This window comes from Scophthalmus maximus, chromosome 5, assembly GCF_022379125.1.
Source record: "Scophthalmus maximus strain ysfricsl-2021 chromosome 5, ASM2237912v1, whole genome shotgun sequence".
Lineage (NCBI taxonomy): Eukaryota > Metazoa > Chordata > Actinopteri > Pleuronectiformes > Scophthalmidae > Scophthalmus > Scophthalmus maximus.
Window position 1 is genome coordinate 3,975,604 of NC_061519.1, and position 247,064 is coordinate 4,222,667.

The 247,064-nt window shown below is 43.0% G+C and overlaps 6 protein-coding genes across 16 annotated transcripts; 2 read left to right on the forward strand and 4 right to left on the reverse strand.

Annotated features, from left to right (window-relative positions):
- Nucleotides 1-1,260: 1,260 nt before the first annotated feature.
- Nucleotides 1,261-39,936, reverse strand: kcnk9 (potassium channel, subfamily K, member 9). 3 transcript variants are annotated; one of them, XM_035635296.2, is made up of 7 exons: nucleotides 38,354-39,936; nucleotides 37,446-37,620; nucleotides 36,735-36,852; nucleotides 36,500-36,608; nucleotides 34,670-34,750; nucleotides 33,339-34,588; nucleotides 1,261-2,252 (listed from the first exon to the last, which is right to left on the reverse strand). In XM_035635296.2, the coding sequence occupies exons 6-7, from the start codon at nucleotides 33,949-33,951 to the stop codon at nucleotides 1,369-1,371; spliced, it is 1,497 nt and encodes a 498-aa protein (XP_035491189.1). In that variant the 5' UTR covers nucleotides 33,952-34,588; nucleotides 34,670-34,750; nucleotides 36,500-36,608; nucleotides 36,735-36,852; nucleotides 37,446-37,620; nucleotides 38,354-39,936; the 3' UTR covers nucleotides 1,261-1,368. The 3 variants fall into 3 exon arrangements, with proteins under 3 accessions (XP_035491189.1, XP_035491188.1, XP_047188192.1); XM_035635295.2 differs by lacking the exon at nucleotides 38,354-39,936 and having other exon boundaries at nucleotides 34,686-34,750; nucleotides 37,446-38,340; XM_047332236.1 differs by lacking the exon at nucleotides 38,354-39,936 and having other exon boundaries at nucleotides 37,446-38,340.
- A 3,173-nt stretch (nucleotides 39,937-43,109) lies between these two features.
- Nucleotides 43,110-208,950, reverse strand: trappc9 (trafficking protein particle complex subunit 9). 5 transcript variants are annotated; one of them, XM_035634488.2, is made up of 23 exons: nucleotides 208,808-208,950; nucleotides 207,307-207,902; nucleotides 204,838-204,983; nucleotides 204,061-204,186; nucleotides 203,106-203,132; nucleotides 201,461-201,582; nucleotides 199,501-199,626; nucleotides 198,445-198,661; nucleotides 192,990-193,133; nucleotides 185,285-185,411; nucleotides 184,415-184,560; nucleotides 176,771-176,856; nucleotides 172,722-172,848; nucleotides 172,442-172,574; nucleotides 169,772-169,935; nucleotides 160,698-160,850; nucleotides 150,792-150,910; nucleotides 132,518-132,660; nucleotides 123,295-123,405; nucleotides 107,526-107,679; nucleotides 102,181-102,271; nucleotides 45,362-45,585; nucleotides 43,110-44,370 (listed from the first exon to the last, which is right to left on the reverse strand). In XM_035634488.2, the coding sequence occupies exons 2-23, from the start codon at nucleotides 207,888-207,890 to the stop codon at nucleotides 44,191-44,193; spliced, it is 3,450 nt and encodes a 1,149-aa protein (XP_035490381.2). In that variant the 5' UTR covers nucleotides 207,891-207,902; nucleotides 208,808-208,950; the 3' UTR covers nucleotides 43,110-44,190. The 5 variants fall into 5 exon arrangements, with proteins under 5 accessions (XP_035490381.2, XP_047188007.1, XP_047188008.1 ...); XM_047332051.1 differs by lacking the exon at nucleotides 208,808-208,950 and adding an exon at nucleotides 208,666-208,794; XM_047332052.1 differs by lacking the exon at nucleotides 203,106-203,132.
- Nucleotides 208,951-209,860: 910 nt separating this feature from the next.
- sh3bgrl3 (SH3 domain binding glutamate-rich protein like 3) lies at nucleotides 209,861-216,399 on the reverse strand. The gene is made up of 3 exons (XM_035634576.2): nucleotides 216,239-216,399; nucleotides 213,334-213,501; nucleotides 209,861-212,029 (listed from the first exon to the last, which is right to left on the reverse strand). The coding sequence occupies exons 1-3, from the start codon at nucleotides 216,281-216,283 to the stop codon at nucleotides 211,964-211,966; spliced, it is 279 nt and encodes a 92-aa protein (XP_035490469.1). The 5' UTR covers nucleotides 216,284-216,399; the 3' UTR covers nucleotides 209,861-211,963.
- Nucleotides 216,400-219,589: 3,190 nt separating this feature from the next.
- paqr7a (progestin and adipoQ receptor family member VII, a) lies at nucleotides 219,590-230,792 on the reverse strand. 5 transcript variants are annotated; one of them, XM_035633386.2, is made up of 8 exons: nucleotides 230,653-230,792; nucleotides 228,812-228,970; nucleotides 225,754-225,794; nucleotides 225,002-225,191; nucleotides 224,223-224,385; nucleotides 223,981-224,023; nucleotides 223,009-223,144; nucleotides 219,590-222,221 (listed from the first exon to the last, which is right to left on the reverse strand). In XM_035633386.2, the coding sequence occupies exon 8, from the start codon at nucleotides 222,196-222,198 to the stop codon at nucleotides 221,134-221,136; it is 1,065 nt and encodes a 354-aa protein (XP_035489279.1). In that variant the 5' UTR covers nucleotides 222,199-222,221; nucleotides 223,009-223,144; nucleotides 223,981-224,023; nucleotides 224,223-224,385; nucleotides 225,002-225,191; nucleotides 225,754-225,794; nucleotides 228,812-228,970; nucleotides 230,653-230,792; the 3' UTR covers nucleotides 219,590-221,133. The 5 variants fall into 5 exon arrangements, with proteins under 5 accessions (XP_035489279.1, XP_035489283.1, XP_035489280.1 ...); XM_035633390.2 differs by having other exon boundaries at nucleotides 222,991-223,144; XM_035633387.2 differs by having other exon boundaries at nucleotides 228,764-228,970.
- tmem222b (transmembrane protein 222b) lies at nucleotides 230,739-238,826 on the forward strand. The gene is made up of 6 exons (XM_035633392.2): nucleotides 230,739-230,872; nucleotides 231,931-232,015; nucleotides 233,997-234,028; nucleotides 234,150-234,246; nucleotides 234,333-234,463; nucleotides 235,786-238,826. The coding sequence occupies exons 1-6, from the start codon at nucleotides 230,751-230,753 to the stop codon at nucleotides 235,871-235,873; spliced, it is 555 nt and encodes a 184-aa protein (XP_035489285.1). The 5' UTR covers nucleotides 230,739-230,750; the 3' UTR covers nucleotides 235,874-238,826.
- Nucleotides 238,827-239,558: 732 nt separating this feature from the next.
- tpbga (trophoblast glycoprotein a) lies at nucleotides 239,559-242,778 on the forward strand. The gene is made up of 2 exons (XM_035633385.2): nucleotides 239,559-240,142; nucleotides 240,446-242,778. The coding sequence occupies exons 1-2, from the start codon at nucleotides 239,835-239,837 to the stop codon at nucleotides 241,293-241,295; spliced, it is 1,158 nt and encodes a 385-aa protein (XP_035489278.2). The 5' UTR covers nucleotides 239,559-239,834; the 3' UTR covers nucleotides 241,296-242,778.
- Nucleotides 242,779-247,064: the final 4,286 nt, after the last annotated feature.

A 247,064-nucleotide genomic window follows, 5' to 3' on the forward strand; every position in this document is an offset into this window, starting at 1 on the left:
CAGTGTCACGTTATGACGTAAAGGTTTCACGAAATAACTTTTCACATCAATACGTGACGCGGATCCGTTTTCATTTTCCTGCCGTGGCAGCGATGTGCGTCCCTACTGGAAGGAGCTGTTCAAGGTATGAAAATATGACCCTGATGATGTCGTCATGACGTTACCAGGGTTGTGTCAGCTCGGACTTGAAGCCTCCCCTCCTAAAGGTTTACTGAGAGACGCCACAGAGTTGCATCACCGGAGGTGTGGGACCAAAGGCTTTGGAGCTCGAAACATTCTGGGCCACTAAAATCCACGATATCTAAGTATCTGCTGCATTCATTTAAAAATCTGTCTCTTTAAGGAGTATCAACTTGCTCAATTACCCCTGTGTTACTGTATATATATTGCCAGCAATGCATTCTGGTCCGTTAACGTCCCTGTAAATAAAGACACTGGTATCGCTGGCTATTTTACAATACAGTTATCCCCATGTGATTATTGAATACTGGCGAAAAATGGTCAATGTGAAGAGGAGCTGGTGGACGTTGATTTGAGTATTGAATGTCAATGGGGGGAAAATACATAAACAACCAATAATGTTGGGGAAATGGCAGCTTTTCCTTTAGAACTACTTAACTCTCGTTGTGAAAAAGGCAAGGGGTGACATTAAAGCTTTTGTGGCCAGATCAGATTCTGTATGAAGAGGAAGTATCAATAACAGCAGCATGATCCTTTGAATCCAAAACAAACAGACGCCCAACACACCATCTGCTCTGAACACAGACGAAAGAATGTCACAAAAACCATGGCACACTCACGTAAATGACATCTAATGCACATGCTAATATTGGCAACAGTATTTTGGCTTGATGTGTGGTGAAACCATTGAGATATATGATTGCTTATAGAAAACAATACCTGATGCTTTAACGTCATTTTTAAATTCTCTGTCTGCAGTGAGGCAATGGAGTCGCACGTAACGGCAAAAAGTCTCTTCAAGTTAAGGTGAAACAAGCATACTCCCTTTTGAAAAATAGCATTTTCCCAAGTGTGCATCGTTTGGTACGTAACCAAAGTTAATATATATCAATTTTGTACTGCAAATGTAATAAGGAAGGTCTGGTAGTTTGTGTCGTTCCAATGGAGCAATCTCCTGAAAAAATAGACATCCATGCGTTCATGCTTTGCGTCCCATTGGGTCCACGCTCGCTGTCCGGCGTAGTGTTCTTCATCTCTTCCTAAGAATACTTTTTATATTACATACAACCAAACGGGGGGGGGGGGGGGGGGGAGTGCTGAAATTAGATTTGGTAAGGAGCAGCATTGGAAATGTTTGACCTTGTGTAGAAAACATGGAAACTCATTAGTCCCGTGTGTGTCGGGGGCTTAGATAGATTTCCTTCTCCTCATGAGCTGGTGATTGTCCGAGAAGCTGTGGAGGCCCGGCGACACCGAGCTGATGGGCGAAGGGAAGAAGCTGTTTTTCAAGGTGCTGGGCGAGATCTCCTCGATCCGGTAGGAGACTGAGTGAAAGTACTGGTTGGGGTTCAGCTGCGAGCTGAATGAGTTCTGATGGGAGAAGGCACAGCCCAGACCTCCCATCCCTCCCCCAGAGCTGCCAAAGTCATGCGAGTGGTAGTGCATACAGGAGCAGACTGACTGCAAATCAGTCACCTCCGCCCGGTATGGCTTGCGCCGCTGCCGGCCTCGCGGCAGCGACTCATCCTGGATGTGGATGATCATGCTGTTCCGGTTGCCAGCCAGCGAGGCCCGCTCCTCCGCGTCCCGCCGCTCGTCCTCGCTGTTCATAGTCAGGAAGCGGAGCACCACCAGGTTGAGGAAGGCCCCGATGACTGTCAGGCCCACCAGGATGTACATGAAGCTAAAGGCCACATACAGGGGCTTCTTCTGGAGGGCCCGGTTCTTTTGGAGGGCCACAAAGTCCCCAAAGCCTATAGTTGTTAGTGTGATGAAGCAGTAATAGTAAGACTGGAAGAAGCTCCAGTCCTCGTAATGGGAGAAGGCGGCGGCCCCGATGCACAGCGTGCCGATGCAGGAGAAGAATCCCACGGTGACCATGTTCTCCATGGACACGTCGGTGATGCTCATGCCGCAGCACTTCTTGATGCGCTTCAGGAGGTACTTGACAAAGGTGTTCATCCTCTCGCCCAGACTCTGGAACATGACGAGAGTCAAAGGGATTCCCAGGACGGCGTAAAACATGCAAAAGGCCTTCCCCGCGTCGGTCCCCGGCGCCGCGTGGCCATAGCCTGAGGAGAGAGCAGACAGACAGCAGGAATTAGTCATGTGGAAGGTGTACTGAGTGCTTGTGAAGTTGCGGTGGCGTCACTGGTGCTACCTGTGACTCATTGAAAAAGAGAATGCAACAACAGCAACAAACAAACAAAAAATTCCCTAAGAGCCGCGAGCGCTGCCAAAAGGGGCACTGAGCAGGAGCGTGCACACAGAGATGTTTCATTAATCTTATTTGGGCTCAAAGATTGTGGCGGGAGGGGCGTCCAATTAGTCAGAAGTTTCCGGTGAGGTAGAAGAGTTCGGAGGAGGGAGTGAAAAAACGGGGCCATGAAGGAGCCAGTGAGGCTTTTATCTTAATTAAACTTTATCTTTAGACCACAAGCTGCTGACTCACACACACACACACACACACACGCACACACACACACACACACACACACACACACACACACACGCACACACACACACACACACACACACACACACGCACACGCACGCGCACGCACACACACACACACGCACACGCACGCGCACGCACACAGACTTTTGAAAATCAACCTGTGGGGCCAACAATCGGATTCATATGCGAGTTTTTAATTTTCAAATGTAGCATATATATATATATACGTATAAAGGTTTTTTTTATGTGCTGTGCGGGATGCAAATGAAGTGACTCCAGAGAATTTGCCAGTGAACGTAGTCCGGCGATGTTGCACACGAAGGAACGCTCACTGATTGTCTCCTCCACCGCAGCCCGTCACTGTGAGCATTAAACATGACAATCACGAGCCAGAAAAAAACACCCACCGTGTGCAACACTGCCTTCCGAATGGAGCCGAAATATTTCCGGCGCACGGTTGCAGCACTTTTCTTTTTTTACATCTCAATTTTTAGACAACGCGCTGAGCAAGTTTTGTTTTGTGCTCAAGAATATCGATTCCGTGTTTTTCCCGTGAGGCTTTCCACCCACGCGAGCATGTGTTTAGTTATGCACTTCAATAAAAAGAAGACAAAAGACCTGACTTGCACTAGCAAACAGAGTATTTGTATTTGCTCGTACAACGTGCGCTAACGGCCAGAGGATTCATCAGAGGGATCCAAACGGGAACATGCTGTAGGAGCACGACGACGAGCTTTACATCATCACGGTTTGAGAAGGAGGTTGAGATGTTTTTATTAACTTAAATCTCATTATTAGTTATTATGAATAGTGGCATTTGAATGGTCTTGCAGCACCCCGTGGTCTGTCTACATTACTCTGTGGCTCTGCAACACATCACACATCCTGCTGCTCCGATAGGTCGTGGGTCCGTCGGATTGCGTCCCCGAGGCATTTTGGCCCGTGACCACTGATGACGCTCCTCGGGTCCCGGACCTATTTGCAAATGCGAATTGGTCCCGCTAAGGTCGGTGGGTCCGTGGCAAAAATATACAAAAGGTCAGAGGGCAAATTCATACTGTGAAATGAGAGCGTGGGTCTGAGGCGTGGCTTCGCTTTCCTCATGTGACAGAGGCCTGTTTTAATGTGTGTTCACAATGAGTCTTAAAATAATTTGTACATTAGATCGTCAGACCTCTAAACGTCTGTGTTTGATCAAGTGTCCCGTCTAATGGGGATCTGTCCTTCATGTGCAAACAGTGCGACTCTTCGTGTGTTTTATCCTCAGTTATTTTGCCAATAAAAGACGCCTCTCCGCTCACTAATCGGCACGAACACGACCTCTCCGCTGAGCACACACTCGTTTGTACAGAGCATGTCGGGAATGGGACTGATACCGACAGGGGGGAACTCTGCCATTGCGCTTGCATTGATTTGAGGAGGCCAGTGATCGTAAATCGTAGGCCGACACTCAAAAATGAATCGCAACCGCGTCCCAACTTCAATGAGACGTTCTGGCCGGCGGCCGGCACTCGTGGAGAGCTTTGAGCCTGCAGCTGTTTGATAAAACCCCCTCTTGTACTCTACCTGTTCAGCCAGACAGACAACGTTACCAAACAGCTGGCAACGCGCTGGAGCGGCGAGCGGCTAAAGAGAGGAATGTTGCTCGCCGGAGCTCGAGGGGACAAAAAGCGGAGTGGAGAGAAGAGTGAACGTTGGATGTACATCCACAAGGTGCCCCCGAGAAACATGACTCCCATTGAATGCTAATGTGTGGTGTCTTTTCAGGTTGTCCTGGCGCCCTCGGCCTTTTTAGTTACTGCAAATAGATATAAACGTAGAGTGATGGAATGTTTTCTTCTGGTTTGATTAAAGTCACACTCGCAGTAGGTGCTATTGCATGCGTGCACTGTGGACTAGTGACAGATCCTGTATGATATAAAAAAATAAAAGCAATGGGAATCAACGGTGAGGGATTAGTTTCCCCCTTCATCTTTTTGTTGGTATCTGCCGTATTCCGAGCACGACATCAGCTGTATGGATCCGACTCCGGAGCTTCAGTGGTTCACTGCTGACGGAACAAATGAAAAGGAGAAGAACGTCCAACCCTTATCTCCATGGAGCCAACAGCTAACGGACGCCATGGCAACAGCCCATCTCCCGTTTTTTATCCCGCCAAGCCCCCAGGTTGTGAGAACCTCTACTGTAGGTTAAGTCCTTATTACTGCCACTACTGTATATAGTTTGCAATACTTTGCCTGCAAATTTTTTCACAAGTTGAAGTTCATTTCCAGAGCACTCGGGGGGGAATTTAACTTCACCTCAAAATGAGTCAGGGTGCGGACTGATTTGAAAAATGTCGAGTGGAATCCATGAGTACGACGGATCACTCTTCACCCTGTGGACAGAATCGTCTTAACGCGCAACCCGCGTACTGAAGAAAAATGTTTATTAAACAGCAACTGGGTTTTCTAACCTGCCTCCACTCATTCCCACATGACTGAGGTTCCGTGCTGTTGCAGCCCGAGCAAACCTTTCCATCGGGGAAAACCCTGCCAGGAGAATCCGATCTGACCGACATCTGAACCAAATCTAAAACCGCTACGGTGTTCTCTGGGAAAGTGTTTGGCATTAATGGGAAGTGTGCGGGTTCTCAAACGGCTGGTTGGCCCCCCGAAGGTGGAGCCCCGTGCAGGAAGCTGTCGGATCGGCTGCAGGACGGAACGCGTTGCTGGTGTGCGCCGACTGCCGATGAGCCGATGGCATTCTTTGAACGACGGTGCGCACACATCGTTTACGCACACGCCGTATCGGCGACGTGAATTACCTCGTCGCAAATATCTGAAGACACACAAATCTTCATCGCTCCCTCGCGGGAAAATCAATGTTAGCGTGCTTTATGGAAACAAGACAACCAGGCCAAATATGATGCAAACCTCCAACGGGTGGCTCCATCACGGCAGCAGATATGAGCAATTCATAGAAATTGCCTCTTCAGTGTCCCCAAAGAATTTATTCTCATTCATGCAGGGAGAAAAAAACATATTTCACAGACTTTGCATTCTGTTTATGAAGAATCAATTTGGGACAGGAACGCAGCAACATGCTCGCGGCATCGCAGACGTGTTAGTCAATTACAATTACCTCTCTGGACCCATTCGCATTCTCACCCGCCATCTGTCTTCTCCCCTCCTCGCTCAAATTAGCAAATTAATTGATATTGATCCTTATTGCTCAAATTTGTTTCTCGTGGAGTAATTAGGACGTAATGAATTACGGTGGGGGGATGCGGGGAAATTACAACCCCATTTGATTTGCGCTGCAACTTGATGGAGCTCCTCCACAGATCATCCGTCAACATTACGTTTTGCACTCAGAGACATTACGCCGACAAACAACTGTTTCTGTTTGGGGCGAATCATTTGGGCCAACTAAATCGGAGGTTACTGGGCATCGATTGGACAGTCGCCAAATGCAGGGTTATCACACTTGTATGTGTTTCCTGTTCGATTTTTCATCCTCTTTTTAAGCCTAAGACTGGACAGAATGAACGTGTGATCCGTGATAAACACCAAGGAAGTCATGACAGAAGTATATTAAAGATTTTTTCTTTCAAAGCAGCGATGAAATCCTACACCCTCAGCGACGTCATATCGGTTCGAGCTCTGGATGCTTCGGCTTGAGATCCAACATTCATTAGTGTCGTACACATTTCCGAGGCAATAAACGCGGGATGATTAACAGGGATTTTCCATGGGGCGCGGCGTGATGACCTGCACACCTACGGAGCGGATATTAACTCTCTAAATGTAATCATCTCTGTGACATTTTCATATCAAATAAGAGCTAATGTCCACCATGGATTGGTTCAAGACAATAAGATGATGAGTGCATACAGAGACGGCCCTCCCTTAAGGCAAACTATCGTGGCTGCTTCGGGTCACGCAGCCGCCAGGGGGCGGCCAAAGCCACATGTCGTTAGCTCAACTATAGGGTGGCTAATGTGATCTTGTTACTGATGGGGAATCGATATGATATAAGAAAATATTTGTTTTTTTAAGGAGGGACTTTTAAATCGTTGTTAACTCGTCTGGGTGCTCGTGGGTCAGGCCTCTTCACAGGGAAAATGTAACATTATCTACACTGAAAAAAAGAAAATGAAAAAATTGTAACTCAAATTAAAGTTTTCAGTTGTTTTGTTTTTAAGTTGGTGAACAATTTTCCTTTTTTTCAGTCTACATTGCATGCATTTGTTACAATAAATTACTCTTTTTAAAATTGTTTGAAACAAATTGACCTTATGTATGATCTAATTATTATGATCAAGACAATGCTTTAAGGTTTAACGTGACAGACTCCAAATGAATGGGGGTTTTACCTGTGTACAAGAGCCCCAAACTCACTCTGCTCAGGGCCCCCTGCCCCATGTACAGCGCCGGCCCTGTGTACTGATATTCTACTATATATACTATACATTTAAGCTCAGCAGACTTTTCAAGAAAAGTTTCACTGATTCGCAAGTTATGACGCATTTCATGAGTTTTGGTGAGTGTTATATTTCATAGCCCTGAATAAGTTAAAGGGGAAAAAATATATGAATTGAATACAATGGAGTATAGCTTAATCTTTGCCTTTAACTTTTTTCCAAACTGGTCTCTTGGAGTATTTCTCTGAACTCGTTGATGGGATGTGTGGCTTTCTGCAGCATCACTGCACTGTGTAACCTGTTTGTCCCCGTATAATGACTCTATTATCTGCTGTTGTCTTGGGAACAGACATATTTGCTGTGCCACACAGAGAGACCTGCCATGCACAGGTGCCTTTGTGCTCGTGTGTGCACAGGTGAACGTGCCTGTCCGTGTACGGCACGGTGTGCGGTGGAGTCGAAAGAGACCCGCGCTCTTTAATAAATGTTCGAAGCGCGAGAAAGGCCAAGTCGCTCAAATATTACATAACACGAGTCGTGCTGAAACTGGACGGTTGTTTCTCTGTGTCTCCATGCAGGCACCCAGAGGAGAGAGGAAGAAGACATGGGACATGGGATGGTTGCCTGCTTAAACTATAGTTTAAGCAGGCAACATCTGTTTGTCAAAAAACACTTTCATCAGCCAGAAGCACAACGTGTTTCTATAACAGAAGAGAATACGCCACAATTCACTGATAGATACGCTCTAAAAGTAATTTACAATACTCTATGGCATTACTTAATAAGCCTGGCACTGGAAAGGTGAAATGAAACTGAATCTTCCAGCCGTCTGCAAAACATTAAGCATAAAAGAACAGCATTTAAGTACAGCCGCTTCTCCCACAGAACATTTCCATTTGAACAAGTTTTCTGTACCACTGCACATCTGTCGAGTCACTCTTCAAATGTTGGAACAAACCCCGAGTGGGACGCAGAGGCGCCTCCTGAAAATAGTTCTAGTGTCATTTGGAGTAGGAAGAGCATTATCAGACAACGGATGATAATAGTTTTGAAGGTATTTGATCATAAAGCCTATGAGACTAACTGAAAGTGTGACCCAAAGTCAGCAGCAGGTGAAAAGTTGAGGAAATTCAGGAGTTGTAACAAACCCCCCCTGAGGGGAACATGAACACGTTTCCATATGTTATGACAATCCAACCGTCAACCACCTCGTGGCACTAAAAGAAAAGTCTGCGATCACAAAAGTCTTTAGGTCACTTGATCTGTGCACCACGAACATCTGTACAACATGTTTTAACAATCAATGCACAAGTTGTCGAGTTTGTTTTTTCTCTGGATAAGCTAAATTTTTACATGCTGGTGACACCAGTTAAAAAGACAGTGATTCAGTGGAATGACCAGGGTTCATCCTCTGAGCACCATGAATATCTGTAGGCCTACACCATCTACACCATCCATCCGAGAGTTGTCGAGTAGTTCCACTGATGACCCCGAATGTCGACCTTGTGGCGGCGCTACGAGAGAAGTCAAGCCACCAAACTGAATTTGGATTTACCCTCTGAGGAGCACGAATGTCTGTATGATATCATGGCACCCCATCAAACAGAGGCGGAGATTCTACGTCTGGGACAGAATGGTGCACCAAGATGATTGCTGAAAAAACGAAAGAGGACAATATTAGGCCGATACTACATCAAGAGGTATATCACCACATCAGAGATAAATATAATCCCCCAGAGGAAATGCAAATGTGTTTTCCAGCTATCGCAATTGAATAAATGTATCACACCTCCTGTGTCTCTCCGCATATGACATCCAAAGGGCCTCTAATGGTTTACACATTTATGAATACACCGAGACAGCGCTCATCATAAACTGCATGACTCAACCTTTGTTTGGCTTCAATCCACTTTACTATGATTTATTTTGAACGTCTGCTGACACCCACAGCGTGAGCCTCCTAGGTCCAGTGGGGGGGGGGGGGGTGACTCATCGTTGCTCAAACACCAAATCGGCACAGCTGGCAGCCTAAATTCAATTTTTGTATATTTGTATAATTTAAGCGCAAACATACTTATTTTTTCTTTCCTGTACCTGGAGAAAAGGGAACATTTCATTACCAGACGGTGGTTGGATGAATTAACTTAACAGCCTTAAATTAGAAGAAGTTGAGATGCTAAGATCCATCAGACTCTCGTCTGCTACTCAACATTGACAAGATTTATCAACACAGATCTATGCAGCATTTCTCCGTAACATTTAATATTCATGGCTAAATAATCCAAGTTGAAGTTTGGAGGGAAAGCCTTGGCTGTTATTTATAGAGTTTAATAAAGTTTAACACAAGCAAACAACCCCATTACTGATTCTAAATCTGATTGTGCCATCAGTATTGCTGAATCCTGATTGGTGCAAGGATATAAGTTACATGGAATTAAATCAAAATAAAAAGTTGAAATGTTCTAAAAAAGCTCAGTAAATCTATAGCTTATAATCATCTATCTCACATAATGTTAGCAAGTTAAATCTACGTTCTCTCTGTCTTTGTTCCTTCTTTCTCTCTCTCTCTCGTCTTGGCCGGTGTCACCACTTTTTCTCCACTTTCTCTGTCTTTTTAAATTAATAGCCTCTGTAGAGTTGAGCAATGGGAGCTTAATGAGGCCAATGCAAAATATATGTATTGAAAACACTGATCTATTCTTAGTGTAAAAAAAAAAAAGTGATCATTGAAGATTGTTTTTTTCCCCATATTATTTTCTATGTATTACCAAGAACGGGAAGAATAGACTTAAGTTTGAATTATGTGCTATTCATATTCAAGGGTGGACTGGGGCAAAATATGGCGGGTCTGGGTCTTAAATGACCTTTACTCCCGTATCTTCTTAAGAATTTTCAAGTACAGTACGTCACAAAATGAGCCATTAAAATATATTTCACCCAAAAAATAGTAAGCTATCATATTAATGTCTCATAACTGATACCTGTTACTTGCATTTGTGATTGTGACTGATATAGCTAGTAAGTCTAAGAGGCCTCCTCCTGTCAATCTCATGCTGACTCATATGCCTATTGCCATCATCCTTGCTTTCTGTCTCATCATCACCCACTCACCCATGTCACTGGGGCCGCCGGCATCCTCACTGTCATCCTCACTGAGACCTGCCTCGAGTGACTTCTCTTTCTTTTCTTTTACTTTATCCGAACCACCTTTGCGTTTCACTGCATGTTTTCTCTGATCAATGATTGTACGCCTCTCCTCAGTTTTCAAGTTCTAACGTGATGTGTCTGATTGCTTGACAACAGCCAAGGGTAGGCAAAGGCCCATGTGGGCCAAAAGGAACCGGCTACGAAGTAGGGATCTGAAAAACAATTTGGTACCATAGCCGATCATATTAAACCGGCCTGCCCCATCCCCTGTCTGGACCACCGATCACACAACACTATGGGCCTGTCGATCATGACTTTATCTTCATTAGATAACAGGAAATGCAACTTTCATTTGTCTGTACTATAACTACAATAAATGTTTCAATGAAACAGTAGCATTATATATATATTTTTTAATTGGATTGAGAGCATAAATTATTCATGTGGAACACAGTATATAATATCCTTTCCAAATAAACATAGTTAATATCTGCTTAACATTTGCTCCTCTTACCGCATCATTTTGTCAGAGAATAAGATAGATTTCCTGACAACCTCTGTTTGTTTTCCATTCATTTTTGACACACGGCTGGTTATGTAACATGTGTCATCCATTATTCATCACACCATCAAGGTAGGCCCTCATTAGCACACACACACCCGGCCCGGGTAGTTACTCTACGAGTGTCAAGCAGTTGCTTAAGCCAGCACCTTTTGCCTGCTTGATCTGCGGGTTAATCTGCCCCGTATTGCCCCAGGTGCCCCGGTGGCGTTAGTAGCTACAGGCCATGGCATTTTAATGAAGGTCAAGAAGAGCAGGGAGTGCAGAGGTGCGGACAACTTGTTCAGCTGTCTGCCTGAGTGGGAACACCATGGTTAACCTCCCCCAGACAGGGCACCTTTCCACACCGGTGCTTTCTGAAACACCAAGTCTCCCCACCATTCCACTTTGTTGTGGTGCCGCGATGGTTATGGTCTTTCAGCCGCTCGTTGCATCGGCTCTTATTGTTACAGGACGGAGAGAAAAAAGCCAAACATTAAATTCTGCTTCAACAAAGAGGCAATTCCTCAATTCCTCTTTTTTCCCAATGTTGTTATTCGAAGCACTTCAAATTAGTGCGGAATTCCACTGAGATCCTCCAGCTTATATAGGAGTAGAATAGTATATAACATATAATGACTCAAACTGCAGGTTATCCATTCATTTTGAGCAAGAAAATTTGAGCACAACTGCCAACTGCCAACTTTGTCCCCTTGTCTTAGTTTCTGGGAAGGTTCAGAAGTGTACAGTGGATCGGCCATGTGAAAACAGGCGGAGCTGGAAACAGGAGAGATGCAGTGAGTTGAACCAAACCATTTTTTTTTTAAGTCAGAGGCAAGAGACGGTGAGCTGAGGGATTGTAAAACAATCTGAGCGGAGCCGGCTGATAATCATCTGTAGGTTCGTCGAAGAACAATAAGTTCCATCCACAAATGTTGAGTGATTTACAGGAACTTGGCAAAAGAAAATGCAAAACGAATATGTACATCACCATCCACTTACATTAGTCAGATCAGGTCTAATAGGGATTCAGCATCGAGATCTATTGGTGGCCCTAATTCTGAAGTCAGGTGCCATAAATTATTGTGCAGTTACTGTGTAATTATTTATACATGCAATCATCACTCACCAAATCCATGTGAAAAATGTGTTTTATACATTAATTTGAGGACCAACTTTCCCACCTGAGAAATATTTTTTAAGAAATATTTTTGGCCGTAGTTTCTTTTTCTACATTTCTACTCAAAATGATTCATTCACGAACGCAGATAGATTGAAATGCACCCAATGCCATTTCATCACACTGTCAACATAAACGTATTGGTTTGCGCAGCTGTACGGTTTGGAAATTGCTAACATTATTTAAATAAGCCAATATTAGCTCTTGGTACCAGCCGGATGTGATCGGCCTTGACCCAGCCACCCAAGAGCTTCTGTGATTCTGCTCCTGTCATGTTGCCTCCACTGCTCTTCTACTTGTAGGAGACAGTGGTTAACATAGAAACATCTGTATTTACTGCAACTCGGCGCTCCGATTTCTTTCCTTTAATTATCTGGGCCCAGAAACAGCCCAACACGAGGTTCAAATCATAAGCCTGTAAGCGGCCTGACATACAGTACTTCATGTTTGCAAGTCAAACACCAGAAACACATTTCCTGTCAGAGAGACAAGTTCTCAAAGTCACTGCACGAGCAAGTGTGGGTCTGCCTGTAATTAGAAATGAATACTAAATAAATAAGAACTGATTCTGCATGTTTGTTTTGGTGTGCCAGGAAGAAAAAATGGGAGACCAGCAGGATTAAGAGATATGAGCGGACCCTTGCACCGTCAATTTACAAAAAGCACAGTGCTGCCAGGAATTTGAGGTCCCCTGGGTTGTCTGTTTGCTCTGGAGAGCTCAAGTTTCCTTGGTGACACGAGGTAGACAGAGCCCAAAAAAAAAAAAAAAAGGCCGAACAGCCTGAACTTAGAGGCTGGTAGTCCCCGATGGGGCCTGTGGATGCTTTGGTGTCGTAGCTCCTGCCGAGAATTTGAGATTCCTTAAATCCTGGGGTCGAGCCAGAGCTAGAAACGTAATCCATCTCATGTGTAAAACCTGCTATATGTCTATCCCCACTGTACTCCCCTCAATGACACTCGCTCCAGACGACGGAGATCCATCTATTCCTTGAACGGTTGTGCTCTTATTATGGGATACTCGCCCTCGCGAGTGTGCTCCCTGATGAATCCGAGCGGCAGAGCGGAATTCAGCGGGAGGCGCGACAAATGGCCCCCAAAGGGCAGAACGAACGGAATCCAACAGACTCACGTCACTGACATATGGGACACACACACACACACACACACACACACACACACACACCACATGCACAAGGCGAGAGAAGTCACTGCCAAGTATTGTAATGAGAAAGGGGAAAGGAAGAATGAGATGTGGTGGTAGAGTGAGAGAGTAGGTCAGCGCCGCCAGGATCAGTGGCGTCAAGAGCGGCAGTGACTAATAGACAGATGTAAAATAAAAATGTGAAAATTAGAAAAAACATGATTACCTCATGACTGAAAAGAAGAAAACATATGGAAACATACATTAAAATGCTGCCAAATTAATTGATGCAATGTCAAACACTAGACAGAGTACATCTATATATCTATATATATATATATATTCTGTTACTGAGGAATGCTCAGTAATGTTTGTGTGCTCGATATCTAGGCACTCCGTGACCTTTCCTACAACATGTACAGTACAAATCACCCTGTTACTCAATAGCACCCGGTGCAGGTCAGCCTCAAACGGTCCGACTGACCAAATCACACCACGACATCATAACCGGCTGCTCAGAGCAATTACCGGCAGAACAACAACCCACTGGATTTTCTATTGCGGTCCTGTTGGATGGATGTGCCCCCCACGGCCCCCCACCGGGGGGGACGTAATACAACAAACAAACACTCATTTCTTTTAGCTCAGTGCGCAATTCAGTTGCGGTGTGTAGTGCCGGCTGAATTATTCAATATTCTTTCCGTTAGGCCAAGCTGCAGCAGACGCCAACAATAAAGTACAGCTAATGCATGTATGTATGTGGCGCAATTTTAATCGTACTTCAAACATAGCCAACGGACCCACGATGCAGGATCAGGTGGGATTGCGTGCATGAGCTGCGATGTGGTCGGCGGCGGATTCGATGCAAAGCATCTGAGGCGAACGTTACAGACATTTCTCTGTATATCTTTTCAGACACGCCGTCTCGGACGCACTCAGTCACACACACACACACACACACACACACACACACACACACACACACACTTCCACAGGGGGGGCCCACCTATCGCCTGGAAACTACTAATCAGCCGTGAGTCACCCGACACCTTATCAGATAGTCATTCTAGCACTGCTCCTCAATCTTCAGTTTTTTCTTCTCACAGCAGCTCCCAGCGCAACGTTGTCGGGGAGCAATTTCAGTGATAAAAAACACAGTAGGGGAATATGAGCATTAACAAAGGTGACTCATGCCTCTGCAACCTTGGAGGGAAATCATCATTCCACATTTTCATTTCAAAAGGATGTTTCACTAATCCCCCCCCCCTTTTGAATGTGCGCCGCGAGCCGTCGTTTTGAAGTCTCGTCCCTCTGAAAACCAACTGTGTCTGTCCTCTGCCAATGATCTCACACTCAGACGGCGACAGACGTGACTGGACGAGTGAACTGCGCTGGGCTCGCCCGCCGGTACGCTGCAGCGACCGTGCGAGTTTGACTGCGGGCGACCGAACACAGGGATTCCACTCGGGAGATTGCTCAGGTCATCAACCTGCGGTTTATGTTGATGCCCGAATTAATGAGCGAAACCTGGATTTATCCTCAGGGATCTGGGCTGAAGGCACATGAGGCGCACAGCGTGAGCTCTCGTCAGATTGACATTTCAGTCGTGGCTCTTCTGTTACATTGGTCCTCATGATAATTAAAGCCGCACTAGGGGACAAAAAGCTGTGTTATCAGGCTCACTTCCTATAAAGCAATGAAGTCGTCGTAGTAGTAGTAGTGGTCGTCGTAAGGTTTATCGTAGTCGTAGTCGTACTAGTAGATGTAGTAGTAGTCGTATTCGTAGTCGTACTCATACTCGTAGTAGTAGTTGTAGTAGTAGTCGTAGTCGTAGTAGTAGTCGTAGTAGTAGTCGTATTCTTAGAAGTAGTCGTAGTAGTAGTCGTAGTCGTAGACGTCAGATTGACATTTCAGTCGTGGCTCTTCCGTTACATTGGTCCTCATGATAATTAAAGCCGCACTAGGGGACAAAAAGCTGTGTTATCAGGCTCACTTCCAATAAAGCAATGAAGTCGTCGTAGTAGTAGTAGTGGTCGTCGTAAGGTTTATCGTAGTCGTAGTCGTACTAGTAGATGTAGTAGTAGTCGTATTCGTAGTCGTACTCATACTCGTAGTAGTAGTTGTAGTAGTAGTCGTACTCATACTCGTAGTAGTAGTTGTAGTAGTAGTCGTAGTCGTAGTAGTAGTCGTATTCTTAGTAGTAGTCGTATTCTTAGTAGTAGTCGTAGTAGTAGTCGTAGTAGTAGTCGTAGTCGTAGTAGTAGTCGTATTCTTAGTAGTAGTCGTAGTAGTAGTTGTAGTAGTAGTCGTAGTCGTAGTAGTAGTCGTATTCTTAGAAGTAGTCGTAGTAGTAGTCGTAGTCGTAGTAGTAGTCGTATTCTTAGTAGTAGTCGTAGTAGTAGTTGTAGTAGTAGTCGTAGTCGTAGTAGTAGTCGTATTCTTAGAAGTAGTCGTAGTAGTAGTCGTAGTCGTAGACGTCAGATTGACATTTCAGTCGTGGCTCTTCCGTTACATTGGTCCTCATGATAATTAAAGCCGCACTAGGGGACAAAAAGCTGTGTTATCAGGCTCACTTCCAATAAAGCAATGAAGTCGTCGTAGTAGTAGTAGTGGTCGTCGTAAGGTTTATCGTAGTCGTAGTCGTACTAGTAGATGTAGTAGTAGTCGTATTCGTAGTCGTACTCATACTCGTAGTAGTAGTTGTAGTAGTAGTCGTACTCATACTCGTAGTAGTAGTTGTAGTAGTAGTCGTAGTCGTAGTAGTAGTCGTATTCTTAGTAGTAGTCGTATTCTTAGTAGTAGTCGTAGTAGTAGTCGTAGTAGTAGTCGTAGTCGTAGTAGTAGTCGTATTCTTAGTAGTAGTCGTAGTAGTAGTTGTAGTAGTAGTCGTAGTCGTAGTAGTAGTCGTATTCTTAGAAGTAGTCGTAGTAGTAGTCGTAGTCGTAGTAGTAGTCGTATTCTTAGTAGTAGTCGTAGTAGTAGTTGTAGTAGTAGTCGTAGTCGTAGTAGTAGTCGTATTCTTAGAAGTAGTCGTAGTAGTAGTCGTAGTCGTAGACGTCAGATTGACATTTCAGTCGTGGCTCTTCCGTTACATTGGTCCTCATGATAATTAAAGCCGCACTAGGGGACAAAAAGCTGTGTTATCAGGCTCACTTCCAATAAAGCAATGAAGTCGTCGTAGTAGTAGTAGTGGTCGTCGTAAGGTTTATCGTAGTCGTAGTCGTACTAGTAGATGTAGTAGTAGTCGTATTCGTAGTCGTACTCATACTCGTAGTAGTAGTTGTAGTAGTAGTCGTACTCATACTCGTAGTAGTAGTTGTAGTAGTAGTCGTAGTCGTAGTAGTAGTCGTATTCTTAGTAGTAGTCGTATTCTTAGTAGTAGTCGTAGTAGTAGTCGTAGTAGTAGTCGTAGTCGTAGTAGTAGTCGTATTCTTAGTAGTAGTCGTAGTAGTAGTTGTAGTAGTAGTCGTAGTCGTAGTAGTAGTCGTATTCTTAGAAGTAGTCGTAGTAGTAGTCGTAGTCGTAGTAGTAGTCGTATTCTTAGTAGTAGTCGTAGTAGTAGTTGTAGTAGTAGTCGTAGTCGTAGTAGTAGTCGTATTCTTAGAAGTAGTCGTAGTAGTAGTCGTAGTCGTAGACGTCAGATTGACATTTCAGTCGTGGCTCTTTCGTTACATTGGTCCTCATGATAATTAAAGCCGCACTAGGGGACAAAAAGCTGTGTTATCAGGCTCACTTCCTATAAAACAATGAAGCCGCTTGGTATTAAAAGGATCACAGACAGCCTGGTTGGTAAAAAAAAAAGCACAAATGACTTTGTAATGTGTCAACATCTGCTTACCGGATTAGCCTACCGAGCATTCAAATTACAATAAATTCAAAGTTACTTTTGGCTGCAATTTGTCAGGATCATTCCAGCCTACCGCAACTCGCGTAATAATAAAATGTTGGTCATCATTTGGTTTTTGCTCATTCTTCTTCGCTTCAACTGAAGTTTGCCTGCTAACCAGCTGTCTGGCCAGTTGGTCTCATCGTTTTCCGATTGTGGGTATAACTGTGACGTCTGAAGCGGTAGCGGCGCTCAGAGGGTGTATTACAACCGCTTGTCTTTTTAAGGCAATGAACATCACCATCACCTGCCCCTGGGAAGAAGTCATGTGCAGCGGCAGAGACAAACTTATATATATATATATATATATATATATATGTTTTTGTATATGTTAAGTTGCAAAAACAGCAGTTTGTTTTGGGGCTCTCCGTACTGTTTGACATGATGAGTTGTTTGGGTGGTGAAAGTTGGTATTAGTAGTAGTAATAGTAGTTGTAGTAGTCGTAGTAGTAGTTGTAGTCGTAGTAGTAGTAGTCGTAGTAGTCGTAGTTGTAGTCGTAGTCACAGTCATAGTAGTTCTGATTTAATTATGGTGATGGTTGGGCCTGTGACATAATTTAACGGTAACAGTACTATTTTCTGGTCCGTGTCAGTCTTTACATATCCCAGCTCTTCCATGCGACAGGTGCATTCCGTCTTTTAGGTACAGTAAGAGCGCTTTGTTTTGTTCGAGTCCTTCCCCCAAATTACCTTTTTACTCTTTGTCATTTTTTTACTTGCCTTTTTTTGTTGCCTTAATGTAAATTTCCTGCCTGCAACCCATGTCGTGTGGAGGAAAGGAAGGCACCAAACAAATTGTGAAATGTTTCATGTGTCATAATGAGTGACTTGCGGTACATCAAAATACACGATGGAGCGTCATATGAAGCAATAAAGGTTCATCACGTGACGTTTAGTGTCGTTTCGCACAGCCACAGTAACGAGCAGCGTCACTGCTGAGCATTAAATAAAGCCATGAACATATTAATTGGAACATCAATTCCAATGATAAATGTGTAATTGATGATATTTTCCAAGTAACTACGCCAAAATATAAAGTAGAAAGAAACCAGGCACCTTTCTCAAACTGCAGCAGTCAGACTATCAAAAAAACAACAACATCTTAGCTGGAGGAGAACATTACAACACAAATGGTGAAAATTTTACCCAAAAATACTAATTTCACACGTCGTGGAAAGGTTTACCGACATTTTCTTGCCCAACTGGAATTTGTTGCAGCCTTTTGTCATGTTTCCCTGATTTTATTGATCACCGGCCATGTTATCATAATGATAAAACTTATGAAGATGTTTAATGGACCAGAATTACCCTGCACAATAAGTCATTCAATCCATCAGGGCTGAGAACGTTCCTTTGGTCCACTCCCCCTCAGTCGGCTGTTCCTGATGGGTCTTTCTTAAATGACAATTAGCAGAGAGCGAGTTTTCCAGACTGCTTGGTCAGAGGCGGCCGAAAAGAGAAAAGCCCTTTCCAGAAATAGATACTCAAACTTTGAGCTTATTCCTCCAATAAACAGGTGAGGAAATGTCAATAGGCCGTCAATAATGTAAAGGACAGTAATTGGTGCCGTGCAGGGAGGCTTACTTGGTCTTAGCTGACAATTATGGGCGAGAGCTGTATGGATTTTTTGCCTCGCCGCTGGGGAGCGAGGGTCCACACGTGCCACCTGATTTTAGCTTGAGACTAAAACTTGTGGTCATGTATCCGTCACTGTAACTCTCCTCTTCATACTGTACTGTGCAACTGACCGAGCCGATGTAAACGGTGCATTTTATATCTGAGGTTTTGTCGAGAGTATCACGTTGACAGCAAAGAGTCAAATATGTTCAAGGCTCAGACTCATGTTTCCGCCGACCTGACCGAAGTCAAATATGAACACTTCGGCTGTGTTTTGAGTCCAAAGCCACTTCTGGGACACTTCTGGCTCTTTAGCTGCGGCTTCGGAAGAAAAAAAAAGAGGTTGGAAGCTGGGGGCCTGAAACCAACGATGCTGATGCTGATGCCCTCTGTAAAGGTGAGGGGGTCTAGGGTCAGGCGATCAATCTCTGTCCGTCATAAGGAAACAATCCATTTAACATACAAGTAGATAAGTCCTATGTTGAATGCTGACAGCTGCTTTAGAAATACAGTCAATTCCCACGTTCTTTTTCTTACTATCAAACAGATCTAGAGATGAAATATGTTCCATTCCCTTGTCTATTATCTGGTTATTACTTTCCGAGATCCTTAAACATCCTGCATTGTTATTATATTGTATCAGTGTCTGCATTCTTCTGTCTTTTTTTTATTTGCTTGGATTTATTGGTATTTCTTTTTGTCCTTTATATTGACTTCTATGCGGGAGGTCTTCTGTAATGATCTCTGTTTGTTTTGTTTTTTTAAATCTCTGGTGTCACATCTGTTTTACACCTAGTAAGTTTACTTTGGTTGTGTAATTGCACAAATTTATGAATGGTGTTTCTCCACCGCGGGTAGAGGCTCAGCTCTGCTGATAGAAAACAAAGCCCCTCCAAACTTGCTCCAGGAGAGTCGTCGTGTCATGTCCTATCAGCTGTACGAGGGGGATCAGCGGGGGAAACCTGCCGCACAATAACAACATCAGTTCTGCTCGGGGTTCATGACTGTCATCCGACATCGAGGCTTAATCTCCCCGCGCTTCCCATAAAATGTCAATTAAACCTCTGTGGAGAAAATGACAGTGAGCGCAGTCTGATCCCCACAGGCCTCCCGGTGGAGAATCAAAACATAATCTTCAGATATTTTTGGAAGACGCGTCGCATTCACGTCCTGCCGCCCGGTCCTGACAGGACTCTGGGGCCGTCCCAGGTGTCACTCCGTCTCCCCTGTTAGGCCGCAGCTAATGAAGCTCATTGCCCGGCATCGGGAGACACAGCCATTGAGTGCTGCTAAGCAACAGGCACTCGCAGTGTTCTCACTTAAAAAAAACCTCCCCAGATATGTTTTTTTATATATTTTTTTTGCGAGATGGAGGCAATGCCGATGTCGGTCCAAGTCGGTCTGCGTTCCTGTCGCACAACGGATGCCGGGGCCGGCCTTCACTAACGGTCAGCGGAGTCACCTCTCGGCTCCATTCTGCGGCTCAGTGCGTCACGTGGCCTCTCGAGGCTGAAGAAACAGCAGTGGCTGCAAACTCGCGTCCCTGTTTTCCACCTTTAGTTTTTAGTTGAGTATATATACTTCACATCCCCTTTTTGTGGCGATTCCTTCTGCAGCTGATTGGCCTTTCTGTCACTAGCCGATGCATCATAATCACACCTGCCTGCACACAGTTGGAGTAATCGCACAAAGAGCACGTGTCGCGTATCATGTCGCGCAATAAACAACTCTAGAGCGATATGGATTTTAACCAGCGAAACAATTCTGATACTGATATGTTTTCAATGTGTCAATGATTCCTAAGCTCTCGATATCAAACCCTGGTGACAAAGACATGCAATTGAAGCTTGATGTTGTGAAGTGAAATTAAAAGCGTTATTATAGGTAACTATCAATAAAAATAAGACAAATATGCATTTTTGGTTAGAATGTTAATGTATGTTTTTATCTGCATTGTTTATTCAGTGGAATAAAAGTTTTCATGTTGGCAAAACATAAACGCTGATGCTGATATGTCCGTGACGGGCACATATCGGCCAGACTGATAGATCAGTCGACATAATTCCATCATGATTCCTTCTATTTATCATGAATTGAACATCATACAATTGAGAACAGAATGTGTTTGCATGCAGGCTGCGTGTGATGCTGCGAGGACTGCAGCGCTCATCCCGCTGGTTTCTTTGTTTGCTTTTTTCCAACCTATGTAATTCTACTGTCGCCGTGGTATCGCGCTGTATTTGTCTCCCAGCCTTCCGGGGGGGGGGAACCGAATTTAGTATCAAGAGACACTACTCATGTATCCAAAAGCGCTGGCGGACCGCACACTGCGCACAAGCCGCCGACGCTGATTTCATGCTGCGGTTCTTCGGCAATAACTCGTACAGGGGACCACACACTCCCACTCCTTCCACAGATGGAACAAAGTGGTTGTGATAAGACCTCGTGGGTGTGCATTACGGCGCGGCGCTGGCGAGGGGAAGAGGCTTGTCAGGGTTGCAGCAGGAGAGAATTAGCAGCGGGCGTTCGGTGATGGAGAAGCAGTGGTCATTTTGCAGGCTTAACTCCACCTGCTGAAAAATTACATTAAATGGCCTGAGGATTGTTTTTGTTTTTGTTTTGCACCGGAGGTAATTTGGAGAGATCATGTGTCTGATAGGAAAGTGAGCAGCATTCTGTGTGATTCTGGGCAGCCAAAGTGTGTGAACACAACGATGAGCTCGGATGCAAATTCAACCCTGTGCCGGAGCTACGAGGAGGAACACCGGGCAGCTGGGCGGCCGGGCACCGTGGCACGCTGACTCACAGCCCCTGGGGCGGCCACGGTGGATCAAAATGCAACTCGCAAGCCCAAAAGAAAAAAAGGATTTGCGCTTCCCACTTGAGGCTGCTGAGAAATATCGGTTATTTTCAAGCGACGAATACTCATATAGGATCGTGTTGTTCTATATGTGTACACACACACAGTATACGTCAATATGTACTGTAATTATTGGGAACTATGTTTCCGCCGTGGATTAATAGACATCTGTTGCACTAGCGAGCATTTCTACAGTCACAGGACGGTACATGACTCACGCCACCCTGCACACCGATGCGGCGGAGGCAGGCCTTGAAGTTGGGACCAAGCAACAGGCTGAACTGAGATCCCAGACCACTCCACGAGGAACACTGGAAAGGGGACTCGTCCGAAATGTTGGTCACAATCCGTCCATTGTTTTCTCCTCCAAATGAATTTGGCTAACCCGTGGTCAGTGCTGACGTCTGACCATTCTGCTGCAGCTCAATTTTCTTGCCCTGTGGGACTTCTTCTCTGAGAGATCCCCGCACTTGGTTTTGTGAATAAAATTGTAACCGCACATGCGTACTGTATATAATATTAAGTCAGGCTTGTTATCTATGGTATATATTTTTGATTTATTAAAGGGATAGTTCAGTGATTTTGAAGTGGGGTTGTATGAGTCACTTATGCATAGTCAACATGTGACCTCATGGAGATGGTGGTCAGCGCTGGCATCTTACGGAGTTCGGAGGACTCCCCCTCTATCTTCTTCTCTCCTGCAACATGTTACCTCCATTTTCTTCCCTGTTTATCTCAGCTGCCTATGAAGGACAGCAGAGGGACATCTCCTCCCCCCAAAAATTAAAAATAATACTAGTAATACTTAGAGTCCCTAGGGTTCACCAAGCAACGCTCTCCACTCACGGCGGCCCGCTCGGGCCTGGATGAGCCCACTGTGCCCGTCGCTTGGCCGCTGGGCTTCGCCTGTGCTGGAGCGGAACAATCCAGTTGCCGCCGCGACTCCTCTGAGAAAAAAACTCTGCTGGTGAGAGGAAGCCTCCCGCCGGCCTGTGGGCTTTTATCTTCCCCCCCCCTCACACCGGCGAGGAGACGCAACACAATGCTGGCCACAAGCCATCAGCGTTGTTTTGATGAATGAGATCGGAGGCACGGAGCAGAGAAGTAGCACTGACAACAGCACGGTCCAGGAAGGGCAAATATGCTGCAAACAGAGTCCGCTCGGCCTCGGTCTGTTTCTTATTTTCTGAATCTTCTTCATCTCTCGCCGCGGCCTCGTCACTGCCTGTTTCCAGGTAGATACCCTTTGGAGATGACTGACAAGCGCTCGAGCCCGGGAATGAGATGGACGCGAGGAGAGGGGAGCGCGATGTACGAATGCACATCCTGCCCCCGGAGTTGAAGACGAGGACACCGTGGCTTCGAGGGCGCTCCGGCTCCGGGACTTCGGCTGAGACCTGAGGCTGTTCCCCGGCTGCTGCGGAGCAACGTCTCCACACGCCACTCAAACGTCCCCGGAGCGGGAGGAGAGGCGCAGGAATCTGTTTTTATAGTTTGAGCCTCGGTAGGAAGTTTCAAGGTTATTTTCTCCTTGGGCCTCATTTTGGCCTTCGCTCTCATCGTTTATCACATCAACAAAATGAAATCATGCCGTAAGCAATCGAACACGTGGGCCACATCATTCAGCACAGCTCACCTACTCCGCCTATCCAATGATACAAATCAATAAATATAGTGCTGTCTGATTATATAATCTAAAAATATCACCAGGGCTATTTGATAAACCTCCCCTGTAGAGCCCCAGATGTCATTATTAACGTGTTTCCACACTCCCTATGAGAAGTTTTAAAATGACGTGAGTGTCCCTTTAAAGGAAGGAGAGTTTAGACATACTAGACTCATTTGGACTAATAATATCTCATGTCATTTGTTGTTGTTGTTGTTTTTCTCCATGTCGAAAGCCACAGGCATACGCCGCGCCGCACCGAGGGGCCCCGTGTGCACCGTTTACCCTCTGAGCGGCGAGAAATAGAGCGGCCGCTCCCACCGAGAGCGCCGGGCGCCGCGGGAACACACTGCCATCGATCTGCGTGGAGACCTCCATCAGGCTCACAGCTGGGACACTCCGGCGAAGTGAAAATAATCTACTGCGTGCAGAGTCCAACGAGGGCGAACACCTCAAATCATTTTTCAATAAGCAGCAGTCACGCGGCATATTAACAACTCTCTCTCTCTTTTCTCTCCTTCTTTTTTTCACAAAGGAAGGTGAGACCACATTCATCAAGCGCTAGTCAGAATTACAGCAGGCTGCCAAACAGCAAGGTGGGTTTTTTTGTATATATTAGTGCCGGTTTCTCTCAGGCCTCCCCATAAATATACTCTGATAGATAAAACATTTACTATTTATTATTATTATTATTATTATTTTCCCCACGACTCTCCGAGTTTTGCCATTTCCGTGCTTTGAAAAAAAGATATCCATTATCGTATTTTTTTCTGCCGCTTCATGCGTGGTGCATTACAATGTGTGGTTGACGTCCGCATCGCCGGCTGCACATAGAGATGAAGAAGAAAAGGGTTCAGCCAATCAGACTGTTGCCGGACTGGACCTTAAATAGCCCCTTTTTCTAGTCTTAACAAACATTCGACCAATTCCAACATTAATAATAATAATAGTAATAAATGTTATTTGTAAAGCCCTTTTCGGTGTTAAAAGCTATCCCAAAGTGCAACAGAGTAAAACAAGATTAAAAACAGCAGCACAAAAAATACTTTTTTAAGAGAACACTTTTTTAAAAGAAAGTTTTTTTAGGCCCTCCTTGACGGAGTTAGTGGTTTGTGGAGCCCTCCAACTCCTACGCCAAACTATGTTGTACGTGTTGACAACGACCATATCGACCGTTTCCTAATGTAGCGCCTCTACAGGTGACAGGAGGTACAGTACGCCGCAAATACCTCAGCGCATCATGGGCCTTTATTTGCTCTACCAACGCATGGTTGATGAGCTTGTCAAAGTAAGAGTTGGAGTTGGGGTGACACTGCAGAGAAGCAGCATGACTACTTTGTGAGCAAATCCATTTAAATACACAAAAGTGAGGGACTTACCAGGTCCGCAGCTGACCGCGTACATGACGACCGCTAGAGCTCTGCGTCCTATAAAAGGACCATACTCTATATGCCATAATGCGCTGCTACAAAAAACGACTGGACGTTTTTCGGTGGAGGAAAGTCTAACGCGTTCACACAGCGCTGCTGTATGCAGCCTACATTCCATCACACGTCATTCACACACTGCTGGATACAGGAGACACCAGGGGGTTCGGTATATTAAGGACACTTGTATGCAGACCGGAGGTGCTGGGGATTGAGACGCCGACCTCCCGAAGAGTCGACGGCCGCACCACCGGAGCCACAGCTGCACAGCCATGCTGGCCGACATCATGCAGGGCCAGTGGGCAAATAGCAAGTTAGCAGAATGAATGACACAAAGAGGATGCTTAGTATTCAAACAGATCGATGGACTGGACCTCACTCGAGGGAGGGGTGTTCAGCGAAGGTCATTTTGGGATAAGAACATGGCTGAATATTGCACCATGCGTTGTTTCGTGATTCACAAAAGCCCAACCTGTCTGTTGCTCCTGACGAACTAGACACGCGCGTATGAGAAGCATTTTCCGAGCAACTGATCTCCAAGGGATCATATGGACATTCAATCTACATATGAACATCATTACATGGCGACACGATCGCCATGCCAACCTGACTGGCTCCCTCCATAATGTTTGCCGGAACAAAACACCCACTGGAGGTTCGGTTTCAAAAAACTGACGCAATTAAACCTCAAGTTAATTGATAAAATGCGCTTCATGTACATCCAGGTAATATGAAACCATAGGGAATAACAATATAAATAATCTGAATTTATTTATTTATTATTATCTTGATGTTGTAATCTCTGGTCTGTCATTGAAGAACTAAATCAAATGTATATCAAGGGCAAAATAACTAGCCTGTTCCAGCCACTTTCACTTTCTCCTACAAAGAACCAAGTGGAAAAAATGACTCCAGCTGACGGGATTGCTATCACTTTTACAGGTGTCGGGTCGTAAGCAAACATATAGGACAAATAAAAAACTGACCTCAATTCAATTCAACAGTCATCACATGTCTTTGGTACGACACCACAGATGTCGAAGTCCGGGATCACTAAAGTCAGAGGGGTTCGTCCTCCGGGGACCGTGTGTAGCTGTTGAGATATTTCTAAAAAAATCGTCTAAAAAATAATGCCCAGCGTGCATCGCCTTATGGACGGAACTCCCTGTGAAAACAGATGAGTCTGAAAACCTGGTGAAATGAAACTCGATTGCAACAACACGCGAAGTCTGATGTCCTACGGTGAGCTCAGAACGTGTTTTTGTGTCAAACCATCTCAATCGGTTGAAAACACCTCTTTTGCATTTACAAATATACCCAATCATTTTTATTGACTGCTGCCAAAGAAAAGATGTGTGGAAATCGCGAGTCCTAGGTGTATTGGAGATTTACATAATCCATCCTTAGTAATGGTAAACCCGGGGTAATACAGCCGACGTGTCGTGAGGGAAATTCAGATGAGCGGGCGGGTCTGTCGACCGCACCGGTGGTTGTGGTTTTTGACCTCCGAGTGAGAGCGTGGACAAAGGACAACCAACACAGCTGGAGAACCATCGATGGTCGGTCTTTTTGGGAATGACTGAAGTCTGCTGCCTGCCAGGAGAAGCAAAGGGCAAAACAGCCCCAGGCTACGGTGAAGGTTACATGCAGATCTCCAATCAGATTCCAAAGAAAAAGACCAATCTCTCTCTCTCTCTCTCTCTCTCTCTCTCTCTCACACACTCACACACTCACACACACACACACACACACACACACACACACACACACACACACACACACACACACCGACACACACACACACACACACCTAACCTTTAACCTTAAAACACCTTCAATAATTGACATTATGAGCAAGTCCCCATAATGTGGCCATGTTTTAGGTCACCACATCAGTAGTAATACCTGGACCACACAAACACAAACACAAACACACACACACACACACACACACACACACACACACACAAACCATTGTCCACATGCTCCACGAATCCTCCCCTGTTACGATCACAGTGTGTGTTTTCAACGAGCTGAGCGGAGGCAGAGTGCAGCTTTTAGCAGCCTTTGGCCCGTGTGGAGGATCAGACAAATCACAGGGGCGCAACGTGTTGTATGCAAATGGGCCCTTGAAGCCATTTCTAGACCCTGAACATTTTAGACACCGCACCGTGTCGTCGCTCGAGTCAAATGTGTTTCTTATGTTGCATCTAAATCACACACAAAAAGGTGATATGCTTTTAACTGGGCCGGAGGATTAAAACACAACTCAAAACCAGCTCTTTATATAGAGACGAGGTGTGGGGGACAGTTGCTGTCGTGGCGTGATGGAAACCGAGCCACAAAGGCGCCGCCGCATGCGACTTATCCGCACAAAGAGCTTTCTTTAAAATAAAAAGGACAACTGACGAATTGATCCGTGAGCGTGGAGCACGTGTGGACAGCGCTGATTCTTCGATCAAGCAAATGACAGGGCTTGATCTTCCAACCGGCGACATTCATTCAGCATTCATGTGGCGTTTTGTGACCTTTGTTCAGGTGGTAGTACGTTACATTAAAAGCTGCACTTATAAGTATTTCTTCAGTCAACAGCACCTGAGATGACTAAAAGGAGTTGCTCGTGGTGACAAAACCAACTCTGCAGGTTCGCCTCAGGTCTCCACAGCTTTATAAGCGTTTGACTGTCAGCACTTTCAGCTCTTAGTTTTTAGTTTTACAGAGCCACAATTTTTTTTTTCCGCACGGTGTCAACTCGCAATTATTTCACGTGTGAGAATCAAACTCAAGAAAACTCAAAAACGGAACTACAGGGGGAGTCAATATTGGACTCCAATGTGTCGCCTGACCAGAAAAAACAAACGGCAATGGTCCTTCATAAAATTATACTTGTTTTCGATGCTTACATTGATGTTTCTCATGCTCAATCCCATTCATTATGACCTCATCCAATATTAAAAAAATATATATATTCAATGCACAACATGGCAGCATTCAACACCAGTTGTTCTGTATGTCTGTAATAAGCTCTGACACCAGTGGCTCCTCCTCATGGAGTCAATGGTGGTGAAAGATGCTCTCCGTAGGTTTTCTAAGCACTGAAATAATTGTCCCCCATCCTGATGAAAACGCCTGCGGAGCATGTATAGGCACAAACATGTGCACCTGCATGAACACGCAGAGAACTTAAGGGTCCTGGTTCGGGGGTTGGAATATATGGTCAGGGTAAAGTTAATACTTCATAAATGCTGCATGTGTAAATAGCATGTTGTCTTGTCAGATGATTTGTTCTCAGCTTGTTCTACCGATGTGTCGTTCTTTAACTTAATTTCTGTAAACCTTAAAAATCAAAATGCAACATTTTTTCTTTTCTCTCACATTTTCCGATGACTGGTTTTATGATCATCATTTTGTTGAGTCAAATATAAAAAATAGTTTAAAGAAGGCTCATTGTGTTACTAGTGTATGTCACAGGTTGTGTTCAGTCGTCTGACTGTTCCGCTGCTCGTGCTGGTATGTTTCCTAGACTACATCATGCCGTTCTGCGTCTATTAGACACGACATTAGCCGGATATTCTTTGACTAAATGGGACATATTAGTCAGTTTGACATTCATGAACAAAGTTTAGGGAGTTCCACCTGCAAGAACAAACCTGGGGAGGGGAGGGGGGGAAAATCCCCAATTAATTTCAAGCCTCAACACATTTTTCATTTAATTATTGTTTGTAGTAAATATATTCTTCATTAAAAAGCAATTATGTTTTGTCTGCCATTCCACACGACCTTAAAGTCCTGCTCGGCCTGATTAAACTCCATTAGTCTGCAGTTCGGGAGGAGAGCTGCCGGTAGTTTAGGTACAGCACAACATTGCACAGTGCGTTTTTCGGAAAAATTATTTTCACATTCGTGAAAAAAAAAAAAAAAAAAAAATCAACACCACTGGTCTCAGATCCCCAAAAGGGCAATTCCAGTCAAATCTTTACGCTGCATAAGTACCGAATATACAAATGTTGATATTCCATGACCTTTTAACAGGGATGACTTTTAGCTTTTAAGATTGTCTTTAGTCTCCCGGCAACACGACACTGTGGGAAAGGTCCGGGTTATAAATGTATATATATATTAATAAATAAATGTATATATATATATATATTAATAAATAAATATATATATATATATATATATATATATATATATATATATTTATATACACATATATATATATAGCTGGGCTGCAGTTTTAGACCTCCCCCCTCGCATACTTTAAGTTATGGAGGTTATGAAGATAATGAGGATGAGCACCTGATCGTGGATTACAAGCAGAAGCCCCGTGCGAGCGACGATTTAACCCGTTATCAATAAAAGCACAGCCAGGTGAGGCCTCGGGCTTCGGATTATAAATGCTTCATTCCCCATGAATAAAGTGCAGAGCCTCAGTCGAAGGTGCCAGCCTGAGATTCTGCCTTTTTCCCACAGGACAGCTCCTACTGCTCATATTGCTGCTACTGCTCGGGCCCACTTTCATAATATGGCTCCTGTCTGCCACAGCAGCTGCCCGACCGCGGGCCAGAGACGACACTGTTGGTACAAATCTCTCATGACCGAACTACAGAGTCTCGTTCTGACCTCTCTAAGGCTGGAACTGTGTTGTTATACATACATAGATCTCGTTTATCTGTGAGTGAACGATCTGCACAGTTGGGTTGTAATTTGTTTGGCTGTTGAGACAGATTTAAAAGACGAAAGATCAGGAGGAGAGCAGTTAGGGGAGCTGTGAGACTTGAGAGAAGTAAGTTTCATTTTCCTCGTACACAAGAGTGAGTCTCGCCTTTTTTTCGTGAACTAGTTCAACAAAACCCTGAAGCACTCGCAAAGTGTCTGTTTACTCAGCTTAGGCAAAGACGTTTAAGTGCAGCATTCATTCGGATTTCTCCTGTACTGCAGGAGTTACACAGTACATGTTCGTGTCGTGGCGTTTCATCAGTGTCTACAAAATCTGTTGACTGTTTGAAAATGTATATTGTATTGTTTGTGTAAACGCAGAGTTCTGGATCTGCCAGTACTACTGTTACTACTGTCAGTACTGCTACTTCTATATGTCCACTACTACGTATACAATTACTGATATATTATTGTTACTAAAGCTACTGCCAGAACTCCTACTTTTACTATTTCCGCTGCTGCTACTACTGGTACCTGTAGCACTACCACTGAAAGTAATAATGCTACTGCCTAGACTGATACTTCTACTACTTCTACTACTACTCTTTCTGTCACCACTACTCCACCACCACCACTACTAGTATTGCTACGATTCCTCGCGCGACTGATGCTCTGACTGCATTTGCGGCCAACACGGCTGCTGCTACAGACATATAACTCTTCTATGCCCGCTGCACTTCTACTACTGTGTATCACTACTGCGGTTGCTTCAACATCAGTAACTCCCAAAGACACTCGGCCATCTGGTGACGACGCTGAGAGCGGCGTCACTCCACAAGCTCCCACGAGTGTTGAGCTGGGTTCAGATGAGCTGACGGCGAAGGGCCTCGGCCTGTGATTCGCAGTGTTTCCACCAGAAAAACCGTTCAGCGATGCTGGAGAACTTACCACGCATCCGTGGTAGTGTACGCACAGTACCGTACGCGAAGCCTGCTAACCCAAAGGGACGTCCAGTTGTAACGTTGGAGAATACTATAAAGATTATTGGTAAAAAACAGTATTGTGTAAAGTGCAGCTCTTCGTGATGAATGCTGGGGGAACGCCTTCGTGTTCACATGTGCTGTTTGCATTTCTCCCTTTTAAACTTTCCGGTGATTCACTCAGTTCACATCCGACAGCAAACACAAGCTTTGCGGCACCGCAGATCTGAAAACAAGATTTTTTTTCACGGTCGCACACGATGCCACTAGATTCCAGCTCATGTGCACTTGCCACGGTCCAAAGAGGGTTCTCCGATCTTCTCAGTTTTCCTTTCGCACGAGGCAAGTTTCTCTTCTCTCACTTTCGTCGCCAGAAGTACTGATTTGAGAAGAAAGTCTATATGGATGCGGCGCGGGGGGGGGACAAATGCAGTTTCTTTATTTCTAAAGAATCAACAGGTCAGAGCGTCAGGTGGTGGGTCTCGCACTGTGGCCTGAACGGTATGTTTGAGTTAACTCGGCGAGTCAAAGCTGCACTCCCCTAAAGACCCTGGCGGCTGCGTGGGTCAAACTCTCTGAGTTGTTCATGTCCGACTGATGAGGGGCTCGACCGTACGAAATCACACGGACAGAATGAATGATTTACATCAAACTGACCTCAAGGTGTTTTTTCCTGTGATTGTCTTCACTGCATGTGCTCAGGTAACAAGAGAGTTATATCTCTCCTGAGGCCAGTGTCAAAACACTGACAGTGCCTGCTATGGATTATATACACACACACACATATATATATATATATGTGTGTGTGTGTGTGTATAAGACACACTGCTTAACCACACAAGGCCTCACATGATATTGATAGGTGATATGATTTTAAAGGATAATGCTGCTGATGTTCTACACTTTCATTAGTGTCAACAACAAGAATCGAGTCACTCGTTCTTCCTGGAGATGTGAATCTTTGCCGACGGCTCCGTACGTTACATAGGAGCACGTGCAGTGCATTTGCTGGGGGGCCGTTATCTGCCGTGCGCTCTATTAGTGTGCGTCTGCGTACAGCCACAGAGTTGTGTACCAGGGATCGAATAAGCCACAGAAGGAACGCGTGGCTCGGTGCAACAGCGTGGCTCATTGATGTTCAATAGATTTTGGACTCGTTGGTAGGTTCAGGTCATTGTTGGTACTGTGCGTGTTCTTTTCCCGGGGTGTGTCGCCGATAAGAAACTAAGAAAAACAAAATCGAATTAGATTTTACTGATTGTGGAGGGAAAAGGTTGTTTTTTTTCCCCCCTCCCAAATTGACCCATGTGGCATAACGTCAAAATAACCAGATTGATGTTCAGTGAAGTGAACCGTTCTGTGCTGTTGCTTATTATACAAAACTTGTTTTTCCTTCATCACAATCTGCTCTGAACTTGTGATGTAGAACAGCAGGATTTAAGGCAACACTGTTCCCCATTTACACAAACTGTTACTTGACGACAACACTCAAGCCATTTGTTTCTCTGTGATGAGCTAAATATTGACCTGTACAGTTGATTAAATACAAGCATGCTAAATAAATGATAAATGTAGTTTTTTGTTTCTCGTTCTTGCTCAAGACACATGAGAAGTTCATCCCATTGCTTTGGTGATGAGATGGAACCTCTCTGTCCCCCTCCAGCTCTCAGCTCGCATCCATCCATCCATCCATCCATCCATCCATCCATCCATCCATCAATCCATCCGTCCGTCCATCCATCCATCCATCCATCCATCCATCCAGTAGTGTTCCACCGAGGAGTCAGAGCTGCCGGCTGCTGTGGTGAGGTGATGCCCCAGGGGCGACGCGGGGTCCTCGCAGTGCACGTGGCCACTTCAGGAGAACATGAATATCACAATGGGCTCTCGTCGCCGTAGCCTAGAAACAACGGCGGATCCGCCTTCGCAGCTCCAGCAGAGTCGTGCCTTTTTGAGTGTTGCCCGGCAAACTGGAGGACAGGCCTGGTGCATTAGACCCCCCCCCCCCCCCCCCACACACACACACACACTCCTCGGGAATAACAGTGACTTCCATAACGGAGGAGCTGTGACCTCTGTGGGAAGGAGGGTTCAAACTCTAACCCTAACTCTGATTGACATGTTCAATTCAAACTTGTTCTTGTTTTTTGTTTTTCTTATTATTACTCCCTCCTGCTAACTCTTTGGAATCAATCAAATCTAACTTCGTTCCGAGGGGTGGGATGATTAACATGCAGAGAGAGGGATGGTGGTTTGATTGTGGAGCGTCAACAAAGGGGGGGAACTCGGTCTACCCCCTCCTCGTCGTCACCGCTCGGAATAAATCTGTGCGTGACGCAAATGCATCATCGTCAAATGAGTTGAGCTTCTGTTTCCTTATAGGGTGAAAATCATAAAAAAAATATATAAAAAAAACAATCATAACAAATGCATGGAGGGAAAGTGTGTTGATTTATGCTCTGTAGTGGGTCTTATAGTTCATCCATAGTTTATAAATATATCTATATATATTTACATATTAACTTATTTATCATCACCAGTTGTAGACAACAAGTGTTGTAATACACAGCCCGACTGTGTGGTGTTCATCTGACCGGGGGAGTGAACACTGGGCAGCGAGCTGAGAGTGGAGCTGTCCCTTCAGCACCACCAGCGAGCTGCTCCCACCAACCCTCCCGTCCGAGGGGCCTCGCGCAGCCCGGTCTACAACCTTTAAATACAGTCTCCTGACCCGGGCCACGCCACGCCACGTCACTACAAAGGGGATATATACATATATATATATATATATACTTATATATATATGTATATATATATGTGTGTGTGTGTGTATATATATATATATATATATACGTATTTATAATGAATAGAAAGTATAAATCTTGATATTCTCTTCGTGCTTGCAGCGACGCGCACCACGCAGAGTGCTGCAACGTGTTGCTGAAAAACTTTCATCTCAAGACTTTGTGGCACAGTGGGAATGTTCCGCGGTCAGGCGACGTGGGCTCCGGCCGCCGACACACCGTGTGACCGCCGCGCAAATGTCACTGTCCCCATAATGAACCGTGTCCTGTTGCGCAACAGCGATAGGACCCCGAGGGGAGGGGGGGGGACACACACACACACACACACACACACACCTGTCGCGGCTGTGTGGACACGGGGGCTCGTTAATAGAGACGGGGACTTACCTATGGTGGTGATGACCGTGATGGCAAAGTAAAATGACCCTGCGAATTTCCACTGCACCCCGGCTCTGTGGGGCTCTGCCTCCATGATGATGGTCTCCAGTCTGCGGTAATCATCCTCGCTGATGTTATATTTCCCCTGGAGACGCTTCTCCTCGGCTTCCAGCTGCTCCTTCTCCCGCATCTCGAAGTCCGACTCCAGGGCGTCAAAGACGGCGGCCCCGACCAGCAGGTACGTGAACGTGCAAATGATCAGGGACAGGGTCCGCACGTTTTGCCGCTTCATGGCCACGAGGAACCGGCGACCGAGGGGTTCATGTCCCCTCGGGTTCCCTGGAAAGGCGCAGCGGGCGTGGGGGAAGCCGTGTGCACAGCGCCTGGAGGCGGCGGCGCAGAAAGGTGCGCTCCCGTGAGGGTGGCCGCGGCTGACGCCGGAGTCGGAGGAGCAATGGAAATCCCCCGCCTTTGGCTGATCCCGGCGACAGACCCCCAGACCCTGCTCCTGGTTCGCGGAGAGACACAAGAGACTGCTCGATCGCCTGGACCAGGAGCCCTGCAGCCGAGAGACCCTGCGCAAGACCTGCCCAAACCAAGTCCTCCCGGTGCGCAGTGCCATCAACAAGCTGCTTCCCAGATCGCCTGTTGGTCTCCGTCCACCCCGCGTGAACTACATCGGTGTGAATAAAACCCAAATAGATGAACGTCTCATGTCCTTGACGCTGCACTTGTTTTCAGTCTGTGCTGTGGATTAACATGTCCTGTAAGTGAGCATCGTTCCAAACGTCTCTCAAGTTTCAGCTGAACACCAACCTGTTCATTGTAGCCTCGTCAGCATTCGGGCTATTTTTAGCAACCATCCTCCACATAACGGGGAAGAGAAAGAGAAGGAAGAGAAAAAAAAAATCAGTTTACAGTCCGTGAAATCCATAAAGCTTCCCCGCGAACCATCCTCGTCAGAAATGTGCTGAGTCGTCGATCTGCCGGGGGGAGTCGCGGAAGAACGGAGGGCAGCGCCAAGTTGTCGAGCTGTTTCCCACACGATGCCGCAGAACATCACACCAACCCGGTTCCCAGACTCGTCCCCCTTTTCCAGCCGCTCTATTCTTGGATGAGCTCACTTATTGGAGTAAAAAAAAAATATATATATATATATTCCAAGCGCGCAACAAATCATCGTCGACAACAGGTTCCAAGGGTTTTTTTCCCCTCAAATGAAACCTTTTTTGGGGGAGGAAGAAGTGTGGAAGTTAGAGCTGGGGAGAAAAAAACAAAACGTATACTTTAGTATTCTCAAACCATCACGAGTGACTAGAAGGCTACAGCGCGCTCCGTACCTGCAGTGGCACTCACATGCTCCGTTGCGCACATCCAAGCGCACCCGCACGGCTCGTCAGCCGAGGCGTCTGCTGGTCAGTCTGAGCCGATGGGGACATAAAAAGGGGGCAAGAAAAAAAATAATAATAACACGACACGTGTTTCCCTTCTGAGTAAACCATGCGTGTCACGAGCTGCTCTTTTTCTGAAGGCTCCACATGTGATGTGCCCACACACTCCAGACTCGGATCGGTGGGCGTTGCTCCTTTCTGTTTTCTCTGTTTTTTTCCCCCCAAGTGTCACGATTCATCCGAGTTCTGGCCTGAGCTGCTCAGCACACTCTTGGAGGCTTTCTTGCTCTCCCGGGGGGGGGGCACAGCGGACCACACCCCCCTCCCCCCTCTCGCCACGCGACCCCTCCCACAGTGTGTCCACTCCTGCTGTTGTGACACGGATGCGGTCACATCATCAGCACCGGGGAATCTGCGCTCCGGTCGCTGTCCATGGTGCTGCGCGTCACCGAGGCCAAGTCACGGTCGTGGATGAAACACATCACATGTACAGTAACAGGTAGTGGGGAAGAAAAACTAATGAATTCATAGATAATTCAGCCGGATTTTTTTTTTTTTTTTACAGGATTACCATAGGTCAAAGGGGGGCAACCGCCCCACAAGGGGCCACCAAAGCCCCCCATTTGAAAATGAATAATCTTGTGGTAATTTGAACGACTAACATAACTTCCTATATACTGTATGCGGCACTTAAACAAAATATATCGCGAGGACCCCGGGATCACCCCTTCACTCTGACCTCACCCCAGCCCCCACGGGGGACCCTGAATTCAAATCTCATTCTGAGGCCCCTTTCAACTCCCACTGAAAAATGCATGGCGGCGCTCCTCTTCATTCAATATACATTCTGTGATTCCAGCAAGCCGACGATGATTTATTCCTCCTTGACGCGACAGAGTTTTGGATTTTTAGTTTTTTTTAATCTCAGCCTGGATTACATTAGAGAGGTGGAGGGAGGGGAAAAAGAATATGAAGCCGTAATCACTGATACTGGAGTCTAGACTCTCCCAGCATGCACCAGGGCAACAGACATTCCTTTGATTGTTGCTATTGTGTTTTTGCACTCTTTAATATCATTGGTTGTCAAATAAAATGAAATACAGTCAGAGCATTTGTAAGGATTTTGCTTTGCTCGAGTACAGTACGCACGCAGGTTCACATAAATTAGTTATTATTCCAAGACCTGGCGTTTAATCTGGCGTATTTTTGTGTATTTTACTCTTAAGCTCGACGTCACCGGGGCAACCTGGGTCTCGCGATTACCGTACGTCTCTGTCTTATTCTATTACAGTTTCCCTGGACTTGTTCTTAATTTGTTAATCTTCCTTAATAAAATGAGCTCAAATTTATCCAAGAGAGTCTGAGAAATGTCGGGGTGGCCAGAGGAACAGTGGGGGGTCTGCGGTTCATGTCTGCCCCGGGGCCCCCGAAGAAGTTCATCTAGCCCTGCAGAACGATGAAGAAGGGGGAAAAAAGACAACTCACTTCAGAGCTCAAAGTGCTCTTGAGCAAGGCAGTTAATCCCTCACAGCTGCAGGCCAGACATTGTTATGTAACCAACACATGATCCTGACAGCTGATGGCATCTAAAGGCACCAGCAGAGGACAAACATCACGATGAGAGTCTTTTCCGGTGAAGATTTGAAAGTATGCCCCCCCCCCCCCTGCCAAAACTAAAGATTTACATCAGACATGCAGTTCAAACCAACCATGATATTGCATCTAAATCTAATAATTTATGTTTAATTGATATAGAGTTTCCCCAGTGTTCTCACTCACCCTGGTGACGTCCGTGGCCAAAGCTGTGGGGCATGCTGATGAAGATCATAGGACACGACTGAAAGCTCCAGGGCTATTACACAGACCTTGAGGGGAGACAGTTTCCTCCCTTGGTTTTTGAATTCAGAGAAGACCCAGACAAGAGGAGAAGTTGGTACATTGTACACTGAGCCACAGTTAGGAATCGATATGTTTAATAATTAAAATTGTGAACGTTTGCACAACTCATACTCACAATATAACATTTCAAAGCAACTGGGAGTGAGACCAGACCCACCGACAGTATCAGAGTTCACTGTAAGTCTCATATGTTTTATTCCATTGGTTGGAACAGCAGCCGCTGGTCGTCCAGTCTGATATGAGGGGACATTTAGGGAAATGGGACAAAGGTGGTGACATGAGGAATTATTTGCTTTTTTCATTGTCACTTAACAAAAAAACCTAAAACCTAACTACTGCACTTATTCTATATTGAAAGTTCAGGGAAGAAAGCTTGAAGCCTGAACTGAAAAATAAAAGCAAATGTGGTAGCTTTTAACAACTTTTGAATCACTAATGTTGCTTCTCAATGCACTGATGTCATTTCCTCTGCCACAAAGGTCTTGAGGAGTTCGTTTTTTTCCTGTCCGACTAATTTTAGTTCTGAAATGAGACACTGAGAAGCTGCTCACCTTCTCCCCGAATACACGCTCACGTGCACAGACGTGTAAACACACACACACACACACACACACACACAACCACAGTGTTCAGTGACTGCAGGCGTGCAAGAGTCTAACCAGCTCCACTAATAAACAGTGTCTGGATCTGTAGCCTCTCTATATTTAGCTCCGCAGTTCTTACATCTCGAGTCGTCGCCCAGCCCACCCACAAAAGTTGAACTATAAAGTTTAATAATGGCAACCGCTAAAGATGGATCTCCATGGAGATGACGGCGTGTACTTACAGCATCCTCGCCGTGTTTCTCATGCAGGTCTGCACAGATTAGGAATCTGCTCTGGAGGTTGCACAACGGCACAGTTTCTCCCCACATGATGTTAACCGGCGTCAGGGAGAAGTTAGTCTCAGTGCGTCTCTGCGTGGATTCTAACGGCCCAAAAACTAGACACAGCCATCGCGGTCTACAAATGAACGATTGTCCCTCGGTACGGATTTGTACCGAGGGTCGTGAGCAAAAAGGCGTCATGCATCATCCACACATCGATAGGTTACATACGAAACATCGCCTCACAAGAAACAATATCAAAATCGACAAAAATCGTTTCCACTCCAGAGTTAAATCGTTAAAACAAATGTGACATTAACTCCTCGTGATCTCAAATGTGAATCTAGTGTTCTGACGCTTTCTTTATTGAACAATGATCAGTGTCTTCTGGGTACATTAATGATTATGACTGCGTGTCTTCATGTCATTTCTACCCTCTTGGTCTCTAGGTGCAACCGGTTGCCACTCAAAATTACAATAATGGTCTCTCTGCTCTGATAGATTACAAATTCAATGATTTATGTCTTTTTAAAAAAAAATGTATATTTCATTGTTAAACAGAAAATAAACCACCACAGGAGGTGTTGCCTCCTGCAGGGCAAGAAAACCAGAGGTCAAGGTCAAATCTGTCGGAGGACACAGGGCTCATGTGTCAGGATCATTTCGGGGAATCTGGTGAATACAGTGACTTGAGGAGGAGTTTACAGTAGATTCTACAAGTACAGTTCAAATTAATATTAATAAATAAATGTATCGTATCTTTTTCATCAACAGGGAGATGAAAATAAAACTGCACAATAACTATAAGTGATAACAGTTCAAAATACAATTAAATTAAACAGAAAACAAAAAACAAAAAATCTACTTACTTCACGTGTACTTGCTCTTTCTGAGGCCTCCTCCGAGGATGGAGTTTGCTCAGTCGTCATGGAAATGGGGCAGTTGTCATCACGTGACCCAAAGCATATGGCACATTGATCTGCATCTGGAAGCATCCGCTAGCCCCTGTGAGCACCTGTCGTCACGTCGCACACACGTAGGGTCACCTGGAGTAAACCCACCCGCAGACGAATACCATGTGAAAAAAACATTTTAATTTAAAATGAGCACAATGAAGTGATATTTTGACGAAATTGTGTTTGGAATAACAAAGGTTCTTTTATGAAAAGTTTTTAAATGAATCAATAAAAGCTGTGAGGCTGCAAACAACAATTATTTTCACGATAGCAATAAATCAAAGGTGACAGGTTTTTATTAGCTGATGTTTTAAAGTCAATGTTTTCTCATTGCAATTAACACTCGTTAATACATTTTCTACAAAAAAGTGGCTGGAAATTAGTTAGTATTAATAAGAATTATGACAATCAGTGAATGGTAGTAGCTCTTGTTATCACAGATCTCCTCTCCTGCTTTTATACAATGACAACTTGACTTTGTGTCAAGATCATCTTCTCAAAATGAAGTCCTGTTTTCTTTGAACAACAAAGACATGACTACAGCACATATTTAGGTTTTAGTTCAGTTGTTTTGGTCAAATTAGAAGTGAAAACCACATTTAGTCCACTGGCTGTAATGATGGTGCATATTCTGACATGAAAGGTCAGTGAACAAAGGTGAAGGTGATGCATTTTCATTTCACGGGGACTTTTAACTGAAACAAAGTTCTCCCTGCAGCTGCAGAAACGTGGGCGCGTTGCCGAGTTCAGGTTTGGGCTCATTTCATATTTCAAGCAGCTTGTGTGCCGCGGCAGATAGCCGACTAATTAAGTCAGGAAGTCGCAGTGGATCAGTAAACATCCAGGTTTCCTCTCTGCAGCGCTGCAGGCGGGAGAGTGAAGGAGTGGCGCAGGTGTCAAACCGCTCAGCATCTTAATCTCCCACCCGCCACATATGAAGGACAAAAAAATGATTTATGTACTATTAAATAAATGCAAAAATAAATAATTCAATAGGCCTACATAAATAATACTGTTTGCGATAAATTTTTTTACTTATTTCTACATTTATTCATTAATTTCCACATTTATGCTTGTATGTATTTATACTTCTTTTTTTTAACATTTATTTATTTCTGTATTTCTGTGTCCACATGTTAATTGGGTAGGCGGAGTTAACTTAGTCTAAAGCTGGATTGGTTACAGGGATCTGCCTCAGCGAAAGTAGTTGATACTCAGTTCTACTCAACCCGGTACCAGTTCACGTTATGGAAAGTGTTGTTGGAGATATTTGCGAAATGATTTAGGATCATTAGCGGACGATTTTGACAGAATGCAGAAAACACTTTCCATGACGTTAACCGTAGCGGGTCAAGTAGAACAGAGTATTGACTACTTTTGTTTAGCTGAACTGAACTAATACTGAGCTTAAGGCAGGTCCCCCGTCCCGGCGAAATTCAGACAGAGGTAGTCGATTCAACGATAACTCCGCCGTAATCAATCCGGCTTTCAGACTGAGCCCAGCTGCCCTACCTAATTAACATATGGACATGGATAATACAGAAATAAATTAATAAATAATGATGTTGAATAAAAAATTTAGATATACAAAAATGTAAATATAAATAAATGAATGAATGAATTAATTTGGAAATAAATAAATGCAGAAATACAGACATTGTCTTTTTCATCGCAAACTCTATTCATTTTTTAATTTATTAACGTATTTCATAATTTATTTCTCCATTCACTTATTTTATTTATACTTATGCCATCACTCCACTGTGAGATCTTGTGCACAGTTGCAGACTGACACACAGGAGCAGATGAGACTCAGTGCTGAGAGAGAGAGGGAGAGGGGAGATGAACTGAACTGAATTCATTTGCATGAGTGTTTTCCTGCAGAGTGACATGGGGTGGGTCGGGGTGGGAGGGGGATTATTTGCCACTGAATGAACGGCTCCTGTTTCACACACACACACACACACACACACACACACACACACACACACACACACACACACACACACACACACACACACACACACACACACACACACACACACACACACACACACACACACACACACACACACACACACACACACACACACACACACACACAGTTGTAACTAAGGAGGAGGGCGAGGGGGGAAGTGCATCAGCACAGATTGATGATGGACGATTGTTGGGCAGATATCACTCAGACGTACAGGTACAATGTGCTGCGAGCTGATGAGGGCCGGGAGCCAATAATGCGGCGACTGTGTTTGATAAGAAAGCTCATTTGAACTGTTCCGGATGTCCTCGGTCCCGCGGAGGTCAGCGTGCCGTCGCGACCGCTCCTGATGTCACGCTGTATTCCCAATGATGAACGACGCACACAGAGGCATTTGAGGTGGTTGCTGTCATCAGGATTATTACAAACTTCCCCGCAAGCCAAACCCACAGACATTACACTGGAATGATGTGACACAAAATGCTTTTCAGGCCTCTTTCGTTAAAAAAATGTTCAACGGTTAAAATGATCAAATTGTTCTTTCTTTTTTTGGGCCACAGAAGATTTTGTGTTCTACTGAGACAAACTGGCAACTAGTCTGACTCACTGTGCCACATTTAGCTCTATTATTAATACATCAAGGTCTAATGAAAGAGACACTATCCATTTGCATTATGGGAAATGGACTTTACCCGTACTAGGGAGTTCAGAATAAATACACAAAAAGTGGATGGTACTTGTTAATATTAAATTGTTTTTGTCCTGGTCAAGTGTTAACATACACTCTTGTATGTTTGTCGTTGAGTTAAGTTTGTAGGTTCTTCAGTCTTGCTGACCTCTTCCAGCGTCCCACACCCCATCCATCCTCCGTCACACAGATTCAGATTATCCAGTTGAGTGAAACTAAAGATTTCCAAAAATGGAAACACACAAAGTGCTAATTTGAACAGATAAAGTAACTGAGTAAAAAACACTATCTTTCTCCTTCAGCCAGTGTGTCGGTGGGAGGAAAGTGTTAACAGTGAATTGAAAGTTTGTTTTGTCTGTCCACAAGGTCAGTGTGTGATGCTCGAGACCAAATGAAATAATGAGAAGGGGGAAAAAAACCCATCTAATGCCGATGAACCCCGGGACAGAGTGCTTACTTCTTCTTCTTTGTTTTTTCAATTTTTGATTCTTTACTTCCTCTGCACCGAGGGGCGCTGATGCCAGACCAGAGAATTTAATTAGAGTGAATGTGGGGATGGGACGCTCTTAATTGCAGCCCCACTTTATGATTTAGGCAGATAAGATGGGAGATACTTTTTACTGAAGGGGGTCGCTGTTAGGGTGAGGGAACAATCTGCAGTCGACTGGATTTGCATTTGAGAAGTGAGGTGGTACAGACTGCACTGTACTAACACACTCTCACTTCACCACGGAAACTCTTCACACAAGCCCGTTTGTTGCATGCACTTGGGGTTGTTGTCAATTTTTGAAAGAACTGAACGGGCTTTCAAGCTTACGTACACGCACGCAAGCAGCTAATCAGCATGGAGGGCATGACTTTGGAATTGTTTGTGTTGAATAGGCGGAGAACTCCTTCTTTTCAGTGACGTATTATTCATAAATGTAAACTTCCATGTTTACTGGGCAGCGAAGTTAGCTCGGGACCCAATGCGACCTTCACGAGGAAACATCCCTAGATGAAAATCCCTACGCTTTCACTGGAATCAAAGATCCTTCGCATTTCAGAAATTGGGTTCTATCTACCACAAGCGGAGGTTTCTATGCCGTACTGCCTATGCTATCACATTACGTGGAGACTGGGCTGTTTTTTTGGCGAGCGGTTTCATGGTCAAGCAGAGTGAATAAGAAGCGATCGGCCTCTGATCCCGCCTTTATTACACACTCGAGCACTCATTTCACACAAAACCCCAGCGTAATGGAAGGTCAGGAGGAGGGACACGAGCTGCTCCCTTTTACACTGAAGAGCCCCATGGTGAGTGTGTTTTCGCTCGCTGATAATCACCCTTTTAAAAATCCACATGAACCGCCCCATCCCCTGAAAAAAAGTAAATAATTGTCATTCAACAGGGCTTCTCTTCCTTTAGCATCTCCTTGTTCTCCCACTTCACATTTGGTCCAGCAGTGAGGGGGCGGGGGGGGCCTGGAGTGAGGGTTTACACCACACATGCTGTAGTATGCTGAGGCCGGTGGGCGACCTAACAAGGCTGGAGAAGCCGGACTGTTACTGGAGGACGGCTGAGTCAGGTTCCCAGATGGACTCACAAAAATGAGTATTGCCTTCACGTACAGTGCATCAACAGTGCTGTGGGTGTACGGGTTCACTCCCAGCGCACACAAGATATGAACAATGCTGAGGACTGTAAAGATACAGACGATGATCCAGTTGTTGATATTTCCAGCTGGGACAATAAACTGCGAGGTACCAGTGGACAGCAGCATTTTGCTCAGTAACCTTTCCCTGTATAAATACAATAAGAATGGTTATTAGTCTGCAGCTTTTTTGCCCATCTGACCAATGTTTATGGATCTTGAAGCATTCGAAGGTCAGGCTTGAGGTTCCCAAAATGCTGGAGGGGATAAATGTCATATCAGTAGGCAGAAAATGAAGACAATCGCAGCGCTATTACGGCTTGAACGAAGACAAGGTGAACGCTGGAATAATGTCAAAATGAACAAGGCCGGTCTCCTTTTCATATTTATTTACAACAATTATATTGTCGCACACAATGATGTGGCTGGTCTGAGAGAGTCAAATTGAGAAATGTTCTAGTGTGGTGGCACAGAGGCAAAAGAAAAGGTCTTAAAAGCAGTACAAATAAATGAATTGATATGTGGAGTACACAAACCAGTTCTGGCTGATCACATTCCCAGTGTTCTTGGACGTCCTTGTGAAATATTTGCTGCTGGAAGCTCAGCGACGTAGTGGCTAGTTGTGTCTCTTTTTGAAAACGGGTAGTTTAGTTAGTTTGCTGGTGACAGGTCGCTGCTACAGGAGCCAAGCTAGCTTACTGGCTATAATTTTGCAAAGTACCTGTTAAAGGGGCAGTATGCAATTTTTGGAGAAAGCTTGGATCTCTCTTTGTTGTGATTTTACTGCTCAGTCCGGGACGCGACGCACTAACCGCTAGGTCAAAACCGCGGAGTTTCTACCTGCAAGCACGTCTGTTAAGGTGTCAAAGAGTGATGTTCACAAACTGCACTCGCATTGTGGTGTGGTGCGGTCCGCACCATTTTCTTGTTTTGCGATTTACAGAGCCATGGCTGAGTTGAAAAAAACCAAAAAGAATTAGACAGCGACTGCTAAACTGTTCATGTGGTTGGTCTTTATTCGCCCCCCACAGCCAACTACTAACAGCGCAGGCATTGTTACTTGAGCTTGAAACGCACAGAGCAGTGTTGTGTGGAAGTGTTTGTGTGAGCTCATGTTTAGCTCACCAGGAACTCCAGCTCTGTCCCTTTCCTTCAGTCTCTGGCCTCGTTTCTCTCGTCCCTGTACACTCATGCGGTAAAGTGGCGAAGCCGAGGAGCATTTGATCTAAGCTTCGCTTCAGGGTCTTTTCTGACCCACACCTGTGAGCTTTTTCGTGACCTGCAAACAAAGAATTCGAATCTTCCAAGGCAGAAGTCATGTTGATATGCTGTAACCTTCAACCAAAAGATATTTACAAGTGACTCAACTCATATGGATATTGTATTTACAGACATTAACAACAGAACCATCCCTCCTTCACCCAGGCCCACAATGCTGCAGTTCATGGGGACCCTAGGCCCCGGCTTGCAGCGGGATGTCCAGAGCTCTAATGTGGACACTGGGCAGAGTGAACCAGGCCAAGGGAAGCTCTCGTCCAGCACTGTCATCCTGGAACTTGATGTTTAGGTAGAAATCTCCGGTGTAGAGGAAGAGCAGGGCTCCCTCACAGACGGCGCTTTCTTTGGGTTTAACCTGGTGATGGAAAAGAGACACAGACAGACAAAAAAATTAGCAGCCACCATCCGATAGTTTCATGATATAGCTGGCACACGCAGCCAGAGTGAAGACAGCAGGAGAGCAGTTACAGACAAATGCAGTGTTTCCACCTTCACCGAAGAACAATTCCAATAATTATGCAGCTTTAACATTTAGAAAAATCCGGAATCCATTCATGCCGTCATCTGCATTTTACACTATCAGTTCTTTGTTCAGGCATCGTATATCTTTTTTTCAATTCCTTTCAGCTAGTACAAGAGAGTGATGCTTTATCTTATTGTATTTTTTACTTAAAAGGGTTCCTGTCATTAAACGATTTCTGCTTTGACCTTTAAAGGACCTACTGGTGTGTTTTTTTTGTGGGTTTAGCCTATTACGCTAAACCCACTCTGCTGTAGATTTTTCAAAATGTTTTTCTAGTTTGCCAGACAGCGGCTGGCTTCTCTTCATTTCAACTCAGTGAGTTGGATCATGTTTGAGTTATGTAATCCATCAAAGCAAAAGTCAAATCTGCCTGACTGTTCCCTAATGTATAGTATGTTAATGTGCATGTTATGGTGTGTGCCGCAATTCTACAAAAGGTTAACGTGTTTTTTAGTAAATTAAAACAAATAACATGAAGCAAATATTTGAATTGTTTTGCTTTTATGCAAAACATAATTTTTTATGCTTTTAGAAAATATAAACTTCGAAAAAAAGTACACGAAACACGATCAATAATATTGAATATACATATTTTGGTTAAACTGGTTAAACTACAACTTCTGTTATTATTAGTGCTGGTGGTAATGTTGAGGCAACACTATACTTTCACAAACAGAATATTAACATGTAATAAATGGTTAATTACACAATAGTGTGTAATTTTAGGACTAACTTAAATTTAATCCTACGACAATCTGAAGCATTCAGCAAAATGTGACATAACTGTGTGGAATTTCGTCACTATTCTCTAGCCCCTACTGACCGTGTCAATGCAGAAGGTGTTGGAGCCGATGAAGGTGACAGCGTCCTCCAGGTCGTAGTTTTGGACTCCATTTTGGAAGTCTTGATAGGGCACCACAGTCAGAGCCAGGGGTCCCACTGAGCTCTTGCTCATATTAGTCAGCTTTACTTCCAGGGTCACAGAGTCACCCACTTTACAGTCGGCAATGACATCGCAGTCACTCGGCTTCCCATTCACCAGCACATCTGGGGAAAAAGACAAGCAGGATTAGCAGAACTGTGGGCGGCGGCTCTTTTCTCTTATATTTTGTACAGAAATGGAACTGAGGGATCTGGCAGAGACGAGAATGAAGACCTTTCAAACCGACATTCAAATCTGGTGGACGGTCATTCACAGGATTCCCCTCCAATCTCCTCCTCATTTGTATTCATCAAAACCCGACCAGACCATTAACGGCCTATCAAACGGTTTCTGGTGGACGATCAATAGGCTTTGTTTGTCTTCAAATGCATTTCATTGACATCGGTGACGAGGACCGGAGCTGTGGGTATTAAACTGAATTTTCTCCTGTTAATCTCATGCATGACTTATTTCTGTCAAGACGGGACGAATGAGATTGTTAGAACAATCCCACTGTACCCTCGACACAGGCCACCCTGAAGTACACTTTACTCCCACCCCCACCCCTCCTGTCACGACCAACCAAGAAACACAGAGCGAGTGCAATTCAATTCTGCTAATGGGAGGCCAGTCACTCCTGACGTGCCACCTATTTGGCTAAGGTGCAGAGGGAGGCATGGTGATTTGCTTGGAACAACAGGCTCAGTGAACTGCGCTCCCGTACGCAGGCTGAGGCGAGGACGGACTCCAAACACGCGGGATCGAGGGGCCCTCGAAGAGATCACACAAATAATGACTCCTCAGAGAATAACAGTGGCACACGGACAGACACACACACACACACACACAGACCAGTTTGTCATGCACTTTCTAGTGTCACGCCTGCGGCTGTGATGAACACTGTGAATCACAGTGGCTGAGCGTGACAGCCTGATGGGGGGGGGGGGGGGGGGGGGGGGGGGGGGTCCTATGGTAGATGTGGGGAGGCTGGAGCAACAGAAGGGCGACATTCAGCTCCAAGTCTCTTTTTAAAGACTTAGAGAGATCTATTGGCAGAAATGGAATACAATATTCATCATTATGTCATATATTATTATGAGTCCGCCATGTTGCGTCACCATGGTTCATCAGTAGCCCAGAACTAACGAAGCAAGTACCGACTCCAGAAAGGAACTCTTGTGTTTTCACGTGAAGGCCAACGCAGTGTATAGTACAGTATCTCTATATGACACGTTGTAGTGCCTTAATACTTTGTAGTATCTGTGCCCATTACTACTTGCCGATTATTTGAGATTTTTCAGATCTTGCTGGATTATTCTTGATGCGCGTGGAATTTGATACACTGAAACCATCAGAAAAGAATGCTCAGAGACGGTTGCACTTGTATGAGGGGAGCAAGGAATTCCAAATGGAGAGGGACAAAATCGGTCAAAGACGAGACTGAATCTCAGTGGAAGTTTCAGCTTCCTTTGGACGAGTAAATTACGAGCAGATGTTTTGCAATTTAGCATATTAGCGGGCAGATTATTAGCACGGCTATTACTGCATTTACACCTGCCTTAAAATGCAATTACAATGTGAATCCAATTACCTCCAGATGTGCTCCGACTAATGTGCGAGCATTCTAATGCAATCTGCGGGAAATTAGGCCTCGCAACGACGTGCTTTCCCTTTTTTCAGAATAGACATCCAGATGAAGACTGCATGTCAATCCGAGGAGCACGAGAGGTCTCGCGTTGCTGTAAACCTGCTTTTAGCCACACACTTGAATAAACAACGTGTCTGGATAACACTGGTCTGATAGCCACTTTGCTTTACCCAGTACTTGAGATCACTTAACAGAAGCTTGAAAGGCATCGTTTTACTCGCAACTGTTTTTGTTTTTTTTACCGAATGCAGGAGGGTAAAGAAAGATGGGTTTGCCATGTGGCTACAGGAATAATCAGGGTTTTCCTAAACTGTAGGTGTTGTTATTGAAATCTAGTTGATATGTTGTCATTCAACTACCTCTTGCAGCTGTAAGAGACCTCTTTTGATGGTGTATTGTAGTCACTCGTGCACATTCACGCATATAACATCTCAAAGCCAGTAGCACTGAGCCTATAGTGAGTATAGTGGCACCTTGGTAAGTAGTTATATTTAGTTTGTTCAAAGTCTTGTTGCTAGGAGATGTGCAAATTATAGTTAGCCTACTTTGGCTCTAAAACTGTAAATAAATTATTTCACATTAAAGCGAACAAAAGAGGGATGGTAAGTCTGTACTCCCACACACGTGCAGCTCAGTCACACACACACACACAAACACACGCACACACACACACACACACACATGCACACACACACGCCCACAGCCTGAACACTTGCCACAGACTTTCTCTACTCTGCTTTTCCTGGATTGTGTTTCAGCACGGAGGCAATCAACTGATACAGATGACCAACAAGTGCAAAGAACGACAAGCTGTGGGAAGAGAAGGTGACCTGCTCCAATAAGTACAACTGCAACTGTGCTAAAAATGACTTGTTATTATAAAAAAAGGGATTTTGTCACAGTTGTGGAAAATTAGCACATGAAATGATGTAAGACTACTTATCCATTACTTTAAAACAAGCAACCTCGGACGCACTAACCAAGAATAGAGAGATAAAGGTTCCTGGCCGTGGTTCCCAAGGGGATCTCAGCAAACATCTGCATCTCCCCAGAGAAGACTTGAAAGGTCAAGACAAAACGCTGCTTTTCTAAAAGCATCTGCTGTTTGTTTGCTGTTGTGCAGAGCAGGGTGCTGCGGTGTCTTTACTTCACCGCCACGGCCTTCTGTTGAGTAGGTATGTCAAAGAATGCAGCTTCCGCAGAGGTTGGATATGCACAGGTCACATCTCCCGAGAGGTTGGAGGGGGGGCGGAACAAACTAAGCAAAATATCGAATTGAGATTTTTCTGATCACAATTGCTATTTAAACTGTGATTACTTTATGTGATTCCAACTGAATGTCTGTGGTACACAAAGCATTTGCAAGACACTTTGCTAACATAACCTGTTCCTGTATGAATGCAATGTCGATCTAAGAAAGAGCGAAATTTGACATTCCTCAGTGAAATTCAAATATAATTTCAACATTGAGAACCTTGGATTTATTGATTTGTGTATCTGGTGTTGTATTCTTAAAACTATGATTCCGTATGATATGTTTTAAAGTTTTACTTTGTTTCCAAGAACTGTGTTCACCTGTCTGCGATATATGCTTGACAATTGTCGGGCTACTCGTCAGCCTTCTGCTAACTTAAGGTGATGCGGTCACTCAGATTAATGCCCAGGCATTGCTTTTTAAATTTAAAAAATGAAATCCTAAAATAAATATAACTAGTGAATGACAGCTGGGTACATTTGCCGCTGACAGTTTTGTAATTGAAGCTGTTAAATGAGCTGTCACTTGTTACCTCGTAACGACACTTTTAATTATGCCACTCATGATCAAAACTGCAATTTGAAAATAGCAATTAAAAACAATCCTTTTTTTTCAGAACACAAGATACTAAGTCCTTGCTGCACATTTTTTTTGAAAGGAACACTGTTGTCAGAGGCTTTAGCAACGACATGAGAGCCAGGGGATTCTTCCCAGCCTGATGACGATATTAGCTGGAGGGATGAGGGACGAGGGAGAGGAGAGGAGACGAGAAAATGAAGAGGCAAGTGAGCTGTGGAGAAGCAGTTTGGACAACCAGAGGAATTGATGTAATAAAACTGGTCGCAAAACGTTGAAGGGAGGTAAATATCAGCAGGATGGAGGATGAGGATATGGAGGGAGAAGTATCACTGCAGCGAAACAAAAAACTGCTCCAACAAGTAGCAGCACGAGCAACAGGTACACCACACGATGTGTGTGTGTGTGTGTGTGTAAAGCAGTGTGTGGTACTCAGAAGTGACTTGGGAGTTTCAGTTCTATTGCACTGGTTTACTGTGACAGTTTCATTAATGAATTCAGAGAAATGAGAGGTATTAATCTGTTTGTCAATTTCCTGACCGTGGTAACGGGCATCTACATGACTGACAGCATGTTACATAACACGTGTGCTGGGCATTTATGTCAGGACACACACACACACACACACACACACACACACACACACACACACACACACACACACACACACACACACACACACACACACACACACACACACACACACACACACACACACACACACACACACACACACACACACACACACACACACACACACACACACACACAAAGCTCTGCAAAGATGCTCCTGCTGCTGCTGTTGAAGTCTGCAGAGGCAAAGCGCTGCAGCAGGCGTCGCCACAGCAACCAGGAGAGAGAGAGAGAGGGAGGGAGAGGGAAGAGAGATGACACCTCCCCCTGGATGAGTATGAAAGCCACAGATCAAACTACCACTCAGATTAAACAAGCCGCTCCGCCCCTCACCGCTCGGCTGTCACTCGTAAAGCGGGAGTGCAGGTGGAGATAAAGATGATGACCGACACTCGTAGATTTGCCAGTGCTTACAAGATTATGCCGCGTGTCAGCTCATTAAGGCTCACTCACAAATATTGTGCAATAAGAGGGGGAAGCGGACAAATCAGCCACAAACAAATATAGATGTCAAGTTCCGCTACACTGTATCTGACATGACACATTTTTGAAGTATGTAAAGTTAAAGCTCATCAAACGACGCCGGATGTTACTCTGCGGGAGAAACTGTTTACATCAGAATGTCACGCATGTTTGAGAAGTAAAGATTTTTGAAAAGGCACGTTGCTTTTATATGGTGTAACAGAAAATACTGTTGCATAACTTAATGGCACATCAGATGAATGATGTGGTAATTCTTCGTGACAGCTTTTACATAAAATTAAGAAATTTTAGGTCTGCTACTAAGTTCAAAACGAATTATGAAAAGACATCAGGTATTTATATCTCAGTACAATTCCTGAAAAAAGGGAAAAGGAAGCATGATTCTTTTGAGTATAGACAGAAGCATTGAATAAGGAAAAGAGCAAACAAGAAAAAGCCTCAAAGAAAAGGGGAAAAAAGCTTAATATTCAAACAGTGAATATCAAAAAGATAGAAATTCTGATGCGTCAAAAAGAAAAGAAAAAAATATGTCAACAGATTTACCTCATTAAAAAGTAAAACGACACATTGGAGTGCAAACCTCTGCCAAAGCCAAACAATCCAACACACTATAGTTTTGCTCTAACGATAGTAACATAAAAGGAAAAAGGAAACTATTTAGATTTGCGCCAAATTGTACAAACTAGCAACACCATAGATATGTCACATTATTACCTGAGAAACTGATGAAAAATGCCATCTCACTACAGAAAGAAATATAAAAATAAGATGAAAATTGCTGGAGATCGCCCAAGTCCCATTTTGCAATCCTGCTTATCATTATTATAAATTATAAACTGATATATTCACTGAAATCCGCTAAAAGTCGGCTAACAGCAGACAAAAGCAATTATCAGTTTCATCACTTTGAAATTCCTTTAGCAGTTCAGCAAAGAATATTTGAAGAGATACAAGTGTGAGGGGTAGTTTACCCAGATTGGCTTTATGAATGAAAATATAACAATGACTCAATCGGACAGAGATGGCCGGCTTACAAAGCACAGTGATGACGGAGCTGGTTTTAATTTGGTTACAAATATAAATGTATTTTCTGCATTTTACTGGTGAATCAAGAGCACATAAAAAATGATATTATAGAATGAAACATTTCCATTGAGAGGAGTTCACTGTACTTCACCGGCAGCCTCTTTTCCTCCAGGATGAACATTAACAAAGAGCTGTGCTCTGGCCCGGGTGAGCAGGTCATCAGGGCTTAACAGCTCATCCTGGCCAGCGGCCGCAAGCCAGGCAGGGCCATTGATGAATGCTCCGATGGAGCCAGAGAGATGTGCCTTAAAAGGTTGAGGTGTGCTGCAGTAATTCTAAAAATAACCTGCCAGCCTCCAATATCCCCCGAAGCCATCTGCCCCCTTTATAATTATCCCCATAACAACCACTCACTTGATATCTGTTGTCTTTCCCTTCGACCGATGTTTAAAGATTCCATCCGTTCTGACTAAAAAGAAGCCGGCAACACTTCTAGATGTTGTCGAACTCAACTGCAACATACGCAGTCGGATAGATAGTGAGGTACAATGTATAATAAATGAAAATATAATAAAAACAATTTAATTCAACCTTCCTTAAAAACTCCTCCCATTGATGGGGAATGTCCAGCCTCAGGCCTGTTTGGGGCCCACAAGACAATTCATAAACACAAAAAAAAAACATCCTCATGAAATGAATAAAAAAGTAATAAAATAAAACTTTACAACAATTATTTTTTTTGCACTAAAAGACAATAACATAAAATAGTAAACTAACATCCTTCAGGGTGAAAAAACATGCAAATTCAGCATTCAGTCAAGAAAAGAAGTAGATGCATAATGTGGAGCTTTAAAATATAAATGGAGAAACTCTTTGTTGATGTTAAGGAGAAACTAGTTTGAAAGGATGCGCTTGTTGTGATGAAAAGGGCCGATCTCAAGCATCATCACAGCTTAAAATACGGAACAGAATGAGTTATAAAGACAAAGGAGCTCGGATAAATCCACAGCTCTCCGGTGGAGTTTGTGTACCGGACAGGGAGCTTTCACAGGATCATACTCTGCCAGGGAGAAAATATTACAGTATGCGAGGAAGTTTTGCGGTGACCGAGCTAATAACTGAGAAGCTGAAACCACATTCGGGGGGGGGGGGGGGGGGGGTAGCGCGGTTGCAGCTCCAAGGTCCCAACCAGCCGTTCAGCTCTCTGCTTTCAAATGTGAGATCATTTGATGCAATATTTAAGCCGTGCCAAGTGTAAAGGGCCAGCACTTTGAATTTCACTTCTAAGGACAAAAGTCTCCTGTGACATCTGAATATGCAACGTTTGCAAAGCTCCGAACGTGAAGTGATGTTACGAATACTGTACTGGCCCCTGTTTGGTCAAAGGTTCCCCCCCACCCCAGTTCTACAGGTACTGAGTAATCGCTGTCCAGATCTGTGTCTCTCTTCTAAATCCAACAATGTGTGTAATTATTTCACTGTTAGGGGGGACGTATTTAAAAAAGGCTTCATCCCAAACAAACAGAATGGCTCGGCTGCTGTGATTTCAAACAGCAGTGTGCAGCAGCCTGTGGCTGGGGGGATAAGACTGATACCGGCTGGTCTCCACACAGGACACCTAACCGAGCCGATCTCAGCCTGTACGTACTCTCACCGCGTCTCCGTAAGCACCGAGGCCACCGGAGCAACAGCGGGACTCATCCAAAACATTCAACACCACTTCCATTCCCCACATGGTGACTTGTGTCGACTCAAAATAAAACAGTCCTCTCTCTCCTTCTTTCACCCTTCATCCGATCGGTCAATTTTCCTCCGTTTACTCGGCTGGCTCGACTGTTTGCGCGGCGGCGCCCAAGGTATCCCTTTCTTATCCTTCAATTCCAGCTGCACAAAAAACAGGTTTTTTTTTCTTTAAAACAGCGAGAGGATACAGAGGTTAAGATGCTTACACACACTTATTGAGACGTTTAACAATGCGACTTATTGTGACATGTCAGACTACGACGAGTGGGAATAGGAGTGCACTCTCGAGAATCACAATAGATCTGAAGAGCCTCTCGTACAAGTGAGATAGAAACATAATGAATGAATACAAATATAAGCTGACACAATGACCATATATATGGGGCGAGGGTTGGCTCTCCCCGTCGAAATTGCTCTCATTTCCAATCCTAAACTTAATTTTAATGATCACTGTAGAGGAGGCCAATAAACATTGCTCTCTGAGATGTGCTGCGAGCTGCCACCACCTGTGGGCTGTCACACGCTTTCAATAAACTGCCAATCTAACAAGCACACCAACTTTCAACTTCCCCCACGGCAGAAAACTTGCTGGTCCAATCACAACCGATTATCTGATAATGGGCGGGCTTTATACCACAACGCGGACGGAATTGACTTTTGACTTAAAGTAGCCGATATTTTCACATTTCTCCCACAACACCGGTTCACAAACATTGTGGAAACATCATCACAGACATGTCCTCTCTGCTCCAGTCTGTCAACGTTTTCGTGTCGCTCAACAGACGTCAAAATCGGAAATGAACGGAGACGTCCCAGACTAATATAAATTTGAGTATTTGTCTGGCCAGGGCAGGCCACCTTCACAATGTACACAAGGAGAAACAGTTTAGAATTGTGTAAAGTTGTCTGGGCGAGACACTAAATTGTAAACACAACATGATAAAAACTACTGAGTACTTTGCTTCAACCATACCTGAGGAGGTAAACGAAGGCCGAACCGGCCTTGACTGTTGACGCCCAGCAGGAGGCGTCCAAGGTTTGATGCCGTCAGAGTTAAATAAAATCACTACTTGTCACGACAGAAATAAAGTTTAGAGTTGTGGAGTGCTGTGTCCTTCTTTTGGGCAAAAAGCACTGTATTAATAAAATGTGATAAGAGCCAAACATCACATTGTATCTAATCTGTTTATGTTTACCTTTAATTAATTTTACAGCAAAGAGACATATGCATTTATATATCTCACACACATTCAGCGCCACCTTTTCCATCAAACATCATTAATACACTGTCGGCACAGCCGTCAGGGGCAATTTGGGGTCAAGTGTTTTGCCCAAGGGCATTTGTAGCGGAGGAGCCGGGGATCGAACCTTCTGGTTAACGGATGACCCTCTCTACCTCTTGACCTTCATAGAGTCTAACATTAAATAGCTTTTCAGAGTCCTCTGTTGAAGTGGGGAAGTTCCTGTGCGCTCAACATAAATCACAGTTTACCATGTGCACACTCCATACGAGCAGATATCGTGACATCACAAACACTTTGGAAGCCAATAACGGCTCATTGTGTTCTCACATTAGACACATTTGATGAAGTACATGACAGGGTCGACGTATGGTTGCTAAGCAGGGTGTCAGCAGCGAGTGCATACGACTACATTGAGTAGTTTGGTAGCATGGGGTGTCTGATATCGTTCACATTTCTGGACCAAATTTCATTTCAATCTTTCCAAAACTCTGACCTAAGTACGTTTCGAGTATATTACTATGACTTCTCTCACCAACAAAGTCTTTTCCTGTCCCTTGCTTCCAAGTCCACAGTCTGTAACCTCTGGCACCTGTAGTGCGGCTGGAGGCACCAACACTCACACCATGTCAGGCTACTTTTAAAGCATCCATCGCGCACATTCTAATGTTTATTCCAACACTGAGTGACCCATCTTAAACATGTCTACAAGATTCAAACATGCAATCACATAACCCAGAGTATCATGCTGTTCAATGAGCACTTGTGTGTAATAAAGTACCCAATTAGTCAATATTTCCTATTGCCTATCTGCCTCTGAACTGGAAGCATTTTAATGTCATGTGGTCAACATTTTATCCGCATTCAGGCAAACCTTTATATATTATCTGCCTCCATATAATAGTGAAGAAAGAAAGGAAATGTTTGCAGTAATGAAGAAAAAGATGCAATGCAGCATGTTACAGCCACATAGTTTATTCTTTGACAAACCTTGGATCCTGGACATCGCCTCAAGCATTTTGTGTAAGTGTGGCTGCTCAGAAAGAAATACCACCGTAGGTCTAGTATCTTGTATAGAACAACGTCTACTTAGCAAATTCCCACAATAGAAGAGATCAATACGTGTGGGGAGCACTGGTGTGTTGGATGGATGCCATTTCACTCTAATGGCCCCGTGCTGCGATAGCAGTCTCAGCCTGTGGCTTCATTAAGCCTCACTCTTCAATCTGACTATTTACGGAATTATATTTTAATCTGTGAATATTCTGTCTGAAACCGAGGAGAGACTTTTATATCCGTATTATAATCTCTGCAGTAAACGTGTCACTGGACTGGTGCAAAAAGCCATTTGTAGAAAATCAATCAGCGGATGGATTGTTGGATAATTCCCAGAGTCCAACTCAAACATTTACTAGAACTTCATTTGCATGAGCTGATGAGCTTGACTTGGACTCGATAGCTGCCGGAGCAGAAGAGATGATGGGGTTTGATCTCGAATGCAGAGTCCTGTACTGAACTTGTGTATTTGAACACAAGAACAGTATCTTTTCTCAGTATAACTCCATTCCTTCCCATTCACAAGGTGACCTCACATCCGTTCATAGACACTGCATCATCCTCTTGTCTACTTGCTAGTGGTCTCTCTTTCCCTTCTTTTTGTGAAACGCAAAGTCACAATGTTCTTGACCCGCTGCCAGATTTTAACTGTGGCCAAAGCAGAGTGTGGTGTGACCTGCGACTCTTGTGGCGTGACCTCTACGTCACATTCAAACACCGAGTGAAATCACGACCTAGACACGAGGAGATGCAGGAATCCGCCGACAGGACTCCGCAGCAGCATTGACGCAACCAAAGTGCGAACTGCAGTCAAAACTATTTTCTTTTTACTAAATGTGCAACAACTTAACTGTCAGTAACACCAAACAAATCCCAATCCAGACAACACATTACAAATACTGTCGAAGAGTTATGCCCGTGGACCAACACACATTCTTATCAACGTGCTGATAAACTAAAGCTTTACTCACGCATCCATTACAGGCAACAGGGGAACAGAGGTAATCTTATCGCATCGTGCTACAAGAGATGTGGTTGGATGTTAAGGAAACCAATACAGTCCACTGCAGGTTTAAATCGATGTCTGCTCCATCGTGAAAGAAATACATTTGATTGAAAACACAATACTCATTTAGGTAACATCACAGAAGAGTCAGGCTGCAAAATGATGTTGGGATTGTCACTATTTTAACTCAACAACATCAGTATCCATGGCGTTTATAGGAGCTTAAAGGTTCAATAGTATTGCTATGGACAGTACTTATGTACAGTACTTATGTGAGAACAGGGACAACTCCATTCAGCGCGAGAGCATCATATGTCATGGACTAAAAATAGCAATTTGTTCTGAAAGAAAAAAAAGGAAACTTTATAAACACAAAATACTGTGAACTTCATAAATACTTTTATAAACATTATAAAAAATACACATTATTTGTATCAATGCCTCTTTTCACCCTCGGTCTTAAACATTTGATAGAAAACAAAAATGGATTCAGAAATCAGGTAGGCACGAATTTACACAGCGGAGGATGAAGATGTCATTACTTTTGCAGATATTTGGTCATAAATTATTACAATTCAACCAGAAGGGAACAGCAATGTGATAATCCTGAAAAGTTAGGAATCAACAAGGTCATTATTTCATCATTTGGGGACTATGAATGGTCGTCCATCCAATAGTTATTAAGATATCTCAGCCTGGACCAAATGACTTACCAATGCTGGACTCTGAAATCTCATACAGCAGGAAGTGGAGGCCTTCCTCTCTGCAGGTACATACCTTGAAACTGCAGCGAAACTCCTGTGCTTTTTTTTCTTTACAGAAAAATACAGCCGTGAGGAGCTTTAATCCTGTGGATTTATTGTTTTGGGAGTGCTATTACATCAAGAATTCTTATTCCCTTCTCTGCATATCTTCTTAGTAAACATTACACATCAGCAGAATATGAGCGATGGCTTTTGGCATTCTTTCTCCTCTTGTTTCCCCTCCCACACATTCACCTGTAACCAAACAGCAATAAAACTGCAACGATACCATTCTTCTACTTTCAAAAATGTAATTGACCGCCTCAATTAAACAACAGCAAAATAAAACCCCTCTTCATTTGTGACCTCATGTCAAAAAATGAATGACTATTAAAGTACATAAAGCTCACGGATGCAAATGCCTGCTGGAGGGACAACAATCTCATTACTTTGAAGACAACATTGGCCAAATTTGTAGCTCTGTATTTATGTGATGAATGGCTACAATAGTGAGTCCAGACTTTTTGACATTCCCTACAATACACTCCCAAATTTTTCTGCTGAATGTGACAAAGCATATTGTAAAAAAATGGAACGCTGCAGAGGACCAGTAACGAGTAAAAGACTTCATTTCATGCACCCACGTTCTCACAGAGCTCAGCCGCGAGCTCGTGGAGCGAGTCTGGAGCTATCGGTCCGTGTCTGAGCTGCGCTGCACGAGAGAAACAGGCCCCATACTGAGCATTTAAAGGCAAATCTCTGCTAATCACATATGGATGGAAAATAATTAGGGCTATCTTCCCCCGGCAGACATCGATAGCTTGAGTGTTCAAGAAGGAAAAAAGAAAAGCGCTGCTGCAATAAATCTTATCAGATAATTCAGTACAATCTGAACACAACCAGAACAACTATTCTCACGGTCAGTGACCACGTAACAATGCAGACGATGTTATACCTGCTCTCTAATCACCTCATTTGACCCGTGTATAGTAGAAAAACAAACTCTAGCCAAGGTGATTTCCACAAAATAAGGGCACGTTATCTGTTTCAGAACTATTTACTCTCACAGCTTTGAAAGCAAGCAGATTGGGTGGAGGGCCACAAACAAAAATGTAATTACAAAGTTATACTTGTATTGACTCTGGCCACTGTCACAGTCCATCAAGTCAGTCATCCGTGTATTGTCAACAGAGCGACTCCAGAAAGTGTCGGCTGATAAAGCAATGACTTCGATAATTGATTTGAAGTCGGTGGAGAGTCGTGACTGTTCGCTCATAGACATGAAATAAAATCCCCACATTCTCATTCACGCACAGACGGCCTTTTACAAATATAGTTTGAAATGTTGGGACATAAGTCATTCGCTGTCACACTGACCCTGTCATCATATACGTGCATTAAGGGGGCAGTAATCGATGTTGGAGAAAGCTGGTTTCTCTCGTTGTTGTGATTTTACTGCTCTGTCCGGGACGCCTACCCGCGACCTCGGGCATGTGAAATCGACGTACGTACTGACCACTATGCCAAAACCGCGGCGTTGCAGCGCCACCCACTAGCACGTGTTGACGAGTGATGTTCACAGACTGCACGCACAGTGTTGTGTGGTGCTGTCCGCACCATTTTTTGTTTTTTTCGATTTACAGATCCAGGGGCTGAGCCGAATACCAGGATTTCTTTTCTGCACAGACACAAAAGCGACAGCTAATGGACGGGGAGGAAAAATACAATTAGCTAAACTACTTCATCAGGATTTTGTAGGAGTTGTTTGATCGACTGTGGTCTGGCAAAATGGGCAAACCGCACAGTGCTGTGGATTTCTGACAATTCAGTTGAAGAGTGATTTTTGGACTCGCCCACGACAATCAGCTAGCTGATGGTGACTTTTAATCATCAATTTTCACTTGACGTTTGCACAGATTGCCTGTGCACCGTCGACTCTGGTGGAGTGTCACCACACTTTGAAATGTCTAGTTCTCTCTGCCATTGTCACTGAGAGCAGGGTCTCTGTGCGAGTGTGCCATGATGCAGCACAATGTGAGAGACAGCTGCCGCCGCCCCATCGCACAGGCTCCGACAGCAAGAGAGAGAATGAGGGAGAGAGATCCTGAATTCATCTCAGAGAGATGCCTTAATCAGAAATGGAGTTGGGGGGATAAAGTGCGTGAGATAACTTTTATGTTGCAATAAGAAAAAGGACACCCATTTTCTAAATTTCTCCAGTACGTTGTGCAGAACTGATAACGCCCATTATCCCCCGGCCCGTTTAATACTGATTTCGCCAGCCATCCCTGATGTGACATCACCTTTTATTTCAAACCGAGCCCTGCACTCATCAAAGTGTGAAGAGCGTAGAAAGAGGAAAACCAACAGGAATTTCTCCAAAAAAAATGAGCAGAGAATGAGCAGTAACTTGGAATCTATTGGTCACAATAGAAGCTGTATGAAAAAAAGGGTTTTCAGGTTGTTTGAATTCAACAGAAATACATGAGGAAAAATGAATCATCTCGTTTTACTTTGGGAGTGCCTAAGACAATTTCCCCCAAAAAGTCTAACTTTTGCTTTAACATATACCCAGCGTATAAAAAGCTACACACCCAGAACAATCCTAAAGACACATGTAAGTGTATTAAAGCTACTGTATACATATTCGTGTCAGTGATATAAAGCTAATGATGGTCTACCCTGGGATAACCTTTCCTTCATTATGCTAATCTGGTATCTTTTCTAACTCTACTGGGAGCAACATCGCTCCAGTCGGCCTCGTGCACTTTGATTCCATTCCTTCATCCCATTTCGTAAAGCGCTTCTGAACATCAAACTCTTTGACGTACAGTATCGCAGTCCTGAGTCACTTGTGTGATTACAACTCTGCGAACATCACATCTGATTAAATATGAATGATTAAAAAAAAAAAAAAATTCCTGAATGGCAATTTCTGGAACATATCATCAGAATTAATTGGGTGCTAGTTTGCCCACTGGTGTAGGAGTTGACTGCAGATAGTTGTGGGGCCTCATTTGGTTTGATAAATAGAACAGCACTACAACTGGCCTGACAAGCAGTCCACAGGGAGGCTTACAACACATAACTGTCCTGACTCTAATTAAACGAGGGGAAAGTAGTTTTACAATATTCACGAGCCTAAACAATTATTTCATTGTGTGAAATCGTCGGGTAAACTGGTAAACTTAGAAACGCCAAACCAAACATACACGTTACACCTGGCATTAACACAACAATGGGCAGTTGAGTGTTTTGGCCATGTAAGAATAATATCTACAATGTGGTGCAGCCTGGAAACAAACAATGAGGAGCAGGGCAAACTAAAATTCTGCACACACCGAGGAGTGCGTCGCATGAGAGCGGTTAAAATGGAGCACGATGCCTCTATCGCCATCAAATATTTGCTCACAGGGATGGGATGGCCCTCGATGGTGTAAAGTATCTACCTCCACCTCCTCTGACATAATCTCCAAGAATGGAAAACCAAACAAGGCCGCCGTACAATAGCCTGCCCGTGTCGATTCCATGCCCGAAGCCGCAACAACAGCAACAAGCGGTGGAGACGCTATGGGCAGGGGGGTGGGGGGGGGTAGGACGCGGCGGTGACTGTTCTGACTCATCTCCAGAAAAAAAAATCAAAGTCATTAGTGAGCCTCCCCTGAGAGATTCGCTGTAGTGAGGTCTAAACATGGGTGTTGTCATATGCCACGCCGCACACTTACTCCCATTTTCCCGCCTCATTACTCTGCCTCCCTGCCTCTTCTTTTAATATGTTCCAGCTGGAATTATGCAAATGAATCCACTACCTTCGACGCTGAAATTCCAATATGTGTAGATAACTGCGGGCACGGTGGTGCTCTTCATGCCCCCACACTGAACTTAAAGCCCGCTGAAGACAAGTGAGAGGATACTGCTGCCGTTGTTCTGCTGACATCTGCATTGATCTTTGCTTAATGAGGCGGAACTTCCACTGACAGGATTCGTTTTCATCAGATTGAACTCTGAAAGGATCGGTTCATGGTTACTATGAGAGATTCTCGTTCCATATACTATATAGGCTGAAACAGGTTAAGAAAAAATAGGTTCTTCAATGACTATGCGTGTGAGGAGAAGTTTTACTTCACTGTATTAACATACTAAAAAAAAATGCCACACAAAATAATTAAAAATGTTATAGCTCAAAATGTTGAACAAATATCAAACTATGGCCAAGGAGATGTTTCTCTTTACGAGCTGTCTCAAACAAGGCAGGGGGAGCACCTCTGCTTCCCATTCCGCCTCCTCTCTGTGTTTCAAGCTTGCCATCATGTGGGAGGTTGAAAGGTGCATAAAAATTGCTCCTGATGACGCAGATGCAGCAGTGACTCGAAGAGGATTTCCCAGGCATGAACCAAAGGGATCCTTCTAAAGGGAATGTCGTTTTCTTATGTAAAAAAAAAACAGAAGAAAAAAAAAAGAAAGAGGAGCACAGCAACAAAGCCCTGCCTGTTCACCCACACACAATCTGCTGCTGCACGATGTTCCTGTTGCTGCTTTGAGTAGAGACTACGACACGCAGACACACTGTGGGCCACGGTACTTTTATGTGGCAATTATGTCCAAGACAGATTATCCCTGGGGTACTTGTGAAGTCTATAATCATCTATTTATACTTTACCAAACTGCCGAAAAAAGGACAAGAGATCCAAGACTAAAAGTTTATGCAACAAAGAAAGGAGAGTTGAAGAGGGATATGAAGACATGTACCTGCCACACGGTTCTTGAAAGTACCACACACATACTGTATCTTTTGGCAATTCTGGACTTCATTTTCTTAACTATTTGCAAATATAAGCCTATAATGGTATTATGTATCTACGATTTGCAAATTTTTCACCAGCATACTGTATCGGATTTGCCGATTTATTAGCAGTGCAGCCGACTGCAAGGAATGCTTCACTGCAAATATGTACAGCAATGAGACTCACCTAAGTAGTTTTTCTACCTAAACCTAAGGAATTTGTGATCACAACCTCAATTGTGTTGATTAATGTTACTGTGACAATGAGGGTCTGGTACAGCTGTTGCTTGTATGCTCCTGTGGGTTGTATCTGAGTTTTTTTTTTTTAACCGTGCACCTGGTATGGCAACCCCCTTTTCCAACATTAAAACAGGCTTAAAAATGGAACGACAGCTACGAATATAAAAAAGTCATGGCACTCAAGAGCCTCTATGTGTAAAATTAAAATGGGCATCATATTTAAGTAAAAAACTATCTGTCTCATTTAAACTTAGACAACTAAACAATAGCTGAAATCTTCTGAATCTTAAATGCTCAGTGAAATCCTCACTTCTTGATTTATTTTTTTTAAATTTTATTTTACAAATGGTTCTAATGAATAAATGGAATTTCTAACATTTGCAAAATAATATGCACACACATTGTGTTAGAGCTGAAGTTATATATGTGTTGGGAGCTAGGCTCCCAAAAGACCACCGATTGTTCTTAAACTATACTGTAAGCATTTTTCCTGTGAGCAAGCATTTCTTCATGATTTGTGGGACTTGGACTGGAACAAGGTTTTTGGCATTAATGATGTAGAACTAGTTTGAAAATACTTTTATGATGCTTTAACAAAAATTTACTTGAGTGTTCCCAGCCTTAATAATCCCGCAGTGCGTCTTCTTTGTTATTCAGTCTCATTCAAATTAACTTAAAGATCACATATTATACAAAAATCACTTTTTCAGTGTTTGTGCACATAAATGTGTGTATCTGTGGAGCCTGCCGGCCCACAAACTGTGAAAAAAGACCACCCTGCCTTTTTTTTGCAATCTTAGAATATCCACTTTTCTGGTGAAGGGGGCGTGACATTTCCTACACGTTTTGAAATCGGTTTACCAATCACAACAGACTGGGCCAGCTGACCAATCAGAGCAGACTGGGGTTTATCGGGAGGCGGGGCAAAATGAAATCCAGGTGTTTTAGACAGAGGGTGAGAAGAGGAAGTGCAGGAATGGATAGTATGAGACCACTGAAGCCTTTACTGAACATTAGAGTATGTAAACCTTTTCAAGTGGTAACCCACATTAAAAGTATGAACCTGAATATGAGCATAATATGCCACCTTTAAATTGGTTTTAAATGCAGACAAATCTATATTCATTAAATTTGAAATGACAAGAACAAGAGTTCTTGTAACCTTACCAAGATCTCAATGGTGAAGGGGTTCAAATGGAGTATATTTTTTTAATTGATCAGAACTATTTCAAATTTCCATTTCTACACTTTTATATACAGTCTATGACTGTAGAGCTGTGTGCACACATTTGCTCAACCCCTCCTTGATATGCTGTTGCTCTCTTTCACAAACTTTGGGTAATCAAAGTCAGTTTAAAAAAAAAAAACTCTTAGTCAATGTAACTCCTCTTAAAACTTCATGGAAATTGTTTTATAAACTATACTTATTTATGCATCACAACTGGATCTTTGTCATTGAACTTGTATGGCATATTAACTAGATATAGCTTCTACTCATTGGTAGTGTTTGACAGTTGAATTTGTCTGTACATATTGTTAGTGTTTACTGTCGTAACACTGTTCATGCTAAATACAGTTTCTAATTGCTTGTGTGACACAGCCCTTTTCTGTTTAGTGAAAATCAAGATAAGTCTCTTTCAGTATTATTCCAACATACATTCAAAAACTAAATTGGCTCATCGGGAAGAATAACATTCAACCGCATGAATGAAGCACAATTCTGAGGGGGGGAAACAAGAGCGGCATGACACGCGTGAATTATCAGTGTGAAGCAGGAATGAGGTAATGAGCTGTCAGTACTGCAGGGGCAAATCACTACTGACAGAAGAGATACCTGCAAGGTTATTATTTCCCCACCGAATTAATGCAAATCAATGTCTTGGGAAAGTTGCTTCAGTCACCTGCAGGGGTATCAAGGATCCAACTAGGATTGATGTAGCAAAAGCGCAGTCTTCTCATTAAAACCTGCTCTACCACCTCCCTCCCCTCACTCACATACACTCAGATCCGCCGAGATTCTTTATCTCGTTTCGTAAACAAAACGCTCATTACCATGAGAAACACTACTTAAGGGGTTAGTGTTTGTGTGTGTATGAATAAATAATGAACGTGAGTCGGTTTGACAAGGCTGGACTGCTACGATTTGTTTTTCTTTTTAAATGAGGCAATGAATCATTATTTGCACGTTTGTGTGCATGTCATCCTCTGAGGTAAGGTAAATCACAGCACCAGGTTTCAGCCCCAGCGCTCGTCTACATTGTAATCTTTCAGTAATGCGTCGCTGCAGCACTTGTAACGGCTGCACTGTTGCATTGACACACTCTAATTAGCGCCCCTCCTCACCACAGTGGAGATGAATGCACTTAATTTCAGATGTTAAGACTGCGAGCCGGCAAACAGACAATACAAGCCAGCGTCCTGGGTGACTACACATGAGGAGAATGTAGGTCCTACTGAAAAAACTGTGGGGATGACAACTTGATGAGTGGGATTCTTTTTCTTCTTCTCAACACTATCTTCAAATCATTGTCATCATACTGTATTTATCTATGAAGTATTCCACTGATTCCGTTGGTAGTAAAGAACGGACACGTTGGATTCTGTATATCACATTTGACAATGAGATTATCAAATATCCTCAAAACTCTTCTGCTGCTGAGCTAACCTGAGTTAAAGTTACTGTAACTAAGTTTCCCGCTTAGTTATTTTAGTAGTTAGCAAACGTTATAGCTAACTTTAAATGTTGTGATATCTTGATTAATGTGATAAGACTATTCATGTGACAACTCTCCGATTCTGACCTTCACTTTACTACCTAGTCCTTATTTCAGAGGGACAACGGGGAGGCTCCAGTGACAAGACATTCAATGTTTAAACAAGTTCTTTGTCTATTATGATTGTGAGACCTGGGTAAAACACAGAGTAGTCCATAGCGTCCAAATTAAACCACCACTGAACTGCATAACATCTCCATCAATCACCCAACTAAACATGTGTCCAAAAGCAGTCCCTCCATCGGTCTAGTCTGCATCTTCCCTTCCGCTCCTTCCTCCTCGTCTGCATCACTCAGTCAGCCTCCGTACCCGTCCACTGGCTGCACTCCCATTGTCACTTCTCAACTTCATCATCCCCACTCATTAAGCATTGTGAGACATGCTCGCCGCGTTTGTCTTCACAAGTATACGTCGATTCCTTCTTCCCACTCGTTCTCATTTATTTTTTTTATCTCCGACCCTGCAGGACCTTCTCCGTCATCCTCTATCTGAGCATTTCCAATCAGCGTTCCTTCATTAGCACTGTTGGCTCGATCACCAGAATCTTTCATTTTACTTTCCATTACTCACATATTCTCTAATAAGATCTATCCCAGGCCTTTCTACATTCGGTGATATTTCAACAAGCTGTTACCCAAGCTGCATTTCCTTATCTCAAAGGTAAGTGTTAAAAAACAACATCAACAAAAACAAAAAAGAGGCACGTGCAGAGTGTGTTTGTGCAGCACTTTCCTGAAATCATGCCGATTTCAAGATCCTATGGCATTTTACAATTCAACCATAAACTTTTTATGTAAGATAAAAGCATAAAGCACATGTTCTCAGCATTGTTTATCCTGTGAAATAAAATAAAATATGAAGTCGGCAAATGTAAATTCTGATACTGATGTCTGTGATAGGCTCATAATTCTATAGGCCAACTGATAAATCATTCTTGCTCTAGTTTTTAATTATTAAGAAAATTTAACAAAATTAAGCTAGGTTGCTCACATTAATTGGCTACTATTGTTTAAGAAGTTTGATTTTTAAAAAGGAAAAGAAAATATAATGGATGCTAGGGGCTGTCAATTATCTCTGTAGTAGATGAGTAGAGTAAAATCGCTCTCCAGGTCACCAAGCAGGTCATCAAGAGACAGCCAGGGGTGTAATCCATGTCTGTGGGTTAATAAGACTCTCAGACTGAATCACACAGCAGTGTTCAGCCTCAATGCTTTACAGGACACATCCAGATTTTTAAACAGATTTCTAGAACTTGTAAAAACGTTGTCTTCTTGATAAAATAAATTGGTCCTTCTCGAGAATGAGATTCACAGTCTGCATTTTACCACCAATATCCATCCCATGTATTTACATTCTGTAATCCAGTCTCCATATATTAGTTGTAAATGTTAATGGTGGAGTCGGCCATTCCTGTGCTGGATACCAGCTCAAGGTACCATACTGACGGTATTCATGGGAGGGTGGTATGTAATACCAGTTGTATCAGAGCTGTTTGCTTACTGATAACAAACAGCCAAAATTTAATTTTACTAAACAGCAGTTGCTGTTACCACCAGTTACCACCGATGTTGTCAAATCAACTGGGACTGAAATCTTAAAGGTTATAAAGTTAACTAACACAGATGTTACACACTATGTTAAATATGATATCAACCTTTTCCCCGTTTGCTTAGACCTAATATTTACTGTATAAATCGAGAGAGAATCAACAACATGAATGTAATTTTAATTCAAGTTCAATTTTCAACGTGAGGTTACACCGTTAATCGAATTGAAAAGCTGCCAAACTGGAAAGGAATCTGGTCAAAAATCCATGCGACGCCGCCGGCAGGGTGATGAAAGTGGGATGATGAATAAATAATTCTCAAGGTTAATCTTACCATTTATTATACAGTGCTGCAGCTGACCCTTGTGTCCTTGAGGTTAAAATTTATCAAAACTGTTCTCTGGATCATAGTCTCAATGATAAATGCAAAACAGTGCTGCCGCAACAGAAGAGGGATAAATCTTAATCTCTCAAGTACCACTTAACATCCGGCTATTTATTTCCCATCTGTGCGTGGACTTAAATGGTGTTACAGCAGATTGAAGTTTGTTATGGAAATGGCCGAACACCTGTAGAATGAAATGCAATCCAATCCAATAGCCTTGCAACAAAGGTGCTACTTGTAAAGTTCATTATGTTCAATGTTGACTGCCCTATGGTGGCTGGTTGCATTTTTCTGTACCATTCTAATGGCTTATTTGTTCCTCCATGTAAAAACATGCAGAGGGGAAATGTTAAGACAAAATCCCATGCCCTATATGTTCAATCAGGAGATATTTGTTAAAAAATATACTGTATAGCTTTATTGATAGAGCTGGTTGGTTGTCAGGCCAAACAAAAAAATGAAATGCGTTTCAGATTTGTGATAAATGGTTGTGGGGAAATTTAATTTAGTAGATTTTCCTGGGTTTGCAATCCCATCGTGTGATTTAAAGCTCCTGAAAAGCCACTAAATGGACCTTTGGTTCAGATTTTCAATCTCAGCATCTGTTTCCAAGGTCAAAAAAGGGACTTTGAACTTCAGGATGTGTTTTTTTCATTTCATTATTGACCAAACCAAATTCATTCAACCTCAACCAAACCACAGCCCTACGCCTAAGGCTTGTCTACACAGAAAGCGTTTCAACATTAAGCATTTTCATCAGAGCTTATGAAGACATGCTTTTCGTGTCTTACTATAGATAAACATTCTTTCAAAAGGTGTCTTTGTTACGCACTTGGTTTGGCTCTGACTATCTGTTCTTAAAAAACATTTAACTCTTCTTTTCTCATTCCTTATTCTATAGACATTACCACAATCTGTTTATCGAACAAATGTCGTAATTGTAGTCATCAAAGAACGGCTTTCCTCGTCGATTCGTGGCACTGATAACATGCGTGCTGAAGTGCAAAAGGTCCATTGGTACCGTTTTGAAAAACAGGACCACACTTGCTGCTGCTGGAGCTTGAGGAGGCTCTAACAGGCCGGCTGAGCTCTGCTGACCCCGTCCTTGGATCAGAGCTCTATTGTCTAAATGTCAATAGAAGGTTAGCAAGATCTGGTTAAGGAGTGAATACAGGGTGCACTTATAGGAGGCATGAGAGGAGATCTCTGTGCCTTCCGGCCAAGGTGTAATTACGCAGAGCAGGTTTGCAGCCTGCGTTTGACATAATTAAGAGGAAGATGAGAGGCTGCGTCACCGATGAGGATCGAGATCACAGCATCAGGCACCACCTGTTGATGAAGCACCCGTCGTCCAAAGCACTCCAGTGCTTTATTTTTGGCAATTTGATGCAGAGGATATTTTCTCGAAATATTGGCTCGTCTAATGAGGAGGCCTCAACCTTTTTTTTTTTTTTTTTTTTGAATCGGTGGCAGCATGAGCCTGATCCTGCCAGCCTGCTAGCCACCGACTGCTGCAGTCGGGGTGCAATCCATTTTCACTCATCCCTGATTCCCTTGAATTATTTAATCTTAATACAAGCTGTGTTAAGTGCAGTCTCCGAAATAGCTCTGCATTCTAAATACAGCCAAGGAGGGCACCAAGTTACCAAAACTCGCTGAATGATTTATGGATTTCTGTAATAATAAACTGAGGCTGATTTATTTTGAGGGTCAAGATGGGGAGACAGAAACACGGCTCTTAAAGTGGTCCAGACAGAGGATTTCCCGGAGACGGTCGGAACACAAAACATAACTTAACGGTCTGTGTAGCTCCAAACCACCTTAAAACTCTACTGGGACAACGACACGCTGCAAAATGTGAATATAGATATACAGACATCCTGAGATCACACACTGAACATTCTTAGCAACTGTTATTACTCTTCCAGTGCGTCTGACTATCACTGTATTTTTATGTTGCTTGAACCTTGAATACAGATAAAGAGAAAGTAGGCCTCGTTTCAGCTCTGGTATTGTGGCTTTAAAAGGCAAATACACAAAGCATCAAGAGCAAAGAAAGCCATAACTACTGAATAAGGAGACAAGAATCCAAACACTCCCATTGTGTTTTCCTCTTCTCTGGAAAATATACGGGAAATAAAACCTTTGTCTGGTGATGGACTGTCTCTGTGACTGAGTCAAAAGTCCAAGTGCAATTTGATGCCAGTTGAAAACAAGTTAAACCGTATTCTAATGCCAACTGAAAAGGAGTTTGGTCAGGAGTCAGGTTTTATGGGGCTTAGGAAAACATAAAAGTGTGGTCACCTCCACGACCGAGTAGGAGTATTGTGGGTTCAAGTGGGATTTCGGTTTTTCTAGATGAGGCAATGACAGTCTGTTTATATGTGGAAGCTGTGCCACTTTACTTACGCTAGTACAGTAGCATGGATCTAAGGGTAGGCATTGAATTTTGCACAGACATTCCATGGGCTCCATTGGATGAATCCTAACGAATTTAGGGATTTCCTCAACCTTTCATTCAGTGCCAGCAGCAGCTCAAAGATGTCTCGACAGTAAAATAGCTCGACAGCTATTGAATGGGCAGTCATAATATCTGCACAGAGTCCTAACAACTTTTCCGATCCAGACTTTTCCTCTTGCTCCACACTTTCGGTTATCACGGAAATTAAATTACACTTTACAATGTCCAGGATTATGATTGATGACCAAAAGAGCAGCTTCACACATCCTCACTTCTCCACTTGTAAAATTTTGACTGCACTAAGATGAAGACCATGGAAAACCTTTCACATACTGTACTAAAATATCACCAGGTTGGCACCGCCAGTGACTGTGCTGCCTTGAAGCATTAAGCTCTGAACACTGACGGAGATACTGATATGATTAATTCGGTTGACGTGAACTGGACTTAGATAATCAGAAGAACTTGAATTTATTCAAGAAAAACTATGAATTAAATCAAAACATACAGTATCTCTTGCATGATTGATCATGCAATCGACTGCTCTATCCTCAGTGAACGTGTGAGAGAAATCTGACTGGAAGGCCTGCACCGACGCTTCTGCCCATGCAGCATTACAACAGGGCATGCAGACATGCATGGAGGAGGAAGACACAATCCTCTCTGACAGCATGTCGGCCGAGTCCACTGGGGGCTGACAGCAGAGCCCACATCTCATTTGTCAACATGGCCTTAAGGATTTCTGAAGATGTTCTGTGTCTCTTTGTGCCCCTTGGCTCGGCAAATCACAGGAAGTTTGGGTTGTGTCAAAGGAGACGTGATGCCAGGACAGAAACAGCTATAGCCCTTCTATCGCTCGTAATAGCAGCACCTGTCATTAGCTCATCAGCACTGACAGTGTAAAAAACGCAGACAAACTGGATAGGCAGGTCTTCTTAAAAAACAACAGCTGTGAACTTTTAGTCCCGGAGACATCTTCGAGGAACTAAGTTTCCTTAAGACAATTTTGTTGCCTGTATTTCCGCCGCAGTGTAAAGACCAGGGGACATAAGGCAAGTACCCGAGCTGATGTATGAACAACCGTCAACTATAACAACCTGTTCCACTCCTGTCCACCAGGCGATGGAACTGCAGAAGACTGAACGGAGGTACGTCTGCGACCGAGAACATGGTACCAAGAACCAGTTAAGAATGAGCTGGTTCATAGGTCCCCTGCTTGCGCATGCGTGTTATCACGTCTCCTGGAATTCAAAAAATGGCGGGCGACGGCCTAAGGGTTCGTTGTCGTTGTATGCTACATTTAACATCAGACGGCAACTTCTTTAGAAACTATCAAAACGACAGCACTATGATAAAAAAGTCACTCCATCTACTGCTCTTCTTTTGCTTTTCTGCCACTGTCAAAAGAAAGGTTAACTCCGGAGCAGAGGGTGTTGATAATGCAATCTCTTAGCTGGTTGTGGCCCTAGAACATGGCTTAAACCATAGCTCACTGAACGATGACGCTATATAAATCGTGATGGAGGAAATTCAAATCATCCTGTTGTTGATGAGTGATCTACTGCTTTGCAATTGGGATTATTAAGTCAACACTCGCAATTAAGAAACGAGCACTAAAATTACTAAGTGAGGCCTCGACTTTGTAGCCTATGTCATAGGCTTTATTCTGCTTCTGATGCCAATATGTTGAAGGGCAATTTAAAAAAAACTGTTAAAACAAAAAAAGGGGCCTGAATTGAAACGCTGTATTACTCAAACAATCAGGCATCTTCAGCGTTGCAACCCTCACTCTTAAGGTTTTTGTGCTTTCATTAAGTGCTATCTCAAGAGCACAGACGTTTTGGGGTAAAACGATTTCCCGGGTCCCTCGGGTGGAGACGTATAGTTCCCTCAAAGGTTCCTAGTTCCTTGGGTGTAAACGCAGCTCAGGATGCTTTGTCTACCGAGAGTTTACTGTTTCTATGACTGTTTGACTGTATATGCTATTTGTTATTGGTCAATTCAAACACAATTTGGGATAAAAGTAATAGAATTTACCTTTCAGACCTTTGTCTGCCAGAATCAATGGTAAAATTAATGAATGAATAAATAAATTAGGTTGTTGGACTGCTCATATGCCTCCACCCCAAAACAAGAACAATGGGGGGGGGAAAAAAAAAACTACACCAGTACAACAATATTAGATTTGCGGTCACAGGAACAGTTGGCCCTGCAGTACATCCAAATATGACGAGTAAGCCTCTTCAAACAACTGCAGTTCAGAGTTGTGTGGATTAAGGATTTTCATCGGTTAAGGTGACCCTGCACACTGACGCTGCGCCGTGCCCACCTTAACAACAAGGATGAGCAGAGTGTCGTCTCTTCCTGTGCCCAGACCTCAACTTCAAAAACTTCATAAACTGTAACATCAGAGAATTCTCTACAGAATTCTTCCTTTTTTCAGGTGACCCTTTCCCCCCCTCAGCTACAACCCAAAGATAGAGATACACTTACTAACTTTTGAGAAGAAAATAATAGTCCACCCAAAGTTCTTTATATATCTTAAAGGGCCCATATTATGCCCCCTTTTACACAAGTTTGAGAAGGTGTGGTGGTTTTCAGGTGTGTGAACTACATGTCTTTGCCAGTCCATGTCAAAACACCTCAAGGATCAAGCCACACAGCACCCTCCTCTTTCTGTATAAACAGCCCTGTGAGACTATGGTCGATTCCAGGTTTTTCCTGCTCACTCCTCGCCCCCCTCCCTTCGTGTTCCACAAAGCTCCGCCTCGCTCCTCCTCGCCCCGCCCCAGGTCTGCTGCCATGACAACAGTCGCACGTAACAAGGCACAAACACGACGTAGAGACCCGGGAGGCCCAGCGAACACGTTCTCGCCGGCAGCCGCGACCTCCGCCGCAAGCCGGCAGCCGCGACCGACCGCCGGGAGCCGCGACCGACCGCCGGCAGCCGCGACTGACCGCCGGGAGCCGCGACCGACCGCCGGGAGCCGCGACCGACCGCCGGGAGCCGGGAGCCGCCGCAAGCCGGGAGCCGCGACCGACCGCCGGGAGCCGCGACCGACCGCCGGGAGGTGCTGCTCAAGTTGGGGGCGTAGTCGCCCCAGTAGCAGGAGTCAACTTACGTCACTTGACGCCCGGGCTGTGAATGGCTCGTTTACAGACCGTCTGCACGATCGACCCAAACCACGAATCAACGACTCATTGTTTTCTTTTCATTCTTCGTGGGCTGGCAGACACCCCAGATAACCAAATATACGTGGAGGCAGGCTGAAAAGGTGCCTGGAGCATAATATGACCCCTTTAATATTCTAAACATCACATCAGCATCGTGACAACGTAAAAAGGATATTTTTTATTTTGTGTGCAGCGGAGAGCATTGAACAATACTATTCTACTGGAGGAGAGTATTGAGTTAATTTAAAATTTGCAGTTAAGAGTTGCAGTAATGTCATATTAAAAATGGATGAAAGAATGTGTGACAAACTCACAGCTCGCCTCCGCAGCTCACTGTTTTGGTTTGACAGAGCATCGTTTCCAGATGCAGTACATTAGGCGGCCGTGTACAGTGACTAGAACTTGACTTTTAGAATAGACAAGGTAAAATCAACACTAATTATCATATAATAATGTTATCTGCTTAAAAATTCGAATTAAGTTTAGTAAATACTATGAGCAGATTAAGTATTAGTGTGTATAGTGTGTGTGTTGGTATTTCAACATGACTCACTCGCTATACAGTATATGGCAACGTTTTTTCTTTCGGATTCGTGGGGTCTGCAGAGATGCGAGATGAAAATCAAAGCCGTGGCAAAACTGGGCTGTAGATTTTCTGCTTCATATTGAAGCGTGTTGGTAAAATAAACAATCTCCCAGCATTTTTTCCAGAATTGGCACGTGAGTCATTTGGTAAAGAGACCGTTTGAGAGGAGACAAACAGACAGACTGATGGACCCAAATGCAATTGTGCGTTATCCTGTTTATCATTGGTGCAGACCAATATCGCTGTCCGATCACGGGGAGAGGGATTGAGACACGGGGAAGGGACGCACCCGCCATGACGAATGAGCGAGACGGGAATGAGATGAGGAGTAGTCCGCTGAATAAATTAACAGATTAATGAAGTGAGAAGGAAGAACAGACGGCTCGACGCTGCCAACGACGACACGTTCTTCTCCTTCTAAATAGAAAGTGCTGCTTCTAAGAATAGCCGCTCATGCCTCTGGTTACGGGCTGCGATCGCCATCATCATTAGCGCCCTTGTGGTGTGATTCTCGACATAGCACGAGGTACAGTGTGACGGCGGGAGACGGTGGCGTGTTGCTAACTTGTCCTGTTCACCGGATTCTGAGATCCCTGCGGTGGTATTTTAGTCCAGCGACTAGTGCTGCTTCATTCAGGAGCCTGAAACTTCCTGATACTTACATGTTCTCCCTTTGAACCTGTCATTCAGATACATCATCGTAGGTGTTAGGAGGAAGACAAAACCATGGCCAAGGGTAATTGTACCAAAAGTTTAGAGGAAGTCAGAATTGTAATATTTTTCCCCAGAATCACATTCAAGATTAAAATGAAATCCAGAGGTATTGTACCGGTGGTACACGTGGGTGATGATTAATCTGAGTTCGTCATTCACTGAGTGAAGAGTGTCTCTACACAACCCAGATATGGGGAAGCGTTGACGTTTCTCCTCCGGTGTCCTCATCAACAGAGAGGACGATGGAGATGCGGTGATTCATGACCATTGCTGGTTGTAACGCTAAGTAATTCGGAGTCAACGGCTGTATTTGTGATACTAGCGGTGATAATCCAGCTTCACTGAGCCTCTTAAATATCATGCACTTTATCACTGCAGTGGCTGGTGTCTTTAAGATGTCTTACAAGACTAAAATGTTTGCTGCTTAGCAATGTCCCTACAGGCACGACTGCTTATGTCAGAATGACACTTCCTTCAAACTGCAAACACTGTGCCAGTGACCAATTCCATTTCTCATCCTAAATACCCTCAGAGCACCTCCAGCTATTAGACTGATCCATATGCCATCTCCCCTGCCGCCCTACACAAAGTACTTCCACTGTATCCAGTATTTCGACTGTAAACAGGGGCTTCCTGCATACTGTACAGGATCGGAGGTCGGCTGTTTGTACAGAAACCACATTGGCAGTGACTATTTTTAAGACGGTCAAAGGCAAAACTGTCAATAACTGCAACAGCGGGAGAAATCCAGGGTGGCCCCGGGGTGAAAGGCAGCATGGCGTGATGATGCATGAGCTAATTAGTGCTGGCCATTAAATGCACTGTTCACGTCGCTAACAAGGTGTGGTGCATTTGTCACGCTGAGATCAAAAAGTGGCTGGCGGCATCCCACTACTGGCTCATTGGCATATGCTAATTCCTAGTGGCACGTCACGTCTACGTGACACTGTTGTAACCGTTTCACTAGCGTGCGGTATATTTAAATGGTAAATGGATTACATTTATGAAGAGATTTTCCCTTCTTAACCACTACAAGTCACATTCGCCATATTCCACACCATTTCTATATGCAGCGCTTTTCTATCACATCATTCGCTCTTGGACGGCAGTCAGGGGCAATTTAGGGTTGAGTGTCTCGCCCAAGGACATTTTGGGAAGCAGACTGGAGGACCCGCGGACCTTCTGGTAAGAGGACGACCTGTTCTACCTCCCGAGCCAACAAAAAACATATGAAATTAGAGTGGCAGCCCATACTTCCACCAAAGCTGAACAATCCTTCACGTTATTATCTACTTTTAAGAGTGGAAATACAGAAGAAATCTGCCCCTTGAATCTGTATCTGCACCAAATTTTAATCAGTATGTCCCCAAAAAATCGCGTCCATGTTTTTTTTTGTAAGAAAAACACAAGCAGGTGAAAATATAACCTCCATGGCAGAGGTAACAAAAAAGGCTCCTGTCCATTTTAACACCAAGATGCTTCTCAGTTTGAGGCTAGTGATAATACAGCTGGATCACTTCACCCATGCATCTGCAGCTTTTGGCTCTTTAGCACTTTTCAAATGGGTTTTCCGATAATATTCGTCCACAACGGCCAAGATGTAAAAACCCCCCCAAAAAAACATTTTAGTGTCATGAAGTCCAGTGCAACATCAGTGTGCAACACAGAATGATGGAAGCTGGTGACACACCACACACCTCTGTGACACATTATCAACAAGAACTGAACAAGCTGTAAAGGGTAAGATGTACTAAATGGCTAGGCCTTTATAAGTATGTGGTATATTTTTCCTACATAAGTATTATGTCAGTGTTCAACATCCGTATGAGGTCGTTGTGAAATGTCTTTGTACAATTTCTCACACCATTGCCTTGTAACTGGAGTCCCTTTAATGCTATATTCGAACACATTAATAGCTAATGACTGGAATTCTTTTCAATAACAGAGCTCCTGAATGTATCTAAACAGTAGCTGCCTCTTGCTTTATTCACAGTCAGCAGATACAGTAAGGCTCTGCACATTTTCTTATTAAAATAATGGATTAAGGTTGCGAGGATAACAGTTGAGGTGGCAACTTTGCTTTTTGAGGCAGGAAAAGTCCAGGTGTTAGTCAGTGCACACGCCTGGTCACAGGGATTCAGAGACATTCTACCTGGATAAAATGAATTCTGCCACCGTGTTCTCACTGCCGTCCGCCCGGCCTCCGTGCAGTCGCCCCGATTGCCCTCACAGCGCAACAGTGCTGGCTGGTGTTGCGCTACATCACTTTGCCCACTTATCCTCCAGCACGAGTGGGACTTGAAAACTGGCAAGCAAACACGTAAATATGCAGACATAGACTTAAATATTTAAAGTGACATCACTCTCGTGAAAAAACAACGAATCCTGGTGACAGTTTCTGGCTCATAAAAAGAAAAGAAATAGCATCAGGAAGGCAAAAGGAAGCATTTTGAGCCTGAAACATGGTCACTGATGTTGACTCTCTCCTATTAATTTCGGAATAAAAAAGTGCAAATGGTGATACACCGCTTCATACCATGGAATTTCGTGCAGGTGAAAAATCACATGAACCTGCAGGGTTCCAATGCTAATACACCACGGAATGTCTTTCCATCACTGTAGACGACACTGACTAATCAATAGAGGGCACAAATGTGGAAAACCTCACTAGACCACCCACTGGAGCCTTTACAGCAGCAAAGCTCATTATTTAAAACTTTCTGCTAAAGATTAAAAATGTATTTTTGTGAGTATGTTTGACAAGGATTAATGTTGATATAATCTATTTGTATCAACACGGAGCGATACCCAGGACATTTCCATTCAACATGTTGTGGCTTTAGACTGAGGAAGAAATGCAATGCTGAAAAAAAGCACACACTCAACATTTTCTGCAATGGCTGTAAAAAAAAAACCGAATGGATGAATAAAACAATAAATGGATGACGAGACATAAGCCTAAAGAGATCAAAGAGGCTTTGAGGAGAGAGCATCTGGGTAATATTTCTGTAATGAAGAAAGCAGTGCAGGCGGATTTTTGCTTCTTTTTTTTTTCCAAAGAGGCAAGTCAATGGAATCTGGAGCATTCACAGGATGCCACGCAAAATTTGTCCTTTGATGCTTGTGATGTCCCGCGATCCCAGTGCTATTACTAGAGAGTTATAGGTGAAACCTTTTTCTCTTTTTTAATTACATCAAAATTTAAAGGAAAGCATGTGCATCAATTGAAACAAAGTGAATTTTTGCACACAAATGACTGTAGACTGAATAAACATCATACAGTTTTATGAAATCTGAACTTTTTTTAAATTATCAGTGCAGAGTCTAGGAGAAAAATAGTTCAATCACTAAATCAAAAATATATAAATTGGTGGAAGTTTGCACATGCAGTGTTTCATTACTTTAAAAAACCATCCCATATTCACTGGCAAAAAAGGCTATAGCTAAATAGAGCTAGCAGATTTCTCATTCAAGGCAATATGGTAATTAATATACAATATATGGCCCTCAAGGTATATGCCAAATGATCACACAAAGTATTTTTAACAAGTTGGGACCCATGCCTCAACCAAGAGCTTTTTAAACCAGTGTAACTTGCCAACATTTAGCAGCCATGGGGGTAGAGCAGCCGCACCCACCCCTCGAGAGACCAGGCATAGAACATTGATGGAAAAACATAAATAGAAATAAATAGAAATTATATATTGATCCGATTAATGTAAAATGACTTAATTGCATTTTCCACTTCAATATTGAAGATTATTCTTCCAAGAAAGAACTGAAAAAAAGAAATTACCCCGGCTGGGACAAGCTTTTAGTGGAAGGAAACATGTCTGTAACTGGTGACAAATTAACAAAACATAAGGTGTCAAATGACCAATATTTTACACCTTTCGCCGCCTGCCAACTCTAAACAGAAGCACCACGTCATTGTGGAACAGGGCTATTTCTGCTGGAAGCATTCCAAATGAGTTTCACATATCTAGTAATAAAAAAACCAACCCATACAGTGTATTTCAATTATGGCAATAGTCCAAAGGTGTAGATTATTGTGTAATGCTTTAAAACATCTCCCTGCCCAACAGCTTGCATGTTCGAAGGCCTTCTCTTTCAAATTATTAACTTTCCCTGCAGCTGGCAGGTGCATGTTCCATCTGCAGTCTCTAATTGGAGGAACATTGTCAAAATGGGAACACACACTGTACACCACATGAATCAGGTTACTCTGATTAAATCATTCACAGGCAGAGCCGTTATTAAGCAGCCACACAAACCTGCAGCAACGACGGAGCGCACAACGTAAGGGGGAGCGGAATGATTACTAATGATTAATAAAAAGCTTCACATTCTGTACACTTCTATTTCTGATGACTACTCCCTTATTACACTTTTCATGGTTGTGTTAAGGCATTCACAGTGGATTGGTTAAGGTTAGAGAAATTAGGGATTGTGTTCTGGTTTAATTTAGAATTTATTTTTTTGTTTATTCACATTTACCCCAAAACCATGATCTTTCCCTAACTGTAGCCAACATGTGTGTGTCAGCTGAACCTGACCACAGACAGGACATTGGTCTCTGGTTTGACAGTTCACTTTGTACATCTGCCATCCTCATGGCAACAATACTGTCATCAATAAATGTACAGTAGGCATTCATTACCACATTAGTGGGAAAACAGTCTAGTTTTGTATGAACTATATGAGCTTCAAGCAGACGGGGTTGAGAGAGCACAAGAGGAGCAAATGTGTTTTGCTTAGATTGTCACCTTCCCCAAACACACTCCACTAATAATATATGATAATGCATTCCACCTAATTCCACCAATGTGAGCCCCAGGTGTGCTGTGAGCCTCCAGCCACAAGGAGAAGTGCAGCGCCTGCCTCTGCACACTGGGCACTTAACTGTACTTTGCATCCTCATCTTTTTTTTCTCTCACTCACATTTACCATCGAACAAAAAAACTAGTGACGGGGCACTGTGTGTGTGTGTGTGTGTGTGTGTGTGTGTGTGTGTGTGTGTGTGTGTGTGTGCGCGTGCGTGTGTGCGTGCGTGCGTGCGTGCATGCATGCGTGTGAACTGTAACTTTTGAGGATACACTTGAGCAGGAAAAAGTCGGTGTACATCACAAATCTCAAAAGACCCAAACAATCTAACATTGCGCTCAATTTAGAGAGGAACAGTAATAACCAGTGCCTCAAAGTAAAAACACAGGTAGACGTCATTAGTCAAAAACATACCTACATTTTGTCTTTGTAAGGTTTTTTTATTTCCTTAAAATAAATCATTACTGACATGTTAATGTGTGAGTCACATCTAACTGTTGTAGCTGGATCAGTTGGAGCCAATTTAAACTGCTTCATAAACTGTTAGGATAGTTTAACATGTAACAATATAATGTACAGTATAAGCTGATATTCATAAGCTGATATTAAGGAATGGCAGTAGAAGTGTAATGTAGGACAAAAATGAAATGCTCCAGTGAAGTTCAAGTTAAGTTCTTGCCTAATCGTACCTAGTTTCCTTTACTTTGGGTAAAATGACCAGCCGATATCTTGACCGATCACACGTATGCTGCTCCTCCGTTTCTGAATGTGAATCATTGAAACTGTAATCATTGTGTTAAAGCGCATGATTAGTTTGCTGTCCAAAAACAAATTGGAGGGGGAGAAATCTCCACAAAGATAATTACCAGAATAGATGTTCTCGCAGGCATTTGCATGAAAGTAATGGGCACGCTCTCAAACACAAATTTAGCACTTCTTCTCCGCAGCACCGTCGCAGTGTAGCAGAACATTGGCAAAACTAAACTTCGAGCCCTCCGTAATGATTTGCTTTGGAATAAAACTACTCCTTCCCCAGCTACAGCCAGTTTACCTACTTGATGGAGCTACTGCATAAATGTAACAGGGCTTAATGAGAAACAATACAAGCCTCCACCTAGTGTTGGCAAGGCTGCCTCTCCATGTGATGTGAAGAAAGAAAACTGAATTTTTTTGGCAGGCGGCCGTGAGTCACTTTGTCAGCGCTGAACATTCCTGCTGCACTCATTACTCCTTGATTACATCACCGCAGTGTCTGCGGGTGAAAAGGTCTTTTTCCCTTCATACCTGTGGAATAGCTAGAGGTTATAGGCTGACCGCATTCAACAGCCAGGCAGCAGGTTGTGTAGTGATCACAGTACGACAACATGAGTTTAGTCTCATGTTATTTTTTAATTACATTTTTTTCTTGTCTTCTCAGCCCTTTACGTATGTGTTGACATATAGCAGAGGGTATGTGGCTACTTTTTTAATAGATATCACATGGTTCTATGGGAAGACAGAGTTGCATAATTTATGTAAATATAACTTAATTTTTTGTTTCAAGAATGTTATGAATCTGGCCGTTTGAGGAGTCTGGCAGAAATCAGAAGATGATAAACTGTGTCAATAAATATTTGCGCTGCGAAATGTTCAATAACTTTGGCATTTTGCACCGGCGATTACACTCCAACAAAATTGTGCCCGACTTTACTGTTAACAAAATAATTTCAGCTCCAAGGTCCACAGACAAAATGGAATTGACATTGAATGAGGAAGATAGGTGTTCTCCTCTCTGAAAAATGAGCAAATATCCAAAACAGGCATCATTTGGATCAACTGATCACAAATTCTAAATCTTATTTGGCAAATTGGTTTACTTTCATCTTTCCTGCAGCAAAGGCAGCAAATAAACCCTTAAAAGTTAGGTCTCCCAACTTTTGTGGATGATTTACGAACCCTCTGACTACACAAAAGGTAGTGTTGGACTGAACTGTTACTTCACCCTCTGATGACTTGTTAGGAAAACTGTAGTGTGGGAAGTAGTGCTATATGTTGCAATCAGAATGGTTTGAAAAAGGAAAGTAATAAAGGAAGACAGACTGGCAGGTCTGTGATTTGCTCTGCAGCAAGATATTGACCCAAACCATAAGAAGAAAAGAATAAATGATGTCTTCACATGATAGAAGATTTGCTCAGACTCCAGACTTTAAAGGGGCAGTAATTGATTTTAAACCAATAATTGTAAAAAGCTCATATTTGGCGGAGAATTATCAGGTACTATAAGTGAAATGCTTGTTCATCAGCGGCAGCCTTGGTTGTTTACAAAAGTCGATTCCTCCCGCCCATTATCAAATAGTTGGTTGTGATTGGACCGGCTAGTTTTCTTCTGGAGGGGAAATCACTTCCCACTGGAGGGGATCCAGACCGTTTTCTGGCAGAGCAAATTTAAATGAGCTCCCAGAATTCGTCTGGGCCCCAGGCTAACTCAGAACCTCCTCAGATTGAGTACATAGCATGGAACTGGGCCACGGCTTTGTACTGTAAATTCTATGGCCATCGTGTTATGGTTAGCAGCTGTTAGGACAAAGTGTTTTTAACTCCCTGCTTCTTCCAAAGCAGCCGACATTTATGGACTCTGTAGGATTTCAGGATGCCAGAAACAAAGGTAGATGGCCTCTTGCTACAGGATCTGGTAAACCCGTGCGAAATTGTGTCGGGGAACAATCGGTACAACAATAATAGAAAACCGGAAAAAGGACAGACAATACAGTACTTCCGGAACCAGCAGCTCCTCCGAATGTGCATCACTATAGTTTTGCGTTTGTCACCCCTTACTGAGGGGAATGTCAGGGTGTGACAGCATGATAGTTTTAGGTACATCCCTACGGTAGCATAGGGCTCTTGTATAGGACAGTGGATAAGTGAGGATACCAGACAAGCCACGGTTCAGCCCGGGTTCCTGCTCCTGCGGCACCATGCACCATGATTACATTTAGCATCTGCCACAACTTGGATTAGAAGTAAGACCTAAAGCACATACCTGAGACCTTTCTCCATTGCTCACCTTCACGCTTTCTTCCCCCCTGCTCCTGCCCAGGACGACTCAGTGAGCACAATCTTCCCAAAAATCTCATTAGGGCCCAACACAGCCACTGAGCGCCGTTGCATTATTCATGTGTTTTTCCCAAGCACCCCCCAAAAAAAATGGGTGAATAAATCCATCTGATGTTTAAAATGCGCAGCATGAAAATCAGCTAGGTTACATGGAAGCATATGTTTATACTAACAATGCTGCAGCTGGGCTCCTGCGAACTCATGAAAACTCATCCATAAAAAGTGACCCAAAGTAAGTAGCATTAAAGCACATGGACATATAATTCATACAAATCATGTAATAAATAAATGCCTCCTTAATAAGCTGCATTAGACATATTGTGTTATATTTAAATCACTTAGAGACCATCAGTTTCATACCACACGAGTCATCACAGGGCTGAGATATTTCAGTTGGACTCATTAGCTTGTGAGCATTAGCATTTCATTTATGCATGGCATGCAAATTCACTGTATGCGTCCTTAACACTCCCGACTGAGCCTTTCACTGTATCCATCAGCGCAGATGATCTGCATAATTCTTCAACTTATGTTAGAGGACCTGTCAAACGTGAGAGTCATGGAGATCTCCTCTCTGAAAAATGAGCAAATATCCAAAACAGGCATCATTTGGATCAACTGATCACAAACCATCAGTTTCATACCACACGAGTCATCACAGGGCTGAGATATTTCAGTTGGACTCATTAGCTTGTGAGCATTAGCTCACAACTTATGTTAGAGGACCTGTCAAACGTGAGAGTCATGGAGATCTTGTCCTAATGTGCATGGCAAGGAAAGAGTTTTGGGGGATTTTAGTGTCTCCCTATTGTTTTCATCACAAATACAGGTGACTGAGTTGATAAAGCAATTATGTTTTTGCTTAAAAATATCAGTAATTGATTGAAGATCAAACAGCTCTAAAGTCATTGTTTGGGTTGCCAGCTGAGCCTGATGATTTTTGAAAACCTCTCGATATAAAACCAGGAGCAAAACTCTAAATTTGGACAGATAATCTGGCAGTACCCAGTGACGGTCATTAAAGGAGACCATATTCTGCTCATATTCAGGGCCATAAAAATAATTTGGGTTATTACTTGAAGAGGTTTACATGCTCTAATGTTCAGTAAATACATCAGTTTCCTGTCTCTTTAAGGCCCCACTCCCAATGAAGCCCAGTCTGCCCTCATTGGCCAGCTGGCCCACTCTCTGTTGTGATTGGTCAACCACTTCCAGCAAATGTAGGAATTTATCTCGCTAATGCTGTACCTGGCTTTGAAGGTAGAGCTTTTCTAGTCATAACGACCAGCCAAAGCGCTTTTTCTTAACAAGTCAGATTCACAAACACATCCTTACATCTTGTTTTGTGACGTTCTTTTCATCACACATCTTCAACACTTCCTACCGAACAGCCATCAGGCACAATTAAGGGTACAGCTGTCTTGCCCAAGGAGACTTCGGCATGCAGACTGGAGGAGCCGGGGAGCAACTGACCTCCTGGTAAGTGGAGGACCCGCTCGACCTCCTGAGCCCCTTAGCTTACAACAACCTCCGTGTGAACTGAAAATCATGCAGAGATACCGTTATGTCACTTGCTAGAAGCAAGCTGTACAGCTCCATCCTGCCAGTAGCTAGGGTGTTATGTGTAGAATTACATCCTACATTGATTCAGAGATTTAGTCCATACAGCAGCGGTAGTAACAGCACCTCTGGTACAACCACGTCTTCCTCGCTGGGGGCTGTTTTTATGACCCGAGTGCAGACAGTATGGGAAAATCGCAAACATCTTCCCTCTGCTCCATTTCTATGCAAGCCCGGGATTCGAGCATGAGGTTGCAGTATCATTTCATGACTCCATTTTCACCTTCACATGAGACATACGCTGCAGGCAAGCCCCGAGGAAGGCGGGAGATTCCACAGCTGTTGCTGCTAAAATATGCAAATTGGTAAAATATTGTTCCAACTAAATATAACCCGCCATTAAACTTTTAGTGATGCATTAAGCAGGAGTATAATGCTATAATGACCCCACTGAGTCACAACCTCAGGATGATTTAACAAACCAGTGTGTGTGATGGCTTAGGATGAAGGGAGAGCGAGAAATGTATGAATAAATATGCATGTACCAAGCGAACACTGGTGTTACAGCGGACTGTTGCATGGCTTTGTCTAAGTTTAATAGCTTTTGGAAGAGCTACGGCTTGTATTCATTCATCCAATATAAAGGATCACGCGTTGTAGGTTGATGTGAGCGTGCCACATCCGAGCGAGGACAGGTCCAGCTTGATTTTACCGTCAACGAACATACATGTGCGGCGTTGTGGCATGTTGCCACACGGCTCCTGTCTTCAAAGTGCCATAAGGACAAGTGACTCTCATCACCATGTGCAATCGGAGCATGAGGCTAACTCAAACTGGCAGATGGGTAGAGGGCATCCAGTAAACAGCCACACAGGTCAGGGTGACATCAATGTGTCTTTTATTGGCCGGTCGACAAAAGAGGGGAGGCCTCACGCAGGCACAGGCGGCGAGGCCACATTTACACTGCAGTACAGCACCTCCTGGCTTTAAAACACACCCTCACAAAGCTGAAAGAGTGGCTGAACTCTTTAGTGTTTTTGTTGTTACTTTTGACTTTTATTCTTTCAATACTTGTTTTCATTTTTACACATCACTTATGGTGGATGTGCAATACGAAAAAAAAGGACCAGTGAAACCCAGCAGATCAGGGCCTCCTGCAGTCTGAGCATGGATCAGCGAACTGGCCATGGCACCTTTATGCGATGGCCTTTATCGTTTGTCAGAGAGAGGGGCCCTCTCGGATTGCGGCGACCAAAATGCAAAGAATACACAGACCAGGAACTGGTCATATAGCTGATAATGATACTTAAAGATACCAGCCACTGCTGAGTGTCCATGAGGTTGGAGCCCCTGCTGGAGATCCAGAGTTGTTCTCCCCCTTCACTTATGACATTAGAAAAGTCTTATTGCATTGTGAGATCAGGAGAGTCCAAAATCCTGGATGTTATCGTAGCTTCTACACGCCATTTACTTTTATGAACCCCTTCTGTTAAAGTATTAACTGCTCAATAACACAGCAATGGTTTGCACACATTTATGAAACAGGATACAAATATGTCTTTTGACTTAAATGTGTGTTACCATTGGTAGCAACCATGTTAGTGTAATGTCTCAGCATGTTAGCTTTTTACTATTGACTGAATGTTATTGACTGAATTGATTAACAAGGGTTAAAAAAAGAAAGGAAAGCATACCATAGAGAAACTGTCTTGCCTAGTGTAGTCTAATTATTGATGCTTTTTAAATTACATTTAATGAGAATTTTTACTATATTTAATACAACTATGAGGAATAAAGAAATTATGGTAATATCCTGAACAGGCAGTAGTTTAAACACACATAATGTGTATATATATATTTGATTTTAAGAAAGAAAAACACTACATCAAGAAAGAGCCACTGATTCCTATATGGAGGATTCTGTTGGACTCAAGGGCTGTGTGTATGAGGGGTGCGTGCGTGCGTGCGTGTCTCCACCTGCTATGCGACTGTGTGTCCTGCTCACACCAGACTGTGAATCACGCTCGGGCAAGAAGGCAGAACTAAGGCCCGTCTGCTTTCATTTATAATTCAGCCCAGCGCCACATACCATTTGTCTCCAGCAGAATTACAATTTCATATCTCCTGTTTCTGGGGAATTGCTTTTTTACAAAAAGGGGGGGGGGGGGGCACACCTACTCAAGGTTTCAGGTGTTCTTTTATAAAAGCTCTTTAGGGAATGAAGGAGCATCATGTTAAGAAATTATCAGCAAAAAAAAAAAAAAAAGACACCATGAAAGACGTGAGCAATTTTAAAGGCTTCTAAAGGGTTGCATTTGTCCATCAACGAGGCAAATCAATAAATCTGCATTACCGGAATCTCACTTCTTTTTCTCTAATCAACTGTATCAAATCTCTTCATATACAAGTATTGTATATACTTAACTGACTGTACTACACAATCAATTTACTGGTAAAATACAGTAACAATATGAAGGTGTATCATTATGTGTATCATCTGGGTAACTTTTGTCAGATTTACCAATCACTACAAGTACAAACACTTACATTTATGGAAGACTGGTCAAGGGTCTGAAAACTAAAATAATGTCATTCTTGAGCATAAAAGCTCATTCTTTACCTGAATTCCTCTGCTCCACTGTTTTCCACTTAATTTGCAGGCCGTGTACTTGAGCGGTGCTGCATGCTCCCAGGGCTCCAAAGTCCCGTCCTCCCCAAATTAGAAAGAAGTTTCCCCAAGATCGAAAAACTAGACTTGGCAAATCCATAATTTGCGCTAAGGTCCAATAACAAAGCACTTGCACCGGCTCAGACAGAGGAGACATTTCCTCCTAATCAGTCCCTTTTCAAGTTTCTCCATTGTGACCAAGGAAGTCACGCCTGGGACTGCATCCGACTCAATTTCTGCAATTTCATATCAAATGTGGGACAGGAATATTTCCCCTACGTAACAGAGGCAAATCACTTCACTCCAGGGTGCTCTTGAAAATGAAATCAGAGTCAAAATAGGTTATTGAGGCATGCAAAGCAAGAAAACAAATATTAAAGTCCTGTATTTAGCAGTGCATACAGGCTTAAAGCCCCTCAAGTTAAATATTCATGTCAAAATAATCAATAATCAAGGATAAGGAAAAGCATCCTGAAGTTTAATTTATTAAGAGTTAAACACAGGGCAGTGTGGATCTGTGACAGCTCATCAGATATCGATTCAAATGATGGAAACTGTTCCAACAAAAGACCGACTGCTGTAGATGTGTGATACTGTAAATGCAAGGGCCAAACCACATACACAGACATCTGTCATGTGAAATTAACAAATCCTGTGGGTTCATTCAGTTTTATCACTAATATTAAGAAGTCAACTAAGGACATTTTGAAACTAAACATTGTCTTGGCTACTACCAAAAAAGTTTTGTTGTTTGCAATTAGAAATTCTACTGTATGATAAATGATGCAAATTCAGGTCTAATGCTGAGAGTGCACATGGAAAAGAGGTGCAGGTCTGCGTGCCTGCTCTCTCTATTTGATTATAAGGTACAGAAATAGAAAAACAGAGACATTTGGAACAAAACGAACTCTCTGCTCAGCAAAATAACAGGAGTTAATGAATCATTAATACCTCATGGTTAATGTCTTTATGTCAAAGAAGGAATACGGAGGATCGATTTATAGCTCAGAGATAAAGTGCACAAACATCCAGTGGTGTCCAGTGAGCAGTGAGAAAGACAGTGTGTGTGTGTGTGTGTGTGTGTGTGTGTGTGTGTGAGAGAGAGAGAGAGGCAGCCAAACGCTGACTCTTTGGTCAACTTGTCACCACTGGTTCTGACTCACCGCTTAACCTTTGTGAGCAGACGCCATTATTAAGTACAACAGTGGCCCCATTGGGAGAGAGAAATGGATAAATGGATGGGGCTGCAGCAGGCACACACCCTCACACACAGATTATGATCGAAGGAATATAGGGTTTATATGGCTATTACTACATGGCCAATGTTAGCATTAACAGCCGATTTACCAGTCTAGAAGAAACAATGCAAGTTCAGCATCAAGTGTCATTCCTCAACTCACCAAAAACTAACTTCAATCATGGAAGGCAACAAAGGTGACATATTATGGAAAAATCACCTTTTCAGGGTTTGTGCAATTAAATGTGTGTATCTGTGGAGCTTGCCGGACCACAAACTGTGAAAAAAGACCACCCTGTTGTATTTTTGTGAGCTGGCTTAACCCTACAGCCTGGCTCTGAACCACAGTTTCAGATTTCTCTCCCACCCTGATGTCACAGTTGGACTCTTTTGGGGTTAACCCCGCCTGCAATCTGAGAATCTCCACTTTTCTGGTGAAGGGGACGTGAAATTTCCTACACTTTTTATAATCGGTTGACCAATCACAACAGACTGGGCCAGCTGGCCAATCAGAGCAGACTGGGGTTTATCGGGAGGTGGGGCTAAAATAAATCCAGGCGTTTTAGACAGAGGGTGAAAAGAGGAGCTGGAGGAATGGGCAGTATGAGAACACTGATGCTTTTTCTGAACATTAGAGCATGTAAACTTTTTCAAGTGGTAACACAAATTAAAAGTATGAACCTGAATATCAGCATAAAATGTCACTCTCGTTTTGCATCAATTTCTATAATTTTTAATGGTTTCTACTGAACTTATTACTACAACTGAAATTTCTACCTAAACACGCTAACTAGCTACTGTAGCCCTGGCATGGCAGGCCTGTATGGTCACTTTCCAATAGTGAGTCAAAGTAGTGTCCAGTCTGCACTCAAGCATCCATCACCACCCACCACATGCTCCTGGCATGTTCAGAGGTCTACCATGGCTATATAGTATACGCTTAGTCTTAAGGTGACTAAGAAAATCTCAAATGGTAAAATAACATAAAACATGCATTGGATCGTTACTATTGACAACTGTAGTTTTGTCCCAAAGACAAACAATGCTTTGAATTTAAAACTCACTGTATGTAACTAGTGTATATCCGTCACAATGAATTCTAACACAATGAATTGTGCCATATTACCATTAAAAATTAAAAAAGGGACTATTTTTGTTACATGTAGTGGTCCCACACTGTAAAACAGTAGAGCGTATGATTTGGCTGTGATCAAATCAATTCTTTGACACAGTAAATCTCTCTTTCTATCATTGATGATGTCCCAAACAAACAACGTGTGCTCTAATTTGCTTTCTATTCAAATAATGGAGGAAGACATCAATGTGATTACCTTATGCAGTCGGATATGACAAATATAATTAATGTTGTAAAGTATGGAAACCAATTGGAGGGTGTTCGGAGTCATTGGTTACCCAAAAACTGTCCGTCATTCTCTTTTCATTGAGCTAGAGTCGGTAGCCGAGAAGACTCCAGTGTAGCTGATGTATGTATTACGGAACTCTTTGGGGTGCGAGTTAATGTCTTCGATTTTTTTTTTTTTTTAATTGGAAAAGCCGCCAAAAAGCCCCGGGGGGATTTAGCAGCGACGTTGGCAGTGACGCTGGATGACTCTGCCAAAATTCTAAAGCCGTGAAAATTATACTGTGTGATTCAGCAGAACAAACAGAGCCCCCCCCCCTCCCCCCCAACTATCTCATCTTCATAACATTAAAAGAGTTGTTGCTCCTACTTGTGATCGCTGCATCTGAGGAAGACTGCGGAATTATGTTTGCAGACGAAGCAATGGATTGAAAATAGACCAGCGAGTGGGAACCCATGAGCTAATTACTGGCTGTGCCATGATCGTCTTTAAACACCAGGTGGGCACAACAATGACGGGCCCAGACAACAGAGGAGAACAAAAGGCCAGACCTGTTTAATAAAAGGAGGACCAGAAGTGAATTCACCACTAAGAACATGTCCTGGATGTGTGCTTGTGTGGTCAGACTATCCTGAAAGGTCACCGACAGAGTAATGAAATTCGATATCGTGCTCAAACCTCAGTCTATTGCACCAGTCATCAATGTATCTGCTTGTGGAACGTTAGTTTTGCCAATGATCGATGCTCCACATTCACTGTTTAAACTAAACTCGTAATTATGCCATTTTGAGGTTCACATCCCAGTCCTGAGCATATTCCTGTATTTTCTATATTGACTAAACAATTGACTGATGATCAAGAAAACAACAGGTGATTAGTCAATAATGATCATAATCTTAAGTAACCAGTCCGGACCGGTCCAGTAAGGGGTTTGATTACTAAAACCATTTGTCGTTCACTCTCTATGTCTTCTTGAAAATAACAAAAGAACACTATGTTTGCAGCCACACGTCATCATCATTTTCCTCACTGCATATTTGTGACCCAGTACTGTGGTGGCACTGGAAGAAGAAAAAAAAATATCTGCAAATGGCTGTCAATATGCTGCGCCTTGCAGTTCAAATACAATATCCGTAATGAGGCGGAGAGAGGATAGATGCTCCCACGAGTGACTACAGCGAACCATAGATATGAGTCCGGCCAATTGATTCACCCTAAAAACCAATAATTCATCCAAGCCCTGCGACTGTCGAGAAACCACTTCCAGTCAGTGCCTCTTCACATTCGGGGTTAGGCAATGTAACGGATCACTGGCAACTGTTTTGGGCCAGGAGAGAAGAGCAAAGGTTTGTTGAGGCCATCTCTTGCATCGCTCTTTGGAACAGGTATTGACACTTTTGCCTTTAAAAATCAGAAAATACTTGGAATGAAATAGTTTTGTTTCATTTTACCTCTATCTCCTCCCATTACAAGCCAAAAGTGGACATCTGCCCATCTTGCAAACACCTAATCCTGATGGATGTGTCCAGTCTGACAGCCATGGTAAATAACACAATGCATCCTCCTTTTGGACAGGCCAGAGGCCAAGTCATTTGGTCATACATGTTGTATTATTATTGCAGAAGACATTTCTTTTCTGGGATTAATTATTAATCTTAAATTGCATATGAATCAAGATGCTTCTCCTTTAAACTGCAGTTTCAGAATCAAATCAAGGACCTGGTGCGTCTTGACGTGTCCTGGTGTATCAGGAAGGATAGTTACAGGTCCTCGGAAGTGATTGTCTACGGAGAGGGCTTGAGCCTTGGGGTCTTGGTCTTCCATATTATGGCTGTTCCAGCTGTCAACACTGAATTTTAATGAACGCCCACTAAATCTCAAAATGCAACAATACCAAGGCTTTTCTTTGGTCGAGACTCTCCTGGATGAATGTATTATTAAAGGCTGACGATTCCATCAGACTGCGTGATGACAAGCTGGGTGCTCAGCCTTTGTTATTTTATTTTTTTTAAACTGAAGATTCGGATGAAAAGTGAAGTTGTTTAGCTGTTTGACTTCAGCCGCGTCCCACTGGGACATTTAGACTTTATTAATATTCGATCGCAAACCCAGTGATGCCCCCCTTGCTGACAGCTATGAAAGCTGCTAATGAGTGACAATAAAGGAAATAACTAATGACAGCAGTCACTTTTGTGGAAAGGTAACATTCATGCTAACTGTTCAGACTGATTAATTATGTTGTCTACCAGCACCGTTTCAATTGATCTCTTGCGCTGGCGAGGCTTTTATCTTATGATAATGCCGGCCCTATCGAGCATACTTTAATCTGACCCCAGTCATCACTAAAACCACCATGAGAGGCAATGAAGCCAGCTTTTAAACTGTGTAAAAAACATTTTGTCCGTGTGCGTGGGTGTGCATGAAAGTAAAGAGCAAGAGAGGGAGAAAAAAAAGATAATGTGACAACGTATTCTTGTCAAGTGTTTCCCAAAATACATCCCGTGTGCTTTTCAGGCACAGCAGGATGCTGCAATGATGCTCCATGCCCCTCGAAGTCTCCCGACATATGCTGTGACATTTTATTTATTTTTTTTATAGCAAGCCCTGTGCACACAGTCCTCTCTGCTCTGGGAGGTACACTTCATAGTCCTGGGCAAAGAGGAACGAAAGGGTGACAGGATAAGCTCAGTGGTTCTCAGTCGGTGTCCTGCTGCATTGATGGCCAGTACGTGTCGGGGCCAGAGAGCTGTCAGTAGTGTGAGTGGGATCAGTCCAGAGAGATGCTAAAAAAGTGTCAGTTTCCCACAGGGTTGACAGAGAGCTGTCAGTAGGCAGCTGTTCCAGGGAGTCCATAGCTGGCCAACATCTGATGGACCAAAGTCAAACATGATGGATCACCTGCTACATCTTCTTAGCAGCCACACGAAAGAAAGAAAAAGGATGAATGGCATGTCAAGAAAAGGACACAGATGGGCAGCAAACCCAAGTAATGATGGAACATTTCCGTGTAAGAATGTCAGATTGTTAACAAAACACAACATATATATGAAGAGTTCATTTTGGGCAAAGCATAAACAACTTCACGTATTCTCGCCTGCAACAGCAGCATCCTCCTCAGGCAGAACAATGCAATTTGGGATTTGGTGTGACATGAGAAACCATATTCACCCCACGTTCATCCATAACCCAGTAAACAATGTCTCATTTATTCCACAAGACGGACGGCACAAAGAAGTATCTGACAGAAACAGTTCCTGTACGTTCCCTCCTCGTTTTCATTCACACAAGCAGATCCGATCTGGCGTCCACAAACTGTAAGAAACGGCCTACACACTATACAGTACACAAGAGCAGCTCCACTCGTGAGAAAACACGTGATTACGAGGCCCGTGGCACCGGAGCATCGTTGAGGACGATCAATAGCGACAGATGAGCGCAGTGGATTGACTTCTCCCTCTGAGGGGCTGTGTCATGTCCACCCAATGTCAAAAAGACTGACAAGGCTGCGCAGATGTCCAAGTATTATGACTCAAACCTGGAGAAAAAGGCCTGTGGACTGGCCCCTCACTCTAAGTGACAAATCCTGGGTCTAGCATGATCACCATATCAGCAAGGACCAAGCCAAAGGTCAGGTGTGTTCCTGCCCTTGATATTCCTAAAAAGGTTTGACTTGAGATGAGCACATTCAACAGACTTGTGAGCACTGTCCTTTTTCCCGGATGTGTAAGAAATGAATTAACCAAGAACATGGGGACATGGACAGATCAAGTGGTTGGATGACAGTTTTGGCAAGGTTCATTATATTCATACCAGCATGACTGGTAAACTGACAAATTGAGCAGGAATAATCAACTGAGTATGTGACTGATCTAATCATTAACAATTTCTAACAATCTATTAATCATCAGTCATTTTTAAGAAGAATTTAAATAGAAGAGTAAATTAAAAAAAAAATGATTGTGAAACGTTGGTTGGACAAAACGTCTGTTTGTGCTAAAACAACCTTTTCGTCCTACTGGTAATGTTTAATAATAGAACCGTTATATTAAGGTTTTACCGTTACCATCATTTGAAAGCTCTCAGGTGATAGTGGCACTTATTAAATGTGGGTGCAGCAAAGGGACAAATGTAACTCCTGTCAAAATTAGCTCTAAAACAAATTATAGTGCACTTATAGTTCAGATAGTAGGTTTGAAACCTTGGATTTGCACGTTAGACAAGCCTTTACCTTTCCTTTAATATAAGAAAGTAATCAAATCCAAACGGCAAGGCTTCTGATTTGACAAATCAGAGCTTAATAGACCTTTAGAAGGAACTCCAACATCGCGTTAACTATCGATCGCTTTTTATTTTCCCGCTGCCCGGGATCGATAGCGCAGAGCCACGTGTGATAACACGGCAACGCTCATTTCCAGTGGGGGAAACAGGTGTGTCACAGCACTCCCTCGTTTAGCAGCACGAAAGTAGTGTGGCGAGGAACTCGGGACATTTTCTCTCATTGAAACCGAGAGGCTGGACTTGGTTGCATTTAGAAATGTCAGGTAATCTGTCTTTCAGAGATGAAAAGGCAGCCGTTGGCGGATACTCTTGTTTCCTCTGAAGAAATCAATGGAGGAGGTGGTTTTATTTGATAGAAAGCAGGGATGGAGAGACGGGTTAAAGGTAGAAATACATTTAGTAGTGGACATAGTGGGGAGGGGGCTGCATTGGTCCTAAGAATGAACAAGGAAACTAAATGGATGCTTAGGCCGTACAGTAAAATGTATTGAAGAGATTAAATTAAAAACATGGCAAATTAGGCAGATGAGAAATTATAAAAATGATGCGGAGGGCAGCGTCCAGCAGTACACAGAAGCAAGTAAACATTACTCAGTACATTTACGATCTTGTTGTACAGAACTGGGCCAGATGCTTTCTTTGCATATTTGCCAACGCAACAAAAAACATAATCTGAGGATCTTTCCACAATCTGATCTCCACAACTTTAAAATGTGCGTTTACTCTAACTGCATTATTACTCCACTCCCCTTTTTTTCTTTCCTTTCCCCGCTCACTCCTGTCCCACCCGTGCAAATGAACGGGCGAGTATGCGGTGTGGCAGGCCGGAGGAGTTTTTGATTTATTTCCGCGGCTCACACAAACTGATGCACTGACAGCCCAGATTGTTCTGCAGCCATGATAAATGCCCCATAAACAGACGCCCCGAGCCTGTTAAATGTGCAAACTCGAGATCCGCACGGGGCCAGGGGGAGAAAAAAGGAAAGGCGAGACCGGCAATCATAGAGTGGGCTGCCGTACTCTGCGCTCTCATTTCCACATTAAAGCTACACCAGGGCGACGGGATGAGACCGGTGATACCAGCCAAAGTAGAACAAATTATCCTTTCATGCTTGCTCCCCCTAATGTGGTCAAAAACATATTAAACATGCTTTTAGATACGTCTTATGATAATCCGGCATGGCACAATGTGTAGAAACTCAAACAAAATGATGGGTTAATTAACAGATAATTGCAGATAATCTGATTCTTAAACTGTCTAAGAGAAGGAATCATTTGAACTCTGAGGGCGATGCTGCCTCATCATTACACGTTTTTATCAACCGTTTGAGTATCTCTGTGGCCGTTCACACACCCATCTCAGGCCACCTGAGTCAGCACTGCATCTGTAAATCACACAATGAACCCTGGAGACCGAGCGGACCTCCCGAAAAGGTGCACGTCCCACATCGCTCTGGTTCTCTGCTGCCTTCAGTAGGAGACCTTAAGGACGGCTGACTGGCAGCGCCTGGGCAACAGAGCTGAAAAACAAGCAGATAAATCAGCTCCTAGCCTACAGCGCTCCTCCCAGGGCCCCATCACTCAACTCAACGGGACAACGCGCGCCGCAAATTTCTGCTTATCCGGACTCCAGCAGGTGGGTGGTGGGGTGCGATGTGGGACGGTGACGGGTGTGTTTGTATTCATGGAGCGGGGGAGATGCAGACATTTGCACCTTTACGTCTGTAAATGATCTGTTTTCTGGCTCCCTGCAGCCCGAGGAGAGCACTGAAATAAGGCCTACACAAAGCAACATGTAAAAACCATGTGAGCGTCTGTCCTGAGGAAATATTTAAACATCCAGATTTTAAAATCACTGATTTAAGAAACAATTGAAACCTGAATATGAGCCTATGCCACTTCCTAAAACCATCACCGGAGAAAAGCACCAATATTAGACTATCGTGCAGTTGTGTTTCTTTAAAATCCTGGAGGCTGGGGAAATATTGTGGTTTTAGCATATAAACTATGACTCACAAACATGGTTCATTAAAGGCAAAATTATTTTTAGATATATTCATCAGTGGTTCATACATTGATTAACATTCAACTTTGAATTGCTTATTTTAATCTTAAAATTCTGCTGTACATATTTTCCATTAAGTGAATCTCAGGGACCAGTGGAGAGGCTCCGATTTATTTCGGATGACGAATGCATTGTTTAAGTGTTTGATAAACTGTCAACACGCAGAACAACTCGTTTCCATGGCGTCCGCGTTATATCGCAGCCAGCCTCATACTCAACTCCTTTATCTCCGAAAACCTCCGTTTTCTCGGACAAATTTCCTTGTGCAGTCGCTCCTTGTAAATATCGCCACATTGCTTTTTATTAGCCTGACAGTAGCTAGCAGCAAGTGATAGTTATCCAGATTCTGCGAAATTCCATCCTACTTTGCCTCTGATTGGCTACTATTTGTTTTCTGGTTCCATTTACGTTTCCATGGTTGGTTCAACTTTTGGAATGCCTGTGTGTATCTCAGGATAGTGGTTTTGTTGTTATTGTTTTTTTAACTACATGGCTGTTTTGGTACAAACATTCACCCACCAGTGGGACAGATTCTTTCGCCAAAATGTTAATCCATCATATTTGGCGTGTGGTATTTTGGACCCCTGCTCACAGATGGGGCATATCACCAGTCACAGGTGCAGTCAAAACACTTCTCTTTCATTACAGCCAATGCATTTATTCATTCCCATCCTCTCTCTCTCCCTCTCTCTCTCAGATCAGCGCTTCTAATCATCATCACCGCCACCACAACAGGACTCCGGCGCGTGGTGAATCTGGGCTGTCTGGCAGCTCCATTTGTCAAACCGCCGGCCCCTCATGGCAATTGGGCACCTGACAAAAGCTTAAAGGCGTATTATTCCGCGAGGCGCCCCCCGCCCCGCGAGTGTTGAAAAGCCACCGCCTGTGACTGCTCCAAAACGTCCATCTGTGTGCACGCAGGGTAGGATAGGAGAAGGGGGAAAAAAATAACAGAAGAAGAAAAACCAACCAACCAACCAACCAACGGTGTGAGCCAGTTCAGAAGCGGTGTCTTATTAAATTATCTCTGCGCCTTTTACAGCAAGGCCCCCACCCTTCTCTTTCCATCTCTCTCCCAGGCTAAACATTTGTCTTTCCATTCATGGGTGAATTTGTATTCCATTGTGATGGGTTCCTGGTGGTGGACTGATGGCTGGAGAGGGGGTGAGGGAGGGTGGGGGGGGGGGGGGAGAGAGTGGGTGCAAAGTCCGCATTCTGTTTTCCATCTTACTGCTTGGTTACAGCACTCAACAGGCAGACAATCAAAGTCTGTCCACAGTTGGCCTGAACATGGCTTCTAATTAATGCGGTTTCTACCTAATATAATTTCTAAATACTCATCATGCGCATAACATTGGGCAGTGAGGCTCAAAATTTGTTTATATATTGCATAACTTTGTGACTCTTGGTATAATTTAAAGTGTTTTGGAATTTGTCTTAATATACTGTATTTTATGTTACTTACTGTAATGCATGGTTATTAAACAACGTCACCCTGCTTAATCTCGTTTTAAAATCCCTGTCCGACACAGACCTCGTGCTCTCCTCTAGCGGAGTATCATCCGAGCTCCGTTTCGGTCAGGTGACTGTTTATTCAGCAACACTCCATTAAGTTGACACAGCGACTCCGGTCATGAGGTGCACAACTTTGACTTTAATCTGTTTGACGGCTGAGGAGCTATAATCAATGGGGCTATATACACAATGCAAGTCTGCAAAAAGAAAAAAGCAGAGAACAACAACAACAACAACAAAATGATACCACCCGTTCTCCAATTATAACCCCTGAGGGGTGAGTAGGACTCTTCCAGCAACAGGGTGAGACTGCTGTGGATGTTTGAAAGCAAAACAATAATGCGGCTTTAACTGGAACGGAGCATCGCTTCACTGACTACAGTCGGTAAACATGTAGTAAACATCTTTGGTTTATAATAATCTACAAGACTATCTTCATTTGGAAACAGAGGCTTCGTGCCGGGTATTCAAACGCCTCATTTAAAACATGTTTCATGAAGAACTTCACTGTTTTAGGTAGCAGCTCTCCCTCAAACATCCCTCTCAGTCTTCATCTAATTGGGCTATATGCATGTCCTTCATAGATTTTGTGTGTTTTATAGGCCAGGATTTAATAATTACTATATGTAGCATTTTGATCAGAGATTTTCTTTTAAAGGTTATCTCATGATCTTAAAGAGAGACGACGGCCCACGAAACAGGCAGTGGAATTTAAATGTACAGCTTTGGTTTCTTGCATTTGCCGACGTGTTCTTTTTTCTATCGTGGCTGATTGTTGATGCTTTGTATATTTGCTGGTAATTCTCTGTACGTGTCTCTGGTGAGAGCCAGAGTGAGAGTGGACTTCAGGTTCCACTCTCTGATGAACGACATGCAAGAGTTTTTGAATCAGTGGTGTTTCACCACGGCTGTGTGTTCAGTGACGGAGGGAGAGCTCATCTTTCACTCTGTGTTTATGACCTGATTCATTTCTGGTTTTCTGTTGTTTTGTTGTTGTGTGTGTTTTTCTTTCTTTTCATTTGTAGAGGACGTGAGTTTCTCTTGTAAGTCCTAATAAACATTGTTTTTTTAAAAATCAAAATCTCTACATGAGAACAGTGTGTTCGGTTGAGTGAGAGTGAGAGAGAGTGAGAGAGAGAGTGAGAGAGAGAGAGATGTCTGTTAAAATGAAAACTCTCCAGGCTACAGTTAATCAGTGTGCCAGTGAAATGTTGTAATCTATATCTGGCTCACTAAATACCTGCTTTATCTTTTGATTAAAGTTGACATGTCATGCTTCTTCCGTTTATTCCCTTTCCTCCAGTGTGTTATATAGGGCTTTTTGTTGTGTACGTTAAATGTTTGCAAAGTTAAAAAGTCGAAAGTCTGCAAAAAAAAGAGCTCCTCTCCACCGATTTCATTTATTCCACCGCATGTTTCCGTTAGATTGGCCATTTTGCGGACGAGCATAAAGCATGTCTTGCAGCTAGTCTGGCACGCCCCCAACAAAGCCGGGTAAAGCGAGATAACCTCCTACATGCACTGGAAGCGGCTGACCAATCACAACAGAGCAGACTGGGCTTTATCGGGAGGGGGGCCGTAACGAGACAGGAGCTAAACGTGTTTCAGACAGAGACTAGCCTGGAAAGAACAAAACAATGCTTTGGGGTGAGCTGAGATGTCGGGTCTGACCATCATCAGTTTGTTAGTTTTTAAAATGAGTTCAATATTAAGTAATTTAACACTCAAATCGTCTTGTCCACGTGGGAGACACCAAATCCAGTCACCCTGCTGGAGGGAAGAGGAAAACCTGTGCTTTGATAAGAACTTGATAAAATATCGCTGGTGAAAAATGAGAGCTGATGTCTAAAACCTAATTTAGTGTCTTTCATTCCGTAGCCCGCCCAGCCCCCCTGTCAACCGTCTTCCTCCTGGTTCCTCCAATTTTAAGGATGACAAGTACCCCTTATAGTTTTTGGAAGAGCAATAAAAATCTGGTCACAGATAATTAAACCAGCCAGCCAGTAACCTTCTGAACAAAGAAAAAAAAAAAAAAACAACAGTTGAGACTCTCCGAGGCTGCAGCTGAGCTGACATTTAGACTGTTTGTAAAAACTGCCTACCCTTTTCAAGCACCCTGAAATCCACGGTCAACGCGCGCAGTCTCGTGGTGCACTTCCTTCTCGGGATATATGACAGAATGACAGAGCCGCTCTCCAGACAGAGGACTTTTACTGCCGGAGCAGAAGAAATGAAAAGACTATGAAAAGCACAGAAACTCAGTGGGAACCTTTCAGAATTAGCCCTCTGCCAGGGACAGAGGGACATATCAATCCAGAGTGATATGAATGCCAACTGCGTTTTAGGACATAAATGATCTTATCAACCCGATTTGTTCCAACCTGTTTGTACAGAAGGCTTTCTGAGGAATTGAAGCTTCTGTGGAATCAGATATAGGTAGAAAATAATAATGTACATACATATTTTTTTTTTTGTGGAAAAGAAATAAAGGCATAACGAAAATCCAGCCTTCTCATTTGTGTTTGTGTTCATGATAAAATGTGTGTCAAATTATATTGATTATATTATTGACATAATAGTGATCTGCTTTAATTCCTTGCTCATTCAGTGAATTTGAAGATCAAATTCAGCAGCCACACAAGATTGTATCACTATTTGAAGAAAAGAAAAAAAAATAGTGATTAAAAAAATGCATTATTCATCTGTAATAATGCAGAGAGTTTCATCATACATGATCTCTCTTTATTGCATCTGCTGATGCGACCGTGGGGCTGATTCTGCCCAGATGTAGAATCATTTACTAATGGCCTCCATTTGCTCCCCATTCAATAATAATAATGAGCTTGTAAACAAACACAAAGCCATAAAACCAACTCCGGCACTTTCCATGTTCTCCCGTTTACTGGAACCTGTGCTATCAAATATTCATGCGTTTCTATGGTAGCAAATCGTGAGGCGGCATCAGGTTCCTCATGGCACACAACTGGCTGAGCTCAGGCAGAGATGTCAGAGCCTCTCTTCTCTTCTCATAACCCCTGCCCGAGGCAGAGCGTCTACAAATAACTACTCACACTGTTGATTTCTTGTATATGTTGTGGTTCTATTAAGTTACTGCATTTGAAAATGTGCTCGGGAAGTTCTAACATGGAATCTAAGAAAAAATACGTTTGTGATAATGAATAAAGTAAAATAGAGGAAATGAGCATCCCCTTAAAAGCTATTGAAAATTCTTGAATTTGTGTTTTCTCTGATTTCATATGTAGGTTATTTTGAGTGCGTAACGTTGTACCTTTAAAGGGTCAGTAAGCAATTCTAAAGCGATATATGTTTTGTGTGGGCGCCAAAAAAAATCAGAGTTTTCAGCTCAGCCCTCGTGGTTAGTGTGTCGGTCTACCATACCCGAGGTCGTGGGTTAGCGGCCCGGCCAGAGCAGTAAAATCACAACAACAACAAGAGAGAAACAAGCTTCCTCCAAAAACGATTACTGCCCCTTTAAGTCTTTAGTAGCCCGTCTTGTTAGCAAAAGTGAATCTCAGTGAATTCTTTGGTCATGACAATGACACTAGTCTAACTTTGGGGGGAAGGGTAGATCACTGTGGGTGAATATATACGGCTTAAATTGTAAAATTGGATAAAAAAGGACCACGTTCAACTGTTGTTGCTATGGCGACTGCAAACATATGACTTGTGCCAAACGTCTTCTCTGCGGATTGAGCAAAACTGGAAGCAATTTTTCTTTATTTTTTGTTTTTGAATGGGTAGAAAAGCAGTGATGGTCCTCAAGGAATTTAGCGTGGACTTGGCAGCTGGATGTGGACACGCAGCCCATCTCTCACTCACACACACACACACACACACACACACACACACACACACACACACACACACACACACACACACACACACACACACACACACACACACACACACACACACACACACACACACACACACACACACACACACACACACACACACACACACACACACACACACACACACGGAAACTGTACAGTAAACAAAACCACTCCAAAGGGCGGCGTGTCTTAAAACGCATATTCACGACATGTACTCATGCACCGAAGCACAGATTCCCCCGTCCATATTGTATATATACCTGCATGCACGTTCATGTCATGCCACCCGGGTCACAGTCGAGGAGCCGAGGTTTACATAGAGACCCTGTTCAAAATATCGTGACAGAGATACATTTACACACCGTTAAAATCTGCACATACAATGTATCAAAAGACTACAATGAAGTGCAAAACACTTGATTTCCACATCGGACAAATTCAAGCTTTACACATCAGCCACGCGATCATCGATATAACGCAGAACACGTTTGTTTGCCATTTTGCAGACACAAGGAAATTACAGGTTTTAAACGAAAAATTCCACATGATGAATAAATAATGAATAGTTTTAGCAATGATCCTGTATTGATACAACTCAAATTGCACAGGCGCAGGCCAGTGTCTGTGCGCTTGCATGCTTTTGGGCAAAATAAGAGGGAAAATGTTTTAACTCTGGAGTGGATAGTTTTAATTAAAGATTTTCTGACATCGTATCCACCACCTCCCGGAGGAGAATGAATAACATGGGGAAAAAATGATTAAATGCATCATGATGAGGATTGTCAGATTTCACCCGTTTGAGGCCTTTGAAATGTTGAAACAGCTTCTACTTCCTGCTGTAAAAGTAAAGCCATCTGCTTGTCAGAGCGGCAGGAGGTGGGAAAAAGAGTGGATGACAGGATGTAAATAAAACAGTAATATCTATAACTATGACTTTAAAAGGGAATTTAAAAGAAGATTTCCAATTCACAATCTCAATTTGTGTTAAAACAAAAAAAGTCCCAACAGGACACAAAGCTTCAGCCATAAACATCATGGCAATTAGACACAACCATGATTAGAATTTTTGACAAGCAAGTGTTATTCATCCACAGTATCTCTGTGAGGCGGAGAGCAACACTGGAATTAAAAGCGCCCAGTTGGAGGTGACGCAGGGGAAATGCCTGAACTATACCCATAATTGAGCCTATGATAGTTTTGGCAACCCTGACAAAGGTGTCCTAATGTGCTGAGGCAAATTATCTGGCCCCGAAATCATCAGAGCACTGCAAAAAAAACAAAAAAATGTCTACCGACACAGAGATGAAGACACAAGGAAAACACACAACCAGTGAAAATGTCTGCACAGAGATTGCATGCATAACGTAGAATATGAACTTTACAGTGGCTTTACTCCTGGGAACATTTCCTCATTCGAGGTTTGGGCACGTCAAACGCTGCAAGATCTGGATAACAGCGACTTTGGTGTAGTATTCACCTTGATCCCCCCTCCCTACTTTTTTGGAAGACTGCTCTCTCTTTGCAAAAGCAGGACAGCCCCAGCTGACTAATCAAAATGCTGGCAGCGCCCAGAGAGAGGCCGGGAATCTCAGAAAACAAACACCCGCAGTAAATCAAAAGTGATTTGAGAGGACGATCACAGATGGTGCGACTGGAGAGCGCTCCTACAAACTCCCGCGCGTCCCCACTGATTCACGCATTTCCCGGGCTGTCGTCAACGCTCCTCTGAAATAGCATGTCGCACATTAAAAATGCAAATAAAAAACATGGCTTGAGACCAGTTCTAGGGGTTTACGCACCAACCGAGAGGTGAGCGGGTGACCACGGAACGTCCCGGATAAGTGTGAGTGGCAGACAAACATACAGTATTCATGGAAAACAGAGCGCATTTTAAAGGTGAAATGAAATCTAGAAATTATCTTATATTATAATTATATTACACTTTTGTAAAACTTTGAATGGCGTTCACACACTTGTCATTATCGAGTTGTGCGCGCGCACGCGCACGCGCACACACACACACACACACACACACACACACACACACACACACACACACACACACACACACACACACACACACACACACACACACACACACACACACACACACACACACACACACACACACACACACACACACACACACACACACACACACACACACACACACACACACAAAAACTCACCCCACTGCAAAGGCGCAAGCTGCAGGTGCTCCAGGACCAGCTGGTTGAGGACTCCCTCCACGCTTGCCTCTCCACAGCGCCGCAGGGAGGGGTGGGACTGGTTAAGGACAATGGCACGGAGAGACAATTTGCAATTCAAGGGGTTAATTAACTTAGGAAACTTTACTTTACTTGCAACACCAGCAGTTAATACATTGTTCTATAATTATATAGTTATGCAGAGAAAGAACAGAGCAGGAAATTTGATATTTGATAAGATATTTGCACTGCAGGGACTATGATTAGGATCTCCATTGTAATTTGGGGGGGGGGGCATCCACTTGTCATGTCATCAGAGCTGTTTTGCATGGATTTAGTGTGTAGATGTTTGTTCTTTCTAGAAGCACATTAGAAAAAACTAAGTTAAGCAAGTTACTGTAAGCAGCATTACTACAACAGTCTATTATTCAGACCCAAAATGGAAATGCGACCAATATATCGGTTGGCCAATAATATCAGCCGATATGAGGTTTTTACAGACATCAGCGTTTATATTTGCCGATATGACAATTTTCATTTTACTGAATAAATACAAATGCAGTTATGTTTACATTTGACCCAAAATGTCTATTTTCTTAATTCAAGTTCTATATATTTTTGTTGTACAGTATGTGTTTTCTTTTTATTTAGTTATTTATAATAAATTTCATTGTTCAGATTTAAATTTACAAACCTCAATTATATTTATTGATCATAATGTATATATATATATGATTTTTTTCACCCCTAATATCGATTTCAGCAACAAAAAATCCACATCAGCCAGGCTCTAGAAACGCCATAAGGGAAAGAAAAGAAAAATGCAAAGAATACATACGCTGTATGTTATCACACTCATGACTCCAGGTTACAGCTGCATTTGTTTTTCGTAATGACAACTCCTCACAAATTGACTGGATGATGTAATATGTTGGCGACACGGAGAGCGTGCTTCTGTAACCTTACTTTAGCGACGGCGGTGCACTGATCGCAGGGGAGGCCATCAACGTATGAATGCTGCATCAAAACAAATATGGCTGTCAGAGAGCAATTACCCAGATAATATGTGATGATAAGGACGACGCTGATCATTTACACAGCTGACATTTGGAATAATGAGTGAGGCGAGCAGCGCCCCGGAGCACCGAACCCGTGTCTATTAACCTTTGAGGGAGAGTGCTCTATGCATGCAGAAGGAGAGGGTGGTGGTGGTGGGGGGGCTTCACAGATATAACATATTGTGCCGAGAGGTGCTGCTGCTGCTGCTGCTGCTGCTGCTGTACCTGCTGGATCAGTTCCAAACCCGGAGTCTGACTCACAATAGATCGCATGTCACAACATGAACCTGCTGCTCATTCTACTGAACAGTGGCAGAGTTGTGGCCCAAAGCTCGAGAACGCAGAGCTTCTAATTCAAGCTTCTTCAGCGGGAACGTTGGGTCGCGGGAGCGCCTAGCAGCTCGATGATCACCGACACGAGTATTTGACTTTCAGCTGCAACCCTCGGCGAAAAGCCGCCATACGAGTCCACTTTGAAACTGACATGTTTCGTAGTAAGTAGGTGCAGCTTGATTGCAGGGTAGCCCTGGGTGCACTGGGTGATTTCATCGGCAAAGGACACAGACACACTCTGTTGTAGGAGTTTTCATACTCGCATCTGATCATCCATCCCACCGTCTTTGGACTGTGGGAGGAAGCCGCAGTAGAGAACACACGCAGACACGGGGAGAACATTCAAACTCCACACAGAAAAGGCCCCGGATGGTCTGAACATGGATTCGAACCAAGAGTCGAATCAAACCATACATTGGGGCGGCGCAGTGGCAGGTGAAATGTGCAGTTAGTGACATATATTCAGGGTCCCAAGAGGATGGATTCTCATGATTTTGCTGATCCCCTGACTCGTCCTGGAACACCACCATCAGGTCAAAATCTAAACGTACCCGAGACTTTGGTTCATGACCAACAAAACAAATACATTTCCCATCAGCCTCAAGGTCTGCTGTGTTAACTGCTTCAGAGTCCCTTGGATTGATTCGTGGTTGTGTAAACGACGTTTACATTGTAAAACGAATAGTGGCCTCCACATTCAGCTGCAGTGTCCCATATATGTTTCGGGGGTCCTCGAGCAACACATTGAGAAATTGTGAAACCTAAGTCACTGTGTGAATGATCAGCAATCATTTAAAGTTTGGCACTTTTCCTGTTGTTTTTGTTTTCCCAGCTCTTTTCAGTCTCTTCTGTTCTTTTTGAAATATAAAGACACACGTATATGTCTGCTTGTGAAGCTATATTAGCAATCACACCGCTTATGGTATAAAGAGAGAGCAGAAATTAAACTAACGGTGCTACCTATGGAGTATAAGCATGCACAATGCCTTGAGGGCGATATGCACTATGTCAACCCCTAAACTAAGTCCACTGAAACCAATTCATACTGGAGGTCTCGTGTGGTCAATTCTGGCTGCCTGCGGTATATATTGTACAGACTGTACTCTGGATGTACCTTGCTGGCTACAAAAGCTTTATAATATAATATAATAACTGTGAAGCGCATATTAGTGCTGGTTGAGATAGCTCTGAGAAACAAATGGACTTCCTCGCTGTACATTCTGGGATGAATCATGAACTTAGTGCTGACCTCCGCCAAGGGGAAGACATGCACGTATAGAATCACCGCCTTCATTTCTTTTATTCCTCTCAGTGGCTGCGCTCTACTGTATATGGAATATTATTTTCCCACGAGTGAATCACTATAACTAACACTATCTTTAAAACAGGAATAATACTGCGGGGTGGCCTCGTAAATTGCAAATTAAAGTGACTGTTACTTTGCTCAAGGCCGAGCGAGTGCTCCTGAGTGTGACATGCACTGTAATCAAATCTTTTATTCCTCTGGTGTTTTCGCGTTGTAAAGAGAAAAAATCCAGCCCGAAGCAGAAATTACACTGCGCCGCTCCGATGACAGTAGACAGCCGAGTCACTATCTGCGCCCAGGGAAGTGTCTTCCCGAGCAGGAAATGATAGCAAGTTGATAACATCAAGTGACAATTTTGGCGTTGGCCCATTGACAGTGAATTAGTAGTTGACTCGATAGTTTCAATTCCATCCAAAATGAGTTCCATCTGAACGCAAGGCTTCCAGCTGCGGATGAGATAAAGATCCTTTGATAGAGGATGTAAGACACATTTCATTTTTTGGTTAAATTTGTCACTTTGGCCTCGATGAGGAAGCATTGCACATTAAGGGCTACAGCATGTTGATTCTACTGTAAATGTTTTTGGTTTGGTTTGTCCCAGTGTCTACTGAGCTGTTGATGAAGAAATCTCTATTGAGTCTTGTCTTTATCCTGCTCAGCTTCAAAAGAAACATGTTTAAATTCACAAATTACTCTCATAACATATAGTGTGTTTGATGAAAACGATTAAACAGGCCGTTTGAGGCTGGGTCTCTTTTGGGGGGTGGGGGTTTGCTGCAGTAGAAGGAGTGCGATCAAACTTGCTGCTGGAAACACACTTGGATGCAGTGTTACTTCTTTTATTCCTGCCTACATGCTGCCAAGAGTACTTGTAGATAAAACAATGCACAAAATGATGGGAGTGTTTACGCCTTCATAAAAAGGAATATGACACAATGGCAAACTTCAGTAGCTCAGAGTTTGGATACGTCATTAATTGCACACGAGCTCACCAGCAATCTGACAGGCAGTTCTTAAATCTCAGAATATGTGCACGGGTAGCTGATGAGTTATGGGGCTGATACGAGGCAGTATTATGCGTGGTGAGTAGCGGCTCTTTTTCGGCAGGAACATTGAACGAAACTCAAGACATTTACCAGATTGTTGACAGCCGGAACTTGGTTTTTGGCTTCCTCACCGCCAAGGCATTCCTTACTCAAGAGTTACACATTTTCAGGGGCCCAGGGCTGAGACTGCCATACTGAGAGTCAGCTCAGACTGAGCCCTTGAGAAATTCTACAACTAAAGTGTGGCATTCATTTAGACTCTAAATGTACGCAGGTCCTTTTTTTAAAAATCATGAAGCCACTGTATTTAATACTTTAAAACTTTTGTGCCTTAACAAAGCAGAGGGCCTCGATTTGATTGTGGAATTCAGTCCCTCTTTAAATTAGCTGCGGGTTGGACCTCGGCTCCCGTGTCCAAGGTCAATTTATATTGTTGCAGAATTTCATTACTGCCTACACCAAGAGTTCATGATTTCACCGTTGTCCATTTGTGTGTTTGCAGGTTTGTTTGTTTATTTGTCAGCAGGATTACAAAAGTTTTTGCAAAAAATACTGAATGGATTTCAACAGAACTTAGTGGAATGATGGGACAAAGGCGAAGACAGAACTGATAAATTGCTGTGGATCCCGACAAAGGGGCAGACCCCGGGAATTATTTTTTATCACTTTCTTTAACAAAAATTTCTTGATGCATGTATCTTGATGAAAAAAAATCAGGTGCAGATCCAAAGAAAAATCTCGATCTAGCGGTTTAAATTGTAGTTTTATAGGGGGGAAAGTTGGGCCTTGCTGGAGGTATCCACTACACCAAGGGCCATTCTAGTTTTTTATATATTGTATAGATTTTTGCTTTCGATGGCGAGCAGTGCGTCCTTCCCTGATTTCTCCTGTTATATTTGGGGTAATCCCTTTAGTTTGAAGGTTTGGACTAAACTCAGACAAATCCCTCCGACATATGTGTTTTGCATTTGTAACCATGAATGTTTGAGGTGAAAACTAAGGTTACTGATGTTTAAACAACCAACTTCCAAAACAAAACTAAAAAGAGCCCTCTCTTTTACTGAACTAAAACTGTCACGGTTGCCGAGGTTTTTTTCAAACATTATCGTTCATCGACCAAAAGCTTGCCCACTAATATAGGGACACTTTATTTCCTATATTTTAAATGCAAATAATATAAGTTTACACACACACGCATGCACACACACAAAGACATCACTTCACAATGTCAGAGTGGCAAGTAGTCCACCATAAGCTGTCACATCTGTCAGTGTAAGAGAACAAGTTCCCTGCTGGCCATAGGGCCACCAGATGTAGGATCCAGATGTTCTGTATCTCTGGTGTGACTGATGTCAACAAACAACATTAAAAAGATGCACCAGTGATGAAATCTGTTTAAAAAAAAAAGATCTAACCCAAATGGAGATTATCACCAGTGACTGGTTCAGGAGACACACCACCAAGGACACTTACCTGGGACGGTTAAACCTTTACCGTCTCCATCTACTGTCTACTTGGCAATGATCCATTCAGACAGCTCTCTCTGATATAGCTCTACCACATATGGTGCCACGCGAAGGATATGATGCTCCAACAGATGCCCAGCTTGCTGTTGATCTGGCAGCCCTGGGCGTGCTGCCGCTCCTCCTCCAGCTGTTTGGGGTTAGTGAAGCGAGCTATCTCCTGGTCCGGCTGTGGCAGACTCTCAAAGTCAAACTTGTCAACCTGGATGGCCATTCTGCAACGAGAGATGGGAACAGCACATTACACATACGAGTTCCCCGCTTATGTAACTGCTCACTGGCCAAAAGGAAGTGCCACAGCATCCTCTTAGTGACTCTGGGAATGACACTTGCATAACTGTCATTTGAAACTTCATACACAAGTCAAATAAAGGTTTGAGAGCTCACGCTTATGAATATAAAACCTCTCCAAATGTAACTTTGGTGTTTTCAAAAATCAAAGCTTAAAGTGTCAATATTCAATCAACAAGCATTATTGTTGTCAATAAATGTTGTGTTGTCTGAGTTTGTCTGAAGATATTAAATTCACAATGGTATCCAACAGGTAAAAGCAGCAACTGATTCATTTAAAATGGATTACTGCAACTGCTTCAAATCAGCTAATTGCAGGAGTCTGCTCCCAAAACTACTCCAAGAGCATGAGGACCTTGATAAAGTACAACTCATTACTCACAACCACAATAATTGTAATAACTTCTACATACTGTACATTGTTGTCTGTGTAATCTTGTTAAGGGGAGGAGTTTTTAAGTTGAGTGATCCCTTACTTTCAAAAAATTAATTAACACATTCATTGAGAGACATATTTATGCCAACAACTCCATTTTGGCCTCCGATCTATCAAAGGGGCTCTATTGGCTCAATGTTGGGAACTGACGTCGCTGAAAAATGTCGCAGCTTTAACTACAACAAATGTAAAGTTGAGTGCACTGGGTTTCCATAAGAGCAAGATGTCAGCAAACATGACTGGAAATAAAGTTCATACCATTTTTACACAATAACAACACTCAAAAGAAAAACCGGATTCAAAAAGAGCAAAACCAACTCCCAAGTCAAAAAAACCTATTAGTGTCGCACTCATTTCAGGCAAAACTCCTCTCGTGTCCTATTCAGGAGAGGGTTGAATATCTAATACTATAAAAATGTTTGGGTTAATAAAAGACTTCATGCATTAACAACGGCCAATTTCTACCGTAACCCTCGATAGAGGTCTTTGATCATCGTGATCTACGTAATATTTCCGAGGAAAAGCTTGCTCACATTTCTGCCTGATGACAAACAATGCAGGCTGATTTGTTTGGTTTGGCAAGTGATAAATTATTTATCTAGTCTGAGCAAACACCCTTAGGCCCAAGCTCAACCCCCCCCCCATTACCCAGGGTGTTTCTAAGTTATTTATTAACAAGAGCCAGAGTGTTCGTTGCCCGAGGTTGCACCAAGTGCCACATCCAGGATTTACAGCGTAGGTGCAGCAAACTACGCTCAGGCCACACCAGGGCCCATTAAAATGACCCCGAAGCCCACCTCTAATTACTCTTAGAGAGTTCAAGCACTGCATTCCAAGAAGGAAAAATCAATTGGATGTATACTTTCTCTGACTGTACACACCTCGATAGAGTTCAAAGGTCTGTGCAAAGGCAGTGTTGGGAGATATCCTATAGTGGAAAAGAGGAGAGGAATATGGGATGAGGAGGACGACCCATGAAGCCAACTGGACAAAGCTGTGCCCCTCAACGTGACGACTGCTCCGCCACGGTAAAATACCGAAACACTACAAAATATGTGCGAGCGTCGAAGCAGCACTAATGGATCAATTCATCATTTTTTGTCACCTGCAAGCAGAACACACTGTGAACCCGACAGTGACACTATTATACACTGGATTTACCTGAGCTTTCTTGCCGAAAACAGATGTCTGCTGTGGCTCAACATGAGAGTAGAGGACTGAAGATGGTGAAGTTACAGGCCGAAAAAAAAAATAAACAATTAACTTAAAGACACTAAAATGCTACTTTGAGAGTCAGTCTGTTCTTGTTCTCATCTCCGATGTGAGTATAAAACTTTTTTTTTCATCCAATTTTGCTGCAAGATTTGTGTGGAAGTGGTTTCTTGTGGTGAAGCTGTGCAGTTCATTCCAGCTCACACAGTAAACCCCCTATTTCCAGCGGCCGCAGCCGCAGAACCTGTTCTCAGCAGTCCATCAAACCTCAAGACGGCTTAAGTTAGAGGAAAAATAAACTAAAAAATCCACATCTCGAGAGCTGGTGGAGACTACGCGAGTGCTAAAAGAAGAGTCGATATTGGAAGAAATAAGGGTTTCTTCACCTAAAGTAGCATGCGATCCTTCAACTTAACAGAAAACCTAAAATCACAAAACTTGGGAGATATGTAACTGACTCGGGACTGCACAGTTTGTCAGGGGCACAACAGGGCAGCACTTCACAGGGGCACAAGAAATGTCTCGGGCCTCTTACTAGTGTCACAGTGAGTGATGGGGCTTTGCCTCTAGTGTCTAACTAGGAGACAGACACCATCGCAGTTATCTTCACACAAGGAGACCAGAGCAGAACCTGCAGTCTACCAAAACGCTCTTATCATCCGTTACTTAGAGAAATGACACAATGTGACTTTGTGGTGGGCAGCTAACTGCAAATTGTCCCCATCTTCATAGGAGGCAGACTTACTATAAGTTCTGTGTTAGAGGGGAGCCACGCTGACCAGTGCAAATTATTTCATCGTGATTATATTGAAGAGCTTAGTGCACATGTGCTTATGTTATTTTTTTGCATTGTGTTGGACAGGTTCATCTCTGGGTTTCAGTACAGAGGCCGCAACGGCTCCACGAGGACTCATTTTAACATGGAGTAACATGGACGGAGCACAGTCTGATTGGCTGCACTGGCCGGGGCTTTGTTGTGGTTTTTCCAGTAGTTGTCATAGCTCATCTCTGAGCTGATTCATTAGCAAATTAACTGAGATCACATAAAACAGTGTACCAAACTGGCAAATCACAAATCATCCTTTTTACGACAATCAGAAAGTCTGACTGTGACAGTTTCGGTTTGTGTCAGATGTTCGCTTGGTGACTACGTTGTTTCACATCTCACAACAGCTGATCCACAGGTTTCATCAGAGGTGATCTGCAACCTCACCCGTCTCTAATGAAATTAAACTACGAGAAGAAAAAGAATTCTCTTGGTGAGTCTTAATGAGTCCACACACACACACAGACACACACAGACACACACACACACACACACACACACACACACACACACACACACACACACACACACACACACACACACACACACACACACACACACACACACACACACACACACACACACACACACACACACACACACACACACACAGCATCAAAGTGAGGTGGAGGAGAGAAGGCAATGCAATTATCATTTCACAGCCTTTGCAACAAAGCAGAACACAAATTAAATAAGAATTAATACTTCAAGACAAAGACGAAAGGAAAGCTCCAGGTCTTGCTGTGCCACACTCAACTACATCTGCCTTTGAAGATTAGTGGCACAAGGCGCACGTCGCTGACTGAAGTGCCATCTTTAAATGTGCACTGCTTCTCATTCAGTCATCTTCAAAAGCACACATTACACGGCAAGCCTAAAAATACCGCGTTACGACAATGCAAATGGACCCTGAACGGTGAAGGCGGTGTCTGGCAAGGCCCGGGACTGGTTTTCCTTTGGACAGGTAATTACCAACAGCCAGATACCATACACGCAGGCTGAAACTTCAAATGGAAGTAGTATGAAAAAGGAATGTTTTCCAAGGAGTAAAAGCAAATGTGCAGCATTACAGCACTGACTTCATGCAGAATTTTCAATTATGTTCTAATTTGATTTTAATATGTGCTCTCGGCATGGTATACACCAGTTGCCTACACTGAGAATTGGACTGGACTTGGTAACAGTGGAATAACTATAGACAATAGTGTTATGACTTTGTGATGGACAGTTCCATCAGTGTCATTTCAAAATCTCTGTAAATTGATAAACGTTTAAATACTTTTCATTGTTGAGGGTTGAACATTCAGGATGTTGAGAACGACATAATTGAGCCGATATGTTCCTTTCCTTGGTGGATTTCTGGAAATTGAAGAACTGGAATGAAGGTTCACACCACTTTATGCTCCAATGAAAATAAAATCAGGCAATAGTTATTACTGCAACAAAGACCACATCCACACAACACCCTACCAGTGCTAAAAGGTCTAAAAGAGTTTTTTTACTAAGAAAGGAGAGCATTAACAGGCCAAGCTCTGCCACTACCAACCACACCGTCTTCTCTTTCCATTGATTCGACCGTGGAGTCTTTTCAAGGATTAGGCCATATCTGGAGACCTCGCCTATTACAAGGCTTTTAATAACAACCTGTGAGTTGAGCTGGGGGCCACTGTGGAACGTCTCCAGCCCTGATTCCCAGTCCATTTCACCTCCCTGCCTCCGATCCTCCAGCACTGCCCTGATAAGAGCCTGCTTGGCCTTTATTTCCCAGGATGAAAACAGAGGCGAGGGTAGGTGGGGGCGATTTGAGGGATGGGTGGATGCCACAATTTCACCCAAAATTTTCTATCTGTTCAAAGGGGTAATGTGAGAATCAGCTTGCATCCAAATTAATCCAACCAAGACTTGCACGGATGGAGGCGAGATCTGCGATAAGCGATGTAATCTGTGTCCATGCATACAGATAGAGATGGTCTATCTGCTTGTCAGCATGGGACAGCCTGCAGGGGGGTTCTGGCCAAGAGGCAATTTTGTCAGATTCAAACAACATTTTTATTTATTTTTTTAAGCTTGCATCTGTTTTTGGTATTTTGGCGATTCACAATGAGGTTGACTCTCGATGAGAGTGGAAGTGAAGCAGAGGTGTATTAAAGAGCTGTGTTTTTGTCGGAGCATGCCGAAAGCACATGGCAAAAGGCACGGTCGTGTTTGCTGCTATTTTCATTTCTCTGCCATGCAAAGGAGGTTTCGGAATATTCCACCTTCGGATGATTGTTCAGTGAATCATATTTTGGTGGGGAAAAGAAAATAGCAAGGAGCAGTTTGATAAAACAACAATGTCTCTTCTGAACTACATTGTCAGAAAAAAGTATCATGACTTGTCAATGTTTTAGAAGAAACAGTGCTGCCTGGATTGCGTTCAATGGCAGAAAATTTTTTGTTCTTTGTTTTTTTTTTTTCAATCCAGAAAGTCTCTCATCCATTGCTTTACTCGTGACGGATGGGCGCGCACAGGAAAGTGGAATCTGATTCCTGTGTCCCAATTGTAGTTTGGCGACTGAAAACTCTCTTTTGGTCCGATTTAAGAAAAGATAGTAATTTTGGGTAGAGTTGGGTTAAGATACTTGCTGAGTCGTGCCTCAAACTCTTCGGTAATCATTTCCTTAACCGAGCGTTAATGTTTATCATGCTTTAGTCCTCAGGAGCAAAGAAGAAAACTGTCAGAAAAACTGAGCCTAAACAATTGCAGCAGTTTCAGCACTTATATTTGCACAGGACACAGAAGATATTATGTTAAAATGCATATCAACTCAAATGCTGGGCAACAACACAAAGGAACAGGTAACATTTTGTAGTGCGAGTGCTATGGTCAGGAATTTGGATGGTCTCGCAGAGGTGATTGAGCTCTCTTTCGTTCTATTTTCATGCAAAAGAATGACATAAAATGTAAAAGCAAAAAAAGACCCATATCACTGAATATCACTGTGTCCACTCGATGTGACTTCTGACACTATATTGCTAATTACCACCATCCTGCAGGAAGCTGCTGCAGTGATTTTTTTTTGATTTTTTTAAATGACAGTCATAACCCTGGCTTAGGATGAGCGGGTCACAGTGAAATGACCCCGTCCTAATTAAGTGCTGTGTTGCATCAGAGCAGAAGTACATGATTATCACATTAAAGCATACGGGGTCGCATTCATCCGACCGCAGCCGGGGCTGTGAATCATTCCAGCTGCCAGGTCGACAGCACCAACTTTGCCGTGGACCTAAAAATAACAGCCGAGTTCAAACTCCCCAGAGCTGTGAAGATGCGAGAAATGTGTTTCTGTAAAAACAAAACTATTTTAGATTATTATAAAAAATACTGAAATAGATCTGATGATGATGCTTTGTATTTTATCTCCCTCACAATAAATGTTGCTGTAGTATTGCAGCAGCAGTAGCATCTACACTGCTACTGAGTGTAATAGCATTAAATTATGGTGGGGATGTTTTGTAGTCGTTTTACTACTATCTGTGCAGGGTTTTCTCCGGTGTGCGACTGCGAGCATGCTGCGGGAAAGAGTGCAGTTTGAATCACCATACCCTACACAGCCCGGTGCACAAAAACAAATTATTTGACATCAACATTTCATACAGAGCCATTTTTCCCCACATCTTTTTACAACAGCTAGCGTTTGTGCGATGTCACCATGGAGAAGTTGCGCGCAAAGGATGTACAGCGAGGGTGAGTGTGTGTGTGCGTGTGTTTTTAGTGAAGAAGTTTATTTTTAGCTCACGTGCAAGAGCTTAAGGGCGGAGATCCACAGAGGCTCGTGCAGAGGCAAGTGAGAGCAACAGTCTATTTTTAGACTGCGGCTGACTCTGTAACCCTTTGTTTGCAGCGGCTTGCAGCGGCTTGCAGAGGCAGCGGCGCTCCATCCATCCCCGTCCTGCTCAACATGACGAGCTGCAGCATAAAAAAACAAATCCTTACCGCCAATTAATATATGCAGGGAAAGGTATGGAAGTATGCCTTTGTGCGGATGCACGGGCTGTCATCAACACTGAGGCTTCGGAGACCGTCACTAGGGCTGACAGAGTGAGCTATTTTTATCTTGGCTGCTGAAACCCTAGAAGCTGTTTTTGGGGGAATTTCGCCATTAATAGACAGCACAGTAGAGCGAGGCAGGGCTCGGAGAGATGGAAGGCAATGACATGCAACTAAAGCCCCCTCCCCCCCAGCACGGGTTTGAATCAGGGACAGTGCAGCTTGTAAATAATGATGCACTACTTCATCATTAATGTAAGAGAATTGGATGATCCGGTGACGGCACAGGAGGGATTGACCGTAACGTGAAGGTCGATAGAGTTACAGGTGACTGGAGAAGGAAAATGGCTGTGAGTCAAATAAAACCGTGGTATCCTGTAATATGAATACATGGATATGGTGGAGATGAAGCACATTTCCAGAACTATGGCTGTGTCAAGTGACTACCAAGAGGTCTGCAGCAGCTGGATGGGGGACTTAAGAAATACAGTGCTGTGTACAGTACAATGCGAGAGGAAAAATCCACCTTCACTACGCCCCCGAGGGAAGACAATCCTCAGCAGATGCAAGCATGTTACGATTAGAGATGATGTTGTTCATATAACGAGGATGTAAACTATATTTCTGTGGAGTGAAGCTGCTTCGATTTGCAGGTTTGCAGGAGATTTGAAAGAAGAAAAAAAAAAACCACATACTATTCACACTAGGGTGGGAGTGTGGAAGATGGGCTAACTGACTGCAGATGCATTATGTGCTCTGCTGTCATAAAATGTAGCACGAGAAGGGGAAAGGTGGTCACCATGGAAACAAGCTTTGTTTGAGAAGCTCGTGCAATGAGGCGTGTCCGCCCTTGTGAGCGCCAATCCGGCACAGCCGAGCCTAGCGGCACGGGCAAACGGAGGGGAGCCATGGCCAAAAAAATGTGAAACCGCTGCAGCAGACGCCAACTCCCCACCCCTACTACAGGGGGTGTTAATGAGCTCCCTCTGCAACAATAATGGCGGACGCCACTGCGAATGAGTTAGCGCCCGGGGGGGGGTCACTGCTGTGATGAAATGTAAAACTCCCAGAGGCTTGTTTATATCCCCCGGGAGACACAGCTGTGGTGTTGATGCAGAGTGGGGGCGGCGATCGAGACCGCCCGAGACAACCTGCTGCTGCTGGCCAAGCAGAAGGCACGAGATGACTTTCAAGTCTGAGAGCGTCCGCAACCACCAGCGGTGTCTCCAGTACAGCGACGGATATTCAGCTTTCAGAGATGAAGCTAGGCTTAGAAAAAAAACAGGATTTATAATATCATTTGAAAATTCTTATTATTATTAAAGACTTATTTCACACCGCTTTTTTGAAATTCATTCTTGACCTTGAATATAAGTAGTTTCCCATCTGCTAAGGGATCTTGATTAAAGATTTTTGTCAAGCATCCAGTTTTGATGCTTCTGCTTCTTTGGAGCTGCCGCTCATTGGAGAATTTTTTATGTAAATGTGAGAACGCCATGGCAGCACCACTTGGAAAGAGAGATCTAGTGAGGACTGGCAACAATGGAGCATCTCCATGCATGTCATGAAAGACATTGTGGAATGTAAGGAGCATGTGAAAAGATGCTGAGGGAGATCACGTCACCTAGAGGTGACGGAGGATGTTTTTAAATTGAAACAGCTGACAGCTATAGAGACTAAGTGCCTCGGGGCAATCTGATCCCAAAATGACTAGACACTTGCATCAGACCCGTCCAATATAAAAACAATCACCCGCCAAACGACATCACCGCACCGCGGCGAATTCCACGCAATCAAAGCGCTCGAGAACTTATTATATGGAAATGACTTTATACTTTCAATTCACATTAATAACGGATATTCTAATTTGCTCCAGCTCAACATAAATGTTCTCATTAGATTAAGGATTCAGTTGCAGAAAGGTCAGGGCTGTCAGGCGGTACACAGGATCACTCCCTTTTTTTTTCCTCAAATGAAAGCGTATAGAGGAGAGAGGTGCTAATTTACATGCGGTTTATGCAGAGAGGTGACCATTAGAACCTGATCATTTTCTGTCAGCTCAGCGTAGTTTTTTTTGTAAAAAGCCACAGAGGAAAAGTCGTAAGGCAAATTAGTCATTCAACCAAAAGCACATTCTGAATGTGCACTGTGAAGAACCTGCAAACGAATGTTAGCAGAGTATCAATCCCAAAACTCAATTTTCCAAGAGAATTCATCATTGTGATTAAAAGTGGGCTATCTGACAATTTTATACCGCGGACAATCTTAACTTGGCATGTGATCTGTTTTTCAGAGGAATCGTACAGATCGGAAGGAAGTTGCTCTTTTAAAAACTGTGCTTGCAATCATTACAACCAACACATCTAAATTTGTTATCATCTATTATCACATTCGATGCTGCTGTCGGTGTTGAAGAATTTAGCGCATCTCAGGCCTGCCCGCTGCAGGGGGCGTGTCCTGCTCTCGCTGTCGGACACACTATGTGTAGCGATGAGGTGATAGTGCAGAGTGAACCGGTCGAAAGTCTGGTTGTACTTCACCAAAAACGACGGCGACAACGCTCGTGAAATTGTTTTGCAACTAAAGGTGGTAACGAAGCATTTAGTGAAAGTGTTTTTCTAACACAAGACACTAAGTTGCTTTTTTTTGGTCACTTAGGGAATAGCCTTGATGGTGATAAAAATCGTGATTTAGATAGTGGATTGTGATTCTCTCAAAAGATCGTATGACAATCTTTTGACCAGATCGCCCACCCCTAAATGTAATATACATTAACTTTATTAGGAACACCATATTAATACTGGGTAGTTCCTCCCTTAGCTCTCAAACTATCCTCACTTCTTCATGTCATAGATTCTACAAGATGTTGGAAGCTTTCCCTCTGAGTTTCTGCCCCATGTTGTCATGGTGTCCATCTCCTGTTGTGCCACATCTCACAGGTGTTTTAGCGGATTCACATCTGGTGAATGGGGGAGGTCACTGAACATGCACGGAACCAGTTTGAGAGGGCTTCCATGTTGGATGGGACCATTAGACGAAGGCCATAAAGGGATGCATCCCATTGAAGTCTCCAATGAGATTGAGTGGCATTGTGGGAGATGTTGGGGCCAGATTTGAACAGGGATAAAGAATGCACGAAATAAAAAAAGGACAATATTATGTCTGGGCACTGGAGATATTTTTTCTGTTGCTCATCTTTTTAATAACTGATGAAAGAAACTGAATACATTTTATACAAAAGCAAACCACCCTTAGTGTGAGCCCGTACTGTAAATACTGTTTAACCAAGATTAACATTAAGCCAGGAAAATCTGCAAGATTTAACCACTTTTTAAAAAAGGAGAAAGGTACACATCTTTTTCAAGGCCTGTTCCCTCTGATCTGCTGTGTTCAAAGCAAACATGGAGGGAAAAAAAGGAATAAGAGTTTGGATATCACTGCGTGGTGTCGCAGCAGTCGTCAGGAACCTTGTCAGGCTCCCCGACATCAAAGTGACCATTCACATTCTGAGGTGCTTCACTTTTCTTTTTCTTTTTTTCACTCAGCATTGAAGAACACCATCAAGGGCATAAAGACCTTGTAGAAGACATGTGGGTGAATGATATGAGAAGATGAAAGCAGCACTCTCGCACTTAATAACCCGTAATGCTCGCTTCACAGCGAGAGAATACACTCTCCACAAACCGGCCGCACTGCTCAAACACAACCAATGAGCTCTTTGTTTTCCAGCTGAAGTATTCCATGAATGTTAGTTATCAACCGTCACTATCGAAAACTACTTGTGCCTGTAGCGGAAGATGGAATCCTTTGCCTGTTGCTGTTCTCATGTTCCTCTTGTAGTCACAGGTATCGAACCTGTTATATTTGCTATACGTCCCGCCGTGCCTGAAGGCTTTGCCTCCTGTTTCTACTTGTAGAGCCATGAAAGGGCTCAACGGGAACAATTAAAATCATTTGCCGCAGCGAGAAAAGTGTAGATGATGGACAGAGTCACATTTGCGACTGCTGGGATTGAAGCCTTAGCCTCAGCAGTCCTGGAAGACGACTCCAGAAAACATATTGCGTCTGACACCTCATTTATCATAGAACGGGAGAGAAATGTGAAATGACAGGGCCATCTGATGTTGAGAGGGGATGAGTTGGAGAGACGAGCGCAATATGGTTCAGCAGACGAAGGTCCACGAGTCGGTGGCCCTGTATTCTCTCTGTATGCAAAATCCGACCGCGCTCTGAGTGATGTGTGCGTGCGCTGGGTGCATGTCAAAGGAAATGATCAGCGTGTCGCCAGAACTGAGCCGGGGACGAGCGGGACGGCTGCTTTCCACTTCTTCTCTGCCTCTGAGGGGTGTTGCCTACAGAATTATCATGTGTTTGTGAAAAGAATCAATACGCTCCATTTGAGCTAATCTTCTGATTGTAAATGTATGCGTCTGTCAGGATTCAACAGAAATCTCTAAAGGATGCGAGAGCTGATTGGTGGAGTCAAGTGTACTGAGTGTACAGGGAATGTCAGTCAAGGGGGGGAGACATGATAGTCTATATATACTACATCTGCAGTTGTTACCAGACTTGACATCTTTTGCCTCAGAGGCACATTGTGTCATATTGCATCAGTTTCTAGAGAGGCACTGTATTTTTTAATATTTAAGTAGCTGGTGGATTATGCATTCTGACCTCTACTTAAGTTCACATGTATAACATTAACTTTATGTCCGTATCAATGAGAGATGGGTAAGATGAATTTGACAATGAACCAACAGAGACAAACTGTACTTCCAGTACCTGATTAAATGTACTTACTTTCCACTACTATAACCAAAAACGAATCTATATTACATGTAGCTTTTGATTGTACTTTTATTCTGGCAAAGTCTTATGTACTGTAGTGCTCGTGCTCCGCAGACAGATCAGTGGGTGGTAAATGGAAACCAGCATGGGACATCTATTTTAAGAGGCTCCTGAAAAAGGCCAAAAAACAGCCGCACAGTTTTTCATCGGCAGATATTTATCTATTCCCTATTATCCATATATTAAGGGAGCACAAGGGCAGAGCTAAAACAGGAGCATGGTGGATTTAACCAGCAATTAGTATGCAGCAATTCCACAGTACGCATTACAGCACAAACTTTTCATCAAAAGATGGTGGCTAATATACAGCAACAAGCTCGTCCACACTGGAACTTTTTTTACATCTAGAGGAAAAGGTGACATATTATGCTCATATTCAGGTTCATACTTTTAATTTGGGTAACCACTTGAAAAGGTTTACACGCTCTAATGTTCAGAAAAGGCATCAGTGTTCTCATACCGTCCATGCACCTGCAGCTCCTCTTTTCACCCTCTGTCTAAAATGCTTGGATTTATTTTAGCGCCACCTCCCGATAAAACCCAGTCTGCTCTGATTGGCCAGCTGGCCCAGTCTGTTGTGATTGGTCAACCACTTTCAAAACATGTAAGAAATGTCAAGTCCCTTCACAAGAAACGTGGAGATTCTCCGATTGCAGGCAGGGTTACCCCAAAAGAGTCCAACTGTGACATCACAGTGGGAGAGAAATCTGAACCAGTGGTTCAGAGCCAGGCTGTAGTGTTTAGCCAGCCAACAAAAAAATGACAGGGTGGTCTTTTTTCACAGTTTATGGGCCGATGAGCTCCACAGATACACAAATTTATGGAGACACACACACTGAAAAAGTGATTTTTGTAAAATATGTCACCTTTTATTAATTATTTGAGTTCTTGTTTTTGTGAAATGTGTTCTCACTCTTTAGCAATATGTGGATTTCTATCCAAATGTAAAGCAACTTTTTCAGGCAAGAGAGGCACTATTTTTTCCAGCCAGGAGCTTGTTACACTGTCCCCCGTGCTGGTTAGGATGTGAAAATGATCCTTGACCCATGAGGCCTGGTCCTCTCCCCTCAGATGTATACTGATGGTCTGGTCTGCTAAACAAGAAACCGCCAGAGAAGGGAGCAGGGACCTTGGCTCACGCTCCGTTCCATCTTCTGCAGATGTAGAATTCTGTTTGGTTGCCATGCATTTTTTGACGGGTCCTGTTTTCACAGCTTCATTTCTGTTAGGTTTAGTTTCAGAGCAAAGACTCCAGATCCTATGACCTTTTTGTGGGTTGGTCTGACTGGCTTCCCTTCTTCTGTTCATTTTGGCCAACCCACCAGCCTCCTGTTGTTTGTTGTGAACGTGGCCCATGGTTACTTTTTCTTTTATTTAGTAATAAACAGAGTGTTTCTGCTACTACTTTTGGTTATGTCGGACCTGTTTGGCCCAGAGCCCTTTTTTGGGAGTCGTACTGTAGCAACACCATTTAAACATGGCAGAAGAAGAGAGCACAGTCAAATACTGGGTGCCAGTTAAAGACTGGAAAACATGAGGGAGCATTTCTGTTGGTTTCATGTTTTAATTTAAGCAACATTATAGTCTCCTCTTGGCTCTCTACACACATCTCATATTTTCCAAGTACGTTTCAGTCATACCAATCATGTAATGTTTTGTTTTTTGGCTTGGTTATTGCAATTGCACTTTGCCATTTTGCTTATGTCCATTTAACAATTTTTCCACCTCAACCAAGGGTAAACCTCTAGTGATTCCATTGTTGTTGTTGTTTTTTGAGCAGAAATTGAAGAATGCAAATAATAACAGGTGGATTGAAAACAAAAACACAGAGGGGTAATTTCTAAAATGCTACTATAGTAAGTTTGTTGATTTTCCAGTGCAAATCATCTTTTTGCACTGGAAAGATGATTTGCAGTGTTGCAGCGTTGAGCCTTTTTTGGCTCAGTTTGAAAAGAACCCCTCCCCCCGTCTAATTCCCTTCAAATAACAACGTTCCACCCCTGCGGAGAAAGGCCCATGAGCAAGGGTGTACATAACTGGTACGCAGGTATGCATGCGTGACAAAAATCAGGAATGCGTAATGCCACTTGTGTTACTACGCGCCTTTGTGTACTTCTCATCTTCTCATCAAGCAACATTTTGAAGACCACACCCATTAAGTTTCAGAAGGAAAAGCTGACCATTGGAGAATGTAAGGATGAACTCATGGTGGCCATTGGACAATTCACACTTCTGCTTGGTGGTGAAGGCCACAGGGCACACACTGTTTCTAATGCTGATGCTGACAGAGACAAGACAAACTTACTCAGGGGGTTAATTGAAGAGTTTGAAATCAGATATGACTCCCTCAAGTCATGTGATCATTTCTTAGTATTTGATCCTTCAACATGGCCTCAGGAAATGCAAGACCTCCACAGTTTTGGAAACAACAGTTTGCAGCGTTCTCAAGAAATATGAGGCCACCTTGCAACTTGACAAAGACACCACTGTGACAGAATGGATGCGCTTAAAGCAGGCAGGAAAACGCCTGGGAGCCTCTTCTGTGTATGACTCGGTCCAAATAGTAAATACAAGTAACCCAGATGCTTACTCCAGCATCAACAAGGTGGTTAAGCTGTCTCTTACACTGCCTTTAAGCAGTGCAGCTTGTGAGAGGGGATTCTCACATCTCAACATAATTAAAAAGCCAAGTACAGATCTCGTCTGTCACATGCTCGTGTCTCAGCCCTGATGCACATTCACCTGTCAAAGCAGACCACAGAGACATTTGACCCAAAGCAAGCTGTTGACCTGTGGATGGAGACAGCTAATCGGAGGCTCAACCAAGGACAGGGAGGTACATCTGCAGCATCTTCATCATCTACCATGCAGGAAGCTAAAGCAGAGGACAATGGGGGCGACACTGAAGAGGACAGTGGTGGCGACACTGAGGAGGACTGTGAGGAAGACTGCACTTATTAAGACCACGCTACATATGGGGTGAGTACCAAACACCATCTCCTGGTACTCACCTGAGTAACTCACTGAAAAAGATATGTGCACCCCTGCCTATGAGTCACCAACAGTGTACCTCTGCTAATGGCTAAGGATGCACTAGAGAGACGGAGTAGAGAGGAATCATAATTTGCCACTTTCCAGCCAAACGGCAAGCTGAGTGAAAGCAAGAGAGAGAGGCTGAGATAATGTTCAAAAATGAGGAGCGAGAGTTTGATGTACATTATGTGCATGTGTGCAGGTACTGTAGGTGTGCGTCTCAGGTGAAAAATAGGAGCTTTACGGAAAGACTTGGTTGGAATAGAAGAAAAAAAACTTTCACAAGAAATGTACATTTACTATAACTATAGCAGCATCACCACTTTACTTCATTGTTTTCTGGATGATCAGTTCTCAATAGGATTTTGAATTATATCTGTGCACAGACTGGTCTTACACAAGCTACGGTATTTTGACGATAGGGTTTGCAAATAACTGTGATTCCTTTTCTGCTAACAAAATACACAACCTTGACTGTAGCCTTAACCAACAGAAGCAGTAAAGAGGCAAGGTGCACCTGAAGAGTGTCTCTGAAATAGATACAAATTGATTTCTTTTAATAAAACATGCTGATTCACACTGCCATTTTGTTAGCAAATGTTTTGTGATATTCCCTGGCTCTCTCTCTCTATGCGTTTGCTGGATCTGGATCCAAAATGCAATGTGGCATTTTTGACAGCTGTTATATTCACATTCCAACAGGTCTAGGTAAACGATTCATGAATGAATTCTCATATTTGAAATCTATTAGGAAATGTCTTCATTGTTTGAAAATGTCTACTTATTAAAACCTCTTCCACACCCAAAGACGGAGCCCATAAACTACTAATAAGACAATCCAAAAAAAAGGTTTGATTGGACAATAGCTGTCAGTAAAGTGTTCCTGATGTGTGGGTAGCAAGGGAGCAAGTGATACTTGAACATCAGCTAAATTACATATTTTTTGCTGCAAAACAAACAGATAAAGAAATAGAATTAAGAACGCTGGGGAGAAAATATACTGTATCTCAAGACCTGAGACATTTTGCTTTGAGTTGTCGCCACATGGAAGTCATATTCTAAGACTGTAAGACTAGGTTCGTGTGTGCATGTGTGTGTGTGTGTGTGTGTGTGTGTGTGTGTGTGTGTGTTTGTGTGTGCGCACTTCCACCAACCTCTGGCACTCGCTGGCATGGAGAACCAGGTCCTGGTTGTTCTTGGCGCTGACGGTGAGCTCGTGCTCTGTTGGGTTGAAGATGTCGAGCAGTAGGTGACACTGGCGGGTGCTGTGGACACATACAGACACTCTGTTCACACCGACACTCAGCTCAGAGTAAAGTTTGAAACGGTGTATCTTATAGTGACTTATAATAATGCACAGCCCTCATTTCTTTATAAATTTCACACACACACCCACCCACCCACCCACCCACACACAAAATAACAAGCTTAAAGAGCTGCAGCAGTTAATCGATTAATAACCTACTGAATTAATCACCAACAATTTTGTTAATCGATCAATTGGTTCAAGTAGTTTTTAATGGAAAAAAAATCACAATTCTCAGTGACAGTGAACTAAATATTTGTGTAGACAAAACAAAACATCATCTTGGAGTTTTGGGAAAAACAATCAATGTTTTTCAGCATTTTATGCATTTTATAGACATTATTTATTGAGAAAATAATCTACGGATTAATCGATAATGAAAATGATCGTGAGTTGCAGCCCCAAAAGTTTGGAATTACTCCTATAGCTTCCAATCAGTCATATAAAGTGACTCTCTCTAATCTGTCTGTCCATATTACCTATGTATTTTTGACTTGTTTATGTGTGTGTGGGTGTTTTATACTTTATATGCATGAGGTTACAGTTACTTTCTAAAAATAAATACACACACATAGCGAATGCATGAGATCAAGAGAAGAGACTGTGTGAAGTGTCAGTCCTTGTCATTACATCAAAGGTGGCGGTGCTTTCATCAGGCCCACAGGCCTGGCTGGGGCAGGCCATCGCCACACCGTCCCAGTTTTTTTGTTTTTTTTAATGAAACGATGAAAGGAGTGGATCTCTCAAAACAGAAACAGAACAGACTGTCCAGCCAGTGCTGTCTCTGTACACAAAGAACTAAATATATAAGTAAAGTTTAAAATAAAATCTTGTGTAACTAAAGATAATATCCACACAAGCTTAACGGGGGTTGGAATATGAATGTATATCTACCTTATTAAACTTAAGATGTTCAATGTTTGTTACTTTGTATCGTGACTTTTTTTTTTTTGATTTTCAGACCATCATTTGAGGTGTTGGACTGCATGATACTGCAGTGGTATGACACTGACCACGAATACATATGGACTGAAAACATATTTGAAATACAGATAGACATATACATACATATAGGTATGAGCATAAATTAAATTAATTGAATTTGAGTAAACTAAAGAAATAGAGTTAAGAAAAAGTCCTAACTGCTTTGAAAAAGACATTACACCTAAATATTTGGGCAACTAAAAAAAATACAGTGAAGTGAGACAAAGATGTGAAATCAAGTCAAGTGGAAACACATTTGAAGAAACGATAAATTATAACTTACAGACAAACTAATAAACTGAACATATCTTTGAAAAATCTTTGAATAGCGGTAAGATCACTCTGTTGATGAAACATTATTCCCACTAATCTTACGATAAATCTTGTACTTTCCTACGTTCTTTGAAAAGCACCACTCAGGTTCAAAAAGGAAGGATTATGGGACGGACGGGAAAAAATATCCTTTGTGCAAATGAGATGCTGCACGTGCATCAGCACATCTGGGCCCCCCTCCCTGCCGGCAGCTCGCCTCTTAAATCTCAGGGTTAATGGACGCTGAAGTTGAGCTTCCCCACGTCCCTAATAAACTGCTGTGGCAATTAAATGGACTTTTTTTTTTTTAAGGCCAACCAGTGTTTCTTTAATTGTCTCGTTGTCTTTTGTTGCCGGACGTGATGAACGGGCTGAGTGGGGCGAGGTACTGATTTATAGACCAGGGCGTTCAGCTGAGGTGATCAATCAGACCACCCGTATAAGAAACACAGGCTCATCGTTCATGCGCTACGTACAGGAGATAAAGCGAGGGAACAGAGCCTGGGGAACGTAAACACAGGTGATGCGGATTCGCACCTTACGATTTGAAGAGTTTAGAGTTAAAAGGCTGAAATGACACCGAACCGTGGCAGACAACTTCATTCAAGAAGTGTTGCTGAAGATTCCGCAGAATATCTGGACACAAAGGCCGAAAATGTACGGGCTCAAATTAGGTTCAGAAAGATTTTGAGCTTCACAATTTCGTCTGTAGGTTTCAAACTATATGTCTCCATTTCAGCATGTGCACGTTTGAATTACTCTATGTGAGAGCAGAGCGCAGCAGAGAGGGAACAAAGCTTATCCCGGTGTTTCAAAGTGAACATCTATCCAACCTGCCTCTTTGCTCATCGTGTGCAAAGCAAATCATCCATCAATAAAAATATCAAAACGTCTGCCTTATGAACATTTAATGATGTTCATGCGTGTGCTGCTCTTAGAAGAACATTTGCATCCCAGGAGGTTGTGAGTGTGACAGGGAATATCCAGTATCTGTGATGTATGAAGAGAAACTAAATTTACCCTCTCTGAACTTCACCACACTTTTTTTAATATTAATTATAATTTTTAGGGCCCAGCTTCTGCAGGGGAATTTTCTGAGCCCCGGCACCACACATTTCTACTTCAAGATGACAAAAAGACATTGACACAAAACAGCTATGAACGCCAATGGTTTGATCAACTTTGCTCCTACACAAACAAAAAAAACCCAAGTGTTTTGTAACGCTGCAGGGACATGATTTCGGCCCCGGCGTGTGGTCACTGTAAGGTAGTGGGTGGTAAAAATGCTACACACCACGATCCTCGGTCAATTCTGCAAACATGCGATCAATAAGTGCTGATTTTGCAGGCCGACACCGGCACGGGGAAACGTGACACATCCCATGCACCGAGAATGTAATGGCCTCAATTAGCAGGGCCGGATTTAGAGGACTGCCAATGGTGGGCTATTTTTAGCTACAGGAGCCAATAAGAGACAGCTGACTTATACGGCCACATTTAAAGATTGTGGTAATTGGCTAAAACGAAACTACAAACCCAATTACTGGCTTGTCAGTATGAGTGCCAGATTAAAGAATGAATTGCAATCTGATAGTCACCGTCTAAAAAGACCAGTTCACCAAATGGAATTACATTTGTATCTCTCAAAAGATTAACACGTTAAGGATTCAAATGCAACGTGTCTGTCCATTTCCAATTAAAATAGTTTACAGTAACATCTATCATATGTCTGCAGCAGAGGTTTTCTGTCATACGTGAGCTGCAAAGTGTTAGAATTAGCCACTGACACACAGGATGCACTTTCATAAAAACACAGAGGAGGGTCAGTTCATTCCCCCCAGCAGAGCAATGTGTTGTTTTTTTTCCAGGGCGACATAATGTTGAGCAAATGGGATTTTAACAGGTCTCTATAAAGTATGGATCAGTGGGTATTTCACACGTCCACGCTCTGTGTTACTCGAACTCTTAACACATCTGTCACCTTACATATGCACTAGCCCCTGAAGAGGTTCCCCTGCGTGCCAAGAGACTGAATTGTGCAGTAAACATAAAAAGAAGAGGTAAAAGACGGAGCTCACAGCAAAGAGTGGAACCGTTCATACTCCCTGGAAAGGGAATTTAGATTGTAGGAAATGACATTACCGTATCCTGTCGTTACATTTTATGTATTACGGTCCCAGTAAAGCCTTTAGATGGATTGATTCCCCAGGGTAGAACAAGTGAGAGAGCAAGACTAAGAGAGAAACGGTGGGTCTGTGTATTGCAGCAAAGAGATGCTGTAAGCAAAAAAAAAAAAAAAAGGGTAAATATATCCTAAGGGAGCAGAAGAGTTGGTAAGAGAGAAGGCAAAGAGAGATGTGGAAAGCGGTAATGAAAGAAGCAATGAGAGGCACGATTGAAGCGAGGCCAGGAGCGTAAAAACTGACTGAGATGAAAAGGACAGATGGAGATGGCACGGTGGATTGTACTGCTGCGCTATAAGCTGTGTTGCTGTACTGTACATACAAGGTGGGGACCGAATCTGAGAGACAGAAGTGAATAGTAGAGTTCAAAGGAGGCGGAAGAAGAAGAACTTAAGTGAGTGAAGAGACAATATGATGGACACGGGGAGAGGTTCCACCTGGAGCACGAGAAAGCGAAGGGGAAGCAGAGGACCAGTGAGAGGAGAAGTAAGAAAAGTAAAAAGCCGATGGAGGAAAAAGAAAGAGACCAAACAAGTAACTTTAACAGAAACGAAAGTCTGCATCCAGTTCAACTTTGGTGCTGCACAAATTTGTGGGCGCGGTCTGGAGGCGGCTGGAATTGAATGTCAATTTTGTACAATAAAAAAAGAATAAACTCAATGTTAGCAAACTGCTCAATTAATAAGCCAAGACTTTCAGTCGGCACCTATTACAGCTGGCTGCCGCATGTTACCGACTCGCTAGCGTGTTAGCTCTCAGCTCAACAACAAGCCGCAAAGCTGGAATTTTAAGAGAGAAAGAGAAAAGGGCAGAGGGACAGTGGGGTAACACGGGGAGAAAGAGGAGGAACGAGACAGAAAGAAGTGTGACGGCGTGACAGAGGGAGGGACGCAGCTCCATCTTTCTGAAGCTGCGTTTCCCTGAGGCGATGTGATTTCACTTTGCCTGCCCCTGTTGGACACTTCCCTGACCCAGTTGTAGGAGGAGCACGGTGAGGCGAAGCTGAACCCCATTTTGTGCCAACTATCAGCTGAGAGCAGGGTCAACAGTGCACTCAGAACCACACACACAAGCTCTGCGCTGTCCTTAAAGTGGCGGAGGCAGAAGCACAGATTCTTCAGAAAAATCACCGGCTCCTGCCTGAATCTTTCCTGCACAACAGCTGTCATGAAGGTGATTGACACCCCCATGCAGCCTTCTGAAGGTGGCAGGTTCCATGATGGACGCCGTCGAAGCCTGATCACACACCTCAGATCCACTGGCTGCCTTGATTGTATCTTACGTAACCACCTCCAGCCTGTTGACGACAACAACACAGATCTGGTCTGTGCCGTTGAGAACATTTCCCTACGTCTACTGCAAAACCGCATGATGGTACAGTGTAATAACTGCTGTTTGCATAACCATAATGAGGGGACATTTTACGGCGCTCTGGTGATAAAGTCAATATTGTGGATCATAAACAGGATCATGAGGGGAACGATCAGCATATGCGGCCTGTAAAAAACGCGGAATTAAAAAAGAGGCCATATGCGCTGTGCGTTTGCACTCGTGACTCTGCGCCTCCCCAGGAGAATGTCAGCTGGGGAGAAGCTTCTAGGCGCGTCTCCACTCCATTACCAGAGCGGCAGTATGTCACGGGTGGGAGAGCAGTGCTTTTAACAGGAGTGAAGGGGGAGAAAAATAACGAGGGGGTGGGGGTTGCTGCCCCCTTAATTTTCCCCCTGGTGTCTGGATATATTGATCTATTTCTAGCTGACATCCCCAGGCCATCAGTGTTGATGAAGTAGAACGTGTTGATCATGTTTAAGATGAATTAGTTCCTCTTTTTGTGACATTGAAAAGAAAGGATGAGCGATACTAAAGGAGAATAAAAAAATATATATATTTTAATATTCCTCTCTATTAATGTGAGCAGCGACTGTACTAATGCATGTATTAGGACGTGAGGGAACAGGGAAAAGGACTGTCGAAAAGTAAATGTATGTAGGTTTCTATGTAGAAGTGGGTGAATAGATAAGCAGAGGAGGAGTGGAGGTGGGGGAGGAGGGTGAAAGAGACAAAAACACAAAAACAGATCTAAGGGATAAGTCAATGTATTACCAAGAGATGTCGAACGTCCACTTCCAACACACTTTTAACTCACAAGCCAAGTGCTTATCTCAACAAGTAAAGTGTGTGTGAGAGGACGTTAATGTCTCCAGAGGGAGAAATCAAAGGACATCCTGACAAATACTGTACGCATGTGTGCGCGTGTGTTTGTGTGTGTGTGTACGAAGCTTAAGAGTATCAACATTAGATCTGTGTACGGCTTTTATTAAATCGTTCGCAAAGTATCTAATGTCTGAGTGAGCAGATATTCACTTACTGTAAGTCATGACTCATCTCTTTGTCTCACACACACACACACACACACACACACACACACACACACACACACACACACACACACACACACACACACACACACACACACACACACACACACACACACACACACACACACACACACACACACACACACACACACACACAGGAAAGTACACTTTATACTCACATCCATATTTCTGAAACACCAATGTTTGAGGGAAACCTTGATCTACATGTCACTGCTGGAACACGACTCAGATATGAATTTCATTAAATATTTTGTTACTAGTTTGGTATCCTCATTTAAAGTCAAAGAACAGACTGCCATCCTGTGTAAAAAAAAAAATCTTATATTCGTCGCCTGTGCAAGGAGCTTATTACGACCAAGTAATACCAAACCCATCATGATGTAAACCGGTGGTTTCTGAATAGCTGTTTTGAAGCGTCGAGTTGGGCATTTTGGCCAGCGCCATCTTGGTTTTTGGAAAGCAGAAGGAGCAGGCGAGGGCCTGACTTAGAGCTCATCTGCCGCATGTCTTCCTAAAACCTGCAACCTGCACCTACTGGACGGTACTAGCAGTCAATGACACGGTATCCATGCCCCTATATCATGCTCTATTGAAGAAGACTTGAAACTAGAGTTGACACCGTAAATCAAGGGAGAAGTACAGTGGTTTTCTCATAGACTTCTATAGAAATGGACTTCTACTTTTTGCAACCAGGGAGCCGCCCTCTGCTGGTGATTCCAGAGAATACGGGTTTCAAGCACTACCTTCGGCTTTACTTTTCCGTGACCTGGTGACTATGTCCATTTTTTATGGAGAACATTACCCATAGTAATATTTAATTGTTAGTCAACCTGTTGTAGCAGTAGTAAATACGACGGAAGCAAAGGAGGAAGTGAGGTGACACTGCACAAAGAGCGACAAAGTTCACGTCAGGAGGAGGTTGAGGTGGATCAATGTTGTCCGCTTGTCATGTTAAAACAAGTTAATAAATTTAACCTTACCCATATGTTTGTTACTGTAACCATGACGATAGAGATCCTCTAACATCAAAATAGTACTGACTGGACCTCAAACAACTCAAAAAAGCAGTTATTATGCCTATAGTCATATAGTTGAGGGTGTTTAAAGCATTCACATACTTTAATCCAGTTAAAAAAATATAACATTTGTTATACTGTGTATATTATTATCCAGTGCAGTATACTGCACAGTATATTCAATCGCTGTCAAGACAAGTCAAATATTTATCAATTTGCCAGAGAGGTCTACCTCCCTTTAAATCCCTACCTGTAGCACCTATATTGGAATCCTGAGCATCCATAGAATGGACGTCTCTCATGAGGAGCCTTCCATTTCACTCATGCGTAAAGGTTTTCAGATAGTTATCACTTGTGTTCTTTGAGGGGTCAGGTAGCGTCAAGAACCCCTCGATGGGCCTGTGAAGCCCATCGAGCCACTAAATGTGATACTGAGCTATAAAAAAACGTTCTGAGTTTCGGTCGAGAGCCTTTACACGCTGTGTGCCAGTGAGATGAGGCAGAAAGTGCTATGGGTGTGGTAGAGGTAAGGATAGAAGGGGGCCGCGATGACAGGGTGATGGTATAGCAGCGGCTGCGGCATATCTATCAGAGCGGAGCCAAGATGGATGGCTTCAACTGCAGATATTATTACAGCTAATGATTCACCTCAAGTGGCCATTACTCGCCTGCGATCTGTCCTCCCTTCGCTTGGGAGATTCTTCATGAGGGTTCGGGAAGCTGAGACATGGGGTGAAGCGAGACACGGCGTGTGTGTCTACAGCACAAGAGTTTAAATGCATTTCATATCCATTTCTAAGTCTGGTTTAGATAGGGATAATGCAACAGCGAGTGAGTTGCTGGAGAGGGAAGGTCGATATCTGTTCACTGAATCAAGAGAGAAAAGTAAATAGCAGTGGTATCATATGCCAGATAAAATGAAGCTGAAGCATTGAGATTTATCACCAATTGCAGCAACAAGAAATATTCCTTAGCACGTGTGGTACTTCACTGAAGGTTGAGTAGCATTATAATTTTACGTGAAAATGACCGCGTTTAAATGGTTGGACCATTCCTGGGCACGTGTGTGGGCTCATTAGATTAAAAGTACCTCTCGGCGAGTTCTGCACTGTTACCATTTGGAAAGCATTGTTTCACTAACCCACAATGAAGAAAAGTAATTAGACTAAAACAGAGCAACGGCTCGCCAAACACTGGTGAGAAAGAATGAATATATATTAATGTGGCAGCTCTGTTGGACTTCCTCAGAGATTATCCCAGTCCAACTATCCAGTTTGCCTTCTAGCGGTTTACTAGCGACCTGCAAGGGTTCAGGTTGTGTACCGTGAAGGATAATGGGAGTAGTTTTTACGAGAGCTTTGGAAAAAAAAATGTACCTACGGAACAAGAGGAGCGCTCATACTGTAAACAAATCGAGTGCGTCATTCAAATTTTCCAAAGGGTTGCTCATAAGTGACGTGTCCATTTGTTCAGCATAACAACTCAGATCATCCCCCTATGCATCAGTGGTCCGGCCCAAAATGACAAACAGACAAAAGTATTGATTAGCTAATGAAGATACTAGAGTGAAAATGGACATAAATCTGTCAGCTGGACAGAAACAAAACACTTAGCAAAAGATTATGTTGCATAGCGTATACTGGATATGTAAATAGGCAAAGTAGGCACGTTAACGCACCCTGAAAATCTTGATAAAAATCCGGCATATTAAGGGGACTGGTATCCCTGGAGTGTGTGCAACTTGGTGCGGCTTGTTTAAATTAGAGGGGACAGTTGGGCCTTGGTGGAGGTGTGAGCTCTACGGAGTGTGATATGTCTTCATAACGATTGAATGGATTGCCATGAAAACTTGTACTGATGTCCAGGATAGGATGCCCAGAAACCATTTAAGTGATCCTCTAACTTTTCATCAAGTACCAACAGCACGCCCCATTGGTCACTTATCCAGTGAAGCATCTCATCATCTACTAAACTGAATCTTGAAATCTTGATGGAGAAAATTAGGCATATTTAGGGGACTGATATCTATGACTGCTATCTGGTGTGTGCTCTACCGAGTGCAGTACTAGTATTGGTGAGGATATTTATATTTAGTGTTTTCCAGCTCAAAGCTCACATTAAACAGAAACCACTAACACTCAGACCTGTCAGAGCAAATGCATCACTGCGAGGGTTACCTGGTGGCAGGGAGGGTGCTGACTCTGGTGAAGAACACAGACGGCTCCACGTCCACATGGACTCCCAGTGCCAGTTCCCTGTAGTAGCCCTCCACTTTGCCCGCTCCCCCGGAGTACTTGAAGTTCAACACTGCTTCCAAAGTCTGCAACACAACAAGGGGGGGACAAACATTTAGATCAAGATGCTCCTCGGTGCACTGGATGAAAGGGCTGATTCAGCCGAAAAGAGACTGGAGAGTGATTGGGGTCAGAGGTCCCATTCAGCATGTTGTGTGCTGCCATCCCATCAGCGAAACAGCTCAGTTTTTAAGATCAATGGATTCAGATGGGTCATCACAGTAGCTACTGTGCCGCTTAATGAAATGGAAGCATACTGGTGAGGAAGCCTGGGGGGGGGGGGATTGTTGGTTCCTAAAACATTTGATTCAGAATCAATATGTCACGTCCTAAAACAGTATGAGAGGAGAGGGTGGTGGAGGAGGTCGGGGCTTTGCTGGCCGTGGTCCACAGGAACAGAGACGAGGTGGACACACAGAACTACCCAGACATATATTTTGTGGAGGAACGGGACAAGCGGCCAAGTGGGCAAAGGACGGAGGAAGTTAATGGTGAGGGAGTGCTCGCTGACTCAGGCGATGGGCTGAAGTGTGGGGCAAAGGGAGCGTCCAAGGCTCCGCTTTTCTCCCTATGTGGCATATATCATCTCTCCGCATACTGCTGATGGAGCCACGGGCGGTGCCTTTCCAGAACAAATCTCACTTATTCCCTGATTGTTTTCACTCTTTATCCAGAGCCAAAGTGGAATGATTCGGAGGCTGCTGGCTAGACGTCTGGCCTATTACCAGCTAATGATGGGAGCATATAGCAAACTGAAGAGAGAGATGAAATCATTAGATCAGATCATTATTATTGTTGACCAGGCACCTGAATGCTAAACTTTCACTTCAGCTGAATTGGCTTTAATTCACATGTATATTTCCATGTTTGTCTGTTTATTCTTCCTCTACATTGGTGAAGTCTCACCTTTCCTCTCGCACCGCCATGACCGTATCATTTGTTTCGTTTCTTTAACCTGTGCCAAGAGAGTTATGTTTTTACCCCTGTCTATGTGTGTGGTTGGTGGATCCTTGTTTGTCATCAACTGGATTACGCAAAAACGACATAAAAGATTTCAACAAAACGTGGTGGAAGGATGGGACTTGGGCCAAGAAAGAACCCATTTAATATCTGTTCATCCAGGGATATACACCCCCCTGTTTTATCATTGAATGTGTTGTTGTTGTTTGTTTTTTTTGTTGGTTGTGAACCGTCTCCATAACAATGGAATGGATTGCCAAGAGAACATGTTCAGACGTCCAGGATGCCCAGAGGATGGAACCTAATTACTTTGGTGATCCCTTAACTTTTTCATCTGGTAACAACAGCACGCCCCATTGTTCAAATATCTGGTGAAATTATCTCATTATCTAATAAATTGATTTGGCACAGCATTATATGTAGCCAGAGGATGAATCCTTCTTACTTTGGTGATCCCCTGACATTACTTCTAGCAGAACCAGGAAGCGGTTTGAATGATTTGTAATGTTGACCAAATATCTCCCAAATACACCATTCAGTTCCATAATGAACATTAAATATTGGCTCTAGATAATGTCTAGATGATATTTTTTAAGTATTGGTTTTTAAGTATCTGATTATATGTTTTGGTCCACTTTTGGCTTTGTTTTGTTTTTCTCTTCTTTCGGTGACGTCTTCTTTCTTTAAATTTGATTCCCATAAGTGGGTTTGTGCTTGTCGTTTTCGGTTGTTTTTTTTGTTCCAATGATTGGATTTTGTTAGTTATTAATACACATTTTAGTTCCATAATGGACATTAAATATTGGCTCTAGATAATGTTCTAAAACATGTATAAAAAAGGGTAAGGGGCCTGATATGGTTTTCACACAAAAATGTTCAATTGCCTTTCTTCAACTTATTCTTCTTAAAAATACATCAACCATCATCTAAACGAAGAAAAAAAATCCTGAATCTAGGAAAATGCTAATAAATAATGTTAATTTCGATTTTTTTTCCTGCTGGATACAAAATGTCTCTCCTGAAAACATCCAAGCAAGTCATACAGCATGAACACATCTTAAAGTAAGTGAGTATAGAGAAACTCCCCCCACTCAGTAAATGAATGTAAAAAGCAGCCTTTAAGTGTCGACTTACAAGATTCAAAAAGCTCAAACACGCAGGTTAAGCAACAATGGGTAAAACACATTTTTCTTAGCAGAAAAAGAATTGAACACAACTTCATATCATTCGCTATTGTAAAGAAACTGACTTGAACATCATCAGCATTAGCATGCTTCTTTTCAAAGAGCAAGACTGTCCTCATAATGGAACAGGTAATAAGGCTTGATGCAAAGGCTGTGAATGAAAATCTTGATATCCTCTGTGAATATGATAACCCCCCCCCCCCCCATTTGCCTGGAAGGGCAGTCTGCTTTGGATGTGCATGAAAAACAGCAGCAGCCTCAAGATGCGGGCGAGAGACGAGACTCATGCTGCGCCGGCAACAGAATGAAAGCACCAGCGCGCCGACATGAATCTCATTTGTATCGATTGACTGAAATCACTCAGATTTGCTGAGCAGCGACACTGGTTGGAGGCCAACTCTGTTCAAGTTTGCGGAATGATTTCTCTAGAACAATGTTTCCTCCACTTGTTGTTTTCTTCCCGTTTGTTATCGTCTAAGATCTGCTATCACCACCGAAAAAAGCCATTAAATGTACAGAAAAGAGCCACACGATTTCAGTGGGTGACCACAGTGGTGTATTGGTATATTCTGACATAATCGTATTAACATTGTGGATTTCTAATAGTGAGACATATTTTTTTTAAGTGTTTGTCTTTTGAACAGTCAGTGGCTGTGGTGCACTCAGCAGTGTGAGGCTGACGCTGGCAGTCTGATACTAATGGCCTCACCATGACCCTCTTGAGGAACAGTGATTGTCTCAGCGACGGTGCCAAACAGCGGCTGTGTGCCCCGACTCCCTTTTCAGACTGGGGCTGACCCCGACCTCCTCCTCCTCCTCCTCCTTTTTCTCCGCTCAAGCCTTTCTCCTCAGGGCCCTATTTCAATCACACTGGGATAAAAATAAGCCTTTGCTGTAATGAGCTGACTGTGTTAGGTGGAGGAGGCCAGTAGTAGCACACTGCCACAAATGCCGACACCGCATACAAACAACAGGATTAGTTTGAATTCCCAGGTTAACAGTTCAGTCGAGGCATTCACCATCACCCATTACCGGAGATACGCAATCATTTTTTCAAGATGTTTTTTAAGGTAATGTCTTGTAGCTTGTGGTCAATAAATGAACAGGAAAAATAATAACTAATATCCTTTAACAACAAAAACGATACAACGTTTTGCCGGTCTCAATTACTTTGTTTTCTTAATGGTTTGTTTTAATTGTTAACTCATGTCCAGTGGTTTATCTTCACATTCTTCACATAGGCTGCAACCTCATCCCACTGCCTCTTGGAATGAAATGGCCTACATGACTAAAGTTTTCAGTCTGCTTTGGTGGCTTGTTCACTTTTGCAAGCCACTTTAACAGTGTTCCACAATTTGAAAACTCTCTGAATGTTTGGTGCTTGTGATGTATTGGTAAGTAAGGGATGTGTTTCTTTCACATCGTCACTAATCTATAAACCCTAAAGCTGATACAAATATGTTTGAACAATAGTAGCAAAAACACTGGCCTTTATTATTTTGGCTGCTTAGTGACTTAAGCATCTCAGAGGTGACATGGCTGGCAGACTCTGTATTAGGCTGACTTCTTTTCTTTCTTTTTTTTTGCTGTGTCACAACAAAGCCTCAGAAGACTATCCATCACATCCATCCAAACAGACGCAGCATTAGTTTGAAAAGAGAGGTGAATGCTTAACGTCACAGACTGTGTTGTCACTCCCGCACATGACGGGAGAACAGAAAAAGATAGAGAGGAGGGAAAAGCTGAGGGCTCTTTGAATCTTTCTCTCTTTGAGATGGAGATCCTGACACGTCTTGCCGGGGAGATTATGGCACGGCCACATGTCTCCTGACAGGAATACTGAGATAAGGCCTCACAATGACAGGTCGGCTGCGACAGGGGGCTCTCAAAATGACACCGGCTCGTGTGGTCTAGTAGCCAGGCTTTGTTGGCACCGAAAAAATGGTCATCCTAAAGTAACATTTCAGAAATTTCACCAGACTGAGGATTACATGAGAAGATCAATATTGATTTAATCACCATACACTCAATACAGCTCCTTGACAGTTTAGCTTAGTTTGGCACATGTATACATGTATGCTCTTTGTCATTATTTTTTGGCATTTTATTGGCAAATAACATGCATATCGTACCCACCAAACTTTTTGAATGGCATGAGTGTAATTTGGAAAGGATTCAGTATAACTACTTTAAATATATTCAGGATTAGGCGCTAAAATCCATTTTGTGTTTGCTTGAGGCCGAACAAAACAATCAAGTTTCCAACTTCATTAAACACTTGCAGCACGTTTCATTGTTTTGAAACTAAACAGTCTGTGTCAATGTGCAGCGCACAAGGAAGAAAGACAAAAAAAGAGTAACACCACAACAGTGTTCTACAGTTTATAGCTATGTGTGATCAAAAATCAATTCAATTCAATTCAATTTTGTTTGTATAGCGCCATATCACAACATACATTGTATCAAGGCAGTTTACATAGTGAGGTCAATATTTCAGCGAAAACCCAACAAATCCCACAATGAGCAAAACACTCGGCGACGGTGGAGAGAAAAAACTCCCTTTTAACAGGAAGAAATGTCTGACTGAACCAGACTCAGTTGTGGGCGGTCATCTGTCTCGACCGGTTGGGGTGAGGAGAGAGAGGAGGAAGGGAGGAGAGGTGGGCAGAAAGAGGGTGAGAGGAGAGACAGTAGGAGAGAAGAGAGAGAGAGAGAGAGAGAGGACAGTTGTACAACCGCAGCTTTAATCTCTACCAGACTGATACTTATAATTAAAAAATAAAAAGATGTTGTTGTTATCATTGGTGATGATATTAATATTGATAATAATAATAATAACAATAATAATGACGGGTTTGGGTCCTGCAGCTCTGGGGTCAGAGATACACTAGGAAACACTAAAAACTCCACTTATCTTCTTCAGAAGTGTGTGTGTAAGTGGTTTGACCAAATTTGATTGACAGTGGTCTACAAACACAAATACTGAACACCATTAACAGTCATTACACACACATTTTTAGTCAATTTGTGCGGTTTGTATTTTTGCACCATAGAGTAGCATATTTTTTATTTCGTCGCACGTACTTATAATGACAATAAAGTCAATTCTGATACTGATTCTGATTAGATTTTCATTCAGATATCACGAGATCCTGATTGGTGCACAGGAGAAAGAGGTTTCACCTATTCCACTTGAAACCAGGGCAAGTCTCTCAATTGCAATAATTAAAACGCTTAAAAATTTGGCAATAAATCCAACTGATTCCTCAAATGATGAAACATAAGCATAAACCACTCCCATATAAAATACTGTGGTTCTGGCCACAGACCCACCCTGGGTCAAGATTAAAGAACAGCGACCGAGCACACTATCACCTGACGTAAGTGTATGGATCTGTCGATGTTCCCGAGATTCTCATAACGGTAAGCCAAGCTAGCAGACTTAACTTAAATCATGAAGTCTATTTTTGTGTTGTCAAAGCTTTTACTCGCTGCTTTGTACCTCATTAGATTTTGTCCAAATAATAATATATTACAATTTAAGGGATAAGGGTGATTTAAATACAGACAGACTAGACTGCACTTTTGAAGTCTCCCTCTTCCACTGGCTTTCTGTTTGACAGTTGCAGGGTGGGAAAACTATCACAGAGTTAATGGTAATAAAACACGAAAAACTTTATTTCTCAGTCTCAGCAAAAGCCAAAATAAAGGCACTGGTGTGAAACACCATCATCTGCCTGCAGACGGCCAAATTGGAAATGGCATTAAACCCACGTTTGTCGGTTCAATTTGTCGGTTTCTTTCAAAAACATGCATTTCTCTAACCTTATTTTGAAGGGAGAAAATGTGCTGAACAACATGTTTTCCCTTTTAACTCAGGCAGGTGGTTGAATGGCAGGTAGACAGGGGGTCAGAGTGTACTCTGAAGAAGAGACGAGATGGAAGTCTGTGTGCCTAATTGTCCTTAAAATGAGGCTTGACCCCCGCTTCGGCTACATCTGCCTGGTGGCAGGGAGAGGAGAAATGCCCGGAGGCCACTTGGATGCAGCATGTCCATTTAGCGTTAATGCCGGGACTGCCTCTCGTATGTACACCTGGCTGTCAATCAGACGGGAGCCACGGAGTGGCCACAACAGGAGACACGTGAGAAGTTAACCAGCGTCCTGATGACAGCTCTATATCCCGCTGAGGTGGAGAAATAAGAAAGTATTAAGAAGCACTCCCTGTCTGCTGTCTCCACAGATAAGTGGAGAGAAACGGCAATCCAGCATTTCTGCCCCGCACTCCTGTCCATTACATGTCTTGCTGTGACGGCCTCTGAAAAGGTTCAAACCCCGATGCAACATGCGCGCAACAATATGAGCAAATGGGGTCACTCCACCGGCTTTTATACTAAGCTTATCAGTGTAGATCATCAACCCTCCCTTGGATCCGTCTCGCTGTCTGTGCTTTCGCGTCTGAGGGGCACTTTAATGGCATTTGTGTCCTTGAGACAGCTCGACATTATTGTGTTTTCGGCTGCGCTCGCTGGCAATTGATGATTCACGAGACGAGGGCAGGAGGGCTGATAAAAGCTAATATGCTCTCTATCGGCCCCATGGCGTAATGACTTTGCAATAATCGCTGGACGATGAGGAGCGAGGGCGGCGTGAACAAGTCGGTGTTGATTTGACAGCTGCTGGGGGGTTAGAACATCTAGAACTGCTCGGTAACCACCCGGCTCCGTGCAGACCGAAATAGCTGACAGGGGGAAAGGACCGAGTGTGGCACAGTGACGTTTGCATAGCACGGTATAATCACTTCACCAGCTCCAAAACCAGAAGACTTTCGCCAACAGCCCCAAGCCGTCGCACTTAATGATGGGCCTGACATTTCTGCCCGCAGCGTTTATAATGTCATGCTCTGCAGTTAGGGTTTACCTCTGATATGACAATTAGGACAGGATATATTCTATAAGGTGTGTGAGCAACCTGCCCAACTACGAGGACTCTGTGACGACGGTGGTTATGGGATGTCAAACTCAAGTTATTATTGGAGGTGGAGCATAGTAAAAGAAAATATTGCCCCCAAAAAATGTGAAGGGAGCCATGACATGAATTCCCACCGGCAGCTGTATTTAGCTGCATTGGACAGGAAATCTGATGGTCACTGTGAACTGAAGAGGGAGGAGGATGGAGACCTGAGGCCGGAGTCATTTCACTAACTGTGCTTTCAGATTCAAAACTGAGCTTTGATTAAAATATCCTAAAGGCAGCAATGTCTTTGTTCATGGTGAGCCCTTGAACATGTTTATCACCTGTACCGTTATTAATGTCCAGCCTTTTGTAACTACTGATTTGAAAAAGTTGTATTACAATGTCTGTATGCATATATTATGGCTACAATCTTAACCATTTGTGGAAGATTTTATTATTTTTGTTATTATGAACTCTAATGAAAACTGAAATGTTCAATTAAAAAAACATTATCACGTAAATAATGGTACGATAGGGAAAAAGAAATTACATGGAATACTTCTGTTATTAGCTGCAACTGAGGCCAGAAAAAAGGTGATCAGGACATGCACTGTATATTGTACAATATCTTCTCTAAGATGATTAGGGTCCTTTTTGCATACTAATTAGGGCCCTTTATCTAATAGGTATATTAAGTCAGAGCTAATGTAAATAGCCTTTTGATGAGAGGTGATAAGTGGGCAGTGACACGTACAATATGGAAACTCAGGTGTCTCTGCCTCATAAATACATATACTGTACTTCCTGCAAACTCTCACTATAAAAGAGCCATTTCATCCGCAGTAACTTGATTTCTTTTCTGAGTGTTGACTAATTCACTTACAAGTGGTCCAATCTGATTATAGCTTGTGAGTCATGAAGGGGAAGGAAGAGAGGATGAACAGCACCACTAAATTTTGTCAAGGGAGAGTGGCATCTGTCAAAGAGCACACACACACACACACACACACACACACACACACACACACACACACACACACACACACACACACACACACACACACACACACACACACACACACACACACACACACACACACACACACACACACACACACACACACACACACACACACACACACACACACACATTTCTCTGTTTCGCCTGAGATCAGAGATCAATAGAGGACCCATGGGTGCCTCAGACATGAAACGGTTGCTGTTTTATGTAACCCTGTGCAGGTGTCACACCATTTACCAGCTGGAGCGACTGCAGGGAGAATCCTTACATCACCCCTGACCCCCCGCGCTGCTGTTCTTATAGTATATCAACAGCCAGTCAACCATGGAAATGTGAAGTCAGCATCAAAGATGGGACAAGCAGAGCTGAAAGCCAGAAGCTTTCAAAGCATGCAAAAAGAAATGATGAATTGCAGTGATGCATGAGCAGACATTTACACAAACACACATTTATTACCACACTTAGATACAGACACACAAACGCACACACACACACAGATACACACACTCACACAAAGGAACACACGCAAATCACCAATGATGACCTGTCAAATGAGAATAAGCATGTGTGGTGGATGGTGAAGCATGGCAGCATATACACCACCCTGTCGGGGCCGGCCGCGGTGCAGCTGAGGGTGATGTGATCACCAGCGGTTCACTAGGCGACAGCCATATGCAGCCATGCTAGGCCTGGCTCGCTGGATTTCACACATGGATTCAAGTCCAGTAAGCATGATGAAATGCTTGATTCTTTTTTAATTTCACCCACCAGGCTTGCACACACCAGCAGTAACAGTGTGTGTGTAGACACACACACACGCACGCACGCACCCACGCACGCACGCATCACTGTAGGTCTTCTAGTTCTTTGATAATTTTGGATTGGTATAGGGAACATTTAATCTTTGGGCTGATATTTATTATTTAAGTGAAGTTAAATTAACAACAATACAGTAATGTACATCCTGGCTACATTTCGACCTTAGTATGATTAAAATACAATGTGTACAGGATATCAATGCATTCCCAGTATGGTGGCAAATAAGACTTATTTTTCATTATTAATTAATCTAATGTATCAATCAATTCATGAATAAAACATGTCTGAGCCAATTTCCCAGAGTCAACAGAGACGAGCTCAAATGGCTTAAGTCCAGACAACAGTCTATAAAGACATAACCTGTGGATGAAGTCCAAAGTGACTGAAATCCTACTAGAAGTAGACGCAGGAGATGTTTGAGATTTTAGTTTGTAGTTTTCTGTTTGTCATTGATTACTTAATTAATAGTTTTAGCATTAAAGCATAGTATCTTAAAAAAAAAAAGAAAAAGTCCTGCAACCTAAACGACCACTTAGGTCATTTGACCAGATACAACGCGCTGGAGCTTTTCCTGAAAGAATACCTCTATTATGCGCAAAAAATGAACAAACTAACCGTTTTGTGTTGAGACAATGGTATAGCAAAGCTTTGGTGAGCTTGAGGTACAAAAACAACATGGTAAGATTGAGGGAAAGATCATATATTGGACAAAAGTAAGTACTTTGTTAAGGTTAAAGGGTATTAAAACCATCTTGATGACTGCTGGTTTGCAATGAGAAAGGATGCAGTTGTCACCTGTGTTGTAAACCAGTCCACCCACCCTGACAGGCTCCCTACAAGGACTTTGTTGCTATGCCATGCTTTGCTTTCAGTGTCACCTGACTTCCTCCGTATCTCCCATCATAGTTACTGCGGAGCTTGGTCATTGTGTCACTCGTAAACATGTTGTTTTGGGGGCATTTGCTGGAAGGTGTGATGTTCACTGACCTGATCGCCGTATGCAGCCTCACAATAAAAGGTAACTACGGGTCGTAACAGGCCACTCGCGCAAATGACCTACGGGGTGGTTTAATGGGGGTCTCTCTTAAAAACAACCACTCCAGCTTTAGAGTCTGAATCTACATTGCCAGTGTAAAGGAGCCAAAGCTAAAAGCAAGGATCAAAGCCCAATGCAATTCATTTTGGAGATTTCCTGATGTAACTGTCAACTACATAATACATGTCAAATGTATGTAGCTAGTTTATTGATACATGCCAGCAGCTGCTTTGATTTCCACATATACACTGACTTTATGTAAATATATTTCAACATTTCCTGCCCTCCTCAAGGCAGAGTAACTTCTTTTCTTGAAACGTCCATCCTCACCTTTCATCTTTAGAGTAAATTATTAGTCAAAGGTAAAGTTTATTTTTCACTACTCACTTTGAACAGGGAGAGCCCTCTCAAGAGATCTCACTGAAGTCTAAAGAGCCACGAGGCAAACCAGTGGACCGACTGTTGCTCTCCCAATCGGCCCGTCTCGCCGCAGCTCATAAAAAGCTGGCCGGGAGCGAACGCAGAGTTGTGCATTTTACATGAACACTAATGAGGAAGGCGAATACAAAACTCAGCTGTCCCCGGGGTTAGGGTCTTAATGGACCAGATCATTTGGCCATCAGTTAGACACGGGCGGCCTGCGGTGGCACATCTGTGCTGACGGAGCAGCGACAGGTCGTCAGGGACAAGATGTACAGCACCGCCTCATCTTCTCTGTGTCTGACACACGAGCACATCCATGATGCAGGAGCTTAATGCTTAATAAGAGAAGACGTTGCTGGCAGAGCGAGGTGGCCCCTGCCTGTCGCAAGTACAGTCTAAAATATAGCCCACGCCCAAGACGCACAGGGTGATGACTCGATAATGTGTAGAGGTAACTTCGTTCACCCCGATCTCCGTCATGGGAGGCGGACACACTACCAAGGCAGCTAAAACTCGCGAGTGCTACTGTAGCATCTTAGTGCGTCAGCAAGGGAGTTTTGCACACTTCACTGCAAGCACACAACTGGCTGGACCACCGTTACACGTTCACAACAAAACAAAACATGCAAGAATTAAATCCCCCTTCCAAATTTTTTCATGCTTGGTGACATTGATCAAGGCTGAATAAACCAGGATCATTAGGGAAATTAGTGTCTATTGTCTCACTCACACCTACGAGCGCTGACAGTGGGCGGTCCATCTCGGATTGTATAGTTAAATCGAACTATAGACTGTTCACATTACAGCGCTTTACTTTGTTTCAAAATGTCTGTTTTAGGTATTTTATATGGTCTGTTGGTGAAGTAGCATTGACCACTTTGAGATGGGGGATACGTTTAGTCCCCATCAGGAATAAAAACATCCAGCAGAGGTGGGGATATGTAGACGAGAAATTGGGAAAATCCCACGCAACCCCCCGGCAAATCACACCCTGCGCACGCCCTTTCGCAATTTTACTCAATTATTAACATTTCTCATATGAGCAAATATTGGAGGTTTCATTTAGTGAGTTCTGGATACCCAGGAGCCATTTCCTTCAAAATATTCTAATGACAAGATGAATAATCAAAAGCCTCACACGCAAATCTTTTTCAGGCGTTCTGCAGAAAGAATGGAGTGAATTATACACTCCATTATCATGAGAGCAATGACAACCCTGCTTGAGAAAGAATGAAGCACATAATCACATTTGGGCTTATCGAACTACTACCTGGAGCATGAAAGAGCATGCCTTGCTGCCTCTCTGTCGAGGGGAAGAAAACAGTGAAAGGGATGGAAGGGGATTAAAAAAAATAAAAATAAAATAAAACTCCACCAATCCCTGTAGGTTTCCGTAGCCCGATCGGCTTCTCAGCGACACATCCCCCACCTCAAACACCATCCATCTTCCTATATCTCCTAATGTTTCCTCCTGTCATCTATCACCAGGGCACAAGGGAGATGTGCTGCATGTTGTTGGAGCCTGAAGACAACGGGCGGCCGTACACAGATGAACTGAAACAGATGAAGGCGGGTGGGGCGCAGCTGTGTTTTGCAGCAGCAGACTCGAAACCTCAGTCGCTGAGGATTGTGTGTTGCCTACAGGTAAATTAACGCTTGGAGATTAAATGGCTCGTAGGAACAAAAACACCCAGCGACTGTGGCAGTTCAGGGTGTGTTGGTTTTCCGTGCATGTGTGAGAGGAGGGGCCCTTCCTGATGATGATTGTGCCTTTTGATTATTCTTGATTATTTCATTCCCCATCTCTCCTCCTCGCAGACATGTCCGGGCGATGACAATTGGTTTGTGAAAAAGAAACTTTCCGGGGACCTTGTGGCAAATAAAATAGACAGAGATTGACGGATAGCTGCGTGCTGCGGAGAGCTCGCCTCGTCCCGAGAGGAGGGATGGGATATTTAGTCCATTTGTTGTCCCCCGCCGCGATGTCAGTGGAGACAGTTTTGTTAAATAGGGGTAAAGCTTCCACCGAGAGGGCCAGGCTGTCAGAATCCCCAAAAGGAGGAGGTTTCAAATGGCACAAAAGAGAAGCAGCTCTGTAATAGAGAACTGCACCGAGATGACCCTGGTGACGCTTTGAACCTTTTGGAAAGGGATTCTTTTTTTCCCGCCCTTTCAGTCAGGCCAGGCAGCTGGTAGACAGTCATATTGCTGTTAAGAGTACTTAGGTTGACTGAACTATTGCTTGTATCCACACTTACCTCACTCACTCCCTCCCTCTCTCTCTGTATCTCTGGAGTCAACGCTGAATAAACACCAATAAAACACTATTGATTTGTTTACAGCCAGAGTGACCCGTGGCATCAATAGCACACCTAATAAGCACTAATATAGAATGCTAGGTCCAACAAAGTGGAGGTTGATCCATTTCTTCACTCTTTGCCTGATCTGCAGTTGGAATAAAAGACTAATTGGGTGCTATGTGATTATACACTCGAGAAGATGGAGTATTTTTCCTCAGGGCCAGCAGCCCAATGTTTTGGAAGATTAGAAGACCAATAAAAATACCTTACTGTATGATATCAAATTTCAGGGGAGCTCTTTGTGAAGATTCAACATCCGTTTCAGATTTGATTCTTCGGTTAAAAGTTCCAAAGGCTCAAACTCCTAAAGATGTGTACCTTTTTAGACATAAACGATTTTTATCTCAAAGGGGCAGAATGTTCCATTTCTCCGGTACTGTTTATCTGCTAATCCTGTGCAGGTTGATAGGGGAATTATCTAGAATGTATCCAATGCTTATGGAGATATTGACAGAAAGAAAATGGCCAAAAGCAAAAGTGTGTTCAGCCTCATCTGCAGAAGTTAACTCAGTGGGGACAGAAGAGATGAAACATGAAACCAAAAACCTGCAAGATGCTTTAGTCATCATGAAGGCATATGAAGAGCCAGGTAAAACCTATGTTCCACGTAAAGACATGATATGTCGTTTAACAGCATATGCATGTGCATGCAAAGTTGCTCCGCGATGAACTAAGATTCATTAGCATTCAATGGGGGGGGGGGGAGTGTAAGACATCCTCGTAAAAAATATGTGTGATAAATCAGATGGAACAGTTTTAATTCTGAGCCAAGAAAGAGAAAATCATTTTGGTTGTTCAGCTGCAGTTTCACACTTGAGGAGACAGCTGTGGCAGTTATAAATATCTGTATCACGAGCCGGGATCTGTATCTGTGAAGGGAGCCGAACTGCCACCGGCGGGGCTGGGCTTCTAAAAATAGCAGGCAGGCAGGCAGGCAGGCAGGCAGGCAGGCAGGCAGGCAGCTCACTCTGCCCCTGTCTCCACTGGATTTGATTAGCCCTGAAGAAAATCTGCTCCCCCAACCACCCCCCCAACCCCCTGACACTGTGTGTTTGTTTGTTTGTGTGTGCGTGTGTGTGTGCGTGTGTGTCAGCTTGTGCCTCTCTAGACGCATGGTTCACTTCACACAACCACAGATGCGCGCCTCATTGCTGAAAACGCTTACATCGGCTTTTCTGACGCATGAATCCATTTTCCTTTTCTCCAGCACGTTTAGGGTTAATATCTTGGCACATGTACAGTGATTTATGTTGACCAGCAATCTAAAAACAAATAAAACCCTGTGCAATTTATGACGCAGCAACCTTGTGTTGTGGTATCGAACTATAAAGCAAGGAATAACCTCATTTTGGTTTACGATTGATTTGAATTATTAATATTCAGACTTTTGAAGTTCCACATCTCACTAAGTTCCAGCCAAATAACCAATTTCAGTTTGAGCGCCACTGTAAGGGATATCATTGCAGAAATTGGACTATTTCATTTCATATTTGGCTGAGTTAAGAGGTGCACGTCATATAGGAGATTGTGCACTCTGCGACCCCCGACGCCAGCAGGAGGAAGCACAGTCGCAGCCTCCTCCTGTGTGCGCTCTTCTCTCACACGGTTTGCCTCGGAGGAGCGCACACGTCCACATTCGAATAGCAATCTCTGCGTTGCCGTGCCATTGCCCCGTGAACGGGAGAATATAAATTGCACTGGATGCAGCTCCGCGGCCCCCTCGACATTTGGTGTTTTGAAGATAATCACCGGGTGTGTCCGAGGGGGCCCTGCCTATTTCTGTATATCATAGATTCACTTGAAATGCCCTGGATGACATCTGTCCAGTGAATGAGCAGGACTGCACACCGGACAGCTTTACAGTGAAAGGTGGGATTACTATATCCCCCTTCTTTTTTTCCCTCTAAGCCTCACTATGTCACTCAAACTGCAAAGAATTCCCTGGCTGATGGAGTCGGACTTCAAAAATCCTAATAAAAGTCTTCAGTCTGCTGCCGCTACAGCCACATGCACGTATACTCCAATGTGGACCGTCACAGAAGGAGTGTAGATGTTACCCACCGATTTTCGCAGAGACAATGTGCATCGCACGGAGGACACGTAGGTGGAATGAGACATACGTGTGCGGTGATGAGGTGAGACGAGGAACTGACAGTGTCAAAGACGCCAAGTTGTGGATGTGCCTTCACTCTACCGATGGGGGTGAGTCACTGAAAATGTGTAAATAAATCGGCACAGCCGACGAGTCTGAGAGGCAGGACCTCCATCCCTTGCGGCCGATCCAGAATACACATTTCTCAGGCGGTTGTATTTTGGTGGGAGGATTGCAAAAGGTGCTAAGACTGAGGAATGAAAAGGCTGTCAGATAAACATGTCGACTCCTCCTGCGCCGATTACAGATCATTCATGATTGATTGCACTTACTCATCGTACAGTAAGAGGTTCCACTGTGAGAATTGCACATGGACACTCAGGGGTCACATAAATAGAAAACAAGGGGAAGAAACTATCTGTCAAAACTCAAAGTAAAACTGAGCAGTGAAAATTGGCCTAATTTGGTTTAGGTGGTTAAACGCAAGCTTAATTTGGCCCACCTAAGATCTAGATATGCAGGGAACACCCGGCTTCACTGCCAGCAAGTTTGGCTTGAAGGTTTTTCAATCTCCGGTGCATCTGTCCGTCCATCCTCCTGGCCAAAAACTGTTATTAGCAGCTAATAAAAATTCTCTCTCATTCGATCACACACAGGCACTGACAAATCAAGGTCCACATAAAACTGGCAGTATGCCTTGACAAAAACTGCTCTAACTCATGCAGAGACATCGCTCCAAAAAGTGGCAATAACTGGAATTGAAGTGTTCGCTGAGATGTCTTTGAGCAACACATCAGCACATCCTGCTAAAAATTGGAAGATCAGGACTCCGTCTGAGGATCAGTGTAGTTTGGAGGGAACGTTCTATAATGCGGAAAACTTTTTCTTCAGTGCCTTTGTCATTTAGAATTCATTCAATGCCAACATTTTTTTTTTTAGAAAGCTTCCTTTACACAATATCTGTGCGTTACATCTACAGTTTGGTTAGGGTTAGGCTGTGAACGCACCATTACACACTCAGCTCCCACAATGACTGTGACACCTTTACTGTAGGTCTTTCTACCTGGTGCATGAGAACCTTTCTTATATCAAAACTTTCCCCAAGTTGCTATTTTCTTTTCTCTCTAGGCAAACAACACCTAACGATGTATTGCATAACTTTGCGTGGATTTATGTTGAACAATGTTGCACCCGTCCACCCATTCTACATGAAGTGCTCGCTGGGCGCTGTAAGGTCTGAGTTAAAGAGCTGAAACAATACAGCACATAAGGACGATGAGTCATGCAGCGGGGGAAAAAAAACAACATTTACTATCGTACACAGAAAAATCAGTGAACAGGCACGGTGAAATGAATAACCCTGGTGTCTCCCATCCAACAGTATGTCGTCAAAATGAAAGTGCAGACAGCTCACGTCTTTACAACCTGCTTGAAGGCAGAATCCTTGCAAGACAAGAGTCCTTATGTAATATGCTTTAATTTGACAATGGATCCAACACCGTGTTCTGCGATGAAACACAGAGCTGTCACCCAGACTATGCCTCTAATAAGACTATCCGATGATTTAAATGCCCGGCTTGCCTCCAAAAAATGGCTGCTTCATTTTCCCAACCCTGCATAGGTACTGGATATCTAACAGGCAATGCAATGAATCCAAAGGGAAATTTATTGTGTACGTAACTATAAGGCATAAGGAGGACTTGTATTCGGTAAAGTAAGAACACAAACAAATGCATCACCACGTACATGCTGAGCAGAATTCACTCTTTACTGCCATCAGAATATCAGATGTTTTTAAATCTGTTAAGATAGTACAGGAAAGAAGACACTAATGTTACTTATATTTCCTTTCAGAGTGGTTCTTCTCACCTGTATGACTAAACTAAACTTTGGACACATTCACCGTGAATAACTTTAAATAAGCTCCCCCCGTTTTTGTTATCAGGGCAGGATAAGCGTGACTGTTATTCCACAGGTGTTTGTTTTTTTTACATCATAATCCAAATGCCATCCAGCTTTAATGGCTCGAGAGAACAAAATGAGAAAATTACTTGGAAAAAAGGCCAAAAGGCCAAGCGATATTTGTCTGCAGCTAATTAGTTTTTTTGCTCATTCATTTTTTTTCTTTCAAAAATCTTAAACTTCATCTGGACTTTTCATCATTTTAAACCAAAACCCCTAGTTATTTGCAGAAAATGTATGCAAAGTAGCCAAGGTAACTCGGATTTGCATTTTTTTATTGTTAAAACTGGTTTCTTTATTTAAACCCGGACAATTAGAAATTACTTTGATTAAAATGAATTCATTTTGGATTTTTTTAAAGGTAGGGTTTAACACTCCTTCATTGCTTTACACATGGTACGCTATTTCCGCTATTTTGATTGCATGAGGTTTGTTTAGATTCTTCTTCTATCTATAACACAACACCAACCAGGGAGGCATCTGATCGGTCCCGAAACATTTTGCAGAATGACATGCAGCCGGAGTCATGAAGAACCGCAGTATCGTGTCAATATATTTATAGGATAATCAGTCATTTTGATCTTTTCTGCAAATGGCTTTCACTAACCCAGCAGCTTTTGAGCATTAACAAGAAATATCCTCCTGTGCTATGTCTGCCATTGTTCATCCCATTGTCAAGAGTTGATCTGAACATCTCCTGGCGATTCACAAAGAAGAGAAAGGGGTTCCTCTGGCTGTCGAAGGTAAGACAATGCAGCCACCACGCTCGCAGCTGGTGTGGCTGTTGTGCTACAGATGACCCTCAGCAGGTGGACTCGGTCAGCCCGCCCGTTTCTTGCCCTCACTCATTCAAGGAGTCCTCCACGAAACCTTCTCCCCTGCTGATCGGCTCAATCTAGTGCCTTCTCCTTCTCCTTCTGACCTCTTTCCCCTCTGAGACACACTACCTCTTTCACACAAGAACCCTGTAAACAGCTCCCTCTCATTTCTGTGCCTGTGTTGCTCTGAGCTGAGTCCTGAGTGCATCTGCAGCCAAGGACAGACACCAGCCAAATACACTCTGTGTTCTTTCCATAAGTGTATAGCAAAATCCGAACTTAGGTTCTAAATATTTTCTAAAGTTTACCTCAAATTTTGCAAAGAGATAGACATATTGAATATATATCTCTTCAAATGTTTACAGAGTGAGAGGGTTAAATGTGCCAACCTGAGAACGTATGCTACAAGCCAGGAAACACAAACAAAAGGGGAAAAAACTGCTTGCATCTTGATCCAGGACTGAGCAAAAAAACCAAAACAGTAGGGATTTATTTTGTCTATTTTACGGAGGGTTTTGCTCATTCACCTTGATGTGGCTGTACTCTGCTTTGCCAGACTCACTGCCGACAGTCTTGGTCTCCGTCCTGGGTTTGAGGACTTGGCGCAGCGGACTGGAGATTGGCAGGCCTGTCACGCTGATCCCATCTGAGGAAAGACATCGTGGCATCACACAGTCAGCAGAAAAAACAACAACAACAACAACAACAGAGTACAGAGACATGGCCTCCATTAAAACAATGGCTAGCAGAGCATCACAGTAATCAAAGTGCAAAATATTAACAGGAGATGCTCTGTGTGATTTAATGACCTTTTTTTGAAGCTCTAACTTTCATCCGTGTCTTGTTTAGTTAGATTCCCAACATTTCCCAAAAAAACCTTTGTATCTTACAATTACTTGATGATAAAGGTTAGGCGACGGAGATTTGTTGGTCTGGCAGTAGCAGTAAGGCAGCAGTGACCTTGATTTACTCTTCAGGGTAAATAAATGGCGAATTAAATTATTATTTACATTGAGTTACATCACAAAAAAAACCCTGGAACACGTACAGCATGGGAGCAAAGGTGCTTGTTCTTCGTATTTCAGAGTTTAAGGGAATGAGAGTTGCTCTGTTCAACTCCTTATTTGGTTACTTCCAGCACCAGTGCCAAACACATCTATATCTCTTGCAAAAGTGAATGCATGACGCAAAGGCTGCTTTAGGTGCATATCTTTAAGTTGCTTTCACTTTTTTTATACAGGCCTGCTGGAGTCTGAATTTTCAACCACTAACGTGCAAGTTTTACTTTTGCTGAGACTAATTGGCTTAAGCTAATCAACTATGCTAATTACAATAATCATTTCAGCTGACAAAATCATACGGTGTGGAACTATCAACAAATGTATTCGATAAGGTAATGGTGGACAGACATAGCAACAGCAGAAGAGGAGGACGGGGCTTAGCGGACAGTCATTTGAAGGTCCATCAGGTGCACAAAGCCATTGATGCACTGCAGCGCTGTAATAAACCCAATCTTCATGATGGTTATACTTTTCATAGAGGCACTGATTCACCTTCATAATGGTTAATCATGGACACGCCTTTGTGTTGACGGAGAGTTTGTTAGTCATCGACAAACGTTGGGGCAACGGCACTGTTTGCAACAGCAGAGATTGTTCCTGTTTACTTTCAAGCCCTCGCTGAGTTCCATTGATGCACGTTTTTCTCAATTTCGATATCCTTGAAAAAAAGCCTATTTTCTATGAAATGCTCAAATATTTTTGTTACCTCAAGCAGTCTATTGTTTACCTTGTACTATATAAGGTTCTTCACTGGGATTGAACAACTGATATTTCAAAAGAAGGAGTAAAATATTATTTCCATCACTAGTGTTAATGCAGTAAATACACACTAAATCTGCATTTATAGAAAAAAGACCTACCTGACAATTGATACAATGTAATAATTGTATCAGTGAGTGTACTACTCACCCACTTATGGTAGAGAAGATGCAGAGAAGGCAATTAAGTTTTTAATATGTTAAAATGATTAAAAAAAAGAATCTGCAATCATAGGATTCGTGGATCTACTATAAGCATCTGAAAAAAATAAATGGCAGATTTTATTTTCACGACCTTCAGATAAGAAATCCAATCGTGTGTCTGTAGACAGAGGAGCAGCTGCACTATCAGCGGCTGTGTTAGGCTCCACCACAGGGGCTGCTGCTTTCAACCCACTCAGACAATACTCAAAAATGACGCCCAGAGCCCGCAGTCTGACGTCAAAGAAATCAAATCGCTCTCTGACGTCAATAGGATGCAAAGCCCTGCAATTTCCCCGAAGAGATAGGAAATTACCAGACTTCACAGCAGCTCGGGCATCGGGTTCAGGACAGATCTATTCACAGAATTTCAGACTATAACAGCCACATACAAGATTGGTAAAAAAACAGAAAAGTGTTTGTTTATCTTAAAAAGAGTCGGGAGTCGCGAGTTGGAGTCAGAGAATGACGTGTGTGGAATGACTATGTTTTGCACTGATGGACGTATGTTGTGACAATGTAGATAATGTTAAATTTACAACAACAGGTCAAGACAGAGGGGTGTTGAGATTGTATTCACAGCAAAGCAAATGAATACAGCAAACTGGAGCAGATCAGAAAACAGGGAGGCTTGTGACTAAATTGGAAAAGTAGAAAAAACTTTGTCTCTAGGCAAAGTCAAGAAAAGCACAGGTTCCCTTACATTACATTTTCGTCACTTCTCTACAGTACATGCCAGGAGCAAAGCTCCAGAAATTCAAAAGTAGAGGGAACTCAAATGTTCTTATCAGATACTTTAATAGACAACAGTCCACTTAGATACGTGGATGTTTGAGGCTGTGCCTATCGCTGTTCTGTCCCCAGTTATATTCTGTCTCAAATAAAGGCCTGTTGTCTCTGAAGTGGAGCTTATATACAGGCCCGACACTTGGTAAGAATTTTCGGGGGTAGGAAAACCAATCATGTCTTGTGTTCTTGCCACCTTTAGCTGACTAATAAGGTGTGAGAGAATTGCGATTAATTGAAGGGAAATTTTAAAATTAAATTACGTTCACTTGGCAGACGCTTCTGTCCACAGCGACTCAAACACCTTCACATACACGCTCCCTCAGGCCACGATCAGACCAACGTCAGCCGTGCGTGAATAAAACGCAGGACCAACTCATTGGAGTGAGGCTTGTGCAGCAGTGCAGCAGAGAGTGAGGGGCTCCACATCCAACAAATAAGTTAGTTTAACCTGGCTCATCGTTTGACACAAATTGAGGTCATTGGGCTTGTTTGGTACTTTTCCTTTTTGCTACTAAAGAAATGCATGGTGCCAAACAAAAAACATATAAAAGTGGACCTATTGAAACATTTTAATTAAATCATGCCACCTGTTGCTGGTTAAGGGAACTCCATCTTTGGCAGCACGACCATAATCCTCCAACCAACAGTGCCAGTCTGGACCTAGCTACTGTACTGTACATTAACACAACCTCTGCAGATGGCCTTGGTTTGTGTTTTGATGGGATACAGCAGTCACACTGAGACATTTGCCCTGAATATCTGATAAATAACCAAATATGTATCCTCATTTTCCCACAAATATCAACTATCATCTGGGACAGACAAAAAAAGTATTAAGACACCTCAACTGTGTGAAACATGTTGTTGATGACTGTTGTCTCAGCTCGAGTGAGAACAGTCTTTTCGCGTTATTGCCTCATTCTCTATATCCAGCTGTCTGACAGATTAAAAAGGAAAAGGAAAGGTCCCCAAATACAGCCAACACTTTTTTGACTCTACGCCCTGCGTCCTCCATTACGGTATGCAGCCTACCTCAGGGGGTACACATGCCCTGCCGTGTCCTGCGGCACCGAGACTGCGTGAGTAATGAGTGGCGTGATTAACAATGGCACTGCTCACAATCATCCCCCTCCGTTGCATCCTCCCTCCAATCAGTATCTGTCTAGTTCTCCTTCGAACAGCCTCCGGGAGAGTCGAGGCGAATTCAGAATCTCTCTCGCTGGCCACCTCGCCGCAACACAGACGGGGAGTGTCACTTCTGAAATAATTGCAATTTTCTTTAGTGAAGGTGTGAAGGCTCAAGAGAGACTGTTGATCTCTGCATTGTCAATTGCTCTGATATTAACAAATCTTTTTTTTCCCGGAAGATAGATATATCAAATAAATAGGAAAATGATCACCTGTGACAGCGCAAACATTATTTCCCCCCCCCCCAAAATCCTGTTAAATGGACAGAATCAAACATCAAATGCCTCTTGACGGCTTCCTCGTTTGACGAGTACTATATCAGCTGAAGATGAACAACACAATATTTCATAACTGGGGCATATATTACCACTTTGTGGTAATTCTGGACATTAAACGCACCATTACCCCGATTCAAACAATGACAAACAGTATCTCATTAAAAAGCACACCATTATTCTGAGCTGACAGGCAACGTTGAAACTGTAACATCATTACACATCTATTAGTCTTACAGCGAGAGTATTGTAGTATCTGAAGAAATGACTGTTGTCATTACTGAAAGCCATCCCAGTCGGCCTGGACGCTTCATTTAAGTCCGGGGGGAATCATCTTCGAAACAGCTGTTTTGTTTTAAACCGCAGTAACATCCAGAGATTATCACACGCTTAGAAACTAGAGTTGAATAGACTGCAGGTTTTGATTTTCTAGTAAAGGCTGTTTTTAGTCTACGGTTACCAATGTATAGTTCCAATTTGACTTGAGTAACACAAAGGTCTCAGTCCAGTGTCTGACACCATGTTGAGTTTTTTGTGAAGACAACTGTTGAGATTTCACCTTTCGCAATCATATCATCTGCTCAATTACACTATTTATTTCTGACAAACTGGAACTGAAAACAGTATTTGTACCATGTCTGCTAGAGCAGAATGAATTCTTTTTTTAATACTATTTCTTTTATCTCTGCAACAGAACAATACACTTTAGTGATGCCTTACTTTTTCCTTGCAAAAGATCTCACTGGTAAAGCTAAATATATCTTAACTGCTACATGTTGTCTGATCAGAAAGAGCCATTTCTTGAACCTTTGTAACTGTGGCAAAATATGGCTGTATTTATGCCTATAATTGCAAATTACATTTCGGCCCCACTAGAGCTGCGGTAATGGACCTGGAGCTGTATGATGATTGCTCAAAACCAAGGGAGAACATGTGCACTTCAGTAGCTTACAACAATGCTATGTTAGTCGGCTACCTACAGTTACTGAGAGCTTCTGCTCTGCTGCTATCAAGTATCTTATTTTTAAGTAAAGCTCCTTCTCCGCAAACATTTCACTGTTGCAGTCTATATCGCTACGGATACAAATGCTAATCTAGCCATTTTTTTAAAAGTGCTGCTAAAAAGCAAGCGACAAACAGTGCACCCGGATGGGGCCTTGACTGTTGCTGAGGACTTCACCCGTTACATTATTGAGATCCCAGCTAGCCCAGCTCTTAGTGTCACTGCCTTGGCAATGCACGTCCATGAATTTGGAAGGTGGAGCTTCTGAAGCAGCACTGAAGAGAGACATGTATTAGTTTCTCTGTTGAGTTTAAATATTGTCAGAATCCTTATCCCTCCACTAAACTAGAAAGTTTCATAGAAGAATGTGTAAAAAAAAAAACACCTAAAAAGTATTAAGGTTTGATACCCAGCTGCTCTGATCTAACCAGACTCAAGATGTTTGGAGAGCAGCAAGTCTAAAAGCTTTCAAGGGTTGAAGGTTGGACAGCAGCTGTGTTGTCACTTGACAGCAGAGAGCAGACAAAATGGAAATCTAACATGAACGTGTCATAGGTTATTACTCTAAAATGTATTCTTCGGGACTGGGCCTGCTGGTGCAAGTTCAAAGTTGAGGGGGGAAAGAAACTGACTACAGAAGTAGGACAGCAGTATATTTTCTCTGAAGTCGAGTGAGGACAAACTAATTTTAACACAGCGTCTGAATGCATCGTCCTCCTTGTTGTTACCGGAGTTGGCCTGCTGTGTTTCTCTTGTCCCTCGTCTCCATTTCAGATGCATGCGTTGACTGTGGTGCTGTCCTCAAAGACAACCATCGCATCAACGTAGGCGGTCGCGCTGCCATTAGGTACGATGCTCACACCAGTTAACGCAATAAAGCGCGCTGCAAGTCAGCTGAACGATGACATCACTCTCATCTCATCTGGAGTTATGGTGTCATGGTTTTGAGTCGGACCGAAAGTGAGGGATAAGCTAGTCTGAGGATAAATCAATGAGGCTCGCCTTGTTTTGAATATTCTCACTGCACTCTTGTCTGACTCGCGCCCTCTGCCTCGGCTGAGACACCGAGTGCAGTACTCCCAGGCAACATCTGATGGATTCATCATCACAATGTGCAAATAAATACAGCTTGATCAATAAACAGAATATATTAGATAAGATTAAATGGCACTGATGACGGATTATATCACTCTCAATATTCTGACAGGCGGGCGAGAGTGTGGTGTAAACTAATTCCCACCTTCAGTGCAGCATGACAAACGGTAGAAACGAAAACTTTCTGGTGTGAGGGCTACATTTTGTATTTAATATAATAATAATACATTTCATTTATGGAGCACTTTTCATCGCTAAAAGCAATCACAAAGTTTACATAAACAAGCAAAATATAGAGAAGAGCTGATGTTAACACAATATACCAGCATCGTGCACGTCAGACAGACTGACATGCACCGCACAAGCTGTGAGCTATCATTTATCCTCAAGCTGTGGAGCTGGAAAACTATGGGTGCGAAAGAAGACAGACAGAGAAGTTATAAAACTTCCCTCCGTTCATAAGACCAGGTGTGTTTGTTGAAGGAGAGGCAAATTGTGGGGCCCTTTGGATAAAAAGTTTTTAATTGCAGCCCATTTAATATCCACTTACTGCTTACTTGGTGCTGTAAAGAAATCCAAACGCTTTCATGCCAAATGGAACCCAGTGGCACAAAATTTTAGATTTAGCAGAGACTGCCAGTTTGTCTGCCAGGTTTATTAACCATATCCAGAGAGTGGGGATAAATTAAAAGATTAATAATGGACTGAGTGGTGTCAAGATGTGATGACGGCTATTCAAACACTGTGTGATGTTCAGAGGCTGTGGTCTTAGACTATATAGTGGATTTTAGAAAATGGTAGAACTGCATGTGACATGCATCATTCTTTCACATCAGTTTTTTGCATTTAAAATGGGTGGGGGGGGGGGGGGGGGGGGGGGGGGGGTTGTATTATGCTTTGATAAGTATGGAGACAACTAACACCAAACTAGTGTCATTGTGAAAAAGCTGCAACATACAACCAGGGCACATAAAAAATGGTAAAAGTATAAAGCGCTTTTCTAGTCTTATCGACCACTCAAGTGCTATACAGCACGAGACACATTCCCACAGCGCTGCTATTTACCACGCTTTTTCTGTCAAATTGATACACATTCATACACGGTCGGAAGAGTCGTCAGAGGCTTTAGTGTCTTGCCCAAGGACACGTCGGCATGCAGACTAGGGCAAGCTGGGATCGGACTGCCGACCTTCGTCTCTACCTCCTGAGTCAACAAAGTTACAAAAGATTATCACTGGAATTCAAGATTTTAAAAGACCTGAGACAAATACTAACCCACCGCTGATCTCACTGCAGTAGAAACTCATACAGACGTTTACTTTTAAAATATAACCATATTTATAACAACTAAATAAAATGCAAAAATATGTTTTCACGACTATACTGGATTATTTATGTTCTTATGTTTCTACTTGTTGTTATTAATTACTTTTTTCCAAATCTCTAAATTTCGAATGTGGTGGCAAGAAACTGAATAAGCATATTTCTGAAAAACACTAACTAGTTCTTTTGGAACTATGCAGATGGAGTTGTACATTTACCTAGCCAACTAGAATGTCTCACTCGAGAAAAGTCTATGATGCTGTTATATGCTGATTATAACGGTAATAATAATCTACTACACTGTGGCAGAATTAAAATTCATACACGACAATATGTGGTGGCTAAGTAAGACAACCTAACAGTTGTTGACTGCACCAGTTGTGCCTAAAATAATCAAGATTTCACAGTTTAATTAGCAGAACTAGGTAATCGTCAAGCACAATGCCGACTTGCACAAAGCCAAACCACTGGCTTTATGCAAATGGGTTCATTAGTATATTAACACAACATTATTATTTTGATTACATTATTGTATTAAAGTGCAAGATAGCATCAAATGTGTTTAGCAAAAGCTGCATCCCATAAATTTCATCGTAATAACTGCATCCAGAGCCGCTGTAGGAACCACGTCTTATCTTCTAAATTCAGGGCCCCAATTATTGCTCAGCTAATTAAAACTCTGAAACGGCATCGCTTAAATGACCTCATGAGAAGAGCGGCACCGGGGCTGAAACAGACATGCAGCGCTGTGTGTGTTTACTTCCCCAGTCATCTGGTAAAGTAACGTCTCCATGGCGTGGAAGCAGGTCCGTATTGATTACGCACTATTCATCGGCGCACAGAGTCGGCGGTGAAAAGGTTCGACCGGCTGATGAACGAGGTAGAGAGGTCAGGAGCGAGACAGGACAGAAAAGGAACCAGGAAAAAGACTGGAGAAGGAATGCAACGAATGAGCTTCGAGGTAGGCGAGAAGGTCAGACTCCTTTTTTTTTCAAAGCTAGGAATAAAATTTACAAGAGAGGGAATCAGACGGTTGAAATGAGGAAGCCAGAAGCTAGGAGAGAAACCGAGGTGTAGAGACCTCGAGACCTCTCTCCTATTACCGTTGAATCTTAAATGAGGCAGCCGGAATCGCTGTAACAAAAACTGTTCTGTCTGCAGGGGCACATTAACTCTCATTTCTGCAGAGAAACGTGTGTCGGCTGGGCAGTGAAGACAAGATGTTCATTATTCGTCATTCTTTCAATTACTGTTTGGTATAGAAAATGTAAGGAAATAGTAAAAGAAAATTAAAGAATTTTCCACAGTCTTACATGACGTCTTGAAAAAACAAAGATATTAATTTAGCAATGATGATGACAAAGAAAAGGAGGAGGATGTTCTCCTACTTCAAAAAGATGAAACCAGCTAAATGTCAATAGTCTCAGCACAATTCCACTTGAAGAATAAAAACATATGGGAGGCATTTTTAAGTTTCCACCAAGCAATCTGGAACATTGTGACTCACACCATCGTCCACTTCCCCTGTATGAATTACTATGAACAAATGAAGTGTTTGCATTTCTTTTTAAATATCCATGTTTAGCGTTGCACAGTGGTTTCTCAATTTGTGCGAGAATTTAAAGAAGAGAAAGAGTTTCATTAAATGTATAATCATTGAGACAACTTCATGGTTGATGTTTTTTTCAGCAATAGCCATTGAATGCATAAAACTGTAATTGTCTCCCTATATGGTAGTTTTTCTTCAGTTGTTTGAATCGGATTGACTGCTGAAGCACCGGGGGTTGGGGGGGGGGGGGGGTTGTTCACAGACTCATCATCACTTTATTGTTTACTATTCACTCTATCAGTGCTGTATTAAGTTGTTGCTAATTAAAACGGAACATGCTGCTGCTGCTGCTCCACATTAGAAAGCATTCAACTGGCAAAGCACGGGGTGCTACTTATTGTGAAACAGTCACAGGAAGCAAAATCGTGTTTATCGACATGGTTAGCAACACGGACGACGAGACATTTTGCAAAAGTGAAGCCAAAACCTCTTTATCACTCCTCCTCCATGTAAGCAGATTGGACATGGGTCAAACTAAAAGGTCAAATGTTTTGGTGTTGGTTTCTGTCATTTTAGGTCATTCTTATCACACTGATGCATGTACGAGTGTTCATTTTTTGATAAAGGTGGTATTAATTAGCTGTTTGAAGAATCTGAGACAGACTTGTGAGTGGTTAAGTGACTGTTACACAGCACAACCTCGATACGTCTGGCTCCAAATGTCGGCACAAGCACAAGAAGGCAGCGCCCGTATTTTAGTACAATGGGAGGAAGAGGGAACGCGTTATCCATGATTTTATACAATCTATTGTTACATTTGGTTTGCACTTACTGCGAACATTAATTAATATTTTATTTTACGCATGTTTTCAACAGCTCAGCACTTTAATCTTTTTGTGCCCAGCTTTTGAGTGAAAAACAAATTACACAATAGCTGCAAAATATTGCTGTCATAATAAAACTACACTTGCTGATGTCCCCAGTTACCAAAAGTCACATCAAGTCAACCAGGACTGAAATCTCTCGGATAACATTTGAATGGGTTAAATCATGATTTCAAATAAAAGTAATTACTTTCTAAATTTGCAGTTTAACTGGTATTTATGACTTAATTGCATAATAAGCTGTGAACCTTTAACCTGCAGGTTTACAGAGAAGTTAAAATGTGAATGTCTGTGTCCCCCCACTCACCGTCGTTCAGGTCCTGCAGCAGGCTCTCCTGACCAGAGAAGTCCAGCTTGACTTTGATATTGACGCTCAGCGTCACAGCCTGGCCCGGCTTCAGGGGCAGGTGGGATAGAGGCTTGTCCAGCTCCCAGCTCAGAAACTCCCCAAACACTTTCTCTGCACGTACACCAAAGAGAGACACAAGGAAAATAAATATTTAAAATGTTCAGAATTAGAAAATAAGCAATGCAAGGCATTCCTGAACATGATAACACCTTCTGGGACAAACCTATCGCAATACTAGCATTATAATTATAGTTGCATTTTTTTGGATGCAAATATTTTTAGACAAGGGAATGTGAGAGTGAGATTGACACTGTTTTGCATGCAGTAATCATTTAGCAGAAAGATTCACTTTGGAGTTGTTGTTCACCGTCTGTGTAGCTTGTGAAATGCACTCGATTACACCGGCTGCTCACTGCACATGATGAAAAAACAAACACCATGATGTTTCTTATGCACGGAAGTGTATAAGCCCCAAGGAAGATTTATGTTTTTTTCATTTTACATCTCGAGAATAAAATCTAAATGCCGAGAAATTTGAAAATTCGAAAAATAAAGTTTAAGATTATATCAAATTTAAGAATATATCTTAAGTAATAACATAAGTGCACCGGTCTCTTTCAGCACAGAAACACCGGGTGGTAATCATATAAGAAGAAAACTGTGTCTGTTCAGAGGGAGGAGCCATCTTCCGTACTTATGCATTTTGCTTTCCGGTGCAATAACAAAAGCTGCTGATTGGCCTCATACCAACAAAGACTTTATAGGTGCACTTCACTACACCTGTCTCCAACCCCCCCTTCCACCTGAGATGAATGACTCAGCTGCATTCACTTCAACCAGGAGCATCAAGTGAATGGTTCACCTGAATAAAAAATGTGTTCCGTCTACGCAGGTGAGCAAACTCCTGCGATCCCCAGGCTGATTTTAACAGACGCACGGCAGAAGGGGAGATGCAAGATCAGTGTAACAACAAGGGTTTACACAAACCCAGCTTGTTTCATAACCAAAGCCTGAAAAGTCCTCTAGGAGTATGTGAATGTAGGCAGCATTAAATAAAGATTTTGTGAATAACCACTTTAAATATTCATAAATTCAGAGCTCCTTGCCGTGAATTAAAAGAGAGGGGGGAAAGAGGGGTGGGGGGCAGAGAGTGTAGCAATGGGGGAAATGATTTTAAAGAAATGGGATTGGAAAGGAAAACACAAGTCATTCTACTTGAATATGCAACAGCAGGCCTTGTAATTCAACAGGTTCACAGCGAGGATTGTGGATGATGTTACTATCGTCGCACTACTTAAACTATGAGTCACGAGAAATGGCAGCCGCAATGACGGTCGAGAAATAATTTTCAGCTCCTGTTTTTTTGAAAACAGCGCGGAGGGCATGTCAGCCCTGCCTCAGAGCCATTTCAAAGGCTGTCCTGAACATTTAAGAGCAAGAGAAGATGAAAATCTCAAAAGTCGGACTCCCCCTCTTTTTTCTTTCTCCCCCGGTTATGGTCCAGCAGGACAATTAAGGAGCTGTAACTCATGTACAACAGGTCCAATGAGGAACAATCAGAGAAATTGAATGAAATACTGTTCAAAACTTGTATCAATACTATACTACTACGATATCTTTCTTTTACATTATGTCGAAAAACGGACGTCACCTGGGTCAACAAGATCCGCCTCAGGTTGAGGGGAACCAAGGCAACCTGGTGAGAAGTGTCCTGCTGGGACGAGACATTCATGGTCCAGGGTGGGGAATATTGAATTGTTGGAACACTACTATACAAGCAAACCCCAGTGAGACGGGATATATGCAGAGGATGTTGGATCGATAGAATAGAAACAACTGCTGGCTTGGTGTTCCAATGTTCGCAATTGCACAGAGAGATTGAGGAAGTACAACAGAGATGCTGTGGCAAGGGAAGGGGGGGCAGGACAACATCCCCACACTCCGAGATTGGGTCGCAGGCCTCGACAAGCCCCATGCCAGCTGACCTGAGATTGGAGATCATAGCCAAGCCGATTGCCACTGTCAAAAGTGTTGCCAGCCGATTCCAGGAACAACCTCAGAGATCCTTTTGCCCAAAGAGCGCATAACCCACAGGCTCCCAGAACCCTCAGGATCCCAGTATGGCACCACACCACTACCAAAGTGTTGGACCGACTGTAACCCTGAGCCACTCGGCTACCACAGTCAAAACTAGTTAAAAACAGCCGGGTGAAGTTCAGAATAAATGGCTAAAAGTGAGGAGAAGCCTGCCACACAAGCAGAGGAGGACAGGCCAGTACGACACCAGGCAGAAATCTGAAACCAGCAGTTGGACACGTGTTTTTACATCATAGTCTCTAACAGGTTCAACTTTTTGTTTAAAGTGAGATATTATAGAGCTCATCATTCCCTGGGGTAACCCTGCTCCACTACAAACCCTCACACAAGTCAAATAATGCAAACTTTGCCCTGCTCAACATATTATAACAATAATTTATTTTCATTATAACCAAACATACCGGGAAGATGTTAGCACTAATGAGTGGGATTTTCAGTCTCATTTCTGAGACACGAGGAATAGCACATAAGCAAGACTAAAAAGAAAAGTGATTGCTAAAAAGAGTACAGAAACATTTTGGTGTCTTCTTAAATGTATGAATATAAAAGCCACGAGGAGAGATGTCTGGTACAAAAACACAAATGTCTCGCTCAATGCCAGGCAACCCTAATACTAAAATTGAATGGCCATCATAACGAAACCTGATGATGCCTAATAAGAAAAAAGGACAATACAGTCAGATCTGCTCATGGTAACAAAATCACTGAGGCAACATTAATCCCCCTTCTTCTTTTTTTTTATTGGCGGCACAGTCAAAGGTGTTTGGACATTTGGTTTGAACGTGCATTAGTGTCTCAGGGGCCGACTGAGCCGTGCCGAAATTTAATCCACCAAGGAGCGATACGGTGGCAGTGTGAAGAAAAGGTCTGATGGCCGGTGATTTTCTACCGTACAAAGACAACTTGGTTTGTGTTTACTCTGTTTCAAAGCGACACAACAGACTATTGTGTTAGGAGTTTTATTTTGTTTTCTATGAAGTTCTTTTTGTGAATACATGTATTTACTTTTGGGACACCAGACTCACTATCTGGTGGGTCGAGGTGGCTGTGCTGTGGCAGAAAGACTAATGTTTTGTTTGTTTTGCCAAAGGTGTCCTCATATTGCGCATCTTCATCTTTTATTCATCCTGTCAGCGTGTCGCTATAGATTCCATCGCCACTGTATCCATGACCTCAGCATCATAATGTACACGCATGTTTGACTGAGGCACCCAGAGTATAAATTACAATCTGAACTTGACTCACTATAGGGGTCAAATGGACACACGTTGCATTTGCTCAAAATATGGACAGACTAGTTCAAATACATAAATTGTTTTTATATTTTCTTATTTTATCTGAATGTGCAATGAGAGTCAGCACATGTGATGCATACTCTATAGAGCTCAGCTAGCATGAAATAGTGACTTCATTACAACACCGGCTCTCATTGTATCCTTTCCTATGTATTGTGGCATCGGCAAGTAACCAGTATGAGATACACTGTAAATCTTTTTTTTTTTCTGAGATTAGACAATAATAAGTGAGACACCACTGATAATGGTGGTCTACAGTTTGTTTTTTTGTTTGGTTGCTGTCAGGTTTGGAGCCAACAAGTATTGATATACAAACAGATGGTGGTGGCCACATCTATGTTAATTTAAGTAACATTTTTAAAAACCTACACAGAGTTGAATGCTCCCGACCCCGGACACACTGTCACCAGCTCTCCTGTGGTTTAAGGATTTAAGTGGCAGTGGAACAGCTAATTAAACGTCCTCTGATAACTCCTCACAAATTGATGCAAAAGAATAGAAAAGACATGGTTGAAGTGAAATCAGTGAATGATTCCTCATAATTAAATGAGAAGGTAGAACACCAGTAACAATGAGATTGATTGAATAAAAAAAACACTGATTCATTTAAAATGCGGTAATATCCTTCAAGGGCTCGGTCTTATTTGAATCACTCGAGTTGAAAACACAGTGGTTTCCTAAATTACTGCAAAAACAAAACAGATGAAGTTACACGGAAGAGACAGAACAGGATGATCAATTGCACTGCAATGCAATTAGCAAGTCACGTAGTATCATGCAGCCCACCAGGCTGCTCCTCCTCTGAGGCAGTGTGTGTGTGTGTGTGTGTGTGTGTGTGTGTGTGTGTGTGTGTGAATTGTCATTTTTGACTCTTTAATGCGTTCACAAAAGTGTCCATAAATTACAGCGAGTCATTTAGGAACCTTGTTTTTCAATTTAAGTAAAACTCAGAACACAGCGACATTTCGCACGAGTCTGACAGAGATAACAAAAACACACTGGCTGCATTGTAAGCTGCAGTGCAGAAAGAGCTTCACTCCGCTATAAGCCAATTATCCTCCTACAGAACAAACTGGGCACGATTCCCTTGCATATACTTCCACTAGCAGCTTTCCAGGGGTCACCGTGGTTGGCATGAAACAAGCCGAGGCTTACTACAAAACACCACTTCCAAAAAAACAACATCTTGATTCGGGACTATTGGCGACATTTGATCTTGGTAGGAACACAGAATCAATAGTCACTCTGTGTCACAGCTGAAACCGGGTTCAGACTCTGACAGGCAGACTTGACAGTGTCGAGTTATGAAAATATTTCAAGTCTATATTACAAGATCTTATAATTGAGAGATCACAAGGGTCTGTCCTTCTCCTCTTCACCCCCTAAAATCTTCCCAAGCACACACATCACCACTGGTGTCTTACCCCTGAGGCGGTACAAAGACTGTTCAACAGCCCTTAGAGTAGCTACAAAGATTATTTACCGAAAAGACTGAAAACACATTTAGACATTCATTTTTGCAGGCAGAGTGATGTTGGCATTTTTGTTAAATGTATGGTTATCAGCTTTTTTCTGGGGTCTTTGGGGAAATATCAGCGCCCAGGCACATTGAACAGATGGTGCGTAAGTTCATATACAACATATTTGCTCCGACACTGTCTCGACAAACCCGGAGAAATTATGAGCAGCGAAACGCACATCTTGATCTGCAGTACTGTAATCTCGATGTCCCATTAATTGAGATTGGAATAATATTTGTGAAACAACATAAGGATTTTCTTATCAGACTCTTCCTGTACATATGCAAATGTGGCCGACCTCACAAGTTCCTTTTTGTTTTCCCTTTTCTTTTTTTAAATGTTGTAGCTCATTGAAGTCACTTCTGTTTTTCCCATTCATACACACTGAATAAGGATAACATAGAAACCTGTGGGTGATCCATGCTGAGAGAAATAAGGAGAACGAGGCTGTGACGATATCAATGGTCAGCGTCGTTCGTGGTAATCTATCTGTTGGGGGATTTTGACAGGTTCCTGTCACAAGAATCCAAGAGTGGGAGCAGAAATCTGACAGCAGGCATTTTTTTAGCCTGAGTGTGGGGAGAAGGAACCAAACAGATGTGCAGGACATTTGTGCATGAACAATATATATCTGAGGCAAAGCCAATTTTGCACGCAAGCACGGACTGTCTGAACGTGAGAGGAAGAAAAATTGCTCTCAAAATTAAAGACCACTGCTATTGAATAAAGATAAGAAATAAACTCCAAACTGCACTGCATGAATACTTGAATAATCTTTACATGAAGCGTACTTGCAAAGCTTTGAATAAGCCAAAGAAAAAATGTCCACCAGTCTTTAACTGGTGGAGAATAAATGTATTCATAGCATGAGGGAAAAGAGCAAGAAGCCAGAACATGAAGCAGTGAATTTACTGGTTACTCTGTTGAGAAGAGGGATTCATATCCAGAGCAACAAAGAGAGTGAAAAGGGAAGGAAAAAAAGGACAACAATATAGAGGAATATAGAGAACAGAGGAGCTATTCCCCAACAGGGACTGAAGGAGATGAGGATTTGAAAGAGAGAGCTTGGAAGGGACGAAGAAAAATAGAGCTGCGAAACCATATGGAGAAACTTAAAAGGCCAAAGATCACGAGAGTTCATTCACTAGATGTTGGAAAAATAAAGAGAAAAGGAGGAACTTTGTTGGTGGACACTTAGATCTGCAAAACTGACATTTTAATCTTTCCCTCTGCTAGAGCTGTGCAGCTGTTATTAACCTGGAGTATTAAAAAAAAAAGCAGCAATGTAGTTTCTTTATTTATTACTGATTTTGTGAAAAAACTGAATCACTTTTATTGAGCTATTATTTCATTTTACACATCTACTCAAATCTAATTGAATCTTTAGCACTGCAGTTGGGGGATTTTTAACATAATAATCTAATCCTTGCATGCGTGCAACAAATTATCCACATTTATGAGATCACTGAGCGACTGAGTTAAGCATCTATTCCCTCAGTTTTTCTTTTAAATTTTTATATCTACAATTAGTCTATGTTTAATTTGGGTTACCACTTGAAAAGGTTAACATGCTGTAATGTTCAGAAAAGGCATCAGTGTTCTCATACTGCCCATTCCTGCAGCTCCTCTTCTCACCCTCTGTCTAATACGGCTGGATTTTTTTTTAGCCCGCCTCCCGATAAACCCCAGTCTGCTCTGATTGGCCAGCTGGCCCAGTCTGTTGTGATTGGTCAAACGATTTCAAAATGTGTACCCCCCTTCCCCAGAGAAGTGGAGATTCTCAGATTACAGGCGGGGTTACCCCAAAAGAGTCCAACTGTGACATCACAGTGGGAGAGAAATCTGAACCAGACGTTCAGAGCCAGGCTGTAGGGTTAAGCCAGTTCACAAAAAAACTACAGGGTCATTTTTCACAGTTTGTGGACCGGCAGGCTCCACAGATACACACATTTATGTGCACAAACACTGACAAAGTGATTTTTGCATAATATGTCACATTTTAGTAGAGAGACTGTGTTGTATGTTGGAGTCTGGCCAGCAGGGAGCTGGGTATGTAAGAAGCAGGGAGTCTCTGAGAGCATCTTAAAAAAAACTCCAGACTATTTTAATTGGAGTCCTTTTACTATTTACAGCAACAGGTCTATTCTTATCCACCCGAGAGCTGGACTGGGCCTCTGGACAGTTTCATTTTCTTCAGGGCTGGTCACCAAATTATGGTCCAGAGACCTTGACATGCTTGTGGGAGAAAAGCACGAACAGTGACAATGACAGAAGTCGTCTGTTAGGACCAGATCTATGAGCGTCAATGTTCGTGTGGTCCTTCTTCAATTAAACACAGATGCCCGCGGCCATTTTGTAAATGTCACATCAATTCCATATAAACTGGCTCCCTGGTCCATCTCTGCTCCTGGACTCTTTGATTGAACTCCTGCTGAGAGCAGCGACGGGAAGTGATTATTAAAAAGCAGATGTCCACAGATTGTACTGTATTCCCGGTAAGCTCAAGTGATTAAGTAATGCGTGTTTTAAGCAACTGGAGGGAAAAAATGCTTCTTCGCCTACAGACTTCACTTACACAATGACAAGCGAACACAACTGTGCTCAAAAGACAAGTATAATTGTATAACCAAATGTCTGTCTCGCTCTCCTGAATATGTACTATAATAGAACATTGGATTGTAAAAATAGAACGGCTGCTGTAAATCAAGGGCACTTGCTCATCTGAAAGTAATGCGGGGCATGTTACACAAATAATTGTTGGGAACAAGCGACTTATTAGACGTCTAAAAAAAATCAGCTGATATACGACAGAAAGAAAAATAATCTAAAGGAAGAAGATAGTTGTATATGTTTGTGATTTTAACTCCTCAACAAAAATATCACTATCAGCCTCAAAAATAAAGTTTCTAGCATTGAGTCCACTTAACTTGAAGAGAACTCACCTAGGTCAGGTGAAGTATAGTAATATTCCCCCTCAACACCACAGTGATGCTGTACAACACGACGTCCCTATAAATGTTTCAGTTAGAGGCTTCGATCAGTAATTGAATAACTCCTCCTCTATCTCCTGACTGCACTGCCAACCACGGGAAACACTGATGAGGCACGACATGCGCTACCAAAGCCCTCTATTGGTAAAAAAAAACACAAAAAACAATGATTTGTAATTTAGTGAAAGGCAGAAGATATTAGAGGGTTCATCAGGACCAAAACTGCTTTTCAAACACTGACGTAAATTAGGGATTATGACGGTAACACTGTGCATACAATGACCGTCACTCTCACCTGTGACATCTCTTTTGAAAACAGATGCTGTTTTGGTCACATTTCCTGTTCGGTATTCTCTCTCTCCATTGTACCCTACCCCCCAACCCTCAGGCCACCAGTTTGGCTAACATTGCCTCTGTTAACTTAAACGATTCAAGCAAATATAAAAATCACATTTGTGTTGGTCTTACTGAGAAGCTATTAATCCTTTTTTTCCGTTAATGGTGGCGGTGGCTCAGTTGCTTCCACAGGTGTTTAGTCAACCTGTATGGAGACTGAATGTTAATCCACCCCTTCTAACTAATCTAATTTTCCAGTAGCCACGTTATAAAACTGCACCCAGTTAGTTCGTACAACGGTCTGACGTGAGCCATCTACAACATGTGAAAGTTGCAGCTTCTGCACGTCTGACACTTGCACCACCATCGTAACTTTGTGTATGTGTGTGCTGTATCCAGAAATATGTATTTTTTTCAAACAGACAACCGTGTGAAACACAGACGAGTCAGTCACTCGGGGTGAGAGGGACTGCAGAGATCTGAGCACCTGAGCAGGTGTTGTACAAAGAGATGGAGCACAGAGTGAAAAGCCACGGGGGCATGAGAGATGTGGAACCGAAGACAGTGCGGCAGTGACCTCTGTGGCACTGCGGACATCACCGCAACAAACTCCCGAAACAACAAACTCTGTGGGTGATGAAGTGCATCAAAGGCCTGACCAAAACTGTACCGACCAAACATACACACAGCGATAATCTCAATACATCCTCACATTATATAAAGTATATATCGTCAGGCCTTTACTCTCCGAATGGAGAGATATTGCTTGAGTGATGTTTACAGGGGGCTCTAACCTTTGGTGGTGACAATCTTAGAGGTGAGCTCCAGGGTCTCGATGTCCTCAGATCCAATGTTGTCCAAGGTGATGGTCAGCTGCTGGGTCTCTCCGTTGAAGAGCTGGACGGACACGGTGCTGTACAGCTCTTCTTTGGACATGGGCTGGGGCGTGTGCGCTGACCTGGTTAGGTTTTTAGAGAAGGAAGAGGTTAGTTAGAATTTTCTTTTCTTTTTTATTTTGGATTAGGAATAAAGGTATTTAAAAGGCTTGTGGTGGCGAACCAAACCATTTCAAAAATAATTCTTCAGACATTAAATCAGCCAGCGATTTGTGAAAACAGATACGTTTTAAAAAAAACCTTGAATCTCAATAGCTAGAATGTCATTTGTTCCAGCTAATGCAGTGGGGAGTCCTGCATGGAGTTTAGCATTGATTTTCATTGTTTAGGTTTTGCCATTAAAGCCCAATTTAGGATTGCAGACAGCATACATTTTTAATAAGGGTTACCATATCTACCTTTACCACCAGTCAGCAACTGCCTTGACAGCAGTAGTTTGAAAGTTATGATGGATCAATGATGGAAATGTGTTGGAATTTTAGCAGCTGCATCTCCTTCTCTAGATCCTGACTATTATTAAATTAAAAATGTAATTAGCAAGGAAAAAGATTTATCTCTATGTTCTGTGGCTTTAAAAAAAACACAGTGGTGTTAGTTACGCTGCCGTTTTGTGCTGGAGGCAAGACGATCTGTAAGCAGTGAGGCACGTGTTGGACTGAAGTCTGAGCAGAAGGTCCACCTGTGGACCCGACCACAGCTCCCAAGAGACCACATATTATATTTCTATTCTATTTCCTTCATGCGTCGGCTGCGGCTCTTTCGGCACGAGGGAATACAAAGATTTTCCACGTCAAACGATGCCAAAGTGCTGCACTTAAAGTACAGGCATGGCCTAAACAGAGGATCGTGCAGTAGCTCGACTGTCAGAGATACGGATTCACAAGTCTTTAAAAGTCTTTTATTATAGTAATTCTAGAAATAAAAAATATTAATACTTTTACAGGCAATTTATTAATTCAGAAAACACATGGTTTGTGTTGTATTAAAGTTGAAATTTCTTTATGTCTTTATGTTAGAACTAGAGTTAGGTTAGAATCTGGTTTAAGAAACCTGGTCCTAACCAGACACTTAACATTAGTCAATTCATGAACGTGAATAATCTGATGAGTTACCTTTTGCTACTTGTTGAGAAACTGAGTATTAACGCAGTACAGCGCAGTGTACTCGGTGAGTAGCAGGACAGTGACACATTTTTCCGTTGTGTTGCGTCTGCACTCCAGAACGATGCGTGTGAAATGAAACAATGACTTTGAGGTCGAAGTGCTGACGTCCGGTGCTGGAGGGTGTCCACATCAGTCGCGGCTGAGCAGAGCGTAGGACTCGCTGCCTTTTCATATTGTTTTTTTTATTTTTTATGGCCAAACAGCAATATTCTTGTCTGTACGGTCAAGTCCAGTGACCTCCAGTAACTCAGCATGCGCTGTCACTTGTTGAGGACCCGAAAGAAGCCAAAAGTACTAACACAAGCACGGTACTGCCAAAGACTTGCAACCACATATTAAATCTGATATTGTGAGGGTTGAGGAGGCTCAGGAGAGACCTCCAGCTGCACCAGGGGAGTGATGAGCACACGTGACTTCAATAGTCTAATCAGTCCCCTGGTTACAAAAACCTGTGAAGAAGCTTCCAGAAAGACAACGGAGAACATGTGTGACAGACACCAGGCAGAGTCACACACAGTTTAATGCTGGCCTTTCACCTAATGACTTTCGAGCGATTTAACTGTCGTAGACAAATTTCCATTGTCGGTATAAAATAATGAGAGTTTTGCCGTAGTTGAGTCGCGCTCCCGTCATCTTGATCGTTTGGTGTGAGCTGGTGATCTGAGCTGTTTTAAGTCGGTCTTTTTCACGTCTTGACGTTCATCAACCGCGTTTGATATTATCGTAAGTTTTTAGGCTTCGCACATGCAGATAGTGACATGAAGATTTTCTACAACCAATAGGTGAGCTCTTTCCAGAACCAAACAGGAAGCAGAAAAGCGTGTAGGGGTCGGGGAATACATGCTGCGACATCGCATGGTGACTCCGGTGAAGCCTCGGAATGCTGCGGTTTCGAAACCACCTGGATGCGTGAACATCAGAGCAACCAGGTAGTTTCGAAACCGCGGCGTTCGAGGCTTCATCCGCAGGCGGGGTTACCACATCACACTGGGAGAGAAATCTGAACCAGTTGTTCAGAGCCAGGCTGTAAGCTTTAGCCAGCTAACAAAAAAAAACCACAGGGTGGTCTTTATTCAGTTTGTTGGCCGGCAGGCTCCACAGATACACACATAAACACTGAAAAAGTGTTTTTTGCATAATATGTCATCTAACCCAAAAAGGCAAAATGTGTTCTCCATTTCATGGCCCATGGTGTACACCTGACAAATGATCAGACTGTGGCCATTACACGTGTTGCATGACATCTGCCAAATGAGCCACAGAGAAAAAAAATGCCCCGATGTTTTTGTTTAACCCACACTTATGGCTTCAGTGAATAATAATAGTAATAAAAAAGGACAGCTTTTAGTAATACACAGCAGCTGTGAGATGTCACAACACCAGACAGGAGCAGAGAGTTTCTGACCGTGGCAGGGATGTGCTGAGCTGGAGGCGAGGAAGGGAGGGAACCACCTCCACCAAACAGCCACTAGTCTTCACACTGGACAGGGCCTCCAGCAGGCAGTCACTGGTCACACCGAACACAGACGTGTGGTAACCTGAATGCAAACGAGGAGGACATGGTTATAAAAGTGGAATGCATTTCTGATACAACAGTGTGCGCAACACAGATCACATGTCGTTTGACCAGCTCTTTATCATGCGCAGCATCCGATTGGTGGAATAGATTTGTTGGATGGATTCACCATTGACAGTGATGTTGCCAGCTGTGCGCGGGACGCCAACCAGAGTGACGGGGTACAGGCCAGACTCTGCAGGCAGGGACAGGGCAGCAGGCAGAGATTCAAACTCCACCCCGGAGGTCAGTAAACCCTGTATAAAACACAAAACAGGAAGAAACTTTCAATTAAACCATAAAGAACAATCAAATATACCTCTTAATGTAATCCAATGGACGAAACAGTAGGAGACACGCGACCGACATTAAACATTTGAAGCATCTCAAAATTAATTGGATTACAATACTTGCAAGTAGTCAATGTGCCCTGCCATTTTGCAACTACTGTTCACCTCTGCTGTGCAACGTCCTCCGTTAACGACACACAGTCTGAGCTGCTTTGGTGGAAAAGGGGTATGAAATGTCACCTTTTTGCCGAGTGTCCACTGAAAAATTTTGTTCCACCTGTTGCTCTGGTTCAGGAAGCATGTAACTGTGGTTTACTACATGTTATCGATGTCAATTTTGATTGTTGATATGTCAACAAATGTAGAAAGGAATTTAACTCTTCTATTTGTGCACTTTTTAGGGGGGAGTGAAATATTTTTTATGAGACTTTGTGATGTAAAACTAGATCCTTCAGCAGTTGGCAATGCATGATCATGCATAGCAGGACTGAGAATAGTTATAGTTTCTGCCCACTGTATCAGGCTTGGAGGAGGTTTTTTAATAATAAATGATGCTTTCCCAGTGAGTAGAACTGACATGCGCAATGTGTTGTTGTCAAGTTGGCTGCAGGGCCAAAAATAGATCGGCTGAGCCTCATTTGTAGTCAGAAAACCACGGTGTGTGTGTTTGTGTGTGTGTGTGTGTGTGTGTGTGTGTGTGTGTGTGTGTGTGTGTGTGTGTGTGTGTGTGTGTGTGTGTGTGTGTGTGTGTAAAAGTTGTGTGTAATCCTGCCACCTCAGAATAACTGTATTTACATTCCGAGTGCACCCTGCCTGTGGCTGCACGAGGCAGACTGAGGTGACGTAATGACTGCATCAATCCGTAACAGCAGACACTACCTCACTGGAGGGAAGGCTGCCGAAAGAGCTGAGCCTCTCAGGTGCCACAGCTGTGATTTAAACTCCCCTTCCTCTCATCGGGACATTACACGCCTTTTATTGGATCGCACAGGTATCAGTGTTAACCTATCGGACACAGTTCATTTGCACGCGGCTTTGAAAAGGTTAATTAGCCCGTTTCATTAACAATAACGATTAAAGCATGCGAAAAGTGAAATGTATTGTTTCGTGCGAGTCGACTGCGTACTGCTGTTGCTCTGCACGCAGTTAACCTTTTGTTTTGCTTTACCTTAATGATATGATAATGGTACAATCAAAATGTATGATTATTTCTTTGTTGTGGCACACAACTGCACAGCTGGTAGTAGAAGAAAAACGTCTAGACAACATAAGAAATGAAGATGAGCAGGACAGACATTTGTCTTAGTATTACTTTGGCAAAAAATGTGTACAATGTGACAATATGTATTTTTTTCCTTTTTCATTATTGAAGTAAACACTGAATCCGTCTTTACTGCAGATTACTCAGCTGACCTGAGTTCAGTGAATGAAAGACAAACTAAAAGTCATCATTTGTCATTTTACTTGTGTTTGTGGGGAAGGATGACAAAGGCATCTGACGATGACCTGTCTAAAATCGAAAGGGTTAAAGTGGGGGGGGGGGGGGGGGGGGGGGGGGGTGTTAATAGAAAATCAATAAAGCCAAAGAGGAAAGCTGGGTATTAGCACTGACGTTGCATGGAGACTGAGAAGGAGTGCCTGTCTTGACAAACGGCAGGGTCACCTTGGTGACGGAAGATGGAAAAGTGACCTTGTGTGTGCATTTGTTTCCCAGTGTTTCTTGGAGAGCTCGGGCTTATGTACAGCGGCGAGGTGGTTGCTCCTGTCTAACAGCAGTCACTTTGTCTGGGGCGCAGACGAGCTCTTAGCAGCCTGTGTCACTCTGTCTCGACCTGCCTGACTCTAAAACACCAGCTGAGCTTCCAAGGCCTCCGACTGTGACCTGATTGATTCAACTGCAAGAAAGTGTTCTTTAGGCTTTGAAATATTTGGCCGAGCAGGACATGATCATTAGAGTCGGCTATCTCTCTGAACACATACATGACATAAAATGTATTCATGCTGCGGTTCCTTAGTGCCGTGTCATTTTTATTTGACCTAATGGCTCAAATAATGCTAATAGAAAGTTTTTGTGATGTGAAAAGAAAATGCCATAGCGTTGTTTCTTTTGTAAAGGTAGCAGGGGGAAAGGATTTTCAGTATAAGCACATTATGTGACCTGCAATTCTGATCATGGAACCAACCATTATCTATACCACTTCTCCCTTGATGGTCACCAGGGGGAGGGAGCCAATCCCAGTTGTCATCGGACAAGAGGCGGGATAGACCCTGGGCTGGTTGGCAGACCATCGCAGGGCCAATATACAGCACACAATATACCTAACCCCAATCTGCATGTCTTTGGACTGTGGGAGGAAGCCAGAGAACCCGGAGAGAACCCAGGCAGACACGGGGAGAACATCTGTGCCTTTCTGTGTGGAGAAACTCCACACAGAAAGGCCCTGCGTAATTCAGAGCTGTGATTCTGATTGAAGGTGACATATTTGACAAAAATCACTTTTTCAGTGTTTGTGCACATACATGTGTGTATCTGTGGAGCCTGCCCGCCGACAAACTATGAAAAAAGACCACCCTGTCGTTTTTTGTGAGCTGGCTAAACCTGAACATGAGCATAATATGTCACCTTTAATATATGATAGTAAACTTTTCACAGTAGGCATACAGTAAGTTTACGACCCAAAGTGATAGGAGCAGCAAAAAGACTAGATGTTGGTCATTACAACTTTCAGAGATCTTGTTTGTTTTTGTTTTGCTTTTGAAGTTCTGCATCTTCACTTCTATAGCTAATTTCCTTTGCTGCAGCCAAACTGTGCTGTAGTGAGATCATACTTATCACATACAAATTTGGCTCCGTGGCGTCTTGACCTCGGAGACAACAGAGCGGCGATTACTCCTCCAGTTTGAAACCCTTTCCAGATGTTCCGAACCTAAATCGACCAGCACGGCCTGTCCAAGTCTATCTGACGTCAGCTCTGACAGCTGCCACAGTTAAAAGAGGCCGCCGTCTTCGTTCACACTCTGCTGTGAAACTTTCATGCCAATTTGCTCTCCACTTTCCAAATAATTAAAGGCAAAATCACTTTTGACGGGTAGTACACTGCGTGCGATGCTGTGTGTGCCGCTGCCGTCTAACGGCTGAGAGGAGGCTCTCTTTCTCTCTCTCTCGCCTGGCCTTTCATTGACCCCAATGACTACTTTGCATTTTCGAGCCTGTGCCACATCACGGCATCCATAAACAGGCACGCAAGTGAGCGGCAAGAAAAGCAATTTATTTGGTAATTTGGTAATCTTGTGTACCCTTAAATGTGATAAAGTGGCTCAAGTGGTGCGTGTGTGTGACAGAGTATGGGTCTGTACGACAGTTAATAAGGAAATGTTCTGAACCCAGCGGTTATTAAACACTACAACTTAATTGGACCCGCTGATGTCTGATGGCTCTTTCCGAACTTTATTTTCCACAGAACAAGAAGCCAATTGTCTGGTGCTCATCTCAATAAAGAACCTATTGGGTCTGACAGGATGGCGTGTGAAACCATAAAAGTAATGGCATCGCAGGGGGAGGGGGGGGTGCCTCTCCCTATGTGATGCTTTCTTACCATCAGGAGCAAGAAGAGTTTGTTCTCACAATCTCATACAATCATTATGGCATTAAAGTGTAAAAAAAAAAAAAGCTTTTAAGGAGCTCAAGGATGACCATGAAGCAGAATCCCATGGCCCGTTGTAATATTTAGGTGGGTGCAGTGGGACGGTGGTTTGTATAAGACGTTTAGGAAACCACAAAGCTGTGGTAATGAATCTGAAATGCCATTGAATATCGAAAACGATTAATCTACTTTAAAGTAAGTAAATACGGTAAATTTGAAGTTCAGACGTATTCAATTCGACCTACCATGTTCTCTACTCGAAGTTCGTAAGGCATGGGGTTGTAGACCATGAGCTGCACTTCACAAACGTCTCCTTGAACCCATTGGAAGTCTGGCAAAAGAGGAAAAAGACATGAAAATAAGATGCAAGTGGTATTAAAAAAACACTTAATCTACTGAACTGAGGGAAATACACCGTTAGGCTACATTGATATTAAAGTACAAATGCATCAGTGCTACATGAAGTAAACTATCTCGTTACATAAATGAAGTCTTCTTGATTAATTTGTATTTCATTTAGGACTGAGCCGAATAACCGCTAAATAAGATCACCCAGTTTAAATTGCAGCCAGCATACTTAAAGTGATAGTTCAACATCTTGCAGTTGTATGAGAAGATTGATAACACTCATGTGTGTGTCCAATACAAAATGCAAATGCAGCAGCCATCTTAGCTTAGCTTAGGCTGTTGAGGTGCACACATATCTGGACCATCCGAATGAATAGACACCTTTTTGAAAAAATGACATTGATTTAAATTGATCAGAAGCTTGCTAAAGACTAGACCTTCAACGGGCCATTGTTAGTTTACAGAATCGACTTTATTGAGCTGTTGTGCGTGAAATCTCTGTGCTACCAGCCGGAATAATCAGATTATGTTAGGACTTAATTATATGAACTAAGGAGAAATAAAAAATAAAAGTTAAGTGTAAAAGGCAGGTTAGTTAAGGTCTCACCAAAAAAAAAAATCTGCAGTCAATGAATTTCAGCCTGGTCTTACTTTAAAACAAAACAAAAAATATATATATGAAGACAATCCATCCCCCCTGAATGAGATATTGAAAGGATCTGTTAGACCGAGAAGGGTGATGCATCCTACTGCGGATGCATCACCCTTCTCCGTTTTGAAACGTAACACATTTCAGTCCATTTAGAGAACCCATCGCTAGAAATCGACTTGCAAAAGAGGTTCTAAAAACCCTGAGCTCAGACTCTGGCAGGAAAGGGGAAGGCAAACTGCAGCCGTGCATCGCGGGAAATCAAGTCAGACAAAACAAAGATATCTAATAGTACGAATGTCTGGAAACCCCACACAAACCCCACTCTGACTCACGCACGCGCTCGTAGCCAGCCAATTAAGTGTGACACGCAGCTCTGAAACTAAGAAACAAAGATTGGTTTGCTGCCATTTGATCTGCGTAGCCTCAGTCCCTAATTTGTCAAGTGTCTATCGAGATTCTGCACCAATTCCACAGGATTCAGCTTTTTCAAACCCTCATGGTAAAGAAGCCATAACTACGGTTTTGAGTCGATGTGTGGCTGCACGGTCATTTAAACGCTGCCTGTGTTTGCATTTTGTTCCTAAAAGGGCCAAGTGATTTTGGTCAAACTGTTTCTCATGTCCTGAGACAGAGACAGAACTGGAGATTAGGGATCGACCGATACCGATTTTTTAGGGCCGATGCCGATACAGATTTTTTTCTCATCAGCCTTAGCCGATGACCGATACGGACTGCCAATTTTCTTGAGCCGATATTTGGAGCCAATACTACTTTTGCTCCCTCAATTTAATAGTTAAATAGAATTAAATTCAGCGGGTTGTCTCGTCTGATCTGAGGTCTTAGTCAAAGTGGGGTTATGGCCAAGGCCGTGGCTCGCCTCCCTGGGTAGAGGGAGTCCGTCCATCGGCGGCGGCCCCCCCAGAGATTAAAAAGTCAAATTCCACGAGGCAAAGGGTTTGGAGAAAAAGGAGAAAGACACAAACCCACTGGGCGCTCCGTCCACCGCGACCCCACGACTAAGCCGGCCGGAGCCAGCGAGAAGTCGTCGGGGGAACGCGGCGGCGGCAGAGCGGGGTGGGAGACATTGAATCCCCCTCCCGCTCTCCGGAGGAGAAGGAGAGTTGGGTACCCGGCGGGCGTGCAGCGCGGCAGCTTAGAGCAGAGGCACCGTGATGGCGCTGGGTACATGGTTCCGAGGGAGAGCGGGGCCGGGCCCGATAGGCGACTGGATCTGCCCTCCCAAAAAAAAAAAAAAACTATCAGCGAACGTAGCAGCAGCGCATCGGCCGATGCCTATACACGTAAAAAACGCAAACATCGGCCGGCCGATAAATCGGTCGAACACTAGTGGAGATGTTTCTCCGACAGAGAAATGTTGTGTAGAACCGTCAGCAGTCACTCACACTGAATTATACATGCACACTGATGCCGGGACATTGGAGCAAAAGTCCTGCAAGTTCAATGAAGCAACCGGCAAGGTAAGGCGAGATCGGGAGAATATACTGTACAAGAAACAGAGATTTTGTGCTTGTTTGAAATAAGGATTCACTGGCTCCCGGACATAGACAAATTCCTTAGTTAATACTGTAAATCATAGAATTTCGACCGCCCGAATGTAAAAACAAGAAACCAAAAGTACTGATCTGTTTCACAGTTGTGAGACATTGGTCGTGAAAGTACGGTTTATTCTTGGCCTTTGGAATTGTAGTTTGGCTAAATAATATTAGGAGAGGATGAGTGGGAGATGATTAGTGATGAAATCCCCCAAAAAACACAATGTAAACCCGAAATCAAGATTAGTATTTAATTTAAGTAGTGATTTGAATGGATTTGAATTAACAGTTGCTCGCCTCAACCAACAACACGTCCTCGCCTCCTGGTTTGCTTCCACGCCGTACAGCCCGCTGCATAAGCCCATTCGTTTTTCTCCCCTCGGTCCTGCCCACTTGGCCTTGCTCGGCACATAACATTTTCACTGGGTTGACATCATGCATATAAAAATAGCTTTAATAGGCTCTGGGGAAGTTTTGCAAATTAAAAACCATCAATTAAATATTTACAGAGCAGAAAGTCATAATTCACATTGGGTTTTTTTTTGCCGTCTTACTTGTACGGTCAACAATACCCAATTGGCCACTGGTGGGCAAATCAGCAACAATACTGCCTGGATGCATGTGGTGATAACTGGGAATGGTGGCCAAAAAGGGGACATTTTTCTGACAGTACAGCAGGCCCAGTCATGGAAAAAAGAAGACACTGCTGCTGCCCAAAGTGGAAATGGAAGAAGACTTCAGCGGGCTCTGATGGACGGCGGTCAGGTGATTTGGCCTGTCAAGATCAATTGGAACTGTTTTGCCCCAAATACTCTGCATGTTTGGAATCACTGCCTCATTGGGGGGGGGGGGGGGGGGGCAATGTCCACAAAAGGCCAGAGTGCTACACTTCCAACTTACCACAAGCCCTGTTAAATCTGAAAGCCTGCAGCACTTTAACCTACTAGTGATTGTTTTATTTAAAAACCAATGTGCTGGCGTACGGAGGCCTGACAGTAGAAATGTTGTCTCTGTCTAAACACTTAAAGAACACACCGTCTCAGTTTCCCCAGTGAGGCCTCGATGAAATGACATTCACCTCCCTGTATGCACATATATATACCAGTGAAATAGAAAGTCTATCATCCACATCAAAGTGATGTAGACCGGACAGTCTCAGAGCAGTTAGAGGAGAACCACTGTTTTATATCTCAACATCTATATACCGGTAATATATATCATAGCATGTGACTTAAAGAACAAGAAAGTAGACATTAAACAGTATGTACAATTGATCAATTGCCAGAGCCTACAGTAGCACAGAATACAAAGCATAGAAGGGACTTACATCCCCTTTTAGGAAAAATGAAAGAGAAGAAAGTGAAGTTTTACTGAAAGGATGTAAATGTTTAGAGCTGCGAGACATATTGGAGCATAATGAAGTTGTCAACAATCCTCCCTTATGTAAATGTTTCACTGTTGCCCCAGGCAAGTCCAAACATGTCTTTCTCCCGGTTAAACAATTCCACACTGCGATGGAACATTTAAAAAGGACAAACTGCAGCTTATAGAGCTGCACATGTTGCTGACCGGTTTGCATTCGTCTTTGGAAGTGAAAAATAGTTAGCGAGGGACGTGCCAACACGCGGTCTCTGCAAGATGAATGCATGTTTGCAGTTGACGCAGCCGTCAAAAGAATTGATTTCTGCGGTTGCCGCGTGCCGGGAGACGCCATGAACGAGTTAAGAGAGGATCGTAACTTAATTAGCCGGCAGCTAACTCTCCGGAGGAAGAGAGACTCGTAGGGAAAAGGCGCGTGTGAAATTATTCCCCAAAGGCAAATCTTACTTTCAACGTCGGGAATCTTGATCAAAGAAAACAGTGGGGACTCAAGGGACTGTACGGCACAGTTAATATCCGACCATGGCCATTTATTTAAAATCACTTGTGGTCAACTCCCAATCTCACTCCTCCTGTATTTGGAAAGATTTCACGCATTTCGATTTTACATACTGTATGTAGTGGGTCATTGACTGACATTACACCGTTTGTCCGTGTGAGGCATTCCCAGACAGGGTGCCCACTGCCTCAGCTACTCTCATCACAGAAAGAAAGCCTGGGAGAACACTGCCGCCCTCCAGCACTAAGAGCATGGCTGGAATGAAGGCTACCAAAAACTCTCATATGAAAGTCTGTATTCAAATAATGCCGTAGTCCTAAGTAAAACCTAGCAGGGGCCAGTTAAGTAACTCATGTTCATTCAGGATTTTAATAAACTACTTAGTTAAAATACCCTCTGTGATGATAACTTTTCATATTAAAAGCCCACTAGGATATTGACTGTAAAGGGACTTTTGTTTTCTGACTTAACAGTGATCAACAAATGCCAAATAACTGGAAATTATTTGTGAATTAACAGTATGTTGTTCTAGTAATGGAGTCAGTGCTGTGGGCAAATTGTTTTGACTCTTGCATTCACCAGGAAACAGGGGAAATTAGGAATGAACGGTTGTTCCAGATAAAGGCTTGGTTCTCTCTGGCACTGCAGTCAATCCTCAGGAGAACAATGACAAATATGGTTTAAAAGGCCAACATAAATGGATTTTTTCTTATAGCTTCTTATACTGCAGTTACATGTAACATGTATATTGCACAGTTGATGTACTTGGTCTTGTTAGTCTACCTAGTAGCCTAAAGAGCCAGACGATCACTTTTACGGTGATAAAATAACATTTCAGGACGAACCGTCACTGACTGAAGGGAATCAAATATTTGTAGTCAGCACTGCTGTGTACATCTTCAACTGTTGTCATTTCTTTGTTTCTGTTGTAGCAGCAGATAAAAATTGAACTGGAGCTGTAAATGGCTTATTCAAATTTCCTCAAGCTCCATTATAAACTTTGATAATAAAGACAAAAAAGAGCATGAAAAAGAAGATGACTAAGAAAACACAAATTCTAAAGCTTCGCTTATTAGTCAGACTCAGAGGACCAAAACAAGCAACAATGTTTGAAGACCAGATTAATTTTATAAAAGTGCTGTGAAAGAATGAATACTTAAATGACTAAAAAAAAAAGGAAACTGAAGTGAAAGTGGCACATCGGAGATTAACAATTTATCACAAAACCAACCACTTAGGTCAGTTCTCATGTCGGTGTAATACTTGTGCTAATGTACCTTCATATTAACTGCTGTAAGACTTGTACTTGTACTTATACTTGTACTCTGACACCAAATTTGTACACTTCTGCTTCAAAGGCCCATGGTTGGATCTCTAAGGGTTTCAGCGGGGCTCACGGATGAAGGAGGCCCCCGCATGATGTCCCCAACTAAGCACTGACAACATGACATGTTGCTGTCTACTACCTGAAGAGAGAGACACACACACACGCACGCACGCACGCACGCACACACGCACGCACGCACGCACGCACGCACGCGCGCACGCGCGGTTGAAACGCATTTTCTCTCTGCTGCTCAAATGCAATGTTAAAGTCCCCTGGTAAAAAGCACAAGTTGAAGGGAATAATAACTTAATGCAAAGAACAATTTCTCACAGTGAAGGTTCATAGACAAAAAAAAGGGGTTATATCTTTTCACTTTCATGTCTAGGAATTACTGACAGTTTTCCTTTGAGTGCAAATGGATTCCTCAAACGCCTGTTAGCAGGTAATGTAACTCTGGGATAAATGACTACATTTAGGTGGAAGATTAAGTACAACAAAAAAACCATTTAAGATTTGAAGAGCTAACTCCAATTAAATATACTTTTGATATCATAAAAGAGCACCTGGCCAGTATTGTTCGGATGTAATTTATGTAAAAATTGTGAGACTTGTGTGCTCATGTAGATTGACAAATGAACAGAGATGGGCGTGGAGTGGAGAGACGGCACTCAGCGGAGTCGTCTCCATTAGGAGTCGGTCATGTCTGGGATGATTGGACATTATCAAGATGAATAAAAAGGGAAAGGGAATATTCCCAAGAAAGCACCTGCTAACAGTGAGTTACGTGGAACCCAATTAGACTGAAAGTATTCACCCAAATAATAATTAAATGATGATGAGCAACAAAGAACCTAACAAGTGTGTAATCTTGATAAACAGCAGAAGGATTTTGTGGTGATGGATCTGCAATGTAAACATCACAATTCCCTTTCCTGATGTTTCTGATAAACCCGTTTCTTCAAGCTGTGACTCATTTTTTTTTTTTGTTGTCGTAAAGTCTTGTCTCTCATTATTAAATATAATAACTATGTGGGGTTGTGAAGTGAGGAAACCTGTGTGCATGACAACTTGACAAATTTCAAGGCGTATTTGGATGTGAAATATCCAATCATAAAGGTTATAATTGATACATGCACCACTGAAAGGCAAGTGGAAGATTACACTATTGAGAAAACTAATAATACTATCTTCAGTTTACATAAATTTACTTTTGAATCATGATCAATTGGACGACTTTGGGTCCATGGTTTGTTCACAAAAACACAAAGGCATTTTCTGTCCCTCTAATTGGATTCTTCTCCATAGTAACACTGACCCAGGCTCATGGATATTTGGAGTCATAGATTCCCTATGACAAATCCACCGAGAAAAAAAATGTTTTCTCAGAAATTAAAATAATTAGTTTTTTTAAAAGCACTCCTTATAATAACATACTGTAAATCAGTTCTGTATTACTACATTATCTGAGAGACTCTTGTGCTTCTATGTTTGATAAATTTAAAGACTTAAAGAAAAACTAGAAAAGAGAATTCAGAGAGGGGAAAATACGGAGCCCAGGAGGGGACATGAGCATAATTGTTTTTACAACATGCACATGCAGTTTAACAATTTCCATGCGCAGTTTAAGAATGTTACGCACGCAATTTACTGAGGTGCACGCCGCCCTCACCAGTTCTTCTCATGCTTAGCTGTAGCTCAATCTAAGAAAACAGTAAGGTGTACTAATAGCGTACTTGATTTAAATACACATTAGGCAGGCGCTAAGAATTGGTAAAAACTCCTAGGCTACGAAGAAAAAATAACTTCCTGAACCTGCAACCTGAGAGCAGCATCCCATTTCTCAGCTCTTTACCAGTTACATTGTCCGGTCACCTTTGGTCTCCTAAAATCAAAGGGCTGAATGCAAAAGGGACGATAACACGTATCACCTGATGTGGTTGTAATCACTATGAAAATTAAAATGGCAGTACACTGAAGGTGCAATGAATAAATCATTTTCAATACTTGAACATGGCAGCCCTTCAGTGCTCGTCAATGGAATGCCTAGGAGTGTGTGTGTCTGACTGTCTGCGAGTGTGTGTAGGTTGCAATGGACAGAATGTTGTGTGGTCCCTGGATGATTGAACGTACCTATCTTCTTGCAGCGCTCCTCTCCTCTGTTGTGCATGATGATTGGCGAGTAGATGAAGGGGCTGGCGGTGGACATGTTCTGTCCCAGCAGGCCTTTCACCTTGTGGGGCCGCAGGCTCACAGGCAGGTTAAGGAGCTTCACTGATCTGGTTTTGGGCATCACAAGAGGAGGCACGGGAATAAACGTGAGCTGGTGTGACATTTTCCACATGTATTGAAAGTAAAATCAAAAACCCTATAGTTAAATAATCTTCTCAAACTCGTTTCAAGACAAACAAAAAAAACACCACCAGTGCACTTTTGATGTCTCCTTTGTGTAGTGCAGTTAGTGCAGTCAATGTATGAGATTTATAACACTACTTTAAGGATACAAGGTCAGCAAACCTATAAGAATGGAAGTTGAGATACTTGGAAGAAAGTGCACACGCCACACTTTCAGGGACCAGGGGGCCTATTAATCCATGCAGAGCTAACCTGTCAATATAATGTAGTAGATAAATACCCCTGCATAAAGTTACTGTTATTCATTAATACGTCAAGTATTACATATTATGATAAAAGGCTTTATGGTCAGGACTAATGACTTATGTGAACAAAAGGTCGAAGTCACACTGAGATTGAGAGGAAGTTATACGTTTCTTTAACAGCTTCACTGGCAGTGCATGGTTTCTCTTGGTCCGTCTCCAGGTCTCCTGCTAACTGGACAATTTGTGCAGTGGTCTTATTCAGACTCGAATTTTAATTGCAAGGGGAATGGGAGCTAGCGCTCCAATTGGTGAAACCAAATTAATGCAGATTTCTAATTTGGATGAGTTTTTTTTTTCCCCAAAGACACAAAAAACGCAACAACCAGTGGCGCTCTTCTCCTACCGGACAATGGGAAGCTTTGTGAAGGGCACCGGAGGGAGCCTCAGGCCATCGGGAAGGGTGATGACCTCCATTCCACCCGGACACTTGGAAGTGTAGTTCTCCAGACTCTGAGTCACTTCTTTCTTCTCTGTGAAAGCAGAAAACATGGAAACGTTTAGAGAATCACAAAGCACACCGCAATAAAGAAATCTAACAATTATCCACAGATCAGATAGGAACAATTATGACACAACACAATCCCCACTAAGGTTTCCCCACACCCGGATCATTTTCGCACCGTGCCTGCCAATCGAGATCCCATCTCTGCGTGCGATATAAATTAACTGGACATTAATGACCTGCGAGGTGACTCTCTCGCTCAGCAATAAGAGCTCCAGCCTTCAAGTACAATTGTGAGTTTTATTGTACCATCAATACCTATTGAGGGGACATTACTGCTCACCCGACTGTGCCATTTGCTTTTGCTGTGTAAGTTTCACGAGTGTCCATAAAGGGGGAAAAGGTTATTTGCTTGCTAAGATTTCTCAGAGATCTACAACCCTTTTAGGAGTGAATTAGGAGGTCTTATGATAGGCTAGTGCAGTTCTATACTTTATGTACATTGAAAGAAAAGAGCTGTTACAGAAAAATACTGGAAAATGGAATGCATCATTATCATGATCAATGTCCTTCTATAATGTCCAACTAAACTGTCCATATAAAAATAACGCTTCTATTAACGACAAAACCCTTACACATACAGAATATGAGCCAGAAACACAATCATTGCTAGATCAGAGTGAAACAAAATAATAGAGGAGTTTAGAGTGAAGAACCGGGAGGAAGAAAAAATGGGAAAAGGAGGAAATAATGTGGGATAGAGATGAACAGAGGAAAGAATGAGAGGGAGGAGGAAGAAGCGTCAGATAGCAAGAGATGAATAGAGGAAAATCTCAGTTGTCCTACTGGATGGCAGCTTTTGTGATTGATGACATGACATTTTTCTTTTTTTCTCTTTTTGTCTGACGTTCACAGTGTTGGCCACTCCAGGACAGAGAGAGTTGAACAGTGCTGTTCAGTTTAAATGTCGACTTTTTTACCGATAAAGTATTTTGCAAAGAAAAGAATAAGATAATTACACAACATTAAAATCTTATTTCTTCCACTATGACAAAATAAATTCAGCATTTACCCTCCAAAATAAAAGCCAAATCCATTGTGCATTTGTTTTATTTGAAAACACTGTTAAAACTTTTTAGGGCTGTGAAAACCAGTCTGGGTTGTTTTCTTCAGTTTGGCTAATGGTGTCATGAACAGATGATCGTCATCACATTAATCTAGACTGACGCCGGCTCCTTTCAGAGGAACCTGTAAACCCGCCATTGATGTATCAACTTTTGAATTTGAATTAGCAGTTGCCTATTTACATATCTACTAGACAAGAAATGTGAAGAAAAAAACCCCACTTGCATTTAGGAGAGTTGTAATGTCTGGCTTTTTAGTTTGAGAAAAATTGAGCTAATATTCTGCCAAAAAATCAACAAATAAAACAGAAAATGTCTCATAAATAAATACCTTGTGGTTGACTAACAAACACCAAAAATCACACACAGCCTGTATCGTTTACTGAACTGATGAAGTCCAGGGAAGCTGCAACCTAGAAACCCCATTGAATTTAGTGCAGATGATCGTACTTCAGGATTAGAGTAGATCAAATTGGGTATGGATACTCAATACATAAAAATAAGTAAAGTATGTGCCAATGAGAACTTGAGCTGACTACCAACACATAATCCAGTGGTTCCCAACCGGGGGACCTCAAGAAAAAGGTTGGGAACCACTTACCTAATCAATAAAACCGTCCCTACAGCCATCGTCATTAGCTTTCTGTCAGACCATTTCACATGTTGGTCAACGGTTTGTTTGACCGTTCAGTCAACCCACAGACAATATAATCTCTCCAAATTGTTGCTCTTCTCTTGGCAATACTTAGATGGGATTATAAATTCTGGCCAATGGGTAAATTCACCCCTTGTCCATCCATCCATCGTCTACCGCATAATTCACTTAAGGGTCGCGGGGGGCTGGAGCCAATCCCAGCTGACATTGGGCGAGCGGAGGGGTACACCATGGACAGGTCGCCAACCTATCGCAAGGCCACATACAGAGACAGACAACCATTCGCTCTCACATTCACACCTACGGTCAATTTAGATTCTTCAATTTACCTAACCCCATTCTGCATTTCTTTGGACTGTGGGAGGAAGCCGGAGAACCCGGAGAGAACCCACACATACACAGGGAGAATATGCAAACTCCACACAGAAAGGCCCTGGTTGGTTTGAACCGGGACTTGAACCCAAAACCTTCTTGCTGTGAGGTGACAGCGCTAACCACTACACCACCATGCAGCATTTCACCCCTTGTTTATAACTTATATGTATGCACAGCGGTAAGCTGTAACAATTGTAACAATTACAGCTTAGCTTGTCCTTTGTGGATGTAATTAGCTGTGAGGTCTGATTGGTGACTCGTGGCCCTCGATAACCAGACCTGTGGGTTGAAGTAACCCATCGTTTCTCTCCTGCATTTCTACCCTGCCTCCTGCCCCCGACAACCACAACAAAGCGCATTATAAGCCTGACAGCTGGAACACACAGTCCAGATAAGCAAAGACACATTTTTACGCTGCAGCTCTTACATTTCACATAGCTCCCCAAACGAAACAATCGCATCTTCCAAGTGTCAATCGTCAAGAAGCAGCAAAAACAATCGAATGCAGCATCATGGGTAAAACGTTGCCCTGAGCCCTCTTCTCTGAAAACTGAGCTTACATCGCCTTGTAACTCAAGAGCAGCGAGACCCTTTTTTTAAATCTGTACTTTGTCAATCTGCCTTCATCGAACAAGTTTGTTCGCAGTTCTCCTATTCCTGGAAACCACTTCATTAATGACACACTTTCGAGAGCTTGACGTGACAGAGCATTCATCTCTGAATAAACAGTCGAATAATGCCCCCACCATGCAAATTAGTGTGATTGAAATGAGAGGACTCAGGTATTCTGACGGTGTCTTTTATGCTTAAGCCGTATTAACGCCTCCCCAGTTTGTCAGGATAGCTCGAACACAATTCAGAAAGCAGCGGGTGACGGAGCAAACAATGTATCAATTCGATTGTAGATGATGCACCATATTAGCAGTTTCTCAGGAGTGTTCTTGTGCATAAAATATTCCCTTTTCCTCCCTCCTTCTTTCTTGTGTCTACTCTCTGCTGTTTGCACAAAATGAGGCATTAGTGGGGCCGTCACCTGAAAGACGATAAGCCAAAAGACCAGCCGCGAGGACCCCAAGTCAACTCATATTTTGTCCAGTCTTTTTTTTTTTTACCTGCCTCGCGGTACACAAAGCGACGCAGGATGAACAATATGCCATGCTGTAGACTTTACAAACCGAGCAAAATGACAACACAACGTGCAAGGCTTAGGCGGGACGGCGCAACTCAGCACAACAACGCTGTCAGCAGCCCGGCAGGAGAGATTCTCCTTGGTGAAACGGGATTTCATAACTGCGCTATATGATCAAGATGCACTTCCCCGGCAAAAATATGATGTTTTCTTTTTCTGATGATGAATAAAGATGTTAAAACTTGCGTTTTTATGTAAAACGTGAGAGTCGTGTACAGAAACATGGTGTGTTGCACCTGAGCTGTAGTGAATGATAAATGTTTCTCCAATCTTTAGATAAGGTGTGATGAAAACACATAACGACACGATGCGCACAGTGACAGTGAAATGTACATGGCAAGTAGTTAGTTTTAATTAGAATAGATGACAAGCTAAGTGAATCAAATACAATTATAAGTCAGGCATAATAATTGCTCATTTTAATTTTCTGCAGAAGATGCTGATGTCAGACTAAATGGATGGTTTTCAAGATGGCAATCGGGCAAGATTAATTGATGCTAACTGTATGTTTTCAAATGTTCACCAATTATTTGAAGTTTATGGCCTTCAACTTTGAGATGGTCCTGAAGTAGTTATTTTCCTAAATCTTTTAAAGATTTTGACAATTTAATGAAATGGGAAAGAAAAAAATATAAGTGTGCCCCAGCCATTCTATATGGGCTGAGCTTTAACACTTTAACACATCATTTTTAGATTCTAGTTCATTGACACTAATGTGAGGAGGTGAGACTCAAATTCCTTTGATGACAATGCAGACAATGGGAACATTTTCAAAAGGTGATTCATCAAATTACACTGTGAAATGAAAACTACTGACAGACCCGCAAACAGAAACGTCAACAGTTTTATGAATAATTTAGCATTTTCAGCAAGGAGCCAGCAGCGAAACACGTACCTCAAGCGGAACATAAATCATCAAAACAATAAATGCTTCAGTTGGGGGGGGGGGGAGCTCTTGTAGACTGGATACTAACTGAAACCAATTGAAATTGTGACATTAATCTTTCTTGTGTTATATTCACCATTTAAAAGTAAACAATATAGATTTTTTTTTTGAGTTTACAAAACCTGTTGCATGCACCATTACAACATGTTGACTTTTCCCTGACCCAAGGGTCATTCCTCCCTGCTCAGTTTGGCATTGTGTGTTCATGGAAAGGCGGGAGGATTGGTGTTGCAAAGTGTTGGCCTAAGTAGTGTACACGCCATTGACGCAACTTCTGTTTGTTCTGTTGTGGCACTTTTAGGGGCATTGTATAGTATTTCACTGTGTTATTGGCTTATGGAGAGCTGATTGGTGGACAAGATGCCAGTTGTATCAATGTAGTTAAATCTGCTATTTAAAAGTGTGAGTGAAGGAGTGTGAATATTTTCTGAAGGCACTGCACATCAATGTTGATTGTTACACTGCGGAAACGTGGTGATCAGGCTCTCATATCTCCAGAATGTGAATTCATATTTTCAAAAAAGGGGAGATCTTCCTTTGGCAATGTTTTTCCAAGTCTGCAACAACAATATTTATTTACTAGCTAGGAAAGGGAAATGAGCCATTTTTTTGCAAAATGGTGCAAAAATTTCACTGTTCATTGCGACGGGACAATGAAAACATCTCATAGTTCTTCAGAGAATAGAAGTTATTTAGGTTGTTTCAGTCGGTTTCTAGCTCAGGAGGATCGGTAACTGGTGGTTGGAGATCGTTTTACCCATCATGAAATCACTTGAGATAACACGCAGACATGTACTGAGTGCCTGCTGGGGAAATCCAGGCCAATGGCTCCCGAGAATAATGAAGTTGGGGAAATAACACCAGCTGTCAGGTTTTACAAGTTACTGTATCAGTCCCCTCGCGTTTCCCAAGTGTTGGGAGCTACAGAGTTTAGAAACGCTAAAAACAGCACCAACACCGATCACCTGAGACACACGACAGTCACAATGCAATTACCACGCAGGTGATAAGCTAGCAGCCAGATGGGTAAAGAGGACATAACAGGTCAAAAAAAAAGCACATTGAAGAAAGTCTGCGTCTAAATTTACACTTGTGAATGGTGAGAGGGACGATATGAAAACACAGTGGTGACAAAGTGTGCATGCTCCGCAAGCTCGTCAGTGATCTTGGAGAATGTTGTGGCTTTAAACGCAACACCCCGATTGACGTTAGCGAGGCATGTGGACCCATGACTCAGAGCCAGGGGGCTTCTGCTGTAAATTGCACTGAGGCTGGACCAGCGTCAGCTCAAAAAGGCTTCAGGACTAAATATTTAAATTCAACATCAGGTATAAAATCTTGCAAGTTAAAAAACGATTATTCTGAACAAATTGGTTCATGTCAAGATCATGCAAAAAAAAATCCAGAATAGGTTGTTCCAATGCTGCAAATAAATCTACATCTTTTTTTTTTCTTCCTTCAGGTCACAAGAGTTTTATTAGTATATATATATATATATATATATATATATATATATAAAGATGAAGGCAATGTCACAAAAAAGCACATAATTTCACTAATTTCAATGTTTAACCATAAACTTTCACCGGCTAGCTAGTCGTCAAACAAGCCTTCGGTCAAATCAAGGTATCTTTGGCTAACCGTAGCTAGCAAACCATTACCTAAGAAAATAGAACGACAGCTAAATTCCACCAGTACTGTTTCACTTTGTAAATTTAAAGTGCAAATTAACACTGGACCACTCTTGTAAGTTGTCTACTTTTAAGATGAAAAACCATAGAAGCATAAAGGCTGACATTGGTATATTGTAAGCAACACAGTAACAGCTAATTCAATTGATAATGTGTTAGATATACAGAAGGTGTACGAATGATCAAGCATTGAGAATAGCATTAGTGGCGGTGGGGGGGCCCCCCAAATCAAATTCTGCTTAGGGCCCCATATGGGCTAGGATCAGCTCTGGTAAGTCGCTTTGGAAAAAAAGCATCAGCGAAATGAATTTAATGTAATATAATATTTAAAATGTCAACAGCTCTGCTCTGACAGATGGTGACAGATGTCGCTCATGTCTCCTTCACCTTATGTTTCTGGTAGTGTCTTTTTTTCTTTCCTTCTACTACTTACTCTCCCTCATCAAATGTCCAGCGCCAATGACATTCTCTGAGGCAGCACTAGAATCAGGTATAATTAGCCCTACCTGGTCACCTTGTCATGACCCAGACGGCGAGCCGCTGGGAGTTATCTTGAATTCTAGCTCTGCTAAAAAGGTGAAGGCTTTCATGAAATATTCAAGCTATGTTTCTAATGATACCAGCGAAGACTTGAAGAGGTACAACCAGCCTCAGAGAGGTGCTTTGAAAAAAGACCCAAACTGCGCTATGTAGCTCCTGTGAGGGACGTGATGACATTAAAACAAAAAAGAATGAACCACCTCTGTCTATTTTTAGTTCCCATCCAATTCAACTGTATTTTATAGTAGCTCCAACGCGTAAAAAAAACGCCATCACGCGATTACACGTGTTACGCTTTGAATAAAGCCCTTATAAGATTGACATATACACATGCACAAAAGTCAAACGCACAACAAATAGGACTTATTCCACTCGAGCGAAACTAAATAAGCTTTCTGACATTTTTTATATCACGCTGCAGACGGGAGTAAAGGCAACCAACCTGCAGCAGGCAGCACTCTGAGCTGAAACTGCATTTGACTGTAGTAAAAACACTGCTCAGGGAGTCGGCTGTACAAAGTCAGTTTCTCCAGTTAGAAAATACTCAGGAGCAGTAGTAATAACATAATTTAGTATTGCTTTCTCGCCCTCCAGCAGGACCGTTTCTGAGAGGACTTTGCAGCACCCTAAACAGAGCTGCAGAAGTCTCTTGGCTGATGATGAATATTTTATACAGTCAGCTTGCTTCATGTTGTTCATACCTCTTCTCCTTCTTCTCCCTGCCTCCCGCTCTCCATTCTCACGCTCCGTGGCCAACCACGGATTACACTGGCCCTCTATTGTGTGGCCAGTGGACCGTCTGGCTCGCACTGCTTCAGTAAAAAACCCTATCTCCTGGCTGCACAGGATTTCTGGTCAGAGCACAATAGTGCACTCGCTCCAAGAAAATAAGCTTTGTTGTGCATCGCATACTATTAAGCACAAGGTATAATTCCGCAATCACAAAAGGACAGAGTGGCTGTTGCTATTTCTTTCTTTTCTTTTTTTATGTCTGGGCATGGAGCTGGAAGCACATCACAGGGTTTTAAATTCTATAACAAAAAGAAATCAGAGTGGACTATTGCTTGTGTTTATTGTAGTGCTGACCTTGATCAGACAGGAAGTCCAGCATGGTCTGCAGCAGGAAGGACAGGTGGCGCACAGAGAGACCAGGGTTGCCCATCCGACGCGAGGCGTACACGAGTTCGTGCAGGAGGCGCATCTGCACCGCAGCCCAGCCTCTGTGTGTCCCTGAGAGAGAGAGAGAAAGAGATGACAGAGAGATTCACACTCGCAGCTTTGACAAGGCGCATCGCTGACATCACTATGTTACACAGTTGTCAGGCCAGGTCAGGACAGAGGCGTCGCTGGAATCTGAGGAATCAGACAAGAAATTAAGACTGACATTTTTGAGATAGCAACCTATGTTTAGAGACAAAATACTTTGCTCTGGATTTTTTTCTGTACAGAAAAATTTGATCAAATTAGTACATGTTAAATAAATGCATATAGAAAGGATTTAGTTAAGTTTTGCGTTTGAACATAAAGGTTCTCCTTGGAAAAGTTAGCTGGACCAAAACAAAATGACCCATTTTTTCAACTGCATCTCATGGTTTTCGTTGCTCTATTGAAATCACCAGACTGAAGTATGAAACTTCAGGTGTTCATATACAACCTAGGAGGGAAGTTCTGGAGGAGGTCAGTAATTGGACCTTGAGTTCAGATTATTTTGTCAAATCCTGCGATCGTTTTACAATTTGCCAATTCCTGGAATGCAATAACTGCAACTGGTTCTTATACCAAACTACATGAGAGGTTTACATGAGATCATACTTAAAAAAAACAGCTTTGGTGGATCTTAAAAGAATAAAATGATGACAAATTACTCTTGACATTACAGTACATACTAGGGAAGCCACAGTTCTCAATATAATATTGAACCGTACGGTACGCCATGCACGGTTCAATACGCACTTGTGAATTGGTATTTTCGGTTTTGCAATAAAATTTAATGTTTCCATGCTTCGTATTTCTCAATGAAATGGCTCTGTCGGAGCTTTAGAGGAGCACTTGAACGCAGCATGTGTTGGGGAAACGCCTCCCTGCCAAGTAAATATCCAATCACTCGAGTCAGATTTCCCACAACACTTCAACATGGCGAGCGGAGCAGAGAAGCAGGAGTTTGAAGAAGCACCGTCTTCTTACAAATCTGTGGAGTGGGGACATTTTGGTTTTAGCGTTGAATACAGTGACGAGGGAACAAAAAAAGTCAACAACAATTCAGAACAATTACTGTCTGCAAACATTGCTTCACACGTGTCGCCTATGCAAATGGTAACACTTCAAATGAGCGCACATTTGCGCCACCACCACCCAGCATCTCTGTCTGGAAGCATGACGGCTGAGCAGGTAACACCGTCAGTTAAAAAACAGTTGTCTCTTGCCAGTGCCTTCCAACAAGCCTATTCTACTGGTTCCGAAAAACACAAGAATTGCAATTTTTTTTCTCCTTACGCACAAAATGTGTACCGAAATAGAACCAAAACCGTAAACCAAAGAACCGAGGTACGTATTGAACTGTGGGCTAACTGTATTGTTGCATCCCTAGTGTCGTGGAATTTTGTCTATCCTCCCCTGAGAAACTGTTAAGACGAGTCTTCTCAGGCACCAAGCAAGGTCAACCTGTCTGTGGCAAGCCACAACAATCATCGAGCAGCTGAAGTCTCTCTCGAGATGTCATAGTCGCGGGAAGATGACGACATTACCCAAAACTAAATACACCACAGAGACCGGGAACAGGCAGATTGTCTATAATAAATACTTCTGCTTAAGACATCCACGGTTTCCGTCTCCCTGAATCAGCATCCACTCCTTCAATTATTCCTTTTCACCTAGTATATACAGCTGTGAATGGACCAAAACATTGAATATGATCATTAGATCATTCCATGATCATATTTTGCATATTTTATATGATCTATCAAAATTTTTCTCTTTAAGTTGAAAGAATAAATAAAAACAGTATTCCACTGATAATTCTTAAATAATTATAATTTAAAATAACAGTGTGATTGGATGGTGCCTGCATTTCCATACTGCCGTAATGGGAAAATACTCTTGCCAATATCGTTTTTCTAATTTTAGTTCTATAGATCTATTTTCAACCCAAATGTAAATACACCTACGCAATTATTCCTCTCAAATGAAAGAAGTGTGCAACAAGTGTGCATGGCGAAACCTTGATAGGTCTGTATTTGGCATGTTTGAAAAGCTTCCCACACAAATGGCCACACATAATTAGATCATCGGAGCCCATCTCCTAAAACTGATGTATCCCCGTTTGCAGACGATCACAAGTGCTCCGGTGCGGTGCGAACCCAGCCAGCGCTTTTTGCTCTGCCAAGCGCCACAAGACATCTTAATAGCCCGACACCAACTGTTACATAAGGCCCTCAACCACCTGAAGAGATCCCCTGCTCCACTCTCAGCTGTCGACTGTTGACTCACTGAGTGGGAAAAGGGAACTAAAGAAGAGATGTGTGAGGGAGGCCTTGGGGGCCAGAGGGAGGCGGGATACTCTGTAAACACTGTGATGTTTCCTCAGCTTTAATACCACTTCCAATAACATCAAATCATGCCCGCGATGCTTTACAGTTATCAGCATTTCCCTACACCGTGGCGCTTATTCATCCTGACTTCTTCTGCCATCTGAACAAACTATAAATGCAGTTCCTCCTTTTTTTTCTGTTCTGAAACTGCACCCACTAAGCAGTCTAAAAATAGCTGACTTCCACCTGCCTGCCAAAACCAGCGCTTATCTGGAGGACAGTAATCTGAATGACACTTTGGATTTTCCGAGGATGTTGCTGTTGCTCGAGTGCGTGAAAATTAATTTGTGGTATTTCAGACCTCGAACTGGGGAGGGAGGGGGGGGGATCTGGTAACACCACCAACACACTGACTGTGGTGCCACGGCCTAGAGGTCGTAAGTGTCATGTAACACCTGACTCCAAATGCACCGTACCGTCAGAATGCCTCTGAGGAAGCTGGGGGAAACTTCGACTGTGCAGGGTCATAAGATAAAACACACTGCCATTATTCTCCTCCAGCTGACCATATGAATTATTACCAACAAAAAAAACTTCCTAAATTTCTGTAACAGCATGATGAGAAAGGAGAACATGCGTCTATATGAGAGGAAGAAAGCAGACTGGTGTTTTTCTCATTTCTAGTAAGAGAGGGGAGTCGTGGAAAAAGGACCTGTGGGACACTTGCGAAGCCATTTGTTCCACTGTATGTCGGGGCGAAGCTGCCATTTTGGGATGCACCAATGATCCCCATTTTCTCTCTCACTTGAACTCGCCTCTCCAGCTCATTACCGATAAACTCCCACCTAATCCCTCCCGCTGAGGGACTTGCGCTGCGGCCATCACTCCCTGCTTTCCAATCAGCCCTGTGGGTGCCGGGTGAAGATTCCTGGGCCTCAGTCGGGAGTGGGAAGTGTCATCGAGAGCACTGTCTTTCTATCTATAGCTTAAGTCTGTTGGTACGGTTTCCACAGTCAATCACTTTTATGTCTAACATTACAATAAGAATTAAGTGCCCCCCAATGTCTGTGTGACCGAAATCTGAAATTTCGACTCAAATAACAGGCAAAAATCTATAAACGGGATGAGAGAATTGGAAAAATACTGTTGTATTGTGTCAAACTTTCAATCATCAAATGATCAACAAGAGGAGAGAGAGCATCAGTCCAGTTTTAGCTGCTCTGGTTTCCTGTAACATTTACAATTGATTTTATGCTCTTCCTCTCCTCCTCATACAAAAACCCCTAATGGGCCAGACTACAGAACTCCCTTAATGACATTCACTTTAGACCACTTTACTTTAAAAATAACTTCCAGTTGTACCTTGAAAATGTTCCTTAAAGGCAATTGGCAGATAAATGAATCACTTTATCCTATTATTAGTTTTGTTCAGGATTTAACAAGAATATAATTTACTATTAATTATCCATGTACAAATATCATAAAGCTGCAAAAGTTATCCGTTGGTTGAGGTTAATATGAACTCATTGTAATCCAAATCAACCTTTGGGTGTAAGTGCAAACATTTTCCCTCTAACAACTCACAGATTGTATCTGTCTCCTTGAACAACTATCATAAGAGAAAATGTGGACATCCCTGAGTCGTTTTTTTGTTCACACTGTCTTTTATGTTGCAAACGCTGCATGGCTGCATTAAGCGAGGGTCAAGAGACTGTCGAACCAAGAGGCTTGTCACGAGGACCTCCACCAAAGACTCTACAGAAGCCATGGTGAGGTCTCAGCTGTGCCTCTTTTGGAGCAAAGTGGTGGCTTGAATGCAGAAAAGTCTGAAGGAGCGCTCTTGAAAAGACAGCAGAGCTCGAGGTGGAACGAAGCCGCACTATTCATCTTGTGTGTCTATCAAACGTGTGTTGACGCCGCCACCGCTGCACACTGCTCTCATTTGAGAAAAAAGTTTGAACTCAATGAGATTTTTATGCCTTTTCACAGACATTAAATTTGCTCCTTTAAACGTGGGACCCTCGGGAAAAAAAATCCTAATAAATCCAACTATGATAGTGCAACACCTCAGTTTGACTGACTCTTTTGACTGTGCAGTCGTTGCTTGCTGAGTGTTCAGCAAACAAAAAGAACCCATCTTCAGATTCAGACCTAGAATGTAAATTTATGGTACCAATTTACATCATACAAAGGACAGTGATTCCAAGGTATTGAGGTTCTTTGGCACTGAAAACGCTTCAAAATGTGATGAATTTGCAGGTTTCATTGAGTAGTAGAGTTTTTTTTTCACAAAAAACTCGATATACAGTGGAGTCCAAAAGTCTGAGACTAATTGCCAACATACTTATGAACCACAGTGAATTTCCTCAAGCAGTGAATATACTGTACATACTAAATCACTGCCTCTTGTTGTTATGTGCTGTTACTGTTGTATTGTTTACGTTTCACTTTGAATATACTCTATGTCCTTTCATTGGATGTATTATACAGTAAGAATGACACACGTACTTGTTTTATGCTCATGCTATGTTCAAGCTCCTCTTCAGTTGATGCATGATAAAAGTCATTATTTGGTAAAAGTGCTGTAGATTCTCTCTTTTTTTCAGCTGCTCAGATTTGCTCAGCTTAAGAAGCTCGGGAAGACTCTTAAACACACAAGAGCTGAAATAATTGGTCAAAAAATTGTTCAGGTGGTCGCAAGAAAATGAATTTGCAAAGATCTGGATAATCAGTTCTTTCTTTAGTTCTTTTATCAAGAAAAAAATACCCAATATTCTCTGGTTCCAGCTTCTCTAATGTGGATAGGATTCGTTTGTGAGTTGTTGTATACATTCTGTAAAATTAATAGAGTTGCAGCCATGAAACATACTATCCAATATGAATAATTTGGATACCATGCAATGCCAAAATTTTCCCATGTGAAAGTTCGAAAATTAACCTTTTTATTTCTCTAAATTTCCCAATAGTGCCCCACCCCAAAACAAATGATACAACATCTAAGTGTCCAAGCCTACCTTTGCTGAAATCCTTGGGATCCAGCGACAGGCTGTATCCGGGCAAGGTCTCCAGCAGCAGCTTGTAGCAGGCCCTCCAGCCGGGCTCAGGGATGGTGGGAGCCACACACTGCATGGCAGCGACACGCTTGAAGAACGCCGACTTGCGATGGAAGCCGATCAGCTCGTATAGTTCGGACAGGATGCTGTAACGCTGGATCTTCTCCTCCTCCGACAGCTGTGGATACGGAGTCAGCGTTTAACTAGAGAGACGGCATGAGTCTTCAAATGAGTTTTCACATTCCGCTGCTGAAGCAGGACATTTTCTCTGTCCTCCGAGTTCAACATGTGTTTGTTAGGACACATGTAGAAACTTGAAACCTCCGGTGCTCGTCAATGAGAATGGATGTTTCAGTGGAGAAGGAGAATCTTGTGTCGAGCCAATTAAACTTTCGAAATAAATAATGTTTGCAGATTAACAGATTCTTCACTTTTTAGTGAGGGGGGTTCAGTGCATCTAATTTTAAGAATTTCTGAACAAGTTATTGAACTTTTGTTTAAATAAATTATATTATATTGAGTTGATCAAAGATGAGTATTGTCTAAAAACCTTCAGATGTTTCTGAACACATGAAAATATATTCATTTGAACATGAAGGGGAAATACTTGCACAATGCACTGATAACGATATTAAAATAAAACAAAATCAAGTTCTGCACGTTGAGATTTAAATTCAGAGGAAAAGAGGCCAATAATGTATTTAATGGGCGAATCCTGGAGGGAATCCTGCAGACTGCATAGGTCACATGAAGAAACGAGACATTGAGCACTTGGGGGCAAAACTCTCATCCTGAAGAAGAAGAGATAAAGAAAAATGTATTGTTTTAATGATGAAGAGCTGAAGGTAATACTCTGAGGGCAGAAACCGTCATGCCGAGTTCTGTTTTCAGTTCCCCTTTCTGTTAATAGAGAGGTGTCCTGCAGCCACACTGAATCAACTGCGCTGTGCTCGGCTGCGAGCCGCCTGTGGACACGTTGTGAATCATGCTGCGTAGCTTCACGGGCAGATGGCCTACCTGCCCCAGGTTGATGTAGACCGCGTTCTGCAGGAACTCCGAGGCCTCCCGCGCCCTCTTCTGAATGGCGAGCACCCTGACCGCTTTCACACAGGCCTCCAGCTCGATCACGCCCGCGTTCTTGTACTGCGGGAGATAACAGGAGGAGCGAGGGGGGGGGGGGGATAATTACTCCACGAGGGGTCACCGTGACTTCTACAACCCACCTCATAATCAGAAGGGAGGTTTTTTTTTCATTAACATATGACCGCCCTCATCAGTCGCTGCACACACTGGGATGACAAACAAGGGTGATAACTCCGGTCCCCATGACGCTTCACTCGTTTTCTCAGTGAATCCCGGCCACGACTCCGCTCATGTTGAGGCTGCACGCTTTTTTTTATACTTTATCATGCCCTGCCTCAACTTCCTTCCACTTCAACGCTGATTAAAATTCAATTAATAACTGAATGGCTATGTGTTGAGACCTAATTTAATTCTGAATGAACTAGTTACAGGTAAAAGGGCCGAGGGAGGTCAGTGCAAAATAGGCAATTATAATAATGAAGATAAAGCGCGGGGCTGCCTCTGAATAGCGTATCGGCATAATGAGCCATTCAGCGTTGCCTAAGCAATGAGGATACGTTAATGCTATTCTTAGTGACTTTGTACAAGTGTATGAGTCAAAAGAGAGCGCTGATACGTGACACCTCCTCATTTGTCTGCTTTTTTTGAACAGATTATTATCGCTGACAGATACCGTTTCATTTTAAGAGATTACAGATGCTCACTCTATATCGTTACATGGAAATAAACAGCTGCCGTCCGCATGTAGAGGACTGACTGCTGCTCAGACAGTGTTGTCACTGCCTTCAAATGCCATCAAACCAGATCAAATGCTGCCCCCTGGTGAGTAATGAATACCACCAGACGGAGATATAGATGTGAAAACATCTGCCACATGTGACCATGTCTAACGCCCGACAGGAAAAACAAGATTCTAGATTGTTGTGTGCACTTAACAAGCACAGGAAGGTCAGACTCTATGCTTTCTATCCGTTTATCCTTTAGGAGAACAATCTTACATCAAGACCAAGACACCTAGACGCCACAGGACACCTGTCCACACTCCTGAGCTACGGCAGGCAAACGTCGCCAGTACATCTCTGATGCCTGCTCATTGCAGCTTGGTGCTTCTTGCTCCAGATCTAAGAATGAAAATTAGCCTTTGAAGTTGTGGCTTCTTCAGAGCTGTTTTTTGGACTTAAAACAACCTACGGCAGACCAAAATCTTTAAAAAGTGTTTAATGGTTGTTTTTAAATGAAGGCTGAATGTCCTATTATCTTCAGGTATTCTGCAGGGGGTTAGCAAATTAAATTTAAGACTTTTTACTTATTTTACCACACAGATTTTACACTAACGTCGATCAAATATGACGGTTGGTGTGTTCTACAATTATCATTTTTTTCAGGACTTCTCAGCACTTCTCAGTAGAATTTCAATGAATTTTTCAGTGCCTGTAGCATTTAACAACAATTCCTTATTGTTAAAAGCTATTAAAAGCATTATTAACAGTCCATAGTAGAAGTAAGTACATGTATAAGGACAAGACTGAGATTTGACTGATGAACTCAGCTAATATTGACCTTTTGTTAAAAATCCATAACCTGATATGGCTGTATTGTATAGCTGATCAATAATCTGGTTGTAAACATAAAATTTTATTTGAACAGGATTGCAGGAGGACACTTTGATTGATGTGCACAATGTTTTTTTTCTGTAAATTGTCTGTGATTGGAGTTTAAATTATTCATGGACTGAACCCTGTTTCCAAATTTCCTAATTAAATTATTATTAATTTATATTTTGTTAAACTCACCCAAATAACTTACACCAAATTTAGCAAAAATATATTATAATATCATACTCCGAAAATAAATGCTGGTTGAAATTTCGATTTCTGCGGGTTGTGGTCCGTACCTTTCCATAGTAGGAGATGGCCTCTTTGTATTTCTCGATAATGTCCTCAGGACTCAGGCAGTTCTTTGCTCGTCCGATCTCAGTGCTGGTGTCTGCACTGATGCCGTTGGCTGTGAGGGCACCTACACTCAAGAGAAGACGGCATAGGATTAGTTTGGGAAAGGAACTGGGACGAGCATCCATCAATCTGTTCCGCCAGCAAAGGAAATGAAATGACCCAAGTGACAACAGGAACAAGAGGAACCTTAAACACTTAAAAATACATCTTCTCCCTGAGAACACCACCGCATGCATACTGATACATCTGTCACTGTAAACAAGACACAGGTGTACAGTGCTCATATGTTGTTGAACATCCACAACAGCACTGCTGATATCTGAGCAGATAGCAACGGCTAATGTGGAAGTCAATAATGTCAAATGTTATTTTTTCCCAACTTCTGATGCCTCCTAATCGTCCTTACTCTCCCTAACACCAGTGATGAGTGAGAACAAGAATATACTGAGGCCTCTGGAGTTGAAGGCAGAGTTGTGACTCGCGCCTGAAATGTTTCAAAAGCAATTGCGTGACGCATCTCTTGGCCAAATCTGCTTCCGACTACAAATTATAATTGAGACCACGTCAGCTGGCGATGGGACTGTGGCCAGAAACACTGTGGTGCCGTCACCGTGACAAATGTGGGAATAAAGAGATGCTGTGTTGCTCCGTTTCTTTGCCAAGTTGCACATAAACATGAGAGAAGGGAAGAAATGCACACAATATTTGCACTGAACTAGATAAAGGACAGAATATAACTACAGTATGTTGATTGATTGTTTTTCTAGGCTACAATAGTGACAGGTTGCGCAGCAGTGATCATTCATCAAGTGGGCAATCAACGCTGATGTTCCTGCTGGTACTACTACTGAGATATAGAAACTTAAGCAAATATTCTAGAAACATATTCCACATTTTTTATATATAGTTAAAGCCCCAGTGTGTAATTTTTGTAATTTTCTGGCGGGATCTGGTGGTAAAGCTGCAAACCGCAACCAACTCAGCCATTTCCAGTTTCCCAAAAAAAATCAAAATTCAATGCGAATGCGACATATTCTGGATCGTTTTTTTCAACAACCGTATTCAACACGACGTAGCAAACATGCCGACTTAAACGGAGGTTGGGTCCACCTCATGTCACTTTATTTAACTCATTCAAAGACGAAAAAACATTGGTTCTTTGTTGCAGGTGATTATACATATATGAACACATCGTTATGGACAATATATTCAATTTCTGTGAATACGTTCTTCTAAATATTACACACTGTAGCTTTAAATGATTTTTGTTAGAGTGATGGGGGCTAAATAAATAAAGAATGGAAGCAACTAAAAGTGGCCATTCGTAGGCTTGGTCTTCAATCATGTAGTGATGTGATACTGATCACCCAAAATGTGGCTGTGAGAAAAGGTAGGTACATTGGAAACAAACAAAAAAAGTTGAATTCAAACCAACACAGGAGAATGATAACCTGCCATAGGAGAAAAATAAATGAATAAATAAATAAAGCACAGGAATAAGGGGGACGGGGGGTTAGGGGTAATGCAACCACAAGCAAACAGGCAGGGTGTGGTCTACTGAGAGCTGTGTTAGATACCATACTGTACCTGGGTCAATGAGGACCTCTTGTGCGCCTACAGACAGAGAGAGAGAATGCAGATTCACTCCATGACGCAAGGCGCAATGTTAGCATTGTTAGTCTGCGCAATGGCTGCTGCTACTGCTGCCGAACATCGACGTAAAACACTGACCAAATATACACTGAGCAGTGATCAGCTTCTGGCATGCAATTCAGTTTCACCAAAAACAAATTGAACACTAAAAATTTAAAATGTAAAAAAGAAAATATTTTTAAAATATATTAAAAAATATCAACTTGTCATTTAAACTCTTGGATGAGAGGATATTTTTTTGTGCAAAGGCCAAATGAATTTGCATCGAGTAAAACAAATTACACAATGAGAATTTTGACATATTTAGTAATTCATGAAGTATAATGACAAAACATTTGATGCTTTAGGTTTCTAAATTAAAAATATGCGGGGGTGTTTCGTTTTGATAGCATGGCATAGCAAAGCAAATGATTGAAAAAATTATAATTAATAAAAAATTGAAATAAAATAAAAACAATTATAATCAATCCTAGGTTGCAAAGCTTAATTAGTCTGGCCAGAAATAATAAAAGCACTTTGTTATAACACACACACACACACACACACACATATATATATGTATGCATATATGTATGTATATATACACACATATATACCTTTATATATACCTATAAACACACAAAATCCATACACAGGCGGTGTTAGTATAACACAATGTTAATAAAGGCCGATTAAACTACGTTAAATTTGAATCCAATCTCAATCAGCATCGTCATATAGTCAATTAGAGAAGCTTGTGCAGTTCAGGCAGCTGACGTCTTTGGAAGCAGCAAAGTTTAGTGATGTTGCAGTTGACAGTCTCTCTCAGTCACAGAAAAAACTCCTCTGGCTGTGATCCCATCCACATCACTCCCTTCCCCTCGGTCCGGTCACAGAGTGATGTGCTCACCTGGTCTGTGGCGCTTGCCTGCATCTGACGGCTGAGAGACACTTGGCTTGCGTCCTGCCGTCTTCCCCGCCGTGCCCCCGGGGTAGTGGAATATAACGGACGCCGAGCACAAACCCTCCAACGCGGCTGCAGACAAAATACACGGCATGTTTTCTACCCCACCAAGATTTTGCACCTGCAAGAGCCTCCCATAATGATCCGGATCTTTGCATTGTTTACTGTTTGCTTCAACTTTTTGTGATCTAAAAAAAACACCCTGCACTTCAAGATGGATAATAGCAAAATGCAGATGCAAACCTAGCAAACAGTTGATACTAAAGCCAGGCAAAATATGTCATTAATATTTTATAGGTCAGATGATGAATAAAAAGAAATGGCTGCAGAGAAAAAAACAAGTTGTGTTTGAAATAGAGCTACAACAGTTAATCGATGAATCGACTAGTAACCGACTACTTAATTAAACCCAAAATATTTTCATAATCGATGTAATCGGTTCAAGTAGTTTTTATGAAAAAAAAGTCAAAATTCTGATTTCAGCATCTTAAATGTGAATATTTTCTGATTTCTTTGCTCCTCTATGACAGTAAACTAAATATCTTTGGTGTGAGGACAAAACAAAACATATTCTTGGGTTTTTTACACCATTTTATGACATTTTATGGAGCAAACAACTAATCGATTTTTTTTGACAAAATAATCGACAGATTATAATTACTGTATAATAAAGATTATAAAAATAATGGTTAGTTCCATGGGCCCGCCATCCTCCAGACTCACCACCCAGCCAGAGGAAGTCATTCACCCCTCTGAGCAGCTCCACCGACATGTGGTAGTGGACCAGGGCGTCCTGCAGCATGCCCGCCTGGAGACACAGGTCCCCGACATGCTTCCTCATCCGTCCCTGGCAACGCTTCTTATAATGCCTGGGGCAGAAAAGCAGCAGGACAGAGAAAGACTTTTTTTCAGACAACAGCGGGATGAATAAAGAGGCTCCAATTCCTGAATAACACGTTTTTTTTTCATATAGTGGAGATCTCCTTCTTATAAAAAACATTTCTGAATTTCTGCTAGTGTCCTTTCTTATGTCAGCAGGGACCCAGGAGAGGAGGCTTAAGATAATCTTATCAGTCAGCTACAGGGGGGTGTATGGGACGGGGAAGCACAAAACAAAGGAGAGCAAACGAAACAGGGAGTGTGTGAGCTGACACATGACACTACAGTCTCTTACAAAAACACAGGATGACACTCGGGATGACGCAGCTTCACCCGGACACAAGGGATTTTAACTGTTTGAGGAAAAGTAGGATCCCATTGTACATGACATCTGAAGTTTCGTAAAGACTGGGGAGGTCATGAGAAGAAAACACAGTGAATCAGTCGATGAAGGCGGACTCGAGGTGAAGAGCAGTGGCGTGGACAACGTTTTTGTCGGCTGTCATTATCAAACTCATGGTTTTATGAGTAGGATCCGTGCTATGTCACATGATGTATAATCTCATCAAGGATCTCTATTGTGGCCAGTGAGTCAGTCCAGCCTCAACAGCCAGACGGACGATTCTCCCAAAATGTGCCGACCCAAACCAAATCTCCTGAAGCAGACACACCTCAGCGGATCCAAACTCTCAGCACCTCCTCTACAAGACCATATCAGCATTTTTTTTTCTGTTTCGACGTATGATTATTACTTTTTAAACCACTTTTTAAATCACAAATGCAGTCTTTCACGAAACTGTTATAATATAATTTCTTTTATGCCGAAAGTCCCCACTAGTTTCACTTAATTTTGTATTGTATAGAAATCGGAAAACAGAGATAGTTCATCAATTACGTCGTCTGATAAATGATACAATATCATTGTCCAAACTTTGAGGCCTAAATACGCTTTAACTTAACTTAACTTAATTTGATTTATTTAAGTCTGTAATTTCCATATTATGTCCAAAACATTTCCTACAAAGAAGAATGTCATTCATGCATCCCAGTTCAAACCAACCAGGGCCGTGGCCTGCGTGGAGTTTGCATGTGTCTGCGTGGGTTCTGTCCGGGTTCTCCGGCTTCCACCCACAGTCCAAACACATGCAGATTGGGCTTAGGTTGATGGAGATACTGAATTAACCTTAGGTGTGATTGTGAGAGTGAATGGTTGTTCGTCTGTGTAGGTTTGCAACCTGTCCACTGTGAACCCCACCTTGGCTCAAAGTCCCCGCCCCTCCCGCCCGCTTTAAAGGATAAAGCGGTACAGATAATGGATGGATGGACGTAAATGAGCTAATGGATGGATGGATGTAAATGAGCAAGGAGAAAAAAACACAGGTATGGTCCTTTGAACCATACAAGTTCTGTAGAATGGAAGTTACTGGCCAAGACTGAAATAAGTTGCAGGCTTTTCCTGTAACAGTGTCAAACTTGATTTAACATTTGTGTTCAACTGGTGCTATGAACAGTAATGTTTTGCTACAAATGAGGCCTGATCTACACAGCTAGAATCATGCCATTGATTTTTAACTCTGCCAAGGAGGTTATGTGATTGGTTCGGTTGGTTTGTTTGTTATTTAGCAAGATTACTCAAAAAGTTATAGATGGATTTACATGAAGAGTTTATCCAAGACAGGTCCAGGACATGGTAACAGGTGATGACATTTTAGGATGGATCCAGATCTGGATGAAACAGCATATAATTGGGGGACTCAGTAGTAACAGTAAATGATTTTTCGATTTAGTTTTTTTAAACAGCCATGATATTTTGGTCGAGAACTTCAATCGGGTTTCTTCAAATTGGTTTGTGTAGAACCTGGAACCTGTGGAGGAGCGATGAGTTTGGTTCAGAGTCACCAAGGAATGCACGACGAATGTGCAGGGGTGCGGCTGCTTCTCTCGGGGGCAGAGCTGAAGCTGATGGGATAGGTAAGGGTTGTCTAAACGTATGAATCTAACATCTCACCTTTTCACACCCAACAATAAACTCACAGGACAGTATGAGAGAAAAAAAAGGAGAGAGACAAATAAACCAAGGTGAACAAAGCAAAAAAATGAAAGCAGCAAAAATCAAAAGTCAGATGTTTGAGAGGATCATTTTTGAGCTGGTGGGGCCGACAAACAACGAGCAACCTGACACAGAAACAGACAAATAATGCAGCACATAAGATTTACAAACTGCTATGAGCATTTAAGGAATCCTCAACCAGATTATACCTGCTGTAGTGCTTTTGAAAGGAAGGTGAGGGGACAGGGAAGAGAACGACTCACCTGCTATCTGTGTCCAAACCCACAAAGTCCTTCTTCTCAAAGGGCACACAGAGCAGAGGGATCTTGTCACCGGACTTGTCTGTGGCCCGGTCGAGCCGCTTGGACTCAAGTACAATGAATATCGACTCCACAAAATCTTCCACACGCTTCTCCACATCGGAGCAGTCTTCGAAGCCGGGGTAAAAGGCCACGTCTGTGCGCTGCTGCTCGGCGATCTCTCCTTGCATCCCAAACACCAGCAGGCGCGAGTCGTACAGCGTGGAGCTGTACACCTCCTTCTGGCCGTGGAAGCGCTCGGCAGTCTGGGGCCACTCCTTGGCCGGGCCGCAGGTGGTGATGGCGATGAGGCCCACCACCTTGCGGTGCGTCTGGAAGTCGCCCCATTCGTTGTTTTCCGGCAGGTAGTGGTGGCGGTAGCGGATGTAGAGGAGGCGCTGCGAGTCCCGGATGGTCACCTGGCTCACGCTGGCGATGCGTTTGTAGATCTTGAAGAACTGGTCCTCGGGCACGATGCCGACGGGCTGCACCACCACGAGCACCGTCTGGTGGTCCTCGGCACACTGCAGGTAGTCCGGCACGCTCATCTTCACATGTGGCTGCACGGGGTACAGACAAACGCACACGTTTAACAGAGCTGACACTTTTTGTTTCGTCAGTTGCATCAAACTCATCTCCATCCATGTGCCACTTATTGTTTACAGAGACTCAACAAAAACGGTTCACAGCACAAATGATCCAGAATGACTGGGGCATGTTGCTGCTTATTATTTAAATATTAATTACTAATGCAGTGAGCACCACATACAAAATGATGGGGGGGGGGGGGGGCAAGGACAGATACCATCAGTGGTAGGAGAGAAATTAAAAATATATTTACATTTTAATTTTGCTTAAGAAAGGGGACACCAGGTGCTCTCTCTCACTCACTCTCTCTCTCACACACACACACACACACTCACACACACACACACACACACACACACACACACACACACACACACACACACTCACACACACACACACACACACAGCAGGGAAACACTATTCACAAACATGTGCCGCGTGGTGTCCTCCAAAAGTTTGAAAGAAAAAGTGCTACTCGTCCCTCGCCAACAACAAGAGGTAAAGTTAACTTTGCCGAAAAGCAGAGCAGCACCTGCCACTGGCGGTGTCAGCTACAAGTGGCGGCTGGTGAGATTATAACATTGTCACCGTGTGACAAAAGCGAAGCGTGTAGCAACTCAATTCATTAGCTTGCGTTGTGCTAATTGCTTGTCAACACAAACGGGCTAACGTGAAGCTAAACCGTCTGAAAACACTGGAGCGTCGGCTAGCTTAGCTCTGCTTAGCTTAGCTAACCTATGAATTGACAGCCCCCGTCAGTCTCGCAGGAACGACAACTGGCTGCATTGAACGTGTTTTTCTAATGCACAGCTCGGTTTAGTCAAATTAACTGTCGTCTAGACCAGGACGTTTAATATATGACGTGAAGTCACGTTACCTCTGCGGTCTCCTGTCAAACGTCTCAGCTTCCGTCTTTGGACCGGTGTTGTGTTTGGCGACCGTTAATCAACACTTCCGGGATCATTTTCAAAATAAAACTCGCGAGATTACATTCATTTAAAGAAAGTTGATTTACAGAGGACAACTGTAACTGTTCCAAAATATCCACATTATTATTTTTGTTTTTTAATGGTAACCACGTTCCTCATTCAAAAACCCTTTTGAGGCAAATTTCAACCAACATCATGCAACTTTTGATATGAAAAAAAACATTAGATTTATGGCAAATTTAGTATTTCTCTATTAAAATTAATTAAGGATAAAGGTTGGAATTGAAGAAACTACCGGGGAAATCCTCTCTAGTTGCATATTTGCCAAGATAAGCACTTTGCATTTCAGCACTAGCATGATTGATTTTTATTTTATAAACAGGATTATTATCTCTCGTTTCCGCCTGTTACCTTGACTCCTCTCTTCTTCTTCGTCTTCTTCCTCTGCTGGAGATGAGAAGTCGGACAGGCTACATCTGCGCCGTCCAAAGGTGAAAAGAAATACTGCAACTGAGCGTGTGTATAGAAATTGTGAATTTGAATGACTTCACCTTCATATTGTAATATACTCCATCATCCTTTTAACCAATGTTAATTTTTTTTTTACATTTTTGATACAATTTACATAACTGAAATGAATTACCTCATATAAGCCACTCATATTAGTTATTAGGCATTTGAATGAAGACTAAAACTTCTGTGCATACAAAAAAATTATTATTCAGAAATTCAGAACATACTGACATTTTTCATAAGTTTACATTCTAGCTCATGTGTGACTACTACAAATGTACCTACACTACAGATCAAGTGGGGAAGATGTTGTCCATGTGTCGGCAAACATAATCTTCCACGGACTTGCAAATTAGAAATGACCATCTTGTGGGTGAACAGACTTCTCCACACCACCTTGTAAAATTCCTCATTGAAATGGGGACTGAAAGGAAACAAGGTTTGAGTTGGTTTCCACAGACAAATAAAAAAATTTAAAAACAGAAAAGTAGATTCAACTCCATTTTATTTTCTTTAACCCATAAATCACTTTTCACATCTTCTTGGAAGACAACAGCATTTGATTCCCTAATTTGTTCTTATTTTTGCCCAAGGGGAATTGGTCCAAAAGCGAAGCAGGAGCTCAGAGAGAGACGTGGAATGTCTAAAACATGATTCATAGTTGAGCACATCAAAAACAGGCAAACATCCACAACCATCAACTTACAAAACAGTGCACAAACATTGTGTGCATGAAGGCCGTCATTACTCAGGATCCCAAACCGTGACAACACGATTATGAAAGCATGGGGGATTGAAAGATGTCAGGAAAAAATGAAAGGAAAAAATGTTATCAATTTGAAGAAAAAAAAAGACAAGACCAACACATGAACAATGTAATGAATATTACAACTGAAATCAATCAAAGGAATGAACACAAACACATTAAAGCACACGTAAGTGAAGCCTTCATTTTTCCCATGTGGTGAATGTTCCCCTATTAAGACTGAAGTCAGGTCAATCTAAACACAGCCTTGACCTTCTGGTCTGTTCAGCATGAGTCAGGGGTTTTGGTGCATAGTCACATTACTGCATCTTCACGCCCAGAAAAAAAATTAAATCAGTGAAAGTGCAACATCACATAAGCAGAGGAAATTAAAGCTAAGTGGGTGAAAGCAAGACAATTCACATCTTTGCAATCCAATCATTGCGCTCCCTTCTAAACGTCTGGCGTCCCATCGCTCGGACGGTCGACAACTGGTGAAAAGAAGCTTTCCAGTTATTCAGTACAGTTATGGAAAACATAGGTGTCAGGTAAGTGCTGGTTCCAAGGTGAGTAACCACCTGCACGAAGTGCATCACAGGTAGATGGTGGCACCAAATGTGATGTTGAGAAACGAGTTCATCTTGCTCAAGTAGCATCTAACTACTGAAAAGTGTCACCATTGAGGTTTTGATGAGGTTTGACCAGATTAGAAAACAAAGTTTTCAAAACTGTTCAATCATTTGGTTTGTTCTCCAGGTCCTTTAATAATTTCCCATTAGATTTCCTGTTAAATTGCAATTCCTCACGTGTAAATCTAAATATTTTTGCACACTGAATAAAATTTCAGTTGGAAGGTAATGACTTGGTAGTCATAACTGACAACAGCCTATGAAACACCCACCACGTGTAAGGTCCAACTGACGAAGTTAATTCCTCCCACAGGTCGTTAAAATTTGTGGAGCATGAGCTCTTTGTACTAAATGGAGTCACCAATGATTACTTCAAACCAAGAGCAATGTCTTTATAAGTGGGTCCCAAAGATGGTGGACATGACAGCACTTCAAAAGTGAAGCCAAAACATATCGACTGCCCCCTGGTGGCTGGCTGCTGTATGAGCATAAACCCCGCCTCCTCCATGTTAGTGGATGGGACACGGGCCGAACTAGCCAAATCAAACTACAAGCACCTCAGTGGCTACAGTGGATTCCCCTTTTGGATTCAAACCTCTCGAGGGGTTTTGAGTTTAAGGTAATCACGGTCCTTGCTACTTCCGTGTGCAATTGCATCCATGTGAAGAACACATATTGTCTCGTCACATACGACATGGGAACTTGAAGGCTACAGGCGGGGGGGAGACGAACAGAAGTAGTTAAGACTGAGTGATGATGTGTGTTTTGGTCTGCAGAAGATCAGGACGATTCGGGGGTTGAACGTTGTCATCCAGTGGATTAGACTAATCTCCAGCGATCATGTGGCCTGGGCCAGATTAGTAGACCTAATTACCGCACATCTAGACATCCCATTGATTCCTATCGGGCTAGTATCACTTAGTAACACTGGTCTGTCAGACAGGAAATGGTCTGAAAGGAATCAAAGTAAAGAACAGGAAAAAAAAACACAATAAAAGTAAAACAGATTAAGACTTTAGAGTCTAACAGTGCAGTGCGGGGAATGTGTGTCTTCTGATTAGCTGAATACGAGATATTTGGCATTCTTCATAATGGCATTGAAAGTGGGTGGACACTGTCAGTGGTGCAGAGAGAGAGTGGGGTAAAAGGGCGCAGGGATGGGTGGGGAGGTGGGGAGGTGGCCGGGGTCAAAGATGGAGAAATACGCTTCACCCTCCTCACGCCATTTTCAGGAACTGTTTCACCGTGTGTTCTTCCACCGCGTCAGAGAACATCTCGTAGTTCTGTGGAGAGGAAGAGTGTCGGTCAGCAAACTGGAAAGTAAATAAAGACACCAAACAGCAACGTTGTGTTTAATATCACTATCAAGTCATGACCAGGATTTTACTTTATCAAACACCGCTCTCTTAGCTATAAATGTCAACACTGATGAGCTACTTGAGAAGCCTGTGGCACCAGCCATGTGTTACGTAACGCATAGATTAGTTTGAGTATAGTGTTGAAGTTGCACTTGGGAAAAACAGGTTGCACCATATAAGTTACTTACAACTTAAGCTACATCCACTTTAATACATTTCAGTTTAAAAAACTGAGGCTTTAGCAGGGCCCTGTAGGCCAGACTAATCGTAGGATACATGAATATGAACTCAATCATTTTTATTGACCTCAATAACAGCCATTGTGTCGACATGCATCTTTGTTGACATGACAATGAACGCCAGCAACAGTCCAGCAAAGTCTCGCTGCTTCTATTCCTCTCATCTGTTCTCGTCGTATGATTAATCAATTACTGGTTTTTGGCTATAAAATGTCAGAAAATATGGGTTTCTTAATATTTTCATCTTCAAATTGTTTTGTCTGAGGCCTAAACAAAAGTCTAAACTCTGGATAACATTTCTCCCAGCAGCAACACAAATAGTGTAGGACGCAACCAAGTTCACATGAATCAGATAATACTGTTTATCGCAATTATTTCTGGGACAATACATCGTGCAACAGAAAGTAGTTATCATGACAGGCCCAAAAGTTCTACCTCATCAATCCATGCAAACAAATCCATTCTCTTACGTTTCACCGTTGCCGTTTCTCAATCGTAGCATTTTTTGCAACTACACAACCAACAGCAGAGTCAGCGGTGTACTTCCTGTTTCCTCCTGCACGAGCATGACCGCCGTACGTGAATGGTCGCGTGGTACATGGAAGTATAGACTGAGATTTTCAAACACTGTCCCGACGGAGATCATTTTCAGTTCAAAACACTGTTTTAAAATGAAAACTTGCAAAAGTGGTCCTAGCCTGAGACCTCATACTAAAGTTATTCTCTGTCACGGAAAAGGTGTAAATTTATTTTCATATCTTCTGTCTTTTGGGAAAGAGTAATAAAACTGTATGAACACAGCTGGCAGCAAGTTGGCTGCTCAGTGATATATGAAATATATATATATATATATTAGTGTCTGCAACATTCTGAGCATACTAAGTGACATACAGGAAGTCAATGATGGTGCAAGATGCAAAATGTGAAAATGTTTTCACATCCTCCTTTTAGGCTCATCAGAGCGTGTGGGTGTGCATGTGCGTCCCTCACCCCACAGTAGAGGTCTTCATTGAACAGCTGGGGAGGGACGGCCGTTGGGTCCCCTGCTTTGCTCCTCATTTCATCGCGGAGCTCCCCGCCCACGGAGATGTCGATGAGCTCGTACTGGATGCTTTTACTCTCAAGGATCCGTATCACTTCTGCCTGCTGAGACTTCACCTGAGAGAAAATTAAAAAAATATTTGAAATTATACACTCCCAGCATAACCAACAGGCAGGGGTGGGTTCACCACACCCGGAGCATATGACCTGCACATTCTGCGTGGAGACAATTCACCAGCACAAATACAAAACCTGCTTTTATTGACCACATTCCTGAGAACTAAGAGGAGGCTGAAGGGCGGGGACATGCACACAGTGCTGAGATAAAAATTTTAAAAAAGATTAACTATATGATTAAAGCACTTTTTGAGGCCAAGTTTTTCAACAGCAGTGGCTCTGTCCGGCCCGTGGGTGGTGATTAATGGGCCTTGTGCACGCTGAGGACATTGGGAGTGGATGTGTCCAAAAACGTGACCACATCTTAGCACAACACTAACTGACAACACAAAAGCCTGCATTCAGTTGGCCACACACACACAGGAGTAATGCCAGAGCCCCGTCCTTGAGAGTGAAAATGGGGTTTTGCTTTTGCTTGTTTTCAGAAATTGTGAAAGCAGTCGGCAGTTTAAAGATCCTCTGAACTTTGTTCTGCATTGGACAGACTACAGTGACTGACATTTGAAACATGAAGTCCAGGTTGGGTCTTGAGGAGTGAGCCAATTAATGCCAAGCTCAGACTCCACGACTTTCCAATGCGTCCGATAGGGTAAGAAATATTGCACAACAAATTTGGGAATTTCTGCCATTTTTATGTTCAGTTCCTCCATTTTCAGAGGCTCAAAAGTAATTGGGCAAACTAACATAATTTTAAATATATAAGGACTGCGGTCAATGACTAGACGATGAAGTCTGGAAGACAGACGAAGTCTGTCCACAGAATCTTACTGGAGACTTGGCTTTTTCAGAGGTTTTCTGGCTATTTCTGTTTTGCACCTTGTCATAAGTGTGCCACTGAACCGCAACCAAATGTAAAATCATCAACCTTTCATCTTCTTCGTTTGTCATGGATTAACGAGGGAATGGGCCAAACTCGGTCACTCAACATCTCACTATCACTATCTTCACTAAGGTGAATGCAATGCTTTTGTTTAAGTCTACACTTTGATCACAACTCGACTGCTTCATTCCAAAACCATCGGGGCGTTGCACGGAGTAAAAATGACAAAAATGATGTCACTGTCCATATACTTACACACACACACACACACACACACACACACACACACACACACACACACACACACACACACACACACACACACACACACACACACACACACACACACACACACACACACACACACACACACACACACACACACACACACACACACACACACAGGCTTTTGCATATGAGAGGGTTAAAAAACTTCAAGTCTCAAAAGTTTTCCACTGCATGAATTCCTCCTCCACTCCTAATAGATACCAGATGTGTGCTCCGGTGCGTGGTCACACACACTGTTCTCCTGAAAGTGCTGCAAATAATATATATCATTCCAACGGTAAATGTTGTTTATCTATGTCTTGATGTCAACCTGTCATGGGCTGCAACAACAATTATTTTCATTATCGATTAATCTGTTGTTTATTTCGTTGATTGATCTATCAGTTGTTTGGTCCATAAGATGTCGTGAAATGACGTGAAAAGTGTTGATCGTGTTTCCCAAACCCCGAGATGGTGTTTTGCTCTTTTCCACACCCCAAAGATATTTAAGTTTAGTGTCAATTAAATATCCATTAAATAGGCTGAAATCAGAGAATTTTGAATTTTTTCTTCATCAAAACTACTTGAGCCAATTAATTGATTATCAAAAATAGTTGACGATTCCTTTAGTAGTCGATCACTAATCGATTGACTATTGTGTCCCACACAAGCCATCCTAACAATGTGCTGTGGCAGCAAAACTCCATTTAAATAACAAACATTTTAAAGGTGTGCTGCTTGCAAACAAACATCACAACAAAGTATATAAATGCCTGACGTTTTTTTCTATAAATGAAAGGCTTTACTGCTTAATTCGGCTTATATACTTATATATATAATCTACCAGGCGAATGTTACTTCAGCAACACATCAAAAATGATTACTGGTCTGCAGGGTCCCTGAACAACCCACCTACAGTAACTAGTCTAGTAGACGTGTGTATGACAGAGTGGAAGGTGATCTGCTCACAAGACATTAAACATCTGCATCTGATATGATTGCAGCCAGGAAACCTTTTGCATTGCACCTCATATTTGCCATATTCGACGGAAAACCTCAAAACTGCTGTTAAATGTTTTTACTGTGAAGTTTGGCTTCCGCTCAGCAGGAAACGGATGGTCGACAAGAGCCTTTTCCGGGGTCCGCGCTCATGCACCGACGCGACACCAACACGAAAAGTGTCACTGTCGTCAATAAAGTGCGACATCTGTACATTGAGGGAAAATGATCTTTGATAAACAGCCAAGCAAACGTGCTGCATTAATAGATAAGGATGACAAAACACCTCGAACCATCGGCCAACGTCGAGGAGATGCACATCCGGCCTCGTCTTTGCTAACTCCTTTGTGCTTTGGCTACAATCGTCCCGATGACAACTTGAATCCCCTTCGACGCAGACCGCCGACCCCTCCGTAACGGTGTCCGCGGCCACAGGCCCGCAGCTCCGTTAGGAGGCGGACGGGCTGACGGGCTGACGGACTGACGGGGCTCGAGGTGTGTCCGGGCCGCTACACGGAGCGTTGTTCGAGCCCAAGACACTCAGACAACGACCGGGGGGAAACTCGTCGACGTTACCGCCGCTCGACTCACCGTCCGCGAGGCCGTGACGGTGGTGTAGTACAGCCTGATGCCCATCGTCGCACGGTGCTCCACGGTGCTCCACGCCCTGAGAGAGAGAGAGAGAGAGAGAGAGAGAGTGAGTGTGTGTGTGTGTGTGTGGTGGCTGCTGTTTCTTTCTCGGCTGTGTCAAACTTCAGACTGGAAGCGGAAAGAAGTTTGGCGAGGTTGATTTCAAAATAAAAGGCACAATTTCCCTGGACCCCCCCCCCCCCCACATTAATTTTTTTCTGAGTTGCATACAGTATTATAGTGTGGCCGAAGTGTTATTGTTGCGTACTGTACAGAATCATCTACGACATTTTTTTTAAAAACGTAGTCGTGACCAGCGTGAACCAAGACGGACAAACAACTGTATTTTTCACCGTCACATCGCAATAGTGCATTCGCTCTCTCGTTCCGTTGCTGCCCTTCACAACAAAAGCCCCAAATTAGAATCACTCATCATTAAGCTGAGGCAGCTCAAAAACAGATTTTCAATACAATGTAATGTAACATAAATAAAATAGCTTACAATCGTTTATTATTATAATTATTATTATTATTATTATTATTATTATTATTATTATTATTATCATTACCGGCTTTATATACTGTTATATTCAAGCACTGTTGGACTATTTGGTATAATGATACTTACCAAGTGGCAACTCACTGTGACGTCACCCATTGGATTGTGAACTGCCGTTTATGACCTTGAGTTTAGCATTTTGACCAGCACCATCTTGATTTTTTTAAACAATTACTGACCATATTGGGGGGGGGGGGGGTTCCTGACTGTGATCTGACTGCACGTGCAACCATGCACCTATTGGACGGTACTAGCTGTTATTCAACGCTCAAATGCATCCATCTTACTCCAAATGAGACCATCTTTTACAAAATTGACATTGACTGCATTGAAGAAGACCTGAAACTAGCGATAGACCTTAAGCTCCTCAGGAAAATCTTTACCGATGTTGTGAATCAAGTGAGTCCCTCATTTTATTCCTCCCTCCTCCGGGAACTTATCTGCAGATATATGTTTTGTGAATGTGATCATGTCCAGTGTCTTCACCTTGAACATTCAGCCATGACTCCTCATCTGCTCCTGCTCCATCAGTTCCTCATGCCGACCGAGCGCCCCTTCGCGCCGGGACCTTTCTCTCGAAACCGAAGGATTAAGCTTGTCCCAACAAGTCCAAGTTTTTTTTTAAGTTCACTGATACATTACTGATGTGTCATCAGCAGCCCATGCCAAAAACACAGCCCACACCTACTGCACCAGCACTTCTAAAGTAGCCCTGCCCAGTTCTGTGGGGAAAAAAAACAGGCAACCCATGGCCTCTTCAAAGGGCACGACCCAGTCGCACTGTCAATTCAGGCTATGAAATATTAGCGTGAAGTGTGAAAGGGCCACAGGACATGGATCACAGCATCAGTACATGGTTCAGGAGGTTGTTTCTTATTACTGTCAGTGAAGGAGGGATGAAATAGAAGAGCGGGACATCCAGCCTCGGGCCATAGACAGCCCACAAGACTGTTCGATCCGGCCTGCGAGGCAATTCATAAACATACAAAAAATCAACTCAACGTACACAAAAAAGCAATAAATATTTTCTCTGTTAAAAGAAAATCTAGCAGTGATGAAAGAGGCCGTTCCGTCATTACAGCTGGAAACGTGGAGCCAAACCGGATGAGCACGACTGCCATGACTGATCTGAATATGCCAGTGACCTTATAAAAACTCCTACTGGCATTTGATGAGAGGTTTTTGGCACTTGAAAAGTAAACAGAAGGAACTGAAAATATGTGTCAAGCTGTAAAATATGGAACCATGTGCCTGACAACCTACAACAACAACAAAAAACCTGAGGTTTGCATCTGGTTTCGGGACAACACACTGCTGTGAGCAACAACTGGATCTTGACCTGTTTCCAGATATAAACTCAACTCGCAAAATTGCATCCGCACATTTTTTTTGTAGTTCACATTCGAAGCAGGAGATCGTCCAAGTCGTACGCATTTACACCAGCGGGAAAATCTCGGGAAAATTCAATACACTCGATGGCTGTGAATTTTCCAGGGATTTTCCTGCTGTGTTCTCACATGGGACTCACTCGGGACATGCTCTGGAAATTTAACAAGGAGGCTTGCAGGAAAGGTTCCAGAGCAACATCCGCAGACATCTGTGTTGTCACGCACGGCCCCTCCGGAGAACTTCAGGTAAATGTCAGGACTTTGATAGTGTGATATACAGTATGTGTTCAATTGAAAGGGTGTTATAATAAAAAAAAACTGAAATGGCACCTCACCTCTGAAATAGAACATGTTTCCCTGAGGTTCCTTGAGGTCACCTAATGGGTAAGAGGTGAAATGAAAGGAACAATTTTACTTTACTCATCCATTTACTTAATTTTTTTTCATTTTAAAGGACACACTTCACATGCATACAGTCCTAAAACAGTCTCTTGGCCTACAGGCCCAAGATTTTTGAACATGTGGACCCAATACAACGAAGCACCGATTCAATTTTTGTGCAAGTGACACAAACTATCAAAAAACACGCACAACATCACAGTGTCAAGTGTGTCCTTACCGTACGTGAATAACAGATGAGGCCCTGCCGGGAGGAACACTGCATAACAGGTTGCCACGGAGACCAATTATCTATTGTGGGGCATACATCGAGAAGCGGCCGTGTGCTCGGGTCTTTTCAATCCTTCCTCCACAAAGAAGTTTACAGTATTTTGGATTTGGACATCGCGTCCTCCCCAAACGGAGCAGGCTGAGCTTTTTAAAATGTTGTGATATAAAAGGTTTTTTTTTCTTTTTCTGTGGAGAGGTTAAAGTGGTTACAAAAACCATGACAAGCAATGTATATTGTTCCATGTCATCCTGTGGCTCCTGGTATTGGATCCACGCTTCTTTGCTGACAATAAAGAGGGAAAAATATTATTTTAACACAATGTCCAGAACAGAAAAATGCATCCAGATACAGAAACATGCAACAAGCAAAGTAAGGGAGAAACTCCATTCCCATTTGAGTCTCAGTAAATCGGACATTATTACATTGCAGAGCTTAATATTAGCTCCGATTTTATACATTTACGAGAGGTTAACTTTTTTAATTATGACCCTGTTTCACTGCTATGGTTAGAAATACAGTTTGGTAACATACACTGTTTTCTATCGGCCTGTGTGCTGGAGTGACAAGGGGATGTGACCCGGGGAGTGGCGAGGGGTCAGGAGGTCACATGTGACGTCATAAGTCGGTGTCAGTGTTGCATGCGCGGCGGTTTGGAGAGAAAGTTGTTTGGCTAAAAAAAACAAAAAACGCCAAGATAGTTTTTGTCACAGGAAAATGTTTTTATTTAACTCAATCCCATTCCTTTTGTTCACATCTTGGTCAGTAGTAGAGGACAGACATTCTCACGGTACCTACATTCATGGGACACGCACACTTACTTTTCCCTAATGACTCAGAAGCCACACAAAAAAATCATCATCAGAGCGTTTCACAGCAGACATGTGGACATGTCACAGTAGGAGCAGCTCAGGTGTGAATAATAAAAATTGAATCTACTTGCTTCAGTGTGGGAGTCCTGGAATTGCACACGTTGGCTCACAGTCACAGTCATTATTTACAGTCATTGTTCTTTTTTTTTATCAGTGACACGTGTGCGTTACTTATTATGACTTGTCAAAATGTCTGCGGTGGGAAAAAAAACGCCTGCAGGACACATCACAGTGATTGCCGACATCCTCATACACAGTATATAGAACAAACAATCAAAAATAAGATTCCATTCCATCGTCATTACTGCTTTATCCTTTTTAAGGGTCCCAGGGCGGCTGGGGACAATCCCATCACAGGGCCAAAATACCGAGACAGAACCTAACCCCGGTCTGCATGTGTTTGGACTGGGGTGGAGGCTGGAGAACCCGGAGAGAACCCACGCACACGCAGAAAGGCCCGTTGGATTGTTGGTTCCGAAAACCTGGATTCGAAACAAGAACCTGTCTCCTTCATGCTGTGAGGCGACGGCGCTGACCACTGTGTCACCGTGCCGCCCCCTAAAATAAGATTAATATCTTTAAAAGTTAAAACCTTTCACTATATATTAAAAATGCTCTTAAAATATCTAGTTTTCTTAAATACAGACAGTATTTAAACTCATATCTGAATAAATGAGCTATTATATCAAACTTGATCAACAACTTTAAAAAAGTGTTCAAGTCTCCAAGTGGCAACGACAAACATCTCAATCACATGACCTAAGGCTTCGGCCTCTGACGAGTTGAAACACTGTGTAATCAACTGACGGCATTTCGAGGGCGAGGAACAGCACATTGTTATTGCAATAATTAATCAGCATTATGCTCAATTTTACTAATAGATCTGCAAACACTGGTCTCTGGAGGCACAGCGGCAAAGGCACCACACATGTTGTAGCACTGTTAATACACTTGTTGATGTTTCTATAAAATCTGTACTTACGTAGTAGTTTTTGCACAAGAGGGTTAATGATATGATATCGATAACAAAACCTAATATCTACAGTATTTGCAATGTTGTAGGATATTTTAAAATAAATTAACAAAGCTGCTTGTTAACTGTCTGTCATCTATTTTTGAAGAGTATCATTAGTTACGATGTGAGCATCTATAAAATGTGGGCAGTCATATCCACATTGTGATAGTCTGAATGTCTGAAAGCGCAGCCTTTACTAACATGTGACAAACAATGATTCTGAGCATCTGAGTAAAACTTTACTAACTCCTCGTATCGTCATGTAGTTCCCTTTCTATCGAGGCAGTATATCTCTGGAATGAAAAGGCACACGAATGATTTTGCATATCCAGCGGCTCCTGCAACAGCCAATCTATTATTTGGACTTGCTCTTCAAGTCGATCACTTGTTTGACTTTCCTCAGCATGAAGGCGGCGATCAGCGCGCACGCGACCAAGGTGACCACATAGAGTCCCGCGAAGAGCGCGACCTCGCCACCGCCGTGCAGACGGGAGTACAGCGCCCTGCGGCCCACGTAGTCGAGGTGGGACGCGTGAATTTGACACAGGGTGCAGCAGGAGAGGAAGACGTGGAATATCTGGTGACTCTGGCCCACGAAGTCGCAGCGTCCGGGGAGGCAGCGCTCGACCACGGGGAAGGTGAAGAACACGGCGCAGCTGAGGAAGAAGGCCACCTGGCCAAAGTGATAGGGAAGGGCCGGGTCACTGCTGGAAGTGGACCAGGACAGGAGCCGCTGTGCCACGGGACTGATGTCCCAGAGGTAGGCGATAGTCGAGGGCAGCACCTGGCACACCTTGCGCACCCACGTTGACCGGCTGTGGTTCCAATATTTGCCATAGCAGCAGCCGAGGCACGAGAGGCAGCTGAGGACGGTGGCGGCGGGCATGAAGATGCGGCGCACGTGTCCGTGCAAGCTCTCGTCCGCGGCATAGTAAAAGTGGACGATGGCGCTGCCGTACTGGTACTGCGCCACCCCGACGTAGTCCAGAAAGAAGAAGGTGTAGTTACACAGCTCAGACTTGCTGCCCAGCAGGTGGGCGGCGACGCTGAAGCCCGTGTAGGTCAGCGAGGACAGGATGAGGACCAGCAGGGGCCACGCGTGCGGGTCGCCGGCGAAGTCCACGACCTCGGCGAGCTGCCGCAGTTTGACCAGGAGGACGAGAAACGCCAGCAGGTGAGTCCAGACGTTGATGGTCTCGTTGTGGCGCTGGAACAAGGACAGGGCGTAGTAGCGCCAGTTCTGGTCGAGCGGGCGGTAGCCGGTGCAGACGTGGTGGTCCCGGAAGTAGAGCGGGACCTCGGTGTCCCTCACGGTGCCGGGCATGGAAGGCGCGGCCTCGTTCAGCATCCGGGGCACCTGCCTGATCTGCTGCAGGCTGATGAACACCCGCCCGATTCGCTCCATCACGATGGTCGCCATGACGGCCAGCAGCTTAGCAGTTCCTGCAGGGAGGGGGGCAGGGGGGTTGGAGGAAGAAACAGAGTTTAAGGCTCCAGTGAGTAATATTGAGAAGAACATGTTCCCAGAAATTAAATATAGTGTCCGTAACTGTGTGCTCATATATGTATAATCAACTGTTTTAAGTGACACTTACATCCTAGAGACGTCAGTTGTCAGTTATTGGACGTGTCCCCGCGTGTATTTTTTTTGGGGGGGGGGGGAATGTCTCAGAACATGTCTGTTGTGAGGGACTCGGAAGGTTGAACACACTTTCCTTCAGTCAGGTGCGACAGGTTTGAAGATGAGGCTGCCTGCAGGGGGGGGGCATCACGGAATTTCTTCTTTTTAGCAGACACACCAGGCGCTTGAGTCATGTTTGTGCGTGTTCTATATTTATTCAGACGGTCATTGTGGCATCTCTGGATCAGATAAGGTGCAAATGTGTGTCACTGTCGTGCGACGAGGGAAGTTTCCAACTCCTTCATTTCCTTGCGCCCCCGGCCACCGGGGTTGTGTCTGTACCCGCCCCTGCGAAGTGCGCGTGCCAGACGGTCCACAATCAAGCGCACGCTCCTCCGTGAAGGGTTAGGGTCTGTGACGTCGGTGACGGTCCTTGTGACGGGCTGGTGCTCAGGTCCGAACGACTTCTGCCCCGGTCTGGAACAAGGGCGTCACTTCTTCTGAGCCCCGTGTCCATCACTCCTGCGGGCTGCCCCCCCCCCCCCCCCCCCCCCCGGCCCCCCGCCCCCGAACCCGAGCAGAGTCACTTACCGTCGCACACCGTCTCACCTTGACGTGACGCTCTTCAGGGTCCGACGACGACACGACCTGTTCCCACCGACGCCGCCGCCGCGCACAGAGAACTTCTCCTCCTCCGAGTGAACCGGCCGAGTGAAGGGGGCAAAGATCAAGTCGGCGTCGCTTACTATAAAAAAACCGGAAGTGGTGTGATTTTGACGTAAAAAAATAAAAGCCTCGTTCTTTGGGCTGTAACCGTAGACTGTATATATCTTTTTAAAAACACGTAATAATGTAGAAACTCTACTACGGTACGATGAAAGATTATATGCATATTAATTTGGAGTCGGACGTTGTGGAAATCTGCAAAACTATTGCAATTTGCAAACGGATATTTTCTAAATTCTTATTCAGTACATGCAGATTGGAAAAGGTAAAAAAACTGAATAAAAATGTCCTTAGCTAAAAGTATAAGGCGGAAAAAATCTAATGTGTCCATCCCAATTTTACATATAAACTTTATATTGACATACATGAAGATAGTTGTGGGAAGTAAATATTAAGTAAGTTGGTAAGAAAGTACATTACTCATGTACTCAAGTTCCATTCTGAGGTAACCTACTTGTACTTTACTGCTTTTATTACTTGTAACACTGCAACGTTATACCAACTGAATTTATTTGACAGCTTTAGTTACTAGTTACTTTGTAACTGTACATCAATAATATAAAAATATAACTGACAAATTAGGATGTATTATTATTGATTGATTGATTGACCCTGCAGTCGGCTGAAGCAGTTCAAAACAGCTGCACATTTGAAGCTGTCGCATTGAAGTGATGCTTAAACGTGATTGATGCATTCATAATAAGGATTATTATCCAGTTTTATACATTCTTCTCAAATGGGACAAGGCATAATGAGCGCTTAAACTTTTTCCACGACATTTTGTTGCCAGTGCTGTCTCTTATTGTGAAAGCGGATACAGTAAAAAAAAACTGTTGCATTTGTAGCTTGACTCACCGGGTGGATCAGAATGAAGAAGTTTTTTTCCCCCTGTTACAAACTGAATAAAAAAAGGGAAAAAACCCACTAATAGTTAATTTAAAAAAAACCCCACACACAATGAAACGTGATGTGCTTCAGTTGTGTGAGATGTATATGGATGAGAGGACTTCAGGCTTCAGTAGAAGGTAGAAGTCATTGGGGTGTGTTCATCAGTAAAAGGAAAATAATAGTTGAGAGGACATTATGAAAAACCTCACATTGGATTCATCTCGGTCGAGTCTCTTGTGGGGCCCAGAGTGAAAGCGCCCGTCCCGAACCATCTGAAATGATCTCAGAGAGAGAGAGAGACCTTTCTCGGCCCGCGTGGGTGTAGACTCCTGGAACATTCTTTGTCAGTGACTGGTGTTTTGTCTTCTTTCCCTTTAACATGCACAGATACACACAGGTTAAACTCCGCAGCAGCACCAGGATAGAGGCTCACATTACTCAACAAAAGTTCAGATAGGCTGCTTATCAGATTTCACATATTTATTTAGCCGGGGCGTTGAGCAGTGAATCCAGAAAGCATGCTGGGATTAGCTCATGTGAAAATATTTGACAATGATTCTATTTTCACCTTTTTTTTAAACAAGGGGTCGGGTAAAACTGTGGAAAGAATAACTAAGTGAAGAAGAGCGTGTGGTCCCTTGACTGGACAGAAAGCTGGTTTCCCGTCAAAGGGGGTCAAAGTTCCTGTGGGATATTTTAGTTTATAATATTATTTTGTTGTAATAAAATTATAGCTTGCAATTGTGGGAAATTTGCTTCTTTTTTTAGGAGTTGAGATGTTGCTATACCACTCTCACATCTGTCCAATAAAGATAAGGTGAGGCTTATCTTTAGCATAAAGACTGGAAACAAGGAAATGCAGCAGGCGTGTCCTGGTATCTGTCCAAAGATACCAGGACACGCCACTTTCATAGTAGATATCAAAGATAATAAGAACATGGCTCCGGCACATTGTCAAAGCTCCCTGTGTCCCAGTATCTTTTCATACCTTTTCAAATCCAGTTTGTACCGAACTGCCGTCTTCTCTTGTTCCAGGGCCTGTTACGTAACCACTCGGCCTGAAGCAACAGTCAGAGTTGGGGTTTGAGCTTCGCTGAATGTGAACTGTCCCGTCTGCCACCTCTTCATTCCACCCGGGGCTCAGACATTACCCCCGGAGATGGAGAGCATGTAGCAATCTGCACGAAAACAGAACAGGTTTAGAAAATGACAGTGTTCTCTTGTTACTGGGGGGTTTTACCTACAGGCCTACGTGCAGTATAAGTACAGTATTTTTTTAGATAATGTAAAAAATGATCTTTATTCTCGGATGAGCAATCCATTTCTAGAGTTTAATATTTGCTTATTTGCAGTTTTACATGCAAACTAACAGTCCGTTTCCTTTAACAGTGTGTTCTGCTAATTTGAATTAGTAAAGTGGACATCAGTTTAGTCTAGAAGGTGATTCATATGAAAGACGGTGCTCACAAGCATAGAATAAGCTAAAAAAATATAAAGAAATAAATAAGTAAACATGCAATACAAACATAAAGAAATGTAACATTAGAACATTAGAAACTGGAAAAGAAATATAGAAATAGTGATTATATACACAACGTAAACAGGATATGTGCAGTGTGTAAACAGGTGGTCTGTATGAGAGAGAGAGAGAGAGACAGAACGGCCTCAACTGTTTACATATTTGTGATGTGTTTGTGTGTATGAAGGATGACGGGAGGAGGAGGAGGAGAAGAGCAGCACCTCGTGCACAGAAGACCGTCTCACTCCAGCTGCACGTTTCACTGAAATAACAGAGGAAAACAGACATTTTGAAAAAAGCAACTCTGTCTTCCGGGCTGCTCTGCAATGATCAACACTTCTCTGGAGGAAATTAGTTCACAGACTAAATTTGTGCTCAGGTGGGGTTTTTTTTTTTTTACGTCACATCAATGGAACATTATAGGGTAAAATGTCGACCACGCCCAAAGAGGAAAAAAGGAAACGTAAAGTTCTGAGATAGAAGCAGCTGCGTGAAGTTCAATTTGAGATTCATATTGCACACGGTGCAAACAATGTCACATCTAACACTCAAAGTTCGGTAGAGCTCATTTATGTCGGGGAAACTCCATCAATCCTCAGCCACCATGGTCTCTCTTCACACTTTTGATCTTTCACACACGGCCTCTGATAAACACACACTTCAAATCTATACCGAGCCTGAGGATTTCACTGCGTCACTAACATCCCTCTGTCCGTTTATCTCTCTTTACAAACACACACACACTTCCTGTTGCAAACCACCCTCGCTCTGCCAATTTCAAGTTTTCATTTCCCACTTCAGACCTGCTCAACTTTTTCTTGTCTTTTTTTTAAATTGCCACGATTCAATCTGTCCCCTGCAGAAATTGACGTGAACGAGAATAAATATACGTACAAGTTAAAAACTATATCAATATGAAGGTTGGTTATATCTACCTTACACACACAATGACGAGGGAAAAGAGTTAGTAACATGAAAACATAAAATACATACATCCCCGTTGTGGGACGAATAAGGTATATCTTATCTTATCTTATACACATACACGTGACAGAAAATAGAGACAGAAAGACATGTACACCCATATCTTTTTTTTACGTGAGCTCGAAAACATCCTAGATATATATTTTGGTGTATGATGAGAATGCATAATTTTTTTGATTTTGTAGATTATATACTCCAGAGCTGGTAGCTGAAAATGTGCTGCAACAAAAAATAGTCGCAGTCTTGTCATATAAAAAAACTAGCATTGAGAAAAATGATGTTGAATCACATTATCCACACACACAGGAAACTAGAGGCAGGTAGTGTTACTGTACGTTTGCACAAGACTGCCGGTTTTGTTTCTGGGTGTGTAGTGAGACTTCAGTGTGGGGAGTTGGGACACAAAGCACAGAGAGGGAGGGAGGTGGAGGGTTTGAGTTTGCCCTTGGTCCCCCGACTCAGTAATCCAGTCATGTCTCTGTGCGGACCAGGGTCGGGGGGGTGCAGGCGCACTTGTTTTCTCTTCCCCTGATAGTTTTACATTTGTGTCTTTAACCTCCTCAACCTGTTTTCTTTCTCTTTCCAGTGAGGCGACTCTTCTTCCCACCTCAACCTAGACACTCAGCAGGAGGCCCACGTACCGCGGTGTAGCTCACCTACACGTGCACAGAGGGGCAGTGTTTCATTCTTTTTCATTTTTAACCATGCTGGTTAATTGCCCATATGAATCATTCAGAAAAGAACTTTGTGAACAAGAGAAGCGGTTCAGAAAATGATCCGCTGGATGTTTTTGTGAAAACAATTCAAAGTTCTTTCGGCACGAAGATGATCTTTCCTATTTATGGTTAATGACTTTCAGCACTGTTCCTATTCTGCAATGATACATTCTGCCTCAGGTTTGGTAGAAGTTTGTATACATACATTTTTTATAGGAAATGTAACGGAAAGAAAATGGATGCCGTCGAATCAGGAAGACGGAGACTGCGGTTGTCTTGAGCATAAGGAATTTATTACAGGAGCTTGATATTGAGGAGATTTCTGGTTCGTACGCAGATCAAAAAAGTGTCAGTCCCAAAAAAACAACTTCTCTATGTGAAGTATTAAACTCTCTGAATGATGGCGTCATTAAAACAGATAGAATGGCTCCATATCTCCTTAGAAACGCTCTGTCTGGGTATAATCTGGGACTATGACGCCCAGAGACGGCGACCGTCCCGGCCTGCCATAGATAAGATGACCTCGCACGGAAAAGGAGAGAATTCTATCCAGCGCAGGACGTCAATAGTGGGTAAACGTGCAGGACCTGCCATTTTTCTCGGCACACTGGGCAGACAACGCAGGGCCCAAAGAGACTGAAATATGTATTTCAAAAAACCGTGGAGGGACCCACAGAGACTGCTACAGGGCCCAGGATTTTGGTGCTACACCCCTGCGTAGAGGTGCAAATTCCTTAACAAATTGTTCCGTAAGCCAAACAATCGAAAACTAATTTTCCCTCCGCAGTTTCCCCCACTTTGTCCAGTTGGGACTAAAAGCCTCGCAATAACATCAACTGGGGGTTAAGTTAAGCGTTGACCTCCGTCTCGTCCTCGGTGACGGAAATGTGAAATGTATTGTAAAGCACCGGACAGGACAGAGAGTCAATATCACAATCCAACAAATGACACTGAATCAATGGACTGATTCGTTATTGGAGTTGTATCACTGTGTGTGTGCGTTAAGATAAGTGACATTTCACATGGTTTCATTTCACTTTAATGAAAAGCACTTTGCCCCTTCGGGAGCTGTTTAAGTGACACAGTGTTATACAGGAAAGTGCTGTGTGGCTTTGAAATGACTGCTTGTAATAGGATTTTCTCTCTTTAATCAGGACCCTTTTTTTTAACCAGGAAAATAAACAAACAACTTTTTAACTTCTTTTACACAAATCCTCTCTGATAAATTCATTTTCAATTGTGTTTCCAAAAGTGGATGAGAATGAGACGCGACCTGCCTTTCTTCGCCGGGTGTGTTATCACAGTCTGGGGAGCTGAAGTGGAAACCGGCGCACACTTGACATTTTACTTTTCAAACCTTTTGACTGAAAAGGACAACGCGTCGCCCGAGTTACAGTCCCTGAAGCAGCACATCCTCCGGCCCTAATTGGGCCGGACGTCTCAGCCAGATATGGAGGTGGCATTTTGCGGGAGAATTCCCCCAGCTCCCCGATGATGAGCCGTGTGCGCCTTCGTTTATCAACGTCCATACCTGCTTTTGCTGAGTAGTTTGTTTTTGCCCCTTCGCAGAATACATCACCTGTCACGTCTAATGGGACACGGTATGGAGCACACAGGGCCCCCGGCACGTCCCCTGGGTTTCCTCTTTGTTTCCGTCTCCACCACAGATACAGTAACTCCTTCGATACATAGCTGCGGCCCCGGCACCTCCACCAGGCTGGAGAGATCTCTCTTTGTGCTGGCAAGGAAAAAAGAAAGTGCCGGAGGCTCTTTGCAATAAACAGCATAAAAAGTCCCATTACGGCACTTTGCGATATCAATAAATCTTGATAATAACGACAAGACCTGTGAGATACAGTTCAAACTTGCACTTGCACAAATTATTCAGGATGTGGACTGAGAGTTCCACCAAAAGTTGCTTGAAGGACATTGACAGCAGAACGATCACAGCTGATCTACGGTCAAACACATATCTTGTTGTTTCTGTCAGAAAACGACCTTGAACAATGTGACTGAGGAAAGCTGCTGTAACTCGAATTGTTTATAATGCACAGTGAAAATATGGATATTAGTGTGTTTTTGTTTTGTGTTCTTCTAAGATTATTGCCTCATTGGCTAATGTATGGGACTGTTTTTTCTCCTGAAGCTGGGGCAGATGCAGTAAAGATTGACTATTGCCATTTTCATATTGTTGGCCTGGTTCTTGACATATTAAGCTCATATGACCATCAATGACTCCTCACCACAGCCTTGATGTTAGATGAGCAGTATGGTCAAAATTGCTAGCATTATTTGATTGGAATTATTTTTACAGCCTTCCTGAACAAACAAAATGAACTATTCCAGAAGAAATAACAGGAAAAGCCAGAAAACAAACATAGTTGAGTAGCAAAAATTATAGTTGTTTGTTTTCTTTCATCGTCTTGTGTCAAGGGTCATTGGTTCTAGATGTTGACCCTTGACCAGGGCTGCAACTGGTGATTATTTTCATTACCAATTAATTATTGTAAAAAAAAAAAAATAGAATATAGAATAGTTTGAATATATTGATCAAGTTATTATAGGTCAAGGTGAAAACCAATAAACCAATCAGATTAAAAATAGATATTCAATTCACGATAATATAAAACTGACAAAAGCAGTACATGCTGGCATTGAACAAACTGGATGTGTTTGTTTTGTTAATTTTTTTCAAAAATAAATGAGAGTTTCTAACAATTATCTAATCACCCTCTTGTATTAGTCACATGGTTTGACTGAAGTAAAAAAAAAAGAGTCAAAAGAACTCTGTGTGTTGTAAACGTTTTATTGATCGGTTGTCAATGTTGTCGATGGGTCATATTTGCTCATTCGAAAAAAAATATACTGATATATAATGCAACTAATCAGAAATCTGTGTGATTTCTGATTAGTTGCATTAGCCAACAAAATCATATTAAACACCCTCATAATTCTAATAAATTCAGTTTGTTATTGTTATAATTGTTGGGGGGGTGAAACTAAATGTTTGTAACATAGTTAGAAGTCTTTAATGTAACTTTTCACCATGTTTCCTCATTTTCAAATAGTCATTGTTATTCCAATATTTTACTTTTACTTTTTTTCTACTACTTTTGTAATATTGTTATTAACAGTCGGTGGTTGTTTGGCCCTGAGAAACCCCGGAAGCGCTGTTGCTGCCAACCAACACAATAGTATCAAGCTAGAAAGAATTAGAGAGAGCTTCCGGCTCTAGCTTTCAAAGTAAAATCTATTTGTTAAACTACCACATAATTCAATGATATTTACAAAAACTACCCTCCGTATGTTTTTTTTGTGTTTTTTTCTCTTGACAGAAAGTATCAAAACATGCTAAAATTGTGCACATTTTGCTTTTTTTATTAGTAATAATAAACGTGTGCTACTTATTTTGAAGCTGACCTCCACCCGTGTTCCGGCCTCGTTCCGTGTTACTCGCCGTTACACTTGACGCCGCTGGACGTGGGACAAATGAAGTTCATTTTTTCCCCCCACAGCTGATGATGGCGGATGTTGTGGAAAAAGACACGATGAAGAATTACCACATCGCGTCCGAGAAGGTTAACCCGGAGGCCGGCCGCTTCCCGTACTGCGTCGTGTGGACGCCCATCCCCGTGTTGTCGTGAGTCACCGCCGCCAGCACAAGGAGCGCGGGCACTTGTGACCAAAGCCCCGGGACGCGGCACCGAAGTGACAGCTTCCCTAGCTTAGCTTAGCTTAGCTTAGCTAGCAGGCGCGCGATAGCATCCTGTTGCTGCGGTGTCGTGTCGCTGGCTAATAAGCGTCAGAGTCGCGGAATGTATTGAGAATGTATTGGGTTTTATGAGTTAAATTGGAACTATGAATTTATTCCAATGCTTCTATAACTACACACAAATTAGAAAGACAACTGACTCGTAGTTAAATAAAAAATAGCAAACAAAATTGAATAACAGATGGACAAATTAATATTAGTGTCATAAAGTTCCTATGTTCTTCCCTTAGTAAGGCCAAAACAGTAAAGTTAGTTTGTATTTGTGTTGAAAAAAAATGTTTTAGCTTGAGTTGAAAAGTAGTGTTTTTTTAAAAATTGTGTGTGTGTTTGTTAATTTGCTAAACATGAGAACTTTTGGAAACCACATGAGTAGGCCTGTCACGATAATCACGTCATCGACCTATCGTACGACACATGAATATGAACTCAACAGTTTTAATTGACCTCAGTAACGGCTGTTGTGTCCACATGCTTGTTTGTTGATATAACATCTGTTCTCATCGTAATCAATGACCTTATTGGTCTATAAAATGTCAGAAAATATATGGATTTCGTAGTATCTGCGAGTCTTAAACCTTTGATAACATTCCTCTCAGTAGTAGCCCAAATCGTGTAGGACTTGCACGCGCAACGACCAAAAGGCCTGAACTGCAAGCTCTTAAAATGACGATAATATTGTTTATCACAATGATTTCTGGGACAATATATTGTGCAACAAAAAGTACTTATCGTGACATGTTTTGGTAAACAACCCATTAAACGTGACACTTTGGCGTGGTCCGACCCGGACCTCGTCTCGACATGACAGGGACGTGGCCCAAAGACGACTGTGACGCCGCCAAACGTTACAGGTGTGTTTGTGTAAATACGTGTTGTATTTTGTAAATTTTACCCCTCGTGGTTTTTTTTTGTGATTTTTTATTTAGATGGCTGTTTCCATTCATTGGTCACATGGGAATCTGCACTTCCACTGGAGTCATCCGAGACTTTGCCGGACCGTACTTCGTCTCAGTGAGTAGTGACTTTGTGGTTCACAGAGGCCGGTTCTGAGAGAGCATTGTGAAGCTCAGCAAAGTGGACGTGAAGTACGACAGTAATACCTCTTTCACACCAAAATTACCATGTAGACCCGGGTTTTTTAAATGCGGGTCGACCCGCGTTTAATCGGCAATTGGCCACTTTCACCCTCCGAGCAGACCAGGGTCTGATGATCGTGTAGTGACAGTTGGCGGCTGTAGATGGCAGTAGAGAGCAGTGCGCGCCTTAAAACAAAGAAGAAGAACAGTGTAGTAAACAACATAAAGCATGGTAGCCAGTGAGCCTGTGGTCAACGCTACCTTATGTCTTGTACTTGTCACTCTTTCAAAGTTTACAAACTCAGCGCAGTGTTACGAGCCGAGCATGGCCCTTTAAGAAGGTGGCCATATGGGTTTTGAAGTGTGTGTTTGTGTATGAGACAAGAAGAAGGTTGGCGCTGTGTTTGTGTACGTCACTGCAGCCACAAGGAGAAAGGGCTCCGCACATCATCCATGTTACCGACAGTTTATGGTTACTGTGCAATGAGCGACCACCTGATGAGGCCGTGTATGTCCGCAGAAGGATTGAAATAAAGTGCCCCGTTCTAAACCTCATCGATGATCTGGATTGTGTTCGTTGTTCCCACCAATGAGCGAAAGCTAGGCTAAGCGAGCTAGCGACATGCGAGAGGTCTCTTTACTACAGTTGCTGAGGTAGCAGCAGTTACCGACGGAGGGGTCAAGCCTTCGTTGCCTCCGTCATCGCGCAAATTAGCGGGTTCACCCGGGTGTGAGGTTCACATCAATGCCGATGGGAGGTGAAGCCGATTATTACCCGGGTCTATTGCAGAGTCATTTGACCCGGGGCTGAATGCCGATAAAACGTTTTCACCCTGCAGAAAACGCCGGGTGTTAGCGGGTTTAAACAGGATATTTGGCCAGTGTGAAAGGGGCTTGAGAGTGGAGTTGGAGGAGCAGTCGTGTCACTTGTGGATTCCAACCGTCACTCAGTTTTACAGCAAAACAAAACGGGTGTTTCCAAATGTCAATAGGAATGACGAACTACTATTTGGCTGTATAAATCACTTCTCACGTCTCAAAAGCTCAAACCCTAAAATAAGTCAAATGGTGATCGTCTCACACAACATGACGTGCAGTAACTTAGCGTTGAAATTTGATCCAATCTGCAGGTTGGAGTTCTAGATCGATGAGACTGAAAGCTTCACAGACACCAACGCACTGCACAGCGGTCTGTGAGGAAGGATTGGGAGTGACTCTGGAACGTTATCAAGCTTTCGTTTGATCATGATAATTCTCATACATACAACATGCATGTGATTGGTCAGTGCAGGGCCTTGCTGGACCATGTTGTGCTGTGTGGTGGCAAATGTTAAACCAGGTTAAACTTCATGATGGGTCTGTGTTTTTAACAGAACACAAGTTTGAAACCCCACTGCATGTCTGATTTGTCTCAATCTGAGATGTGTTTTAGATGTAACAAGTTCGCAGATTTCTCCCCCTTTCAAAAATATACAATCATCTGAATTATTTTGGACACACGACGCACAAAAATGCACAAACTTGAGGCAAAATCCCTAAGTAGTTTTTACTAGTATGTTGAAATTTGGTTGTTTTCGACATTGATAAAAAAAGAGGATCTGTTTATTACTTGGACTCATTTGGCCATTTCACACAAACAAAGTTGATGGTGAATAAAGACAAACAGGATGGGAGGCACATTTCCTAAATCCTTAATGCTAAACCATCTAGTTTCCACAGAGCCAAAGAGGCCGATTGAGGGTTACAGTCTTCCTGCCAGGAATTTTGATTTGCAGGTTTGGACCCAAGTTGTAGTAAATATACTTGTGATGCACAAACCAAGCCTATGGGAAAATTAGACACTCATACACAAGGGATGACTTGAACTAAAAGTAGTAAAATACTAGATTGATGATAAACATGTTCTCTTTTTGTAGGAAGACAACATGGCTTTTGGAAAACCAACAAAGTGAGTAAATTAAAATCTTGCACTGTTACAGAGTTTTTCTTAGCCAACGTATTGCTACAGAGAGATATTGAGAACCAGAACTGCACAACAGTACAGTTTATTTTCCTCCCTCCGACTGTAGATACTGGATCCTTGACGTTAGCAAAGTCTACGCTAGTGGCTCCAACGCCTGGGACACGGCGGTGCACGATGCGTCGGAGGAGTATAAGCACAGGATGGTAATGAGCAGTTTGGCGGACTCCTTCATTTACTCAATAGAAAAAGAGAGGAGTAATAATTTGTGCTCTGTGTTTTCCCTCCAAAGCACAACCTCTGCTGTGACAACTGCCACTCACATGTCGCCATGGCCCTGAATCTGATGAGGTATGAAAACAGCACCTCATGGAACATGGTCAAGCTGTGCCTCCTCGCTTTGATCCATGGAAAGCACGTCAGGTGAGAAAGGGGAGTGACCGCAGTAACGGTCCAACTGCAGCAAACGTCCAGATTTGTCTACACGAGTGTGTCAGTCGCATTGGTAGTTTGTCACGTTCATCTGACGGAACTGATGTGCTTTTATTTTTAACCACACAGCTGTTCATATTTCACTTGTAACTTGTGAAGCCTTGACCAAAATATTTCTACGTTTCCCATTTATTTTCTTTAATTTCAAACGAGTAACTGCAGTGGCTGTGAAAGCTCTGGCGCACTACACTCAACACTGTGCCCGAAATGCACCCTGTGTAGACACTTGTTGTGTCTGACATGAAATGAAAACAGATTCTAATTGCACGGTCTCATGTGGATTTGAAATGAGAGAACAACAGATGACTGACAAGAATATAGCTCGAACTTCCTTTAAGTGTGTGAGGATGTTCTCATCACTAGTGGGTGAACAGTGTAGTAACGCAGCATTGCAATTATACTAAACAGAATAAAGGTTATCCAGCGAGACTGTAAAATGTCCGCGACTGGCCAGATCAGTCACATGACCTCAGTCCAGCTAAGGAGGGGGTTTGCATGCAGAAGCCCCTGAAACAGGCTAGAAGTAAAGATCGCTACTACACAGATTCTGATGGAGCAGCTCCAGGAAACGCCCGGGTGTTGTAGGCTTCACTGGGCTTATGCAGAATCCTTTTGCTAGAAGACAGAGCAAAGAAGTAGGATTATTTATCCGCCATCATTGTCATCTCCAGTCCAAAAATATCTGTCCCATTAAAATCTGATTCAGTAGCAGCCCTGTAATCTACAGATGCTCTCCTCAGTGGGGCTGAAGCTTGTTGTTAATGAGGTTTGTCACTGGGTTCCCAGGGGGGAACATGTTGTGTATTGGGGGAACGGGGGTAAGAGAGAGAGCTGATTCTTGTGTATTTAGTGTATATAAAGGACATTCCTCCTGTCGGCATTTTGCAGTGGCAGGAATGAACTACACATGCCATTAACTCTGCGGTGATGATTGTACAAGATAATAGGAAGCATTCACTGTTCGCCGTCATGTGTCTGCAGTCAAATAAAGTGTCCAAACACTGTAAAATGGTGCCGTGACGAGAAGCTATGAAATCAGCAGACAGTTTTCATAGTCTGAACAAGACTTGAGAGAAGGAGGAGCAACATGAAGACATTAATTATGGGGCTGTGTGACGTGCAGTAATCATGCTCAGTTAGGAAACATGAACACTTCTAGTGCCAGTCGCCATATACATGCACAATTTCACCTTCCTGTTTCCTCTCTCACGTTTCCTCACCTCCACTCGTGTGTGTGTTCGTGTCCAATGCAGCTGCGCCGGCTTCCTGAAGACCTGGCTGCCTTTCCTGATGCTGATGGGCGTCATCCTCACCGTGGCGCTGGCCCTCAACCTCCGGTGACCTGGGAGGCAGGGTCAGGGACACAGTGGAACCCTCCTGCAGGTCGGATGCAGGGATTGACCCTTGTAAAGCAACAAGGGTGGAGGAGGAGGAGGGGGGGGGGACACGTAACGGAGGAGATAAAAGACTACTCACCTCCGAGAGAACGTTGAACCGCAGCGTCCCCCAGCATGTGTAACACCGACACGTTTGGTCTGTGGAGAGGAGGCCGCCTGCGACTCGCATTTCTTCGGCGGTGAAGCTGGAATTCATTAAAAATCAATTATTTTTGAGAGAAGTGACTGAACGCCCCCCCCCCCACACACCACCACCAACACAACAACTACCAGGACCACACAAACACACTTAATGGATGATGATTATTGAGAGTCAAGCTGCTGCCACCCGCAAATTGTCTCGCTACATTTGTAGGTGAACAAAAGTTGCGTACAGAGTTGAATTCTCTGACGGCGGAAAACATCCATGCCTTGCTTTCGGATTTTGACGATCTTACTCTGTAATGGATGTTTGTTTGTGTGCTTCCAGGAGGCCATTTTTGTATACCAGGGAGTACATGGCCAACATGTTAAATCAATTAGATGCCTCTCTAGGGAATATAATGCATTTTATGCTTGATCTAACGCAGCTCTTCTACAACACTGCAACTTCCACATGCCAGAGTGGTTTGTACGTCCGTGTGTTTTCTTACTTGTATCCAGACTAACTCCTCGAGACACCAGAAAGTCTGTCTTCTATAAAAGAAATATTTTCTCAGATGACTTGTTGTACGTGCATTACACGTGTCACCTCGTGGTACGAACACGATGGGTTTTTACGACAAGCTTTTTCATACTCGCAACTACAGATCAGTGCAATGATTGTAGCGACTTCGATGAATGGGTCTGTGGGCAAATACCCAGAGATTAGCGAAGCTCCTTTTTTGGTTTTCTACATTTGTGCCAAAACGTATGAGCAGGAGACCAATTCAAACTGTCCTTGAATGTGTCACTTGTTACCGAGTGAAACCGCTCATTAATGACACCGAAGTTATTGAATGAAAAGCCTGTTGGTGAGTTATGAAACCTTGTGTAAATCTTTTTGTTTAGCCTTAGAGAAGTTTGGTTCTTTGTCTCTGAAGTTTGACTTCACGTGAAGAAGCAGTGCCTAACAAATGACGTGTCTCACACATCCAGTTTTTGATGCTTTAAAAAAAACACACGGTATATTCGCATCATGGTTGGCACACAAAATCCGTTGCCATGGCTGCTCCTCGATTAGATTCAAATCCCTCATTGTTTGCAATCAAACAGGAAGAAAAAAAGTGTTGAGCCCTCTCTTTGTCCACCACGCTGCCAGAAGCAGCAGGTAGCCAGGATCCTCAGGTTTTTCACGCTGGCCGACCCCCGCTGAATAGCCCCCAACTTTCTCCCGGCGACTGACCAGCGTCGCTCCTGCTGTTTCCCACCTCTGCAGATCAGATTCGAAGGTCACTGTGAAATGTCAGCTCCGTTTCACGAAAGCTTTGATATACACCGGCCAACACCCTGCAGCAATCCGGCGCCCCAAAGTGGGAACCTCTAAATTAAAGTCAGTTTTATTTTGTGTGGCAAGGGGCTAACGCTAGACTGTTCTCCTCAGTGAGTGTCTGTGGAAAGCAGAGATTCTTTTACCCATGTTGCCTGTAAATATTTGAACACATCATACTGTACACCAGGTGCTCTTTGTATACTTTGCTAACTTGATCGCTCAGTCTACAGATTTCTCCTCTGAATCATTTACAGCGTCATTTTTGATCTCTTTACTTCTGCATATCATCTTTGCCCTGCAGTGAAGCAGATTTGAGGGTGCGTGTGTGCGTGCCTTAGTCGTGACTGCATGCCAGCATGTGCGTATTGCATGCATGCAGGAACAGGGAACGTTTGAGGAGTAGAGAAGTTCATGTTTGACTCATACTGTGGATTAATAATCAGCTGCTTTTCATTGCAGCCAACTGCCCAGTGCTTGATTTCTATACTTATTACTCTGCGTCTTTCTCTTTATCTACTTTGAGCTTAAATGCAAAAGCTGCAGTAGCAGGAATAAATAATACACGAGACTTTAACAGGCCTTTGTGTAAGTTAATGTTGATGCCATAGCCTCTAACATGCAGCTCCAGATTGTGCATATGAGACTTTTTCTTTTCTCAAAGCATTAAATCTATGAAACAGAATCTGGCCTCAATTTGAAAAGTGGAAATTGTCCATTTTAAAAACACTATCATGGTTTCCAACTTTATGCAGTACAGTCTTGAATATTCATATTTTAAATTATTTAAAAATTGGAAGCAGACTGGCAGCATTCGAAACAACAGAAAATTGAAGATCCCTTTTGATTCTCTGTGATGGCAGAAACTTTAAGGGGGAGGGGGCATAACTGTGTCCTTGAATATGTTGCTTGTTCTGCAGTGAAACGGCTCATTCATGACTTTCGGAGCTATGAAAGGTAATGAATGAATGGCTCTTTGAGATCAGCTGATGGAACTCAACAACATTGTCATTTTACTGCGCCGTTTATTTAAACTTCTGCGTGTATTTGCGGAAGCGAGATACGCAACATCGTGCAGATGAACACAAGAAGGCAACATTCACAGGGGCTACGTCTGAGTGGTTTTAAGACGTGGCCCGCTCCGGGTGCCCTGTTGTATCCAGGGGCCAGGTCCAGGAATGTGGAGACATGTGGTCCCAACAATTCAGGCCCCTGACAAAAGACAGTCGGGACGCTATTATTAGTGCCAGCATCCAAATAAACTCATATTAATCTGCAATTTCCAAACCCTCCTTTTGTTTCTGTAATCCACCTGAGAATCTTCTGTGCTGCAGATCATATAGTCCCCACTGGGACCTTCTTAAGACTCAACTGCAAGCAATTGTGTGAATTCTGAATGTGTTTTTAGGACTTACAGCTATAACACCAATAAAAGATGTCTATTATTGTAGAAATGTTTTGATGTTTTTTTTCTTTCCCCATCCGATTGAATTTCCATCGTTAAATCATGACGACTGTGTTTCGTCGAGGCTGTCAGCAGGAGGGACGATGTTAAGAGTTTCAAGGCTCTCTGAGCCATGAAAGGCAAAAGCCCCCCCCCCCCTCCTCCAAGTTTCTATAAATACACTCACAAGTGATTCCTGTAATAATCATCATAATCTGTCAGAATAAACATTAAGGAAGGAAAGCAGAGTATCAGTCACAGCTTTGATACTCTGCTGCCATGTGGCGTGAAGTCCCACACAGTGGCTATTATCCTGACGAGCATCCGTGGTATTCAAGAAAGGAGGGATGGATCAAAGGCTCTGCAGTCTGGCCCCCATGAAGACCCCCCCGCCCCCCCTTTATTCCACCACCTGGGTGGGTGGGAATGACCAGGGACATTCACTTAGAAGTGAAACTATGGCATCGTTTAGTAACAACACACAGAAGCCTCTGTAAATCAGCTCTGAATAAAATGATACCAGAGGGGACCCGTCACAGATGAAACATGCGTCATAAACTATCAGAGATGGACTATATATTTATATGGAATTCAGACAACAGTTATTAAATATAATGAGGAGAGAGCGAGCTGAAAGCCTGACCACTCTCCTCCTCAGGGCAGCAGCCCCCCCCCCTCGAGAAGCCCCTCCCCGCACTAGTGGATGGACCTTTTAACTTCATTGTTGGAAGAAGTAGCGACGCCCCGCTTTCCCCTCGGCAAAGGAGCGAGCAACCCCCCTCGGGTCGGCACGACCCCTTCTTGTGTTCTCATGGAGATCAGAGCCTGCCTCCCGGACCCACTTTCTGCAGAGATGCAAAGTTGAGGCGCATTCCCGGCCGGGATGGTGATGGTGATGGTGACGTCTCGGAGGAGTTGATCTTTCCGTCGGTCTCCCCCGTTTCTCGCCGCCGCGCGCTGCTGCGTCTTCGTCCGTGCGTCGCCGACTCTCGGAGCACACGCTCTCTGTCCAACATGCTGGATCTGGCGCGGCGCGTCCTCCTCTCCTCCTCCTCCTCCTCCTCCTCCGTCGTCGTCGTCTTCTTCTTCTTCTTCTCCTCCGCGCTCCTCTGCTCCGTCCGCGCGTCGTGCCCGCCGCGCTGCGAGTGCTCGGAGGCGGCGCACACCGTGAAGTGCGTCTCCAAGGAGCTGCGCGGTGTGCCGACGGGGATCCCTGGCTACACCAGGAATCTGTTCGTGACCGGGAACCAGATCGGTCGCCTCGGTCCGGAGTCTTTCAGGGGTCTGGAGAACGTGACCAACTTGTCTCTGAGTAATAACAGGTAAGACTCTGCTGTAGTGCAAAGCAAACATGTCATGGAGGGGAATCGAGGCAAGATTTTTCTTTATGGATAACGTTTTAACAGTTTGTCTCAGTGGAAGGAATTCCATCATGATTGTTCCTTAAAGCCGTTAACTAGGTTTCATGGCTCTGGTTACATGAGACTTGAAAGTGTGGGTTTTTAACCATGTTCAGTTTACTCTCAATTCAGTTCCAAAGTAATATTTTAAGTAGAAGTCGTAGTACTCCGTTAAGATCACAGGATTTGTTGTAAACCACGTTTCTTGGATGTCCTCACATTCAGAATTTCCGAGGTGGAATCCCACACGTTCGCCGGACTCCGCAGCCTCCGCTCCCTTGACTTGAGTAACAACCAGCTGGCGGTCATTCACCCAGAGGCCTTCACCGTCCCGAACCAGACGCTGCGAGAGCTCAACCTGAGCCGGGCCCTCTACAACCACTCGTCGGTGATGGACTTGGCCACGTCCTTACGCTGGAGCTCCCTGGGGAGCCTGCAGGGACTGGACCTGTCTCACAACGGCCTCATCTATTTGCCGTCACACATCTTCTCCCACCTGTCAAGCCTGCGGCGGCTCCAGCTGTCCAATAACTCTCTGGTGGCGATCCACAACGCCACCCTGTCAGGCCTGGAGCGCCTGGAGGAGCTGGACCTCTCGCTCAACGCCCTCAAGACGTTTCCCGAGGAGGGCCTGCGAGAGTTGGACTCTCTGCCCGGAGCAGCTCTCCTGCTGGGGGAGAACCCGTTCACGTGCACGTGTGGAATTGAACCCTTTGCCCTGTGGCTCAACAGGTCGCAGGAGCGCATTCGAAATGTTGACAGCCTCGTGTGCTCCTTCCCGGCCAGCATGAGAAACACGTCCATGCTCGCGGTGGGCACATTGACTCTAGGGTGCCACCAGAGGGGTGCAGGGGCAGACCTCGCCTTGCAGACCTCTTACGTCTTCCTCGGCATAGTCCTGGGCTTCATCGGCCTCATCTTCCTGTTTGTGCTGTATCTCAACCGCAAGGGTATCAAGAAGCGGATCAATGACCTGCGGGACGCTTGCAGGGAGGTGTGGGAAGGCTACCACTACCGCTTTGAGATAGACTCTGACCCCAGGTTATCACAGATCTCCACAGGCGCTGATGCGTGAGAGGACAATCACCCCCGGTGCATTTTCATATGACTCTTTTCTAATGCATTTATCAGTAGAAAGATTGTAAAAATTGTACAGATTTGTGTGTAAATATATATAAACACAATTGTGTTAAGCCTTTCAGCCCTGTCGATTAAAGCATGCATGTTCCTCGTCGGGCAACTAATATTCTCCTTTAGTTCAGAATGTTTTGGATTTCTTTGTTCTGTCAGACAAAATGTTCTAAATAGAGTTCATGGTTTGACTTTTCTCATTATCCTTGCCTGCTCCTTATGATCGCGTGAACAGTAAGTGCCTAAAAGTCAGGTTGGTATTGTTTACCGACCAATTAAGTGATTTGAACTCAACCCACTTTTGGATCGCGGCACACTTTCATTCAGTACTCTGTCGGATCTACTGGCGTGTAAAAACAAAGCGACAAAACGCTGCAATAAAAATCCTGACACTATGAAAACAAACCTCTGGCAGTGTCAAGCACAATCACTCATTCATCTTTGAACCGTTTCAAGCCCTTTGGTCACTTCGTCCTTCCGCCCCGGGGTGCCAGAAAGGAATTAAGCCTCCAAGCTTGACTTAAGCCATCCCTGAAATCACCACTCTCCTTTTCTTTGGCTGTTGGATTGAGAAAGTGGTGTGGGGGGGGGATCTCCTAGCCCCCTCATTTTTTTTTTCATGAAACGTTGCTTTGTTTCAACCCCTTGAGTTTTATTGTCAGAATGATGAGAACCAGTCCGGGCTGAGGCTGCTGAAAGCAATCCCCCCTCTCTGCTCAAAGACAACAGTCCCTCTGGAGGCTCTTTGAAGGAAAAGTCTGGCTCTCCACATTTTTCTGTTTAGGGGATTTTTTTTTTCTTCTTCCAATGATAAGATACAGATGATTCTCAAACACCAGCTACATTGTTTCATTCAGCATTTTGCTCTGACCGGTTATGTAGTGCTCCTTATGAAAAGAAACAAGACTATGTTCTTTATCTTTTGATTATTATCTACATTGGATGCCTTTAAAGTCGGTGTCCTTTCAAAGCAAGTTGTTTCCTAAGATCATTTCCTTACAATAACACTGAAATCCAGAGATGTAAAAAAAAAAATATATATATTTCTTTGTCAAATCCTAAGCCATATGTCTTGCATGCATGTTTAAAATATAACCTCACAGTGAATGAATCCAAAACAAAATATGATAATCCTCTGTTCTTGAATGTCACATATGTTGTTCCCATTTTTTTCTTCCAAATGGCGACATGACAGCAGCAAGTGAGACAAACACACGCAGAGAGAAGGGATGGCAATCTGCCATTGCTCAAAGTGTTTATTGCCCAAACTGTTTGCTATCTAGGTATTTGGATTGGAGGGGTGGGGCGGGGGGGGCAGACTCCCATTGTTCAAAAGCCAAAGTAGCATCTTCACCCTTTTCTGATGTTCTGCAAGCTCCTCTCTTTACCGCATGTGGAAAAAAGTAAATAAAACGTTATGAAGTCTGTATATGTGTGTGCTGAAAACAGTTGAAATGAACGTAATCGTAACGTTTGGACCAAACGCAAGGTATCGTTTCACCCCGAGCTGCAGAACACATTAAGCCGGGGCATTTACTCGCCGAGGTGAAAACAATTACGGCTTGCGCGCCGACACAAAGGGGCAGCTCGGACGGCGAGACGCCTCAAATACGCTTTGTTTTCCAGTTTGCCTTGTGATACTCATTCTCTTTCGGTTTTCACAGAGGGCCATTATGCCACCACATAATAGGATCAACTCATGTTGACAAAGTCGAGCGCCCTGATCCAGCTATTGTCAAAGTGTCATCATTCTTAATATTTGCCCGTGGGGAGAATTCCGAGGAGAAGTTTTCACTTGCTATTACACAACGTATGTCACAATCGGGGCATTAAGTCGGCCACAGGTTATTGGTGTCAGTCGGCGGAGCAGACAGAAGAAAGATAACTCCCTGCATGTCATTACTTCCGTTTTCTCTCATTAAAGTGTGGATTAGGAGCCGGGCCTTTTTCCTTTTTTTGTCATTTTATGGGCCTGTCTGTTTGAAAAATATATGGCCTGTTTGCTATAGGCTGTGCAATACTATCTCAGCAGGGATGCAATGAAACGAGAGGAACCCTACTAATACATCCAGACATTCTCCATTACTCACTGTGCAAAAGAGAGGCTTGTTAAAAAAGAGGAGAAATGCTCCAATTACCGTGTTCTTTCACACTGCATGTTGCACATAGTCTGATTAAAAGATCACGTCTTTGTTTCAACGCTGCTCGCTCTGTCTTGCATTCCCACAAGTTATTTGTTTCACCACTGAGGTTTTCTTTTGAGGAAGCAGTTTTAAAAACTTTCACCAGCTTCATGTCACTTTTATTCAGTGCACCATGTGGTTTTCGCTAAACATGTACTCTGAGTGTTTCTTCTCAGTTTTAGTATGTTCCTCTGGAGTATGTTCCTCTTTATTTTATGTGCCTCGTGTCTCTGGGAACATCTTGGCGCCATTACATGGATTTAATGGCCATGATAGGGAATATGCCTTAAAAGTGAACGCCACATCTGTGAGGAATTGGACATGTTAAAAAAAAAAAGGAGACCACAACAGTCAGCGGCATGACGACAGAGACAAAGTGGCATCTGCCCCCACTCCGTTGGCACGGCATGACAAATGCAGCTGTCTCACTTTTACCATTAGTAAATACTATATCATCTAGAGATACATTGTGTTTTACAATTAGTTGTTCACTTTTCAAGCCAAACCAAGCACATAACAGTGAAACGCCTTCTAGTTCAGCCTCCTCTGTTCTTCTAACAATTAACTTATTTGTGAGATCTATTAATTTGTTCACCCAGCTTCCTATATGTCACCTTTACATCATGTCCAACCAGCTTGGTCGGCGAAGGAGGCAACTAAAGCTCAGAAGTGGTTCCAGTGGGTTATTTCCCATTGTTCTGCTGTTCACGTGATCAATGTGATGAACTGTTTCCCACACGATGCAAGTAATGAGGGGGTTGGTGCAGCTTGCCCAACCCGCCCCCTATTTATATTTTTCATAAAGGAATAGACATAAATCATAATGTTTTAAGCCTATTCCCATTGTCTATCTTCTGTCTGACATCAGCATCTGTCTTAAAATCAATCTAATATAATATATTTTTTTTCGAAGAAATCTAACCCTAACCCCTAACCCTAACCCTGTAATTATAACTAATCAAAGATTAAGTTGTATTTTGGTTATTTCGGAGTAATAGCGCCCCCTACATCGCTGGTAATAACATTACATTCATAGTAATTGGATTAGTGTGGGGCGTACATTAAAAATTGTACATAATGTCACTTAAGTTCCAACATGTCTGGTCATTTGTCTACTTCAACTGGACCCATTAAAGAGATGAAAATCGAAAACTGATACAAACAAAAAAGTGGGAATCACTGCCAACTTTAGCAAGCTATAAGGCTAACTGCGCTTTCCGAGCGGAAGACATTCGAGGTTCAACTTTTCCAAGTGGTGTAAAAACTTCACGGCACGACAGACAGTTCTAAATGTTAAATGTCATAAAGGAACGTCGCAAACAACGGCAAAGTTCTGAAGAATATTTCATAGGCTGGGCAAGAGTGTGACATATTAGCAGTGCGCTAGCGGTAATACAAATCTCCCATTCAGAAACTTCAAACTAAACCTACTGTACAGAATGGATGGCTCTTAGCTGTGGAGATCCCCTCATTGCTGACTTAAACACCATTGTCAGCTCAGTCAGCTAAAGCCGCAGATATGACACAGTCTGACCTAAAAATGTAACTTCTAACTGAGGTGAAGATGGAATCAGCATCAAAGGCCACGGTCTGATGAATGTACTGCCATGCAGAATGGTGAAGAGATGCCGCTTAGTCTCGAAAAAGTCACTTCAAACACTGATCTGCACAAAATGATCCGAATCACCACACTGCTTTGTATTTTCCTTTCTATAGTGTGCCACAGACGTTGGCAGCAGACGTCTGCAACATCGGTCGGCACAATAGTTACAGTATATCATACAGTTCATATTTCTTTACAGAAAAAGTGCGAAGAATTCAAAAATACAGGTCAACCTTAATAAACATATTACAAATAGATTTGAGTTACGTCTAATGGTGAAATCTATTAGTCCCACTTGGGTATGTTCGCCATGTCATGATGGAATAGTTCATGCTGTTGAAATTTAAACAAAAACCTCCCGCTGCACGACCGCGTCGGATCCCCAGGACCCGCAGAAAATGAGAAACAAATGCTCTCAGCAAAGTCCCGTCTCCTATGAAAGGCGGGCTCATGTAAAACACCCCACCGCAACAATGCAGCTTCCCTCTGAAGTCTCCATGACTTTTGTCTCCATTGATCTCTGAATTGACAACAACTGTAAACGCAGCAACAGCACAGCTCTGCCAGGCCCTTACAGCCCCCACCCCCGACGACTCCCCCTCCCCTGGGCCTCAATGCTCCGAGCAGAGGGAGTCCTGGAGCCTTGTTGTGGGCTCTGCTGTCCTCCAGCTAGAGCCATGAATGAGTCTCTCGATCCATGTGGCTCCTCAGAAGTTTTGTTTTGTTGCTGCTGTGGTTGTTTATGGGACGATGGGGCTGGGGAGTTTTCAATTAGAGAGACATTTTTCCCCTCCGTGTCCCATCCTGCCTCGTTCTCTCAAACTCTGGATGAGCCCCTAAAGTCGAAGGTTATATAATGTACTGAGATTTGAAGGAAAGTCAACACGTCTCCTCCTCTGTGTTATATTCTCGCAAAGATGCTCAAGGGAGAATAGAGCACTGTATAAAGATGAATTGTTCCAGTGGTGGACAAACGTAATCAAGCACTTTGATTGATTAGTTAAACCAAAGGAATAACCCCCCCTATGATTCATTAAAGAGTTTCCCCCCCGCTCCTCTCAGAGAAAAGGAATAAGCCCTGTTCTGTCGGTCCATTATAAATGGCCCTGACCTGTTTTAGAGAAAGGACAAGATACTCACAACTCCTGCACCACTTCATCATCTGCTTCATGCGTCAATGAGTCGGGCTGGAATTGAGCCGAGACAAATACAGTATGCAGGCTGGAAACAGGCGCATCTGAAGACAGCCCCTCAGTTCACCCACAACACTTTGTATACGTCTTGCTTTATTGTTGGCTACTGTTTTCTTCCACTGTTTTAGTCTAACTACAGTATTAAGTATTTTATGAGAACATTAAAGCTCTTCTTATTAATATTTCTACGTGGGCAAAGATTTAAAAGATTTCGTATAATGTCAGAGTTGTGGCTCATAATGAGGAAGCCACCTCCATCCCTGCAACTCGTCTTAGCCCCACGCAGTAATTTTAGCATCTTTCAGCCTAATGCGTTTTAGTTTTCTGGCACACACACACAAACACATTCAGCATCTTAGTCCAGGCTCACAGTTATCATCAACATTGCATCTGGTTACGCCACTTGCCCAACAGCAGACAGTTTACAAACAGATTTGAATCCAGTGCAGCAGCTAAACAAAGCCTTTTCTCTCAGGAGATGGTGGAGAACAAAACCAAGCTAAAAGGATCGTCAGTACAGAGTTGCATACGTCAGCTGACCAGAAACATGATCACAAATAAATACTTGTACTTTGACCACTGCTGGGTATATATTGCTGCGTCTGTCAGTAATAACAACACTGTACTCACCAAGTTAAGTCAAACGATCAGAATTTTACGTACATCGCCTGGAGAGCCAAACACATTTTGAAGAGCTAATAAGTGGTGTTTTAACGCATACGACAACTTCTTGG

Coding starts and splice junctions, on each gene's coding strand:
- kcnk9 (XM_035635296.2), bottom strand. CDS start 33,951: ATGGCACTGCGCACCGGGAGGACTTGGTTTGGGCAGGTCTTGCGCAGG. Junction 2,253..33,338: donor CACGGTCATCACCACCATAG/GTAAGTCCCCGT, acceptor CTCTCTCCTCAG/GCTATGGCCACGCGGCGCCG.
- trappc9 (XM_035634488.2), bottom strand. CDS start 207,890: ATGAGCGTGCCGGACTACCTGCAGTGTGCCGAGGACCACCAGACGGTG. Junction 204,187..204,837: donor TGACTTCCTCTGGCTGGGTG/GTGAGTCTGGAG, acceptor TTTTGTCTGCAG/CCGCGTTGGAGGGTTTGTGC. Junction 150,911..160,697: donor GCTGCAGGACCTGAACGACG/GTGAGTGGGGGG, acceptor GTCTTTCCTCAG/ATGGGATCAGCGTGACAGGC.
- sh3bgrl3 (XM_035634576.2), bottom strand. CDS start 216,283: ATGGGCATCAGGCTGTACTACACCACCGTCACGGCCTCGCGGACG. Junction 213,502..216,238: donor CCGTCACGGCCTCGCGGACG/GTGAGTCGAGCG, acceptor ATTTTCTCTCAG/GTGAAGTCTCAGCAGGCAGA. Junction 212,030..213,333: donor ATGAAGACCTCTACTGTGGG/GTGAGGGACGCA, acceptor TCCTCTCCACAG/AACTACGAGATGTTCTCTGA.
- paqr7a (XM_035633389.2), bottom strand. CDS start 222,198: ATGGCGACCATCGTGATGGAGCGAATCGGGCGGGTGTTCATCAGCCTG.
- tmem222b (XM_035633392.2), top strand. CDS start 230,751: ATGATGGCGGATGTTGTGGAAAAAGACACGATGAAGAATTACCACATC. Junction 234,029..234,149: donor GCTTTTGGAAAACCAACAAA/GTGAGTAAATTA, acceptor CTCCGACTGTAG/ATACTGGATCCTTGACGTTA. Junction 234,247..234,332: donor AGGAGTATAAGCACAGGATG/GTAATGAGCAGT, acceptor TTCCCTCCAAAG/CACAACCTCTGCTGTGACAA.
- tpbga (XM_035633385.2), top strand. CDS start 239,835: ATGCTGGATCTGGCGCGGCGCGTCCTCCTCTCCTCCTCCTCCTCCTCC. Junction 240,143..240,445: donor TTGTCTCTGAGTAATAACAG/GTAAGACTCTGC, acceptor CCTCACATTCAG/AATTTCCGAGGTGGAATCCC.